The following is a 221,578-nucleotide window of genomic DNA, read 5'->3' on the forward strand; positions in this document are numbered from 1 at the left end:
TCTCTGTCTCTGTCAAATAAATAAAATCTTAAAAAAAAAAAAAAAGAAAAAAAAATTCAGAAGTGGGAGTAGACAAGAGGAGAGAAGATAAAAGGATGGGCAAGCAATATGGATGATGGGAAAACGTCCTGTGAAAAAGAGAATATCTCGGGGCGCCTGTCTGGCTCAGTAGAAAGAGCACGTGGCTCTTGATCTTGCGGTTGTGAGTTTAAGCCTCATATTGGGTGTAGAGATTACTTAAAATAAGATCTTTAAAAAAACCCTGGAATAGCTAATCTTCAAAACTACTGAGCTTCTGCTGTTGCAATATAGACCACCCCTAGTCTCTTCAAAGCTTCTAAAAAGTTCTTAAGATAAAAAGGCCCGATGTGGGTGAGGTTTTTGTGAAACTCAAGGGACTCAGCTCCACATTTGAGTCAAGATACTGCAAAAGGGCATGTGGGATGGTGAGATCGTTCACGAACTGAACTAATTCAGTGGAAGCAGAGGCAGAACGTCTAGCCAGAGGAAACTATGAGAAAGTGAGCCCTCCAGGGGTTCACAGAAACTTGGGAAGGTTTTAAAGACAGATCTTATCTAGATTCCTCAAGAGAAGGACACCTGCCCTCACATCTGTGTCAGACATGCCGGAAGGAATGCTGGAGACACGTGGACGCCCTCTTAATCTGTGGACACAGTCACGGAAGCAGTCTTTCACCCACGAAGTGTCGACTGAGAACCTACTAGGGGCTAGATGTGCTGGCCTGGGTACCGAGGATACAAGAATGAAAATCACAGGGAACTCGCGTGTAGGCTTTCTCGGTCAGTGAGAAACAAATACGTAGATTATTACGAGCTATGTGCCATCGAGAGCGATCTAACTGGAGGAGGAATTAGCAGCCACTGCACAAATCAACTTCAGGGCAACCTAGCTCTTGGAGCACACGTGGGAGCTTACTACCTGCCCTACGCATTTCCTCTTCTGCCCCCAAGGCTCACGGAACGTTTGCCAATGTGGTCCTAATCTGCAAGCCTGCATTTCTGGCACCACGCCCGGATATTTATTTGTGTCCTCTGCCCAATTAAAAGTGGGACATCTCTTCTTTGTCGGTTATTGTGAGCATTGTGAGAACTGCATCGGGAGCCCCCGGCCAAGTGGCAGAAGCTCCACGATGACCACTCTCTGACATCAGGAGAGTACAGGCCAAGTATTACGAACATTGTCGCCAAGACAGGAAATTGCCCCTCATCTCAAAAACCCTTGCGTCAGAGATGGTGTCCAGAGTTAGGACCAAGAACAACAGGCTCTCTTTGGAGAGGGGCCTCTGTCAAAGAGACGGAGATTCTCGGCACATTTAGTGTGAAGATGCAGGGATTTTCAGGGACATGTTTTCTCCAAGTGGGAGTTGAAAAGAACAGTTCTCCCCTACCATTTTCCATAATAACAGCAATCGAAATAAAACAAATGTAAGTTTCAAGAGTTGAGGAAGGAAATGAGCCCGTGTATTGTAGATTTCTACAACAGAGGAATTCATGGGATTCCGACACAAAAGGAATTTTGTAATGAAAATTCCTGCAAGAAGTCCAAGCTTCTACTTCCCTTTCTTTTTAATGGATGAACCAATCCAAGGCTGTTTGAGACAAAGCAGAGAGAGGCAGCTCTGCCCAGTGGAGGCCTTGCTTACCTGCTGGAATAACTGGGGAAGGCTGGGGAGGGAAGGACAGGGGAGGCTGGGCCTGAGCTCTGGCTCTGCCCGTGTTGCTGACTGGCTGTGTGACTTGAGTCTGCGTTTCCCCTCTCTGGACTCAAAGTTCTCTGCCTTCATGGTACAGATTAAAATTTGGCTATTTTATTTTGTATTTGTATTTTGTATTTGGCTGTTTAGTTCTTTTACAGGTCCGTGAGGTCTCATCATAGTCTCCTATCCCCTGCAGACATTGTTTATTGGTCTTCAAATATTGTATTTATTTTAAAATATGCCTCGTAACTTCAGTATCTGAAGCCTGTGTGGGTCTGTTTCTAGTTTATATTGCTTTGTTTTCGTGTGTGTATTTGCTTATATTTGACTGTGCCTGCTCTTTGACCCTGAAAATTATTTGGGGGGATTTCCCAAGATGTGGGATGAAGCTGCCCTTCTTCCAAAGATGATTTTGAGTTTGCTTCTGTCAGACACAAAGGGGCATTACCAGTTTTGCACGACACTTCAGCTCACAGCCTGATGCTTGGCAGACTACCTCAGTGATGCAAGTTCAGACCACAAATCCACACAAGGGCTAACCTGTGCTCCCAACCGCAGGGGGTCTTGTCCCTTATTCCTGCCTTACTGCACATCCAGGCACTTGTCCCTACATCCCCTGGGATTCAGACAAGGGAAGGCGGTTTCCCTTTGTTCCGCTTGTACCCTAAGGATGAAAGCCCCCCAGTGTAATCTGGGTCTGGCTCCTACTGGACATCCCAACCTTGAAGACCTCTGCCTCATGAAGCCACCCCAACAGTTTCTAGTTTCCCCGTCAGTTTACTTTGGATCGCCAAATGCAAACATGTCTCTAATGATTTATTTATCTCTTTCTTACTATCCCATCAGCTTTTCAGGGCTGCCTGATAAAGCGTTGTCCATTTCTCTTTATTGTTCTATCATTTTTCTCTTTATATATTTTATTTTATGCATACATGTTTAGGACTGATCTATCTCTTTGATGAAGAGTAATTTCAGCATTTTTGTGGTGACTTTCTATTCCTAAAGATGCTTTCAAAATTAAAGTCTGGTTTTCATTTTTGTCTGGGGGGGCTATCACTGCACTTTGGCAACTATGGGGGGAAGGCTCTGGGTGGTGGCTGCTCTGTTGGCCTGGAGCCTAGTGTGAAAACAACAGGAAACCGAGACCCCCAACTGATGGCAAAGGATGTATAGCAAGAATGAGGAATAATCTTGTTTTAAACTACAAAGATTTGGGTGTTGTTTGTTATGTGATGTAACTTAGCCTAGACTGACTGATACAAAAATATTGGGCTAATGCCTCAAAAATGTTATCCTCATTATACAATCATATGAGGCACTTCAAACCAGGTTCCCGGACACCTCTGCACCCCATAGTTCTCAACACTGTCCATCCCCATCACTCACATGTCTGGGACTGCCTTGCTGTCTCATGGCTCTGGCCATCTGCAAATATGGTCGGCTTCCCCCAGGACACTTTCCCCACCCTTTGGGTGGCCAAATCGTACCCTTTAGGCCTCAGTGTAGAGACCTGGGGCAGGTGCAGATGATGCTTGCCCAAATCTCCATCAGGGAATAGTGTACCCAGTCTCCAGCGTCTGTGAGCACTGGTTGCAATCCCACAGATCCTCCTCTTCCCTTGTTTTTGGCTCTGCTCCCTGAGTCCCCCAGAGAACAGCTAGTTCCCCTCCCCGATGATAGCCAGCAGCCAACAGCTGGCTGACATGGCTTTGGGTAACAAGTCTGGCCCCCCTGACTCAAGGTGAGACCAACTTGGTGGTACAGTGAATATGTGCGTTTCTCTGGAACTAGCAGCCTAAGCTGACTTACCGCCTGACCTCAGACATGGGAGTGAACCCAGCCAACATCAGCAGAGCCTGGTCCCTCAAGGGAACACAAAACTGTCTCCTTGCAGCCTAATCAATCAAGGCAACCTGTCTCTAGGGAAAGAGTGGGGGATTTGTGGGCAAGAGACTTGACTTTCAGTTTCAGCCCCCATAATTTGGGGTAAATCACAAGGTTTCCTACTTCTCAGTTTTCCCAAACTACAGATTGGGCTGCATATCACTTGGCTTATTTCTTCAAAATGTTCTTTCAAAGATTCAGTACTGTCTGCAAAATAAAACCTTAAAAGTACTTTACAGATATTTGTTATTGTTGTCATTGTTGTTTTATTACTATTATTAAAGCAACATCAGAGTTTAGGGCAGGAGCCTAGAAACCTCAGAGGAGAACAGATGTGTGGACACTAAGTTCAGGACCCTACCATCTAGGTGGAGAGAGCTTCAATCCCTGCATCACTCTCCACTCCAAACTCTAGTCAGACTGAGCTGCGTGGCCTCAGCTTCTGGAATTCTCCGTCATCTCTCCAGACCCTGGATCTCTTCAGGGGCTGCTTCCCTCCCCAAAGCACCTTTTGCTGTCTTCGTTTCTATGTCTTCTCCTCCTCTGACTCCCCACCTGGCTCAGCTCTGGGAAGCTAGCCCTGAGCAAACTGGCCTCCGCATTCCGTCTATGAATAGATCCAGATATCACAGTGCTCTGGTCTTGCCCCCCACCCCCCCACCCCCGACACCATATTCCCAGCACAATGTCGCACTGTCCGTTTACGCATGTCTGTGCTTCCCGAGAGGCAAGAATGTGTCCTACTCACTAGCGTGGGGTTCAGAATCAGTATTGAATAAACATTGAGTAAATGAAGAAAAAAAAAGCCCACTCTAATGGTTAAAGCTGAGGAGCCCACTCCCCCTGACAGTGATCAGACCCGAAACCCTAGCGCTTCTTCACCGGCACTTCTCAGGACGCTTCCTGGTTCAAAGGCCACGGAAAACAGCACAGGTGCACCACAGTGGCCTGAGCGCACTGGAAAAAAGATCCCACTGCTGCGCAAGAACTAAAGTTGAAGCAAATTGGGCAGTCTGCCCCTCTTGCTCAGAAATCTAAATCGAAAGATGTCACCAAAGAAAATAAAGGGGGAAACCCGACTCAGCTTTAAGGGCAGTGCCCACCCTCTCACACCAGCATGACTATGGCTGGTGGCTGGTTTACACAGTGGATTTCTAGTCTGGGTTCAGAGTCACAATTCCTTTTTAGTTAATACCTGTGGGATCACCAGGGGCCAGCTAACCTGCAAAAGAGAGGAATTCAATTCATTAAACACAGGCTAAATGCATGTATTGTGGGCCAAGCACACTGCTCTGCCTGTGGGGGCTTGGGCCAAGGGTAAATAGGACTCAGTTCACGCTCAGGCGGTTCTTAGACTTTCAGGGGAATGGACAGAAATACACAAAACTGGCTGTGCTACAACCCAGCACTGTATGTACTTTTGAGAGGGCTATTATTACTTTTTTAATGGCCACAAATTCTTTGTCCTTCCTCCTATCAAATGATGGGATCTCTGTGCCCTCTCCTGGAATCTGGGTGTGCAGCAGAGTCCATGGAATTGTGTGACTCCTGAGTCTCGGTCTTATGGGACCATGCAGGTTCTGCCTGGTTCTGCTGGAAAGCTTGCTCACCCTCTGAGAACCTGATCTGGGCACTGGAAGCTGGAGCCACATGGAAAGGCCCCATGGAGTTGCTTCAGGGACAGTGCCACTGGAGGGACTTCAAGTCATCCCAGCCCCGATGCCAGATGGGCGTGAAGGAAACTCCAGATGATTCCAGTATCCAGCAGAGGCTCCAGCTATCACAGAACAAAGACAGGCCATCTTACTGCCCCTGTCCTGATTCCTGATCCACAGAACCACGTACATCACAAAACAGTTGTTTTGTGCCACTGACACAAACGTAATAGAAGTGCTCATATGCAATAACAGACAACAACCAAAACAGCACACAATGATGAGAAATGCCCTGCGGCTAGGAATTCGATCCATTGGCGCTGGAAGGCTTCCCCCCCCCCAGCCCTGTCCTCCTCTTCTGTAAAGGTTTTATTATGCATAGTGCTAGGAGGGGCTGAGTCCTTCCTGGCAGGTTCTTGAGTGTCTTGTGGCCCTCGGTAAGACCCACGGCCATGGGTGGCACAGAGCCATGGCTGCTTCTCTTCAATGGCTGCTGTGGCAGAAGGGCCCTACTTAGATTTTGAGAACAGGAGTCTTTTCCATAGGCTGGGGCTGCCCTGCAATTGCTGCCCACCAATCCCCTCCCCCCTCAGTGTCATGTTAATGCTGGAGGGTCTTGACAGATGACACACCTTTGCTTTCTGTGGAACCTCCTCCTCCGCGGCCAGTCTGTGTCCATGTTTTACACTAGACTCTTTCCCCTTTGCTTCCTTCAGCCAAGCACAGTGCCTGGTCAGGAGAACCAGCTTGTTGAATGGAACACAAAGGGACCCAGGGAAAGGATGGTGTGTTGTAGGTGGCATTTCTTCTCCCCTTGTCCCTCAGGCTTCCAGATGATGGCTTAGCAGCTCCTGTGGAGCAATGTCATAGGAAAGGATCCAACTAGCATTCAGTAAGCACCTACTACATGGCAAGTGCTGTCTGGGGTGCTTTTATGATTGTTGCATTGGATTTAAAACCCCATGAGGTGGGGACCCACATGTAGCAGATGAGGAAATTGAAGCTGATAAGTGAGTCGCCTTTTTTAGACCGCGCCAGTGGTAAGTGGTGGAGTGGGAACAGGAACCTGTGTTTCTGTCTCAGAGCCTGTCCTGTTTCAGCTGGGGACGCAGTGCTTCTGCCTGGGGAGTTCAGGGGAATGAAGCTCGTGGGAGGCTTCCTCACATGTGGGAAAGCCCCTTAGGATGCAAGCAGAGCAACTGTGTGGTGGGGAATCTGTTCAGAATCTTCATGGGGCATTTACACAGCTGCTGGGTGTCCAGTCAACAAACATCACTGCCACAGGCTGGAGGGCCAGGGACGACCCAGAATCTAGCGCTCAGTCAGACCAAGAGCAGGGCCAGGGCTCAAACCCAGAGCCACCCCCTCCTGCAGTCTGGACACTGACTGGACTTTCCTCACAGCCCACGAGTGAGTGGCTCACATCAGCCATCTAGTCTATCACAGACCAGACAGAATCCTTCACGGTGACTAAAACAGCGATTTCAGAAAATGACTTTTTTTCTCCTAAGGCAAGAAACAAAGACCACACAAGATCATTTCCTATTTGTGTCATCTGACAGAAGATACATTGCTTGTTGGGGAAACAATGAAAAAACCCAAACTCAGATGAGCACCAAACAATCTCATTCTGAATAAACTGAGTTTGCTGAGAAACAAAGACTGACAGGTTGACAGACGCAAACAGACAGCCGCTCAGGGTGAAGAGAGAGGACAGAGAACGACTCCGGACAGACCGTACTGTGCCGAGTGCACTCTGCTGCTGCTTCGGTCCTCACTAGCCTGAAAGACGATATTCGGAGATTGGCAGTTTCTTAAAGAGTTAAACACACGTTTACCGTATGACTAAACAATTCTACTCAGGGGAAATGAAAACATATGACTACACCAAGAATTGTATATAGATCTTCACACCATCATTATTCAGAATGCTCCACACCCGAAACAATTTACATGCCGCCAACCGACAAATGGATAAACGAAATGTGTTGTGTCCACACAATGGAATACTCCTCAGCAATAAAAAGGAGCCGATTCCTGGACACACTACAGTATGGATGAGCCTCAAACGTCTGATGCTACGTGAGAGCAGTCAGACACGGAAGGCTGCACATCGTGATCCCGGTGATAGCAATTCCTGTAAAAGGCACAACCATAGAGGCAGCAAACAGATCAGCGGTTGCCTGGTGTGGGAGTGGGAATGCACAGAGAACTTTCTGGGGTGAAGTGTTCTAAAACTAGATTGTGCGGATGGCTGCACAGCTGCATAAATTTAGTAAAACTCATCAAACCGTACTTTCATATGGGTGAATTTTATGGTATATAAATTTCTTTTCAATGAAGCTATTTATTTATTTAAGATTTTATTTATTTGAATGAGAGAGAGAGAGAGAGAGAAAACGCACATGCAGGGAGGGGGGCGGGAGGGGAGGGGCAGAGGGAGCAGACTTCCTGTTGAGCGGGGAGTCAGATGCAGGGCTTGATTCCAGGACCCCCAGATCATGACCTGAGCTGAACTCAGATGCTTAACTGACTGAGCCACCCAGGCATCCCCAATAAAGCTATTTATTTTTTATTTATTTTTTAAGACTTCATTTATTTGAGAGAGAGAGTGTGCAAGCAGGAGCAAGGGAGGGAGGGGGAGAGGGAGAGGGAGAAGCAGACTCCCCACTGAACAGGGAGCATGTCCCAGGACTCTGAGATTATGACCTGAGTGGAAGGCAGGTGTCTAACAGACTGAGCCACCCAGGTGCATCCCTCCCCAAGCTATTTAAAGCTATTTAAAACAAGACGTTCTGTAGGGCATACAAATCTGGGGTACATCTAAACAAGGGTACAAAGGAAAAGGTCACAATGTTCATTACAAGGATGACTGAGAATGTGCTAAAAGTCCCAGAATATTAAAATCAGCTTAAAGATAAATTTAATATAAAAGGTTTACATTGCAGGCAATAAAGGTGCTACTCTTACTATCTTCAGAGGCAGAATCCATACACAGAGTTGAGAAATCAGGAGTGCCTGAAGCCACCTATTTTTTAAGATTTATTTATTTATTTATTGAGACAGAGAGAGAGCAGGGGGAGGGGCAGAGGGAGACAAGCAGACTCCCTGCTGAGTGGGGAGCCCGACGTGGGGCTCAATCCCAGGACCCTGAGATCATGACCTGAGCTGAAATCAAGAGTCGGACACCTAGCCGACAGGTGCCCCATATGTTTTTTAAAAGATGTATTTGGGTAAGAGAGAGTGCACGTGCAAGTGCAAGCAGGGGGAGGGGCAGAGGGAGAGGGAGAATCTCAAGCAGACTCCCTGCTGAGCCCAGAACCTAGCACGGGGCTTGATCCCAGGACTCTGAGATCATAACCTGAGCTGAAACCAAGACTCAGCTGCTTAACCGACTGAGCCACCCAGGCACCCCGAGGCACATCATATTTTAAGAATGGCATCATAGGTGAAACGTATGCCCCTCCGAGGCGGTATGGAGAGCTGGATGGGATGTGAGGAGTCCACGGTGGTACAATCCATGTATCAAGATCTGGTTTTCCGGAACACAACACTCTGGACAGGGGATGTCGGGATGCTGTAAGAGGGATTCCCTCGCACTGACCCAACACTGGCTTTGGATGGAGACAGACCAGATTGCAATCCAACCCCGCCTCTCACTGAAGCCTTCCATATTTTCATCTGTCAGAGGGGCTTGCTGCCTACCGGAGTGTGGCTCTGAAGACGGGGCGGATAGAATGCAGGCACACGCTCTCGCGAGGAGACCCGGCTCCATGGCCTGAGTCTTCTGGAGCCTCGACAGGGAGTGTCGGGAACAGTGGAGGTGCAATTACCAACACACATAATGCTTTGCAAGGAACTGTCTTCCATTTCTTTCCAAAGCTTGTAACAGGGCACAGTTCTGGAGTATCATTCTTTAAGTTGTTGGTGACCAGCAGTGAAAGTAACGAGAACATGGATCCACGCAGCACCTCCTTTGCCCTGCGGTATGCCTCAAACATCAAGTGCAGGACATCGAGACAAAGACGCTACGGAACACGATCCTAAATAAAGTTCTAGGCTCCGTTTGCCTCAACCCAGAGGTTCTCGCTTGGCCAGAGCTCTGGTCCTCCCTGGTGAGTCCCACATACTGAGGTCTGTGAGATGGAAAATGACTATCGTGACAATATGTTGTAGATTGCCATCAAAACTCTTTCCTTTCTTCCTCCTTTAAAAACTTTCACATCTTTTCTGTAAAGGATTTAACACACGGGTGAGCAAAAAAGAAAAAGTAAACCCTCTCTCGACTCTTTACCACCCAGATACGATCAAGTAACGTTTTGGTTTACATCATTCCCATCCTTTCCCGTGGGAACATAAGCATGTATTGATACATTATGTGTGCAGGGCACACCTGGACACTCGCACCGGAGTGCCTGGGCTTCCAATCCCATCTCTACCACCTACAGCCTGCGTGGCTGGTAAATCGGGGAAGACGATAGTACGTTCCTCAGTTCTCACGCGGGACGAGTGAATGAAATATATAATATGCTCGGAAGGGGGCATGGTGTAGGACAAGTGCCCAACAAATGAGAGCTACTGCCCCATGGCAGGACATGCATAGTCTGCAACGCCACGTCCCCGTGTACCCGTGTGCACACACACTCACGTGTATGCGTATCGACTGTCTGTGTTGCGTGAATATGTGCAGTTCTGATGTCTAAACACACCAACGGGACCAAATTTAAGGTGATCTGCTTTTTTCACACAGCAGATCACGAAAGTGTTTTCATTTACAGATTGACATCAGCTTTTTCGTGGCCACGTGGCATCCCACCATGCAGAGGTGCCACGTTGCGTACACCCTCCACGGCTGGGTTTTGAGTTGTACTTATGGGCCACCTAATAGACATCACAGAAACACAAAAGGAAGTCAAATGAGGATCAGAGAAGCAGCAGTCCACTAGATCAAACCAAGACGATTTTCCATTCCTTTGAACTGCAAGTTAGTGAAGTGGCTTATTCGACCCACTGAAGTCTAGTTATGATTTAAATCAGAACCTATAATTTAATACCTGCTCAACATGAAAAACAGTAACATCATTTGAATACAAATTTTATTTCACAAAAAGACATGATTCCTCCAAAATAAAAATCAGGAACACCTTTAAAGCTTTCATTCCAACCGCACAGGCGCATCGTGCCTTCCCGAGCCACCACGCTCATCACGCGTGCATGGCGGCCCCCGCTGGTGGAGGGCTGGCCGCCACAAGGCTGCCCGGAAACCTCCAGAGAAATGCACATGCTAAATCTATTTTCCAATCAAACTTTCCAGTGAATGCTGGCATTACACGGGGGATATGAGAGGTATGTGTAAGGCGGAAACTCCAAAGGGTCACAGCGGTTAGCCATCAGACATAGTCCATTCCTGACTGTTGATCAGGCAGGTGTGGAGGGGGATGACCAGAGGTCAGAGTGGCATTGATCACCGGCCTGTCCACAAACTCCACGGCACACAGCTCCGGGCCGTTGTCGCCACAGGGCGCGTGCTCCAGTTCCAGCACCATGATGGTGTTTGGGGCCGATGTCACCAGGATGTGCCGTGGTACAAACAAAGTCATTTGGGGGCCCCGTGCTGGCCAGTATCGCCCGAGGTTAAAGCCATTAATCCACACCTGACCCTGGAGAGAGAGAGAGAGAAAACCATCAAGCCCAGGACACGGACGGCCCTGGGGAGCCTGACGCCCGGGGCCAGCAGCGGCAGAGGCAGGAAATGCCTTCGCAAAGGTGCTGAGACCCAGGCCCACACCAGCCTTGGCTCCTGAACCCTGCTGAGATGACTGGCCAAGTTGGGCAGGGGGTGGAGGGCAGAAAACACAAAAAGTTGCCCCAAACATCTGTTCCTGCCTCAGGACAATACACGTTTGGTTCTTCTGACTGGTCAGTATTGGCCAGTACTGGACAACACTGTGGCAGTTTCACTGGGTTTCGCAATGTTGTCCTGGGTCCTGGGGGACTGCTGCCTCCCTGACGTCTCTGTCCACACAGGAGAACTGCTGAGCTGTCCCCAAGGAGACGAGCTCTAGTTCTTCACTCCCCCTTCCCGAGGCAGGTCTCAACCACGGGGTCTGCGTGCACGGGATGAGCACAAGGTCTGCAGCAGCTCGGGAACCCAGGTCCCAGGAGCCATCGTCAAACACGGTGGGGAGGCCACGCTTGCTCCCAGGAGCAGATATGAACTTACATGCTGCAAAGACCATTTCTGTGAGTAGAAGCTCCTTCCCCTATAAAACGCCTAATGAATAGGGACCACGTTTGGATGTGTCTACACAGCCCCCCTGCAGGGGCTAGGGTTTGCTCACAGGGGAGGACTTAACAGGTGGCTGAATAAGTGGAACATTCTATTACAAAGAAAGGCAGGGGGGTTGAGGGGAGATCATACACATGAAAGAGAGAGAATGAATACACGGGAGATGAAGGAAGGGAGGATAAAGGGAGAAGGGGACGAGGGAGAAGTAAAGAAAACTAGGGATGTACTGTATGGTGACTGACATAATACAATAAAAATAAATAAATAAATAGTAAAAAAAAAAAAAAAAAAAAAAAAGAAAAGAAATTGCTATCCACAGTGGCCCATATCCTGGGGCCGCCCCGGAGGAGGCTCAGCCATGGAGTCACCTGCTGAGCCCTGACCCCTGCCAGCTTCATGACTCAGCTGCTCACTTGGGGTATTTTTCAGCCTCCAGGTGTCCCCTTTATCCTCACTCCGTCTGAATTTCCTCCCTGGGTTCCAATCGTAGTCCTGCTACTTCCTGGCTACCGGACCTCAGCACACGCTGGTGACTGGGCACAGCGGGAGGAAGCGGCGCGGTCTGGCGGTCAGCGCGTGGCTGGCGCTGGGGGCAGAGCCCAGGGAACAGCAGCGCTCCCCACACTAACATGAGAAAGATCTTGGTGCTCACATGCCTACAAAGGAGGCCAGTGATTGAAAACCATCTGTCTGTTGAATTAAGTCATTTAGAGAAAGGATGACAGTTTCACAGTTCTCAGAACTATTTTACTCTTGTTTTTACCGCGGGATATGCTACCTCAATCCTTCCTACCAGGCATAGGCAATGACAGCTCTACTGGGCTCTTATCAGTTGAAGATCTGCCAGTGCCTTGTTTTTGCAGTTGTAGAGCAGAGCAGCACTTTACTTTGAGGCCGAGGGGGAGACAGGTTCAGAGGGAGAGCGGCGGGAGGGCTATGAGCAGCACACGGGCTTCACAGTATGTCCTGACAAAAGCCGAGCCCACTCCGACCCAATGACGAGGTAGACAGTGTGGAGGTCTGATCCCTTCTCTTGCCTGAAATTCCCTTTCATGAGGATACAAGGGACTGTCCCTCACTTCCCTTGTGCTGAACCGGTCATGTCCTTCTGGAAAGCTGGGAACCGTTTCCCTGAATCCCCTTCGCCAGAGGGTTCTGGGTTAAAGTTGGTTGAAAGAGGACCCTGTTAGAGACTGGGCAAGGGGAAGGGAAGCTGAGGTCATTGCTCTTGGGGGGGGGGGGGTTATCTCAGACACAGGGCTGACAGAACCAGGGGCACCTGCAGGTTCAGCCTGTCCTCGGTCCTCTGCTCCATGTTGGGCTCGTCTTCCTAAATGCTGCCCTGCAGACCAATTGTGCAGTAGCCTCACCAGGCACCAGTCCCAAAGACCTCCCTGTGAGTTCCCCAAAGTACTACTCTGGCAGCTAGACTTGCTTCTGAGAGCCCCAGGGGCCGGCTTGACCAGCTTGGCAGGGATCTTGGTGTGTCTGCTTTTGACTCCCTGGCCCCTCTCCAACTTTCACTTTTCTGGCTCATCCCACATTTGTGTGAGGTCTCACTCCTCATATCTCACTCACTCATATCTCCACAGACTGCACTGTGACAGACAGACATGACCTTAAACTGCCGATCCTAGTTGCTGATCAAAGTTGATAGGATTTTTCTCCTAACTGCTTCCTTAATTCTGGACACAGCATGATCTAGTCCAGGTATTCTTTTCTCCCCCAAACGATCACCGTGGCCCATTGTGGGCCTTCCACTCCCATACGAACTCTGCCTCCTGGCCCACCCAGATGACTGCAATACGTGGGGATCAGTGCCTTGCATATCCCCTCTAACTTTCCCTGAACCCAGGGGTATACCTTCCATGGCCTTGGTTAATTATAGAAAGCCATGAACTTCTTCAGGACAAAATGTCCCTCCACTCTCAGCTCCTAACAGAATGGGCATTAAATGAAGTTTAAGGTGGCCTAATTGCCCTTCCAGGACAGGAATAAAGCATTTGGAAAGAACAAACAAGGAATTTGGAAAGAATGGGTCATAGGCCCACGCTCTGAAGCCCCCCCGTTGAACAGAGCTCCCTGCAATGACAGCATGTGCCACACTGCCCCACACATTAGCCACATGCACTTGGCAATGGCTACTGAGGGCTCGAAATGTGGCTACTGCAAGGAGGAACTGAATTTTTGCTCTTCATTAATTCATATTTAAACCTAAACAGCCACACGGCTAGCACAGTGGCGGAATGGTGAGAAGCCTGGCATTTCATCGTCAGACCACAATGTCTCCGCTTCCCTCCGCCCGCACAGCCGTCTTCTAGAGAAAGTCACAATCGATGCTGTCTCAGGCTCCTGCAGCTTCCTCACAGGTCCCCCGCCTCCCTTCATGAACTGTGCCCAGCTCCAGAATGAAAATCAGATGATTTGTGTGCCCTTGCCTCCGACCTCCTCCCCAAGGGCCAACGACGACTCGGTGCCTGCGTCCTCCCAGCCTGGTCTGCGCCACTCCCCCCACCTGCCCACTCAGATCCCCCCTGGACTTTTCCCTGTCAGCTGGACACACCAAGCTTGCCTCCCTCCCGGCAGTAACTGTTCCCGCCAGTAACTGTTCCCGCCGCCTGAAGAGCTGGTCTCCCAGATCCCAAGCCTCCTGACACAGAGATCTCAGCCCCACCAGCACCTCAGGGACAGGACCTGTGGTCATCCTCAATCCTGGGCCTTCCCGTCCACGTCACACACTACCCCCTCCTGCTCTTTTTCTTCTAGTCATTGTCATTGTTTGGTATTTGTATAATTTGTTGGATTACTGTCTTATCAGCTATTTCCAGCACAGACTCTATGAAGGAAGAAACTTGGTCCATCTTGCTCACAGTGAGACTCTCAGCGCTCAGCAGAATGATACTCGGTATATATGTAGCCACACACGTTAGGGAAGACTGGCTGATAATTCTGCCTGAGAACACATTCTAAGAAGGGGTGACATGAAGTCCTACGGAAAGAACACTCCAGGCTCCTCTGCTCCCAGCTTAACAGTTTTAGAGAATCTTGTTCACTGGAAGAAAAATAAAATACTGCATTGCTCCTTGATTAGCGCTGTGATTTTTTAGTTGTAAAAAATTACTTTAAAAGACTCAAATTTTAGGGGCGCCTAGGTGGTTCAGTTGTTTAAGCATCTGCCTTCGGCTTAGGTCATGATCCCAGGGTCCTGGGATGCAGCCCAAATCAGGCTCCCTGCTCAGCGGGAAGCCTGCTTCTCCCTCTGCCCCTCCCTGCTGCTTGTGCTCTCTCTCTCTCTGTCAAATAAATAAATAACATCTTAAAAAAGAAAAAGTCAAATTAAAAAATTCTATTTAAAAATATACACACTAAAAATGTTCAAAATCATTAGCCATCAGGGAAATTCAAATCAAAACCACACTAAGATACCACCTTACGCCAGATAGAATGGCAAAAATTGACAAGGCAAGAAACAACAATTATTGGAGAGGATGTGGAGAAAGGGGATCCCTCCTACATTGTTGGTGGGAATGCAAGTTGGTGCAGCCAATCTGGAAAACATTGTGGAGGTCCCTTAAAAAGTTAAAAATATAGGGGCGCCTGGGTGGCTCAGTCGTTAAGTGTCTGCCTTCGGCTCAGGGTGTGATCCTGGAGTTCTGGGATCGAGCCCCACATCGGGCTCTTCCGCTGGGAGCCTGCTTCTTCCTCTCCCACTCCCCCTGCTTGTGTTCCCTCTCTCGCTGGCTGTCTCTCTGTCAAATAAATAAATAAAATCTTTAAAAAAAAAAGAGTTAAAAATATAGCTACCCTATGATCCAGCAATTGCACTACTGGGTATTTACCCCAAAGATACAGACATAGTGAAGACAAGGGCCATATGCACCCCAATGTTCATAGCAGCATTGTTCACAATAGCTAAACCGTGGAAGGAGCCAAGATGCCCTTCAACAGATGACTGGATTAAGAAGCTGTGGTCCAGGGGCGCCTGGGTGGCTCAGTCGTTAAGCATCTGCCTTCGGCTCAGGGCGTGATCCCAGCGTTCTGGGATCGAGTCCCACATCAGGCTCCTCCGCTGAGAGCCTGCTTCTTTCTCTCCCACTCCCCCTGCTTGTGTTCCCTCTCTCGCTGGCTGTCTCTATCTCTGTCAAATAAATAAATAAATCTTAAAAAAAAAAAAAAAAGAAGCTGTGGTCCATATAGACAATGGAATATTACTCAGCTATCAAAAAGAACGAGTTCTCAACATTTGCTGAAACATGGACGGCACTGGAGGAGATAATGCTAAGTGAAATAAGTCAAGCAGAGAAAGACAACTATCATATGATTTCTCTCATCTATGGAACATAAGAACTAGGAAGATGGGTAGGAGAAGAAAGGGATAAAGAAAGGGGGGGTAATCAGAAGGGGGAATGAAGCATGAGAGACTATGGACTCTGGGAAACAAACTGAGGGCTTCAGAGGGGAGGGGGGTGGGGGAATGGGATAGGCTGATGATGGGTAGTGGGGACGGCATGTATTGCATGGTGCACTGGGTGTTATACACAACCAATGAATCATCGAAATTACCTCAAAAAAATAAACAAAAATTTAAAAAAACATATACACACTCTGATTACTGTTTCTCTTTAAAAAGTTATGCTGAAGTTATTGGGGGCAAGAGGAAAGTATGCACATGTTAGTAGAAGTAGACTCACTCTTAACTCCCAGCTTTTCTGGAGTGAATACCAATGGCTTCTGGGGTTTCATGGGGCTGTCCCAGCTAAAACAGTTCCATGACAAAGTCTGACTTTCTCTGACCATGGCTTGACCTCTGGCAGACTCCCCACTCTGCTATTATCACCAAGGTGATAATAGTTTCAATAAACATTAGGTTCCGGGAAATGTGTGACCTGCTTCTTTGTTAATCAGACAAATGTGTGTCTGTCTGTTTTAAATTCTCTAGATAAGCACAATCCTCTCCTAAGAACTTAAAGCAAAAATTTCAATGCTGTTTTAAGTCACAATTTCAAAATTTTCAAATGTGCGGCAGTGTTCCTTCAAAAACAACAAAGTCAAATTGTGAAAGGAGCCGAGATGCCCTTCAACAGATAACTGGATTAAGAAGTTGTGGTCCGTATATACAATGGAATATTACTCAGCTATCAGAAAGAACGAGTTCTTAACATTTGCTGCAACATGGACGGCACTGGAGGAGATAATGCTAAGTGAAGTAAGTCAAGCAGAGAAAGACAATTATCATATGGTTTCACTCATTTATGGAACATAAGAACTAGGAAGATCGGTAGGGGAAGAAAGGGATAAAGAAAGGGGGGTAATCAGAAGGGGGAATGAACCATGAGAGACTGTGGACTCTGGGAAACAAACTGAGGGTTTCAGAGGGGAGGGGGGTGGGGGAATGGGATAGGCTGGTGATGGGTATTAAGGAGGGCACGTATTGCATGGTGCACTGGGTGTTATACGCAAGTAATGAATCATGGAACTTTACATCAGAAACTTGGGATGTACTGTATGGTGACTAACATAACATAATAAAAAATTATCATAAAAAAAAACCCCAACAAAGTCTGGTTGAACGCTGACTCTGTCAAACGCTGAGAGAAGTCATGGAGACAGTTGGAGGACTTCAAGTGGAACAGACCAAGGTTCAATTCTCAAGGTTAAAAGGTTCTCCCCACACACAATTAATGAGTATTTTGATGTTAATTTGGGAGAAAGAAAAGAAAAAGAATTTTTTTTTTTTTTTAAAAAGGTAAAATAGTGAGGGGCTTGCTTAGATGCGATGGTAAAGAGATCTCACTGCACAGCAGTGCCTGGGAGGCAATGAATTCTCTGCTTCCTTTAGACCCAAAAGGGTCTGCGGCTGGTGCGAACCACACTCCGTGCTTCCTCCTTGGTCTTGGGGCAATAAATAACTCTGTGACCTCCCTGTATTTTATGACAGACGCAACTAGAATTAAAGCCATGAAAACATAAAATATTAGCATAAAAGATGAATCACTTCTTTCTTTTTTTCAAACACCACACATAAATTCCTTTCTTTCTCAGCCCCCAAAGTTCCAGCACTGCTTGACCTGTTCAAGAGCACCCCACCTAACAACGGGCATCATGCCGCCTTGTGAATCTGCAGCAAAGCTACAAACTGCTCAGTGAAAACTGCTGTGTATTTGTTACAAGATACCATGCACTCATAATTGCAGGAGACCCCCCTCCCTTCAACTCAGAGCCTCTTTACTCCTGTTTACACATAATTCTCACAAAACTGTTACTAAATTTTTGAAGCATTTTTAAATTTTATTTATTTTTTCTAAAGTAAGCTCTATGCCCTAATGTGGGGCTTGAACTCATAACCCTGAGATCAAAAGTTGCATGCTCTATGGACTAAGCCAGCCAGGCGCCCCGTTTTGGTGCCAAATTAATATATATTGGTGGAAAGAAGTTTGATTCTCTAGTTTCCAAGCTCACAGGACTTGTGACTAGGAAACAATGAATTAGATGGAAATAGTAGACTTTGTAGGGGGTAAAAATAACTGTAAATCAGGCCCATAAAATATAAAAAGCATTTCAGATTCAGAATGAAAGTAGGGTCAACAAGGCTAAGACTTGTGGCAGGTTGCAGAAATGGCCCCAGTTCTCCGCAGCTCCCCCTATCAAGAGGCAGAATCTGGCTGGTTTAGCGCCTTGCTCTGACCAAAGAACATGGAGAAGTGACTTGTGATTTCTGACCTGGGCCTTAAGAAGCCTTGTACATCGGCATTCCTCCTCTGAACGCTGCCGGTCACCACATGAACGAGTCCGGGAGAGCTTACTGGATGATGAGAGAGACATGGCCCGATCTCCTCTGTCACCTCAGTGGACAGACAGCCAACACCCGGGAGCACAGCCCCCTCGCTGACCAGGGCATGCCCGGCTGAGAAGAGCAGAAGAAGGGCGCAGTTTGCCAATACTCAAAATGACGAGCTGAATTGTTACTTTAAACCGCTACGGTCTGATGGTTTGTTATACGGCAAAAGCTAACTGATACACATCGAGGTGCATTAGCATGCTACTTTTCAGTAAAGGAAATGATGTTTATAAACCCAATTTAAAAACAGTAGAGTCATTTTCTAGTATTCAGTTCCTCTTTTACTAATCAGTCACCAGATCCTGTCAGGGCTGCCTAGTGGTATTTGTGCCCCTCTCAGTGTTGTTATAAATGACTAAGTGGAAGGACACACGTGAGCTCTCAGCCCAGTGACATGCAGTAAGCACTCAATAAATGCAGCTGCTAGTGTAATTTCCCACGGTGGGACCCTCCCCCCGCACACCCCCACTACACTGAAGTCCCGGCTTCATTCTTTCTCCCTGGACCCCTTCTCCAGCAGAGGAGCAGATGTCAGGGCTAATGAGGAGGAAGAGGTCTGTTTTATATGTAGCAGGTTGGAGGTGCCTGTGAGAGCTCCAGTGGCAGGCTCAACACTGGTGGCTGGATGTGGTTCTCTGGGTCCTCACAAATGCTGAGTTGGAGCTGGGAATTGGGGTATTCTGGCACATCTGTGAGGATGACATCCCTTGGAAGTGTTAGAAGGGGGCTCAGGACCAAGTCCTGAGGACTGAAGCATAGGAGCTGAAAGAGAAGCCTGGGAAGGAAGAAAGAGGGGAAGGAGACCCTGGAGGAATTTCTCACGGAAGTCAGGGGAAGAGTTTCCAGGGAGGGGGTGGTTACTCATGTCAGACGTTACTTGCCAAGACGTCAAGTAAGACAAGGCCTGAGAAATATCTGGGGGACATGTCAACAGGTGGTGTTGGCAAGAACAGCTTCAGACGAGTGTGGGGGCAGAGGGTAGTTCCTCCCCATGGCACCCCGCTTGGAAGTTAGTTCTACTGACTGAGTCCTCTCCCAACAGCTCCAAACCTGGGATGGGTACCCCACCTTTGCATTCCCATTACAAGCACTGAATATATGAATGGATAGCTTTTTTTTTTTTTTAAAGATTGTATTTAATTAATTATTTATTTATTTAGAGAGAGCGTGGGCTGGGTGGGGGGCAGGGGGAGGGAGGCAGGAGAGGTAGAGGGAAAGAGAGAATCTCAAGTATACTCTGTGCCCAGTGCAGGGCTTGATCTCATGACCCTGGATGATGACCTGAGCCAAAATCAAGATTCTGATGCTTAACCGACTGAGCCACCCAGATGCCCCTGAATATATACCTTTAACTTGCATTGCAGCCCACCTCCTGATTTGTGCAGACTTTTATGTACAGACTCAAGACCCATAGGTCTTCTATAGGATAGCTATTAGGTCTGACAACATAGAGAACATTATTTCATTGCACTGAATGTGGCTTTACTTATGTATTTATTTTTGCTATGTTCCAGACTTCATGGCCACTTCCTCTTGGAGATTAGATGATTAATAAGTACTTGAGGTTGAACATGTCTAAAACAGAGCTTCTGATCCCCACCAGCACCTCACCTGACCTGCTCCAGCCTTCACACCTCAGAAGCTAACCACACCCACCCTTCCCATTACACAGGCCCCAAACTCTGGAATCCTCCTTGACTACTTTCTCTTGAACACCATACAGGATCCTTCAGCAGACCCTGCCTTTTCTTTTCAGTATGAATCTTGCACTTTTCTTCACCAGCACCCAAGCCCACAGTTTCTTGTAGGATTGCTCTACTAGCTTCCCATCATGAATTCCTGCATCAAGCCTCACCCTCCTATAATCCATTTCCACTGAGAAGTGAGCTTTTCAAGCCAGTCAGCTCTTTGACTTTCTGCTTAATGCCACCACGGGAGTGAGGGGAACCTAAAATCTCCACCTCCTGAGCCAACCCCTCATCTCCCACACTCTACCCCTTGCTCACAGGATCTTTCGCTCTAGGCCTTCGCACTTGCTGTTCCCTGGTTCCGGAATGTTCCTCCTCTGGCTCCTCACATGGATGACTTGGTCTCATCCTTCAGGTCTCAATGGCCACCTTCTCCTAGAGGCACCCTTGACTACTCCTTATGTGGTGGCTTCAAAATCCGTCCATATGTTCTTAACACTTCTCCTTTCAAAAGGCAGAATCTAATCCTATCCCAAGAACAGGGACTGGACTCAATGACTCTCTATTAACTAACCAGATGTGATGAAGGCTATGTGACTTCCAAGGCTGATTTCGGCCTGGCTCTCCCTTTCTTGGATCGCTCCCTCTGGGGAAAGCCAGTCACCATGTCATGAGGACACTCAAGCAACCTACGGAGAGGCCTATGTGGGGAAGAACTGAGGCCTCCTGCCAAGAGCCAGCCCCAACCTGACAGCCATGGAAGCAAGCCACCCTGGAAGTGGGTCCTCCTGAGCCAGTCAAGCCTTCAGATGTAGCCCTGGCTGACAGCTTGACTATAACTTCATGAAAGACCCTGATCCAAACCCACCAGGTCAAGCTGATCCCAAATTCCAGACCCACAAAAACAGTGAGCTTAATAAATGCTTATCATAGTTTGAAGCCACTAAATTTTTGGGTAAAATTTGTTACACGGCAATAGATAACTATTATGCCATATAAGATAGCAAAATCTTCACCCTTATACCTTACTTTAGATCGCATCGTCACATTTGATTTCTTCCTGTTACCACTATCTGAAATTATAGCATTTAATTATGATGTCTTCCCCAGTAGCAGTGCCCTTGCCTTCCTGCTCACATGCTGAATACCAGTCATCAAGTACTTCGTGGTTTCTGGTACTTTCTACACACTGTTGCCATATTTGATCATATCACTTTGATGCTTAAAATTGCCCCTAGTTCTACAAAGGTCTCAAGGTAATATCCAAATTCCTTGATACATGAGTCCATGAAACCACCTTTCCAACTGCACTTTCTATCACTCCCTTCCCGGCTCCTTCTAGGATGTTTTCTGTGACACCAACCAATTCTCCAATTCTCTGGACACCAGACGCGTGTCCAACAATTCAATTATGACATCACCTACCTAGAGCTGGGGTCAGATCTCACAAGTTAAAAGGGCTCTGACCCATACTTCTGAGCTACCACCTACAAATTGGGGGTTCCCATAACCTCCTCAGGTTCAATAATTTGCCTGAATGGTGCACAGAACGCAGGAAAAGATTTTACTTACGTTTGCCCTCTCCAGGTGTACTTTCCAGGACCTGGATGTGTTCACTCACCCAAGAAGCTCTAGAGTTTTTACAGAGCTCCATCTCCTGCCCCCAATCCCTAGCCCAAGAAGCCGGAGGTTGGGGGGTGGAGCTGAAAGGTCCAATCACTTGATCACTTGGTGTTTCTAGTGACCAGGCCCCACTGGCACCAGGAAGACCAAATGATAAGGGCATTAGAAATTTCAAAAGCAAGATGCAGAAATAATTTACACATACGAAGGGATTTTTGTCAGCCCCTTTTTAAAAAAAGATTTTATTTATTTAAGAGAGAGCGTGCATAAGCATGAGCCGGGCAGCGCGGGGAGGAGCAGAGGGAGAGGGAGATGCAGATTCCTCCCTGAGCAGGGAGCCTGAGGCCGGGCTCGATCCCAGATCAGGACCTGAGTTTAACCAACTGAGCCACCCAGGTGCCCTGTCAGCCCTTTGTTAGAAATCCTTTTATTTCATGATTTTCTACATCTTGAAAGAGGGAATACTTGCTTTAAAAAATAAAATTACTTTTAGTCAGTATTCTATTTTGATTCTTAGCTTTCAAAGCATAATTCTGGTTGAGGGAAGTGGGACATGCTCTGTGCCGCACCCACACCTACCACGCTCATATGCCTGCGGTGGGTGCTGACACGGGACTCGGGCACAGTGTACGAGGGGAGATAAAAAGCACAAATCCACTGCGCGGGCACAACAGGACACTTGAGGTAAGGTGCTCACGACACAGCCAGCACACCGCCGCCTGCCTTAGGAGCTCGTGGTCAGAGAAGAGTTCTGTGCAGACAAAATGCTGGCCTGTGTCTCCTGGAAAGAGTAAAACATACCTGACCACTTCCCACTGTAATCCCAGTCTGATGGTTGGGCATTTAACCAGAAAGCCGCATCCTGGGGCACCTGGGTGGCTCAGTTGTTAAGCGTCTGCCTTCGGCTCAGGGCGTGATCCCGGAGTTCTGGGATCGAGCCCCACATCAGGCTCCTCCACTGGGAAGCCTGCTTCTTCCTCTCCTACTCCCCCTGCTTGTGTTCCCTCTCTCGCTGGCTGTCTCTCTCTCTGTCAAATAAATAAATAAAAATCTTTAAAAAAAAAAAAAAAAGAAAGAAAGCCACATCCTAATCAGAAATGATTTTTTTAAATCTCGTGAATCACCCTTATCAGTGACTTTGTTCACTAAATCAAGGCAGTTTCTTTATATTAACTGAAGAGCACAAGCCCAGAGGCTGGGACAGGGCCTCCCTGACGGAGGAGGGTGGCAGAGGGTTGGTGTGTCCAGAGGCAGGGTCTTCGGAATGGCTCCGGCTTCAGGTGTCATTCGGTCCACCCCTACCCCCACCCCCACATCTGCCAAAGTGTTCATTCTCCCAAAAGTCAGAACTCGGTGCTCTGTGGAGGGATGGCTTCTGTTTGTTCTGCATCTGATGGTCACTCAGAACCTTGGGAGCTGGCCTGGGACTGTCCTCAGTAAGAGGGACCACTGTTCACCAGAAAATAACAGAGAACAGAGGGGTGCTTGGGTGGCTCAGTCGTTAAGCATCTGCCTTCGGCTCAGGTCATGATCCCAGGGTCCTGGGATCAAGCCCTGTGTCATTGGGTTCCCTGCTCAGCGAGGAATCTGCTTCTCCCTCTCCCTCTGCCCCTACTCCCTGCTCTTGTTCTCTCTCTCTCTCTCTAATAAATGAATAAAATCTTAAAAAAAGAAAGAAAGAAAATAACAGAAAACAGTTTGCACTGTCTTACGTGTATGTCCTCTGACCTTCGGACCCATGTGACCCAGGTCCACAAATCCAGTGGATGGGTCTTCTTGTCTGCTTTACTGAGCTGTACTTCACACCCCATACTCATCTCAAATGTACAACCCAGTGGCTGTGAGAACACTGCAGAGCGATGCGACCATCACCGCAATCCATTTTAGATTATTTTCATCACTCCAAACAGAAACCCCGCACCCTTTAGTATTCACTCCCCACTCCCCCTTCCAACACCCCCTTTCCCTGCTCTACACAACCACTGATTTTTCTGTCTGTAGATTTGCCTATTCTGGACATTTCATATAAATGGAACCTTCCACATGTATGGTTTGTGATTGGTTCCTTTCATTTAACATGCTTTCAAGCTTCATCCATGTTGTAACATATATGACTACCTCATTTCTTTTTACTGCCAAATAATTTTCCATTATTACATATATAATAAACATTTTGTTTATTCATTCATCAGTGGACGGACATTCGAGCTTTTCCACCTTCTGGTTAATTTTGGAGAATTTTGGGTAATGCTGCTGTGGCCATTGGTGTACTAGTGTTTGAGGGGACATATGCATTCCATGGGCTTTTGGGGTTCCAAACCTTCTGGCACATTTGTAAATATCACGTGTCTGTGGACCTTCCAAACGTGCAGGTGCGGCCCCTCCATCGGATGGGCAACATTAGTGAGGAGCCCTGTCTCCATCCTCAGCACGGCTCCTCACTGGCCTTCCAGGCCCTGTACGCTGCGGCCCGCCTTGCCGAGCGGCCTGCAAGTCGGACAGACTTGGGGCTCAGGGAGCTGGGCCACCACCTACTTCTGCTCCTCACGCGAGTCCCTCAGCTCTCTCGAGCTGCTCCCCTGCAAACGAGAGGTAACGACAGGGTATCGCACTACACGTGCTCTTCCGGTGATTACAGAGGCCGTGTCTCTGAAGTGTTGAGCACCACGCCTGGGCCAGGCACCCTCAGGTGCGACACCTTGATGACCTGGGCAAGGTGAAGCCCCTCTGACTTCCAAAGATGCCTCGTGCTTTTCCACGTCTACACCTTTGCATCTACCGTTCTCTCACTTCAAATTCCCTCCCTGAAAAAACTCCCTCTGCCTCTGGTGAAGGGCCGTCCGCCTGTCAGGTCTGCTTCCACCCGAGCCACGCCACTCTTCTCCTCCTTCCTGTCACGCATAGCTTCTCCTTCTGCTTCACACCCCCTAAAAGTTCTCTCTCTTAAAGCAAGAAACTGATACCACCTGGTGAGCAATGGTTTGTCTTCTCAGCAGCCTTGGCCCTGTAGCCACAGCACCATGCAAAGCCCCTCATCACCAACAGGGCTGCCCGAGGGCCTCCAATCCTCCCACCTGCTTTCTTCCCCACCCCCACCCCCCCCCCCCCGCCCCTGGGGCGGAGGTGGGTGCCCAGGGGGTGGGGGAGCTTAGCAACATAGCCACCTGGGCACTCTTCCACCTGAGAGCATTTACAGAGCAATCGGGTCCCAGGAGATGAGCAGGATGGTGGAGAAGCTTTTAAAAAATGCCCCTTCTGAAGCTTATGACCCAGCGGGTGAAACCGAGGTGCCAGCTGAAGTGTGAGGAGTCTGGGTGGGGCACAGAGGGGGCTCAAGGGAGGGCGGGGCCAGGCCCTTTCCTGGATGAAGGGTCTTCGAGGAGAAAGGCTGGTCTTGACAGATGACTGTGTGACGGCCGGGTGGGCAGTGTGAGGGAGTGAAAAAGCATGAACAAAGGAGATACTTGACACAGCAGGACACCAAGAGGGAAAAGGGGACAAGGAAGGAGGGGAGGAAAGGAGGACACAAGGGAAGAAGAACAAGCCCGCTGGCTAAAGTGGGAAGATCCAGAGAGGGTTTTACTTTGTTTTGGGGTCTTAGAGACCCCAGATGTCACTTCTTGGCTGCAACCTGGAAGTTGGCAGAGAAGACTGAAAGGCTGACAAAATTCAGGACAGGAGGCATGAAAGCAGGATCCTGGCCTGGAGGAAGAAGGTGGGGAGGGGATTCAGAGCTTAGACTTCCTCTTAGGGCCACTGGGCAGGAAGTAAGAGGCAGAGATAAGTCTGACAGGAAGCTGAGGGAACAAAGGAGTTACACTTGATAGCAGTCAAGGAGGGTGAGTGGGTGGGGGAGGAGTACGGTGTCTTAGGGGAGAGATGAAGGTTAGAAAGACCAGCTGGGGAAGGGGGAAGAGACCAAAGACTGCTGGGTAAGTTGGGGGACTCCAGAGCCCCAGGAGAGAGTGTGAGGATCCGGGTGCTGATGAGCATACTGGAGAGGCCCCCTGGCAGTGCTCAGTCACTGGTGAAGAAGCAAAGGCCAATGGTGGACCCACTCAAAATAGAGGATGAACAAGGAGACACAGTGGAAGGTCAAGGGGGCCACTGACAGCTTAAAAAAGAATAGTGGTGATGTCTAGGCCGGATAGGGAAGAACTGTGGCCTTAATGGTGGAGAGTTTCAGGTCATCAATAAGATCCAAGAGCAGGCTGGGGAGACATGAGAGTTTCGGGGATAGAAACACATAGCAAGAGAGAAGATATCACAGCTGAACATTCTGGAGGTATGTTCACCAAGATAATATCATATGGTCGGTCATGAAACAAGTTTCAATAAATTAAAAAGACTGTGGAACCATCACCACGATTTAATTTTGGAACATTTCCATCATCCCAAAAAGAAACCCCCTGTCTACTTACAATCACTCTCCATTCCCACCATCGGCCCCAGACAACAATCAACCTACTTTTTGTCTCTATAGATTCGCCTTCTCTGAACAGTCCATACAAATGGAATCCGACAACACGTGGTCTTTTATGTCTGGCTTCTTTTACTTAGCATGTTTTTCAGATTCATCCACATCGTAGCTTGTATCAGTAGTCTGCTCCTTTTTACTATGGAACACTATTCCTTTGCATGGGTATACCACATTTTATTTACCCACTCATCAGTTGATGGACATTTGAATTATATCCAGTTTGGAGTTATTATGAATTATGCTGCTCTGAATATTTGTGTATAAGTCTTTGGGTAGACGTAAGTTTTCATTTCTCTCAGGTATACGCCTAGGAGTGGAACTCCTCAGTCCTATGGTAATTCTGTGCTTAACCTTTGAAAAAACCTCCAAACCGTGTTCCAAAGTTCTGTACCATTTTACGTTCCCACAAGTGATGTAGGAAGGTTCTCATTTCTCCACATCCTTGCCAACGTTTGATATTGTCCACGTTTTATTAGTACAGCCATTCTAGTGGGTGTCAAGTAGTATTTCACTGTGGTTTGGATTTGTACTTTTCCAACGATTAATGATGTTGAGAGCATAATGCATGTACTTATCACCATTTGTTTATCTCCTTTGGTGTAACTTGCACAGTTTTTGATTGGGTTGTTTATCTTCCTATGATTGAGTTGTAAGAATTCTTGATGTATTCTAGAAACAAATCCTTTGCTAGACATATGATTTGAAAATATTGTCTCCCAGTCTGTGGCTTGGATTTTCATTTTCTTGATGATTTCATTTGAAGAGCAAACATTTTTAATTTTGATGAAATCCAATTTATCACTTTTTCCTTTAAGGACCATACTTTAGGTGTTCAAATCTAAAAAGTCTTTGCCTAATTAAAGGTCATAAAGACTTTCTTCCTTCTTCTAGAGGAGTTTTATAGAGGAATTAAATTAGAAATCAATAAAAATAAGATGCTGAAAAAAACCCCACAAATATATGAAAATTAAATAACACATTTCTAAATAATCTATGAGGTTATTTTTTTGAGAGACAGAGAGGACATGGGGGGGAGAGGGAGAGAGAGAGATTCTTAAGCAGACTCCACATTCAGTGCAGAGCCTGACATGGGGCTCAATCTCATGACCTTGAGATCATGACCTGAGCCAAAATCAAGAGTCGGATGCTTAACTGACTGAGACACCTACGCACTCCAAAAGGGCATTTCTTAAACAAATGTTATGTGCATCTTTTACCCTCTTCTCTTCCAGCTATTTACCTACTTTCCGCCTCTTCCCCTTCAGAGTCAAAATTCTCAAAAAGAATGTTCATATTCAAGTATCCAAGTTTATGTTCACAAGTTTCCTTGCCTCACCATCCTCAGTAGCATGCAGTGCAGCCTGCGGACACTCTGCTCCCCTGGCCTGCGCTTCCTGACGGTCCCAGCAAGCTCCTTATGCTAAATCCAGTGGAAGAGCTTCTATCTTCCTCTCACCCATCCCCTCTGCAGTGCAAATCACTCTCTGCCTGCCATGTTCGTGCCTCTTTCCTTCCTTCTGCCTCCTTTCTCCTTAGAGGATCTCCTCTATCCCATGTCTTCAATGACCATCCACACACAGATGATCTGAGACATATATTCCCAGCCCAGACCCCTCCTCTGACTTCTCCCTCCACAGATCCCACAGCCCTCCTCCAGTATCTTCTCTCAGCTGTACTCAAAGGGCTCTCAAATTCAATCTGTCCAAATCTAACTCATGATCTCCCCCTCCTAGCCCATGTTTTCTTCTGAAATTTCTTCTTTCAATAAATGGTACCATCTGCCCAGGTACCAGCCTGGGATCTAAGAGTCATCCAGGATATGTCCTTCTCTTTAAACCCCAATATCTAGGGGCGCCTGGGTGGCTCAGACGGTTAAGAATCTGCCTTTGGCTCAGGTCATGATCCCAGGGACCTGGGATCGAGCCCCAAATTGGGCTCCCTGCTTAGTGGGGAGCCTGCTTCTCCCTCTCCCTCTGCTGTTCCCCCTGCTTGTGCTCTCTCGCTCTGTCAAATAAATAAATAAAATCTTTAAAATACATAAATAAATAAACCCCAATATCCAATCCATGATTACATCTCATTGATTTAACTTCACACATCTCTCAGATAGTTGATATCATCTCCACCTTGGCTACCAGTATCCTAGTCTCTCACTGAGACTACAGTCCAGTCACCAAGATAGCTTTCCCAAATCCACAGGTGCCCTCACCCAGCCCTCTCTACACCCTGGGGTCAGAGAGGTTTGTCCCATCACAATCATGTCATGGTACCCTCCTGCTTCCAAGGCTCTCAACACAAAGACAAAACTTTAATTGGCTTATTCCAATCTCATCTCTACCCACTTTCTAGTCTTCTCTCTGAACCACACTCCACACCCAAACCCTGTATTTGGGTCCTTTACCAGTTCCTCATGCTCCTCATTTCCCCTCTGACCACATGGCCTTTGCACATGGTATCTCCTCTGCCTGGAACATGTTTCCCTCTCCCTTTTGCCACATTAATTCCTTCTTATCTTTCATATCTCTGTCAAGCACCACTCCCACAGGGAAGGCTTCACTGACATTCCTGACAAGTTCAAATGCCCCAATTATTATCAACGCCTATATTTCTTCTTAGCACTCATTGCAGCTGCAGTCTCGCCATTTAATTTGGATAATTATATGATTTGGGTCTGTCTCCGCAACTAGCATTAAGTTCCATGAGGGCAAGTTGTTGTATCCTTAGCGTTCATCGTTGTATCCTTAGCACCTGGCGCAAAGCTTGGGCACATAGTGGCCACTGAAAAATACTTGTTGAATGAATAACTGAGTCATGGTAAGGTGACCCAGGATGAAAATAGGACTGAAGTAAAGAAGACAATGGTGAAGGAAGATATGTGAACATCTTCAAAGAATAAAGGTGGGGGGGAGGGTGACCAGGCAGTAAAATGGCAAAGGAAGAGCTGAAGACCATGGAGACAGTGGTGGACAGCCCCAGGGTATAAGGCTGGTGGGGTGCTGTGGGGGTACAGAGGTAGGCATGGACAAAAGAAAACAAGTTCTCCCACTGATTCACCCCTTTGCCTGGACTAAATTTTCTTCAAGAGAAAGTGTCCCTCATAAGCAGTATCCAAAGGAGCTATAGTTTTTCTTACAGGAAGCAGGAAAGCCATCATTTGCTCAAGGAATTTGTCAGTCAGTGAAAATGGGGCAGATGGCACACATTCAAGCTGGCCACTGAGTCTCTGAAGATTGGCCTAGGTCCACTACTGAGGAACGGATCAACTAACATGGAGAGCTCTCCACTCCCCAACTGCCACACAGCATCTCATTAGCAGCTCTTTTTGATTCTTTATCAGAAGCTGAAAAGCAGATATTTGAGGCTTGAATTAAAACACTTTCCATGAAGATACATACCTTGGTCCACCCAGGAAACTGGATAAAGGTGTCCTGGGGCAAGTCTGGGATTCCACTGGGAATAGAGAAGTTCCCCATATAAAAGGCCGGCAGTTTGTAATTTGATGAGCTGTGGTCCAAGGGCTTATCATGGCGGCCATTGTTATGGCCAACCCAGCCTCCTAGGTGTTTGCGCACCGCATTCTCAGTGTCCAGTGGGAAGATCATCCAGTCCGTGAGGATACTGGAACCAAGGGTCAGGTTAGAAATAAGACCCTGCAAAGGAGAAACAGAGCAATGAGCTGGGGTGGGAAGCTAAAGGCTTCAAGTGTCTCTGTGTCCCCGCCCTGAATTCTTGGGGAGAGCAAACTAGGATATGAAACAGTAACAGTAAGTGAGACTCAAACTGTGTGTACATCAAAGTGACATCTAGCTTGAGGCCACAGCTTTTGACCCCATGCCCCCAATCTTCAGTGTTTGTTTCAGAGTCATTGCTGAATGGAAGGGATGATGGAATTGGAGGCATGGGAGAATGAATGGAGTCCGGAATGCAGAAGAACATTTAGCCACTGTGAAGGGGGTTGGGGGGACAGACTCTGCCCCTTCATATAACCAGGAGCAAGCCTTGGCATTGAGCCCCTCACCAGCACTCATGGGATGATCATGCCTGAGCCCGTTCACCCGCCGTGGGACTCAGTGAGTCAGCATAAATGAGGGTACTCGGATAGCTGTGAAAGGATAGAAAGGGAAGGATGATGATGGTGAACAGTTGCTCTATTTGTCCAGTGGGGTCAGCAGGCCGGGGTGTCCGCGGCACCGGCCCCTGCATCGAAGCCTATGCTCACGGCTCACCTAGCTTCCTCTTCCCCGCCTTTTACGTGGCGAACTTCTCCATTCCCCGTGAGATCCCAAATCCGTCCCAGGACAACTCTCAGTGCCAAGCCTCAACTGCTCACTTAGTAATTCAATGAACATGAACCAGGCAGCTGTGTACCGGGCTCTTTCCTGGGTACCAGGGACCCAGAGACTACACAAGAATCCCTGTCACTCCACGTGTCAACACGGCCTGTGACAGCCAAGCGGGAAGACCACTAACTACAGCCTGAGCACCAGGACTTCAACAGGGACCTTTCTACTGGAGGTAACGGTTACCCTATACGGCTGTTCTCTGAGAGTGTAACTGCCTTGCCTCTGAGCTGCACCCAGAGGGTCAGGAAATGGCCCCGTACCCTGGTTCTGTCCTCAAGCGGGGGTACCATCAGTCCTTCGATGCGGGCCTTCTCTCCTCCACCAGATGGTGAGCTCGCTGCGGGGAAGCCTGCATCTCAGCATCTCTGCATGCCCCAAAGCACCTTAGGGAGCATCCGGCAGAGTATGAGCTTAACACATGTTGGCCGGATAAAGCTCAAAAAATGTTTTCCAAGGAACATTTGGGCTAGGGCTCGACACCTGGACACGGAGTAACCAACGGGCTGAGAGGCCGTGCACTGAGGGAAAGGCTATGATTCAAGACTTTGTCATGGATTGTCCATACCTAGAAAACAGAGCAGACCAACTGCTAGGCTGGCTTTGTCAGTATACACACAGGCAATATACACATAATATCCTTGCCTTTTGAAAGCGAGGTGGGTTTGTTAAGCAAAGGAGCAGCATGGTGCAGTAGCTTCCTCCTTCTGTTTCTTTCTACCGGGTGACTGAACCTGAACACAAGGGAAGGGTTCTTTTTGCAAAACACAACTTTCTCATCACCTGCAGAGGAAAACAGGTCTTCAAAATAACCCTGAAGCTCTGAAGGTGCAAAACAAATCACAGTAGGTCCACTCGCCAGACTTGCAAAGTGTGCATGCTTTTAAACATTGCTACGTGAACCGGGCTGGAGGAAAAGAATGTGTATGTGAGAGCTTTTAAATGGCTTTACAGAACCTTCCTCGGATGGCACAGTCACAGTCCTGTGAACCTTTGAACCTCACTCCTGACAGTGGGGCCGGGCCTACCTTAAAATCATTGATATATCTGCCATAGTTCACACGTCCCATGTTCTCCACTAGAAGGTCCAGAGTGGCTCCAGCTTTCCCGGTGATGTTCAGAGTGATCACGTCACTTCGCTCCAGGACTCCCTGGGGCACCTGTGGGGTCAGAGTCCAGTGGGAATGAACTGGGGTGAGAAGGTCCGCAGAGCATGGCTCGCTCAGGTGTCACACGCATTTTCCTGTCTTGAAGGGTCACCGGACTTGGGAGGCAATGCTCTGATGGCCCCTTTGCCCAAGTCACCGGCTGGGTGGTCCAGTTCCCCCAAACACTGCTTCCTAACCAGGCAGCTCAGAGCAAGGGAAGGGAAGCTCTAGGCTGGCTTCCTTGGCTCTGGGGTGTTTTGCTGCACATCTATTTTTAATAGGAAAGGCATGGAGGCAAAAATTCCAGGAGGGGATCCCTGCCACAGGAACTGCTTTGTGTTCTCACAGTACAACAGGCAGTCATAAAAAGTGGCTTCTAAACAACGCAGAGGAATGAGACAAAATCAGATAAATGAGATAAAATCAGAGACTTAGGTGGAGTAGTCTCGCCTCAAAACACTGATCCGGCGCATTAACCACGTCCATTATGTAAGAGAGGGAGAAAAACAACATTTTAGCAGCAACACATTCCTAACTTTTTAAAAGGGGAGGTTTAAAAAAAAATTGAAGTTACACTGGCTTAATTCACTAAGACAACCCCTAAAATGGAATTCAAAAAACTGCTATCAGTATACACACGGGCAATATACACATAATATCCTAGAAACTTGCTCCCACTGAAATGAAAGCCTTCGATCACAATCGAATGGAAACATTTTAATTTAAGATTTTCTGAACAAATTTCCGCGGTTAGAAAAATCTCTTCATGTGTTCTTTCACATGATTATTTCAGGGGAAGGAATGGAAATCCTTCCAGTGTGTCTTTGCTGTGTTGTGAGACAAAGGTCTCTGTGTATTGTAGCTACTGTTCTCACGAACAGTCCTTTAGAAAAGGATTTCTCATGCAGGATGAAGGCTCAGGGTTACATGAATCGCTGCTCTGGCATGTACAACATGAACCCTGTTCTCAAGGAGCAAAGGAGACGCAGGCAACATTCTGCGACTGGGCCGAGAGGATGGCGTGGACTGGGGAGACCGGGAAGGCTTCTGAGAAGAGGGGTGCCTTGAGCACACCCCTCCCGGTTCAGATGGGTGAGGGGGTATATTCCAGACAGAGAGAGCATGGGTGAGGCCACATCGGCAAGCAAGGGGACACAGCCAAGGGACATCAAGAGGACGTCAAGAGGAGGGACAGAGCCCGAGTTTGGAAAGGTGGACAATGGCCTCGAATGCCACATCACCAAGCGCAGACCACACGTCGTCCTGTTGGGGCAGACAGGCACACAGCTCAGAGACAGTTCTTACCCCATCCACGGCGACATAGGCCCGGTCGTGGACTCCACTGAGGGGTGACGACAGGGGTGTGGGGTCACGGCAGTCTTGAGGAAGCGTTGTGCGGTACAGCACAAACCCAAAATACTGGTTAGAAAAAGGTGTAAGAAAAACACGTCACACTTTTTAAAGATAACCTGGTCACTCTGATCTGTGTGAAAGTGATGTTTCTAAAATCATAAGGAATAAGAGGTTTCCCCAGCCTCCCACAAAAATTCAGTCTGAACGAAGGGAACTGGCTTACATTTTTAGATCATACGCTAGCATAGCAGTAATAGCAAGGAACCCAGAAGAGCATTTTATCAGACAACCCTTTCTCACATGAGGAAACCGGACTCTGGAACATGTTCAGTGATTTGCCCAGAATCACTCAGGGGGATCCTATCATACACATCGAAAGGTTTTTTTATGTTACCTCAGAAACACAACACAACAACAAAAAAGACAAACAGGGGCACCTGGCTGGCTCAGCGGTACAGCGTGTGACTCTTGATCTTGGGGTCGTAAGGTCAAGCCCCACATGGGGTATAGAGATTACTTAAAAATAATACCTTAAAAAAAAAAAAGGCAAACAACAACAAAGCCAAGAATGTTCGGTGAAACATCTTCCAGGATCTTGGGCTACATGTGCTCTAACATACAAAACAAGAGTCAACCAGAAACTGTTCAAAGTGGAGGCCGGGGGTGTTGGGGACAGAGGTAGTGAGAGATGGGGGTGTAGCCTGTTGCTAAGTCAGAAAACAGTGGTAGAGATGCTGGTATCCCTGGTCGGAGAGGAAGGCGCCGGTCTATGAGCCCCCGCGGCAACGCTCTTGCGGTGGACTTTGGCCAGGGCGAGCCGGATCAGACCCCGTCACACGAGAGCATCCAACAGCCAGCCGGCATGGCGCAGAGAAAACGTTCCTCACGTCTAGGGCCCAGAAAGCAAGGAAGTGCATCTCAGCAGATGCAAAGGTGATTTGGAGGAGCTGAAAAACACCCCACACTAACCCATGTTCCTGTGTTGCAGGAAGGGCTGAACTCAAGAAATGTCACTGGGCCACCACCCAAGTGAGGCTTCAGGCACGACGCCTCCCCTCCCAGACCCCAAATCTCCATCTTTTGTTTCTTTGTTTTTGTTTTTTTCTTTTCAAAGTAACCAAAGTGGTAAGTCCTAACTCAGAGGCTGAGGAACTCTTTGCTGAAGGGCTTCGAGGAGGGGAGTGCAAGATGCAGTTCTCCCTGCGAAGGCGGCTGCGGGGGCCGCAGCGTGGGGTGTGGAGGGCCAGGCAGCTGCAGAGGCAGCAGGTCTGCACCCTACTCTCTGCAGCCGTGCCCTCCAAGGGTTTTGCTGGAAATAAACATTCAGCGGCCTTGCCCCAAACCTGAAAAAGCCAGGCCCACGGGGTCCCGCCAGTCCTACAGCACTGCCTTGGCCAGAGATCGCAAAGCAGAAGGGTCTGGCCAAGAACAATGAGTACAAGTGTCTATATATCAGCCTGGAACTTACTTCCCAGGTCCCAACTGCTCTAGTGACCATGTCTTGTCCGAGGTGCTCCCCCGCGAGGTGAAGGCGGGTTGCATTTTCTAGACAGATACGGACACACAGCCGCTGTTGGCTGGAGCTACAGCAAGAATTCTGCCCAGTGTTCTTGAGATGAGGGTTCACTACTCATTTTATTGATCACAGAGTTGTTGGAATAAAAATCACAAGTGTAAAAGGAGTCACCGGGGCAAAATACACTAAACTAAGATTAGATATGCCATTGTTTTATCACCTTATTGTTCAGACACCTTCCAGAAGGGGATCTCCACAGAGAGTCAGTTAAAGGGGTTCCAGATAAGTTTCCATTTCAAAAAATGAGGCTGAATTCCTAACTAAGTGTTCAAACTTAACATCACAACAAAGGGACAAACGGACCTCATGGGCATCCTGACACGGCGCTCTGAGACAGGCACATCACCTCTGTCATGTTCATGCCAAAAATGTGTTACTGAATCTAATCGGTGAGGGGCAGTCTAGAAAATAACTGGCCCAAACTCTTCAGAAATGTCCACGTCGTGAGAAAGAGAGGAAAAACAAGACTTGGGGACAGCTACAGATGAAAGAAGACTAGAGAGACATCATAACTAAGTGCAATGTGTGGTCATGGACTGGAGACTGGTTTGGAAAAAAGTGAGCTATAAAGGACATTCCTGGACACTTGATACAGAATGCATACTAAATAGGAGGTTTATATCAATGTTAAATTTCTTAAGTGTGACCACTTTATTATGATTATATACGACAATGTCCTTTTTCTTAAAAGATACATGCTGTAATATTTAGGGGTGAAGGGTCAGAATATTGACCACAAACTCAAACGGTTAAAAAAAAGGCAGTTGGGGCGCCTGGGTGGCACAGCGGTTGGGCGTCTGCCTTCGGCTCAGGGCGTGATCCTGGCGTTATGGGATCGAGCCCCACATCAGGCTCCTCTGCTATAAGCCTGCTTCTTCCTCTCCCACTCCCCCTGCTTGTGTTCCCTCTCTCGCTGGCTGTCTCTATCTCTGTCAAATAAATAAATAAAATCTTTAAAAAAAAAAAAGGCAGTTGACTGCATACATACACTCAGAGGCAACTGTTAACACTTAGTGAATCCAAGTGAAAGTGATATGGGTGTAATTATGCTTTCTTGCAAAATTTTTAGATTTGAAAATTTCTAAAATAAAAAGTTGGGAAGAACATTTTAAATAAATACGAGAGGCACCTGGCTGGCTCAGAGGGTAGAACATGAGACTCTTGATCTCAGGGTCATGAGTTTGAGCCTCATGTGGGGCATGGAGCCTACTTAAAAGAAAATAAATAAATAAAAGAAATATGAGGCAGTGCCTGGGTTAACCACATACACGCATGCGTGCACACACACACACACACACACACACACACACACACACATGTGCTCTGCTCTCTGTTCTCTTCAAAAGCTAGAAAGAGAATCTCCGAGAACTTATTCTATTAAGAACACAGTCCCTACACCTTTGAGTTAACAAGGGCAAATAATTAAACTGTCCTTTTTGCACATTAAAATGTGGTTTTCCTTTAGTAATAAGATTAATTAGCTCAGAAATGCACTCAGTTTATAGCTTGCACTACAGAATTATGTTGAATCAGGCTGAGTTACTACCTTATTTGAGTGGTAATAAGAAAAGGGGAGGTGGGAAGATAGGAAAGATCAGCCCACCATGCGGTACTCAGAGCTGAAGAGAGCCTGGAAATCTGCGGTGAATTTACCTGGGATCTGATTTATTTGCTTACCGTTCTGGTCCCTGCGCTCAGGACAGGCCCTGCAAGGCAGTGCAGAAAGCACATTTTTATAAGTAGGGAAAGGGTGAAGCATTACCTTTGGAGGCCTACCTGTTTCACCTGGATAAACGTCAAGGGATAAAGGCTTTTTATGGGCCCAGGCGGACACAGAATGTTCAGTGCATCCCCCACTGTCTTTAACTGAAAAGAAACAAAAGCAACATATACTCACTGCCACCCCTCCCTGGCGATCAGGGTGGAGGGTAACACCATTTGCGAATTATCACACATTAGTGGATTTGCCCAAATCCCTAAAGAGACCTAAGTGATTCAAATTCCGTTCAATGCTGCACCCCCCAGTCACCTTCAATCATGTCTATCCACGAGTTAGGGAACTCTTGATGAAGAATGACCGATGGTAATCATAAGGTTTCAAGCATACCTATTAGCAAATACAATCTCCTTTGTATAACAGGCGCTTAAAATGAATGAAAATCAAGGCTCAGAGGCTGCCTCCTCTGTAAAGCCTTCCCCAGCATCCTCGAGGGAAGTAACCATGACTGTGCCTTCCTCCGAACTTGTCTCGAGCATATCTTCCATGCCTGCATCACTGACTAGCTGCTCACCTTTGCCGTCCTTGCCAGACTGTCAGCTCCTTAAGGGCAGGGTCTGTACGGCGTGCTGTCACCCAATACCCAGCACACAGCAGACTCTCCATAAATACTTACTATATGCAGTCCAAATGACTGTGTATTCCTGCACCCCAGGGAGCTTATTCTGATGAGGTAACAAGGATGGTAACAGTTACCAATCACTGAGTGCCTACCAAACTCCAGGTGAGAGCACCTTGCACCACCCCTCACTGAATCCTCACACCACCCAGGGAGGCGGCCCTTGTTGCCCCCAAGTTAGGGATGAGGAAACAGGTTCTCAGACAGGCTCACTGGAGCAATGGCAGAGCCAAGATTTGCAGTTAGGTTTGACTCCAAACCCAGGACTACCTGTGACATGATACTGTTTGGGAATTTTATAAACACTTTCCAGGTTACCTTACCTTACTGATGTGTGGCATCAAGGAAAACAAAATCTTAAGTATAATTCCATCAATTCAGCTACTCACATGGATGCTTTTCTGTTTGGACAGCTAAAGAAATTCAACTCACAGTAAAAGGTTTTACCCTATAGGACCGTGTCATACAGGATAAATTTAGTTCAGTTATATGCTAACTTGCTACCTTAAAATGTACACATTTAGTTACTAATGAGAAGCTATTTCTGCTTACACAATTTTCTTTCATGGTAAACAGAATGTATTTTTGGTACTAAGGTCAGTTTTGTTTTGTTCTGTTTTGCAATGTTGGTGTATCAAATATTTGCAGTTATTTTCTGTTACATAAAAATAAATTACTCACAGCTCCAAAACAAATCAACTTTTGCCTTAAGTAGCAACAGCAATGAAAAAGTAGAAGGTGCTCCCTTTACAAGTGTGACTGAAGTCTGATTAAATTAAATAAAGATTCCTATCAGGCAGACAGACCACATTCTTTGTAGAATGTAACACACGTATCTGACACTAGGTGGAAAATGTTACATGAGTTCAACCAACCATAATATCAAAGGGCTTCAGGAACGGAAAAATTATACAATCATGTTTGGCATTTTGGTTAAAGATAAAAACTTATGCTATTTTAGAATATCAAGATTCTTAAGAAATATGTAACTGCTCGTGGGTTTTTTTTCTTTTTTCTTTTTTTTCTTGTGAGTTAACAGATGTAGGAGTTAGGGATTATAAAAGGGGAAATCCTGAAGACAAAGATGGTCAAAACAAATTGATTTTGGCTTACGTCACTCCTGACAAGGAAATGAAATCTCCCCTCTTTTTCTTTCCTAGAATAAAATGTCTCTCTTATTTATGATTGATTTCTAGCTTTTCCCCTTGATGTCCCATTTACCATATAAACCACAGAGCACAAAAATTAGGACATGATTTTGAGATGGAGGGGAGTATACTAAATTGTGCAAAGATCTATGAAAATGCCTGTGACTTTCGAGAACCTCAAAAAAAAGGTAAATTATGGAAAAGAACCTCACCAGCCATAACAAGGGGCCATGCTATTTCCACAGTTTCCCGAAGCTGCTTTGGATGACTGACCATGGAACCAAAAGGACCTGAGCGATCTAAGAGCGCCCACCTCCCCAGCTCATGCCCTGTGTGCTCACCCTGTCAACCTGCACACATAATCTCTCACCTCTCACGGCCCCGTTTTCCCAGAAACATCACCCACCCCATCAGTCTCACAGAAAACAAAGTCACAGAAAAATAGAACCAAGGCCCCAGCGTAACACTTTCACTCACAACTGCTGAGTTCCACTTCCCCACTCTCAACAGCTCTGTTTATTTGCTCTCTTACCTTCTTCAGAACAACTTTTCCATATGCAAACTTGGGTGTAGACGGAGGGATAAAACCTTCTGGTACTTTTTCAAACTATAAACCAGAGCGGAAAAAGGGAAGATAAAAAGCTGTTAAACCCTCAGAAACACAGTGATACAATTCATTTTTCAAAAGGAGGCTCAAACACTGAAACGATAGCACTGATAGTGCAGTGATTCTTGGAAAGGCAAAGGAACAGAAAGACTTTCTCTACGACAGGGTCTGGGTAAAGTTTTTACTTCACGTTAAGCTCCAGGAATCATTCAAATAATTCTAGAACAAAAGATTTTGAACCAGCAAGGACAAAGACAGAGAATGAGGTGTTGGCAGAAGACTGGAGTGGGGGGAGAAAAGGAAGAAGGCCCACAGCAAGACTGACTCTGAAGGGAAGCAGCCCCAGTAGGGAAAAGTGTTGCTTGCACGTTAAATCTTACTGATAGATTGAAGTTTTGTATCAGTGTTAAATCTCCTGTGGTTATATAAGAGCATATTGCTACCTATTACGAAACACACACTGAAGTATTTAGGGGTAAAGGGTCATGACGTATGCAATCCTCCAGTCGTTTAGAAAACCCAACGGGGTGGTGAGGGGCAAATGATGAAGCACAGAGGGCAACACTGACATGGGAGAATCTGGATGGGGGACACTCGAGTGCTCTTTGTACTACTTTTAGTCTTGAAACTCTTCTGTAACTGAAATTATTCTTATTATAATTGGTTTTTTTTTTTTAAAGATTTTATTTATTTGACAGAGCGAGACAGCCAGCGAGAGAGGGAACACAAGCAGGGGGAGTGGGAGAGGAAGAAGCAGTCTCCCAGCAGAGGAGCCTGATGTGGGGCTCGATCCCAGAACGCCAGGATCACGCCCTGAGCCGAAGGCAGATGCTCAACCACTGCGCCACCCAGGCGCCCCTGAAATTATTCTTAAATAAAACGTAAAAACTAAAATAAAAATGAAACCTTACTAAATATTAAACACACACACGCACACACACACACACGAGTCAGAAGGTATAAGCGCCAGGTCTTAAAAGTCTGCGTCCATCTCCAAGTCGGTCACGTTATGATCGCTCAGGCTCCTTACATTTCTTCCCTCCTCCCTCTCTCCCTTCCTTCCTGTTGGTTTCCGTTTTTAAAAGTAATTTAAGAAGAAAGATAACAGACTGCCATAATGAAAAGCAAAAGTCTCCTGACTCATTATTCTCTTAGTTCTATTCTTCAGAGGAAATCATTTCAAATTCATTTAATTGTTCCATTTTTGAATCTTTTGGTCTCTAAATAATACACGTACCTGTGATTTCTTATTTGATCTATTTAAAACATTAACATTAATTTCTTTAATACATGAAAATTTAGCTCTGTTGTACTATTCTGGGTATCTCTCTTTCTTGCCAATGTGGTTATATCAGCATTTTCGGTTTCTCTACTGGTTACCTTTGTAGCTTAAATAATATACCTTTATTTCTTAGTTCCATCAATTAAGATTATCCTTTGTATCCATACCTTTTAATATACGGCTATTTGCATCCTTCCCTGAGCTCTCTTCCCTACTCCCACCCCCAAAACATCAGCTATACTTCTGCACTGTCAAGGTTAAAACAATCTATCCTGTACCCATACATCTTCCCTTCACCTGTATATTGACTCTAAATTCAAAACCAATTAATAGTGCTCATACTCACATGATTATAAACATTACTCCCTGCAAAATTAAGTAGTATATACCATGATGGCATGTTCTGTCTCGTTCAGCTTTTTGTGTTTTTTCCCCCTCTTCTGATGTTTCTAATTGCCTTTCTTTTTTCCTGTCTGTCTTTAGGTTAACACCTCTACAGGTTGTTCCGAATTTCCAAAGATGGTATCAAGTTTCTCCAAACACCATTCCCCCCCCTCCTCCCAGGAAACTCCCTATTGGAACTCTCAAGTCTTCTTGCTCCAAGGGACTGATTCTCCTCTAGGCTTGATATTCTGGGACTTCATTATTCTCCTGGTTTTAGCTCCTATTTCTAGGATCTTACACCTACCTCCTTTCACTGGAGCAATCTCAAGTAACTTCCGTATGTGGAAGGAAAATTTTTTGAATCTTTGGATGTCTAGAAATGGCACATTTAGCTGATAATTTGGATGATTGTAGAATTCTATGTTGAAAATCATCTTCTCTCAGAAAGGAAGATGTGTCCTCCCTATTCATCTAGTATGACTCATACTAAGTTTATTGCTGTTCTTTCGAAGGTGATTGGCTTTTTCTCTCTAGAAGCTTGTGAGTGCTTTATTCTGTTTTAAATTTTTCCAAGGGTGTGTTTGGATACGTATGTTTCTTACATTTATTATTCTGGACAACTCAAATATCCTTCTCTGTTTCGGAAAAAAAAATTCTTTGATATTTTCTTTTTCTCCATCTTCTTCCCTTAAAGGTAAATTAGACATTCTAGATTGCCCCTCTGCATCTCTCATCTTTTCTCTATTTCCATCTCTGTCTTCTGGTTCTACTTTCTAGGAGATTATTTTTTATTTTCGGGAACTCTTTTTTGTTCTTTAGTGGCTCCTTTTTCAAAGCATCCCATTCTTACATTGTGGAAGCAACATCTTTTCAAACATCTCTGAAAGATATAAATTTGAGAGGGTCTGCTTTGCTTTGCTTAAGGTCTTTCATTCCTGCGCCTGAATTCTCTGTTGCCCTTAGGTTATTTTTCTGTTTATTTCATTTTGGTCTTTCTCTTTTCTTTTACAGGTTTTATGGATGTCCTCAGACAATTGGCCACCCTTGGCCGTCCATTCACATTTAATGATAATGCAAATGAATGCACCAGCATTTGCATAACTATCTTCTCTATGCCAGTCCAGCTCTGTGTACAGGAGCAAGGCTTGCCCAGGGGGGAACTTTGTTTTAGGAACTTTGATTTGGGAGGGAATCAGACATATGTAGGTTCTTTGCTCTCATGCTGCACACTTGTTTTTAAATTCTGGTTTTCTTTTTCTTTTTTTTTTTTTAATTAATTAATTAATTTATTTGACAGAGATAGAGATAGCCAGCGAGAGAGGGAACACAAGCAGGGGGAGTGGGAGAGGAAGAAGCAGGCTCATAGCAGAAGAGCCTGATGGTGGGGCTCGATCCCATAACGTTGGGATCATGCCCTGAGCCGGAAGGACGCTTAAGGACTGCGCCACCCAAGCGTCCCTAAATTCTGGTTCTCTGACTGTTAAAAAGATGCTTCCCTGATGGACAGTCTATTTGAAAGAGGGGTGGAAGAGTGCAGGACCTGATGGGAAGTATGCAGCGTTTCATTAGCCTTCTCATTTTTAGCTCTGTTTCATTCTGTCTTTTGTCACAGCTGCACTTCCAGCACCCTGGCTCTCCAGGGTTCTTTAAGGGCAATCTACTCCTGTTACCTGTTTCTACAACCCCCTCTCACACTCACTGGGGACCTAGAGATCCTCATGCTACTTCCTCAGTCACCTCCACCTATTTTTGTTTCCCAGAAAGCTTTTGAAATCTTTCATGCATGGACAGCTTCCCTCATGTTGGCTTCTTTACAAAAAAAAAAAAAAAAAAAAAAAAACCAACCTTTTTTTTTATCATTTAATAACATTTTGAAAGGCAGAAGAGCTAAGTATGTGGTCAGAGAGCCATCTTGAACTAGAAGTCTTTTATATTCCTAATATTCTATGAATCAGTATTTCTGTGAAAGTTTTAAAAGAGTACATTAAAATGATCTTCATGAGTCATATTAGCATGAATGTGAGGCCAGGGAGTTATTCCTGTTGCTCTCAGACAAAATGTGAGCTCTCTTCCAGCTTTCCCTACAGTCCTAGAACACATTCATTCTCCTTTGGCAATTTACCCACCTCTTCCTCCTCCTCACCTCCTGGTCAAGAAAAGCAGAAAATACAAATCCACAGAGGGGAACTGAGAGTAGTCTGATTTGTTTTCTGAGGTCCCCTATTCACCTGCACTTGGTAGTGACCACGTCATATCTAACTCCGAAAGTCAAAGTGGATTCTGGTGTAACTGGGACTGCAATCTCATCTACCACATTGGAAGAAAAAGTCCCTGCAGAGACATCTTTCTTTAACCTCCATTCACCTAACACTGATGGAGTGCTTCTCTGCCAGTTCTGTCGTCTCATTTGCTACTCACAAAGACCCTCAGAGCCAGTATTGTATTTCCTTTTTAGGGGTGAGATTAAGAAACTTGCTCGAGATTATCAAGAGGGCAGGGGCGCCTGGGTGGCACAGCGGTTAAGCGTTTGCCTTCGGCTCAGGGCGTGATCCCGGCGTTATGGGATCGAGCCCCACATCAGGCTCCTCTGCTGGGAGCCTGCTTCTTCCTCTCCCACTCCCCCCGCTTGTGTTCCCTCTCTTTCTGGCTGTCTCTATCTCTGTCAAATGAATAAATAAAATCTTAAAAAAAAAAAAAACATTATCAAGAGGGCAAAGGAGTAAGCTGGGTTCCTGACTCTAAGTCTAGTGTTGTTTCTACAGCTCCATCTGACCTCCTTTATTGTACAACAGTAGTACAATAGAAAGTGCCTGCTATTAATTAAACATAATTCCAAAGACAAAAACACCCCACAAAACCTTTTCTCTTCCAGTTTTCCTGCTGCAGCCCCCCCTTATGCACATATACTATGTAAGGTTAGAGATAGTTTTGTAATTTGCTACTGCTACTTACCAAAAGTACTTTCGGCAATACCAAATATCGATAATAATTTTATTGCATATTATATTCAAATGGATATGACCATCCTTTCAATATTGAGAATTAGATCATTATCAATTTTTGATATTACGAATAACATTGCTATGAACAACTTTATGTTTATAGCATTATCTTGGTTTAAAAAAATCCTTTTTTTGATTTTACTTATTTAATTGAGAGAGAGAACACAAACGGGGGAGCAGCAGAGGTAGAGGGAGAAGCAGGCTCTCCGCTGAGCAGGGAGCCAGACGTGGGGCTCAATCCCAGGACCCCAGGATCATGACCCAAGCCAAAGGCAGACATTCAACTGAGTCACCCACGTACCCCTAAAAGAAGTCTTTTAAATAAAGCCCGAAGTGAGGAGTTACTAGGTCAAGTGATATGAGCATTTTTTATGAATCTTAATATAGTGTATCAAGGGGCGCCTGGGTGGCTCAGTTAGTTAAGCATCTGCCTCTGGTTCAGGTCATGATCCCAGGGTCCTGAGATCGAGTCCTGCATCAGGCTCCCTGATCAGTGGGGAGTCTGCCTGTCCCTCTCCCTCTGCTCCTTCTCCCCCTGCTTGTGCGCTCTCTCAAATAAATAAATAAAATCTTCAAAGAATATGTAGTGTATACTAAAGTTTCTACCAAATGTCTCTATTTGTTTATGTCTTCCACCCAGTTGTCTATTTGGATTTTGATTTTTTTAATCAGTGGTATGAGACCATCTTAATATTAAGTCTCCACCTGTCTATCCCATATGCCCCAATCTTTGGTCTTTTCTTTTAAATTAGTTTAGTGATGTTTTCATTGATTATCTTACAGTAAAATCCTAATTTTCTATTCAACTAATTTAATGTTTCAAAAAGAAATAGATGCATATTCCAAAACACTGTATCTCAGAACCTTTATTTCTCCATAGTAATTTGTGCTTTAATCATAGTTTTCAAACCAGTCACAAAGTGGTCCTTCTCCAGCCACTTTAGCTGGATGAGTGTAACATAGGAAGCTACTCTTTCCCATCTAATCCAATAGATTCAACAGGGATCTTTTCCCAGGATCTCTACTGTTTTCATTCATTCTTTTAACAAATTCTTATTAAGAAACTACTTTGTGTCAGGTCCTACGGTTGGTACTGGGGATATAAACAACTCTTAGATCATGAGAAATGTGTGTGTAAATAAATCATATCAACACACTACAGGAAGTAGAGTGTTCACGATTTCCACACTGTAAGGTGGTGGGAGAAAACAAAGTGTGACTAACTCTGCAGAGAGACAGATCAAAGACAACTCCCCAGAAAAGGTAACTGAGGTGTGTTCTCATTTTCCAGATGGATTAGGGCAGAGGGAACATTACGTACTGCCCCATTCATGGAAGTTCATGTACCTTCATTTTAAGGCCAGAGAGTCACGTGCAGGAAGAGGAGAATTGAAAATGAGGGTTGAGGAAAACAGGAGGCCAAGTCATAGAAAGCATCTGGATCAGATCGGCATTTTAGAAAAATCACTCTGGAAGACAGACTAGAAAAGCCAGGTCTGTAGGAAAGGAACAGACTAGTGCCACAAGACTGCAGGCAATGCTTTAAAAGTCTAACATTTGTTATGTAATATTCACTTTGTCATCCTTAATTATCAGACATAAAACACTGTGTTTCCACCAGCACCATGGAGCAGCAAGAGACAGCTTGTGCCTACTCACTGAGCTAATGTCATTCCATCCATAAACCAAGAAGGACAATCAATCAAATCAGTCAGGGTAGATTGGTGCTCAGTCAAGTTTCAAACTTCGTTAAGCTTTTTTTGGGGGAAGATATTTATTTGTTTGTTTGTTTATAGCATGAGTGGTGGGGGAGGGGCAGAGGGAGAGGGAGAGAGAGAGACTCTCAACCAGACTCCACGCTGAGTGTGGAGCCTGATGTGGGCCTTGATCTCACGACCCTGAGATCACGACCTGAGCTGAGAGCAAGAGTTGGAAACTCAAACAAGTGAGTCACCCAGGCACCCCTTCATTTAGCTTTGAAGAACTAAAAGTGACTGGCCATTTTTGCATTCTGAGTCACCACCCATGCCCAATGCATACCTCAGGGAATCCTAAGATTTGTTCCAATTATCAAGGTCCTCAACATACGACTTGATTAATTTCTGTAAAATGACCTATCTCCAAAAGCCATCTGGACTTTTACCTTTGATAGAATCCCTATGAAGAACTGTAACAAAACTCCTAAAAAATGGGTCTTAAATTCATTCAAAAGCTTACAAAAATAAACGCACCACGGCCCCTCTTGGGGATTGGTAGGGAGGAGGAGGAGGGCGCTGCCCTACAGTCGTACGGTTCAACCTCGAGGTCAAAGTGTTAACCATGTCTGGTTGAGTTTTACCCACACCAAAGAGAATACCTTAGAAAATGCAAATGTCATGAGCTTTGTCATACCTTAAAGAGTCATATGCAAAGAGCCACCTGGAGCCTTTATCAATGCAGCCTGATGGGAAATTATCTCTGGGCGTCCATGTCAGTGAAAGATATTATCCACTGACACTCAACTTACTCTTGAAATAGATTAAAAAAAGAGACCCATTCCATTTTTTAAGTCTCTGTTGAAGGAAGAGACAGGAAGAGCTATATATGGGGGTATTTATGATCCCATTCTTTTCCTCAATACACAAAAATATTTCAAGTATCATTTAACAAACCACCCAGTTGAATGTCTACAAAGTCTCATAAGAAAGAGCCCACTTTTAAAGTAGTTCATTCTCTCTTCCAAACCTAAAAAAAGAGAAGAGGGAAAACTTTCTGAAGACTGTCTCCTTCATGGGTTCGTCTTACTGTGTCCACTGGTTCAACGCTTGGGACCCCTGGATTTGTCTTTGCTTGGCCCACTGCCCTTCTCACTGATCTCCCCATGGACGATCTCAATCTCTCCTGGACTTCAGCCTCTACTTCCACTGATGACCCTGCCCTAACGACTTCTTCTGGAGTTTCTCCCTCTTAAGTGAGGTGCTTGCTGGATAGACACCTCCCTCCGGATGTCCCCAGAAGCATCTGGAGCTGCACAAGCCCAGAATGGAAGTTGCTTCCCCCTCTCCCTTCCCAGCCTGTGCCTTGTGCCTTGTCTGCAATCCTCTATCGTGGCTGATGTCCCCAGGACCCATCCAGTTATCCAACCGAAGCTGTAACCTGGACAAATCAACATCAGGAGACTTTGGAGTTGCTACAGGCATTTTTGGAATTCAACCAAAGGAGAGCTGAGGTGGAGATTTATTTAATTTGGGTGTAGAATATATCTACATAGTTCATTGTCACTTCCATGGATAGGTCAATTATCACTAACAGATTATTATTATTATTTTTAAAGATTTTATTTATTTATTTGAAAGAGATAGAGACAGCCAGCGAGAGAGGGAACACAAGCAGGGGGAGTGGGAGAGGAAGAAGCAGGCTCATAGCGGAGAAGCCTGATGTGGGGCTCGATCCCATTACGCCGGGATCACTCCCTGAGCCAAAGGCAGACGCTTAACTGCTGTGCCACCCAGGCGCCCCTCTAACAGATTATTTCTAACACCCAATATGCTGACTCACTTGCAAATCACTTGATGGTGCCCTGGGGCAACCAGCCTCAGAAGTATGGGGGTTCTAGAGGAGACACAGGGTTTCAAATGTATGGGGCCAAAACCTGTATGTAGAAATTTCTTCCAAATACTGCAGCTCACGTAGGAAGGAACTGGAGAGAGATTGCCCCAATTCTGATAACAAGCCTAACCCTTTATATAACATCATCAGTAACAAAATGTGAAATTTTCTGTTTTCTAAACTTGCAGTACATACTAAAAGACAAAGTTCAATCAGCCATGCTGAAGAGAAAGATCACCATTCTCTCTAGAGAAAAAGATTACAAACATAACAGAGACAAAAAATAGCATGCAGCCAAAAGAATGTAAGGAAAAAAGGACAGCAGATATATATTAAACAGTTAATAATTAAGTCCAAAATATGCTTTTAAGTTTTGTGATATTTGTGATTATTTTCTTTAAAATTTTTCAATTTGTAATTTTTTTTTTTTTTTTTTTTACTCATTTAAATACACATTTGGGGTTCTTGGATGGCTGGGTTGGGGGAGTATGTGACTCTTGATCTTGGGGTTGTGAGTTTGAGCCCCATGTTGGGTGTAGAGATTACTAAAAACAATAAATACACATTCATTTTTGTTTCCTTATCCAATACCCTTTCTGAAATGCATATTTGAATACATCACTTCTTTAGGTTCCTCTACAGGGCGTATGCAACAGCATTAATGTTCTTGGTGATAATGTCACCTGTCTATTAAGGAGAGAATGTAGCAGTGATGGTTTACTGTGCAAGTTTACTGGTAACCTAAGAGATGAATAAAGCTAAGTCCCTACCTCACTGCCAACAGCAAAAACAGCAATTCCATGTACATCAATATTTCAATGTAAAATATGAAGTCACAAAAATTTTAAGCACTCCACAGGAATTTATTTACACTACTAGACTAGGGAAGCAGCCATGAAGGAGAGAAGTGGTAGATTTGACTATGTAAAAATTCAGGATTTTTTTTACAGAAAAAAACAATGATGAAACCCCCAAAACTGTTAAAAATGCCACAATAATAGAACTCTTGCAAATTACAGAGAAGACAAATAGGGCAAACAGAGAAACTGTGAAAGAACCAGCATAAGTAGTTCATAGAAAAAGAAATGTGAGTGGACAATTTATGCATGAAAGGGTGTACAACTCTAGTACTCATCACTAAAGAAATGCAATGTTTTCTTTTAAAATGATCCTTTATACCTGTGAAATGACAAGGTCAAAAAGTCTGATAATTCACAGTATTGGTAAAAGTGTAGGGACATACAAATTCATTGAAGGGTCATTTGGTAATATCTATCAGAATGTCAGAGGCAAGCAACAATGACCCACTAATTCCATTTCAAGAAAACCTTCTACAGCTATCCTTGAACTGGTCCAATCCCGTCTCACCTAAATGGTTGCAAAAGCCTTTGAATTGGCTTTCCTATTCTAACCTTGTCTTGCCTCCCACAGTCTAGTCTCCCTGAGTAATCCTTTAACTGATCTGTTCAACGCTACAATGGATCTCCATTTCACTTAGAGTCAAAGCCAAAGTCTTACAGTGGCTGATAAGGCCCTACGGGATCAGTTCCCCACTATCTCTCTGACCTCACCTCCTACCACTCTCCTCTTGGCTCACGAGGCTCCAGCCACACTGGCCTCCTTGCCAGTTCTTTAAAATGCCGTGCGCATGCCCACCCTCTTACTGGCGACATTCTGTTTGAAAGCTCTTGCCCTGGATGTCCCACATGGCTGTCCTACCACCTTAAAGTCTTCGTTCCAGCTTCACCTTCTCAAGGAGGTCTTATATATTCCGAGCGGCTAAAACCATAGCTGGCATACAGAGGGAACTTGCTAAATATTTGTGGAATTACTTGTGAAAAAATAAACAATGCGGGTCAGGTCAAACTGCGTCTGAAACAATGATAATAATGCCTTCTAGGGTTTTTTAAAAGAAAGAATTGAAATACATGGACTCTAAACCCAAGAGAACTAAACTACATGGCATTAATACATAGAAGTCAAGAGGGACGTAACTGGGGTTAATGTGAGATAAAGTTTTGGTTGGATGGTTGTACTGATTAATTTTTAAACTATTATAAGTTACAGCTGAATGTTAAAGTTTTTTGACAGTGGGACATAAAGGCGTGCATACTGTATGAACCCATTTATATAAAGTTAAAAAAAAACAGCAAAACTGGGGCGCCTGGGTGGCACAGCGGTTAAGCGTCTGCCTTCGGTTCAGGGCGTGATCCCGGCGTTCTGGGATCGAGCCCCACATCAGGCTCCTCCTCTGGGAGCCTGCTTCTTCCTCTCCCACTCCCCCTGCTTGTGTTCCCTCTCTCGCTGGCTGTCTCTATCTCTGTCGAATAAATAAATAAAATCTTAAAAAAAAAAAAAAACCAGCAAAACTAACCTAAGGTGACAGAGGACATGACAGTGGTTAGCTCTGGGGATGGAAGGTCATGACTAGGCAGGAGCACAAGCATGGCTTCTGGGGTGCTGTGTTGGTTACAGGGGTGTGTTCACTTTGTATAAATTCACTGAGTGGGTACTGAATGAGCTGTGCTTGGCGGGTGCATATTGTACCCTTCAGTAGGTAACCGCTGCAAGAACAGAAATACAGTGAATAACTTCCAAACTGGGAGGAGGATGTGGGGGGCGGGGAGGAGGGATAAAAATAAGAAAAAAAAAATGACTCAGAAAGTAATCAAAGGAAGACAGAATGGAAAACATGGAGAAATAGATTATTATAAAATAAGACAGTTGAAAATAATCAATGTGTATCAAGAATCATAATGAATGAAATGAATAAATGCACCAGTTAGAAAACAAAAATGCTCAAACTAGATTTTTCAAAAATCCAGTTATAACTTGTTAACAAGGGACACATTAAAAAAAAAAGATAAGATTGAAATTAAAGTATTATGAAAGATACATCAGGTAAATATTAACCAAAAGAATGCAGGTTAGCTTTATATCAGACAAAAAAGACTTAAAAGACAAAAATTATTATTAGAGATACAGGGTTACCACATAATGATACTAAATAAATGATACCAAAGGATTTAATTCTCAGTTTGCATACCTAATAACTTGGCCTCAAAACTGACACAACTAGGGGCACATGGGTGGCTCTGTCAGTTACAGGTTTGTCTTCGGCTCAGGTCATGATCTCAGGGTCCTGGGATTGAGCTCCCTGCTGGCTCCCTGTTCAGTGGGAAGTCCTTCTCCCCACTCTCTCTGTGCCCCCAACTGCTTGTGCTCTCTCGTTCTCTCTCTTTCTCAAATAAATAAAATCTTTTTAAAAAAACTGACAACTATAAAGAGAAATATGTAAACACAATTCTTTCAATAAATAATAGAATAAATAGATAAAAAGCCAGGAAGAATATTAACAATATCAACAGCACCATGAATAAGCTCGATCTAAGGAACAGGTATATAGATTACATCCAACAATTTTAAAACATACAGCCTTTCCAAGAACGCATGGAACATTCATTCATATTGATACATGCCAGGCTCTAGGACTGGGTTCGACACATTTCAAGGGATTGGTATCATACAGACCATGTTCTCTACCCAGAATGCAAATACATTAGAAACCAGCAAAATAGAAAAATACTTATGTTTAATAATTGCTATTTTTGAACTACTTCTGAACATTTCTAGGGCCAAAGAGAAATCCAAATAGGCGTTATTAGGAGCAAATTATAACAACCATATTACATATCAACACTTAGGAGATGGGGCTATAAAGGTACTTGAAAGAAATACATAACCTTAAATATTTATATTGGGGAAGAAGAGAGCCTGGGTTACAAAGTCTCAGATAAAGGAAGGAAACACCAATGATAGGAACAGAGAGCTTTGAAACAGAACAAACATACAAGAGAGAACTTGGAAGTCATCGTTATAAATTGCGCAGAGATGAAACCCATAGTAAAAATTAGCGCACACAACATTTCAAACACAAATCTGAAAATTCAGATGAAATGGACAAATTCTATGAGTAGTTATGTACGGACCATATTTTTCAATATGCTTAAAATATTTCATAATGTAATTTTTGACATGTAGTCTTAAATAGAGACTAAGTCATACTTAAAGGTCCATACCATTTATAGGCAGAAAACCTTTGTTTTTTAACTTCAAAACTCAGGTGACTGAGCAGAAAAATTGTGGGTTGTTTTTTTTTTAACCCACAGCAGAGACAGGAAACCCCACCTGGGTGCTTTAGATGCCTCAAAAGGTCACAACGTTACTGGGACTGAGCAGTTGAGCTTGCAGGCCAAGAGGAAACAGCAATGACTTGCCCCAAATTAAAAAAATGAAGTATTGCTGACAGCTCACCTTTGCACCGTGCTTCATCGAAGCCCACGGATTTGCTCTCCTCCATGCTTCAGCTCACACATTTTCTCACCTTCAGTATAAATAACTGTAATAGCTACCACTTGGTGCACAAAAGATGTACCGGGCCTATCCCGGATGCCCTACGGATGTTCCTTTTTAATCCTGATAACCCAACAAGGCACTATCGCTCCGGTTTTACGATGAACACACTAGTGGAAGAACTTGCTCACAGACTCGGTCTTAATCAGCTGGGGGCTGAGACTCTGGGCCAAATCCGTCTGAGCCCTCCCTTCATACATCCTTTTAAATACAAAAGGGAGTCACCGACAGAGCACAATGTGTCCAAAGCAAGCTCGGGCCCAGACCAGCCCACTGCAGCCCGCACCAAGCACCCACCTTCCGAATAACATCTCGCAGAGCAAAATACTTCTCAGTGAGGTCCCCTGCCTCGCTCAGTGGGGCGTCATAGTCGTAGCTGGTGGGCTGCGCTTGGTAGGGCATGTTGGCCCCTAGAAGACAAAAATACACCACTAGTTACTACCAAGGGCCTTCCCCCGGGACAAGCTCTCTGGGATTTACAGGCTCAGGGTTGTGGAGGAGAAAACAAAGGACACGTTAAGAACCAACTATCAAGCGATATATAGAGGTGGCCCTGAGGAAGTGAGTTTCTTCCTGCAGGTGGCCCTCACCAAGCATCTGAGAGTCTACAATTCTCTGTCCCAGCCATTCTCTCAGCGAGAGCTCTTAGCGGGGACCCCAGCAGATGTCCCCACCACTGAACCAGCAGGAAAGCTGAAGCTCCCCCCAAACCAGCCCACTGTCTCACAACCAGGAGTGGCAGGGCTGCCGGCATGACCCGCACCTCCGACTGGTAACCCTGAGGTCTGTGATCTCTTCCACGCCCTGGGACCAAGGACCAGCCAAACACAACCGAGCGGTTATCAGAACACACAAAGCGGGAGAGGACTGTGACATACATCAGTCCACAGATTCAAACGTAACCCTAAGGTCTTTGCAACATCTGCAGAGTCAGGGCTGCTGTGGTGTCCTCTCCTATCCTCTCTAGGAGCAAGTCATGCCCTCATTCCCCCAGCTGCCGGGAGGGTTAGCAGACGCGTCCCTCGGCTCACGGGCCCCTGCTGGGTGGCCCTGCCCTGGCTATGGTCCTCTGGGGATAGCCCATATCCAGCGACTGACCCAGGCGGGCTCAGACCCAGCCCCTGGCTGTCCCAGCTGCAGAGCTCCTCTAGAATCAGAGCTGCCTCTTTGCTCAACTTCTTCCCCTGCCCAGGGCCACCCACACTCTCTAAATGTGCTGCTCCTGGGAACGTGCCCCGATAAACTTCCTGCCAGGTCATCTCAGTCTGTTTCCCGGGGAATGACACCACAACAGAGACCGATAAATAATGCCAAACAAGACTAGAAAAGTAGATGGCTTTGCAATTGTTGTTCAAGTGGCACAGTCTAGAGCAGACAACGTCACAGACGATGTTCACAGGTAGGAGCCTGGGTGCAACCGTGGGCAGTGACCCTATGCTCCTACTTAGAAAACTCAGCCCCGCAACACGGAGAGCTTGTCCAGACTCCTCAGCCCCCACCCCACCTGAGACTCTGCATCCCTAACGGGCTCCCAGGTGGTGCTGATGCTGCCCTCTGTGGACCAGCCCAGAGAAAGTCCTTTCTCTTCTACTCCAGAGACCGTTTTACAACGCAAGGGCGTGAGAAAAAAGTTGCTTTCGGATCATCTTATAGCTAACCTAATTTTTAGTAAATGAGGCACAAAATCTGATAGTTCGCCCGTGATTTAGCAACCAGTTCCTTCGACTGATCCGCCAGCCCACAAACGACGGAGCCACTCTGGGTGAGCATACTGGTGGTGAAGCTGACAGAGGAGCTGGGCTGAGGATGGTTCACTCCACCTCCCACCCCCACCCCAGGCCCCAGTTCTCGGTTTGTTAGTTCTTTGTGCAAAATCTACATTTCCAAAGGACCTGGACCACTCAGGCAACTGAACCGACCCAGTCCTATTACCTTCACCGTCTTCTGCACTAATAAGAGGCCGCGGCTGCCAACAGGCCCACCTGCCTGTGGCCATACATACATTAAAGCACATCCTCTGCTGTGAGATGCAAAGAAAAATAAAACCACATCCCTTGTTGCAAGGAGCTTACCTCTTTTGTGGCCCCTCCTCTGGCTCTAATGTGGCAGGCACCTTGCCCCCCGCCCCGGGCCCCCCCTTCCTATTTCTGTGTGCGGCGCCACACGAGTGGCCTGCACCTCGGAGGCGGGCGCGGCCTCACTTACCAAGCTGAGCTCAATCAGTGGTCACCAAGTTGAAGTGAATGATGCACTCCCAGAAACAAAAGGAAAGGCTGAGGGAAGCGGACAGGGAAACTGGCCAGTGGGTTAAAGGATGGACCGAAAAACTTAGTCTTTGCTCTAGTTCCACCAGCAGAATCTTTCCCTGGGTGCCCTCCGTCCACCACAGGGCAGTATCATAGAGAAACAGTGCTAACTTAAGCGTCCTCTCTCTACAGTAGCAAGTGCGAGGTGGGAAGGCAAAGCAAATGGCCAAGCTTACCACTCTGCACCTCTGCACGTCCTGTGAACAGTCTCGGATGGCCTGGATCCCACAGGAGGCCTCCCAGATGGGGTGCACCCGGTCAGACCGCGGTGCACATGTCTGCACGAGCTGGTGCACCGACCATGGGCAGGATGGGTAGGGAGCTCCCGCCAGGGGCTTTTCCTCTTATTGCCCTCCTCTGGGAACTGGCTCGAAGAGCAGCTGCTAAGAACCAAAGACTGGCCCTCCCCTATGTCCCCAAAGAGACTAGGGCAGGTCAGAGAGGCCCACAAACACAGGGGGAGCTGGTGCAGGGCTTCAGGATGCAAGAGGTGACCCGAGGGTAGTGATCGGCTTTCCAAGGCCCACGTTCAAGGCCAGCCCTATCCCCTGCCAGCTGAAGGGGAAACGTGGACTTTTTTGTACCCTGCTTTTCTTATCTGTAAAATGGGTCCATAATCTCTGGCACAGATGAGACTGCTATGAGGACTAAATGGGAAAACAGAGGCAGAAAGGAGACTTTTATGGTTTATGGCAGGGTCAGGAGCAAGGGAACGGACTTTTTCTGGAAGGACAACTTCCATTTTCTGAGTGGTTGTTTTTATCTATTTAAATTTTAAAAAAGAAGAATACAAGATAAAAAAATTATATCACGAACTGTAAAGTTTCCCAAGATATCAGCCTTTATTCCTGGACTGGATGCTTGGCACAATTCCATGAATGGAAGGTAGGTGGAATCCTTATCTACTGAATGAAAAAGGCATCACAAAGTCTTAACTGTTTCTAATGAGAAGAGGGACACACAGACATGATCTAAGACTTCAGCGAGCAAGCTTGGCATACTGTGATCTTTTAAGAAGTGACATCTGAGTTTCGCAGTATCTCCATTTCTCGGCTCTAATAACAGTAATAATGTCAGTTACACTTGTAAGCAAAGTCTTCTCCTAGCCCGTCCCACACTGCACAAAAGAGAGCAGTTCACAGGAGCTGGTAGTACCCAATTACAGATCCTAGGAGACTCAGGCCCAAATGAAGTTTCCAAAACTCAGCACTGAGGGGCATCCTCAATGATTCAGAGAGAAAAATGCAGATGTGGAGAGGGGTGAGCGATGAACCTGAGGAAAAAAAACTAATATAGCATGATCTGTCTGCAAAAATCAAGGGCAATGAAGAGAATTTTGTCATAATTTTTCCCACTAAAAAAATAAGAAGACACCATGTAGGAATTGAGAGTGGTACAGTCATTTTGGAAAACACTGGGGCCGTTCCTCAAACTCTAAACACAGAGTTGGTTATAGCACATGGTCCAGCAAATGCACTCGGGGGTACGTCCCCACAGGAACTCAAACAGGGATTCAAATGACCCCTGCACGTCAGCGTTCATAGCAACATTATTTAGAATGGTCGGAAAGTGGAAACAACTCAGCTATCCAACAACTGACAAAGAGATACACAAAATGCTCCATGTCCATACAATAAACCATCCACATCAGTACAAAATAAAGAACTGACCCCCACTACAACATGGGTGGACCTGGAAAAGATTACACTACAGGAAAGAAGCCAGATACAAAAGACCACAGAGTGTATGACTCTATTGATAAGAACTGTCCAGAACAGGGAAATCCACAAAGACAGAGTATAGATGAGTGGTTGCTGAGGGCTGGGAGGAGGGAGAGTGGGGAGTTTCTCAGGTAAGGGGTTTCTTTTAGGGTAGTGAAAACATTCTGAAACTGGATGGCGGTAATGGTTGCACAACTTTGTGATAACTAAATACCACCACACTTAAAATTGTGATTTTTTACAGTATGTGAATTATATCTCAACAAAACGCTAAAAAAAAGGAAAGAAAGAAAGAAAGAAAGAAAGAAAGAAAGAAAGAAAGAAAGAAAGAAAGAGTTCATAGCAGAATACATGAGCACATAAGCTACCGCCAGAGACTATGGGAGCTGCCCAGCTACTTGGTTTGAAACAATAAGGTTTCTGGGGCACCTGGGTGGCGCAGTCATTAAGCATCTGCCTTCGGCGCAGGGCGTGATCCCAGAGTTCTGGGATCGAGTCCCGCATCAGGCTCCTTCTCTGGGAGCCTGCGTCTTCCTCTCCCACTCCCCCTGCTTGTGTTCCCTCTCTCGCTGGCTGTCTCTCTGTCAAATAAATAAATAAAATCTTTAAAAAAAAAAAAAAAGAAACAATAAGGTTTCTGGGGCGCCTGGCTGGCTCAATTGGAAGAGCATATGACTCTTGATCTTGGGGTTGTGACTTTGAGCCCCACACTAGGTGTAGAGATCACTAAAAAAAAAAATAAGTAAACTTTAAAAAATTTAAAAAAGAACAATAAGGTTTCTAAGTACAGAAGTTATGTTCCTTAAAATTTTTTAAATGATTTAAAAAATTATATAGGCAGTTTTTATAATATCAGGAATTTAGAAACAAAAATAGAAAATAAAAATTGTCTATAGGTACTCCCTACCCCCAAATCAAGCACCAGAAACATTCTAGCGTAAGTTTCCACAACCTGTAGGATTGTTCTTACCATTCCAATAGGCAAAATTGGTCCCACCTATAAACATGTACCTACAAGGAAACAAGAGAATAGACATACTTCACTGTGAGCCCACAGCTGTGGAGGGTGCCCTGCCCTCCAGAAACTAACACTCACAAGTTCACATTCGCCCCACGGGAAAGTATCTCATGGAGGGAGGAAGCCACGACTTCAGTCCTCACTGTTGAGTGAGGTTGGCCCCAATGGTCTAACCAGCCGGTATAGAATTCAGAATTCACCTAAAAAGAGAAAAGGACATGGGGCTTAGGATGGACTTATGACCTTCAAAGGTTGGCACCTCCCTGTAACCATCGCCCTCTCTCCTCCACCGAAGGAAGGATGGAGAGCCGTGTGTTACATGTACTGCTTAACCCAGAGCTGGGGGACCAGTGGGAGGTTCCAGTCACAGCACTGCCCGAATTCAGTTTTTAGTGCCAACAATACAGGTATTCCTGAAAAGTTATCCCTGCAACAAAATTTTGTTAGCCAACCCCAAGTTTAAATGAGGTAGGAAAGTCTGCTGGGCAAAAGAATTGGATGGCAAAATATTTCAATAAAATTATCTAAGTTCACCCTTTGTGTCAGTCCAGATTTTCAGGTTCCACGTTGACCTAAAGTGAGGTGGACTCATCCAAGTATTCTGCAAAGCAGGCCCCGAACACTTCGTGTTCCCTGCCACGCCCTTCATCTCTAGAAGGACAAAGAAGTCTGGACATGTTCTGGGGCCTTCTTGCCCCAGGGTCTAGGTCTAGGACATCACCCCCCCAACTCTGTGAATGCAGGTTCCTCAGGGCTCAACAAACAGCAAAGGCTCTGTGCACAGGCGGGGCAGCCTGACCTGCTGAGAGCAGGCACAGGACATCAGCCCTCAAACTGTGCCCAGAAACACCAGGAACAAGTACAGAGAAGAGAAGAGCTGAGAGTGAAGAGCTGAAGGACTGTTCGGACCTGCCCAGGCCTTGCCATCAGCTCCTCCTCCGGCTGCTTGTCTGGCTGCCACAGAGCCCCGCAACTCGACATGTGCTCGCCTGGCTACCTGTCAGAAGCGCAGAACCTCAGGCCCCACCCTGGGCCCAGTAGCTCAAAGCTGGCATTCTTACCAAGACTCCCACGTGATTCAGAAGCATAGGGAAGATGGAGAAGCTCTGTCACAAAGAGCTCTCAGGAAACACCGTGCTGATCACGGATCCTGGCACTGCCACTCACCAGCCGTGCGACCCTGGATAAGTGACGTGTTCTCTGAGCCTTAGCGAAAAGGGAGACCACGATGCTACCTATGAGAGTTGCCAGCAAGGCCAAATGGGTTGAAGCATGCAAGAGCACAGCCTGATTCATGGCAGGACTGTCACATTTGTCCCCATTCTGTTCCACTCCGGTGCAGGGTCACGGTTTCCAGTGAGAGCACAGCTGCCGTCACTCATGTGTCCAGAGGGCCATGTGCCCACAGTCCCATCAGCCGCTGATCCCACGGCCAGAGAAAGCAAGGTCCTACCCCCTTAGTGCACGAAAACCCACACCTCACCCCCAATTCTTACCAATGGTCCTCTGGGCTCACTCTTTCTCTGGATTTCGAAAGCAGCGGTGATGTTGGCACCTGAAAATTACAAGAGGGAGAAGAAAGGTCAGTCATGGGAATGATAAATAAAGTAAAAAGAGTCCTTCACAGACCTTCAGCCTGAAGCCCCACCCTTCGCCACATGCCGGTAGGCCCGGAACACTGCCCGGCCAGCTGCAGGCTGGCCTCGCACCATCCACCCGACAGACGAGTGGGGACCGCGGAATACTGTTTCCTTTCTCCGCAATCCCCTTGGTGTCTCCTGACTGCACTGCCTCAGGAGATCGTGTCACAGGGTTGTCTCCTCTGAGCTTCCCCAGGGCCTGGACACGGGTTCTGCGTTCTTCTCTCTTCACACAGACATGTGACCCGGATGCCCCCACACGTAACAGCGCCATAGGTATCTGCCCAGGAATTAGCAAGCCAAAGGGATGGAAGTGGTCTCATTGTCTCTCTGCCTGAATAATGGCGTATATGCTGATTTTGAATTTGTACATCATCGGCCATCCCAGGCTAAGATGCCTGTGTGTGAGCTTGCTCCTGGTGTCTTCTTTCTCCCTCCCTCTGTAAAGGGAACGACATTCTCCCCACAGAGGCAGAGGGCTGCCCTCCTTCAGTGACCAAGCAATCACGAAGAGTATCTCCCTAGCCAGAGCAGGGGACACCCTGCCCCAAACTTCACGATCCACTTCCCACAGCAGGTGCCCAGAGTGGAAATGACAGCAGCCAAGACCTCCAAATAACCCCTTGCTCTCCGGAAGCCCAGGTTTCAGGAGATAACATGCTCATCGAGAGTAGAATCTCATTTACTTTATGGCTGCAAATGTCTCACTATTAAGCGTCGGGTGGCATTCAGATCTCTCGATTCTGTTCTCAAGAGCTTCCTCCCGTGACCTGACCCTGGGCACCGCCGCCGCCACCCCACACACATGAATGAGGCTGCCACGAGCCCCACCTGCCCCGCGTCCACGGGCCTTCCAGGAGGCTGTCCTTCAACCCAGAGCCAGAGCCGCTGCACGTAATGCTTACGACAAACTCGGAATAACCTCCACGTTGTTTCTCCCAACAGAAAGGTACTGCACTTGTCATCACTGTGATGGGAAGTGCGCCAAAGCAGGAGGAAACCAGCGGGCCACTTCCTGTGCCACTCTCTGTAGCCCTGTTAGTTCATCACCAAATGCTCGAGTCTAGAAACACTCCATTCACTTAAAGCCAGTCCTTGTTTTTGCTAACATAGAGGAATGCGTTTAAAAGCGCAACTTCAGTCTTCCGTACATCCGTCTCGAGAGAAAGCCAGTACTGGACGCGTAATGCGGGCAACTGTCTTAGACCTCAGCCAGGAAGGCAGTGGGGTCTTTATGCCACTTGAAGAGCAGGGTTTTTTTTTTTGTTTGTTTGTTTGGGGGGGGAGTTAACACTTATTTTGAAATAATTTCAAACTTATAGAAGAGTTGCGAGACTAGAACAAAGAAATCATACTCCCAAAGAACCCAGATTCCCCAATTGTTAATATTTTGCCACGTTTGCTTTATTAGTTTCTCTCTCTCTCTCTCAATATGCTTATTTTTTCTGAACCATTTATGAGTAAGTTGCAGACATGAAGGCCCTTTATCCCTAAATATTTCAATGTACATTCCCTAAGAGCAAGGGCATCCTTTAAATAAACATAGTACAATTATTAAAAACCAGGAAATTAACATGGATACAATCCTATTATCTAATCTACAGAACTGATTCAAAAAATTCAATTGTCCCAATAATGTCCTTCACAGCATAGAAAGATAGAAAGCAAGCAAGTCCAATCGGGGACTCTTTCCAGGAGCACACACTGCCTGTCGGCGTCATGTCCTTCACGAAAGCTGCTCTCTTGATGCTTACGACAGCGAGGAGCCTCCCGGCCACGCTGCCCGCCCCCAGAACCTGCGTGGAGCCTCTGCCGCACGAACCAGTCAGGGAAGACCCTTTGTGCCCCATCTACCAAACCACCTGCGGGCCGTCACGGCTCATGGCGCTGAGTTCCGCAGAAAGAGAAGGGAAGTGCAGGGAAGTTCCCCGCACTCCAGGGCACACAGGCCCACAGCACCCTGACAGTGGCTGACCTGAAGTGGCAGCCCTGAAAGGCGACAGCTTTGGGGCAGAGCTCCTGGCAGCAGCCCTAAGAGAACAGAGCGCCAGGCTCCAGGCTCTGAGCTCCAGGTGGGCTCACCAGTGCTAAAAACGGAGCTCTTGCCCTAAAGGGACGATCAGCTTAAATAAAATCACCGTGCAATGGAGTGGGCACTTTATTCATTATTCCATGTCACCTGCTACTTAGTAAAGGAAAATCTGAGCGATCTCATTCAACATACCCACTTAACACACAGCTGCCCTGAGCAACTGACGGAGTGCACTGCCCAAGGCTGCGTGGCCTGAGCTGGGTTTCGCTGTGATTACAAACACTAACCTGGTCCGAAGTCCACTGTGGCATAGAGCCCCTGCAGTGCCCCACACTGCAGGAGCATCTCATGTGCCCCATCAGTGGTGAACAGCAGCACGTCATTGCCCAGATGGTAGTGGAAGAGCTTCTGCAGGAAACGCAGGTAGTCATAATCACAGCTGAAGTAACTGCCATATTCATTTTCAACCTACAAGTCACAAAAGAGGTGGGGGAAATCAGGAGAGCCCAACGTACTAATCCTAGTGCTTTTGTTTGCAGACAATATCTGAGCATCTGTGAGATGACAGGGCCTGACGATTGCCAAAAATACTTCCTATACTCGATCCTCAAAACTCAAAGAGCAACTCAGCATCAAAACTTACCTTCTACTACTTCCCACTCCACCAAAGTAAGAAAAACAAAACCACCACGTCAGTTTTGGATTATAGTGATGTTCCAGCCTGTACTAGGTGACAGATACTTTAAATGTTACATAAATAAGATCTTCCCATGGTAGAATATTAGAAAATGGGGGTAAATGCAAAGAAAATAGAAAAATCATGTGTTAATCCCTTAAGCCAAAGGTAAGTGCTATGAGCATTCTGGCTTAGCCTTCCAGATTCACACACGTACACACATCCTAAAAACACACAATACACAGTCATTGTTCTCTGTTCTCAAACCTGGTATCCTATCACTTGCACCAGTTGTAACATTAGTTTTGTACCTTCACATATTATGCAAAATGCCCACGGCAGTAACGAGGGCAAATGCTGGATAAGGACATACCATCATTTCCTTAATCTACTGTCAAACATTCAGTTGGTCCTCCTTTCTGTACTCCATCACCAGTGCTCAGTCTGTGTTCAATAGCATCTGTGGTTTTCAACCAGGAGTTACTCCCCCCCCCCCCCAGGGAATATATGACCGTGTCTGCAGATATTTTGGGTTGTCACACTGGCGGGTGTGTGTGTGTGTGTGTGCTGCTGGCACTCCAGTGGGTAGAGGCCAAGGGTTGCTCCTAAAACTCCTACTTGTCAGCCTCCACCACAAAGGATTACACGGTGCAAAATGGCAATTGCTGAGGGCGGGAGGCACGCATTTTCACTTTCTCGAATTCTCAGTGGGGGAGGACAGCATCCCCAAGGAGGTGAAAATTGATTCTTACAGGAGAAAATAACACCTTACTCATTCTGATCTGTAAAGCACAGATATACAGACGCTTATACAGAAGACAGAAGGTATTAACATTTCATGGGGAGGCGATCAGAAAAAAACGTCTGAAGAGACTTTTTAGGGGCAACAATGAACATAAGGTGAACAATGAATATAAGAGTCCCAGAGATGTAACTTCAAGTGAGGGAAGCAATACAGACGGGATGCCCCCACAGAAAATTCCCAATAGCCCCAACCAAACCATAAATCTGGATACCTACATAGGTGTTAAGAACAGAGAACGACCACCAAGAGACGAACGGCCTTGAAGGTCACGACAGTGGGAAGAAGTGGGGAGGTCATGAAGGACAACAGAGAAACTTCTCGGGGGCTGGCCACGTGCTATTTCCCATCTCGGGTGGTGGTTACGTGGGCGTTCTCCTCATAATGCTTCATTATACCACATATTGGTGTTAGGGTTCACGATTTTACAAAAATGAGAAAAATACCCCGCCATCCAATTTCAACTTGCACATAAGGCAAAATCAATTTTTGCCATTCTGGGGATCCACAGTCATTAAACATTAGCACAATAAACTGTGAACCCCAGAAAAAGAGGTGCCCGACCTGACCGTGGCTGGGAGAGACGGGTAAGGAAGCTTCCCTGGAGCGGCCACCCAAGGTAGCTCTAGAGGGAAAGGCTGTCCAGGCAAGAGGACAGGGAGAGAGTACTCCCTGTTTGCTAGATGGCCAGTAGCTTTGTGGGGCCTGTGGACAGTCAGGGAGTCGGCAGGGGACAGCGAAGGACGGGGATGAACTAAACACCACCATCATTCTCTGCACAGTGCTGCTTCCCACATAGTTTAATGAATGATTATTTCCCCAGACGGAGATCCCTGTGCTAATACCGTCATGTTACAGGTTCGGACTGTAGCGAGAATGCCCAGCACCAAGAGCTTCACTGGTCCTGAAGCCACCTTGAAAAAGGAGGTGTTTGCCCCTCACACAGAGCAGAACCCCCCCCCCCCCAGGGCAACTGCTCCTGACACTTTAATTACTCCCACAGGCATCCCCTTGGAAATGCTTGAGAGCAACTTGAAGAAAAGCTTTGCAAATACTGTCATTTTCTTTTTCCCCCTCTTTTAATAAGATCTACTTGAGTGTCTGTGTGTTCCTTGGTCCTTTGGCCATCCACAAGTTCAGGGCTAGTTCCAGGGTCAGCCCGAGCAACTATGTGGGCCTGGAAACTTTGCACCTCGTGTTCCTTTCTGTTTACCCTCACACCCCAACGCAAGGCTCATTTAGGGTCACTTATTTTCTCAAGATTTACCCAGGGTCATGATGATGATTATCATGATTGTACATTGAAATAAACGGGCTTGTCATAAATGCATGAACACAACTTCGTTAGGTTGGACACATTTGCAAGACAGCTCAGAGCTGTGGGCACGGGGCACCGGAGGCCCAGCTGTCCACGTGCAAGTGTCAGCTCTGCCATTTCTCGTCCTTGGGGCTCCGCCCGTGAAACAGTACCATCTCCGTGAGGCCAACGAGCCTCCCTCCCCCGGGCTGCGATGAGGATTAACTGAGTCAGCTCGTGAATACCTGGCACCCAGTCAGTGCTCACCAAGCTACTCACATTCTATGTTAGTCAACCAGAGAGAAACAGGGGTGGTCGTAGACAGGGAAGGTAAAAAGGAAAACACAGACCAGTCACAGTGAGATTCAGAGGAACGCTTGAGTTTTCTAGAGCAAGGGATCGGTCAACCTTTTCAATCAAGGGCCACAGGGTGGGTATTTTGGGCTCTGTGGCCACATGTGTCTGTGCACCGCTGAACTCTGCTACTGATGTGCAAAAGCAGCCACAGCTCACACACGGACGACTGGGCGCGGCTACGCCAACATACCTTTATTTACAAAAACAGGCCATCGCGGGTCCTTGTTCGAGAGTAACCGTCTCATCCTGTAAGCTCCTTAATGAAGCAACCAGGCACCGTGGACTTTTAAAGCTGTTGATCTCACACAGCCCCGGGTGGAGGTAGGGCTGTCACCTCAGGACCAATACCCCGTAAATTGGATAAAGCGAAGTTGTGGGTGAAAGGTCCCCACTCCTAATGATTTTCACCTTGGATATTATTAATAGGCGCTTGTGGCTTTACTTATTTCAGGTGTGGTCTTGGTACAGACTGAGATAAACACCCACACAGACAAACCAGCTTAGGTGGTGCTGGTTTAGCTAATCCCTCCAGAAGAGAACACTTGCATATACGGCCGAGTCGTAAGGACGAGTTAAGGACCAGGCTGGGCTCTCTGCACCTCTACGACAATAGCCTCAGTTTTGCCCTGCCTGCAAACACATAGGCAAGGCCTCTTCAATCTCCCCAGGCACCCAGACAGAGCACCAACACGGTGAACTAAATAAAGCATCATTTTGCCCCATGGCCTGAATGCAGACAGAGACAGAAATCAGCTTGTTAAAAAAAATAAGATTTTATTTATTTATTTGACAGACAGAGAGAGCACAAGCAGAGGGAGCAGCAGAGGCAGAAGGAGAAGCAGACTCCCCGCTGAGCAGAGAGCCCGCTGTAGGGCTCAATCCCAGGACTCTAAGATCATACCTGAGCCGAAGGCAGTTGCTTAGCTGACTCAGCCACCCAGGCATCCCCAGAAACCAGCTTTTACAGAAACCTTGGCATGCCGAAATACTGTCTACCAATGCCAACTTTCTAACCCATCAGCTTCTATTCCATTTCAGAGCCACTTGGTAGGCTTCTGAGGAATACCCACTGGCTGCCAGTCACATATGTGGAGAGCAGAAGAGAGTGGAGACACCTGTGGTCAGGGATGAACACTGACAAACCACCACAAGTACCTCACAAACGGAGGCTCTAACAGAGGTTCTGAGAGTCATGTGGATGCCAACTAAGCCAACTAGAAAGGCTTCCAAACGGTACCTATGGGCACTGCCCTCAAATGTCAAGAGGCCACCATGAATTTGGTATACAGTAGGAAGAATTTTTTTTTAGATTTTACTTATGAGAGAGACAGAGGGAGAGAGAGAGCAAGAGCAGGGGAAAAGGGAGCAGGAGAAACAGACTCTCTGCTGAACAGGGAGCCTGATGCGGGGCTGGATCCCAGGACCCCAGGATCATGACCTGAGCTGAAGTCAGATGCTTAACCAACTGAGCCACCCAGCTGCTCCAAAGAATTTTTAATGATATGAAAAAATGCTTATGACATCAGACTAAAGTAAGAAAAGTCAGGTAAGAAACTGGTCACACAGTTTAAACTGACTTTGTAAAAAGAAATTTTTTTAAAGGCACGAAAAATTTCAAGGAAATCTCCCCAAAATATGAAGAACTTACTTCTGGCTCCTGGCATCTAAGTGACAATTACGGTTTTTCTGTCTTCTTATATTCTTCTATACTTCCCACACTTACTTGTTAATTTAGTAGTCAAGGGGCAAACGGACTAGGTGGCATTCAAGCAGGTGGAGTTGTGAAAGGCGGAAGAGGAGGAGGCTGAGTCCCCGGGGAGGACCCACAGTCAAGTTCAGGCCATTGGAGGCTGCCAGGGATTCATGCAAGAAATGCCCCCAGTGCAGCCAACACTGGTCTCCTCTGCGGAGTTCATATTTGATTATGCTTTTTGTGGCATTTCAATAACCAAAAGGTACAGAAAAGTTGTGAGCAAAAATTAAAAGTTATTTGGAAAGAAGCAGAGACTAAAAAATGAGGAAGACTAAAAAAAAACTAAGATTAAGAGAAAGGAAGAAGACCCAGCCACGCAAAGACACACTCAAGTTGCAGCCTTGAAGTCTTCGTACAGAAAAATGGGCTCCTGTACGCTTAACCAGTATAGACTCAAGACAGGTGGAGGGGCATTCGGGAGTCCTTGGACATCCCTCTGGGAGCAGCAACCTGGCCTCTCTTCACCGTGTAGGGTCGGAATGGTCCCTCTGGCCAGGTCTGCCTTCTCATTGCCTCATTCGACCTCTACCTGCAGGCCAAGACAGTGGCCATGCTCCCTTCCCACAGTGAGCATCCCTACAACTGTTCATGGTATCACTCCTAAGAAGGAAATCTTGGCCACACTTCTGTAGGGAGTGCCACACTGCACCCCATTGTTTCAGGATGCAGCCAGTGTTACATTTACTCCTTGGCAAATGACTAATGAACATGCTTTAATGTTTTACCTAAGGAATTTTGCAAACATCACAAATTGTTGAAGGTCAAGGGTCCCAAATTTTCACATGGAAAATACTTGGCGCATGATCTCCCCGCTATCTGTCTTTGCAGTACAAAGAACAGATGGAAGAAGGAGAGTGGGGGGCAGGAAGTGGGAGGGGAACTATAATGCCCCCCAGTTCACCACATCCTCTTTCCAGGCCAGCATGAACAGACAGCCTAAGCAGGGCAGACACCACAGCATCTCAATCTGTACTGCACCCCGCAGCCAGAGACACTAGAGAGGCCACAGGCTCCGTGGACCTTCGGGCCTATGCTGCAGTCCGGATTCTGCTACCTGCCAGCTGGGTGAGCTTGGCCAAGTCACTCAACCTCTTTGAAGTTCTTCTTTTAAAAGAGACAGTGGCTGGGATAATTGAATAGGGCAGGGCTGTCAGCACAGAGCCTGGTGTACAGCAGGCATCCAAAATGATAATGCCTCCCCAAAATGCAGCTTCAGTAAAATCACTGGCTGTGGCATTGCCTCGCCAAGAAACAGACTTGTGAGGCTCAGAGCTGCCTCACTCCTGGATATACCGTGGAGGATGAAAGCCTTCCCCCGCCGCCTGCCCCTGCTCATCTCTGAGGTTACCTGCACGGTTATGATCGGCCCTCCATTCTGATAGAGCAGAGGCTTCATCTTGGGCAGGAGGACTCCCAACCACTTGTCCACGGCTGCAAGGTAATCTGGAAAACAAGACAGGTTAACTCCACTCCACACCTGTGCCTGCCAACAGACACAAGGCCGCCCCATTACCCTAGAGCTGGCAGCTGAGACCAGCATAGGCTGGATTCAATGACTATGTGAGTTGGGGTAGCTGCATGCACTGCAAGTCTCCTAGAAGTTGTCCTTCAAGGCGGCATCTACTCAACGAGCTCTCAGTGGACAAGCAGCCGTATGCACGGTATCCCTCCTCGCCACTACACACCAAGCCTGGAGCGCAGGATGCATCCAGCCCGTGTTTGTTGAATGAAGAAAAGAGTGCAGGAATGATGTGTCTTTCTCTCTGTCAGAGTAGGGTGGGTTGTTTTTCCTTTTTATTTTATTTTATTAATTTATTTTCAATTTTTTAAATTTAAATTCTATTTAGTTAACGTATAGCTATTAGTTTCGGAGGTAGAGTTTAGTGATTCATCAGTTGCATGGAACACCCAGTGCTCATTATATCAAGTGCCCTACTTGACGCCCACCACCCAGTTACCCCATCCCCCCACCCACCTCCCCTCTCCAGCAACCCTCAGTTTGTACTTTTTTTTTAAGAGTCTCTCATGGTTTGCCTCCCTGTTTTTGTCTTGCTTTGTTTTGCTTTGTTTTTCCTTCCCTTCCCCTATGTTCATTTGTTTTGTTTCTTAAATCCCACATATGAGTGAGATTGTATGGTATTTGTCTTTCTCTGACAAACTTATACTCTCTAGTTCTATCCATGTCATTGTAAATGGCAAGATTTCATTCTTTTTGATTGCTGAGTAATAGTCCATTTTGTGTGTGTGTGTGTGTGTGTGTGTGTGTGTGTGTACACACCACAACTTTATCCATTCATCTGTCGATGGACATCTGGGCTCTTTCCATATTTTGGCTATTGTGGACATTGCTGCTATAAACATTGGGGTGCAGGTGCCCCTTCACCATTTCTCCAAAGAAGACATATGAATGGCCAACAGACACATGAAAAAAATGCTCAACATCACTCGGCATCAGGGAAATACAAATCAAAACCACAATGAGATACCACCTCACAGCGGTCAGAATGGCTAAAATTAACAAGTCAGGAAACAACAGATGTGGGCGAGGCTCTGGAGAAAGGGGATCCCTCTTACACTGTTGGTGGGAATACAAGCCGGTGCAGCCACTGTGGAAAACAGTGTGGAGGTTCCTCAAAAAGTTGTAAATAGAGCTACTCTATGACCCAGCGACTGCATTACTGGGTGCTTTTCCTTTTTATTTTAATTTAATCAATGTTAGCTGCTTTTATCACCATCTCCAACCTGGCATCACCAGGAAAAACCGAAGTCTTCGGAAGATAGAAATGCAGCTAAATGAAACCTTCTGATCTGGGTTTACAGCTAAAATAATTTCTCGTTGTTTAAAAAGACAAGAAAAAGACTTCATTTATAGATCACTCTGTAAAGGGAGACAAATGAATGGCTATTTTGATTAGCGAGATGCTATCACTGGCCATGTAATTTATTGAGAAAGTAGGAAGAGAAAGCATTAAAGTGAGTTGGTAAACCACAAACAGGGCCCAACGCCAGTTCAAAGTTACCAGTTTATCAGCAAGATCTGGTCAAATGGTTCAAGCGAGCCTTACTTCCTACACATGCGTGCCTGCAGTGGACAGTGATTAACCCTCGCGCTTCCAGTAAGCTTTCAGAGGTGCCTGTACAGAAGTATCCCAGCCTTCAAAATACCTGACGCTTGTGATATAAAATGTCTAAAGACATCATAAATTCTCTCGAGACACCTGTGACAACTTACCTGGATCCGAAGAACGGAGAATAATAGATTCTTTTAATAATAGCCAAGCAGGTAATCCTCCCTAGGGTGGGGGGGGGGAGAAAAGAAGAAGAGAAAAGCCATTATAAGGTCTGGGGACGGCGGAGGAGATAGGAATGACTCTTGGCAGTGAGGGAAAAGAAGGAAAGTTTCACAGAGAAGGGATATGAACTGGGCTTTCTGGTTTATAACTTTCAAGGAAATTAGAAACTGTAACACAGTGAAAGTCAGATGACTTCACATGAATGCAGTGTTTGGAGAATCAAAGCCTTTGTAGAGATTATTCCACTTAACTTCACCACTACCTTATGAGGGAACCAGAGCCCATACCATTAACTGCTTTTCACGGTGGGGCAACAGAGCTACCTGAGCGAGCACCAAAGGAGGACACGTGCCTCTGACCCTTACTGGGTCCTCCCTGCCGAGGCACCTCCCGAGTAAAGGACACCCGTGCTGGCTACAGTCACAGGCTCAGCCGTATCTGGAGTTAGAGACTTACTTAAACTGCTTTACCTCACTTTCCCCCAGACCCCTGCCCGTCAGCCCACCCCTGTTGGGACGCACCAGCCAGGCAGAGCCCAGTCTAGACGTACTCACCATGTCCCACTCTGCACAGATGTAGGGTCCAGGCCTCAGGATGACCAGCAGTCCCAGCTCATGGGCCAGCTTAATAAAATATTCCACATCGTGTTCCCCAGAAAACTGGTACTGTCCTGGCTGGGGCTCGTGAAAGTTCCAGGGCACGTACCTGCCGAGACACACAGTCCCTTCTTGGAAAAAGCTCAAAAATCCAGCAATTTCTGAACTGGCGGTAGAAGTGTAAACCCTTAGACACTCACACAGCTCCGTTTAGCAGCCCCTTGGGAAACAGGCCTTGTTTCAAGTTTTCTCAGCAGTTACCCAAGTGAACCAAACTTGGTTTAAGTTTATGACCCACAAAGAATACCCATTCCTATTTAATGACTTAAAAAAAAAACACAGAATTACATGACCATGAATTACTACTATGTAAAAATCAGGTATGCCTGTGTAAGGCTGAGGGAAAATGAAAAAATCTATGCTAAGGTAATAAGAGGTATACTTATTTTTTTGAAAATGCTTTTTAAGAAAAGTAAAAAAAAACCTCTGACCCCTGTGTCCTCCTGTAAAAGATTTTGTCAGGAAGGGCACGCAGGAAGTAAAGTGACAAAAACTTCTACCAGTTCCCCCGGCTTCCTTCAGCATAGGCCACGAACTGCATTACAAAGCTACCTACTGCCATCACATAGGTCTCTGGATGACCCCTGGTTCGTGGCCTTTTCCCACAATCCCATGGCTTCAGGGCTCCCTGGGACAGATAGCCGTGGTCCCCCAGAGGTAAGTGTTAAACTGCAGGTAGGTCCCTAGGGCCCCAGGAATCTGCCTCTGCATTCTTCTCACCCCTTATCTTGAAAAGGCTATCAGCAATCCTCATCAGTTGTGCGAAAACCAGAGTGGCCAGCCACCCCAACTTTCCCCCAAGTTAGTCACCATGCAACAGCAGAAGAGATGAGAGATAGTTATTGGGGTAATTCTGTAACTCTAGGCTATAGAATTACCCCAGCAGAACCACAAAGAGAAACTGGGTTTCAGGAATCTACCTAACGTGGCATATGCCCCCAAGAGCCGAGGGAAGCTTGGCTGCCTACACCACCACTACCTTCAAACTCTAGGGAGACCTCTGGCCAAAAATAGGCGCTTGGGTAGATTTCAGTTTCACCAGCTGTAAATGGGAATGAAGCACTGGAATCCTTCATGGAAAGCGCCCTGCACAAGATAAATGCTCAATCACTGTAACTCGCCTTTGCCTTTTTGAGTGGAGGTTCATTTTTTATGATTTCCAGTGACAAAGTTCAAGAGCGGAAGAAGTAGTTAATCCAATCGAGCTCTTGCCAAGCCCCTCCCAGAACACAAGATTATGCTGTGTCCCATTCTGAAGAAGGAAAGAGCTAGCTGCACAGAGAAATGCAGCCGCGCCCTCTCTCCAGGTACAGGTGTCTAGGCCCAGGGGAGAGCCCAGTGCTTCCTACTTACGTCTGGATGGCGTTCAGCCCGGCCATCTTCATCTTCAGCAGCCGATCCTTCCAGTAGAAGCGGGGCACGCGGGCATAGTGAATGCTTCCCGAGATGTAGCGGAAGGGCTGGCCATCCTTCAGGAAGCGGTTGTGACTGTAGTCAATCTCGAACGTCCTTTGGGAAGCTTTCTACAGAGCAAGGATGGGACCACATGAGAACTTCCACCTTCTGCATTTCGGAAGCAGACACTCTGACCATGGCAAACGGCTACCTGCCTCTTTCATTGGCAGAATTTACTGATGGAGTTAATGCCTGGCTTCTGGGCTATAAAACAAAGCACTGTGAAGCCAGTGGCTAGTGCACCCAGGCAACCAAAATCATCAGGAAGGACCCATGTGCAGGACTCCAAAGGGTTTACCTTCCAGAGACCAGCATCAGTGTGACAATCGGTGGCTGAGACACAGAAGCTATATTCCTGTTGGAGGTGCCTCTCTTCTTGGTATAGCAAAGCCCAGTGTGCTGGGAGTAGAACACATACATAGATACCCTCCCTCCCTGTGGCTGTGACCAGTTGGAGCACTAGATGTACCTTGACAGTCATGTCACTGGGCTGAAAGCAACAGATGAGAAGCCTAAAGTCCCGGCTGGGGCTCTACGTCCTGCAGTGACTAGGCAAACGCCCTCTCTAACTGCATCTCTGCTTCCATAAACACCCAGGATGTCAGACTAAATGAACTCTAAGGCAGTATGTTTCAAATTACGGGCTGCAACCCAATTTGTGAATCATGAACCTAATTTGAGTGATGATTGGCACTTAAAAAAATTTTTTTTTGATTGGCACTTTTTTAAATGAAAGAGAATAGAAAATATCAGTGTACTGCACAAGTATTATTTTATGAAACTTTTGTAATATAAACATATACAGAGTTGCATTTGATGTGTGTCTCTACTGGGTTGCAATGAAACACATATTTCTAGCAAAATTAAAAAAAATCTAGGCAAATCAAATTTCGAGAAACACTGGGGATCAATTCAGAAGCTAAAATGCTAGCATTTGAAAGGGAAGCCGAAGGTTAGGTAGAATAGAACACTGCCCTCTGGTGGATGCAAAAAGGCAGCGAGGGGTCACAGGTGCCAGCGGAGAAACCGGTTAATTGCTTTCCTCCATTGTTGGTAAGATTCCTTGTGCAGCTTTAGGCTTTTTTAAATTTATTTTTTTTTTTTTAATTTTTTAAAAAGATTTTATTTTTTATTTCACAGAGATAGACAGCCAGCGAGAGAGGGAACACAAGCAGGGGGAGTGGGAGAGGAAGAAGCAGGCTTCCAGCGGAGGAGCCTGACGTGGGGCTCGATCCCATAACGCCGGGATCACGCCCTTAGCTGAAGGCAGACGCTTAATGACTGAGCCACCCAGGCACCCCAACTTTAGGCTTTTTTAAAAAAAAGCTTTTTTTCATAGCAGCACCACAGTCCATGACAGCTTTGGAGGCTTCCCTTGAAGCCATATCTGGAAGCAACTCTAAGAGCATAAGTCCTAGATCACACCTGGTCTGAAATCCAACTAGGGAGTTAAAGCATTGTGATGGAAACTTAAACAACACAGAGTAGATCGCTCAGGGGCAAATGGAAAGCTATACTGTATGTGAGTTCACTTCAATAAAGCTAACCATAAATAAATAAATAAATAAATAAATAATGTAAGAATCATTTCTAAAAAAAGGGCCAGAGCACCAATCTAATACCACTTTGTTCTTCTCGTAAACAAGGCTTTAACTCTCATTCAAAGGCGAGAAACTCCTGAAGAAACGAAAAATATAAAAGTTACTTCTTACACCAGTTGCCCCAATGATTTCAAAAACATTTTCACAGCACATATAAGATTAGGTGCCAAAAAAGGGTTTCCTCCACATTCTGTGAGTTCAGAGGTGGTGTATGAGATGGGGAAATTCCTTGGACAGGTAGAAAGGGGGTAAGCCACTGGGAAATGCAGAGGGCTGTCTGTAGCCCACTCGTCTAGGGGAAGGGGCTCAGAGGAGCAGAGGAGGTTGCTGAGACATGATCTTAGCAGACAATGGACTCTGGTTTTTGTCCCACTCAGCGGAGCACCACCCCTGCATTCAAACAATCCCAGAATCCAGTCCAAATATCTCCCTATCGTCCAATTACAAGTATTATCAATCACCTACTATGTGCTGAGTAATATCAGAGGGAGCCACACAGATGTGGCCACAGCCAAATATATACATATACATGTATATGTATACATACATACATGTAGAAATGATTCTACATGAAGCTTCCATGTCACATGGAACAGACCGGGTGCCAGCATCGTGAGACCCAGACAAAGTAAGGACAACACCATGATGCTGCACAGTAAGTTACACAGTATTAGTATCAATTATACCTCAGTAAAGCTGGGGTCAGGGTTAGAGCAGAATGCTGCAGTGGTGATAAAGGGCATGTAACCGGGAGTGGGGCATGAGGACAAATTTCCCAGATGGAGGAAGTCTGGCTCTCAACCTTGGCCACACATCAGAATCACCTGTGCAAACTTTTAAAGATAGCAAACTCAGGCCTCACCCCCAGACGTTCAGATTTTAATTGATCTTGAGTGGAGGCATCGGCATTTCTTAAAACTGCCCAGATGATGATGTCAGGTACAGCCAGGGTTGGGAACTTCTGGTCTGAGCTAAGCCCCAGGGTGAGGAGGAGCTGGGCGAGGCAAAGGGCACAGGAGGAGACAGTGTGTGGGGTGCAGAGAAGGAGCCCTAGAACGTCAGTACAGACAGCGCACGGCAGGGAGCTGAAGCAAAAATGGACCAGACCAAATGTGCCCTGACGTCCACATTCATGGGCCTGGGCTTTATGCCAAGAGCTGCGGGGAGCAACTTACACAGAAGACCATGTGAAAACATGCGGTTTCAAATGTCAGGCACTCTGACCTTTTCCTGAAGTGGCGAAAAGGAAACAGAGTCATGGCCCTTGGTGGCAGCAGTGAGGTAGGCAGTGGACAGGAGGTGGAACCCACAGGACGAGGGGGTGGTTGGATGTAGGACACAGGGGCTAACCTGAAGAGGCTCCCACGGTCTCAGGTGGAAAAATTGGGGGCGTTTAAAAAAAGAGAGACAGACTTAAAAGAGGCATCAAGTGGGGGAAATTAAAGACTGCATGGATATTAACACCTGTGAGTTACATGTACATGACTCCTCTGCTCAATGTCAGCCTCTTAAAACTGGAACAAGCAGACATTAGGTCCCTCATGTTGTGATTCAACAGGAAGCAGAGCCCCACCTAGAAGCCGTCCTCATTAATGAACTTGCACTCAACCAAACCTTAGTCTACGGATAGCTCAAGCAAGCAAAATATGCCAAATCCAAAAGGTAGGACATTCTCGAAGCCCAATGATAGAGTTGCTCCAACAGATTGATGGCATTAAAATCAAACAAAATAAAGAGAGTATTGTTAGAAAATAAAAGAGAATTTGAGAGGCATAATGACCCTAATGCAACATGGGAACCTGGTTTGGATCCTGATTCTCATGAACTGCAAAAAAACCCCCATGTTGAGACAGGGAACATCTGAACAGAGACCAGGCATTAGGTGGAATTAAAAGAATTACTGTTCATTCTGTTGGGTAAACAATGGCATGCTGATTGCACAACAGAAAAAAAAAGTTCTCATCAGTTAGAGATACAGACAGACGTTTTTATGAGTGGAATGACACAACTTCTGAGGTTACTACAGATGAAAAAGAAAAAGCAAACAAAAGAGCAGAGGCACACAGCAAAGCTGATCACTGTTGAAGCTGGATATAGACACATGGTATTCTCTCTTTGTTCATTCGTGTATTTGTTTTAATTGCAACACTGTTTAAACCAAGTTGTACCTCAAAATAAAGCCTTTTTCTTGGTTGTAAGAAAAACAAAACCATACGTTCATGAAAAGACTTGTAAGAAATGTTCACCGTAGCTTCATTCATAATTGTCTAAAACTGGAAGCAAATGTCCATCAACAGGAGAAACGATGTGCAAAGTTTGGTGTGGTCATACGATAGAATACTTCTCAGCAATAAAACAGAACCATTGGTGCTGCCAATGATATGGATAAGCATCAAAATTGTCATGCTGAGTGAAAGAAGCCCTATGCAAAAGGTTCATACTGTATGAGCCCCTTTATATGGGGGCTCTAGAACAGGCAATCTGATCTATGGTGCGAAAAAAATCAGAGTAGTTGTTGCCTTGGGGGGGGGGCAAGGCACATATTGCTTGGTAAGAAACATGAGGGAGCCTTCTTCTAATGGTAATGGTAATCTAGCTGAATACGGGTTTCAGATTATACAGGTGTGTGCATTTCTCAATACTCATCAAAGGGTGCCCTTGAGATTTGTATATTGCATTGTATGTAAAGTTTACCTTATGGGGAAACAGAGCTACAAAGAAATTTTCACCTCTAATTAATGATAGAGGACATGCTTGGAGGGGAAAGTACACCGATGCCTGCCACTTACTTTGGAACACATCCAAAAAATAAGATGGATTGATGGGTGGATGGAGGCATAGATCGATAGTAATATGTTAATGGTAGAATCTGGATGGTGAGTATAAAATTCTTTCAACTCTATGTGTGAACATGTTTCCTAATAAAATGTTGACACAAATAAAGAAGGGGGGATTGAAGAAAGGTATTCAAAAGGTACAAACTTCCAGCTAAAAGATAAATAAGCACTAGAGATGAAATGTACAACATGGTTAACCACAGTTAACACTGCTGTGTGATGCATAAGAAAGTTGTGAAGAGGATAAATCCTTGGGGCACCTGGGTGGCTCAGTCAGTTGAGTGTCCAACTCTTGGTTTCGCTCAGGTTGTGATCTCAGGGTTCTGGGATTGAGCCCTGTAAGGCTTGGCACTTGGCATGGGGTCTGCTTGTCCCTCTCCCTCTGCTCCTTGCCCTCTCTCATAAATAAATAAAATCTTTTTTTTAAGATTTTATTTATTTGAGAGAGCGAGAGAGCATGCACATGAGCAGGGGGAGAGGAAGAAGCAGACTCCTCGATGAGAAGGGAGCCTGGTGCAGAGCTCAATCCCAGGACCCTGAGATCATCACCTGAGCTGAAGGCAGCCGCTTAAGTGACTGAGCCACCTAGGAACCCCTCATAAATAAATAAAATCTTAAAAAAAAAAAAGGAGGGTAAATCCTACAAGTCCTTATCGCAAGGAAAAAACTTTTTTCCTTTTCTTCTTTTTTTCTTTGCTTTCCATTGTATCTATATGAGAAGACTGACACTAGCTGAACATACTGTGGTGATCATTTCACAATATATGTAAATCACAACATCATGCTGTACAGACTTAAACTGATGGGGGTGTCTGGGTGGCTTAGTTGTTCAGCATCTGCCTTCGGCTCAGGTCATGATCCCAGGGTCCCGCATCCAGCTCCCAGCTCGGCCGGAAGCCTGCCTCTCCCTCTCCCACTCCCCCTGTTGTGTTCCCTCTCTCGCTGCCTCTCTCTCTGTCAAATAAATAAAATAAAATCTTAAAAAAAAAAAAGTGGACTGATGAGGGGTGCCTGTTTGGCACAGTGGGTTGAGCGACGGACTCCTGATTTCGGCTCAGGCCATGATCTCAGGATCATGAGATCGAGCCCTGCACCAGGCTCCATGCTCAGCGGGGAGTCTGCTTAAGATTCTCTCCGTCTCCCCCCGCCCCTCCCCCTGCTTATGCATGCACAGGCACACAAGTGCACTGTCTATAAATAAATAAATATTTTTTAAAAAGTGGACTGATGAAATAAATTATGGTTTCTATGGTAAGGGCATTGTACATGAATGTATGCATATGCACATACACACCATAAAGTATTATGTAGCTCCTGAGACTAATGAGATGCTCTTGACCTTGCAGAAAGATCTTTGATACATAAAGAGTAAAAAGAGAAGGTTGAGAAGTGTTTTTTAAAGCGTACCTATGTCAGCTGCAGCCCTTATGGACAGTCGTGTGAGCTCAGTATGCTCTGTTCTGACAGTGTCTCAGCTCAGACCCACACCCTGGGAATTTGTGCCTACCTGCCCCACCAAAGGAACCTGCTCGCCCCAGGATCCAGGAGTGCTGGGGTGCCCATGCCCCTCGGGCAAACCCTCAACCAACGGGGGTGAACAGCTGCATCTTTTAGGCAGACAATGCTGGAGATGTTCTGTGTACCTTGCAGGAGATCCTGGCAGAATCCTGGCCCTACTGCCCACAGCGAGAACCATGATACATCCACATACAGACTTCTGCTTCTTGCCACCTGTGCCTTGTGCCTGCATTCTTGGATCACTTCTCAGATCACCCGCACTCAAGCCCTTGTTTCACGTTTTGCTTCTAAAAGAACCCAAATTAAGACAGTGGGTACCAGGATCGGCCTACACAGCAGACCCTCAGGCTGTGAAGCTATACCTGGATTTCTCATTTCCATCAAACAGCAACAAGAACCCTACCGTGGTGTTAAAGTGGGTGGTGATACCCCACATTATGCAATTCTAAGGTCCTCATCTGTGCTGGACTTGGGTCGAGGTGGGGAGTGGGCACTTCCACGATTTCCACTTGGCTCTTCCCTCCATAATGCCTCTGACTGACGGTGTGCGTTCTGGGGGCTGTTAAGTAAAACCATCCCAGTTTGTAGTCAGGACCAAGAGGAGGTACAGGTGGAAGTGGAGGAGTTGGCATCGACATTAGCTCTACCCCTGGAATGGGGTGGGTGGTGGTAGGTACTGGTAATTACAAGGATTGTGAAGTTGGCTGATTTTTATTAACAGATTTGGAAGCTTTGAAGAAAGATTGCCTGATGGGATCAACATCCACTCCAGGCATTCTGTGATGCCGGAAGTTTCTGTGGCCATATTTAAAGAGACTATGTCTCCAGCCAGAAGGGTAAGGCTCAGGAGTTAACCATGTGGGTACACTGGGAGAGGACCTTGAGGGGCAGAATGTAAGGCCGGCTAGAGGGAAGTTTACGGACACAGTGCACTTTCCCATGACCTGTGAGTTACCACCTTGATAAAGGTATCTTAACCCAGTTCCAATGCTGTTGGAACCCATTTCCCTGGAACCTGGGCATGATGCTGGCCTATGGGGAACGAGGTGGAGATGCCGGGATGAGCTTGGCATCCCGAGGGATGTGTGAGATGTCTCAAAGAGATGGGAATGTAAAAATGGTGACCAGACAACCCACCACCCGACTATATCCCCAGGACAGGCCAGAGAACACTCCCTTCAGGAAGGAATGCACTACTGAGGAGGGCCCCGGCAACCTCCAGAAGCCCAGTGAGGCTGTCCTCTGTAAGTGAGGGATGACAGAAAATGCTGCTGTGGCACTAAGAATGACGAGACTCTGGCATAACCAGAGAGGGACCACATAACCACCACAACGACCAGCTAGGCCAGAGTGCAACCAGGGTGTGTCGACCAGTGGCGATCTCAGGCAAAGCCTCATAAACCACAGCATTTCCAGTGGGTGGGATGATTGGGTAACCAGCAGGGGTGCTGCCTGACGTGTCTAACAAGGAAAAAAAAATCAAGAACTCATGAGCAACAGGCTGATGTCAGCCACTGCAATGGAAAATTCTGATTCCTTCCTCCAGTTCCCAGCTCTGGGGCAGCCTCTCCAACAAACAGCCAATTGACTGAAGAGAGGGTTAGACAGATCCCTTGAGGAAGAACCCTGTGATGCCACTCCAGTACACACAATGAATAGTCCCCTAATCCTTTCCCAATAGGACTCGGGCACCTGCATCCTCAGGAAAATGGCCCCCCAGACCCTCTGGGGTTGGTTGGATACACCTGAGCTGACATACCAGGGTATTCTGAAATGTGATGGCATTCACTGCTCTTTAGGAGACTGGGGAGAAAGGGAGCCACAGCCCAGGTCTTTCTACGTGGGTCCAACAAGTCAGAGGGCCTGTCCTATGGTGATTTCCCTGGTCCTGACTACAAACTGGGATGGTTTTACTTAGCCCCCAGAACCCACACCGTCAGTCAGAGGCATTATGGAGGGAAGAGCCAAGTGGAAATCGGGGAAGTGCCCACTCCCCACCTCGACCCAAGATAAATCTGAAGCAAGCCCACAATTCCTCCCAGAACGGCAGATCCTCATATCCGTTCCACAAAGACTCACAAAACATTCTCATCATATCCCTATTCCTATCACATGTGCGCCCCTGCAAAAAGCAGACAGATCATGGTGGATGATGGTGGGCTACTAACTGAGCCAAGGGGAAACCCAAGCGGCACCTGCCGTGTGGGTGCAGTATTATAACCGGAGCAGTCAATGCAGCCCCTGACGTTTGGTCTGTGGCTAATGTTCTACTCTTTTCAAAACCATCAGCAGAAAGGATCAAAAGCAGTTTGTCTGTAAGTGGGCAGGATAGCAGTACACATTCTCTCTCTTGTCCCAGGGCCCCCCTAACTGCCTCACTCTCTCCCATGAGAGACCCTGGTCATCAGCACATCCCATGGGCTGTCACACTGGTCTGATAAACAACATCATGTTTCTTGGACCTAGGGAGCAATGACAAGTCTCTGAAACTGAGGCTTGGAAAAGCAGCACAGAGTGGAGTGACAGGGACGGCCACGGAAGCAGCATGACCTAAGAGACAGCTTCCAAATGGTGACTGTCACAGCCAAGGTCAATAGGGAAAATCCGCCTCGGGTCTCCAATGTGACCCCTCCCCACACTGAAGGACCTGAGAGGATCCCGCCTAAAAGGGCCAGCCTCCTTAGTATCTCTGAGCTGTGGGACCTCTGTCAGAGGTAAGGTAATTGATGTACTGTATGGTGACCAACATAACATAATGAAGAATTATAATAATAATAATAATAAGAAGAAGAAGTAAGGTAATTGAGAAATGTCGGGGGAGAAGGGAAGAGGGAACCTGCTTTCAGAGCATATTCCCCCAAAATACAAACAACTTAAAATTTGACCGGTGGGCAGCTTCCACCCCTTCTAAATTAATTGGCACGGGAACGGAATACTGAAGAGCCACAGTTTTATTTCACATGTGCAGGAGTGTGGTAGCATCAGTGTTTACAATGCGTGAGGTCACAGAAACTTATAAAAGAAAAAGCAATTGCAAGCAAGGCAAAGCACACACCTTCCCAAGACCCCTGGGTACATAACGCAAATAATATTGGAGAAAAAAGACAGCAGTACAAACAAAATACCCTTGAACCAATTACACAGCAGAGACCTAATACTGTCCTATGTAACATTTTTAAAGTCCTTTCTTTCGTTTAAATTATTTCAGTGGTAAATAAGCGTTTCTTTAAGAAAACGAAACATAATACCAATATTTATGTCACCAGGTAAGGTGAACATTCCCCAGGTTTCCTAATACGCAGGACTAAAAATCATTATATTAACATTACTTTACGCACATCCTCTTCTAGAACAAAGAAATAAAAGGAGCTCAGGGGCATCACAAGTTAGGGGTTATGTTGACCATATGAAGACACTACATCTTCAAGCCCTTCAGTGTGTCTCTGGTAAAGCACCTACTCAAAGGATCCGCATCCCCGGCACCCTGTATGCCCTTTCGCTCACCCCGGAGGCGCAAGAGCCTGGAGAATTCCTGACCATGAGCTGCTCAGTTCCAGAGTGGCAGAGACCCAACCCTCCCAGGCTGCTCGTGCCCTAGGGCTGAGGGACAAGGGATTACCGGGAGTGGAGAAGATAGGGATGGAAAGGTGTTTATACACCTGAGTTTCCCAGATCCCTCAGCTCACAGAAGAGGAAGACAGAGGGGTATTTCAGATGACTATACAACACACTTTGATTGTGTCAGAGTTAGGAGCCTTTCAAACATCCAGTGTCACGGAAGCACCAGACATCAGACAAGCTGAAGAAGCAAAACAGCCACGGGGAATGGTGACAATCGATATGGCTCTGGGGGAAGTTGTGGATGACCTGCTATGGCTCATGCATTCTATTTTTATCAGTGTTGTTATTTATTTATGCCTGTCTTGTTCCAGAATGATTTTTGTCCAGCATTCCAAAAGACAGTGGCTGAAGAGTATAAATTACAACGGAGCACACATTACAATGAAGAGAAAGGAAAATGGCAGAATGGAGGAGAAATGAACACAGCTTGGGACCAGCTCCCAATCCTCCAGGATTCACAGGCAGTTACAGATTTAATTCTGCCTCCTCAGCTCAGAGAAAAGGAAAGTACATAGTCTAAAAAAAATAAAAATAAGTTTTAAAATTATAAAACAATTCTCAAAAGTTAAAATCAGACCTAACTTTCTTTCCACACAGGAAAGAATCATTTCAAGTGAATTTGAAATAGTATTTTGACGGTATCTAGCCTAAGGATAAAAATATATCTTAAACTGCATTCAGGTAAAACAAATGAACAAACAAAACTGCATCCAGTAGATTTCATCCTAGTAATAATATTTTATTGCTATTTTGAATCCATAATATATGTAAGTAGGATAAAGTAAATAAGTAATTGCATTAGTTGTTAGGAACCAAAAATTTCAGTGTAAAACAGAAACAAACATAAAATCAGAGAAAATTAAGTAAAAACCCTATAATCAGGGTTCTGTGAGAAATCTCTGTACCTTCCATTCAACTTTGCTACGAAACTAAAACTGCTCTAAAAAATAAAGTTTATTTTTTTAAAAAGCTCATAATCTGCTATTTCAACTGGAAATACTAATATAACTAACAATTTTTTTTCTTTCTAAAAAAATATGTATTTCCTAGCAATAGCCACTGAAACAGCTTAGAAATGACACTAGCTAGTAACACTTAGCTCCTCTAGCACTTAAATTATGGTCTCTAAACATTCCCCACGAAAAGGAACCAGAGCTCCTTCAAGAAATTACTTAGTCCAAGTCTAGGGCAGAATATGTACAAAATAAGCCTAAAACTATCAAAAACCATTGTGGTCACAACAAAATGATAAAGAAGCAATTTGGCTCCAACCGGCCAAAGGTGGGAGATTCTGAGCATCAAAAGATTTATCACTCAGGGGTGCCTAGGTGGCTCAGTCAGTTAACTGTCTGCCTTCAGCTCAGGTCATGATCTCAGGGTCCTGGGATCAAGCCCGGCTTTGGGCTCTGCTCAGCAGGGTGTCTGCTTCTCCCTCTAAATCTCCCTCTGTTCCCTCTCTCTCAAATAAATAAATAAATCTTAAAAAAAAAAAAAGATTTATCACTTCAGTGGACTGAAACACATCAGACACATGAAAAGAGCCAAATTCATGATATTCCCTCCTACCCCAAAGAAGAGCTTATTGGACATCCTTGGAGTTTGCTGGGGGCACAACTCTTTATTCTGACAGTTGTCTTGCCTTTGTTATAGTCCTTTTCAGAGTAACCAATTGATGAGGAGAGTTCTTCTTCTTTTTTTTTTTTTTAAAGATTTTATTTATTTATTTGACAAAGAGAGACAGCCAGCGAGAGAGGGAACACAGCAGGGGGAGTGGGAGAGGAAGAAGCAGGCTCCCAGCGGAAGAGCCTGATGTGGGGCTCGATCCCAGAACACTGGGATCACGCCCTGAGCCGAAGGCAGACGCTTAACGCCTGTGCCACCCAGGCGCCCCTGATGAGGAGAGTTCTTTGTAGAAGAACCACAGTTAGTAAACACAGAAGAAATGATAATATTTGACACTGGACCCGTAAGTCAGTCTTATCATCATTGAAATCAATGAAGTCTTCCTGCCCAAAAAAGAAAAACAGTTGAACCTGAATCTATCCAGCCTCTAGCTGTACCTTTTATAGATCTCTAGCTCTACCAGTTCACAGACAATATGAGGGACAGTACAACACGTTAACCACCACAATTCCAAAATGTAGGAAATACCAAGATATAATATTCAGATAACTTGAACAAATAAATGACATAAAGAGGGGAGGATGTTTTATAGACTTAGAGAGATTTAAGAAATATATCATATACAGTATATGGGTCTTGTTTTTAGATTCTGATTCAAACAAAAGGACTATAAAGAGACATAATTCCTCAAGAAACCAAAGAACAAACTAAACCCAAAGCTAGCAGAAAGAAGGAAATAATAAAAATCAGAGCAGAGATAAATGAAAGACAGAACAAAAAAACAACAGGAAAAAAAAAATCAATGAAACTGAGAATTGTTTTTAAAAAGATCAACAAAATTGACAAATCTTTAGCTAGATGAACTATGAAAGAAGACTCAAATAACTCAAATCAGAAATGAAAGAGGAGATAATACGACTGATGCCACAGAAATAGACAAGATTATAAGATACTACTATGAACAACTGTATGCCAACAAACTGGGTAATCTAGAACAAATGAAAATATTCCTAGAGGGGCGCCTGGGTGGCACAGCAGTTAATCGTCTGCCTTCGGCTCAGGGCGTGATCCCGGCATTACGGGATCGAGTCCCGCATCGGGCTCTTCCGCTATGAGCCTGCTTCTTCCTCTCCCACTCCCCCTGCTTGTGTTCCCTCTCTCGCTGGCTGTCTTTCTCTGTCGAATAAATAAAAAAAGCTTAAAAAAAAAAAAGAAAATATTCCTAGAAACATACAACCTACCAAGACTGAATCATGAAGAAACAAAATCTGAGGAGACCAATAACTAGAAAGAAAATTGAATCAGTAGCTGAAAATCACAAAGAAAACCCAGGGCCAGATGGCTTCATTAGAGAATTCTACCAAACATTTAAAGAAGAATTAACACCAATTTTCTTGAAACTTTTCCAAAAAATCAGAGAAAGGCTTCTAAACTCATTCTATGAGGCTAACATTACCTTAATACCTACTCAAGGCAAGACACAACAAGAAAACTATAGACCAATATTTCTGATGAATATTGATGCAAATATCATCAACAAGTACGAGCAAATTGAATTTAACAACATATTAAAGGGACTGTACACCATGACCAAGCGAGATTTATTCCTGTAAAGCAATGATGGTTCAACATATGAAAATCAATCAATGTAATACACCAGATTAACAGAATAAGGGACAAAAACCACATGATCATCTTAATTGAGGCAGAAACAGATTTGGCAAGATTCGACACCATTTCAACAACAAAATACTCAACAAACTAGGAATAGAAGGAAATCACTTCAACGTAATAAAGGCCATATATGAGAGTCCACAGTTAACATCATACTCAATGAAGAAAGACCACAAGCTTTTCCTCTATGATCAGAAACAAGGCAAGAATGCTTGCTCTTACCACTTCTATTCAACAGAGTATTGGAAGTCTTAGCCAGAGCAACAAGGCAAGAAAAAGAAAGAAAAGATTCCATGTACCCCCCCCCCCACAAAATTGTCATGACTAATAAACAAATTCAGTAAAATTGCAGAATACAAAATCAACATATAAAAATCAGCTGCATTTCTATACAGTGACAATAAACAATCTGAAAAGGAAATTAAGAAAACAGTTCCATTTACAATGGCATCAAAAAGAATAAAATACTTAATAAACCTAACCAAGGAGGTGAGACTCATACACTGAAAACTACAAAACACTGCTGAAAAAAATAAATAAATGGAAAGATATCCTGTGTTCACAGAAGACTGAGTATTAAGATGTCCATTCTAACCAATGGGATCTATAGATTCAATGCAATCTCTAGCAAAAGTCCACTGCATTTTTTTGCAGAAATAGAAAAATTCATATGGAATTTCAAGGAACCTCAAGTAGCCAAAACAATTTTGAAAAATAATAAAGTTGGAAGACTCACACTTCCTGATTCCAAAAAATATTACAAAGCTACAGTAATCAATATGGTGCAATACTGGCATAAAAACAGACAAACAGGGGCGCCTAGATGATTCAGTCAGTTAAGTGTCTGCGTTTGGCTCAGGTCATGATCTTGAGTCCTGGGATTGAGCCCCATGTTGGGCTCCTTGCTCAGCAAGGAGTCTGCTTCTCCCTCTCCCTCTGCCCCTCCCCCACCCCACGTATGCTCTTTCTCTCTCTCTCAAATAAATAAAATCTTTAAAAACAAAAACAGAGAAATAGATCAATGGAATAGAGTGGAGAGGCCAGAGATAAACCCTCACACATATGCTCAAATGGTTTTCAACAAGGACCCTCAGACAACTCAACAGGGAATGGACAGTCTCCTCAAGAAATGATGCTGGGGAAATGGGATATCCACATGCAAAGGAATGAAGGTGGACCCTTACCTTACACCATATACAAAAATTAACTCAAAATGGATCAAAGACCTACACATAAGACCCCAAACTATAAAGCTCCTAGAAGGAAACAAAGGGGAAAAGCTTTAACATTGGATTTGGTAATTATTTTTTGGATATGACACCAAAGCACAGGCAACAAAAATGAAAATAGACAAATAAGACATCAAACTTAAAAACTTTTGTGCATGAAGGGACACAATCAACAGAGTGAAAAGTCAATTTTGGAATGGGAGAAAATATTTGCAAATCATATACCTGCTAAGGGGTTAATATCCAGAATATATAAAGACCTCCTATAACTCGGTAACAACAAAAATCAAATAACCTGATTTTTAAATAGGCAAAAGACCTGAATGGACATTTCTCCAAAGATGATAGGCTAATAGCTAATAAGCATAGGAAAAGATGCTCAACATCACTAATCATCAGAGAAATGCAAATCAAAACCACATTATCACCTCACAACATTAGCAAAGAAAGAAAGAAAGAAAGAAAGAACGAACGAACGAACAAGTTTTGGTGGAAATGTAGAGAAACGGAGCTCTTGTGCACTGATGGGTGTGTAAAATGGTGCAACTGCTATGGAAAATAGTAGGGAGGTTCTGCAAAAAAGGAAAAATGGAACTAACATATGATCCAACAATCCCATTTCTGGGTATGTATCCAAAAGAACAGAATTCAGGACTTCGAAGAGATATATACACACCCATGTTCATAGAAGCACTATTCACAGTACACAAGAGGTGGAAACACCCCAAATGTCCACTGATGGATGAATGGAACAAAATGTAGGATATATATATATATATAATGGAATATTATTCAGCCTTAAAAAGGAAGTCTTGTCATACTGCAACATGGATGAACACTGAAGATGTGATGCTAAGTGAAATAAGCCAGTCACAAAAAGACAAGTAATGTTTGATTCCACTTATATGAGGTACCCAGAGATGGTGGTTGCCAGCAGGGAGGGGGAAAGAGGAGTTACTGTTTCATGGGTGGGGTTCATGACAATGTGAATATACTTAACACTATCGAACTGCACACCTAAAAATCATTAAGATGGTGTTTTACACTACCTGTTTGTTTGTTTTTTATCACAATAAAAAGAAAAAGACAATTGACATAATCAGGAAAAACGGAACATGAATTCTCTGCACAGTTACTTTCACTCAATCCTGTACTCAGATACAACTACTTAACCATGAGTCAGGGGAAAAACACACTTTTATTGAGAGGTAGGAGACCTAGCTTCAGCCCCAGACCTCCTAACTTGGTATTAAATAATGTTAAAGAATTACTATTACCTTTATTGGATACAATGACATTACGGATGTGCTTTTTAAAAAAAAGATTTTATTTATTTATTTATTTGAGAGACAGAGAGAGAGAGAGAACGTGTGCACATGGGGGGGAGGAGCAGAAGGAGAGGGGGAGAGAATCTCAAGCATGAGCGTAGAGCCTGACGTGGGGCTCGATCTCAGGACCCTGAGATCACGACCTGAGCTGAAATCGAGAATTGGATGCTCAACTGACTGAGCCACCCAGGTGCGTCTAAAGTTATGTTTTCTACAATTTGGTTTAACATATTCCAGCCAAAAAAGAAAAAAGAGTAGTGGGCAGTGGTACATGAGAACATACAGCAAGACAGTCATAATTATTGAAGCTGCATGATAAACCTGGGGATTCAGTATACTGTTCTCTCTACTTTGTGAATATTTTTACTTTTTCACAATAGAAAGTCTAAAACAAAATAAGGGGAGAAAAGGATGGCTGGATGTTTGGAAAGGATGACACAGCATTAGTTTATTGAGATTTTATAACAATAGTATATTTCACATGCTATTGTTAATTTTTAAAAAGCATTACATTTCATTTTAACTTGTGTTTAACAAATTTTAAAAAAAGAAACTAAAAGGAAATTGAAAGAATTTTCAAGCTTCAGAAATGTTCCTCATCACCTTCCCCAGCCATAAACAAGCAAAACAACGAAGGTAAGTGAGTGAGGAACAGGGAACAGGTGCAAAGGGTGACGTGGAGAGCGGCCTGCCAGGGCCACATCTGCACAGGAACGGAGGAATCTCTGCTGGGAACAAGTCAACCTCACCATGGGATATAAACCATGCATGAGCAGACGCTGCTCAGTATTCCTGAGACACATAGGATGGACCTGTCTCACTGCCGGGAGTAGAAAGAAATCAGTCAAGCAAGGACTTCAGAACAGGACGAAGGGTACACAAGACTGCAAAATGATGGCCTTCAGGAGAAAGAAGAGACAAAGATGCAAGATGAAAAAGTAAGGAAGCTAATTTCATGACACTCAGAACACTGATGGAAAAGGTCCAAAAAGATAGGCACGTCAACCACCACCAGCTGCACCTCAGGCTGGACGACAAATGGCACCAATGAGAACAGTCTGGTGAGATCGAAACAAATGGGAACTGGAAAGTCAACTGGAATGACCCAAAAAATGGGGTCCGGTCACAAGGAACGGAGAGGGTTTGGAAGAGCAGTCCTCGTGAGGCACGTGAGGGGTGGCCAGAGCCATGGAGGAAGGAGTCGGAGTGCGAGAGCTGGGCCGCCGCCCCGGGTGAAGCACTTCACCTCCCTGTAATCCCACCATCTGCAAAATGTATTAAAAGAAAAGCCAGGGTTCCTTTCTTCAGTTCTGAATAAGTTGTTCTGCAAACTTACTTCTGGCTGCAAGGACGATGAAGCACAAGGGGATACAAAATAAAGAAACCACTGAAATCTCAACTCAAAGACAGATTTTAAATTTGCCTGGAAAGCTTGCTGTCAATACCTCAACTGCCTGCAAACAAGAAAGGTGGTCTCCGGGATCACCTAGGATTCTGTTATACACCAGGAAGACAGGAGGAAAATGAAGAAAACTCCCTCTGGCCAGGGACACAAGGATACTGTAGTACAAGCCAAGGAAAGCAGACCCCCAGCAGCTGCTGCTTTAACAGGTCACTGGACCTGGCTGCAGGCAGCATCGCCCAGGTCTGCCACCATAAATTCTCTGGGCACCTGTGCCCAGCACCGCAACCTAGTGTGCCCCATGTGATGTTTAAATATTACCACCACCAAGCGCTTCCTCTGGGACTGGGCCACATGTACCTTACTCCACGTCTTAATACCAGCCCCATGAAACAATCTTGAGGTAGATAGAATTATCCTCATTTTCGGGTGAGGGAAACCGAGGCTCAGTGAGGTCAAGTCATCTGCCGGCGCTACCTGACCCATGAGCAGCACGGTGAGCTTCTCCAGGCAGAGTGGTGTTTTTGTTCCCCGTTGGAGAAAGACTCTCAATTACAAAAAAGTCAATGCTGAGCCCAGGTCCCCAGGCTTCTCAATGAGGCCTTTTCCAACAGGACAGCTTATTGATTGCTACCCTAGGCTGAAGGGTCTCTTGCCTCTGGCACAAGAGGCTTGCCCAATGGGGTAAGGTCACTCCAGAGGGTCCAGAGCCCAGCAGCATGGTGCTATGGTTCTATGGCCAGAGCCCTAGGACAACGCTGATGGGGTCAGGACAGGGTGAGGGGTGGAGTGGTGGGTGTTGGCGTGGAAGTCACCCAGCAGGGAAGACAGTCCCGGCATTCCACAGCCAGGGGCCAGGGGGAGGGAAGGTCTCGAGGCCCTGCTAGAGCACAAAGCCCCGCCACTTCCCCATGCAACCTCAACTTCCCGATAGAGAGCGAACCTCAGTTTCTCATAAAACACATGACCCAAACCTGGGGCGGGTGGGAGGGCTCCACTTTCTCTACTCTTCTTCCAACGTTACAGACATCATACGCTGAAAGGAGCCAACCTCCTTCCAGGCCCTGAGAGACCATCAGGTTCTGGAGCCCTGTTCATTCTCTTTGCACAGTTGCATGTGTTTGAGTCCTACACTCACTTGTCACGGGTAGTGCTCCTTAAGCATCGGACTGTGGACAGGGAGGCGGAAGACCCGGCTTCTGGCCAAGAGCCTCCTATATACCCTGTCATGTTGCCAGCGCCCTGCTTCTCCCTGCCTCAGTTTTCTCACCTTCAAGGAGGCCAAAGTAGCCTACCCTAATTACCTCACCCAAGTGTTGAATGAAAGGAGACCAGGGAAGCAAACCCCCTCCGAATTCCTAAGCAGCAGTACTATTACCAACGCCCCCCACTGTGCTCCTGTTTCTTTCCACCCCACCCCGCCCCCGATCCCCAAGAGCACAGGCAACAAAATAGCAGCACTCCAGGCCTGGAACAGCCTGAGCCCGGTGTCCCTGTGGGTTTGGCTGATGCCCTCAATAAAGGTGACTCTGACAGAACCAAGAGGGAAAAGGAAACATTCTTCTCCAGCAGCCAGAGGGGCCTCCCTCTTGCCTGTTCTCCCAGATTACCCAGCAATGCTGCCCCTTCCCCAGAAAGCTCTGGATCAATGATCCTGGAAACCGCCTAAGTCCTAAAGAGGGTTTAAAAATTCCAGTGTTCCTCTCTGTTCTGCTTTCTAGAGGTATCCCTTTCAAGCAACCCCACGTTTCAGTTCAGCCTTGTGAGCTCTGCAGAGAAGGAGAGCTTCCTCCACATCATCTGGGAAATAGTTGCTCGTTCTTATATATGTGACTTGAGTGGCCTCCCAGATACGTATAAAAAAGTAACTGGCCTTCTGCAGAGTCCACCAGCCTAGACTTGCCAGGCAGCCCCAGCACAAATCACTGTTCAAGCCAGGCTTGTGACCAAGCGTGTATTGGCAGGGCTGGGCAGGAGAGGCTGGAGGGGGAAAGCAGGAAACCCGCCGTAAGGAGGGATGGACGGTGAAGGGCAAGGGCACTGAAGAGGCATAGGAGGCAGGGCCGGGTTCAGGGAGCCCGCTGCAGGATGAGCTCCGTAATCTCCGCCCTGCTACCCAATCTCATGGGTATCCCATAGTAGGCTGTGCCTGGGCTGACATATACAAATGTAGTCTGGGCCACTTGGTAGAGGCCAGCGAAGAAGGGGTTCAAGAGATAGGCCGCCACGTTCAAGGGGAAGATTTGCCCAGCATGCGTGTGTCCAGAAAGAATCAGGTTGATATCTGGCCGAGCCTGCAGGGCTCTCTTGGCAGCCAGTGGCTGGTGAGCTAGCAAGACAGTGGTGTGGTCAGGGCTGCAGCCCCCCAGGGCCTTGACGAGATCCATGCCGTGGCCGGAGTAGTGCAGGATGTCTGCTTCGATGTCGTCTACCCCAGCCAAGCAGATCCAGTCCTCATCCTCACCACCCCCGTGCTGGGCCCCCGTGGCCGAAATCTTCACGTTCTCGTTGTGAAGGGGCTTGACGTTCAGGGATTCCAGAAGCGCAAACCAGTTGCTGACGTCTGACGTGTAGTACTCGTGATTCCCCGTGACGAAGTAGGTGCCGAGGCGTGAGTGCAGCCGGCCCAGAGGAGCTACAGCGGTGCGGAGGACAGAGGCTTCTGAATCGCAGAGGTCACCCACGATCACAGTGACATCTGGGTCCAGCCCATTCACCATCCTCACGAACATCTCCATCTTGGTCCTGCCCACCGTGGGGCCCAAGTGAATGTCTGAGAGGAGCACGACCTTGAGCCTGTCCATCGAGGGAGGCAGCTGATGAATGGGCACCGCCACGGTTTTCACGGCTGGGGGCTGGGCGGCGTTCAGGAGCCCAACCACGCTGAGCACAGCGGTCACTGCCACTGCCAGGGCCGGCCTGACCGCCAGCTTCCTTGTCTTGTCAAGGCTGCCCACGACCCTACCACTGTGCCAGGCCAAGAGCTGGTAGGCCTGCTCCATGCCACTGAGGGTACAGAGGAAGAAGACCATGATGATGTATGCCCCAAGGCAGGAGTAGGCTGCCAAGGAAAAGAGATAGGGCTCCTCGGCCACTAAAAAGAGCATGGTGAAGAAACTGGAATGGGCCAGGGCCAGAAATGCTACAACAGCCATCTTCCAAAGCTGAAAACAGGCAGACTCTGCGACTGGGGAGTGGCTGAGGTTGCTGACTGCACTACGCCAGATGTAGAGGGAGCCAATGAGCATGAGCGAGTTGGCAAACAGGGCAAGCTGCAGGCGGAACAGCCAACGCCAGGCCCTGAGCTCAAGGCTCCCCGCCAGATAGGAGCGGGACACAATCATGGACACGAAGACAGTGCCAGCAGCCAGGGCAGCCTTTGCACCCAAGGACAGCTGCCTGAAGATCGCCATTTTCTCTGCTCCTAAGAGGGTCCCCTGCCAGTTGTGTGTGGGCAGGCTCTGGAAGGTGAGTTCCTTAGAAAGGACAGTGGCCAAGGAGAGGTTTCCAGGTCAGCTCCGCCTGCAACCAGGAACCGGCGTCAGCTTTGTGGGATATTAGAGCTTCCTTGTCCCCATTCAAAACCTGACGGCCACTCACATCTACTCAACCCGCCTTGAATCCAAGCCACTCAAATACTAGTTGGTTGCTACACTTTATTATTGAAATACAAACATAGCGGATTGTAACATGATGGGCAGTTTTCATTTTCTTACTTATAGTTTTTTAAAAAGTTTTTCCACAAAGCATATGGACTTCTTTTTAAATAATAAAAAAAGTTACTCTAAATTAGCGGTTCTCAAAGTATGGTCCAGGGAGACCCTTTCAGGAGGTACATTTACTCAAAATTATGTTCATAATAATACTAAGCTATAACTGCCTTTTGCATTCTCATTCTCTCATGAGTGTACAGTGGAGTTTTCCAGAGGCTCCATGACATGTGATATGGCAAGACTGAATGGACCCAACTATCATCTATTATGACAGGCGCAAAAGAAGTTTGCAAAAATGTAAAACAGTGCCACTCTTCCCCCAAGGTTTGGGGAGAAATATTGTTATTTTTCAAAAGATATAGTTTGTTAACATATAATGAATTATTATTTCTTAAATAAATTAATAAATATTTTAAACTTTTCTATTTTAATATCTAGGACAGTTAAAGTCTGAGAACCGCTGTTCTATATATGTGTAAACAAGGAAATCATGGAAAGCTAGTTTGCTGGTATCTTTCTGAAGCTCCAGGCCCAGGAAGGACACCTAGACCCCTGACGTAAGAATTCCTGGGGTGAAGCTGGCCTTCCTGTGTAGGCTCTGGGTACCACCCTGCTGGATGGTGCTGCACCTCACCCGTTTTCCAGGGGGCTGTCCTTTCCACCAGCTCCTCATCCATAAGCCCTGATCTCACTCCTCCCACAACCCTCCCAGATATTGGTTAAGATCTGCCACCACCACCCCCCATCTTCTCTGCCATTGTTCCCTGCAACAGTTCCCCAACTCCACCCTGGCCAGTGGTTCTCACAGCTGGGTAGCTCTCACCCGAGGGCTCCTACACACACACACACACACACACACACACACACACACACACACAATGGGGCAGGGAAGCCAGAGACGAGGTAGACAGAAGTTAGCAAACACTCAATTTGAGGTGACTTTCCCTAGAACCCCAAATTAAACTATTTCAGCAGCTGTTTTTCAACTACTTAAAATTTTCAACCTTGATTTTAGATAAATGTATGACTTTTCTCTGACTAAGCACTTACTGAAAGCCTTTTATCAAGGGATGCAATTTACAAGTAAACGGGCCCAAATTTCCCTTCCTTCTGAAAACGCGCCCTAGCATCAGCCCACCCAAACTCGGGGGGAACCACAGTCAGTTCGCTAAACGTGCAAAAGGGCAGGTGCCCATTTCAATTACCTGTCCGCCCCTCCCCCGCCCCCATCTTTCCGCGACTGTGACGCTGACCTCCCCAGGCAGCGGTCTGGAGGCCCCTCGGGCCCATGCTTTAGCTCTGACTAGATAACTGAGGCTGTCCCGCTCCCGCCAATCTTGCACTCCCCCACCACCTCACCTATTTGCTCCGCCCGACCTCCCTCCAACAACGCCGGCTGCCACCTGCAGCCTATCTCTTGCCCACCCTTGGCCTGCACCCCCAAACCCTGAAGATCGGGAAAATCCAAGCCAAAAAAGTAAGCAGCAGGGAGTGGCGAGAAAGGGACGAGATGTTTGAAAAGAGAACACCTCGAAGAAAATCAATCCAACGTTCCCATCGCGGGGGCCTCTCCTGACCCCATTTTCTCCTTCCGGAGCGCTCCGCAGCGCCCGAACTGGGCAAGGGAGGGCGCCTCAAGCCACAGCCCAAGGCGCCCTCCAAAGCCGCGGGCTCCCTGGAATCCCCCTCCCGGAAAACTGCAAAGCTGGAAAGGTTTGGGCGCACCTTCTCTCACCCCGTCCTTGCACCAACGGGGAAGTGCGTCCAAGCGAAAGGGGCGACCGGGGCTGAGCACGCGAGCGACAGAGCTTACCGGGAAGGACGCGCGCCCCGCCCGGCCCGCCCCCGACGGGAGGGCCGGTCCACTGCCTGCGCTCCTCCAGCTGCCTGCCTGCCGGGGCGCACTCCGGGGTCCCAGGTCCACGCCCTCCAGGACTCCGGGTGGCCGCAGCCCCAGCCCGGTCCCCCGCCAGCCTGCGCCCTATTACTGCACCTCCGCGCGGGGTCCTGTGGACTTACGCTCAGGCCGCGCGCAGAAGCCAGCAGCAGCGGCACCAGCAGTAGTAAGAGAATGCGAACAACCCCCCGCAAGTCCATTCTCCAGCCTCTCCGCTCCGCAGTCGGCGCGCGGGCCAGCCGCTCCGCGTCACTTGACTGAGGACCCGGGGCCTGGCGCCGCCCCTCACCGGCCCAGCCAGCGGCCCCACGCCTGCTCCGCCCCTCGCTCCGCCCCGCCACCGCAGAGCCGCGGGCGGGAGAGGGGAGGGGCCTGGGCGAACCTGTGGGCCCCGGGCGGTCGCGTGACTCCGGGACAGTGTTATCTGGGTTTTGCAGGCAGCTGCCTCCGGGAGGGACCCTTTGGACAGGCAATCAGGAGGCCTGACTTTCAGCAGCTTGATAACGCGCCCCGGGGTTGGACTTTAACAAGGGTCTCCTTGCTCCCGTGCTGCTTTGAGAGGACAGAAGGGGAAGTTGAGACCAGATACACCTAAGTGAAGGAGATGGAATGCTAGCTCTGCGTCCCGGACTGTCCGCAAAACGAATCCAGCAGTCCGCGAAGTGTGGCCCCTGGACCAACTGTATACCTGGTACTTGTCAGAAATGAAAGTTCCAGGGCATCACCCAGAAACACTCAATCAGAAACTCTACGAATAAGGTTCAGAAATCTGCATTTTTCCAAATGTTCCAGGTTATTCCAGCGCGTGCTTAAATTTGAGAAATACTGTGCTAGTTTTAGAGGTATGGTTCAACTATGACAAAATCAATTTTGATTACCAACCTGCAAAACACCTGGGTTTGCAGAATTCCTACTTCACGGTTGGGTTTTGAGAGGTAAGAGAAGCAACACCTCCCACCTTTCAATTTTTGCACATGAGTCTCCCAGCATCCTTGCAATGCTGGGAATCTGTCAAATGGGTGTGAAATAGTATTATATCTTTTTACACTTGGGAAGAAAAAGTCTCTGCAGCCTCAGTTAACAGAATCTTTTCCTGGGTGGTTCCCCAGGAGCTCTGAAAATCCCACTTCCCTTCACTGACACTGCAAGAGTTTCAGCTTTAATGGAAACTGAGTTTCAGAGGGAAATCACTTCTATTTTTTTTTCAGTTTATTTATTTAAAATTTTTTATTTTAATTCCAGTTAGGTAACAGAGTGTTATATTAGTTTCAGGTGTACAGTATAGTGATTCAGCACTTCCATACCTTGCCGTGTGCTCATCACTACAAGTGAGTTCCTCATCCCCATCACCTAGGTAACCTATTCACCCACCACCTCCCCTCTGGTAACCATCAGATTGTTCTCTAGAATTAAGAGTCTGTTTCTCGCTTTGTCTCTCTTATTTTTTTCCCTTTACTTCTTTGTTTTGTTTCTTAAATTCCACATATGAGTGAGTTCATATGGTATTTGTCTTTCTCTGACTTATTTTGCTTAGCATAATACTCTCTAGCTCTATCCATGTTGTTGCAAATGGCAAGATGTTATTCTTTATTATGGCTGAATAATATTCCATTATATATATACACGACGTCTTCTTTATTTATCAATTGATGGACACTTGGGCTGTTTCCATATCTTGGCTATTGTAAATAATGCTGTTTTAAACATCAGAGTGAATGCATCCCTTTGAAACAGTGTTCTTGTACTCTAGAGTAAATACCCAGTAGTGCAGTTGCTGGATCATAAGGTAGTTCTATTTTGCTTTTCTATATATATGTATATATATAACTTTTAAATAGATACATGTATTTATTTTTTTCCAACTTTATTAGTTATAATTGACAGCACAAAATTCATTTCTTCTAGACGTCTTATTTTGTTAACTCCTTATTTTGAAAAATAAAATGTTAGGTTAAATTATGCCATTAACAGATTCCCTCCTGAACTTTAGTTAGGCTCCTCCTGTCCTTGCCTGGCCTGCATTGCCTGGTCTTAGCAAAGAATCCTGCTAAATCAGTTTAGGGAAAATTCCCTGAGTCTTGATACCTGATCAAGTTCCTCATCCCCTAACTTTGACTGCTAAGTCTTTGACCTGCCCTTAGCAGGAATTTTCTGATAGCCCCTGTTGTAATTTTCTACCCACAACCCCCTCACTCTGCTGGTCAGCTATAAACCTCCAGCTGTCTTTGTCTTTGCTCTACTTAGAATTGAAACAAACAAACAAAAAGCAAAAACAACAAGAACAAAAAATTGAAACCTATGTCTCTCCCCTATTACAACATCTTTTTTTTTTTAAGGTTTTAGTTATTTATGAGAGGGAGAGAGAGAGAGAGAGCGCGCGCGTGCGAGCATGTGTGTGGGGAAGGGTAGAGGGAGAAGCAGACACCCCCCAACCCCCCACCCCCGCTGAGCAGGGAACCTGACACAGGGCTCCATCCCAGATCCCAGGACCCCGAGATCATGACCTGAGCCAAAGGCAGATGCTTCAGCCACCGAGCCATCCAGCTGCCCCCACTACAACATCTTAAAGGAAGTCTTCCTTACCATTTTAACAAGTGTCAGAATAATTTTTTTCTTTAACTGTTTTGTACAACTTGTGGATCCTTAAAAAAAACCTCAATTTGGTTTTTAAATGCTGGGAGAAATGACTATAAAAGTCAAGAATCGTGGTTACCTATGGGGGTGAGGAGCTGAGATTGGGACCCAGCCCATGCAGGGGCTTTTGGGGGTTGGGAGGCAAGAGACTTTTGTTTCTTGAACTGGAGGGTGGTTGGAAGGGTTTTCTCCATAACAGAACTCATTAAGTCGTGTATTTGTTTTGTGTCACTTTCTGTATCTGTTTTCAAAATAAGTTAAAAAGTTAGATTTTACTTTTAAAAATGTTTCAAAAACCTTTTCTATTATGTAACAAAATAGCTAAAATTCCATTTGTGCACACCTTTCTCTTTTCCCACTGGGCATTTCCTTGAGAAACTGAGAAATAGTCACTGGCTCTCCCTTCTCAGGTTCTTTTCATGCCTGAAACACCGACTGCTTCTCCTTGTATGGTGAAGTCCCTTTCAAACTCTGCAACCCTGGTCCAGTACTGAAAAGCTGGGCTTTGGAAGCTGACACACTTGAATTAAAATTCCAGCTATGCCACTTAATATCTGTGTGACTGTGGGCAAGTTACTTAACTTTTCTGAGCCTTAGTTCCTTCATTGGTAAAATGGTATCATTTTTCATTGGTAAATTGGTAAATCATTTTATTTCATTGGTAAAATAATATCAGTCTCACTGGGTAGTTGGGGAAGTTAGCAGAAGTGATGAGTATAAGACATTTGCCACATACAGATGTTAGTAGGACAGTTGATGAAGTCAGAATTAGGTCTGTAAGTTAATATCTTGGGTTTGATAAGGATACAAAGTCTGAAGATTAAATAATAGTTTTGTATTAATTTATGGATTTGGATACTTGCACTGTGGTTATATAAGAGGATGTCTTTGTTTTTAGGAAACAAAAGGGCATCACCTTTGTAACTCTCAAACAGTTCAGGAAAAAATGAGTATATACATAAATACGGAACAATAAAGCAAATATGGTAAAATGTTGACATTCAGGGACTCAAACGAGGAATTCTTTGTACTGTTTTTTTTTCAACATTTTTTCTAAGTCTGAGTTATTACAAAATGAAGTTTAAAATATTTTTTGAATCCTTAACACATGGCAGATTCAGTTTTTCCCACTTTCCCAGCCTTTAGACCCAAGGCGATAATATACAGCAGGCATTTTTTTTTCTCAAGATTTTATTTGAGAGGGAGAGCTAGCAAGAGAGAGCATGAGCAGGGGTAGGGAGGGGGGAAACAGACTCCCCTGCTGAGCAGGGAGCCCGATGCAGGGCTCGATGCAGGGCTCGATCCCAGGACCCTGGGATCATGACCTGAGCTGAAGGCAGACACTTAACCAACTGAGCCACCCAGGTGCCCCCAGCAGGCATTCTTAACTGAATTGAGGCACAGGGGTTGACAAAATCCAGCAGCCCAGATCTGACCAGCTGCCTGTTTTGGCATGGCCTGTTTGTTAAGAATTATGTTTATATTTTTAAATGGTTGGCGGGAAAATCAGAAGAAGAAGAATATTTTGTGACATTCGAAAACAGTATGAGATTCCAATGTCAGGGTCCACTAATAAAATTGTATTCAGACACAGCCTACTTCCCATCCTCCACATTTTGTGTATAACTGCTTTTGTATACTGGCAGAGAGGAGTCATTGAAACAGACCGTAAGGCCCACAAAATCTAAAATATTTTTTATCTGGCACTTTACAGTAAAAGCTTGCCCAGGGAGTCTGGATTGTAGTTTGTTTCTGAGATTTGAGTACTAGTTTTTGTGTTGTAGTCGAGCTGAGTGCTGTATCAGCAGCGTGTCACTTCTGCCTCACAATCGTAGTTGCATGTTATTATCCACATTTCACTGAAAGAAAACTGAGGCACAGAGGCACAAATGACTCGCCACAGAGCTAGAAGGTAATGGAGGCTCTAAAGTCGTTTTGCCTGACTTTAGAGCCTGAGTTATTTTTACAAATATAAAATTTGTATTTTCTTCCTAGTCTTTGTTTTTTAGTTCCTGCCCAAATGTGCACATAGAGTTTGCTGGGATATAAAGCCTCCTGCTCCAGGTTGTGGAGGATATGGAATGACCATGAGAAGGCTGTTGCCCTGTAGGGATAGGGACTCATCTCCAGCGAGAAAGATGTTTACGTATACAATTGAATATCGTGCATGTTAAGGGCGCCTGGGTGGCTCAGTCAGTTGAGCATTTGCCTTTGGCTCAGGTCATAATCCGAGGGTCCTGGGATGGAGTCCTGAATTGGGCTCCCCACTCAGCGGGAAAACTGCTTCTCCCTCTGTCTGGCGCTCCTCCTGCTTTTGCACTCTCTCTTTCACACACACAAATAAATAAATAAAATCTTTTTTTTTTTTTTTAAGTATGGTGCATGATTTAATACAGACCAGTGCTACTCAGTGTGGTCTGAGTACCAGTGGTGTGAAATATGTTCCGAAATTCAGAGTAAGTCTTTAGAAACCTGTAGCAATTTGAGAAAGTTTGTCAGGAGAATCAAATAATGAAAAAAGAAGATGTGAATTTTGTAATCTGTTTTTATTTCTTTTCCTAGATCAGTCCTTGACCCATGGGGAAAAGCACTGATAACCACAGAAACAAAACTGATCCTTCACCAAAGGTAGTTTGAGAAGCACAGAGGCCTCATCTGTACCCTAAGAACAATGACGGGGGGAGAGAGATGTGTGGCCCAGTAAAACAGAAGAAAACCCTGTGTTTCTACGCTAACAGGGCTTTGTGCACCCAAGAATCCATCTCAGCCCCTTTGACCAGTCTCGTTCCCCTTATGGTCCTAACAAAGCTTTGCTATTCAGCAAATTTCAAGTCTCTATGTCAGTCCTGACCTGTATTTCAGCATAAAAATTCAACAAACTTTACTTTTCTAGTATTTAGAAAATTCTATTGCAATACTTGTAATTTGGAATAGCTTTTAGGAGTATTAAATGATCCGTGTTAAAGGCAAGGAAAAAACAAAGCCTCCACTAAGAAGACATGGTGCCTAAATACAATGCATGATCTCGGCCGGGGAGGGGGCGGGGGGGATAGCTAAGCAAGACATTATTGGGACAATTAATGAAAGTTGAATATAGACTATGGATTAAAAAATAGTATTGTATCAATATTAAAATTCCTAATTTTGATAATGATACTGTGGCTATGTTCTTAGGAAATACACTGAAACATTTAGGGGTAGAGGGGTATAACTTACTCTCAAATGGTAATAATAATATGTATCTATTTACATATATATAAATATGTATTATCCATAGTATACACATAGATTACATGTCTATGATGAGACAGCAAATTATGGAACAAATAAGGCAAAATGTTAACTATTAATGAATTAGGAATAGGGCATCCAGGAATTCTTATGTCAAAATACAAAGTTATTTAAAAAACAGAAAAATAAAGTCTCCAGCCTACTGATGTGGGTAGTTCTGCTATGTAGCAAATCCTTATCTTTCCCATGTCTTCAAGTTTTCTGACAGAGAGAGTCCTGAGACTTGTATCCCGGGGTTAGGTTGTGCAACCAACTGATGGGTATGGTTATGAAACAATAAAAAGATAAAATTGTGAAATAATTGGCCAACAGTCTGTCTACGCTTCCAATAAAAGTCAGCAACTGTTATCAGGAAGTGGATCACGCCATATGGCAGTCATAAGTGTTAGGATATCTTTGTCCCCTTATCCCCCTGCCCCCATGTCCCCATGTCCCTTGTTCCCCTTTCAGGAGTTTGAGATGTCTAGAAACAAAAGGTCCCAAGTGAGACCTGACTTCAGGGGAAAAATTGATGACTTTTAGACACTCTGTTCTCCTATCTTCTTTCTGTCGCCTTACTGTCAACAGCATCTGCTTCCCCGGAATGTCTCAGCTGGACTTTTTGGGGGTGTTTCTTTCCCTCTCATGTTTGGTCTTCTTCAGGGACCTGTAGAGTTAGCCCCTGTGGCTAACTGTGGTTTATTTCTCTGAAAGATCGGAGTCATTTGCTGGCTCAATTGAAGGTTGTAACCAGTTATAGCCAGAATGGCTATTTGTTCTGACAACGACCATGTTGGTCCATAAGTGTCTTACATTTTGTATAATTGCTAGAGTTGTCAACATTTAATCAGGGGAATTTATGTAATCTGTATTTCTAGTTCCTTTTCAAAGATCAGAAGGTCTCATGACACCAGATCCTCAGCCCCTTCAGGGTAACAGTAGTCAGAGATGTGCATGGGGACGTTTTTTAGGCAGGGCTGGCCCCTCTTGTAGACAATAATCTCCATCCGTCTGGTCCACTTCACTTTTGACATAACTGAACATCCCCATGAGATATTTCATTTTCTAACTCCTAGGTATCGGTGGTAATGTGATCACAATCTATAGATTGTTGTATCAAACTCCTCTAAGTGACACCACAGATTTACGAGTCACCTGTCTCCTGAGCCCTAGGCTGCCTGCTCCAGACCAGATTAGTGCTACAGACTGACTGTCTGTGTCCCCACCCCCAGAGTTAGGTGTTGGCAGCTTATCTGTCATGTAATGGTATTGGAAGGTGGAGTCTTTGGGGGCCGTTTGCATGATTAGATCATGAGAACAGAGTTCTCATGAATGTGATTAGTGCCCTTACAGAAGAGACTTCAGAGAGCTCCCTGGCCCTTTGCACCCCGTGAGGACACAGTGAGAAGATGGCTATCCATGAACCAGAAAGTGGGCTCTCACTAGAACCAAATCTGCTCGCAACTTAATCTTGGACTTCTCAGCCCTTAGAACCGTGAGAAATAAATCCTTGTGTTTATAAGCCACCTATTTTGTTGTAGCAGCCAGAACAGTCTAAGATGGTTACGCAGCCCTCTTTGGGGCCCACACAGTGCTCTGTCCACGTCTCCAATCCAGCTCTAATGGGAGGGTCATTGAAGGCTTACTTCTCTGTCTTCTCCAGACTTTGAGTTCTCTGAGGGAAAAGTTGATAATCGTTTCTCTAGTATGAACCTGGCATGCAATAGTTCACTATAGGTTTACCTAACAAATAAAAAACAATGGATGTCTTATCTCTACTCAACTTGAAGTTCCTCCTGGTCAAGTATGTATGTCTGATTCAACTTTGCATTCCAGCACCAAGGGCAGGACCTACTATAAGGGAGATGCTGAACAGTGCTTTGAAAGAATGAATAAATCATGATACAAAAGAGAATTTGTCATTAAAGTCACATGGGGGAAACACTGGCTCCTATAATGAGGAGACACTGTTAGACATAGCTCTATTGAGGCTGATTGGCCACATAAGCAGGGGTCAGCCATATGAGACAGTGTCTGGTTTCACTTCCTTCTACAAGTTGTGTTCTCCCTCTTCAAAGGCAATACACTGAACGTTTGCTGTTCCACACTCCCTTCCCCCTACTCTTCATACTCAAGCGCCGGTGGCCTTCTTTCAATCTTTCATGTCTCCTCCTCTACCCTTCATGTCTACTCCCCTAGAGTTACTTTCTGTAGGGCTGGCGAGTTGACTCGCAATATGTGGAGGTAACCTGGGATCCAAGCAGCTCCCAAAGATTTCCCAAACCCCGCTGTCAAAGCTGAGTGGCCTGGAATGGCACAGAGCTGCCGGACTTGGAGGGGCTTGGCCAAGGGTAATGAGAAATGACTCCTCAATGGTGACCAACCAGGACCAAATGATGTTTTAGCAGAGGTCACAGCATCTATTGGACTTAATGGGATTGGCAGGCCCCAGGGGACCAGGCAAACTCTACTCCCAGCTCAGCTCTCTCCACAGCCTCCTTCTCTCCATTCAGAATGGATGGTTCAAAAATTTTGTTCAAATAACAAATAACTATAAGATAATATCTTAAAACATATGTGGCATAAGAAAATGATGCTGTGGACATCCTCATAGTCATTCCCATCCCCTCATCCCCATGGGACTCTCCCAACTCCATGCCCTTCCTTTCACCTTACAGGAAACCACTTTCCAAAGTTTTAGTTTATGGTTCCTTTCTCATTATGGTTTTACCCTGTGTGTTTGTATGAACCAGACTATATTATTATTTGCATTCCTAAAGAATATTTTGTGTACTTCAGTGTATTTTTAAATCCCAGATAAATGGAATCACTCTACGTTTGTTTGAGATTTTTTAGATTGAACTGTTGTTATGCGTAGCTGGGTTCTTTCATTTTCTCCTGCTGTAAAACACTCTACTATGTGCACATACTTAAAAAAAAATCTACTCTTCTGCTTATTGGACAGGTTATTTCTGCTGTCTCCTAGCTGCTGTATCTTATCAAAAACACTTTCTACTTATAAAAAAGAATGAAGTGGAGAAAATGGATGCAACCCTAACAAAGTAACCAAAATTAACATCGCTGATAAAGGCAGACATTGTGTTCCTCCCATGTGACACCCGAGAAGGATGCAATATTACTTCTGTGGTGTTCGAGTCAAAAGCACTTAATATGTATCTAATCAGGAGGAAACATCAGAGAAGCACCAATGAAAGACCTTGTATAAAATAACTGGCCTGTATTCTTTTTAAAAATAAGACTTTATTTTTTAGAACAGTTTTAGATTTGCAGCAAGATTGAGTAGAAGGTACAGAGATTTTCCATATACTGCCCAGCCTCCCTTGGTTCACAACCCTCTGGGGAGCTTCCTGGGTGAAATCTGACACTGGCCCCTGAATTGGAGGAGGAGGGGCAGGGAGAGATGGAAGAAAGAGGCCATCCACTCCAGGCTGGTGGGTGGCAGTTTTTTAGTTGTTTTTTGTTTTTGTTTTTTTGGGTGGCAGGTTTAATAGCAAAGGGAATTTACACATAAGGCTTGTCTTGGGCAGCAGCAAGACGAGTGGATCCCCGCACCTGCCCGCCACATCTTAAATTTATAAAGAGGCCTTACATGGGCTTTGTCAGGTATATTGTGCAGGTGTTCTCAACACCACATCACTATCTCCAGGCTGTGTCCTTGGAGTAGCTTCTGGGAGCAGGAAAGGCATGGGGAACCCACATTTCAAAGACAACGGAGTGATCAACTCACAGGTTGATAGGTAGTCACGTCTTTTTGATGACCTCCTCCGACACCCCTGTCACCACATATGCACAGCCCTCCCCAGTACCAAGATTCTGCACCAGAGTGGCACCTTTGTCACAATCAGCAAAGCTACATTAACACATCATCGCCCAGAGCCCAGAGCTTACATTAGGGCTCACGCTTGGTGTTGTACATTGCATGAGATTTGACAAACGTATGATGACACTTATCCCCCATTACAGTTTTGCTGCCCTAAAAATTGTCTGTGCTGTGCCTATTGCTCCCTGTGTCCCCCCAGTGCCTGGCAACCACTGGTCCTTTCAGTGCCCACCTTCATAGTTTTGCCTTTTCTGGAAGGTCATACAGTTCCAATCATACAGTATGTAGCCTTTTCTTATTGGCTTCTTTCACTTAGTAAAATGCATTTACATTTCCTCCATGTCTATTTGTAGCAGGATAGCTCATTTCTTGTTAATGCTGAATAAAGTTCCATTGTCTGGATAAATTATACATTTTCTTTATCCATTCACTTACTGAAGGACACCTTATTTGCTTCCAAGTCTCGGTGTTTATGAATAAAGCTGCTGTCAACATTTGTGTGCAGGTCTTTGTGTGAAAGACATAAATCTTTCACTCATTTCAGTAAATACCAACAAGTGCGATTGACTGCTGGACGGTGTGGTAAGAGTATGTTCAGTTTGGTAAGAAACTGCCAAACTGTCTTCTCAAGTGGCTGTTCCGTTTTGCATTCTCACCAGCAATGAATGAGAGTTCCTCTTGCTCCACGCCCTCGTCAGCATTTGGTGTTGTCAGTATTTTGGGTTTTGGCCATTCTAATAGTCGTATAGTGGCTGCCTTGTTGTTTTGGACTGTATTCTTTTTTTTTTAATATATTTTTTTAAAGATTTTATTTATTCGACAGGGATAGAGACAGCCAGCGAGAGAGGGAACACAAGCAGGGGGAGTGGGAGAGGAAGAAGCAGGCTCATAGCAGAGGAGCCTGATGTGGGGCTCGATCCCAGAGCGCCGGGACCACGCCCTGAGCCGAAGGCAGACGCTTAACCGCTGTGCCACCCAGGCGCCCCAAGTTTTGGACTGTATTCTTGAAAAATGTCAATGGCATAATGAGAAAACCTGAAGAAAAGCAAAGCTAAAAGATTAGAGACCACTACGCTGAGGAGACAAATAGATACATGATCCTGGACTGCATCCTGTCCAGGGAAAAAAAATATACAGAAAAGACATTATTAGGACAGTTGGCAAAACTGGAATAGGGAATGTAGATTAAATTCTTCTATTAATATGAAATTTCCTGGGTTTGGTCATTGTCTAGTTTTGTTTTTAGGACCTACAAACTGAAAGATTAAGGGTCAAGTGGGCTTAATATATGCAACCTGCTTGCAAATGATTCCGAAAAAATATAGATAAATATAAAGAAAGGAACTGTGGCATAAAATTAGCAATTTGTGAACATGGATCATGATACATAGGAGTCGTCTGTACTATCCTTGCACCTTTTCTGCAAGTTATTTAAAAATAAAAGTTGAAAGAATTAGAAAAATAATCGTTCTGCCTTTAGCATTCCATCCATATCTTTTGATGCACACATCTCGATCATATTCCTACAAGTGAAATTGCAGGCTCAAGGTGTGTGCGCCTTCAACTTGATCAGCTAAACGGTTTACAAAGTGCCACTGAATCCTTATTAATTTTATTTATTCTTTCTCTCTCACTGAAATGTAAGGTCGTTGGCAGTGTTATCAAAGTGTAGGCCTTGGCATCAGCCTCACTCGGGTGCCGGTTAGAACTGCAAATCCTCAGACCCTCACTCCAGACTTGCTGAGTCAAAAACTCTGAGCACGGCCTAGAAATCTGCGTTTTCTAGTCTTCTAAGTGATGAGAAAGTTTAACTTGTGCTGTGATCCGTTAGGGCCGCGCCTGCCTTGCAGACCGTCAGCTCCAAACGTGAACGGAGCGGAGCCCGGGAGCCCGGGTTAGACCGTGCAGAAGCAGAGGGCAGCGCGCCACCCGAGGGCACCGTCCCTGCGCCGGCAGCTTCTCCCGGACCCCCCAGCTGGGTGGGGAAGGGCTGCAGGACGGGGCGGGCCGGAGGCTCGTGTCCCCGCCTCCCAAGCCTTGGGCTCGCAGCTTTGCGCAGTCCTCCGCCTTCCTTGCCTTCTCGTCCCCTTCCTTCCTTTTTTCCTTCCTTCCTTCCGCCGGGCGCGATGGAGCTGGGGCGCGGCGCGGCCACGGCGCTGCTGGCGCTGCTGTGCGCGGGCTGTGTGCCGCGCTGCGGGCGCGCCCAGTACGAGCGCTACAGCTTCCGCAGCTTCCCACGGGACGAGCTGATGCCGCTCGAGTCGGCCTACCGGCACGCTCTAGACCAGTACAGCGGCGAGCACTGGGCGGAGAGCGTGGGCTACCTGGAGATCAGCCTGCGGCTGCACCGCCTGCTACGCGACAGCGAGGCCTTCTGCCACCGCAACTGCAGCGCGGCGCCCCAGCCCGAGCCCGCCGCCGGCCTCGCCCACTACCCCGAGCTGCGCCTCTTCGGGGGCCTGCTGCGCCGCGCGCACTGCCTCAAGCGCTGCAAGCAGGGCCTGCCAGCCTTCCGCCAGTCGCAGCCCAGCCGCGAAGTGCTGGCCGACTTCCAGCGCCGTGAGCCCTACAAGTTCCTGCAGTTCGCCTACTTCAAGGCAAGTCGGCTCGCCCCGCCCCCAGGCCCGGGCCCCGCCCCCAGGCCCGGGCCCCGCCCCCAGGCCCGGGCCCCGCCCCCAGGCCCGGGCCCCGCCCCTCCCCTGGGCCAGCCTGGCACCGCCTTTCCGTGTCCAGCCTGCTCCCACCCAGCGTTGCCAGAGGACGCCTCCAAATCCTGTCCCCCTTCTTCATCTTAAATAGGGATGAAAATACTTTTCTAGAAGGGTTACTCTGGAGCAGAGAATACGTACACAGAGCGTCTAGCCACCCAACAGTGCCTGATAAATGTTACCTGTTATTTGAAGACAGACTCCTCTTTTCTGTGCATACCATTAAAACCCCTTTTTCTCAAGGAAGTGGCAACTTTCAATGATAGAGGGGAAGAGGACCTGAGGTGCCGGCTAGTTCCTTTTAAAGAGAAGGAAGTTGAGGCCACGCCAGAGCAGGGGCTCGTTGGGAGCACACACCCCAGCCTAGAGGAGCAGAACCGTGCACTGTGATTCATCAGGGTTGGCGCCCCCCGCCCTCTTTCATCTAGAATTTAACACGGTTGTCTTCCTCCTTCTTTGTGGCTGCTTAAATTCTGTGGTTGCTGGCTAAAAATAGCCACAAATTGCTGTTCTTGATCCTTGGAGTCCTTTCTCTGGGGACCCGCAAGTTTTAAGAACGGGCTGAATGCCCTGTTCCTGGATAAAGCGACTTTATCTTGGCGGGTCGTTACCAGATTTTGCCAAGAGAGCCCTCTCAAAGTCCAGTTTCTACTTTATCTAATTGAAAACGATTTTTAAAGGAATATATTGCATTTATTTTAATGACTACAAAAATAGATTCATGGCATATTCCAGACTCCTGTGCTAGAAGTTGTTTTGTTTTGAAACTTTGCTTTGAGTCTTTGGACTGCAAGATCTGTTTTTCATGTTTCTGAAACAGAGCCACCTTATGCTGCATTCATAAGAGCAATAAAATAGCACAAAACCCTTAGTAGGTGAAAAGCTGAGTTATTTCTGTGCTTACATTTTTATATAAAGTATCGGTTTTGTGAATGTTTGTCCTGGCAATAAAAAAATAGTTTAAAATAGAACCAGGGGATAAGATTAATAAAGTTCCAGGACATTGAAAAATGATGCCTGGCTCTTAAAGGACTATGTTTTATGGTAAAAATGACTCAATTTAACGCTCTCTTTTTCATGTAGCTTTTGCCAGATACAGTCTGAAAGAAATCTGAGTCCTATAATGAAGGGGGAAATGTTTTATTTTTAACACCGGAGAATAGTAGAAGCTGATTTATCTACAGATGAGTTTGAAACAAGTGATATAGGGAGGAGGAGAAGAGTATTTGACTTAATGTGACCAGAAGGCAAAGGTGTTCTCTCCTTCCTGATGATGTCCTCAAAGTTCAGGATGGTCACAGCTATTCTTCAAAACGTTTCACAGGTCTCGTAGCAATCACTCACTTAGAAGTCGATGAAATACCATCTGTCTTGGCATTTTGGGATCTCTTAAAGGACAGAAGAGGTTCGGCATTTTAGTAGTAAGCCAGGATCCTCACTTAGTTTCTTCAACTGGAAGTCACTGAAGGAGTGATTTTAGGTGGCGTTACTGGGTGGTTTCTTGTTTTCCTTCATGATGTGTCTCTTGTCAAACTCGGTGAATGGGTGGGGAGGACATGATTCGTGGCAGCATGTACACCGTGCCAGGCACCCAAAGGCTGGAGGCTGGTGCTGGAGACCACGCTGTTTGCTGTGGCGAGGCTGAGCACGTGCTCTTGTGCTGCTCTGATTTGCAGGCCTCTGTTTCCCTGATTAAGGACAAATGCCTGAGTTGAACACGCAGGTGAGGATGGTGGGGTTGGCCTGTCAGAGGGAGGTAAAGAGGCACTGTTGTGTGGTCATGCAGAGAAGGTGCTCCTGGTAGGTAGCCCTCAAGCCCACCATAGGTTTTATGTCATCAGCCTACCTTAGGTCTACACCTTCAGCTGTGGGTTCCCTCCATGGCTGCATCTCTGTGGAATGCCCGTCTTCCCCGTAGCCTGAGCAAAAAGTGGGCCCCACACTTGATCAAATCCTTAGTGACTGTTAAACTCTCAGTGGGTAGAGCTGGCCCCCTCCCAGGCACTCCTACCTCTCACGCTGCCTGGACAAGGCCTCTGTCTCCCCACCCCCAGCCACAGGGCCTGCCACCCCATTGAGGCTGATTTAGGAGTGGCTCCTTTGGTAGGTAGGTGGGATCCTCTCATTCAGGTGGCTGTCTCTCAGGAGCATCTGGGAAAGTAGTGCTCCCACCACTCTTCTCCAAAACCTGCCTGGGTTTCTGTCAGAGGTTTAGCTGCCAAGATGTGGCTCCATGTTCCAGCTGGCAGGGCCCAAGTTAAAGTGAATAAATCAGCCTTTCCTCTCCAGGAAAGGGTTCCATTTTGTTAAAACTCAGGTCCTAAGTTAGAGGCCTTAAAAATCCCTTTCTGTGCCCCTTTTTCTGAGTGCTCTTCTGAGAATTAGAGAATCTCATTTTATTGGCAAATGCTTTAAAGGGCTGCATTCATACATCCTCCCCTCCTTGTAGCTGGCAGACTAGCCTTTTTCCGGCCAGGAGTGTAAGGCGTTCTGTAGAACTCTTTGAAAGGCATTCCCACACAGGCCACTGACTGGCCCTTTCCAGAACATCAGCATTGACATCTGGGAGTCTGCCCTCATTACCACCCAGCCCTTCTCCAGCACACCCACCGCCTTGTCTACAAATGACTCGGGGCCAGTCCTGTTTCATACAGATATATGCTACCCTCTGATTCTCAGAAATCCAGAGTGTACCAAATATCCCTTTATTTTCTCTCTGCAAACCTAATTCCCTAATTCCCACCTTTGAGCGTCCCTCTGCATTGGCTGAAGGAGTCTCTGTGCACATGTAGGGTGCCTCCCCTTCCCCCAAACCAAGTTGGGCCATGATTCCAGGGGACAGCCAGAGACAACACATCGGCACGGGGACCCTCTGCTTGTTGGCTGAGTGTCCACACAGGGAGGTGTCCATATCTCTGGAGTCCATACCCCTCAAAACACGGTTCCCCCCAGACTTCTGCATTCCTGGGCACTGTCCACAAGGGGGCCAGACGTGAAGCTCCAGTGTGCCAGAGACCTTAATCTAGACAAGGAAATATACTGGAGTGTATCACACATGGAGGCAGGGTTTTTCCCCCCTGTTTTGCTCATTGTTATGGACCCACGTCCTAGGACAGCACCTGACATGTAGGAGGCCCTCGACAAATGTGTGCTGAGTGAACGGATGAGTGAATGGTGGTGGGGGTCATCGAGAATGGCAAAGCAGGAGGTTCTGCGAGAGACTTGCGAAAATAGTAATATATTTGGGAATATATTATATATACATATATATATATGTATATATATATATGAAAATATTAATGTGTTTTTCCAGCAGAAAAGGTGTGATGTAGTTCCACTGGATAACTGAATGTTGTCAGGTGGTTATTTACAAAGGCTAGTAATGGTGGGTGTGACTCCCCCTGGGCCAAAAAGGGCATGGAGAGGACAGTTCCAGGAAGCAGGAAGGAGAGAGACTGTCCAGAGAAGGCCACCTCTAGGGGAGGTGTGACCTTCAATTAAGGCCCAATAGTGGCCGAAGGTGACTGAAGGGAGGGAGCCAGGAGACTAAGTAATCCAACTTTACCCTCTTGCCTTCCTTCAGGCTCCCACTGGGGCTCCTCACTGGTGAACCCCTTTGGAAGCTGGAAAGCAAGAGAGTGCAAGTCTTGATGGGCCACGGAAGTCACTGACCCCTCAGCTGAAAGCACTGTGTTGAAACACAGAGTTACTTGAAGGACTGAACATTCTTGTTTTGCAAAAATCACTGCCCATCCTGCATTGAGTAGACCTCCTCTTTCTTTGTTGTACTCAGGCGAATAATCTTCCAAAAGCCATTGCGGCCGCTCACACCTTTCTACTGAAGCATCCCGATGACGAAATGATGAAGAGAAACATGGCGTATTACAAGAGCTTGCCTGATGCTGAGGACTACATTAAGGACTTGGAAACCAAGTCATATGAGGTATATTTGGGTTTTTACACAGCAAGTTAGTTGCAGTGTGACTGGCTAAAGAAGTGGATCTTGATGAACAGCTGTTGACATCTAAGGACCTCTAAAGATTTTTGATGGCATTGATGAATATTATGACAATGGAAATGATTGACTTTTTAGCACAAAGTTGACCCATTTGAGAATGAGATTTTACATTCCATGATGCACTTAAAGCCACCTTTCCTTTGAATGCTGTATTTTAGAAATAAGGTCATTTTGGGGAGCCTGGGTGGCTCAGTCAGTTAAGTGTCTGACTCTTGATCTCAATGTCATGAGATCAAGCCCCACATCAGGCTCCTCACTCAGTGGGGAGTCTGCTTGGGATTCTCTCTCTCCCTCTGCCCTTCCCAACTCTTGCTCTCTCTCCATCTCTAAAATAAATAAATAAAACTTAAAAAAAAAAAGTCATTTGATCATTTAGTTTTAAGATAGAGGAATAAACACATGTCTTGGAGATCCTCCAAAAATGACCAAGAACACAAGAAACAGGAGCATAAGTTTCCATTTCTGATGAAACTAAAAGACACATCTTTTTTACACACACACACACACACACACACACACACACTCCCCATATGTATTGAGGTGGAAAGGGAATCAAGGAGCTTGGAGGACTGACTTGACACATTAGAGGCTACTGAAGTCTATGCATCTGCGAAGGGAGTCTGATAGGAATGAATGAGGAAGAATCCAACTCCTTTGAGTACTTACTGTTGTCCAGACCTATCGAGCTTGGGCTCCAGGGGCATGGCTACCAAGGAAGGGTTAGGGCAGGGTTGAAAACAGAGGGATGTGTTGAAAGTATCCATGGGGAGCTGGTAGATCCCAACCAAGGGCTGACTTTAGGGTTACCTGTCGTGTGATCAGACTGCAAGCTCACTTTGTCGTTGGTGGTGACCCTCAAAATATAGGGTGCAGGGTCTCTATTCTGGTGGCCCTTCAGTTTTCCAGGGAAGAATTCTCTAGCCTTCTGCAGGACTAGTGAAGTGTCATGCTTGTCTGCCTGTGTCTGAGAACCAGTCTGGGGAGAAGGGTGGGGGCCTCACAGCTGAGTCAGAGACATTACCTGCTTCTTGGTTCTTAGCTTCATGCCTCAATCCCCACTCTGCTGTGCCTGATCCCTGACCCTCCAGCCGTTACAGATAGAGTCTCTAGAATAAATCACCAGTGTTTGGTGAGGAGTGGCTTTGGAAGGTTCGATCCCTTGGGTGGACAGATGGTTGTGCAGGGAAACCTGGGGCTCCGACAGCCCTGATCAGACTTTCAGCCCTGCCTTCTGTTCTGTGCCTAGCACCAGTCTCCATGGTCGCTAGTGCCTGCAAATGCAGACAGGCGTATGATGTAGTGTGGTGTGTAGTTGGGGGGTTCGCTTCCCCCCAGACCCTCCTCTGTGATAATTTAGCTTTCTGTCCTTGCAAAAGTTGTTGAAATGTCTTGTCTGTTGCTGGCTCCTTTTCCATTCTCCTGTGAAAAGGATTTCTGCCTTTGTACTTTTTCACTGTGGTCTTCACTGGGCGTGGGGAGTGGAGCTGAGTGCTCGTGGCCAGTGCACTGTGCCTAACTGTAGGTCGGCCAGACCATTCCTTTCCTCTTTGGAGTCCTGCTGGGTGTGGTGGGGCTGCCCTGCTGTGTGCCCAGGGGTTCCCTCTCCAGTGCATGGCTTTCTTCTTGCTGCCTCCACCCTGCCGCCCCTGAGGACCCAGCTGCCTGGAGTTGCTGCTCGTTCACCCGGCCTCTAGGCAAGTGGTTCAGTTCTCTGCCTGCCTTATTTCCAGGGGGTGCCGCCTCCTCGGGAGGTTTAGGGAGATCAGCCTCTCTACCTGACAGCTTAAGCTTGGTGAAAAGTTCAGGTCTGAGGGGTGGTCCTTAGACACCCCCATTCTGGAGCAGCTGAAAAAGAATTCCAAATGGAAATAAGCCATGCTTTTTTCCAGGCCTGTCCTGGACCCTCCACGTGAGCAGGGTCGTGCATGTTCGCAAGATCTCTACTTATTTCTTGGGAGACCAAGCAGCTTCCTCAGCCTTAGTTATTTCTCTTTTATCTGGTCCAGCCAACAATTAGCAGAAATTTCTTGCAGTTCCACCACCCAGCACATGGCCGCCCTCCCCAGTAACTAGTACTGATGCATGGTATCCCTACTTCATACTTAACCGTTGGGGGAAGGGTATCTGCCACCTGCTCTCAAGCTTGTATCTTTTCTCTGCTTCAATTTTAAAAATCAGCTTTATTGAAGTATAACTTATTTAACATTTATTTACCAATTTTAAGTGTATCATTCAGTGAGTTTTGGTAAAGGTATGCGATTGTGTAACTACCACCATAGTCACAACATAGAATATTTTCATCTCCCCTAAAATGTTCCCTCAGGCCCCTTTCTACCTTTGTCCTAACCTCTGACCTTTGGCAGCCACTGCTCTGATTTCTGTCACTATAGTTTTTCTTGATTTGAATTTGATTTTATTATCAAGCACTTCCTACTTTTTGAATTAAACTAAAAAGAAGTGTACCATTGTACATAGGATAGAAAAAGCTAGATATAAGTCAGTTCCTGGTTGGCTTCATATTTAATTAGGGGTGGGGGTGGTTTCCTTGGGACTGATGAGAGTGGAACTCCGTGATGGTCTGACTCCTTCCGGTCGGACAGCCAGCCTCCCCCCGGTCTGGGAGCTTCACCCACCTCTCCTCGCTTTCCAGAGCCTGTTTATCCGGGCGGTGCGGGCCTACAACGGCGAGAACTGGAGGACGTCCGTCACGGACATGGAGCTGGCCCTTCCCGACTTCTTCAAAGCCTTTTACGAGTGTCTCGCGGCCTGTGAGGGCTCCAGGGAGATCAAGGACTTCAAGGATTTCTATCTTTCCATCGCAGGTGGGTGGCGGGGGTTCTGATCCACCCATGAGTGGGGAGCTGCCCCGTGGCGTCTGCGTGCCTTCCTGATGGCTTGAGTGACTGCGAGGAACTTCTGAGCTTCTGTATGAATGGTGGCTGGGGAGGTAATACGTACGCCAAACGACCAGCCTTTGACTTACTAGGGGCTTCTGGAAAAACACCTGAGTACAGCGTTCAGTCAAGCACAGGCCTGGAAAGGGGGTCGAGCAGACCAGCCCTGCCTGGTTACAGATCCTCCACAGGCTTTTGGAAAAATAAAAATGGGCCCAAGAGCGGCTCACGATTCATGTTACATAACACGTTACTGGTTTAGCCACCTTGAAGGGTGCAGTCCAGTGGCATGCGGTCACGCCCACTGTCCATCTCCACCACCCATCGGTTCCTCTCCCCAAACGGACGTCTTACGCATTGAACACCAGCTCCCCGTCTTCTGCCCGCAGCCCCTGACAACCGCCACTCTGCTTTCTGTCTCTGTGTATTGGACTACTCCGGGTACCTCGGATAAGTAGAATCCTATAGCATTTGTCCCTTTGTGACTGGCATATTTCACTTAGCATAATGTCCTCCAGCCTTGAAAGTATTGTAGCAAATTGGTTGTCTTTTAAATCTCTCTCTTTTAAAAAAAAAAATTTTTTTTTAAAATTTATTTCTTTGACAGAGAGAGAGAGAGTGGGGCAGAGAGAGAGCACAAGCAGGGGAAACAACAGGCAGAGGGAGAGGGAGAAGTAGGCCCCCTGCTGAGCACAGATCACGACCTGAGCAAAAGGCAGACGCTTAACCATCTGAGACACCCAGGCGCCCCCTTTTAAATCTCTTTTAATTGGTAGCTTCTTCCTTTGTGTCCATTTTTCCCCTTGGCTATTGAAAAAACTGGATTGTTCGCCCTGTAGGGATTCCCATAGTCTGGATTTTGCTGATTGTATCCCCTTGGTGCTCTGTTCTTTGTATTTCTTATAACTTGGTAGCTGGATGTGGAGGCATGATCCAGCTCAGGTTTGATTTTTCTTTTTTTGTGGAGGTGGGGGCACAAGATGGCTTCCTAGTTGGTGCTCAGTTCCCGTGTCAGGAGGCACAGGATTGTCTCTTTCTTTGTAATGTTGGCAGCTGCTGGTGCTCAGGCTGGACCTCACGTAGTACCTGTTAACTGGTGTTCCTCTGCTGGTGGGAGGTCATTCCCTCCAGCATCCTTTCATGCCTCTAATGTCAGGAAGTACTCCTTACACTCAGACTAAAGGAGGGGGACAAAAAGGGTGCTTACTCGGAGCTGCAGTGTTTTGACTATAGATAAAAGACAGTTACTAGAAAAAGTAACATTTATTATGCTCTAACTAGATGCCAGGCCCTGTTTTGTGCTCTTTATGGGTATTACCTCAATTTTGCAACCCTATGAGGAAGGTACTAGCATTCTCCCCATTTTACAGCTGGGAAAGCTGAGGCCTAGAGAGATTAAGTACTGTGCTTATTGGCCTCCAGGGAAGGGCTGGGATTTGAACCCAGGCAGTCTTGATTAGAGTCTTACCTCGTAGTCCCAGTGAAATAGTCTCACCTCACCTATGTTATACTTAATCTTGAACTTTATTTTATTTTTGAATAGGTAACATACATGAACATAGTATAAATTGTGAAAGACACAAAAGGATATACTATAAAAAAATAAGTCTTCTTCTGTATATGGCAGACATGAGGATACCTCAAGATGGATTTATTTATAGAAATGTGGGTGAAGGTGAGCCCCAAGGGGACGAAATGGTACCCTGGGGCTACTAATAGCTGAGTTATTATCTCCTAGGCTGAAGGGGAGGAAGTCTTGCTTCTATCCACATCTCTTCTACCCATTCCATTCACCCCAAAGGTAACTATTTTTATTAGCTTCTGGCTTATACTTCTAAAAGGTTTTTTTTCCTACAAAAATAAGCAAAGATCACTTTATCTTTGATCTACCTAAGATATATCTCTATAACTATATCTTTATATGTAGATAGACAATTGAGAAATGTTTTTTGTTTTAAATTTTTGTTTTTATTTTAAAATAACTTTTTATTTTTATTTTTTATTTTAATTTTTTATTTTTAAGTAATTCCAAACCTATAAAGAAGTAGCAGGAGTAGTACAAAGAACTCTCATAAACTCCTTATCCAGATTCACGAATTTTTCACCTTGTGCCATATTGACTTCATCATTCTCTCTGGATGTGTGTGTATAATTATTTTTATTTCAGAACCACTTGAGAGTACGTTGCATGTATCATGACCCTTTATCCCATAAACTTCAGTATATTTCCTAAGAATAGCAATATTCTGCATAAATCCACAATACAGCTATTAAGTTCAGGCAACTTAATATTTAGACAATACTTTTATCCAATCTATAGTTTATATTCCAATTTTGCCCTTTATTCCAATAATGTCCTCTAGCAACTTTTTCTTTCTTGGTACGGTCCAGTCTAATATCATGTTTCCTATTTATTTGTCATTTTTCTTTAGTGTTCTCTAATCTGGAATAGTTCCTTGGCCTTTCTTTTTATGCTCTTGAATATTTTTATGCCATTGATATTTTTTTAAGAATATAGGCCAGTCACTTTATAGAATATTCCTCAGTTTGGGTTGCTATTACATTCTGGTTGTGCACTTTTGCCTGGAGTCTGCTTCTCGGGGTATCCCATCCAGATGTGCGTGGTGTCTGTTTGCCCCTTCCTGGTGATGTTGATTTTTTAAGCATTTGGTTAAGGTAATTTCCAATTTCCAGCTTCTCAGCAATACTGTTTTTCCTTTTGATATTAATAAATAATTTGGGAAAAGATACTTCAAGACTAGGATAATTTGCTGTTCATCAAACTGTCTTCACCCCCGCCCCTACCACCACACCTATACCAATTTAGTGTGTACTGAAGATTCTTGCCTGATTCTTTTCTCTCTCTAAAGGTCATATATAGGGGCACCTGGGTGGCGCAGTCGTTAAGCGTCTGCCTTCTGCTCAGGGCGTCATCCCGGCGTTCTGGGATCAAGGCCCGCATCAGGCTCCTCCACTGCAAGCCTGCTTCTTCCTCTCCCACTCCTCCTGCTTCTGTTCCCTCTCTCGCTGGCTGTCTCTCTCTCTGTCAAATAAATAAATAAAATCTTTTTTTTTTAAAAAAAAGGTCATATATAGGTAAATCTATTTTTCTGTATTTTCTCTTTGCTTTTTTCACACTGAATAGGTACATACTTTGTATACTGTTCCACTTAGCGGTATGCCCTAACTGGCGGTAGAGAGAGTCGTTCCTTCTTGTTGCTGACTACGCCACCGAGGGTGCGGTGCACCACTGTTTATTCAGCTCTCTGCCGGACGCTTGGTTTGTACCAGTCTTCTGCTGTTACATGTAATACTGCAGTGCGGAACTTTAGGCCTTTTTTTTTTTTTTTTTTTTTTGCTACATGTGGAGGTATGTTTTCAGAATCAACATAAGTGGGATTAATAGTTCAAAGAGTAAATGTCTCTGCAAATTATTTAGTATTTTAAGTTACCATTTTGTATTTCTTTTTTTTTAATATATATTTTTTAAGATTTTATTTATTTATTTGACAGAGACAGCCAGCGAGAGAGGGAACACAAGCAGGGGGAGTGGGAGAGGAAGAAGCAGGCTCATAGCGGAGGAGCCTGATGTGGGACTCGATCCCAGAACGCCGGGATCACGCCCTGAGCCGAAGGCAGACGCTTAACCGCTGTGCCACCCAGGCGCCCCCCATTTTGTATTTCTAGCAAAAATGTATGAGAGTGCCTGTCCTCCACAGTCTTGCCAACAGAATGTGGACCATCATCCTGGAGTCTTTTGCCGCTAGCCGCATGAAGGGAGAAAAGGGAGGGGGCCGAGGATCATGTGGGAGGATTTTAGGGACCAGTCCTGAAAGCGGTGGAAGGAGCATTCATTGGTTGTTGTGGTCCACATTTTATTGGCACCACTAGTCATATGGTGCCAACCCAACTGCAAGGGAGGGTGGGAAATGTAGTCTTTGACGTCCTTCTCTGTTATTGTATTTAGACCGACCTGTTCTCTTTCAAAGGCTGTATAGATTCTGTTGTTTGTATGTACCATAATTGATTAATCACTATCCCACTGACTGGCATTCAGGTTATTTCCAAGTCTGTTTGTTGTTGCAAACAGTGCTTGTGTGTGCCCATGTCTAAAGAAAATTTCCTAGAAGTAGACTGCTGGGACAGAGGGTATGCGCATTTTAACCTTTGATGCTTTTTGCCAAATGGGTCTCCAAAAATGTGTTCCTGTTTTGCTTCTACCAACAGAATATGAGAGTGTAAGTTTCACCATTTTCTCCCTAACAAATTTTTTTAAATTTTGCCAATTTAAATGACATGTGGGAGCTACACTCGTGGTGAGCACAGCATAACGTATAGGCTTGTTGAATCACTATGTTGTACACCTGAAACTAACGTAACGTGTGTGTCAACCCTACCTCAACAAAACAGGTTTTTGGTTTGTTTTGTTTTGCCACTTTAGCAGTTAAAAATATTTTAGGTGGGATTGTGTTTCTTTGTTACAAATGAGGTTTAACATCTTTTCACGATGCTTATGAGCCATTTTTATAATTTCTTGTCTGTGAATATTCTTTGGCCATTTTATATTGGGTATTTGTCTTTTCCTTGCGGATTTTAAGGGACTTTATATAGTAAGGATTTTAGCCCTTTTATCATACGTGTTGCAAGTATTTTACCTTTATCATCTTTACCTTTTACCTGGATCCTTGAGGGGGGCAAAAGTAGTATTGAGAGGCTGATGAATGCACTGCTCTGAGAATTTGGGTGTCTTCTTTCAGATCATTACGTAGAGGTCCTGGAATGCAAACTACAGTGTGAAAAGAACCTCACCCCTGTTATAGGAGGCTATCCAGTAGAGAAATTTGTGGCCACCATGTATCATTACTTGCAGTTTGCTTATTATAAACGTAAGTAATTATATTCTACGAGATCTTGGGCAAGGGCCTTAACACTCCTAAGACTCATCTTCCCCATCTGCAAAAAATAGGGGTAGTAACCCTTACCTCTGGTTTTGAGAGAATTCATAAAGGTCGCGTTGACAGCCCTGGTGCTGTGCTTTGCATGAAAAGGCAGCAAGACCTGGTGATTCAGGGCACGGACCCTAGAGCCGGACTGCCTGGGTTTACATTTCAGCTTCATCACTTCCTAACTTCTCTGTGCCTCAGTTTCCTCACCTGTAAATTAGAAATAATTGTACTAACCTCATGAGATGGTCGTGTGGGTGAAATGAGTTGATACGTGTGGAATGCTTAGGGTATTTTTACGCTAGCACGTGGCATTATCTCCTCCCTATCATCAGCCTTCCCTTTCAGACTGAGTTTTATTCCATATGGTCCTCCCTGGGCCTGAAATTCGAGTTAATTGATCAGAACATTCCAAGGAGTCGAAGGGAAACAAACGTGAGAGAGAAAGCCATTCAGAGTTCAGACTTCAGAGTCTGTCTTCTTGCCTTTTCCTCCTCTCCCTGTAACTGACATTGTCTGAGTGGCGGGTACCTTGGGGGTGACAAGCACAGCAGGATCCTTCCCACTCAGGGGGGTGGCCCTCAGGGATTCAGGGATGTGCTGTCAAGAGTGACAGGTGACCTTGGCTTCCACATCCCTCCTTCCCCGCTGTGGCTGTTTCGTTCTTCGTTGAGTTCCCTTTTCTTGCAATAGCAACGCGCCTTTTATCCTACCTCCTGTCCTCCTCAGGATACACTGAAAGATTTGCCTGCTGAAGGTTAAAAAAGGGACAAAAAAAGAAAAAATGTTATATATATATATATATATATATATATATATATATATATATATATTTAATTTTTAATTTTGCTAATCAGTCTTGTTCCTGAGAAGGCTCCGTAGCAATCATTTACACCAGCGCTTCGTGAGTAAGGGGACTTGCCTCTTTGCACAGTAAACCTGCTATTACGACAGCCTGGACCTCACCTAAGGATGTGATGAGGTAGCCTGAACTGTCCCTTGGTTGGGACTTTCTGAGATCGACAGGAGGGTGAGGCGTGTCTGGAGAACACCTCCTTGCCTTTTCATAGAGGGCAGGGCTGAAGTTTTATTTGCCACTGTAATCCTGGCACTAGCTGTTTGGTAAAGGACTATTTAGTATAGAGGACAACAATTTTATTCTTTTTTTTCTTTTTTTGAGAGAGAGAGAGAGAGTAAGCTGGGGATGGGGCACAGGGAGGGAGAGAATCCTAAGCAGGCTCCATGCTGACATGGGGCTCAATCCTACCACCCCAAGATCATGACCTGAGCCAAAATCAGGAGTCGGATGCCCAACCGACTGAGCCACCCAGGCGCCCCAGGTCTTAGTCTATATAGTCTAGGAACACACTTTCACACGAGACACACTAAGCTCACAGTGGGTCCCCAGCAAATATTTATTTGGCTGCATTCTAACGCCAAGGGGACAGTTTTCTACTAGGCAGTGTTTTTGAAGAGTCCTCTTTTTTAAGTATAAGTGTTGATTGGTGCTTTCTTATGAAAAGACTTGTAGTATAGGCTTGTTACAGCAAACCAAACATCTCAGAGATGTACAGAGAAAACACCCAAAGCAAACCACCCGTTCCCATCTCCCCTCTCCTTGTCCCTCAAATCCTACTGTTAACTGTTGACTTATATTCATCCACACTTGGAAGAGCCTTATTTTAATGAGAATTGTGGAAAGTCATGTACATTTTTTTAAAGATTTTATTTATTTGAGAGAGCGGGAGCACGAGCAGGATGAGTGGCAGAGGGAGAAGCAGACTCTCCGCTGAGCAGGGAGCTGGTTGTGGGCCTCGATCCTGGGACCCTGGGATCATGACCCGAGCCAAAGGCAGATGCTTAACCGATGAGCCACCCCAAGTTATGTACATTTTAAAAACTTATTCTGGAAAAAAAAAACCCTTATTCTGGAAATTTAAAAGTGTACATTAAGGGGCGCCTGGGTAGTGCAGTCGTTAAAGCGTCTGCCTTCGGCTCAGGGCGTGATCCCGGCGTTCTGGGATCGAGTCCCACATCGGGCTCCTCCGCTGGGAGCCTGCTTCTTCCTCTCTCACTCCCCCTGCTGTGTTCCCTCTCTCGCTGGCTGTCTCTCTGTCACATAAAAAAAAAAAAGAAAAAAAAATTAAAAAAAAATAAAAGTGTACATTAGACAGGATAGTATAATGAACCGTAGTATGCCCATCACCCCACTTGAACTTTGATCAACACTTTGCCAATCTTAGATTCACAGTTTAAAAGTTTTCTGTTGGGATGCCTGGGTGGCTCAGTCGGTTAAGCATCCGCCTTTGGCTCAGGTCGTGATCTCAGGGTCCTGGGATCGAGCCCCACGTCGGGCTCCCTGCTCAGTGGGGAGAATCTGCTTCTCCCTCTCCCTCTGTGCCTCACCCTGCTTATTCTCTCTCTCTCAAATAAATAAATAGAATCTTTTAAAAAAGGAAATAAAAGTTTTCGGTGGATGAAAACATAAGCTAGTGTTGTTGTTTAATAAGCTAGCGTTTTTATTTCATTTTCACGAAAACCTGTATTGGCACTTCCTGAGTTAGGCCCTGGGTGGGACTCTGAAACACGGGAAAGAACCCAGCAGGCGTTCTAGCCTGCTGAGCAGGGCTTGGCTCTGTGTGCACAAAGCCGAAACACTAGGAGTTTTGAAGTGTTCCAGATACATCTAGTCTCTGGCAGTGCACTGGTCCTTGGAGTCCTCACATGCTCTGAAAATCGCCCCGTGTATCAAAGACTGTGGCAGTGACTTCTAGACACCAGGAGACCAAAACCCCGAGTGCTGCTGGCTGCTTCTCGGGAAATCTTTGCTTTCTGGGTAAACAGTAGAGGTAAACAGTATGAGTAAGATGGGCTTCTTGAAAGTCAGCCCTGTTGCGAACTCTTTCAAAATTATTTCCCACACTGAGTTTTTTGAGGGCAAGTGTTATTTATACTGGAACCCCAGCCCCATAGGCCTTGAAATAAATACCTTTCCCACCTTGTGGACCTTGTGAATAGCCTGTGCCCTGCAGTGCTGTTTTCAGGGTTGTTGTTACAGGAGACAGCCACTGGGTGGCACAATTTATTCATACCCACGGTTTGGTTACTCGGCCGGCCAACCAGAGCTTTAGCAAAGGTAGTGGATTGTAAATTGGAGTGTAACGTGCCAGGATGAATACCCAGGGGCTTGTGGCTTATCACCTCTTTCCCCTTGCCCCCACCTCCAAAACAAATCCCAGCCCCGCAGGTCCCCCGTGCTGAAGGTGCTGTCATAGGTGGGGCAACTCTAAGGAGGGAGGCTAGAGGTGGGAGATGTCAACTTGAGGTGGCTTCAGGTGTCTTCCAGCCCAGAAGGCCCACCATCCTTTCGGTCGTCTAGGTTTAGGGTAGCTGTAGGAGGGCTTCCTGGGTCTGGGGATTGTGGTGCCATCCAGATAGGACCCAGGCACATCCTCCCTACCTCCCTCAGGCCCAGGACAGGCCAGGGCACCCAGCTTCCCAGCTCAGGTCAGTGGAGCCTGAAGTAGAATATAGTAGACGTTTCCGCAAAGGCATCTGCCTAATGAGGAACTTCCATGTTTCAAAACGGCTCCGCAGGCTGCCATGGAGACCCAGTCTGTGACCTGCCCCCCCGGGGATGATTCTGGTCGGTCACAGGCTTTCCCGAGGAGGGGCTGTGGAGAAGGGGCTTGCCCCTGGATATTTCCTTTAGGAAGCTGTGCTGCTGAGGGGCATTGCCGGGCACGGTTTGCTGATTTCCTGTGCCTCTTTTCTCCCGGCCTCAGTGAGCGACCTGAAGAACGCGGCCCCCTGCGCCGTCAGCTACTTGCTCTTCGACCACGACGACAAGGTCATGCGGCAGAACCTGGTGTATTACCAGTACCACAGGGACAAGTGGGGCCTCTCGGACGAGCATTTCCAGCCCAGACCAGTAGGTGGCGGGGCGCCGGGCCCACACTGGCGGGCCTCCTCTTCCTTCTCACGTTAGAGGACTGCTTTGCACCTGATGAGAAAGAGTTTTTACAGAAACGAAGGGAACTCCTTTTTTTCTGGGTGGTTTTGTTTTGTTTTTGTTTTTTTTGGGTCTTTTAACAGTTTACTGCTCTATTCTGATTCCTAAATCAGTAAAAACAACAAATTTCAAACATTACAAAAATGTTTTATTTAGAAAGTGAAAGTCCCTCAAAATCGCATCCCTTTTCTTCACCCCCTGCCTTATCGCTATGCATTGGCTTGTATATACTGCATATATTTATTTATTTTTACAGAAACAGGGTCACACTTTACCTGCTGTTGTGCAACTTGCTTTGTCTTTCCAGCAATTCATAAGGAACGTTTTCCATGTCACACTTATACACTGACTTGTTTTTTAACACCTGCAAGATAGATTTGTTTGTGGATGGACCATCATTTAATTCACTTGATGGACAAGCTAAGTTTTGCATGTGTTTGTTTTCAGGGGACTTCAGGGATTATATATTACTTTTAAGAGATCTTTTCTAGTTGGTCTTTGCCTTTAACTTGTATTTTCATTGGGATTTTTATATACTGTCCCGGTTTGCCATACCCATACACACCTCACTCCCCTGCCAACACACACACACACACACACACACAATCTCTCTCTGTCTCTCTCACTCTCTCACTCACTTGGGGTTGGCTACTCTTTCTTAATTGAGATATGTTTCATATACGGTACAATTTATGCTTTTAAAATGTACAGTTTAGTGGTAGATTCACAGAGTTGTACAACCACAACCACTGTCCAATTTTAAACATTTTCATCAGCCCCAAAAGAAATCCATACCCTGTCTCCCCCTCCTCCCAGTTCTGACATCAAAAGGTTGGTCATAGAAACTGTTCTGTGTTTGCATCTTAACAGGAGGCAGTTCAGTTCTTTAACGTGACTACACTCCAAAAAGAGCTGTATGACTTTGCAAAGGAAAATATAATGGATGATGATGAGGTAAGTTTTCATGTTTAGCGCACATCTGGCTAAGAGAAAATATTACTCACAGCTTTGCAGAAATCACTGGAAGGCCAAGTCATCCCAGAAACAGAAGGGGACCTTGAGAAATACAGTTTCTGTGGGCGTTTTCATGCAAGTCAGAGCGCTGGAGGGGGGAGCACGGCTTTCTAGGAAACCCAGGTCCTGGCACCACATTTCCTGCCAGTGAATATGGAGGAACCCATCATAGAAGTCATCCAGTGATCATTTTTTAACTTCATAAAAACGCCGTGGATTTTCAATGACTCAGCACTCTAAACACACTTGGAAAGCCTCATCCCAGTTTTTCTGGGATATGATTATTATCTTTTTTCTTCTTTTTCTTTTTGTAAATTCGGTCCTTGCTGTGAGTCATTTTATCGTTCTCTGAGATTGCTTGAAATCCCTGATTCTCACTCAGCCGTCTCTTTTTTTTTTCAAAGTTTTTATTCAAGTCATCTCTACCCCCAGCATGGGCTTGAACTCATGACCCCCATGATCAAGAGTCGCATGCTCCTCTGACTGAGCCAGCCAGGTGCCCCTCAGCTGACTCCTTTTATGACAGAGACTCCATGGCTGATGGAGGAGTCATTTTGGGGTGGGGCAGCCTCGTCCCAGAAAGTCCTCGTTGCGGGGGTATTTAGAGAGATGTGTTAGAAACAAAACCACAGAACGTGCTTCCTGTGGCAGCTAGCGATGGGCCAGCTTTTGCAGCTGCCTCTGGCCTGACCCCTCACTTCATAGATGAAGAGCCTGGGGGATAGGAGAGTCTATGAGCTGCTAGGCCAGGCCCAGGGGCCCCGAGCCTCCAGGTGCTCTGTTTCCACTGCCCTGGTTTTTGGTGAAGCACTTCTAAATAGATATGACCATGGAATTTGCTTTCCATGCACAAATTTGCATGAGGTGGACCCATCACTAGTAGGCACTGAATTCCCCAGGGCTTTGGGCTTCCATCTATAAAATGGAACTAATAACGTTGACCTCACAGGGTTGGGAAAATGAAATATCACACTGCATGTGGAAATGCTTTATAGACTAGGAAGTCATCACTGTGTGGTGAGTCTTAGGTTGGGTTAAGAAGCAGAGCCTGACATAAGGTCACAAGGTCCTGCAAAGGAAGGAGTGCTGGCTGGATACAAGCACGGCTGGCTGCTCTAGTTTGGAAAGTGGACAAAAGTATATTTAGAAAAAGGAAGAGTTGAGTTCCTAATGGTCCAGAGCAAGCCACCCTTGATATTTTGATATAGATACTTCCAGGGTTTTCTATACATTTTCCAATATATATTCATAGTAACCCCAACTGTAATAGATATCATGGCTTTTCCATTTAACAATGTAACATGAGAAGTTCCCCTTGCGATGTTTTCCCAGGACAGCTTACTGAAATATTGTTCACACACCATACATTCTCCTTTTTAAAGTACGCAGTCTAGTGGTTTTTAGTATGTGCACAAAGTTGCACATCCATCCCTAAGAATTTTAGGGCATTTTCATCCCCCCAAAAAGAAATCCCAAACCTGTTAGTAGTCATTCCCCATTCCTCTCCTCTGCCCCTCACCCCACTAATCTACTCCTGTCTCTATCGATTTGCCTGTTCTGGACATTTCATATAAATGGAATCTTACAGTAGGTGGTCTTTTGTGACTGGCTTCTTTCACTGAACATAACGTTTTCAAGGTTCAACCATGTTGTAATATATACTAGGTTACATGCAACATTCCTTTTTATTGCTGAATAATATTGCACTGCATGGATATACCATATTTTGTTTACCGATTCTGTGTTGATGGACATTTGTACTGGGTTGTTTCTACTTTTTGACTATTTTGAATAATGATGCTGTGAACATTTGTCTACATGTTTTTATTTGGACAAAAGTTTTTAATTTTCTTATATACCAAGAGTATATACATGGAAGTGGAATTGCTGGGTCAGATGGTAACTCTGTGGTTAACTTGTTGAGGAATTCCCAGACTGTTTTCCAAAGTGGCTGCACCGTTTTACATTCCCACCAGCAATGTATGAAATTTCCAACTTGCCACATCTTTGTCAGCACTTATTGGTGTTTGTCCTTTTTATTATAGCCATTCTAGTGGGTGTGAAATAATATCTCACTGAAGTTTTGATTTGAATTTCCCTAACGACCAATGATGTTGAGCATTTTTTCATATGCTTTCATATGCTTGGAATGCTCTCAGGTAGGAAAGAAGTGAGGGGCAAGGGAAGGAGCCACAGAAGTATATGGTCGCAGCTGGAGTCGAGCTTAGCCTGACCCCACGGGAGCTCTGGAGCATGAATTGTACCGCAGGGCTCTTCCTGCATTTTATAGGCAGCTTATCCTTCTCTCCTCGGTTGTTGGCAGCCCAGAGGGGTTGGTGTGTAAACTCCCTGGTGGGGCTGCTCCTTTTCGCCAGGATCAGTTGTCCAGAGAACGGGCAGCTACCAGCCATCAGTAGTCAACACTCCCAGCGGCTGGGGAATGGGTGCATTCCCAAGGTAGATCTGAGCCAGGCTGTTGGTGCCTCCACTGTACCAGGCCACAGAGAGGGTTGTGTTTCTTTCATCTGTATTGCCTTGAGTACTTATTAGTGAGCTAAGAGCAAGCAATCCCATCATCCCCCTGTCACAGCGGCCACACAGCAGGAAACAGTAACTCTGGGAACAACTGTCATGGCCATACATATAATCCCTCTACTGTGTTTTCCTTTTGGGGTCCAGAAAGCAACCAAAAATGCTGTTTTTTTCTTTTTTTTTATAAAGATTTTATTTATTTACTTGAGAGAGAGTAGAGTGAGAGAGAGAGAGTAGAGCGAGAGCGAGAGAGAGAGTGGGGGTGGAGGGGCAGAGGGAGAAGGAGAAGCAGGCTCTCCACTGAGCAGGGAGCCTGACATGGGGCTCGATCCCAGGACCTGGGATCATGACCTGAGCCAAAGGCAGACGCTTAACCGACTGAGCCACCCAGGCACCCCAGACCATCGTTTCTTCAATCAGTTGTCTTCCGGTTCCGTAACTTGAGTTTCTAACCTCAGGCATGACAACGTACAAGTATTTGATGAAAACAGTAAGACCCCCTTTTGCGTCTCATGTACTCGGGAGATTTCCCAACTATTCTCAGATGCTGAGATTTTATAACAGAAAGTGTGTTAAAATATCAAAAAGAGCAAGTAGGCTCTTGGCCTATGATGGTGACCCCTGTGAAGGAGGCCAAGCTTTAGCAGGGGTGGTTAGCATCAGTGGGACTGACCCTCATGGGAGCAGGACTTGGCCTCCTTGGTGATTCACTCATTCTTGGCAGTAAAGAGAATGGGTGTCATCGGCTGGGCCCTGGTGTGTTGTGGGAGAGAAATCAATGCCGAGAAGGAAATCAGAAAGTGTGCTGGGCTATTTCAGGTTGAGGCTTAAGGCTGATTGCAGAAGGCGGGAGCAGGTGGGCTCCTGGTCCTGACAGTGGGCAAGTGGGTCCCCCTGTCCCCAGGAGACTGTCTTGTAAAGGGAGTGACTGCTTGAGTCACACCATCACTGTGCACACATACGCTCAGTCATTCTTCCTTCAGTGGCATTCCACCTTCTGCATGCCATGTCCTGGGGAAGAAACGCAACTCAGGTCCTGGTCCTTGAAAACCTCATGGTCTGCTGATCAAGGCAGAAGAACAGGGAGTGTTCCTGTGGAATAACCGCTAAGGGGTTGGGCGGGAATCCCAGAAAAGGGGGCACTAAACAGGTCTTTCAGAGGGTGGCTGGAGTGCCCCCATCCCATGGGCCATCTGTGGGGGTTCACATGGAGTGGAAGCCAGGTCCCTCCTAGGGGGAGGTCAGGTCCTCTGGGCCCAAGGGCAGTGGGGAAGGGCTGCTCCAGCCCACACAGGCAGCTGGCGGTGGCGTCTAGAGACAGTCTCTGCTTACCAGCACGTTTAAAGTCAGGTAGCCCACCTAACACAAGTATCCTATCGTCTCTTACAGGGAGAGGTTCTGGAATATGTGGATGACCTCTTGGAGCTGGAGGAGACTGGCTAGTCCATAGCAGAGAGACGGCCTCAATTCAGGAGACACAGATTCTTCGTCTTCCTTTCCCCAGTAGCCCACGTTGTTGATACCTCAAAGCCTTCTCTTTGCTCTTGAAGTGAAAGGGAAGCCTCTGCTCTCACTACATACCATAAGGGGTGAGCCTGCCTTCCCAGTGACCACACCTGCCTCCCCATGGTCTGCCCACATTCACACCTGTCTCGCTCCCCATCTTCATACCTGCCTTCTCCATGTTCACACCTGCCTTTCTTACCATTTTGGTTGGAAGGACAGTCTTCCATTCCCCCCCGCCCCCCAGAAAATCACTACTATTCTTTAAATAAGAAAAATACTCCTAAAATTAAGGAATTGTGAAAACCTGCTTTGGGTTTTCGCTCTTCCAGATTTTAGACTCCTTTATCCCCATGCCCTGATCCAGGAAAGATAGTGGAAGACAAAGGCCAAACTCCTCTACTCCCCGTAACAGCCTACACATGGTCTGACCTGCGCATTTCCAGTACTCACTGAAAGACAAGTTGGGTAGATAGTGCGGACTACAGGAATAGGGCTTTTGCCCTACACTTCCGCATCTCCAAAGTCTTACAATGGTTAGTCGGTCCCCCTTGCGGACAATAGTTACAAGCATCAAAGTTGGGAATGGAAGAAAGCAGAGGGAGTCTAGTTTCATTCATTCTTTCAATAAATATTTATTGAGCACCTGCTACATGCTAGACATTGACCTGGGCACTGGAAATACTGCACAGAATGACAGAAAAAAACAACAACCCTGCCCTCTGGAGCCTATGTTCTGTAAAGAGAGACAGACAACAAATAAATCAGAATAAATATATACAAACTATCAATAGTGATAATTGCTATGGAGAAAAATAAAGCAGGGAAGTCGGTGTGGAAGCCCAGAGATGAGGCTGCAGTTTTAAATAGGCTGGTCAGGGAAGACTTCATTGAGAAGGTGACATCAGAGCAGAGACTTTGGGGAGCAGGTTTCAGGGAAAAGCATTCCAGGTAGAGGGAACAGTATATGCAATGCTTTGCAGTGAGAACATGCTTGCCTTGGTGGGGAAATAGCAAAGAGGCCAAGGAGAGGAGTGGGCAAGGGGAAGAATGGAAGGACGTAAGGTGAGGGAGGCAGGAGAGAGGACAGTCGGCTTAGGCCAGTGTTAAGGCCTTTGGCTCCTACTTTGAGTGAGATGGGAGCCACTGGAAGGTTTGGGCAGAGGTGTGCCTTGGCTGACTGGAGCCCTCCAGCTGTCATATTGTGAGCGAGGGTATATGCAGGGGTACCAGGCAAAGGGAGTGCTGACTTGAACCTGAGCCGTCACGGTGGAGATGGTGAGAAGTGGTCAGACTGGGGGCTTATTTTGAAAGCAGGGCCCGTAGGATTTGGTGACAGTTTGGATATGGAGCATAAGAGAAAGAGGGGTTCACGGTGACCTCAAAGGTTTTTGGCCAGACTACCAGGAAGGATGGAGTTGCCAGTTACTGAGCATGGAGAAGTTGGTTGTGCATGGTAAGTAAGGAATTTGGTGCAAAGTAGGCTGTCTGAGGCTGGGAGGGGAGGCTCAGGATGCAAATAAAATTTGAGAGCATTCTCAGATCCGGTCTTCAACAGAGCCTGAAACAGGGATGCAAATGCATGTGGTTTATTGTGGGGTACATTCAGAAGAAACCTGTGAAGGCCTCCATCGATCAGTTATTGACTGTCCCATGGGGGCAGGGCTGTACCTTTGAAGTGTCTTGGTCAGCTGAGGGCAGTTCTCTGGAAGAAGGACTGTGACCACTGGCAGTGGTGCACAGTGAGGGGCTGGGAACGGGGATGTGGGTCCTGGCTCTGTGAAGGGGGTCTGGGAGGAACGCCACCCCCCTGCTAAATCATCAGCACATACCTGGTATGTAGGGCCATGAGCCTGGATGGGGTCAGTTAGACTGTGTGTACATATTGAGAAGCGAGAGACAAGGGCCGAGGACGGAGCTCTGGGGCTTTCTGGGACATAAGAAACCTACCAAAGAGACAGAGAAGGAGCTACCTTTGAGGTTGGAGAAACCCAGGAACGTGGTGTTTTGGAATCTGCGTTTTCTTTTTTCAACCTTATTCCCTCTTCCAATAAGCTGCTTAGTTGAGCTGGGACTCTCTCGGGATGGAGGCTGGAGGAGGCTGGCACAGCATTTGGAAGACAGGCGTGGAGTGAAGGGAGATAGAATTTGGGGTCTTTAATGTAATGGTGAATAACGGGGTGGAAAACTCCTATATTCCAAGCCCTGGGAACGGGCCCCCCTCTGTTCCTCCTTCCGTACTGTTCTGCTTCCCTCACCCCTTTCTCCTGAGAGCACTTCCTCTTTTACCTGCACAAGAATCTTCCTGCCCGGTCCTCCTTCTGGGGCACTCAACTCAAGACAGTAAGCTGCTACTTACTCTCTGGCTGGACTTGCAGAGCCTACACTCCCAGGGGCTGTGTGGCCAAGGAGTCAGTGTGATTGGCATTGTGAGGGCCGCACTGGTGTCCCCAGCAGCCCCCAGTCAGGGCACCCTCCAGCCCAGCAGTGAGTCAGATCCTACTGGCTCCGCCCATGGAATGCTGGGTCCTTCTTCCCTCACCCAGCCCCCCCGCTCCACCAGAGAAGCCTCCTTTTGAAGTCAGTGGGGAGGAGAGTCGTAGGGCAGGACTCTAAAGTAGAGGGGACCCCAGTGAGTGGACGGCCTGCCCCAGGATGCCCGAGTCAGTGGAGACGGTGCACCTGGCAGCCGTTTACCTCCCGGGGAGCTTCTGGCTGCAGCTGTCCTTCCCAGCTGTGCGAGGACAGCCAAGGACACCAGCATGGGGACCAGGCTGGGACCCACTCTACCTCTGTGTGCCTGCAGAGCTTCCGTTTTGTCCTGGGGTGAGCTCTCTGTGGATGGTGTTGTTCCACACAGAGTGGGGTGGTGGTGGTGGTGGTGGGAGGGGTCCTTATTCACTCTCTGAACTTGGCCCCTCTTTATGGGGGGCGGTGAAAAGCACCTCCACCCCCATCCTAGCAATACCTCTGAGGAAGAAGCCCTGGGAACAGGATGGGCAACGTTATCCGCACTTTGCTTTGATTGACGGCTGTGGAACCTGGTTACTGATCTTTTTATTCCAAAGGAAACCAAACCAATAAAAAAAAAAAAAAAAAGGTGGGCCAATTCCTCCACACCTACCTGAAACCCAGTACGCAGGCTGCACTCAACGACCTCTGCCCACCATCTCCCTGAGCGTGTTTCTTGGAAGAGCCTAGAAGATTCCTGGATTGAGACTTCATGGGTTCAGCGTGAGTTGGGCCTGTCTTTTGAAAAAACACATTGGTAAGCTTTGTGGGAGTTTCCAGACCCAGCCTTGCTTGTCCTCTGACCCATCTGCATGGAGCCCAGCAGGGAGGCAGCCCGCCACAGGGACCGGGTGACCTGTCCAGCCACCTTGTCACTCGGGCAGCCCGGGGAGGAGGCACCCACTGTGGCCCCGTTAACGTTCAGTCTCCATGCTAGCAGTGGAGCGCCGAGGGGAGGCTGTGTGGATGCGGGTTTAAAAGGGACTAACTGAAATGTCTCACATACCGACACATTCAGTGTGCCAGGACCTCTGAATTCTGAGCCTTTCTAATGGCGGCCACTAAGCTGTTGTGTGCACCTCTGGGACCCAGGAGAGCCACGGGTCTGCGGGCCACGAAGGCCGCCTTGGGAAATGCAGCTTTTCGGAGTTCTTACTAAGGGAATTTTAAGAGCACAAACATTTTATTGAACCAAACTCAGCGGCAAACAGAAAATGATCTGTTAGATTGTCAATGGGGAAGGGTTTATTATGACTGCTGGTGGAATAAACAGTGGCCGGCTCCTGCCAACATTTATGGAAATAATGTTTTTAAGTTTTAAATGTGAGCTGTAAACCTAAGCAACTTCAGGTTTTTTTTTTTAATTCAATACTGAAACTGTGGAGGAAAGGTGGGTTGGTGCCAGAGAAAACATTCTCATTTAATAGTGTTTGCACATGGAACTGCAACCCAGTTTGTGGCGAGGCCCTGAGAAAAACCCACAACTAATCCTTCATCACAGCTGTCTGCACTGTTGATCATCTGCCATCCCCCGAACAGCGACTTCTTTTTTCTGGTGACTGCAGGCTTGAATGACCCAGTGTGGAGAGTTTAAACTATATACAAGGGGGGAAAAAAGGGAAAGGAACCTCCAGTAAGCCTCAGCCAAAGGTTTTGTGCATAGGACTTCCTGTGCCCGCAGCCCGGAGCCGGGCTGCTCCCCGCCCCGTCCCGTCCCCGTAGCGTGTCCCCGACAGGGAAGCCACCAGGACAGCCCAGCTTCGCCTTGACTGACCCACTCCCGTCCCCGAAACGAGTCAGGAGTGCTGTGGTTTGTGCCCCACAGGAGGGGGCTTCTCCCGCTGGGGCAGGCGTGGGAGCAGCCAGACCCCCAGCCCCTCCCAGTGCCCCCAGTTCCTCCCTCCAAATATCTGGCCTTGGTGGTTTGTTGAATGAACAGGTTGGCTCACTATTCTCTCGGAGCTGATAGGGTAAGATACTGGTGCCTCATTTTTTGAGAAAAGAATAAGGAAGTAAGCAATTTGGCCAACAGATACAAGATGGATCCATTCTAATGCCTACTTGAAGGTGGCAAACAGGAGGCCAGACTCTAAACATCGTTGCCAGTGTCTCTCTCCCTCCCATCCCTTGGCCAGGGCCGTGTGTGCAATCCCATTCTTACAGGAAATTAGAACTTGGAGAGTCATTGAAAACAAAGATTTAAAAAAAAAATCACATTAAATGTTTTATTTTGCTTATTTTCTACTGTTTATCTACTGGGTGGGACTGAGCCACACCCCGTCATTTGAGGATGTGTGTTGTAATGAGCTCTGTTTTCTCAGGTCCCTGAGATTTCTGACAATCGTCTAGCAAAGCAGAACCCTCACCCCAAGGAGTCTGGGATCTTACTCAGCAGAGGGGATCCGTGTTAGCCTCGCGGGCCGAGGGCCTTTTCAGGAGATGGGGGCTCATTCCTCTTTCCAGGAAGGTTCTCTTGTAGAGGAGATCTGGGATCCCACTTAGAAAAACATTTGGGATCCGAGGCGTGCTTTTGATCTAAAGAGCTGGTCCCTTGCTGCCAACATTGGAGAAGTGGTAAAATACGTACTGTTTCAAACAAGGACCCAACACCTCCAGGCATGACCGCTAACAGCTCCCACGCTCTGTGCACGTCAGCAAAGGGCAAGAAAGGAGACCAAAGGCCAAGAAAGCAGGTCAAAGAGTGAGGGACCAGCTGGGGCAGCAGTGGAGGCACGGCCTGGAGCCTCCCAACAGCGGCAGTGTGAAGAGAGGTGGGGGTATTGGGTGTTCGTTGGCGTCGGCCCAGGAATCCACAGGATACAGCGGAGAAGTAACGGATTGAGGAGGAGGGGAGATGGAGGGATTCAGAGCTTGGGAAGCCTTGTGTGGGATGGAGTGCTCTGAAGTGGGTTGTGAGGGAAACCAGCCTTAGCCTATCACATGGCTGCTCAGGAGCACGAATGATACCGAGTTGTCCCCGCTGCAGGCAGGGAGGCAGGTCTGAGGTATGCCCATGGCAGTCAGAGCTGCAGGCTGCCCTGGGGGTGACGGGGTAGGTCTGACTCCTGGGGGAGGAACTCCCATCAGGCTGAAGGCAATCCTCTGGATCAGAAGGTGTTTTTGAACATTTTAGCAGCCAACATTCAGGGCAGCTGGAGGATGGGTTCACCTGCAGAGCGAAGAGGGTCTGGTGGGGCGCAACAGTGTCCATGACATTGAGGAACCTGGGAAGCATGCATGGCCTCCTGGAGGTCGGAGAAGTAAAAGGGGGCATAAGGCAGGTGGGATTGGTGCTAATGTTCTCTGAGCTGCCTCTCTCCATTTGTCTCTCCTGATCTCTTTTTCAGCCTGCCCTGCGCCCCAGGGGCCTGACCCTTTTGGTCGACATTGCCTGGGCTCCCTCACCCTCTGACTTTGGGTTGCCACTGGGACGTGCTGGCAAGAGATTGCAGGGTGAACCCTGCTTCCTTCAGGCCACTGTTGGACGGTGGCTGTGCTTCCCTTGAGGCCAGAGGTTTGGTCCCGAAGAGTCGTTCCTGTCACCAAGCTCTCCTCCGGCCCCTTAACAGGTCTCCAGCACCCCTGCATGTTTCTGTTAACCCTGCCCGTGCTTTTATGACTGGTCTCTACGGCTAACTTTCTTGAATCATCCCTCTGCACGTCCAGTCAGGAGAAGGAGGGTAATCAGCTCTGGACTGTCAGCCCTGCACACCCATCACCTACGCACCCTGTGAAACGCGGAGTCCGGGTCAGCAGGTCTGGGGTGGGGCCCGGGATTCTGCCTTTCTAGCAAGCTTCCAAGTGGTGCCTGTGCTGGTGGCCCAGGAACCACACTGAGCATTGATCCTGGGCTTTCTGTCGTAGTGAAGGGGCTGGTCTCCGGGTGAGGTGAGGAAGAGGAAGGGAGGCAGGGGGAGGGCCAGGAGCTGTGCACACATCCCTGAAATCCTGCTGCAAGAGGTGGTAACAAGGCGGAGACTCCGAGAGGGTGGTCTTAGAGCAAACAGGAAGACATGATTTTCAAGATTACTAGAGACTCTTTCCTTTTAAACCATCATGATGTAACCTGGATATAAAATACATTTGGCAACTGTTTGGGGGGAATAATTATTTATTTTAAAGATCTCAGAAGCTCTGTGTTAATGGACCATCCGACCCTCAATTTTCATGAACATTAAAGGGTTACCAGCCTCAAGACATGCATGATGACATGTAATTTAGGTTTACAAATGTTTTCATCATTCCCTTTTTAGATCCTATAACATTAATTTACGTGACAACAAATCAATAAAAACTTAAAAAGTGATGTGTTGCGTTTGTTTTCATGTAGTTCATGTCTACAAAATAATACATTTACATGTATTAATGTATCTGTAATAAATTTATTAATACATTTGTATTACCATTACCTATTTTTGTGTTGGTATTAAGTCAGTGTTCTTGGGTTATTACATAATAATTGAATAACACAACCCCGATGTTGAGATGGAGGTTATTTTATATAGTTAAAAATAGAAAAGTTATCTTGTCATAGATTAGAAAAGAATCTAATTTATAAATATGCACAGTCTCTGGCTTTTTTTCTGTCGTGTTTTGCTTTGGCTACATGCAGAAAGTATTTCGGTCCTATTTTAGATTTCATCTGACGCAGAGGTATCCCATCATAGCTTCAGGACTTCATTTCACCCAGTAATGGGGACTGGGGTCTTTGATTTTGCTGCACTGCATTTCTCGCTACTTAGCCTATTATTTGTCCAAAGCTTGCACCGGAAAGAGGTGGCAGGGTGGAAAACATGTTATGCAAACTCCTTCTTCCTTAGGTCGAACACCACCACCAACTTTTCAGTTGTAAAGATCAGGGTTTCTCTCACGCCCCAAAAAACCACGTTGGACACTGAGTGTCTCAAAATCCATGTACGGGCTTCATCACTTTTTACCACTGAAAACGATTTCTAAGAAGGTGACTCACGTTGTAAAACGTAGTTTCCTTTCTGCGCACGGGAGCCCCCTGGCGATAGCGGCTCCGCAGCGTCGACTGCGGCCGCAGGTGCACGTAGCGGTGCCTGACTTCCGCGGGAGGCGGGGCCGTGTTGCTCACCTTCTGTGCTTCCAGAGCCTCCGCTGGCTCAAAGCCCGCAGTGTTTATGACAAAGCCATGGTTCTCAAACGTGAGTGTGCGGGAGACTCCCCTGCAGGGCTCCTCACGGCACAGATGGCTCAGCCCCACCGCCGGGGCTCCTGCTTCGGGCTGCGTTGATACTGCTGGTCTGGGGACCGTGTTTTGAGAGCCGCCGTCGGACACGTGCTGAGCCATCCTAAGATGATCCAGATCCCATGAAATGCGTTGCTCCACAGGCAGGAGGAGTCCATCCGGGGCTCATAACGATTCCGTGGAGCTCCCAGTTGCCACAACGGAGTACAGAAGAGGTCAGCACAGAGCATTTCGTACTTTTTAATTCCTCGGCTTTCCCATCGAATAGGAACCCATACTTGATATCCTAGTCCTCAAGCCTCTTAAAACATTGTTTTCCTTCTATGTCGTTCCCTCTTACTTGGGTTCAGAGAAATGGTTAATCCTGAGAGAGGAAACCAAAAACTGAGTTTTGTTAGTTCAACGAAAAAGTCTATGACATTCTTAGGCACAGGCTGGTCAAGGACAACTAGGCCACTGCTTCCAAGAAGAAATGGTGTTTACAGGTACAAAACTAACCGTGTTTTTATTTTTTTCTTTTCTGTTTCAAAATATTTATTTATTCATTTGAGAGAGGGAGAAAAAGAGCATGTACTTATTTATTCACATGAGAGGGAGAGAGAGAAACATCCTCAAGCAGACGCCCTGCGGTGCATGGAACCTGATGCGGGGCTCGATCCCAGGACCCAGAGATCATGACCAGGGGTGAAATCAAGAGTCAGACGCTTGACTGAGCCACTCAGGCGCCCCTAAAACTAACCTCGTATTTTTTAAAAAACAATGGTCTGTCCTACAAGATGGAAGGAACAAAGGTGGATGTGTCTTGCTACTCCTCACCACCCCCCAAAAAAGCATCAGTCCTAAATTCTCTTGGAGTTCTCTTTCTTTCTTTCTTTCTTTCTTTCTTTCTTTCTTTCTTTCTTTCTTTCTCTTCTCTCTCTCTCTCCCTATTTCAACAATTAGGAACCTCAAAGCTTCTAGACTGTGTCCTGATTCTCGGCTCAGTTGCCCTCACAGCATCACAACATTAAAGGGGAATAGCCCATTATTTTTCTATGTCCCGCCACCAAAAATTAAATATCTCTATCCTAAATAACACTGCTTTCAAGTGCTCAGTTTATCACACTTTTTCTAAAAATTTCAGGTCGGGAGTTATTCATTTTTTTTTTTTTTAAACAAGGGAAACAAGACAACAGCGTGATGAAGTGAGAGGTAAGTTTTGACCTCACACTGGAATTAGGGCCTGAGCACAGGTCTGGGATCAGCACAATACGTTCTAGGGCAGTTGGTTAAAGAGATATTGATGCATGTGATGATGCCACCAAAGCCTTCTTGTCCTGCCAGGTGCCTCCAGAGACACTTCTCGGCCTGTAGAACAAAGACCTGAGAAAAAGACAGACAAGCCCTACTCCACTTTTTTCATGCTCTAGTGAATTATCAGTGTTTAGCAATGAGATGTGGCAGTTTCTTTTCCTCCTAATGGCTTCGGGAGAGCCTGCTCTGCAAGTGGCTAGACCTTCTCCATCTCAATCTGCTGGTGGTAGTGCCGAGCCTGCCGTTGGCCAACGTTCAGCTTGTACACAGAGCTCTTGTGCTGGCACTTACGGTGGCCCCACACTGCCCCTACACCTGCCAGGAGCAGCAGCAGACACAGGACAGTGACAATGGTGGCAATGACAGGGCCTCTGCTGAGGCTGGGACACCCATCCCCTACACACGGTTCCACAGTTGGAAGCAGCTCCTCACTTGCACTTGGGCCAGGGCTTTCCTGTCCCAAGAAGTCCTCAGACAGCAGGTATGGGAAACTATCCTGGACCTCAGGAGCAATGGTTTCCACTGGAGTCTGGGTGGCCGCCATGATAGTTGAGGGAATGTGATTCGGCATCTGCTGGACAGCAGTTGTCACTGTCTCCAGGGTAGAGCTGGTGAGTTCATAGGGTAGGGTGGCCATGGGAGACTTCTCTGTGGCAAACCTCCAAGGAACAGTTGACTGGTACCTACTCAAGTGACCATCAGCCTTGCTGGGACTCTCAGTTTCAGACACGTTTATTGGTCTGAGAGCCAAAGCTTCTACCTCTAGTGTTGGAGATGGAAGACCTGAACTACGGGTCATGTCCTCACTTGGTGTGAGGGTGGTACTCCCGGGCTTCTTAACTTCTACAGGAATGGGTTGATTGGGAGTAACTGGACCCCTTTCTTCCAGTCCTACAGACACATCTCCCTTGTCCCCATCTTCTTCCTCTTCCTCCTCTTCTGCCTCTATCTTCCTCCAAGCCCCATCGGTCACAGGGTAGCCATCTAACCAGGACTCATCACTGCTGCTCACCATTGGGTCCCCTGTCCTGCTGTCAGTCCTGCCCACAAATGGCCCTGAGGGACCTTCAGTGTTGCTATAGATCACCCTGGCTTCAGGTTCACCTGGAGCTGGTGTTGGGCTACTATGGTTGTCTCTAGCCGGAAACGGCTTTTTGGTGCCATCATTCATCTCCTTCTCCAGCTCAGGCTTGTGGAAGTTCCCAGCAGGAAACCAGAACAAGTACTTCTGGTTTAGCTGGGATCCTGGCAGGTCCGTGGGGACACTGCTTCCCGCGGTGAACAAGCCTGTAGTTGGCACAAAGGCTGTATCCTGGGCTATGTTTTCTCTCCCCACAGAAATGGAGACCAGACGGTCCTGTTTTGGAGCCTCCTCAGAGGCCTTTCCTGGACCTCTGTCCTCCTCTGCCTCTGTCCGGGAGTCCTCCATGAGCTCCCTGAATGACACGGATCTGTCATCCGGGAAATTATCCTCGTAGTCAATATGTGCCTCAGCTGCATCTGGAAGGGGAGAAGGAAACACCTCATTAGGTCCAAGGTTACAGAGCCAGCAGGGTAGAACATAAGAAAAGGAAATAGAAAGCATAAGGACTGGAACAGATGAAATAAAGCTGTCATTCACAGATGACATGACTGTGTATCACAGACAAACCCAAAGAATCTACATATAAACTGTTACAGTTAATATGTGGATTTATCAAGGACACTGGGTCTATAGTCAATGTAAAATATCAACTGTATTTCTATAAACCAGCAATATACAGAAACAAAAATTTTAAAGGACACCATTTGCCATAGCATTAAAAAAAATCAAACACCTAGGAATAAAGCTAACAAAAGATGTGCAAGATTTGAACATGGAACGGTAGAGAATATTGCCAAGCAAAATTAAAGATCTTACTGAACGAAGGGATATATCATGATCGTGTAATGGAAAGCTCAAAATTGTTAAGTTGTCGACTCTGTCCAAATTGATCTATGCAGATTTAATACAACCCTAATAAAAATTTCAGGCATTGACAAGCTGATGTTAACATTTATGGAAATGCAAAGAACCAAGATTTCTTGAAATCTACAAAATTGCCAAATTTATTCTACAACTGGAGTACTTTTTAAGACTGTGGTATTGGCACAAGGATAGATAATTGGATTACGTTAACTTTAAGAACTTGTGTTTATCAAAAGCCACCATGAAAAGAGTTAAAATGCAAGCCACAGACTTGAAGATATTTGTGACACATACAATTCCCAAAGGATTCATATCCAGAATTCATAAAGAACTCCCACAAATCAATACTAAGTAGGCAGAAAAGCCATAGAAATTTGGCAAGATACGTGAATTGGCACATCACAAAAAAGATATCTAAGTAGTCATTAAACATGTGTACAGATACTCAACCTCATTAGTAATAGAGATATGCTAACTACAGCCATAAAAATATGCCATTCCATAGCACCACAATGGCTAAAAGTAAGCAGACTGACAATATCTAGTGTTAACTGGTGATAGCTAGTGTTTGGGCACCAAAGGACATGCACATGAATGTTCAGAATAACCAAAACCTGGAAATGATTCAGGTGTCCCTAAACTGCAGAACTGTTGTAAATCATAGCGTATTTGTACAAGGAAACTCTGTACATCAATGAAAATGAACCAACCATTACTTCTGACAAGGACATAGATGAATCTCACAGCCATAATGTTGAGGAAAAGAAGCCAGACACAAAAGAACACACTTTGTGTGATTCTATTTATATAAAGTGTAAAAATAGGCAAAGCTAAACTATGATGTTAAAAGTCAGGTTGGTGGATGGAGAGAAGGGGTAATGACTAAGTCTCAGGACAAGCAGGGCTTTGGGGATCCTGGCAACATTTTACTCGATCTGTGTGGTGGCTAATTTCTTTCTTTTTTTTTCTGATAGTTAATTGATCTGTTCCCTTATGATGTGTATGTATGTTAAGTAAAAACGTCTTTTAAAAACACTGATTTGCTCTTTGTAAGACTGCTTGAGACTATGCTGTGAAATATTCTAAATCCAGCCGAGTAAGAATGAACAAAAGGCCCCACAGTTAGGAGACCAGAATGTAAGGACAGCAGGTCAGGAAGGCTCAAGGAGCTGCGTCCTGGGAAGAGAGCAGCCTACTGGGCTTTCCCCATTCTCAATGGTCTTTGAAAGTCAAGTCGTACTGGAAGTCATACTTGGTTATTAAAACAGAAAGGCTCCCTATGACATTGCTATATATTAAGAAGTATGTTTAGTCTTTGCCCCTGGTTCCTGGCACAGAGCTCCTAAAACCCTTGGAATTCCCTAAGCAATGGGGGTGATAAGAACATCTTTTGTTATTCATAACAAGCTCCTTTCAGCCTTACCTGAATTTATGCTAATGAGATGACCCCTAGATAGCATTGGGATGGTGGCTGGTTACCAGAGCAACCAACCAAGTGATCAGAGGATTGGAACTTGCAGCCCTAGCCTCTGACCTCTGAGGAGGAGGAAGGGGGGCTGCAGGAGGAGTCCATCACCAATGGCCAGGATTGAATCAATCATGCCTAAATAATGAAACCTCCATAAAACCCCTGAACTACAGGGTGAAAAGAGCTCTAGGTTGGTGAATGCATCCATGTGCTGGGAGGGTAGCTCACCCCAATTTCAGCGGGACAGAAGCTCCTGTACTCAGGATCCTTCCAGACCTTGCCCTTTACATCTCTACATCTGGTTGTTCTTCTGTATTCTTTATAATAGCCTCTATAATAAATTGGTAAATGTAAGAAAAGTGCTTTCCTGAGTTCTGTGAGCTTTCTAGCAAATTACTGAGCCTGAGAGGATGGTCGTGAGAATCCCCAGTTTATAGCTAGTTGGTCAGAAATACAGGAGGCTCAGGATGGAGGATTGGCGTCTGAAATGCGGGCAGTCTTGTGGGACTGAGCCCTTAACCTATGAGGTCTGCACTAATTCTGAGTAGTTAATGTTAGCATTGAATTACATTGTAAACACTGCGTCCAGAGACTTGGAGAATTGGTTGTTGGTGTGAGAAGTGTTCTGTGGGAAGAAATACATCTTAGTAGTCTTTTCCCACTTCACTTTGCAACTTGGAAAGCACAAACTCAAAGAGCTCCAGAACCAAGGTCTGGATAGAGTGCTGAGGTGTCATGGGGTACGCTCCTGGGCTCTGAAACTGGATTAGTGGGCATTTGGCTTATTTCTTACAAGTCTCTATATTTTGTTTCCTTAATGTGAGTTATGAATTAATTTAAAAGTTCTTTCTGTTCCGTTCCTAAAATTTAAGCCTATGTGCTTTGTGTCTTCAGTCAAAAATGCAAAAATGGTGGATAACAAACAAACATCCCTGATAAATGTCAAATGCATGTCATGTTCTATGCTTAGAAAAAGATAGCTGAGGAGATCCTGCTGGCTCAGTCAATAGAGCACATGACTCTTGATCTCAGGGTTGTGAGTTCGAGCCCCACTTTGGGTGTAGAGATTGCTTAAAAATAAAATCTTTAAGAAAAAGAAAAAAAAGAAAAAGAAAGAAACGAAAGAAAGAAAAAGGGGAGGAAGGAAAGAAAGAAAAGAAAACAAAAGAAAAAAGAAAAGGAAGGAAGAAAGAAAAAAAGAAAAAGAAAGAAAGAAAGAAGAAAGAAAGAAAGAAAGAAAGAAAGAAAGAAAGAAAGAAAGAAAGAAAGAAAAAGATAGCCTAGAAATTATTTCAGGAGACCCTTCCACCCCATAATGTCCTGTTCACAATCTCTAGACAAAAGCCACATCGATGGCGGGACCATGCTTAGGAGCAATACAGAATTCCAACACAAGCCCCCAGGGTCTGGGCCTGGCTCCCTGCACACTCACTGCTCTGTCATAATGCCTCATTCTCTGCTGCACTGCCATTCCAAGTACTGTAGTCACCTACTCCAACAGTCAGCAAACTTCCCCGAGTGCCCACTAACTGTCTGACACTGTGGTGAACAGGACAAGCAGTCCCAGCCCTCAAGGAGCATAGGGGATGGAATTCCATGGGCCGGAGACCCACCAGGTTGAATTGCAAAGCTTTTGTATGCGCAAATTCTCACCCATCCTGCTGAATAAAGACTAGGTTTTGTATTCAAGTACCATCTTTTCTTAAAAACACAACAGAATGAAAAGCCACTACAACACAACTTTTCTCTAAAATTTACCCAAACAAGTCATACTGAATCCAGCTGGACATTTAAGAAGATCATGACTTAAATCTCTGACCTTAATGTGGTTATATTGCCTGGTTGAACGTGTGTGTGTTGACTGACTGTGAGAGGGTGAGCACAAAAATGGCCACAATTCTCCACTTTTTACTGCACTGAGTCCTTATGCAATGTGATTGTGTAACTAATCCCTTCAAGAAGTGGTGTCTCTTTTTCCAGCTCTCAAATTGGGACTGGCCTGTCGCTTGCTTTGACGGGATACAGTGAAAGCCTTGCATGCTCTCACTCTCTCTTTCTCTGCACCCTGCCAGCGGCTGTGTGAACGAGCCTAGAACAGCCTACTGAGGGGTGAGAGGCCATGTGCAGGAGAGGCAAACTGTTCCCACTGAAGCCCTCCTAAACCAGCCAGCTCCATCAACCTGGTTCCTGACCACATTCACCCGAGTGAGCCCAGCCAAGACCAGAAGAACGAGCCAGGTAAGCCCAGCCCGAACTGCTGACACAGAAAATTGCATCCAAATAAATGAGCGTTCTTCAAGCCGTTACATTTTGGGGAGTGGTTTATTATGCAGAAAAAACTGATAAACTAGCCATGAGCTCACTCGAGGACAGGGACCAAGTCACTGCGTCCCTAGAGCAGAACAGTGCCCATCCCGTTATAGGTTTATTATACGTATTCCTTTTTTTTTTTTTTAAGATTTTATTTATTTATTGGACAGAGATAGAGACAGCCAGCGAGAGAGGGAACACAAGCAGGGGGAGTGGGAGAGGAAGAAGCAGGCTCATAGCGGAGGAGCCTGATGTGGGGCTCGATCCCATAACACCGGGATCATGCCCTTAGCCGAAGGCAGACGCTTAACCGCTGTGCCACCCAGGCGCCCCCCATTAGAGGTATTCTTAAATGAGTGAAAGATTAACTGGCACTGGGAGAAGCAAGAGGGAACATCTACTCAGATCCCAAGATTCTCCCGATCCCTGCCTTATAACAGCTCAGAGCTAAGATCTAGTGCCAGGAACACAGTGCTCAAAACACAAGAGGACTTTGGGCTCATTTCCAATTTCTGAGGAATTAATGACATATAACCATAGTCTCTTATACCACCTCCAAAAGATGCCACCGTTGAAGTACTACTTGAATACAGATGCATACATGAGAGCACAACACACGCACACGTTCACCTTTCTCACGCAGGTGAGCAAATCAGTCCACAGCCTGGCCCATGAGAACACCAATTCTCCTCCCAGCCATTCCTTGGTGTCCCTGCAGCTACGATCGTGAAAGGATGCCCCAGGAGACTCTCTCCTCAAGGCCAGCAGATTCATCTTCATGAGGCTGGGGAGTGAGCCTTCCCCACCCAAGCTTAGTCCTAATGCAAAGAAACGTGGCATTTCACACATCTGACAGATCATTTCTGCCTCAAATCTGCTGTATCCAACTTGGGTTTTATTTTAAAAAAACAATGTATTTTATGGAATTGCGGAAAAAATTCATGTGTTTGCAAAACAATATACATATGCCAGTTGTCTCCCAGAGGTTCTGCTGTTGAGAATGAATACGCCTGTGTTCTCAGCTAGAACACAGCCCCCTTTCACGATGGGGAAAGGCAGGAAGCAGGTCTCTCCAAGACCATTTTTCTTCAAGAAGCTTGCCCCCACTTGAAATCGCAGGCTATTACCTCCTGCACGATCTGCAATGGAGGGCCTCTGACCACACGTTATTTTACTAGGGAGTATTTCTTGGTTGCCTCATTGCAACCCCAAGACACCAAACTGTCGAGAGCCCACAAACGGTTCTGTTTCATTCCATGGAACTTCTGTCCCTTCTGGTTCAATTCTGACGCTGCATTTAGTTTCTTTCAGGTGGTCATCCACCGGAGCTCACTGACCGTTGGGGATATGAGCTAAAGGAGCACACATTTGCAGAGTCGTGCCGGAGAGAAAGCTGGCAGGGGGCCCATGTGCAGGCGGGTGGTGGGTGGGTGTGTTCTCTCGTGGTCCTCACGGCCATCGCCTTACAACCCCAGCAGGCGCCAGCACCGATGTGGTCCATGGGCAAACAGGCAACAGCTAAGAAGTGTATGTAAGGTTACTCAGAATCTTCCAGTGCTTCAGGGTATTCGTTGCCTGAAACCTCCGCTCGGGCTTCTTCCCTTCTCTTCTGCCCAAATCCTGAGTCTGTGTCCTCAGCTGCGGTTCCATGTGCTTCCTGCGCTTCCGACGAACCCTCCCTCTGCTCTGCCTTTTCTTTCTTCTACCTCACTGTTCACACTCCAGACCAGGGGCAGAAGTAAAGACGACCTTATCATTAGGCTGGATGATAGGCCATGCTTGAAAATATCCAAATGGTACAGCTGAAACAGCATCACATATTTTCTCTACCCTATACCTTTCAAAATGAGGAAACTCCACATTTTTTAAAATACATGTGTGCGTGCACATGTGCACACACACACACACAGCTAGGCTTGTTGAATATGAATTTTTTAAAATGCAAAAACTATATTAAACATCAGGAAAAAGTTTTTACAAACAACCACCATGCATGGAAAAGGACATAATATTTTGCAACAAATTTCAAAAACCAGTTATCAGAGGAGAAACAGAAGATTCTGGAGCAGAGTAGAGAAGGCCAGCATGGCTCCACTCCTAACCCACGCTCACCCTTCAAGAACTGTACCAAGGAGTCAGCAAATCCTAGACAGAAGTCAAGTGGGTGGAGAGAACCAGACCAGTAGGCAGCAGGGCTGATTGTTCCTGATGGAATCCAAGACAGCAGGACTTCGCCTTCTGAAGGTGAAGTAAATCTCGCCATAGGACCCTTAACCTTTCTGAAGAGGGAGCAGAGCCCAGATATTTTAAAGCAAACAGATAAACAAAAGGAAAACTACATACCCCTTCCACTAGTCGTCCCCTTCTAGCTACCATTCTCTTTTCTGGATGAAAGGAAGATGCGTGTAAAAGGCAAAGAACCTAACTTAGAAGAAAGAATTTATGGAACAGAATGAATCCCTCACAATGGCTCCACATTACAGAACTTAAGAAGAAAGTGGGTGCAATAGAACAAAAGTTCAAAGTGTGTGTGGGGGGTGATAATAGAATATCGTGAAAAGTATGATTTTAAACATCAGGAATCAAATTGAGGACCGATGTAACATCAAGACAGAACTAAAAAATAAACAGAAACTGTGAGGAATGGAATAGACTGAGAATTTTACAAAACTGAGAAAAAGACATAAAGACTCAAATTCAAGAGTCAATACAAACTTCAGGCAGAATAAATTCATAGAAAATTATGTGCAGGCACATCAAATTAAAACTGCTGAAAACCAAAGAGAAAAAAAAAGTAACCAGTGAAAGCAGGCACATAACCTTCAAAAAAGCAATGAATAGACTGAGAGTGACTTAAAAAGTAAAAAGAAGAAGAAAGCCAGAAGACCCTGTGATACCTTTAACGTGTTAGAAGAGGAGCACTTGGGTGTTGCCGTTGGTTGAACAACTGACTCTTGGTTTTGGCTCAGTTCATGATCTCAGGGTTGTGAGATCGAGCCCCACATGGGGCTCTGCACTCAGCACAGAGTCTGCCTGGGATTCTCCCTCTCCCTCTTCCTCTGCCCCTCCTGCTCATGCCCGTGTGTGCTCCCTCTCTCTCAAATAAATAAATCTTGAAAACAAAAAAGTGTTAGAAGAAAAGAACTGCCGACCTAGGTAGAATTCTTACTCTGTGAAAATATCCTTGCTGAAAGCCCCAAGATGTAGGAAGGAAAGAATAATGAAGCAGGTAAATACGAGTTGGGGGCAGATCTAAGTGAATAATACTGCCTGCATAAAACAAGTACACTAATTAATTAATGAATTAATTAAAACAAGTACACACACACACACCCTTATTATTTGAAACACATGACAGCAGCATAGAAATTGGGAGGAGGTAATTGTAGTCAAAATAGCTGAAGGTATTTAAATTGTCCAGGAAATGGTATCAACTTTGATAAGTCAAGGATACCTGTTATAATTTCTAGGGTAACAACTAAAAGAAGAGTAAAAGAATGTGTTAGAGGGGCACTTCGCCGGCTCAGTCTGTAGAGCCTGCAGCTCTGATCTTGGGGTTGTGAATTCAAGCCCCATGCTGGGGGTAGAGTTTATCTTAAAAAAAGAGAATGTGTTAGAATATCATAGAGAGGGTAAATATAATCATTTTAAAAATGCTTAGTCACTCCAAAAGAATGCAAGAAAGTAGAGAATAAAGAACAAAGAAAGCTAGGACTGAGAGAAAACAAAAAGGCAGTAATGTTAAACCCAAACCTATTGATGATTAAATGTAAAAATGGATTAATGCTCCAATTGGTTCTATGATACTTTTAAGAGATATACTTTAAGTAGAACTGTACAGGGAAGTTGAAACTAAAAGGATGAAAAAAAATATATTCTATGGAAAGACTAACCAGCAAAAAAGACCATAAGCCAAAAAATAATACTAGAGATCAGGAAGGTCATTTCATAAAGATAAATGTTTCAATTTATCTGGAAGATATTAACTTTTAAATGTGTATGTAATTAACAGAGCTTCAAAATATATGTATCTAAAACATGTGAACTAAAAAAAGAAGCACATGAATCCATGAGCATAGAGAGATGTTTTAAATACCTTTATCATTAACAATTAGAGCAAGCAAAGAGCTAAGAATATATATCTGAAAAACATGCTTAATTAATACATTTGATCTACTCGACATATGTAGGTCACATCCAACAACTGCAGAAAAACCACTCTTTTCAAATACACACAGAATACTTTTACAAAGTTGACCATAAATGCAATGTCAACAAATTTAAAGAATTAAGTTCTCCAGCCATAGTGAAATTAGGCAAAAGATTACTAGGAAATTCCTGTATTGCATAGAAATTGAACAAAAAATATTTTTTTAAGATTTTATTTATTTATTTGATATATAGAGAGAGGCAGCGAGAGAGGGAACACAAGCAGGGGGACTGGGAGAGGGAGAAGCAGGCTTCCTGCTGAGTAGGGAGCCCAATGTGGGGCTCGATCCCAGAACTCTGGGATCATGACCCGAGCCGAAGGCAGATGCTTAACGACTGAGCCACCCAGGCATGCCTGAACAAAATATTTCTAAATAATTCATGGGTCAAAGGAGAAATTACAATGGAAATTAGAAAATATTTTAACTGAATGATAATGAAAAGTGACATATCAAAACTTGTGGGAAGCAGCAAACACTGTGCTAACAGGGGAAGTTATAGCTTTAATACCTATGTTAGAAAAGAAAAAAGTCTGAAAAATCACATTGATTTCAGGAAGCTGGGGAAGGAAGAGTAAGTTAAACACAAAGAAAGTAAAGGAAGGAGGGGCACCTAGATAGCTCATTCAGTTAAGCCCCAACTCTTGATCTCACTTCAGGTCTTGATCTCAGGGTTGTTAGTTCAAGCCATATGTTGGGCTCCACACTGGGGGTGGAGCCTACTTAAAAAAGTAAAGGATGGAGATAAAAAAGAGCAGAAATTAATAAAATAAAAACCAAACATACAATAAAGGATCAATGTAGCCAAAAGTTCATTCTTGGAAAAGAACTACTGATTGATAGCTCAAAACATTGATAAGTCCCTAGACAAGACTACTTCAGAAACATTTAGAAAGAACACAAATGAAAACATCAGGAATAGAAAGAGGCATCACCACAGATCTTTCAGATATTGTCAGAAAAGACAGTAACAAGATTATGATAAATTTATGCCCCCCCAAATTCTTTAAGTTTATTTTATTTGTTAAAGTTTATTTATTTATTTTTTTTAGTAATCTCTACACCCAACATGGGGTTCGAACTCATGACCCTGAGATCAAGAGTCGCATGGTCCTCTGACCGAGCCAGTCAGGCAACCCCTCAAAAAATACTCTGATGAAATAGACAAAATCCTAGAAGGTCATCAAAGGTGCCACAAGAAGAAAGAGAAAAATTTTATATGCCATTAACTATTACTGAAATTGAATCTCACTACACACAGAAAACTAGGCACAGGTGGCTTTGCCAATGAATTCTATCAAAAAATTTAGGAGTATAATTCCAATGTTACACAAACTCTTCCAGAGAACCGAAGGAGAGGAAATACTTCCCAACTTATTTCATACATCTGGTGTAACCTTGTACCAAAACCTGGCAAGGACATGACAAAAAAGTAGTTTTGCAGACCATTCTTAGTAAACATAGATGCAGTATCATAAATAAAATATTGACAAATAGAAACCAGTAATATATTAGTGTTGATAGGCTGAATAATTAAGCATTATATTAAAAGGATAATCTATCACACCAAGCTAGGTTTACCCCAGGAACTCATGATTGGTTTATTTGAAAAAAGGAGTTTCAGGGGCACCTGGGTGGCTCAGTTGATTAAGTGTCTGACTCTTGATTTTGGCTCAGGTCATGATCTTAGTGTTGTGAGATAGAGCCCCACGTTGGGCTCCTCGCTGGGTGTGGAGCCTGCTTAAAATTCTCTCTCCCTCTCCCTGTGCTTTCCCCCTTCCCTCCCTTACCCCCACTCACATTCATGTGTTTTTTCTCTCTCTACAAAAGAAAAAAGGAAAAAGGGAGTTTCAGAAAAGCATCTGACTAAAGTCAAGGTAAAAACCCTTAGGACTTAGGAATATAAGGAAATTTCCTTAACCTGATATTTAAAATAAATAAAAGCTGATGTGGAAAGGATTACTATCATAGCCTACAACCCGGATGAACCTTGAGGACATTGTGCTAAGTGAAATAAGCCCATCACAAAAAGGCAAATACTGTCTGATTCCATTTATACAAGGTACCTAGAGTAGTCAAATTCACAGAAATGGAAAGGAGAAGGGGGGCTGTTGGGGGCTCAGGGGGCAGGTGGGAAAGGGTGGTTGTTATTCAATGGGTACAGAGTTTCAGTTTTGCAAGAGGAAAATGTTCTGGAGATCTGTTTCACAACATGAACATATTTAACACTACTGAACTGTATACTCAAAAGTGGCTAAGATGGTAAATTTTGTGTTATATATTTTTCTTTTTTTTTTTTTAAAGATTTTATTTATTTATTTGACAGAGAAAGACAGCCAGTGAGAGAGGGAACACAAGCAGGGGGAGTGGGAGAGGAAGAAGCAGGCTCCCAGCAGAGAAGCCTGATGTGGGGCTCGATCCCAGAGCGCTGGAATCACGCCCTGAGCCAAAGGCAGACGCTTAATGACTGCGCCACCCAGGCACCCCAATGTTATATATTTTTCACCATAACCTTTTTTAAAGGAAAAGATTAATAAATTAGACTATGTATACATTCCTTTCATCAAAGATACTATGGAGAAAGTGAAAAGGCAACTTATCAGCAGAAGATATTTGCGGCATATATAACCTCAAAAGTTCTGGTATCTAGAATCATATAAAGAACTCTTACAAATCAATATGAAATAAATGGACAGCCCAGTAGAAAAATGAGTGAGAGAAATGAATAGACACTTCAGAAATGAGATATTCAAATAGCCAATAAACATTTTGATAAGGTGCTCAACATCATTAATAATGGGGGAATTAAAATTAAGTGGTATTATGACCTATACATTGGAATGCTTAAAGTCAAGAAGACTGATAATACCAACTATTGGTGAGGATATGGGGCTCCTGGAACCCTCGTACACTGCTGCTGGAAGCATAACTTGGTACAACCATTTTGACAACTGGCTAAACATTAACTACTAAAAGTTGAACATATCCATACCCTATGACCCAGCAGTTTAACTCCCATATGCTTAAGAGGAACACATGCCACACAGACACCAAAAGACCTGCACAAGAATGTCCTTATAATAGCCTCAAACTTGAAACAACAAAAATATTCATCAACGGTAGAATGGAATATTCCACAGCAAGAAAGAAGAACGAACTACAGCTTCATGGAACAATATGGATGTGTCTCACAGACATAATGTTGGACAAAGGAAGTCATACCCAAGACGTCCTTTATGCTTCCACTGAAATAAAGTTTAAACAGGGAAAACATAGTTCATGGTCTTGGAAGTCTGGAAAGTCTTAGCAAGGCAATGATAGGAAGATGACGCTAGGAGTGTTTTCCATGTAATTCAACAATATTACATTGTTAAGTTGTCATTCAATCATAAATACAGTAGGCATTCATTCTTCCTAGGATGGTTGTACTTTTTTTTTTTTTAGTTTTTACACATATTGTATTTAGTTGTGATATTTACAAAAAAATATTTCAAGAAAATATTGTTTGATGTTATGTGTCACTTACATTAAGCTGTAAAGCAGTGGCTGCTGACATTGCAATCAAGAATTCACAGTCCAGGGGTGGACACTCAACATTCTCATCGGGAAACTCACCCTCTGGATGTGCCTACTACAAGTACTTCTATTATCTGTACCTTCCTCAAAACCACTGCTATGCTAATTAGTGCCCTGAATATTTGAAATGGCTATTGGCAAAATTAGTGGCCTATGAACTATGATGATACGTATTAGGAATGGGCTTTCCTCTGGTAAAATGCAAGGGATTTCTGAATGTGGATGGGCTAAGGATAATTTGGAGACACTTCTCATCCTTATATGGACAGGGTAACTCCAGTGTAGACCTTGATGGTGCTTGAGACTTAAACCTTACATGTCTTCTTTGGGAATCACGTGTTACGCACAGGAATGATGGGAGCAGCATCCGTCTATGCACTGGGTCCAACACTCTGCTCACTGCAAAGCATGCCCGGCCCCTCCCAGCCCAGGAACGCCGGGAACGAGGCATTCTGCCTTGGCATACCCTGCACACAGGACGGTGCTTGGCACACAGTAGACACTCCAGACACGTTTGCTGAGTGAACAAACGAGTGAGTGAAGAGGTGAATTAGTGAGTGGTAGAAGCCCGTTTTGATAAAGCGTGATTCGGTCTGGAAGTCCATCAAGCCCCAGGGCATTATTTGATTCGTGACACTAGCAAAGAAGAGTAAAGGAGGTCTTAGTTCCAGTACCGGGCATAATCAATGTCTTCTCAGTCCCTTCTCCTGTATAACCTACCCCATGAGCTTAACTAAATATGTCATGAAGTCAAAAGGCACCTGGAATGCGGGCAGTACCTGAACCATGTTTTCTTCCCCCACCCCCTGTCTTGCAGGAAACACTGGCCTCATGCAGAGTTAGAGCTACAAGTTTGGGAAAGGTCAGTGCACTGTGGCTGTGGGGGGACCTCCCTTGACTGGACCCCTACAATCAGTGTGAGAGTGTGAGTTCTGTGTGTGGGTGCGTGAGGGTGTATGTGCACGTGTGTGTGTGTCTGTGAAGGCTCCACCTCCAGAACCCCCCGAGCCTAGAACATCTCTGGACAGCAGCCTGGGGCTGTTTCCTCTCTCCCCAGGTTCTCAGGCCAAGGTCCTGGCTCAGAAACAGGTTTTCACCGTGTCACAGTTTTCTCAAACCTCAAATGAAGACAAGGACACCAACTGTTTACCAATAGTCTATCCCTGACAAAGTATCCCAAGCCTGTTTTTCTCCTCATGAGTAAGAGTCAAGTTTGTTATTCACTGAATTGCAACCCCAAATTAAATTCTGCCCGCAAGCAGGAAAAGCCCAGCTCTGTGGCTGCTGAGATGCTTGTTCTCTCAGCTCCCCTCTGTTATGTCCACACTCCCCAAATCATCCAGCCATCCTTCTTGCCCTCTCCCCTCTCCCACACTCTCCCTGAAACCTGGGCTAACACAACACGGGGCCTTCTGATTAGATCAACAAGTCCAGAAGATGTAAACTCCATGGGAAAAATCAGGTCATCCCCTGGGTGTTTCTATTTCACTGTTACTTTGGGAAAACAGAAGACCATAGATCAAGAGAACTCGGGAGTAAAAGCAGAGGGCTTGCTGGTGTCCTGCCCACGTCTATCCAGGTGTGACCGGGCTGAAGGACACAAAGTCACAGCCCAGAACCCTGAGGCTCTCTCTCAGGGCGTCATGCTAGTGCATTTCCAGAAGCCCACACATACCTTCTTTTTTCTCTGGTCTTGGCTACATAGTCTTTAAAAATAGTAATTCTGAAAAAGACAACAAGACAAGCCAGAAATAACCACTGGTTCAATGAACCTCTGAACAAATATGGCAATATTGACAAGGAAATTCTAAATTCAGTTGTCGTCTCATGCTTTATTCTAGGAAGGAAGTTAAATCCAAAAAATGAAGACAAAGAGAAATTGAAGTTAATTTAAAAAAAACAAAAGGAAGGCTTTAGAAGTGAGATAAAAGAGCAAAGGAACATACGGAGGGAACCACTAGTTTGTGGGGCCTTGCACTGCCCTGTGGCTTTGTTCTCCTCGAGCGGCACAGGCCCCTGGAGGAAGCACAGAGATGAGATGGATGCTGGAGCGAGGCATGCCTGCTTTTGTATCCTGGCTCTGCTGCTTTCTAGCTGTGTGACGCGGGTAAGTCACTGAACTCTTCTGTACCTCAGTTTTCCCATCTGTAAATTGGAGCTAGCCATTTCTGCCCTCAGATTTGTGCAGATTAAATGAGAAAAAATATGGAAGACACTTCTCATTGAAATGTTCTCTATTTCGGTTGTGGTGATGGTTTTGTGGTTGTTTGAACCTGTGACAACTCAGAGACTCTTGTAGTTGTAACGGGCACAGTTTATTGTATGCAAATTAAACCTCAATCAAGTTATTGAGAAAAGGGAACAAAAACATGGGATGCCTGGGCGGCTCAGTCGGTTAAGCATCTACCTTCAGCTCAGGTCATGATCCCAGGATCCTGGGATCAAGTCCCTCATTGGGCTCCCAGCTCAGTGGGGAGCCTGCTTCTCCCTCTGCCTGCCTCTCCCTGCTTGTGCTTGTGTGCTGTCTGTCAAATAAATAAATAAAATCTTTTTTAAAAAGCAGGGGAAGCAAAACAAAAAATATCACTCTCAGGACAGAGACGGCATGGAGCAAGTGTCTGGTTTTATGACAGCTCTTTCTCTGTGCCTAACTTGTTTCCACAGCTGTGACAGGCCAGGGAAGGGAAAAGGAGAAGCTGTCTATTTGTTGTTGGACTCGGAAGTGGTGGGGCTGGTAGGGCGAGGTCAAACTGGGTGTCTCTCACGTTGCTGATATTATAGACCAGAAAATATAAACCAAACCCATGGAGCTTGGGGTGGAAAGTCTTAAAGGCTTTTCCAAGCCCGTCTTAACACTGGGCAGGTGCCCTTTGTCAGGGCAAGTTTTAAAGGAGAAACAAAGGGCAAATCACAGAGGAAGAGTGTACAAGTCTTTCACTTCCTGGGTCATCTGCCCTATGCTACTTTGCAGCAGCTGGTCTCTCCCAAGCTAACCACAAAGACGGGATAAACAGCCCTGCCTGGAACCAGGGCAGAGGCCACAGGACCACTGAGCGCTGAAGTCAGGGGAGAACAGAGGTGTTGAAGGCAGCATGAAGCCAAGACACTGAGCATGCCAGGGAACCAGAGGCTCCTTGGGAAAGCCACAAGTGAGACTGCATGGGCACCATCACCGGGGTCATGTGGCCAGGGGAGGCCTCTTAGAGGGCTGAGAGGTCGAGACTATTTTGAGGGAACAGGTGACCAGAGAGGAAACAGAGCCTTGAAGATGGACACGGGACCTGGCAAAGTAAGAAGCTCAAAGGAAAGCAAAGCTAGCATGGATGTCTACTGCATGCACACAGAGCAGGCAAAGCATGAGGATGTTTCTGCAATTAGGGCAACAACCAATTATAGTTAGATACTGAGAACATTAGAGAGGCATGGCAGACATTTCCTGATGCCCAGGGGAGGGCAGAAACCAAGAAAATGTGTGGATTTGGACAGGAGAATGGAAAGTTAAAGGGCCAGATGCAGACCTTGCCTCTAGGAACCAAAGCTCGAGAGATACCAACACACAGAGGGAAAAAATGGCAGGCAAGTAAGTCCTTACCCATTTAAGTTAATGGTCGCACGAAGTCACCATGCTTAGGTGAGAGACCTCACTACCACCACTTGAGGCTGGATCTTAACTGCAGTGAACACACAACCCAGGCAGCATGTGAGCAAGACATCCTCCTGCACCTCCCGGGCAGCACCCCCACTAACCCAGGTGTGCATGCCCCTGTGGGTTCATTCATGCTCATCATCACAAATTTTAAATTTCAGCAAGGTCGTTCAGCCAGTCCCCGTCTTACTAATGGATTAAAAAGCAAGCAAGCAAACAAACTGCTGCTTTCCAGGATTGAGGGTTTAATAAACAACTATGTTCCGCACTGTAGGAGTGGGTGCTGTTGACATCCCATTCATGGCCCCTTTCCCAGGCCAGTGCACCCATCCCCCAGCTGCTGGGAGTGTTGGCAGCTAATGGTTCACCGCTGTTACCCTTCTCTGGAGAGCTGCCTTTGGGGGAATGGGAGCCTCACTCGGGTGCCACATGCGCACCAGGCCACCTAGCCCTGGCAACCAATGACGGGTGGAGACAGAGGAACTCAGGGCTGGCCTCCTTGCTTCAGAGTGGGATGAACACGTGGCACAGTTCATGAGATCAGGCAAAGGGAGAATGCCACTGAGATCACATCGTCTCCTCTCCTCACCTCTCCTGCTTCCCTCCCTCAGTAAACCACATGCATCTGAACAGACTCTGCTTTTAGAGAATTTGGCCCAAGATGTCCAGTCAGTCTTCAAATGTCTATACAATGACAACTTTGAATGGAATAGTCTTCATAGTAGCTGGACCCCTGAAGCTTTCGGAATCTCCAATACCAAACTCATCAGAGCCCCCAAGTTCTTTTAAGTTTTGACGTCCAAGGTACTCATGCCTGAAGGCTCTCTGGGCCTGGAGAAGTCAAGAAGGGAAATAAGGGACCTCAGCAGAGCAGCTCCTGAGGCAGCATCTATGGGCAGCTTCTACCAGAGGGTTTGGAGTGGCCCCAGCAGCTCACAAGGAAATATTCTGGGGTAAGGGTAGGGGGAAGTCCCATGTCCTGAGGGCCTGAGGGAAGGAGGGTGAGTAGCCAGGCCCCAGTACAGAGGGGACAAGCACTCCCTGGAGGAGTGAGGCAGCTGTGGCCCCAGCTTCTGGTCTCCAGGACCTGAGACACCCGCTGGCAAAGGCTAACTTCTCATTCAAGGAACAGACAGTTCTAAGTCAGAGGATGCCTTTGGTTACTTGTGGTAATAGGGGCTGGAGTCAATAACACACAAGGAAGCGGGGAGGGAGCCAGAGTTATGCACAGAGCCCCTAGATCCCATAAGTGAGGGGGCCTGAATGCCGTCCCGGATCAGCATGAAGGTGAAAGGGAAAGAAGAACACTCCTGAGCCCAATCATCTCGAAGGTCCTGTTCTAAGTGAGGCACCTGCAGGAACCCCATGGGGGAATCTATGTGAAAACTAGTATCCATGTTTTCATATGAACAAATTAAGGCTCAAGGAAGTCAAGAAAACAGTTCAGTTTCCCCTTCTCTACCAAGCCTTTATATTGTCATTTACGTAAACTGAAGTTTCTCCCACCTTAAAATAACAGAAGCAAGCAAGCAAACAATACAAACCCCCACAATCTCTTTGGTCCTCCATCTTCTTGATCTCTGCCCTATGTCTCTGCCTAGTCCTCTTCATGAGCCCCAGAGATTCCAGAAGGAATTGTCTGCCCCCCACCCCCTTCCTCATCCTGATTCATTCCTGCACTCACTGCAGTGTGGCCCAGCTGCATCCCACTCCCCACATTCACACTGAAAATATGAGAGCACCAGAACCTTTGCATGCTGTGAAGCCAAGGCACGCATTTGTAGCTCTTCATTTACTCGCTGTCTGCAGCCTTTCACATCACTGAGCACGTCCACACGCTTCCTTTAAAATTTCACCTTGCTTTCCAGCTCTCCCTCCCACTGTGTCCTCTACAGCTTCTGTCTCCTTTGAGGCACCTGGTGTTTAGAGTTGCTTTTAGTGATGGGACAGCTTTGCCCCAGTTTGCACATGGCCCCTAGGCCCCGCCATGGGCAGGGATGTGGGTAAGTGGCCAGTCAGCCCCTACAAGGAAGAGCTGTTATCCAGACCCGCCTGGGTCCAGCTCCAAATCCTCGTGTGGCTCGCTCTCCCAAGATGACTCTTCCCCCATTTGAAGCCGTTCCCTCATCAAAAAAGTGGATATTTACCATAAAAATAAATGTGCAAGAGGGAGTGAAATCCCTGGTGAAGACAGTCTTGTAACACACACACACACACACACACACACACACACACACACACACACCCTTACAGTGACACAGCTAGTTCAAATGTTAAATCTACAGGGGAACGAAAACTGTAACAGTCTGTATACTAAGCCAAGTACAGGAACCAGGATTCCTGGCCGCCAGCTGAAAGCTCCAACAACTCTGCCTTGCCGTGAGAAAATAAACACCATTGCAGACACACAAAACCTGCATTTAGTTCTCAGGCGGCTGGGGCCTGCGCAGCCCTTTTGGCTGGTGGGCGTGGCTCCTGAGCCGGCCGCCTGAGCCGCACCAGAATAAAGCCAGCTCCTTACCGGTCTCAGGCTGGGTACAGGTCTGCGCTGAGGGGACACAGTCCACAGACGCGAGCTGGGCCTCAGGCCTGCTTTTCTCCTGCAGGCGAATGATCAGTATTGGCAAGGAGCTCCTGCCTACCACAGTGACAGCAATGTTATAATGAGGTGGAAAGTGCCGGAAGATTGCTTAAAACAGTGCTTCTAGTGCTTGTCCCCGTCTGTAACTTTTGCTGCTAGTCCGCAACGAGGCACGTAGATACACTGAGAGGATGTTTTTAGAAGCTTTCGTAACAATCTGGCAGGGGAATTTTATGTCTATTTAATTTAACAAAAAATAGTGTTTATATTTGGAATATCTTTATTTTAGCTTCATATATTTCTTTAAGATTTTATTTACTTGTCAGAGAGGAAGAGGGAGAGAGAGCAAGCATGAGCAGGGGGAGCGGCAGAGGCAGAGGGAGAAGCAGACTCCCTGCTGAGCAAGGACCCTGGGACCCTGGGACCCTGGGACCGAGACAAGCTGAAGGCAGACGCTGAACAGACTGAGCCACCCAGGCGTCCCTATTTTAGCTTTATATTAATTGATTCTTACTGCGTTTTGCTAAAGTATCAGTCTGCCAATACCAGAAAACAATTTTTAATGGTCCACAGAGTTTGAGAAGCAGTGAAATAAACAATTAAAAGACAAAAACCTATTCATTAAAAGATCCTCCAAGAGGAGAAAGACAAGCCACAGAATGCGAGAAAATGTTTGCAACATAGTACGAAAGTTTTATGTAAAAAAGAAACCCTACATTATGTAAATAATTGGAATCAATTAGAAAAATGGGCAAGAAACTTGGATCGCCATTTTACAGAGGAAATGCTGGTGCCTGTTTAACATATGGTAAGTGCTCAAGCAGACAAATGGACATCACAACTAGTCACCCAGGGTGGTCGCCAGGTTGGCAGAGGGGAAAGTCTCCCAACCCCAGGGCTGGTGAGGACGCGGAACAACGGGAACCCTCGGACAAGACAGTAAAGTGGTTGGAATGCTTGGCAGCACCCACTAACGCTGGAGACACAGCGACCCCATGGGCAGCAGTTCCACTCCCAGAACCAGCTGAAATAGGTCCACATGTGAACCAAATGGCCTGGACGAGCACAATCACGGCAGGGTGGCTTGTGATGACCACCAAACGAAAACAAGCCAGATGTCCACCAGCACCTGGAGAAATAAATGGTGCTGCATTCACACTTAGTAAGCAGCAGTGAAGACAACACACCCCCGCTTGGCAACAACGTGGATGAATCTCAAAGACGAGACGGCACCCTACTCTTATCATGGTCCCATGAGATCTGCAGGATGTTCTAGGGACACGCTGTCCAATACATTCAATTGTGGTGCTGGAGTCATTCACCCTCCGTGGAGCCAGCCTCTGCTTGGTAACCAGATATCATGGAGGTCAGGAGGTGGTCCCTGAAGGAGTCTTGGGGTAAGAGGAGCCCTGTGAGGTCAGGGAACAATTCAGAGTCTGGCATGAAGCCATACGTGCAGGTCAGGCTGTGGCTGGGGACAGTGATTTCTGCTGCCGGGAGAATCCCTTGGGGGCTGGGCGGAGGTGGGACGCAGAAACCTGTGACCCCCAGGTATAGGACAATAACGGAGTGAGGACATCTAAGGGGAGCCAGATCAGGTTTCTGTCGAGGCCCACTAGGAGTCTTTTCACTCTCAACTAAACATGTGAGTTCAGTGACTGCCGTAGGCTACAGGCCAGGAAACAGGAAGGCTGCAGGGCAGCGACAGGCAGCTCTCAGTGGGGCCAGGCCACACAGCTGTCTTACTCTCCCTGCCTCACCCTTTACCCCCGCAACCCGCCCCTCTCCCAAGACTGCTCTGGGGCAAGGGAGCAGGACTTCCATGTGTGGCTGTGGACCCGCCCTGGTTTCCAAGGGCCATGCCTCCCAAGAGCCAGAAGCTCCTGTCACAAGCCATAGCAAAGCCCGCAAGGTCCCCACAAGGGTTATGCCCAGTCACCAGATTCACCACTCAGGGAAGCCCAGCTTGCAGCCTACATTCATGACAGCCCTCCCGGCCCAGGTTACCAATCCCAGTCCCTTTCACCACAAGCATTGTTTCGCAGTACCGTCTCCTGATTGGATTTCCAGGTTAACTTTCTTTTTTTTTTTTTTAAATAATATTGTTTTATTATATTATGTTAGTCACCATAGAGTACATCCCTGGTTTCTGATGTAAAGTTCCATGATTCATTATTTGCGTATAACACCCAGTGCACCATGCAATACGTGCCCTCCTTACTACCCATCACCAGCCTATCCCATTCCCCCACCCCCCTCCCCTCTGAAGCCCTCAGTTTGTTTCTCAGAGTCCATAGTCTCTCATGCTTCATTCCCCCTCTGATTACCCCCCTTTCTTTATCCCTTTCTTCTCCTACCGATCTTCCTAGTTCTTATGTTCCATAGATGAGAGAAATCACATGATAATTGTCTTTCTCTGCTTGACTTATTTCACTTAGCATTATCTCCTCCAGTCCTGTCCATGTTGCTGTAAATGTTGTGTAAACGTTCTTTCTGATAGCTGAGTAATATTCCATCGTATATATGGACTACATCTTCTTAATCCAGTCATCTGTTGAAGGGCTTCTCGGCTCCTTCCACAATTTAGCTATTGTGGCTAAACTTTTTTTTTTTTAAGATTTTATTTATTCATTTGACAGAGAGAGAGACAGCCAGCGAGAGAGGGAGCACGAGCAGGGGGAGTGGGAGAGGAAGAAGCAGGCTCCCAGCGGAGGAGCCCAACGTGGGGCTCGATCCCAGAACGCCAGGATCACGCCCTGAGCCGAAGGCAGATGCTTAACGACTGAGCCACCCAGGCGCCCCTGTGGCTAAACTTTCTAAATAAGTTAGAATGGAGCTGTTCAGGAGAAAGGTCTGAAAGTGTCTTTCAAAGGGGCCGTTGTGGAGAAAAGCCCACCCAAACCAGCCAGCACATGGGGTGGCTGTGCTCCCCGTGCGTGGGGGCGGCTTACCTGTCCCGCAGGCCTGCGCCAAGCCGTACCACTCCCCACAGCTGTCACACAGCAGGGTGAAGGCGGTTTCGCGGTGGCCCGTGACGTGGCCCGGCGCGCACACGTACAGCAGCTCATCCCCCATCTCCAGGCCCGTGCGGCCCTGCAGGATGGTGTGTGGGAACGAGGGCGGGTCTCCGCACGGCTTCTCTGAGGACAAGGAGTCACAATCAGCTTTCCCAAACTAGGCAGCGCTTCTGCAGCCTGGGAGAAAACCAGGTTAAAAACAGCTCTCCCCCTCCCCGGGGGCTGCCCGCACCCTGCGCAGGCATCACAGGGGCTGCTTCTCCTCACCCTCGGCATCCCCAGAGCCTGGACAAATGCCTGGCCCAAAGGAGGCACTCAGAAAAGGACTTGTTGAATGAGTAAATGTGCTGTGAAGTGCTGCAACTTTGTAGTTTGAGATCGCCGGGCAACGTTACCCTCTCATGCCTCCTTGAAAGGAGGACTCAGAGACACAGGCCTAGCAGCTCCTTTTTGTCTTCCTTACTACGAGAACGGGTACTCTACGCCGAGAAGCTGAGAGGCTACAGACTGAAGTGCCGCAGAAGGTGCCTCTCCCTTCCCCCAGGCTCAGCTCTGAGGGCGACGCTGCTACCGGTTTGGTCTACACACACAAACAGACATAGGTATAGACACGCACCAACAGACATACAGACTTAGGTAAGCGCAGTTCTTTTTTTAAAAAAAATTTTTCAAGATTTTATTTATTTATTTGAGAGAGAGAGAGAGAGAGGGAAACCACAGAGGGAGAATGAGAGGGAACAAGCAGGCTCCCCGCTGAGCAGGGAGCCTGACTCGGGGCTCAATCCCACGACCCTGAGATCATGACCTGAGCTGAAGGCAGACACTTAACCAACTGAGCCACCCAGGCGTCCTTAGACGGGTATAGTTCCGTGTGTGTGTGTGTGTGTGTGTGTGTGTGTGTGTGTGTGTGGTTTTTAACATAAATAAGATTATATCATATGCATTACTGATACCTGCTTTTTTAAAAAAAAACCTATTTTTTCAGAGCAGTTTTAGGTTCACAACACAACTGAGTGGAAAGTACAGAGAATTCCTATATGTCCCCTGTCTCCATACACACACAGTCTGCCCTGTTAGGAACATCCCACGGCAGAGCTGCACGGCACTTCTCTCACAAGCTGTGAACCTACATTGACACCTCATTATCACCCAAGTCTGCAGTTTTCATTTGGGTTCACTCTGTGGGTGAGCCCCACGCTTGGATCTTAAGATGGAGAAGAGCCCCTGCCACTCCCTGGAACTTCCGCAAATGCTGTGCCCTCAAGCTGGCCCCGAGAGTCACTTTAGGGGGATGGGGCCCAGGTTTCCTTTTAACCCCCCTGTTCTAATTCTCTCGTGAGAATGTTTTTACTGGTACATATTTTCTTACTGGAAATGAGCCTTTTAGGAATGACCGTAGATTGGTTTGTGTTAAAACTTGCAAATTTCTTATGAAAAACCCAAGACTTCAGCCAGCAAGGAAGCCCCTAAGGTGAGGAGGGGAGAACAAAGCCTTCCTGCTCCCGCATCGGTGGGAGCCCTGGGGTCTAGCTCATGTGAGATCCTTGGATTCAGAGGTCTGTGGGGCAGACCCAAACACAGAGCTGTCATGTGGAGTAACGCTTTCACTGGTGTTAGCGGAGGGAAGAGGCTAGCAGTCACAGAGCTGGGGCCTAGGCCAAAGATCAGACTTCCAGCCCCAGCGAACGCCGGGGGTGCTCCGGCTGTGGTCGGAAGCGTGCCCCCTACTGCATCCTCTCAGGTGGTGACAGACAGAATAAATTTAAAGTATAATGAATCATGGAACTTTACATCAAAAACTAGGGATATACTGTATGGTGACTAACGTAACAAAAAAAAAAAAGTATAAATATCTTCATTGGAAAGCTTCAAATTTCCCACCATTAAGTTCAATGTTAGCTCTAGGTTTTTGGTAGATGTTCTTTATACAGTTGAAGCAGTTCTCCTCTGTTCCTACCTGGCTAAATTTTATTATGAATGGGTATTGGTGTTTTCAAATGTTTTTCTGTACCTATCAATAGATCACACGTTTTTTCTTCATTAGCCTGTTGATGTCATGGGTTATATTAATTGATTTTTGAATGTTGCCCCAGCCTTGCACACCTGGGATAAATCCCACTTGGTTCTGGTGTATAATTCTTTTTTATATATCACTAGGTTCAAATTGCTCATGTTTGGTTGAGGGTTTTTACATTTATGTTCATTAGTTATCAGTCTGTAGTTTTACTTTCTTGTAATGACTTTGTCTCATTTTGGTATGAGGGTAAATGCTGGCCTCGTAGAAGGTGTTAGGAAGTATTCCCTCTGCTTCTAACTTCTGGAAGAGAGGCCTTAACCACTGGTATATAATTTCTTCCTTAAATGTTTGGTAGAATCTCCAGTGAACTCATCTGGGTCTGGTGCTCTCTGTTTGGCAAGGTTATTAATTATTGATTTAATTTCTTTCCTTACATGCTAGGCTAGAAACTAGAAGTCTGTTTTTTTCCCTGATGTTCTAAAGCTGTTTTTACATAAGTACCATAAATTACCTCAATCTTTTGAAAGGCTATCCTACAGTACATTATTTAGTCATTGCACAGACATTTTGCTGATTCTAAGCTTTCACTATTATAAACAATGCTACAAAATGAACAGCTCATATGTACATTTTGGTACATACTTTATTAGGATAACCTTCTAGAAGTGGAATTTTTGCATCCAAGTGATGTGGTGATGTTTTTGTTTTTTCTTTTCAAAAAAAGGAAATAATTTTTAATTTGAATTTCCTCTTCTAGTTTTATGCTGGAAAGGAAAGCTTTTAGTCTATATGTAGTCAAATCATCTAAGAAGAACATTGTTTAAAAAACGAAAATATGCTAAGAAAAAGATGAAAATAGAACACAGAACTTGTGCCTTAAGCCACTCCGATTGGCCTGTCAGCTTGCAACTTTGGTAGCACTTTCTCAAGGACAGTCATTGCTATGCATGTTCTTTAACACAAGAGATTCTGGGTGAAAAAACGGGGTGTCTGCATTTCAGAGAAGTTAGCGCGGAGTGCTGCATTTTAACCCAAACCATCTGGACTGCGTAGCCCAAGAGATCAAGTGTTTGCCTCATGTACGGGGCAAGTAGGGACAGGCAGCCATCTGCAGTTGCCACAAATCCAGGGCTGCCCCCACTGAGCAAAGAGGTGTCGTCACTCAGTCCGAGCAGGGCATCCTGAGAAGAATGGACCAAAGCCTCAGTCAAGCAAGGCTGGCCTGACTTCCTGCTAGCACGTCAGGGCCAACAGGCTCCATCTCTCCCTCCACCATCCTCAGCTGGCTAGAGCTCATGCTGGACACCCTAATTTTCTCTCCTCTTACCAGGACCTAATTCTGGGAAACTGGAGGCTCTTCGTCAAACACTATCACCAGACTGGTAAATACCATCAGTCTCACCCAGCTCTATCTGTGGGACACAACACCAGCTCCTTGGAAGGAAACTCCGGGAGTAGAGTCACTGTTCTGAGAGTAGATGAAGGGGAACCTCAGGCCAGATTCACACCCTACCACATTCATGGCACTTTCTCCCTCACAGTGAATTTCCAGAACAGCACAGGCAGAACCTGGCTCGGGAAAACCACAATCACACTCCTGAGAGTCTGCGTACACATACCATGTATTTCTGAATTTCCCACAAATGTCCAAGACAGGAAACACATGGCTTCTTAGGTGGTGTGATTCCAAAAACTTCAGGACAACAGTTCCATGTGTTAACATAACCAAGGGTGTGCCAAAAACACCACTCATGTCCAGGCTCATCTTGAATTAGTTACTCTCATGAACCTTCCCATCTTAAATCTCACAAGGGAGTTCTGGAAAACAGCTGGCTATAGACCTAGATCCTATTCTCTTTAGGGAAACTTACATTTGGGCAGCCTTCACTGCTACTTCTCAATTATCCTGCTGGTAGAGACTGTAGTTTGTGAATTTCTCAGACCCTAAAGCTGGGTTTCAGCAATTTCAACGTAAAGAGCAATTTCTGTTATTTTTCTTTCCAAAAAAAGAGATTTTATGGAAGTTCTTGTCTAGAAAATAATATTAATAAATGACTCATTTGCCAATTACAGCTTCTGATAACCATTTTCCACAGAATTTAGAACTTACATGAAAGTTGATGCTTTTCTTCTGAGAAATTTTCAGCCTACAGACCCTCATAATTACTTCGCAAAACCAAGATGAAGGCATTCTGTCACAAACGCTTGACCTTTCCTCCTTCTTTTTGGTGTTATCTAAGCTGTGTGAAGAAGCTGTCTTTTGTGTCCACCTGCCCAGCTCCCTCCCACCCTACTCACCCCATACACAACCAGCACTGCTCCCCCTGTTCTGTCCAATCTTATTGTTAGTTCCCAGGCTCTGCATATCAGTGCTCCTCAAACTTGAACCTAATCAGAATCACCCAAAGGCTTGTAACACACACACACACACACACACACACACACACACACACACCCTCTCACAGAGACTGCTGTGTTTTTGAGTTTCTAACTCAGTAGTAAGTCATATTTAGGGCCCAAGAATTTGCATTTATAACAAGTTCCCAAGTGATGTTAATACTACTGGTCCGGGGACCATTCTTGGAGAAGTAGTACTCTAGATAAAAACTTAGACTCAAAAACAGGCAGAACTAATATATGGTGATGGGAATCAGAACAGAGATTGCCTTGGCTCTGTTGGAATGAAGAGGGGCAGAGGATCTTTGGAAAAGGGTTCTGGGGAACCTTCCGGGGTAATGTTCCTTATCTTGACTGGGTATTGATTACACAGGTGTATACATTTGCCAACACTCATCAAACTTAAGATCTGTGCACTTTGCTGGTATAAATTATACCTCCATGAAATAAGTTAATTTGTAAAATATCCCCCCTTCAGAAAACCTGCAATTTATTCAGCATGAGGTATAAATGGGTGAAAATTACTCACAACCTCTCCCAAGGGGAACTGCGTTTGACAAGGATCCATGACTGAAGACAGTGGTTTCCAACTTGCAGACTTTCTACCCTGGACGTACAATAAGCATGTGGGCAATTCATATGCAGTTAAATTCTGTGTCAGTCAATCAATTCAAATCAATGACTGTGACATGGAATCTACATGATGCTAGTTCCTGAGTTTCCCCTTCATAGAAAATAACTTTTAAACGTTCTAGAATAAAATTTACAGTGTCCAGCATTTGCTTTAAAAAATTTCAATAGGAGAAAAAAAAAATCTCAATGGGAGAAAAACACTGGGGAAAAAGATGAAATCAAATTGGCAAAATATTGACAATTGAAGCTGGGTGAGGGCACATGGGGATTTGTGATACTATTCTTGCTACTTCTGTGTTTGCTTGAAAATTTTCATGGTAAAAGTTTTAAAATTATCAATATAGGTATTTCTTACATAAGCCAGGAAACTTGAAAAACCCACAGGGAAAGCATACCACAGGAAAAATAAAAATTCTCCTTGAATTTCACCAATGATAACCACTGTCAACATGGGTTTTGTTTTCAGTTTTTCGCACACACACGCATAAACACGATATTTTGCCACACGATGATATAACTGCTTTGTTTTGTAGTTCGTTAATTTAACATTATATTGTGATATTTTCCCCCATCAACAAATCTGTGTATCATTTGTTGTTCTTGTTTTTTAAGGTTTTACTTATTTGTCAGAGAGAGAGAGGCAGTCAGAGGGAGAAGCAGGCTTCCTGTTGAGCAAGGAGCTTGATGAGGGACTCGATCCCAGAACCCTGGGATCATGACCTGAGCCGAAGGCAGACACTTAACTGGCTGAGCCATCCAGGCATCCCTGTTGTTTTTTAGAGTGGGAGAGAGGGGTGAGTGGGGATGGGCAGAGGGAGAGGAAGAGAATCTTGTTTTTAAAAATTTAATATAATTTTTATTATTATGTTTAGTTAGCCAACATATAGTACATCATTATTTTTTGATGTAATGTTCAACAATTCACTAGTTGTGTATAACACCCAGTGTTCAGCACCACATGTGCCCTCCTTAATACCCATCACCTGGCTACCCCGTCCCCCCACCCTCTCCCTTCTGTAGCCCTCAGTTTGTTTCCTGGAATCCAAAGTCTCTCATGGTTTGTCTCCCTCTCTGATTTCTTTCCATTCAGTTTTCCCTCCCTTCCCTGTGGTTGAGAGAGAGAGAAATTTAAGCAGGCTCCACGCCCAGCACAGAGCCCAACGCAGGGCTCAGTCTCACAACCCTGAGGTCATGACCTGAGCTGAAATCAAGAGTCGGACCTTTGACTGACTGAGCCACCCAGGTGCCCAAATATTTGTATTATTTGAATTTACTTGTAAATGACTATATATTATTCCATTTTAGGGATTTACCATAATGGACTCCCCAGTTGCTAAGACATTAACTTTGTTTCCAATTTTCCCTACTAAGTAATGAACATCTTTGTAACATACTTTTGGACTTATCCGTACTAATTCACTTAGAGCAAAATACTCAAAGTAGAATTGATGGGCGAAAGGCACTTGTATTTTTAAACCTTCTGATGGTTTGTGTGAAGTTGAATATGAATGTTTAAGAGTCTATACCCTTGGTGGTATATAAACTTGCCTATTTCTCCTCAGCACATTAGGGACTACCATCTTTGTATACTTTGACAACTTCATGAGCCAAAAAAGGTGATTTCTTATACTAACATGCATATCTTTGAATTGGTAAGAAGAGTTGAATATTTATTGACCAGTTGTATTTCTTAAAAGTATTTCTCTATTATGGTCTTCACCCTATCAATCTATAAGAGATCTCCACATATCAGTATAACAATGCATTGTCTTATCTTCCCAAATTCTTAACCAATCACTTAGTACTATCAATCCACCCATCCTTCTCCCACTGACTGGAAGTCTCACCACCCAGCTCACTATAAACTTATACTTAGGGGGGACTGGGTGGCTCAGTTGGTTGAGTGGCTACCTTCTGCTTGGTCATGGTCCCAAGACCCTGGGATGGAGCCCCCCATTGAGCTCCCTGCTTGGCGGGGAGCCTACCGCTCCCTCTGCCTGTCACACCCCCTACTTGTGCTTTTCTTCTCTCTCTCTCTGGCAAATAAATACAATCTTTAAAAAAAAAACCAACTTAGGCACATTAGGTGTGTTTTGGTACTTCCAGCTTTTTGCATTGAAGCGCTTATCTACTTGTGTTTTTCTACAGTGCCAAACGATTTTGTTTACTATAGCTTTAAAATGTGTTTTGATATCTGAACCTTTCTCATTATTTGAGGAATGGCAAGAAGTTAGTAAAACTGAAGCATAAAGTACAAGGGAGGTAGGCAGGCATGAGTTTATGGGAGACCTTTGTAAGCCAGGGAGGAAGTCTAGAATTTATCCAGTGACGAAGGGGGGACAATTAAAAACAGGAAATAACACAGTCCCCTTGGCACCTTAGAAGGAGAACTGTTGCAGGGTAGAGAACGGATTGAGAAAACACCCTGGAAACTGAAGGCCCAGTTAGGAGGCCATTTGAGATGCCCAGGAGAACAGGCCAGCAGCTGAAGTGAGGTGCAGAAGGCAAGAACCAGGTGGATCTGGGAGATACTGAGCAGGAAGTTTTTTGCAGCACTTATAATTGAAAAGTTGTGGGAGTAAAGGAGAGGATGGGGCAAGGGAGGGGTTAAGCAGGTTAAGGGATATGAGCACAGTGCAGGACTGGTAGAGTTTGAGGTTCTAAGAGAAGCATCCTTAAGTAGCAGTGTGTATGGAATCTGGGGCTTAGTGGGGAGACCTAGGCTTAAGATAATGACTTTTTTAAAAAAGATTTTATTTATTTATTTGAGAGAGAGAGAGAAAAAAAAGCACAAGCAAGGGGAGTGGCAGAGGGAGAGGGAGAACCAGGCTCCCTTGACGTGGGGCTTATCCCAGGACCCTGAGATCATGACCTGAGCCGAAGGCAGACCCCCAACTGACTGAGGCTCCCAGGTGCCCCAGATTAATGAGCATTTAGATGAAAACTGGAGCCACTGAAGTGTTGAGTTGGGGGAGATGAGGGCCCAGGTGAGAGCCCCAGGAGGTGAGTGGAGAATGAAGAGTTCACACGGGTCACCACTGCAGCCAGACAGAGAGGAAGAAAAGCCAACGGAAGTCAAAGGGAGAGCATGTTTCAAGGGCCAAGGTGTGGTGAAGTACTTAAGGCTGCAGAAACAGCAAGCACAATGCTGGCTGAGAAGCAGCCACTACAGTTACCCACAGGGAAGCTACCAGAAACCTCGGTGAGCACACTTTCACTTGTGTGATCAGACAGAAGCCAGAAAGCAGTGGACAGAGAGATGGAGCAATGGGAAGTGAGATTGTTGAGACCATGAATGTAGAGGAAGCTTAGGGCCATGAAGGGGAGGAGTGAGATGAGATGGTACCTAAAGGGATATGGACCAGCTGCTCAATGAGAATATGAATTATTTTCTGAACAGTTTCAAACAGTTTCATTTGTTCTGACACCTTAAAGGGATTCCCTCTCTTTTGAAATGTTGACACCTTTTGTTTTTCTTGTAATTCTTCCCTGCTTGTTTATTCCCCTAATTGACCATGGCATGCTGGTAAATACTAACAACAGGCTCTTGGGTGGAGGACGGTACTGTTGAAGGAAGGGGACGGGGACTCTCGCTGTGCAGGTAGTTGACCATGTCTGATGCAGCACACAGTAGATGAGGTCTTAGGGCATCCTCTGACACATAGCTCTCAGTACACTGTAATTATAAACAGAGGCTAAAATAGTTAAAGGTGGACAGAGAGATATATGTATGAGGATGTTCAATCACAGTATTGTTTATTATAACGAAAACCACAAAACTACCAAAATGTCTAATGACAGGAGAATGTCTAATTTACATTACATTCATATGCTGGATTGTCACAATAGCCATTAAAAAAACTATCCTTCGGAGCACATTCAGCATCATGGGAAGATACATATTACCGAGTGAAAAAACAGACTGCACACCTAGGTATTATCCATAAAATCCCAATTTGGTGACTAAAAATGCAGGGTAAGCAGGACTGATGCTGAAGTACTTATTTCAGGGCAGACTGATTATACATGATTTTAATTTTCTTTAGACTTTCCACTACAGTGACCACCCATTCATGTTTATAATCGGGGAATATATTAAAAATGTAACATGGAGCTAATGACACCTATCTTATAAGGTTTTTACCAGAATTAAATGTCCACTACATGCCTGGAACTTCGTGGGGACATAAATAAAAATGAGTCCCATTTCCCAAGCAAACAGAGACTGATGGTCTTTGGAATCATTCGTCAAGTCACGATGGTAATTGAATGCCCAGTTCCCTCTAACCAAATATAGCCAAGCACACGATGGCCGAACAGGAACTGAGTGCCATCTGTGGCCACGAGGAAGGGCAAAACAAATTGGTTCATAAGAAGATCAGAACAGATACGGGCCCTTGTTTCCCACTGTTGATATGGCAGCAGTGGTCAGTGACAGAGGCTAGGTTCAAGGTGAGAAAAAGCCAGCAGAGTTGGAACACAGAGGGATACAAACTCCAGGGGTCAGGCTTTGGCCGGTGAGAGTACCAAATAACCAGTTTAAGTTCGGATGGTTATAGCAGAGGATGTGTTGGAAGGATCCCCTCGCCCCGCTCTGGGCATGGCTGCATTTCTGGATCTGTCAGGTTATCTGGGCTCCAACAACGACCCTCTGTGATGAGCAGGGTAAAGCCCAGATCCACGCAGAGCTCTTCTGCCGTTCACACACACTCCCCTTTTGGTAAAGAGAGTTCCCAGGGAGAATTTTCTTCTAATTCAAGCCTATCCTGATAAAAGCTAGGGTGACCATATAATTTATTATCCATATTAAGGCACTTATAAAAATGAGAGGGAAGCCTGTTAATAATTACAGTGGGACAATAAGCGTAAACGCAAACTGTCCTGGGGAAACTGGCAGGCAGGGCCACCTCGTATAAGCACCGCACCTCCCAGCTGGAACAGCAGTCCCAGAGAAGATGAGCTGTTCCAGGGTAAAAAGAAGAATGCCTCAGAGAACAAAATCCTTTAGAGTCTGGGTTTGACTCCTTGCTCCCCTACCTGCTAGCTGTGTGACTGGCAAGTTACTTAACCTCACTGCAGTTTCCTCATCTGTAAAATAACAATAGTAACTTTCCGTGGGGTTGTTGGGAGTGTTAAACAAGTGAACACAGGTAACACAGTGGTGCTACAGCGGGTGGTAGCTCTTAATATTCTCTTCCTGAATCAAAACTCTGAAGCACATGCCAAGTCCAGATTAGAGCCGCAGCCTCAGCGCCAGCAGAAGTGGTGATGGAGGCATCAGGCTTGACTGGCCCTCAGGACCTGCTGCACAGAGCCTGGAAGAGCAGGAACAGGAATGTGTTTGGGTGAGAGCGCTCACATGCGCCTTCCAGGAGCTGTGTGACTGAAAACAATGCCTCAAACCTCTCTGTTCTTCAGCTGTGTCACCTGAATACAAAGAATGATAATACCCTCCCCACACTATAGCCCTGAGAATTAAAGGGGATAGTATAGGCAAGAAAGCTCTGGAAAGAAAACATTTTGGAATTCTAAAGCTGCTCAATATTTTTTCTTGTTCTTTTTTGTTTTATTAAACATTATTTATATAAATAAAACTTGCCAATGTTAAGTGTACAGCTTAATAGTTTTTGGTAAATATATACAATTGTGTAACCACCACCACAATTAAGGTGTAGAACAGCACTCCTAAACTACTTCCTCCTTGCTCCTGGCTTTGGACGCCCTCCCAAACCCCAACCCAAGCAACCACTGTTCTACTTTCTGTCACTGGTAGTTTTGCCTTTTCTGGAATTTCATTCAAATGGAATAATATAGTATATAACCTTTTATGTTTGGCTTTTTAAGGTTAGCATAATGTCATTCATCAATGTTTTACGTGTACTAATAGTTCTTTTCTTTTCTTTTGAAATAAAAATTTTATTTATTTGAGAGAGAGGGAGTGCAAGCAAGACAGAGTACAAGCAGCAGGAAGGGGCGGGGAGAGGCAGAAGCAGGCTCACAACTGAGCAGGGAGCCCAACGCAGCTCACAGCTCGATCCCAGGACTCGGAGATCATGACCTGAGCCGAAAGCAGACACCTAAGTGACTGAGCCACCCAGGTGCCCTAGTTCATTCTTTTCATTGCCAAATAATAACCCATGATATGGATGTACCATAATTTTTTGATCCATTCACCAGCAGATGGACGTTTCGGTTGCTTCCGGTTTTTGGCTTTTATGATAAAGTTGTTATGAACATTTGTACACCCACTTTTGTGTGGTCATATGTTTCTCTTGGGTCAATACCTTGGCATGGAGTTGCTTGGCTGTATGGTATATGCATATTAAATTTTGTTCAATGTTTTTGAAAGAAATTAGGGGTTGCTTTATTAGAAACAGTGTGACATCAAGGTGAAGAAACCATGCCACTGTCACCTTGTATTGTTAGAATTTGTGTGCAACTAGATACTAAGCCGTCACTGCTTGTATTTGCTAGGTCTGACCCTGTGCCAGGCACTGGGCTAAGTGATTTACTTGCATTGTCCTATTCTGTCCGCTCCACATCTCTACATCGTGAATACTAATGTGATTTCCAAGGCAGGTAAGTAATAGAGCCAAGATTTAAACCCAGGGATTCTGGGTACAGAGCCCACAGGTCTAACCACTGTGCCCTGCTGTGTTCGAGGTGTTGCTTCCCTTGAATACAACATGCTTTAGTTCCAATTAACCTTCTTGTCATAAACAGAGGGCTCAGAGCACTTTGCACAATGTTTGGAGGTTTCTGATTTCCTGTTGGACTGCACACTAGCAGCCAAAATGATCTTCAGAAGTTTTTAAAAAATGGTTTCCCATTTCCCCTTAAAACTCAGCCCCATGTTCTTACCCTGCATAGCTAGCTCTTTGCCCCACCTGTCCAGCCCTACCTTGGGCCACCCCTCTGTCACTTGAATAATCGAGGTACACTGTTCCTCAAACACACTAAGCACTTTCCTGTACAAAATACATTTTTAAACAACATCAATTAGGTCATGCTATACACATTCTGAGATCCGTATAATATGTCTTGGAAGATTTTCCATGTCATAGCTCTCACTTCATTTTATTTGCTATTTCTTCCTTCCCTTCTCCCTCCCTCATCAACTTTTTCCCTTCCTTCCTCCTCTCTCTCTTTTGTGATCACTCAGTACAGTAGTGTTAAAAGCAGAAGGTGAAAACATCTCTTCCCCTAGATCAGCCCTTTCCACTGCCCCAAGGTGACACCATTCACAGTTTGGGTGTAAAAGGTAGTTCGGGCAGTTTTGACTCTTCTCCAAGGCCTGCGTGGCCCCCAGCTCTGACCACCTCCCTTGCCACAGCTGCATCAACCCAGGCCCTCCTACGGGTGAAGTCATGCATGAGTGCTGCTCCTTCCATTGAACACTTTTTTTTCTGTAGGGGCGCCTGGCTGTCTCAGTCGGTGGAGTGTGCAACTCTTGATCTCGGGTCTGTAAGTTCAAGCCCCACGTTAGGTATAGAGGTGACTTAAATTTTTTTTAAAAATTTTTTAAAAAAATTAAAAAACCAAAACATTTTTATCTGTAAAGGACACCTGAAACTCTTGGCCCCTACAAACGGAGAGGAATGCTCATGTATGCTTTACCGCAGGGAAATGTCAAGAGTCCAAATGTTGCTGTAAGTTGATGAGTTGCCCAAAAGAGAGCTAGCTGTGTAGATCTGAGTCCCCACATCTGGGAAGACAGGCCTTTAAATGACCTTACTATTGAGTAAACTGAGGCAGGTCAGGCCTTGATGGATATAGAGAGGTGCCCAGGAGAAAGAAGGAAGCAGCTCTGCAACCGAACTGCACAGGAGTCAGAAATCCTGGTGGCTTTGACTGCAGCCTCCCAAGGAGGGAGCATGCTGGAGTAAATACTCGCCATCACAGGCGATGGGATTCTGGCCACACAGAGGGGTGACCCCGGCCCTCTTGCCTCTGGCGCTCGGGATCCTCTCCACAGCCCGAACTTTCTCTCACCTCATCTTTACCAATGGAAAATGAGACGTGAAGGGCAGGGAATCTACATTATCAATCCTTTTAAAGCATTAACAGAAGTGCACCTGGAACCTGGAGGCCCCAAGCAAACACTAGACAGGGATCTGGTTCTGAGAGGAGGACTGCCCACCCATTGCCACTCTGCAAGGCCGGGTGGGCTGCCTGGGCAGCAACTGCCCCTGTGGAGGGCCAAGGAAGCTGCTGGTTCCCATGGCATACTGCGTGACAGGGCAGAAAACCTGGGCGTTAGAGCGAGAAGGATCCATACTCTAATCGCTGCTAACCATGGATTGGGCAGCTGATAACTCTCTGGGCCTGTACGAGCCGGGGGATTTAGAGAGGTACTGCAAACCCCTCTGAGGATATCCTGTAAATGTTTGTGTGGCCTCTGCTCTACCTGCAGCACACCTGGCTCTAGGTCCTCTTTCTGCAGAGCTCTGAGTCCCATGAGAACACTCTCTAGGAAAGCGAGTGACAGATGGTCACGAAGTGACTCTCATGGAGCTGTTGTGGGACAGTACATAGTTAAGGACCATGAACAAAGAGAACAAAGCTGCCGCTGGAGTGCTCAGCTCTGGGAGCCCACGGGTGTGTCTGTGAGGCAGACTTCGGGCTCCTCCTCCCAGCGCATACAAGAAAGCCAAGCACAGGCTCCCTAAATGCGCCAACGGGTTCAGAGTGCAGCCGCAGGTCTTCTGAGTAGCAGGGAGGTGGAGAAGTCTGTCCAGATTGTTGGTGTGACCTGAGACATCACCGTTACCTGCCCCAGGGGCTAAGGACCCATTGGCACTTTTTCTCTGGCTGCCCAGACACCTAGCATCTCTGGGAACTGGCTGTTTGTGTGTCAGGACTGTTCTCGCCCACTTTTTGGAATAGAAGACCTTGGTCTTGGGAAAACAGACCCGATGCTGTCTAGGCCTGGGGGGTGTGGGTGACATAGGAGGAGGCATCACTGCTTCTTGCAGTGGGGATTATTTGGGCTGCCTTCTGCAGCCACTTCAGTTCTGCCCGCAGGGATGCTCTGAACCCAATTCACTCCCTGAAGCACTAGTACAAGGCTCTCCCAGAACTGGTCTCCCTGGAGCCGCTGGGATCTACGCTTCTAGCCACTGCTCCTCCCGTTCTCTCTGTGTGCAATGTCCTCTCTTCCCTTCCCTAACCATTATCCCTACAAAACCAACTCCTTCCAACTCCACCTCAACTGCCACCACCTCAGAATCTCCCTGATTACTCTCCTAAACACGTTCGTTTCTTACCTATCTTTATACACTGTCAGCTCCGCGAGGGTGGGGTGAGTCCCCCCCCCACAAGTCTGGGCACTAGACTTTGCATTACCCTGGACAAATAAATAAACAAATGGCCAATAAATAGCAGGTTAATGCTAATAAGCTCAGAGCCTTCCACGCTCCCTCGGAAGAACCTGAAGTAGATCGGTTCTACCAGCTGTTCAAAACATTCAGTTAATGGGTTCCAGTCTCCTCAAAGCAGTGGGAGAATTTCCCCAGAGTCAATCCTGAGGCACAGGGCCTCCTCTAGGCAGACTTGGGAACTGGCTGTGCTCACAAATTCCTGATTGCTCTCAGAAAGGTGAGCATCCAGCTCTCTACTTGATGACATGAAGGAAGGGAATAATTCCTTTTCTGTTTTTAGGGAAATACAGGCAACAGGAAAGCATGCAGGGAAAGTGGCTCGCAGTGCTAAGCAGGTGAGGTGGGCTGGTGCGAAAGCGCAGCCAGGGCCAGGCTGGAACAGAAGCACACCTGACATGGAGCCTTGGGGGTGCAACAGGGAGAAGGCAAGAGGACACGCGAAGCCTCCAGACCCCGTGCTGTTGACCCCACAGACAAGCCGCCAAGAGAGGCAAAGCCAGAGAACCCAAGCGGAGGCAGCTTATTTCATCAGCATCCAGCTGGTTAAAAATAACTTCACTTATTAGTCTGAGATCACCACAGGGCTGGAAATTCACTGTCAGTGAAACAAAAATACTGGAAGGAAAATGAGAAAAGTCTACATTCATGATGAGCTTTATTTCAAAAAAGAAACACAGGAAGGAAGCTGCCTGGATATTCCACAGGCTCTGTTTTCCTTCTGGGCTCTTTATGAGGCAAACTTCTGCCATTTTTGGAGTTAACACGCTTCATTCTTCCCGTCTTGCCTAAGAGAAGCAGCAGCACAGAACTAAGGGCCATGAAGCATCATCGGGAAAAAGGCCACCTCGGGAGATGACACTGCCCTGGTGCGGACGCTGAGCCAGACCTCACCTACACTGCCGCGGAACCCCAAGGAACCGCCTGTTCTCCTCGGCCTCTGCGGAGGCACCACACCTTCCTTCAGGACACACATTTCCCTTGTTGACTGCGCGGCCAACAAAGGCTCCACTGAGGAAAAGCACTGGCTCCACTGAGTAGGGCGAGGGCTGTGTGGGAGCGGTTTCCAGGCTCCACAGGGACAGCGTTCTCTCTGGGTGACTTTGGGCAAGCCACCCTGCTTTTCTGGAATGCTCACGAGAGAGCAACCCTCCAGCCCTAATCTCCTCTCAGCATGCATCCCTGAGTCCCCTTCATGGCCCACCTGAAGCCTCCTCATAAATGAAGCCTGCAGGACCAACACTCCCATCTTCCCCAGATGAGCTCATCCACACTGACCTGGAGGGGAAGGGAGGCCAGGCCAGGCTCAGGCAAACCGCTCTGGGGGGCCGGGCTCTGGAGCACTCTGACACTAAGGAGCCACATGCAGCGGCATCGCTCCTCACACAGGTTGACAGCTGTCAAGGACTGGCTTCCCTTGTTGGTTCCCATGATTCAGAGTGGTTTTGTTTTTGTTTTTCCTGTCGTTGTTTTTGGAGAAAAACAACATGTAGACTATTTGTACAATATGTATAAACGATATGTACAAACAATATGTGGACCATTTTTTGTCAGAAGTTTTTCATTTTTATATAATTTCAGAATTTCAGGAAATTTTTAAGAATAAGGATTTCCCATAAAACCATTTATCCAGATTCACCGATGTGTTTTCATTTTGCCCATTTGCTTTACCATTCGTCTCTCTCTCTCTCTCTCTCTAGATAGACGGATGATATAGATATCTGTTTATACAGAGACAAATATATATACGTATATATACATACATACGAATACATATGTGTATCTATACCTGTAATTCTTTCTGAAACATTCAAGAGTAAGTTGTAGTGATGTCTCCTCGTCCCTAGAACCTTGGTACACATTTCCAAGAACAAAGATATTCTCTTACAGGACTGCAGTACAGTTATTTAACTATTCTCTAATTTATAGTCCATATTCAGATTTTATCAATTATAGCTATTTTTTTTCTGGTCCAGGATATAATCCCCGATCACAGGTTACATTTTGCATTTTATTGTCAAGTCTTTTTAGTCTATTTTAATCTAGAAGAGTTGCTTCACCTTTCTCATCCTAGACATTTTTAAAAGTCATTTTGTAGAATATTTCTTAATTTGAGTTTGGCTCATGTTTCCTCCTGAGTAGAGATCCAAGGTATGCGTTTTCGGCAGGACTGCCACTGAGCTGCAGTTGTGTTTGTCTGATTCTGTATATCAGAAGGCACACTGTATCAGTTTGGCAAGAACCCAGTTCTGGAGTCGCGGTTATGGCTTTGAGCTTGGGCCCTACAGGATGTGAACGGATGCTTCCAACCCCTGGCTTCATACACTACAACTGTGGGCAAAAGGAGCACATCCTTGCATAGACACAACCTGTCTGAAGGCCAGTGAGGTGGAAAACCCAGACTATGCTGTTGGACGACGATGAACATATAGCTCAGCGGCCCCCAGCCCCCCAGCCAACAGCCACCAACTCCCAGAAGCAAGGCCACCTAGCCAGCGGCTGACTGTAGACGCAGGGGTGAGCCCAGCCAAGACCAGCAGAAAAACAGACACTGCTGATCCAAAAAATAGTGAACTAAATACATAGTTGTTTTAAGCCACTACATTTTGGGGTTATATGTTACATAGCGACAGCTAAGTGATACCCCTTGTTCAGCAGGGAAAGAGAAGACTCCGAAGCCCCACATATTCATTGAGATCACTGAAGAACGAAGACCCTGCTCCTTTTCTTCTGGCTCTGCCCTGTCTCTCTCAGGGATCTGAACTTCTGCCTGTGTTTGGGATTCAAAGGATCATTTTAATTTACTTACGTGGTTTTGAAAAACAAACCATGGATATTGTTCTCGCCACATCATTCAGTAGCTCAACTGGCCAGATATCAGGAGACTGTCCCAACACACTCGTCCACAGCAATGAACAAAGGAAGTCTTTCTGGAGGAAGTCCCCATCGCAGCAGAGATGCTTGTCACTGATAAGTATCTAACAAGCACCAGCCAGGGCCTTGGGGTTCACCTGGCTCTCTGATTTCCCAACTGCTCTGACCCCCTCCCTGGAGATCAGGATTTGATGCCTCTGGGATACAGCCTGAGGGTCTGCATTTCTTATGAGTTCATTTGGTATTTCTCATCGTCAGAGAGGTTTGGGAAACTCTGTATTAAAAAAAGTAGTTCTCAAACTGTGCTATGTGTTAAAATCACTGACGAGCCTTAAAAAAACCCTAATGCCCAGAACATTGATACCGAATCTCTAGGGCTAGCACCAAGGAATCAATATTTCTTTTCTTTCTTTCTTTTTTTTTTTTTTATATTTTATTTATTTATTTGACAGAGAGAGACAGCCAGCGAGAGAGGGAACACAAGCGGGGGGAGTGGGAGAGGGAGAAGCAGGCTCCCAGCGGAGAAGCCTGATGCGGGGCTCGATCCCAGGACCCCAGGATCACACCCTAAGCCAAAGGCAGACGCTTAACGACTGAGCCACTCAGGCGCCCCAGGAATCAGTATTTCTTAAAAATTTCCAGATGAGACCAGTGTGCAGCCATGCAGTACTTATACCGATTTCTAGGACTGAGAGTAAGCAGCTGGCTTTCTCTCCATTTGCATGTACGTTCCCTTTCAACAGCATGTGTTTCGGATGATGAAGGTATACTGATTTCAGTGCACACGAAATGCCGCCCTGGAGACTCCTTTATGCTTGTCTTCTTGCCACTCAGCTGATTTAACAGAGGGAAGCTGGATTTCCCTTCTTGGGAGCAGTTTCCTAAATCCTATGAATTTCCTTTTGGGGAAAAATGATTTTTTCCTTGTTCGTGTGTGGTCCACCTTGAAGACAGACTGGAGGGCAAGCTGCGTCAGCAACTGCAGCAGATGCTGTCAGGGGTCTGCCCGTATTGCCTACATACCTTTACCATTTTCACGCCCAGGGGTTCCCGGTGGGCGTCTTTGCGTCTTTGTTGGAGGGTGGCACTCAGGCTATTGGCACCCTTTGCCGGCACACAGCATAAACCAGAAGTGCCTGGGGATTTACATTTCCCCGAAGCAACCCTTAACCAATGACTAATAGGTGCAGTGGCATAAATACCCCTGCTCTCTCACCTCTGATCAGAAAAACTGGTGACCTACACTGTCTCTAGAGAGCTCCTGTAGGACTGAGCCAAGGTCACCCCCCACCTCCCCACCACTGTGGACTTTGCTCAGCATTGCCACACTGCTTGGTCTACCTTCTGTCTCTGCCCACTGCCCCACTGCCCTATTGGCTTTTCTTTGGAAGACTTCCTCATCTCAGGGGCTGCCTCTGGAGAAGGCAACGTAACATGGTATCACCGTGCGCACCCCCCAGAACCTTGACAAAGGCTCCGGCACTGACCTTCATCCTTAATACAAAGGGCATTGTACGTGCCACCAGGAACTGGGTTGCTTTCAATTCTCACATCAACGGCTCTCGTGATTTGCTGTTCATCACTCCCCTTGTTACACACGGTTGTCCTGAAACAGACAAAGAAGACGCTGTGTTAGGAGGACTGGCTAAGAATAGGAAAGAACAATTCTTTTCTGCCGTCTGTTCTGAATCAGCAGAGATTTTTCTGAGTTAGAATCTTCGGCTGAAAGCATCAGTAGGGAAGTACTCTCCCCAAAGGCCTCCAATCAGGAAGACACAGGTGAGGCTTCAGCTGAGGCCACACGTATCAGTTCAAGTTTCAGAGCCAGTACGTTGTTGATCTTTTCTAGTGTGTGTTTGTTTTATTTCACAAAATGCTGCTCTTCTTATTAGTGCCTTTCCTTTTGAGGGGGTTTGTTCCTGTTCTTTTTCAGATTTCTTAAAATGGATCATCACTTAGCTCATAGACCTTTATTTAGTCTTTTCTCTGCTCTAACACAAGCATCTAAATGTTTTAGATTTCCCTCCAGGCACAGCTTTCGTAGCATCGTAGGAGTTAGAGTATGTTATAGCTTTGGTAGCATTCAGTTCTACATACGTGCTACTTAACAAACCATTATTTATTCTTCTTCCATGATTTATTTAGGAATACCTTTGGCAAACAGCAAATAGAATTTTAAAAAATCTTTGTTTTCTAAATGGAGCATCTCGTCTATTTTAATCTAATTTAATCACAGATCTCTTTGAATTGAAATCTGCCATTTTCTATTAGTTCTGCACATTTTTTCTTTCTCTCTTTTCTTTCCCCTATTTTGATTGCTTGAATCTTTTTCTGGCATTCTCTTTTTCATATTGGTCTGGAAGTTATATATCCTTTTACTACCCTTTTAGTGATTATGACATTAATATTTAACATTACTTTTACCCTCTCCTCCAACAACTTAAAAATACTTAAAATACTATGTATTAGCGTACTGAAAATACTTCCTGACCTATGTGCCATTTTTTAATGTTTAGTATTATTGTTATTACTGCTTTATATAATTACATAATTTCAATTTACCCCCATATTTACTCTTGCCATTCATTGCTTTTTTAGGGTCTCCAGCCTTCCACCTGTAATTATTTTTCTCCTGCCTGAATATTGGCCTTTAGTGTTTCTTTTAGTGCAGGTCTGATATCATGGATTTTCTCACCTTTTGTCTGTCTAAAAATGTCTTTATTTTACTTTTATTACTGGAAGATATTTTCACTGGGTATAAAATTCTAAGTTGGCAATAATTTTCTTGTAGCACTTTGAAGGTATCATTCAGTTGCTTGGGGGCTTTCCTTGTCCATTTATTGTCGCTCCTTGGAAGGTACTTGTTATTACTCTTAATATTTTTCCTTTATATTTGAATCTTACCAGTTTCACCATGATGTGCCAAGTCTGAATTTATCTGTCCTACTCAGGTGTTGTAGGGCTTCTCAAATCTGTGCCTGGATGTTTTTCTTCAGTTGTAGGTAAGTCTCATATTGCTTTTGCTCCTTCTTTCAGAATTCCAATTACATGCATCTCTTCCTTTGACCTTTTCTTCTGTATTTTTCATCCTTTTTTTTCTTCTGTTCTTTATTCTGGATACTTCCTCTGAAATATCTTCTAGTTCATTAATTTTTTTTCCTTTGGCTCTTTTTAAATCAGCGGTTAGATATATCCATTATGCTCTTAACTTTACTTATTGCATGTTTTACTTCTAGAGTTTCCATTTGGTTATTTTCATAGTTTCAGTCTTTTGCCAAAATTCTCCTTCTCGTCTCCTGTATCTTTGAACATTTGAAAAAATTATTTAAAGTCTGCATCTACCAATGGAAATATTTAGAGTTTCTGTTCGCTGTCTTATTCTGGTTGCCTTATCTCCTATGTGACTGGTTATTTTATACGGTGGGACAAATCATATATTTTCTAAAATCGTGGAAATAAATTGCTTAAGATAATGTTGCCTCTTCTAGAGAGGATTTTTAAAGTCAGTTCTGCTAGGTATGAGGTACACTGGACCTCCAGTATTATCTCAACCCACATTCGTGGCTCCAGAGGATTTTAAGCTATGCTGCGGCTATTATGAGGGCCTGCATGCTTCTTCCAATTTACTCTTACTCCTGGGGTACAGCCCTGTAAAGTCCCAGCCCAAAGCAAAGGACTCTGCAGGCCCTGCCTACACAAAACCTGAATTCAAATCTCTGTCCTAGTCCCATGAGGCTATCTAAACTGCTGCTGGTTTTCAGCCATCCTTTAGGGAATCTGCAAAAGCTTCTAGGAGGCAAGTGGTTCCCAATTCTGTATTCACCACTCTAAGCCTCCATCCTCTTCTGGATTTATGTGTACACTTAATAGAAATTCATGGACATACAGACCAGATCTACTGTATGTATACTACGCTATCATTTGCAAGATGCACCACGCATTTAATAATTGGTTTTCAGTGTGGAGGAGGGGATGGCTGTATAGGAAAGACCCACAGTGAAATGTATATACTGATGATCAGATACTTCTTGATTCCAGAAATATTTTTTTAATGATTTTTAATTATATTATGTTAGTCACCATACAGTACATCCCCGGTTTCCAATGTAAGGCTCGATGATTCATTAGTTGTGTATAACACCCAGTGTACCATGCAATACGTGCCCTCCTTACTACCCATCACCAGCCTATCCCATTCCCCCACCCCCCTCCCCTCTGAGGCCCTCAGTTTGTTTCTCATAGTCCATAGTCTCTCATGTTTCATTCCCCCTTCTGATTACCCCCCCTTTCTTTATCCCTTTCTTCCCCTATTGATCATCCTAGTTCTTATGTTCCATAGATGAGAGAAATCATATGATAGTTGTCTTTCTCTGCTTGACTTATTTCACTTAGCATTATCTCCTCCAGTGCCGTCCATGTTGTAGCAAATGTTGAGAACTCGTTCTTTCTGATAGCTGAGTAATATTCCATTGTCTATATGGACCACAGCTTCTTAATCCAGTCATCTGTTGAAGGGCATCTTGGCTCTTTCCACAATGTAGCTATTGTGGACAATGCTGCTATGAACATTGGGGTGCATATGGCCCTTCTCTTCACTACATCTGTATCTTTGGGGTAAACACCCAGTAGTGCAATGGCTGGATCATAGGGTAGCTCAATTTTTAACTTTTTAAGGGACCTCCACACTGTTTTCCAGAGTGGCTGTACCAACTTGCATTCCCACCAACAATGTAGGAGGGATCCCCTTTCTCCACATCCTCTCCAACAATTGTTGTCTCTTGCCTTGTCTATTTTTGCCATTCTAACTGGCGTAGGGTGGTATCTCAGTGTGGTTTTGATTTGAATTTCCTTGATGGCTAATGATTTTGAACATTTTTTCATGTGTCTGTTAGCCATTTGTATGTCTTCATTGGACAGAAATATTAAAATAGTTTTATTTTTAGTATTAATATGTTGTGTAGTAAATATATCAAGTAAGTATGTTTGCTACAAAGAAATATCATCTCAGCAATGCAGAGATCTACTAATATGTCCTAACACTTTACAGCAAACCTAGGGAGGATGGACCTTTCCAAAGACCCAGTCCTGATTTGTAATGCCTGGGAGACGGAAGTCTGGCTCCAAGCTGGCTCTTCAGAATTCCCAAATACTCTGGTTATCTGATGCAACGATAATAACAGAGTCATGAAAAACATCCACGTTTGACTACACTGTGGAAACATGCATGCATAGGACCTCTTGTGTCTCCTCAGGAACCTGAACATAAGACATCAGGCAGAGAGGGCCATGGTTCCAGAGTCACTGAAAAGCTTTGGATGTAGCCTAGCTGTCCTCTTTATTCAACTGCTGCTTCACATGTGGCACAACAGCAGACATAAGTCAGCCTGGTTGTGTGTGTTTTCTATGGCCATCTGCCAGCCCATCTTCAAGGTTATTATCAGCCAACGTAGTTGTTGCAGCCCATTTTGCTCTTTCACATTCCTGTGGCATGAAGGAGACAGTGGAATGGCTCCTGCCTCTTCTGAGTATGACTAAAGAAGCAGTTAGCAGAACTAATGGGCAGTTTTCTCCTACTTGGCCACAAGAATTATTTCTCCGCAAGGATCCTTGGGTCAGGAACTCAGACAGGGCATGATCCGAGTGGCTTGTCTCTGCTCTCTAGTCTCTAGTCTAGGGCCGGAGCTGGGAAGACTCACAGACTGGCCAGAACTCAACAGCTGGGGGCGGGAATCACACTGAGGCACCTTCACTCACATTTCCGGCAGTTAACACGGGCTATGGGCTGGGAGACCAGTGGGGACTGTTGGTGAGGGCACCTATGTGGGGGATCTCCCTATGGCCTGGGCTTCCTCACAGCATGGCCCGCTCAGGATAGGCAGACGTCTTACATGACATCTCAAAAGTGACTGTCCCAGAACTCTGGGCATGGATTTTTCCGACCTAACCTCAGAAGTCACATGGTATCACTCCTGCTGTATTCTATCGGTCAAGGCGATACTATGCTGTCCCTGATTCAAAGGGGGAGGACACAGACCCCACTTCCCAATGGGAGTACTGTGAAAGAATTGTGCCCATACCGTCCTCCTATTCATATGTATGTAGATGAATACCCAAAGAGAAAAAGAGATAAAGGATATATACCAGTTAAGAGTCATTACCTCTGAGGCAGGGAAAAAGAGAGAAACTCACTTTGTACTTTACACATATCTGTATTTGAAATTCTTTACAAGCATGTATTATTTTTATAACTTAAAAAGGAAATTCAAAATAACAAAGGGGGGGAAAACTGTGACAGAACGCCACAAAAATGTTTTTATTTGAGAACTCAGAACGAGATTGTGCTGGAAGCTACTGCCCATTGCACGTTGCCCATCCTGGCACCTCAATAAAATATGAGCCTATGTGAGCTCCCACATAAGCCCTGGTGGGGTAGCGGGGGTGAATGGGAAGGATTGCTTTCCCCAGCACCCCTGACTTACCCCAGGGTGCCATCCGCCAACCAGCCCGTGGTGCACACCGAGAAGGCACAGTCATGGACCACCCTCCGCAGCTCTTCCGCAGACACCAGGTGAGCGCCCCTGCTCTTGCAGGAAAGCCGAGCGGCTTCCAGTTCTAGGCCCTGAGAGCCATTCTGAGACTCCAGCACAAAGAGCTTCCCTGTGTGGGGACAAGCACGAACACAGGCTTACTCCAGGATCCGAGGACTTTAACCTCAGCAAACTCACTCTCTGGCAGATACCTGTCAGAACTGGAGTTTCCCGCTAGCCTGAAGACCGAGTGCAGCGGCTACCCCATTGCACTCATCCTGGGGACTAGATGATGACAATTACTTTGGTGTTTTAATCTGTTTTTTTGCTCCTGTCTTCTTTAAAAACAAAAAAAATTAACCATCTGCTCTGGCATGTTTATCTGGATAAACCTTCAAATCTTCCTTTTTACAAGCTATGTTATAAACACCACGTGTTAAGGCTCAGTGTCCTCTGTTCCCCTGAGTTGGGTCAGTTGGTGTCTGGGGTACTGATTCAGGTCTCAGTTCTGCCTTCTTATGCCTGCCCCAGCTCTAGGGTGACCCCATACACAGCTCTCCCCACTCCCTTCTCTCTGTCTATTGTCTCAGGACACTATCAGGCCCTTCCCACAGTGAGTTCCTTGTGCTTACTGCCATTTTCCCCAGACTGGACGAGTAGCAGAGGCCATGTCTGGTGCACCCTGGCTCCCTGCAGCACAAGGGCATGTAGTGGGCCTCAAAAAATGTGTGGCAGATGAGCAGAATGGGAACATGAATTCAGGCAGTGGTGGAAGCTGAGGCTGAAAGCAAAAAAGAGCTTTAGGCAAGAAAACCATGGAGGAGGAGGGGAGAACTGCGGTCCCTAGGAGCCTCCCGTAGAGATGAAGCAATGCCTTAGATAACCCAACCAAGTTTAAGGTAAAGGCAGCGGAGCAAAGCACCCAGTTGGAATGAGATACTTCGCTTCTATTAACAAAATTATCATAATACACTGATTTTATTAGAATGAGACACTTTAACTGTTATCAACTGCAAAATAACTATAATAATATAACAATCCCTCAGCTTGGCAACCAAAGTTACAAGAAAAATGCAAAAATGTTTCACAATAAACGTATCTGTAGGTGACTGGTCCTCTCCTAGACTTGGTACCAGTGTGCAATACACAACCTGAACAACTATACTTGATGGCCCTGCCTGGAGAAGCATGTGCCCCAAGACACTTTTGTATTAATGGCATTCGCCTATCTGGAAAAAAAAATATTATGAAATTTAACTGAGGTGTTGATGGCCAAGCCCCTGAGCAAGGGGGATAAAAGTGAAAGCCCGGGGCTCACAAGGTAGGGAATGTGATAGACCTCTCCTCCCCCCTCCACCACCATCTCATGCACACATAAATACACAAAGCTTGGACCCTGAAGGGTTAAACTCTCAGGATAAGAATGAACAAGGATAAACAATATTCCCTCCTATCATTCTCAAGGGACTGTTGGAAGAGTTGTCTTGGTGCTAGGAACCCAAGTGCTAATCTTCATTGGGAATTGCAGTCCTAACAAAAACTGGCCTCTAAGATACTTTAAGCCATGAATTTAGCTTAAAGTGGCTTGAGATTGATATTTACCCAGACATTTGGTAGGAACAAACATAAATCTTGTCTGGAGAAAAAAAATTTTTTTCATCTTAGGCTTCAGGAAATCCCATGCAAATATTTTTTCAAAGGCAATGACAAGGACAGTAAAATACAACTAAGTGTATAGGAAACAAGGCACCACAAGTGAGAAGCAACATATACAACATTCAGCAGACACTGACCTAAATATAAATCCGATACTGGTATTAATAGACATAGATTATAAAACAGTGATGATTACTACATTTAAAGGAATAAGAGACAAGTCCGAAAATACCTGCAAAGAAGAGAAAACTATAAACTGGCTTAGCTGATTTGAAAAAGAACCAGACAGGACTTCTAGAAATTAAAGATACAATGATAAATTAAAAATGCAATGGATGTTTTTGGCTGCATATAAGACACAATTGAACAAAGAACTCATCCTTGAAACAGAAATCAGAAGAAATCATCCAAAATGTAGTAAAGAGACAAAAAGGATAGAAAATAATAAGATAATAAAGAGACATGGAGGAAAGAATAAGATTCCAGAAATAAACCTTCACATTTACAGCCAATTGATTTTCAACAAGGGTGTCAAAACCATCCAATGGGAAAAGAAGAGTCTTTTCAAGAAATGGTGCTGGGACAACTGTACGGGCACATGCAAAAGCGTGAAGCTGGACTCCTGCCTCAGCCCCTACACGATAATTAATTCAAAGTGAATCAAAGACCTAAATGGAAGAGCTTAAACTGTAATACCTAGAGGAAACATGGGAAATCTTTGTCATCTTGGATAATGCAGTGGTTTCTTAGATAGAACACCAAAAGCAGAAGCAAAGAGAAAATACATAAATTGAGCTTCATCAAAATTAAAAACTTTTTGCTTTAGAGGACAAAATCAGTAAAGTGAAAAGACGACCCACAGAATGAAAGAAAATTTCTGCAAATATACATCTATTAAGAAACTTGTACATATAATGGGTAAAGAACTCCAACAACTCAACAACAACTAAAGAAACCAAATAACCTGACTGAAAATGGGCAGAGGACTTGAAAAGATGTTTCTCCAAAGAAGTTTTACAAATGGCCAATGGAACGTGAAAAGATGCTTAGCAGCACTAACCATGAGGGAACTGCAAATCAGAACTACAATTAAATACCACTTCGTACCCATTAGGATGGTTATTAATAAAAAAAGAAACAACAGAAAATAACAAGTGTTGGCAGAAATGTAGAGAAAAACTGGAATCCTTATGCATTGCCGGTGGGATTATAAAATAGTGCAGCTGCTGGGGAAAACCGTATGGTGATTCCTCAAAAAACTAAACATGGAATTACCATGTGATCCGGCGATTCTATTTCTGGGTATATGCCCTTAGAAGTAAAAGCAGGGACGTGAATGATATTTGTACAAATTCATAGCAGTATTATTCACAACAACCATAGGTGGAAGCAACAGAAGTGTCCATCAACAGACGAATGGATAAACATAATGTGGTTTATACATACGATAGAATATTAATCAGCCTTAAAAAGAAGAAAAGTTTGACACATGCTACAACATGGTTAAATCTTAAAGACATAAATCTTAAAGACTGAAATAAGTCAGTCAAATTACAGAGACAGAAAATAGAAGGGGGGTTACCAGGGGCTGGGGTGGGGAGGAAAGAGAACTAATGCTTAATGGGGACAGAGTTTCAGCTGGCAAAGATGAAAAAGTTCTAGAGATGAACGGTGGTGATGGTTGCACGACAATGTGAATATACTTAACGCCACAGAATTGTATACATAAAAGGGGCTAAAATGGTATTTAAAAAATAGGTAAAGGATCTGAATAGACATCTTTTTTTTAAAGATTTTATTCATTAATTTGAGAGAGAGAGTGCACAAGCAGCAGGGGGCAGAGGGAGAGGGAGAAGCAGATTCCCTGCCAAGCAGGGAGCCCCACACGCAGCTCAATCCCAGGACCCAGGGATCATGACCTGAGCCAAAGGCAGATGCCCAACCAACTGAGCCACCCAGGCGCCCCTGAATAGATATCTTTAAAGAGATGCCAATCAGCACATGAAAAGATGCTCAACATTATTAGCCAACAGAAAAATGCAAATCAAAACCACAATGAGATATTACTTCATATCCACTAGGATGGCTATCATCAAAAAGACATATTTTGACATAAGTGATGGTGAGGCTATGGAAAAAATGGAACCTTCAAACACTGTTGGTGGAAATGTAAAAGAATGTAGCTGCTTTGGAAAATAGTCTAGCAGTTTCTCAGTTAATAGCTGTTTCTCATAGAGTGACCATATGACCCAGCAATTACGCTCTTAGGTGAATAGCCGAAGGAACTGAAAACACATGTTTATATAGAAACTTCTGTATGAATGTTCATAGCAACATTATGTGTAATAAATAACAAATTAAGTTCATAATTATAAAATTGGGTTTATAATAGCCAAAAAGTAGAATCCATCCAATGACCACCAACTGATGAATGGATCAACAAAGTACGATATGAATATCCATACAATGGAATGTTATTTGGCAGTGAAATGAAATGAAATGCTGATACATGCTGCAAATGGATAAAAACATCATGCCAACTGAAAGAAGCCAGGCACAAAAGCCCACATATTGTATGATTCCATTTACATGAAATGTCCAAAACAGGCAAATTCACAGAGACAGAAAGTAGTTGCCGAGGACTTGGGGGGTTGAGGAGAAACAAGGAGTAAATGCTAATGGGTATAGGGTTTATTTTGGGGCAAAAAAATGTTCTAAAATTGTGTGTAGTGATTCATAACTCTGTGAGTATACTAAAGACCAGTGAATCACACACTTCAAATGGGCAAATTGTACAGCATATGAATCATATTTCAATAAAGCTGTTATTTAAAAAGGCATCACTAGAGAGGAAAGGTTCTGTTATGATGATAGTTATTTCATGAGTAATAGAAAATAATTTTAAACAAATATATAACAACTCTAGATTGGAAGAAGGCAATATTAACAAAACTACAGAGAGAATTGGAAAAATCCACAGTGCTTTTAATAATTTTAAGCACTGTCCTCCTCAGTAATTGATAAAACAGGAAAAAATTGGAAAGAATATAGAAGGTTTAAGCAACAAAATTCACACACTTGATGTAAGGACCAATGCACAATACTGCAAACTACAAAATACACATTCATTTTAGACACACACAGGACATTTGTAAAACTGATCAAATACTGAACTATAAGACAAACTGAAAAACATTTCAACACTCAAACCATACAAAGCGTATTTTTAAACCACAATACAAACAACCTAAAATCTCTTTTGTTTATCAAACACTTATATAATATTTACTACGGGCCAGGTGTTATTCAAATTGCTTTACAAATATTCATTAAATTAATCCTTAAAACAACCTATAATGTAGGTGTTATTATTATCCCTATCTTTTTAAAAAAAATATTTTATTTATTTATTTATTTATCTGACAGAGAGACAGAGAGAAAGCGTGCAGGGGGAGTGGCACAGGGAGAGGGAGAAGGAGGCTCTCCACTGAGCAGGGAGCCCAACATCAAACTCGATTCCTGAATCTTGTGATCATGACCTGAGCTGAAGGCAGATGTTTAACTTACTGAGCCACCCAGGCACCCCATCATCCCTATCTTATAGTTAAGATTTAGTATTAATGATTTGTCCAAGATCACACAGCTGGGATACAAAACCAGGTAGTCTGACTCTATATCAGTGATCCTAACCACTCTGCTATACTGCTTCTCAATAGCAAAGTAATAACTAGGAAAATCCCCTTGTGCATGGACGTTACAAAATATACTTCTAAATGAACCATGCTTCAAAGAAGAAACCACAATTGAAATAAAACATTTTTATGTAAGTGACAAAAACTGGTAGAGAAACTAAAGTAGTATTTAAGGAACATTTATAGCCTCAAATGCTCATATTACAAAAGAAGAATGGTTGATAACCAATGATCTAATTTTCTATCTTAAAAACACAGAAGAACATAAAATTAAAGTTTCTAAAGAAGTAGAAAGAAGGAAATAACAAAGATAGAACAGAAATCAATGAAATGAAAAGAAAACATACGATAAAGAAAATAAAGCCAAAAGCTGCTTCTTTCTAAAGAATGATAAAGTTGATAAATCCCAAGCAAAATTGATCAAGACAAAAAGGGAGAAAATAACAAATTACCAATATCAAGAATGAAAGGGGACATCACTACAGATCCCATGGACACTGAAAAGATAACAAGATTATTATATAACATATGCCAGTACATTTGACAATTTACATGAAATGTATCAATTTCATTAAAAAACAAACTTAACAAAACTGACCCAAAATGAGTAAGAAAATCTGAATACCTCTTTATCTACTAAAGAAATTAAATTCAGGGGCGCCTGGGTGGCACAGCGGTTAAGCGTCTGCCTTCGGCTCAGGGCGTGATCCCGGCGTTACGGGATCGAGCCCCACATCGGGCTCTTCCGCTATGGGCCTGCTTCTTCCTCTCCCCCTCCCCCTGCTTGTGTTCCCTCTCTCGCTGGCTGTCTCTCTCTGTCTAATAAATAAATAAAAAATCTTTAAAAAAAAAAAAAGAAATTAAATTCATGGGGCGTCTGGGTGGCACAGCGGTTAAGCGTCTGCCTTCGGCTCAGGGTGTGATCCCGGCGTTCTGGGATCGAGCCCCACATCAGGCTCCTCCGCTATGAGCCTGCTTCTTCCTCTCCCACTCCCCCTGCTTGTGTTCCCTCTCTCGCTGGCTGTCTCTATCTCTGTCGAATAAATAAATAAAATCTTTAAAAAAAAAAGAAATTAAATTCATAATTTAGGGGCCCCTGGGTGGCTCAGTTGGTTGGGTGTCTGCCTTCAGCTCAGATCACGATCCCAGGACTCTGGGATCGAGTGCCAAGTCAGGTTCCCTGCTCAGTGAAGAGCCTGCTTTTCCTTCTCCCTCTGCCCCTCCACCCCTACTTGTGCTCTCCTTCCTACTCTCTCTCAAATAAATAAATAAATAAAATCTTAAAAAAGAATAAATTCATCATTTAAAATCTTCCCCTAACTTCAAACACATACGACCTCACTACCAAACACTAAACAAAACAAAACAAAAGAACACCTCACCTTGCAGCAATCTTTTCAGAGAACAGAAAGGAAACAACTTCCCAAGTTATTTTTAGAAATCATTATAATCCTAGGGGCACCTGGGTGGCTCTGTCGGTTAAGCATCTGACTCTTGGTTTTGGCTCAGGTCATGATCTCAGGGTTGTGAGATCAAGCCCCATGTTGGACTCTGCACTCAGCAAGAGTCTGCTTGAGACTCTCTCCCCACAACCCTCTCTCTATATAAAATAAATAAATAAATCTTTAAAAAAATCGTCACAATCCTGATGTCAATACCTGACAAGAATATTATAAGAAATGAAAATTATAGGCCAATATATCTCATGAACAGAGTCCATAACCCTAAATCTTCACTCCAGGCTCAGTTGTAGGTCATCTCTTCTCACTGTGAAACCTTTCCCTAGGATTCTATCCACACACATGGTTTCAACGACTATACTTACACAGATGATTCACGTTTTTCTCTACAGTCCAGACCCTATTCATTCACCCCTCCACCTCCATACCTCCACTCTCTCTCACCTGCACAACTAAAATGGCATCCTATACGGTCTCTCTATGTCTAGTCTTGCCCTGGTGCCATCCATTCTCCCTACATCACAATCAGGGTGATCTTTTCAAAATGCAAATCTTATCAGTCACTCTACTACTGGAAATCATCCAGTGGCTTCCTTCCCTTTTTTGGATTAAAACAAAACTTTTGTCTATGAGGACCCACCTCATTGCACCCACTCCAATTTCCCTAGCATCATTTCAAACCATTTCAACTTTGGACTCTTGGCTCCAGCCCTTCTGTCTCTTATCACATGGCCCATTTTCCCTGCTCACAGTTGTTTTTTTTTTTTTCTTTACCCAGAGACTCATTCTTCCCCCTCAGATCCTCCCACACCAAATCCAAACTTCCTAGTGTATGCTTTGCTCTCATACCACCTCTGTCCTTTAATTTCATCACCTATCAAAATTGCAACTTCACGTTCCATTCGTGTAATGATTTGTCTGTTGACTCTCTAACCCATTGGATTTTGAGCTACCTGATAGCAAGGACCAATTTCTCCTCACCATTCTATCCCCAACAGTGAGGCCTGTACCTAGCTTACAGAAGATGCTCAGTAAATCATCTGTTGAATTCATGCATCTTTTCCTGTGATGCAGTTAATTTGCGTTCAGTTAATGTGAAAAATTTTCAGTTTCAAAAGCATTTTAAAAATACAGTAGAAAAGAAGAAAAAATACAGATCTCTTTCATGTATGAGATGCATATCTTATTAGTCAAATGTAAACTAAATGGTCTTCATCTGAATTTATCTCATTGACTGATTTTTTAAAAAAATATTTTATTTATTTATTTGACATAGAGAGAGAGACAGCCAGCGAGAGAGGGAACACAAGCAGGGGGAGTGGGAAAGGAAGAAGCAGGCTCCTAGAGGAGAAGCCTGAGGCGGGGCTTGATCCCAGAATGCCGGGATCACTCCCTGAGCCGAAGGCAGACGCTTAACGACTGTGCCACCCAGGGGCCCCTCATTGACTGATTTTTAATAGGTCCATAGAGTTTTTCAGAACTCCAAGTCTCTCTTCAAATGTCTATAACACATCGCAGTTTAGCTGAACATTTCTTCTTCTTCCTTTCGTTACTGTAGAACACAAATAACCAAATGTGGAAAGTGGTAGTAGTTAAACATATATTTGGTAAAGAAAAGAATCCGTTTATAATATAGGTTCTAATTCTTCAATGGCTCTATTATAAAAGTTGGAATTCAGCAAATGGAATTTCTTGAAAGCAAGTGTACCCATAATTGGGGAATGGGGGAGAAGGAAAGAAAGGAGAAGGGAGAAACAGAGGCATTTCTGGCAAGGGGCAACAAGAAAACACGCTCTCATGCTGCTGTTACTCGCTCCTTCTCCAGTGATATTTCTGCCTCCACTTTTCCATGACCCATATCAAGCCAGGTAGGTGCAAAATACTGATTCATCTCCATCTGGCATTCCATTTAAGCAGTAACAATAGGGTGAAAATCTAAAGCCTCATGGATTGCAGAGATATTTCTTTAAAAGGAATTAAGTTGGTACAATAGTATACATTGTTCAAAAGTTAATACTAGCTCCAATTTATTCTACTTGCATACTTTAAAATCAGCTTAATTTTCATGACTCAATGTCAGACAAAAAATACTACAGTAAAAAATGAACAGCGGACTGACTGCTAATAGGTATGGGATTTCATTTCAGGGGATAGGCATTTTCAGGAGTTAGGTCATGATGATGGCTGAACAACATAATGAATATACTAAAAACTACTGAATCGTAAATTTTTAAATGGTAAATTTTATGTGAATTACATCTCAATTTAAACAAATGAACAGTTATCATGAGGAGCCCTCGAAGTTAAAACTGTTTTCTTCTCTAACACTCTGGGGATATGAAGAAATAAGACATTCATCCTTAATTAGGAGCAAAGAGTTTTTCAAGCTGGCACTTGGGACAAAAAGTACCAAAAATTCTAAGATAATATCTGGAAGTTTTTTCTTACTTTCCCGCTTTCCCTAACCACCATGCTTCTTTTTGTGAAGTCTTCTCATTTCGCCTGATATTGCTTACTAAAAATCAATGACATTTAAAAATAGACATAGCATCCCAAATCAGGCAAGGGTTTTTCTCCTTCATCAATTTAATTTGTCCCAAGCTTGGATTTTCTAGAAACTGCTCAGGGATGTGAGAACTGCTGGCTTCTTTTCTTTCAGATCCTCCTCTACCAAGTCAACGGAGTTTTGTTCCAAAATCAAAATACAGCTCAATTCGCTTTTTGAAACTTAGGCAATACATGGCTCTGATCCTGCCAATTTAAGAGAAGTACTCAAAGCCTAATTGAGGTTCAAGAAACAAACAAAAAAAAAAAAAACAAACAAAAAGCAGGTCGATTCTTATAACCTGCAATAATCTCTTCCTTACCTACTTCTCCAGCCCTCGTATCAAACGACTTCCTCACCTTGCACTCTCAGCTCCAGCCACTCTATCATTTATCCCGTTTTCCTTGCCACTCACAGGGCCTTTGCACATGCTATTTCCTTCCGCACAAGACACTCTCCTCTCCCGTTTACCTAGATGATTCCCACTCATCTTTCAATATTCTTGGACCAAGCCAAACTACCGAGGAACTCTTCTCCGCCTTGCCGCCAGGAGTACATTTAATACACGTGAAAAGTTCTCTCTCTTCAAAAGAGTAGGTTCTAGGGCACCCTAGACGTGACTTCACGGTACAGACCTCTCATAAAGATCTTCGGAAAGCTAGCGACCGTACCATCGCACAAGCTTTTTGCGGGGCTTGGAGGAAGGTTTCACAGGCTGAGGTTGGGGTGGGGGGCGCTGGGGCTAGCGGAGACTCGGTGAGTCAGGCGAGGGACGCAGGGTCGCCCCGGCGCCACTCGCATCATTCCCCGCCAGGCTTGCCGGAGGGAACACCCCAGCGAGCGTCGCTTTCCCCACCCGGACCCCACGCGCCAACCCCCGGCACCCCGCGCACACTCACCGTCCGCCCGCACGGAGAGGCGCGGCAGACCGAGCAGGAGCAGCGCCACCGCCCAGAGCTGGGCGCGGGGACCGCGTCCCTCCGCAGCCATGGTCCGGGAGTCCACGCGCGGCGGGCTGCAGGGCGGGCTGCGGCGGCGGGCGCGGCCGCGCGGCCACTGCCCCTCTTGCGCCACTAGGCTGTGCGCACTGCGCTCTGCTCCGCGGGCTTCGCGCCCCGCGCCCCGCGAGCCGGAGGGAGGAGCGCGCACGGCTCGGGGAGGCCGGGCGCCGGGAGGCGCCGCGCTGTGGCCCCCGAGCTCCCGGGGGTCTCGTCCAAGGCGCCGGGGAGGTGGCTGGACCCGGCTTCGCCTTCGCGCCGGGCACCTGGAGGCCTCCAAGCTCCCGAGCTCCCGGGGCACCGCCGGGGCGGAGGGTGAGGGCGCGGGGAGGCGGGGAGAGTGCAGAGCCGGCTGCAGGGAACCCCCGCCTGCCCGGGGGACCCTGGCGAAAGGGTGACGCAGTCTGAGAGGCCAGGCCCTCCGGGAGGACCGTTCAAAACCAAATGCCTAATTCTGCCCTCTGCCTCTTGCAGTTGGCGTCCTCCCACAGAGAAGGAACATGTTTATGAAAAATTAGAATCTAACTTGCCAACCTCACTCTAAGGAGTGAAATGCACGGAACAGCGAGACTCCTCCTCAAAGCGTAGCTTGGAAGTCCCTCACAAAGGAGCATCTTCGGGACGCTTCCTTCACGACTTTTCAAGGTACGCCCTGGCATTTCTCAGTACCGACGGCGCTGGCGTGGTTGTCACTATTTTCACACCTCCCAAATCAGGGCTTCCTTGACCTGGAGAGGGCCTGAAATTCGGATTCTGTTGGTCTGGGCTGGGAATCCACGTTCTAAAGTGTCCCCCCGCCCCGAATTCTGCTGCAGGAGCCCCTGCTCTGGATTAGTTCCTTTTTCCAGCTCACCCCCTGTCCTGTTCATAGCATTAGCATCGTTCAGTAAGGGAAGGAGGATTTGCATTCTTCGCGCATGGCGCAATAGAGATCAGTATTGTAACTGGAGCACCCGTGACACTGTACAGTTTACGAGTCCCTTCCACCTTCAAGTACTGGTCAGCAGATATGTAGTGAGTGCCCCTGTGGGAGGCTCTGATCTGTCCAAACAATGCTCAAACTTAAATAAGACAGATACTTAAGAAAGATGAACAAGTGATTGGTGCTAAAAGGAACAGATGCCTGTCCCCAAGACAATGAAAAGTAGACACAGACATTGAAAGACTACCTACTTTCTTTTTTAAGGTAAAAAATGGAATTTGAACCCACATCTGATTTACTCCAGGGGTCAGTTTTCAGCTCATATAATTTTTGAAGTGTTCCGAAAAGATATCTCCTCTCCTTGTTCCAAGTGTCAAGGACAAGGCTATTATTAGCGATTAATTCCTTTGTGAAATAAAACTTTGCTTTTAGGGGCACCTGGGTGACTCAATCCATTAAGTGTCTGACTTATGATTTCAGTTCAGGTCATGATCTCAGGGTTGTGGGATTGAGCCCTGCCTTGGGCTCTGTGCTGAGCATGGAGCCTGCTTAAGATTCTCTCCCTCTCTCTCTCTGCCCCTACCCCACCCTCTCCCTTTAAACACACACACACACATACACACACACACACACACACACACACACACACACAACTGTGCTTTTAAAATAAAAATGCTCTGGGGCATTAAATGCAGTGAGGCCAGACAGTCATTCACATGTAAGTGTAAATCAATTTACTTAGCTACTTCTCTTCTAACAGCTAGCTGGTAACCTAAGGAGTGAGACTTCACATGTCTGAGTTGGAGGGGACTTTTTAAAGCCCGATTGTTGCTGAGAATGGAGGGGAGGGGTCAGGAGGCACCTGCAGGAGCTACTGACTAACTCCTTCAGGAGCTGCGCCCAATGTGTTTAGAATAGTCAATTGACTATTACTGTGTAATCCTAATGATGTTTTAAAGTTGTCCTTTTTCAGATCTGTCTTGACCTGTCCTAAAATGGGGAGATGGCATGCTCTAAAGTTTTGGTACAGCTGATTTAGAAAACTGGCGCTTTCCTGTACAGTTAAATATACACCTCTCCTATGACAAAGAATTCCACCTCTAGATGTATATCCAAAAGAAATAAAACTCATATCCACAAAAAGATTTGTATACAAATTTCATAGCAGCTTTAGAGACAATAGTTAAAATTGGAAGCAACCCAAACATCATCAACAGATGAATTTTCTGTTCATGACAAACTGTGTCATATTCACACAATGGAATGCCATTCAGCGATCAAAAGGATGAAATACTGATACACTCAATAATGTGGTTGTGAGTGAAAGAAGGCTTAAACACAAGAGTTTATACTTCATGACTCCATTCATATGAAGCTCAAGAGCAAAACTAATCTGTGGTGACAGTAAATACTGTGGTTGCCTCTGACAGGGCGGGAACACAAAGGTCCTTCTGACCTAATGGGAATGGTCTATATCTTGATGAGGATGGTGGTCACATGAGTGTATACATTCGTTAAACCGCACTGAACTGCACACTTAAATTCTGTGCGTTCTCTGGAATGTTGTTTATACCTTAATAGCAAATATTTCAAAATTTGCCCCAAAGAATGAACAGGTTTAATAGAAAAAAGTTCAATAGAAGGACCACATACAGAGCTGTGGGCAGGGTTGAGAGAACCAATAAGATATGGTGGAAGTTTTGGGACTGTCAATAGTAGGAAGCCATCACAGCTCTGAGGTCTGAAGGTAGGAGGGGACGTTGAGGTGTTGCCAAAACTCAGCAAGAGCCATGGCCATGAAAGAGGTTGCCTGAAGGGAATGTTAGCCATACATAGAGTAACAAGATCGCTGCCACTTATCTGGTACGAAGGGAGTGGGGAAGAAATACCCCAACATGTCTCGCCTTCAACCCTTCAGATTTCGCGTTATGCCTCCTATGGGCGGACCCATCTGGTAGCTGCAGGGCGGAGGAGCACAGACACCAGGGTCCTCACAGGTCATCCTCTCATGGTGCAGAGTTGGGCAGAGAAGGGCAGAAGATGGAGCTGGAGAGACAGTTGAAAACAACCACACAGTCCATCTATTCTTTTCTTTCACTTGGATGAAGAGAATTCAAAACAAAACGGGAAACACAAAGTCCTATCGGTTTCTGTATGTCCATTGAATCGTATTCTCACTTGGAGCTAAACTGTAGTATTAATCACTGTCAGTGGTTATTTTCACGTAAGTGCTGTTCACATAAAAGGGAAAGGAGAGGGGCGCCTGGGTGGTGCAGTCGTTAAGCGTCTGCCTTCGGCTCAGGGCGTGATCCCAGCATTGCGGGGTCGAGCCCCACATCAGGCTTTTCCGCTGGGAGCCTGCTTCTTCCTCTCCCACTCCCCCTGCTTGTGTTCCCTCTCTCGCTGGCTGTCTCTCTATCAAATAAATAAATAAAATCTTAAAGAAAAATAAAAGGAAAAGGAGAGAAGTAAATAATTATAAAATACGGATGCTAGAGACCCATTTCCATAACTGGTCATGAGGCCTTATTTGATAACCATGGCAATGTTCCCTCCTTCCATTCTCTGAGCATCTTGGCCTGCATGACTTTTTTTTTTTTTTTTAACTGGTGGGAGGGACCCAAACTTTCTTTCATACTAAGGATTTATCTTTGTTAGTTTGCCATGGTTTCTCACTGACTGTCATCATTGGACATGGGAGTTCTCGGGGATCCGGACATATTCATGCTTTATTATGTAGCAACAACCCAATTCTCCCTTGGTAATCAGGACCAATCACCAACCAGTACAGTGACCGCCCCTGTCTGTTGGAGGGCAATCTTTGCTTCCAAGTTATTAGCACATGCCTGTGTGTTTACTGGTGAAAGTATGTCTCCTTTGCCCACTCAAACCTCTCGGTTCACCAGTCTAAAGGTTGACGGGATGGTATGCACAACTTTGGTAGGTGGGTTATTACGTGTAATGGAAAGGAGGTCATTCCCACTTTTACTCCTTTTCTGTCTATAAGAGAAATGACACTGTGTATTGGCTGATGGTTTAAGACACATCTGTATCCTGGGTAAATGCCCTAATCTCTCAAGGTGTTGTCACCACCTAGTGACCTCACCTGCTTCTGGGTAATGAGGCACATAGTAAAACTCATGGACATGACTACACTGCCCTACTGCCTTTGCTGCAAAATCAGTTTCTTGGTTCTAGATGATATAATGCATGATTCCATGGCAAAGGATGAGGCATTCTAGGAGTTCATGGTAGTCATGCTAGTAGAAGCAAAGCAGGCAAAGAAGGCAACATCATATCTAGATTAAGGATCTATTCTGATGAGAACAAATACCTGTGACTGCGGAAAAAGGATCCAATACAAACAACTTTTCCTCATGTAGCCAACAGGACGGGCCAGCTCGGGAATTAGGCTGTATAGCGACTCATGGCGGCTTCTGCTGTTGGCACGTCAGACACTCAGCAGTGGTGGTAATCAGATCAAATCTAAGAAGAGATGTTTGTACTATTCCACTCCTGCATGGCCCCTATCTCTGCTACCATCATCTCTACATATATGGTTCCATTATAGAAGCACAGATGTGGCTGTAGAAAGAGGCATCTGACAACTAGAGAATGAGTCCAATTCTCCAAGGTGTCCACCTGATTATTAAGGGCATCCTCTCCACTCAATGCCTCTGGGGAGCATAGGCTATATATGTATTCACAGTCTTCTAATTCCAAGAGGTCCATGCTGATATCCTTGTTATCAGACTTCCAGGCTTGAATTTTTCAGGTCTCCGACCAACTATTTTAGGCATTATCTATAGATCAGTACAGATTCATGAGTAAGGCCATTAGTCATGTTAACCACAGTTCTACCCATTGGGAGAATTTTCTTTTGCTACTTTTTTCCCCCATTGTGGTAAAAATATACTTAACACGAAATCTACCACTTTAGTCATTGTACAGGTAATCCGTGACATTAAGTACGTTCACGCTGTTGTGCAACCATCACCACCATCATCTCTAGAAGTTTTTCAGCATCCCTAACTGAAGCTTTGTACTTGTTAAACAATAAATCCCATTTCCTCAGCCTACCAGAACTGGTAACTACTGTTCTACTTTCAGTCTCTCCAAATTTGATTGTTCTAGGTACCCCATGTGAATGGAATCATATAATGTTTGTCCTTTTGTGTCACTACTATTTTTAAAAATATTTTATGTATTTATTGGAGAGAAAGAGAGCAAGAGTGCACAACAGCAGGGTGGGGGTGCACAGAGGGACAAGCAGACTCCCTGTTGAGTGGGGAGCTGATGTGGGGCTCGATCCCAGGACCCTGAGATCATGACCTGAGCTGAAGTCAGACGCTTAATCACTGAGCCACCAAGGCACCCACTACTGTTTTTTTTTTAGTGCTGTACCACAGTGGGGATGGCTAGTGCCATGTTGTGGACATGCAAGTGTAAAGAAGGTGCAAGGTTTTTCCTCCTCTGTTAAGTCCCTAGGTGTGGGTTCGGTAGAGGAAGCAAAGCAATACAACCAAGTGCTGTGGGAATCAGCCCCCTGCTCATTAATTTACATGTTCCTTTCAGACCTACTGATGTACATAATCATTTCCATTTAAGAGTGGAATTCTGCTATACAATTCAAAATAGCCCGTTCATAAGACGAGCTAAGGTCTCATACTCTCATGGTACCTGGGGTCAAGTAGTCAACCTCCACCAGGCCCAACAGCAGGATACGAACTGCCTGTCAAATGGAGAGAAGTTGATTCAACTCAAACTCGAGGGGTTTGCATTGCCATTCTACTATCTGGTCTGCCCAAGCTTCATACGGCATCCCTACCCACCACACACACTTAAAGTATTATGTCTTTTGTGACATGAGGCCAAAGTGGCAAGGCAGCTTGTACTGCATGAAGCCTGGTTGCTCCAGAGTTCCCTATTGCTATGAAATGCTTTCAATACTGTAAGCCTTATGAGTTTCCACCTATGATTGTATTTGCTGATGGAATTAAAAATAAACCATTTACTCAGTTAATCACTACCTACAGGCACCAAAGCCTGTATTGATTTGTTCTAGTAATGACAATATTCCCGGAAGAACAGGTATCAACACCTGATTATTTTGAAGACAAGCCACTAATATTTTCCAAACTCTTCTGGTTTTTGCTCTGGCAAACAGGAAATACTAAATGACCAAACATCCTGGTTCATACCTCCTGTTGTCCCAGTATCCCACCCAATTTCATATTTGACCCCGATTTTTCATTTTCTGAGGAAATATTAATAATAGAATTAACATAAGCCAGAATGGTAATCCTCAATCTCTTATTTCTAGTTTGTGAATGTTCTCATCTAATAGTGTAAGATGCATGTATAGTTCTCACTTGAAAAATGATTAAACATGGAAGCTAAACAGTGACCCATCTCATTTTCCCTGATCTTTTTCTTTTTTTTTTTTTTTTTTTTTTTTTAAAGATTTTATTTATTTATGTGACAGAGAGACAGCCAGCGAGAGAGGGAACACAGCAGGGGGAGTGGGAGAGGAAGAAGCAGGCTCCCAGCGGAGGAGCCCGATGTGGGACTCGATCCTGGATCGCCAGGATCACGCCCTGAGCCGAAGGCAGACGCTTTAACGACTGCGCTACCCAGGCGCCCCTCCCTGATCTTTTTCTGATGCCATTGTAACCAACTTCTCCCTTTCAAGGACAGTATGCAGACCAATCAATTATATAATCAAATGTGCTCAGTCCCAAGTAGCTAGGGAAAGCTCACTCCTTATGGTCTGTGGTCATTGTGGAAAAGTATTCAAAGCTCCTGCCAGCCACTTAGTTTATTAGGCAGTTTTTCAGTGGCCTGAAAGATGCATGAGGCCATCAGTAAGCAGGTCAGTAGGAAAAGCGGGATATTACAGGTTAGGTTTATGTGAAAAATGTCCCTATAAGCGCGGCATTATAGGCTAGGTTGGACCTGGAGCATTTAGTGTGTAGTTTGAATACTCTTACTGTTTAGAATGATCATTTATTGTAAATCTACAACTGTTTGGTTATTTATTTTCGATAACTACTTTGCAAGAAACTCTTTTGGTAGCAATGAATTAAGAAAGGAGAAGCACCTGGGTGGCTCAGTTGGTTGAGCGTCTGCCTTCAGCTCAGGTCATGATCCCAGGGTCCTGGGATCCAGCCCGTGTTGGGCTCTCTGCTCAGCAGGGAGCCTACTTTTCCCCCTCCCTCGGCCTACTGCTCTGCCTGCTTGTGCTGTCTCTCTCTGTCAAATAAATAAATAAAATCTTTAAAAAAAAGAAAAGAAATGCATATTTCATGAAAATCAAGTACTGTATTTCCATTTCTCAAGATAGTTAATAATAAACATGTAAGTTGCCCAAAATATTCATCAGCATTTACCACCCATCATGGACCTGAGGGATATCTCTGACAACATGAAAATCAGAACACATGAATCTGCTAAAAGAGCATTGGCAGTCGTTCCAAAAGCTCGAAAACAACATTTTAATATGTACAATGTCCATTTACAATTATTCCACGAAACATCGCTTTTCGATTCAAATGATTTTTCTTTTAAATTAATTTTTTCATTTTATTTCAGGTTTTCTTGTGCATATACATTGATTTCATCAATGGTGAAATGATGCCAGCTTCATACAATGTTATCAGATACTTTAAACAGAAAATCTGTCTACTCCAATAGTGGTCCAATTTTTTGCATCAACTGTATACATGAAATCAAGATAAATTTTTTAGATTCTCATTCTGTCAAAGGAGAAACACTTGACATTATTTAAAGGCTATAATAAAATGTTTTATTTTTTCCTGGTCATTATATAAATATAAATTTTGGTGATAAAAATAATATTTACACTAAATTAAGAAACCTCTGGATGTTTCTAGCATTCCTGAATACATTATGATGCCCATATAATCCATAATTTCAAACAAGCTGTGATATCCTATAGACCTGAGAAATTTGCTTGGATTATCTATTTATTTATTATTGAATATATTTGACCTATAACATTGTATAAATTTAAGGTGTACAAAATGTTACTTTGATACATTTATGTATTGTAATATGATTGCCTTTGTACTTGATCGTATTCCATAATTATGGCACAATATTGTCTGTATTTCCTATACAGTGCATTACATCACTGTGGCTTATTCACTCCTTGTTGCAAGCAGCAACAGGACACTGTTAAATGTCGATCTTATCTCCACCTCCAACTTGTATTATTTATTTGATGTTTCCTCCCCCTGTCAAATCTCTTCTTTTGGATTTTCTACTTTTAACATGCTGGGTCTCCTGAATTCATTGTCTGATTTTCTAATTTTTTTCCCTCTGGTTATGAGGAAGGCTGAACACATGACATCCAACACTAGACAGATGAGATTGACAGCAGTTTAACAGTCACCTGTACTCACAGCATAGGGGAGGACACTGCATGCCATGCAGGGCCACGTAGGGGTTGGCACTTAGGAACAGAGTGAACAAGTAGGGGCTAAGGGACATAGGGTTTGAAGGAACAAGAAGGCCAGGTGACCTCTGGTTCCTCTGGGAGGATGTGACTGTCCTGTCGAATAATTTCCTCAGGCTGGTGGAGAACTGGAGCCTGCTACTCAGAGAAAAGCAGAGACTGTGCCTGGTCCCCGTGATAAGGAGGATTGTTTGGCTAGGGGACTTTATCCTTGGGATCACAATGGGGAGGAGAACTTGAGGTTAGCCCTGTGAGGGCCTCCTGATTTTACCAGATGTCATGACCTTGGGGAAACAATATAAGGCTGGGTATCACATCCTTGTTTGTTAAATGGGGATAATAGTGCCAACACCTTATAGTTCTCACTGTGACTAAATGAGATATCCCAGCACACTGTAAATGCAGTGAAGTAATTGGCTAAGCAATAGGTCTGTAATTCATTCATTCATTCATTCATTCATTCATTCATTCATTTTCATTACTTGGGAGACACACCAGGAAAGAAAGAGGGCGAGCCAGTGAAATATTTTTATAAACATTTAATGACAGACCTCCTAGCAAACAAACTAATGGTATTGCTAGTGGGAGAGTCTTATCCTTGGAAAGCTTTTAGAAGAATATACCTGGTTATCTAGGATTGCTTATGGTAAACAAACCTATAATCTATGGATTCCTGGGGTATGTGTGCCTGGAGATACCATGTAGGTTATATAACTTACATAACCATCTAAACAGAAAATGGAGTTGTGTCATGACTTAGATGGCTCCTTACATGTAGGTGTTGTCACAGCACACATCCCTTGATGACCTCATCTGTTGAAAATGGACAATGCAGGATCACTAGGTATCTGAGGAAAACCTGTAAGATGATAGATAGAGACCTAACTAAGGAAATGAGAAATGGAAAACAGAACAGGAAAGACAGAGACAATGCAGGGAAAAGAAACCTTCAACATAATGACCTTACTGCTCTCACGGAGATACTGCATTAAAAAATGTAGAAGAGGGTGTTGTACTCTGTTAAGAAGAAAATCACAGGCCCAAAATGGCGCCACTTAAGTCAAATCACCCAACCTGCACTTAATACCTAATTGCAGTTTCTACCTCCCCCAAAATGTAGTCTTAATTGGTCAGTCAGGAATTTTCTGATCAGCATCTATGAGGAATCTGTCACTGGGGCTCTTTCCATCCCCCCAAAAGAAGATGAGGTAATCCACCTAATAAGACCTGCTGTCCTTTCCCGTAAGGACACAATCCTTTCTTTTCTTTTGCTAATAACTTCTCGCTCCACCCTCCTTCCTATAAAAACCTATGAAAACCTTCCATTTTGTACAACTCCTGAGAGTTCCTCAACTAGGTGGATTGCTACCCATCTAGTTCATGAATCATTCATGAATCATTTAATAAAGCCAATTAGATCTTTATGCATTTACTTGGCTAGATTTTCTTTTTAACAGCCCTTACGCCCCCGCCAAAGGACTATTTAGAGACAAAAAAAAAAAAAAAAAAAAAAAAAAAAAAAAAGATTTCTTAAGAAAACTTATGGGAAACTTCATAGATGGGTTTGAAGATAAAGTTGAGAAATCTCCCAGTTAAGTATAGTGAAAAGACAGAGATAGCAAATATGGGAGAAAAAGTAACACCCAGGACGCCCTTCGCCTGCACTGCTGTCATCTTTCCACCTGGACCCTTGAGGCACGCCAAGTACCTACTCCAGGACCTGCAAGTAATAAACTTCCGTTTGTCTTTACTTAACACATGTTAACTTAACAAAGTCACAAGTTTCTGTGAAAAGTCCGAAGTCCACCCAAAGGTTTCTAAACATTTCTGAGACATGGGTTTTTGAATTCCTGCCCCCATTTCTGGTTCTACAGAAAGTGGCTCACCTTTATTTTCACCCTAGTGTCCTTTCAAATGTGGAATTCATGTTGGAGTACCTTTTTCTTTATTTTTACTGAAACTATTCAATTAAGGCTCTACCTATGAAATAGTCTTTTATCAAAGGATTTAGAAAAGTGGAAGGATATTTTTGCATAAATGCAAACAACATAAAACAGTATTAGACTTCCTTATTCTTGGGGCACCTGGGTAGCTCAGTCGTTGGGCGTCTCCCTTCGGCTCAGGGCGTGATCCTGGCGTTCTGGGATCGAGCCCCACATCGGGCTCCTCTGCTGGGAGCCTGCTTCTTCCTCTCCCGCTCCCCCTGCTTGTGTTCCCTCTCTCACTGCCTGTTTCTCTCTGTCAAATAAATAAAATCTTAAAAAAAAAAAAGACTTCCCTATTCTTAATTGTCCCATTGGTCACTCTGCCATTTTCTGTGGCCGCCTTCTTTTGTTCTCTCCTCCATCCCTTGTCTCCTCAACCCTCCCCCACCCCCAAATCCATCCCCTTTTTAGATCCCCCGCCTCCCCTAATTTCCCATCATCACATTTAAACACACCACTCATAAACATTCCATGGTAATTAAATTTGTATATGAGAAATGGAGTGAGTTTAGACCCTCCCTGATAGTCTGATTGTTTATATTCAAAATATTTTGCTTTGGTTATGATATTTCGGAGTTCACGCATTCAGACGAGATCGAGCGCGTTCAGGGTGGTATGGCCGTAGACCAGAGTTCATGCATTCAAAGAGCTGTCTGGCTATGCTCAAATCCCTAGATAATCCATAGACTAGTCTATATTGTCCAACTTGTTATCTTGGTTGTAGGGCAAGTTGTTTTTCTGTTTAAAACGTAGATCATTAAGTAGGATCTCTTAGAATAACCATTAAAGATTTTAAAATTTAATTAGCTTACCTGGCCTCATTTGTATCTTGTTATGTCCAGATTTCTCCTGGGCACATAGAGTCAGAAGGCCAAATATTGATCATAGTTTTCTTAATAGTGAAGTAATGAATAATGATTGTCCTAAATAAACTTAACATATCACTTTGGTACTGGAAATTCACTTCTCAATGTTAAATGTGTGCTAAGAAGTAATTGCCTTTTATTGATCATCTATGATAACCAGGCACTTTAATACATATGTTATCTCTAAACTTTGCAACAACTCCATAGTCAGGTAGCAGATGAGATAATGGAGCTTTTTTCTATATAGGTTATGCAAATTGCCCAAGGTCACGCAGCTAGCTTGGCAAAAGTGGGATTTGAACACAACTGTATATGATTCCAAAATCTCCACCCTTACCTCTTATACATCCTGTAAGCATTTCTTCCTATTAAATTATGGTTAAATCCTAGAAAGGCAAACTCTAACGTTGACAGTCTGTGTCCAGAGGTGAGAAAGAAACCATAAGTAACCTCTCAAGCACCCTGTGATGGTACAGCTCAGGTCATGTATTGTGACTATATATTTATGGGTCTGTCCCTTTCTCTGGAGATGTTTCCAGGGTCTTACCATCGTCTGTATCACCAGTCCCTACTACAGCCCGTATTCCATGCCTGGCACATAGCAGTAATCACTAAATGTCTGGTGAAAGAATGAGTGAGGTACTTTCCATGGTACTGGAGACACTCCATTCCCACAGTCCACCTGGATGAACACCTGCTCATCTTTCTTGAGTCAATACCAGCATCATCTCCTCTGTGAAGTCCTCTTCATAACTTAGTCCAGCCTCTCCACTGATGACTCTGTCCTTTGTGCTTCCTCTGTAGCCTGAACAGTTGTCTCTTAGTCATTATGGCTCTTTAATGCGACTGTTGTTCTGCAGATCTGTCTCTCCCACTAGTCTGAATATCCTTGAGGACTGAGTCCGTGTCTTTTCTGTGTTGTTATCTCTGCTGCCTTGAGAAGTATCTGGTTCATAGTGGGTTCTCAACCTATGTTTGATGAGTTAATCATATACCCTGATCTGTTGTTAACTCATCAAAGGATCCCAAGAAGAGAGCATGTCAGTTGTCATGGTAATGCTCTCAATATAATAAGGAATTTGCCAGGGGATTGCATGGATCTCTTATTAGCATCTTCTTTTTAGGGCGATGGCTATGTCCTTTCATATCTCCCTATCTCTAGTAGCTAATACAGTACCTAGCACATAGTAGACATTTAATTAAGCTTTGATGAATAGAAGGATGAATGATTGATCCTCAAAAGTAATACATACCAGCCAATGTAGAATTTCAAATGTAATGGATCTGAAGCAGTCTCACAAATCATCTGCCACCAGCCTGAAGCCACATAACCAAAAAATCACTGAACAATGTAGCATTTACATGTAGGCTGCCTTTGGGGCTGTGGAGGTTGTGGGCTGGTCTTGAATAAACACAGGCTGCACTGAAGAGCCATTGTGGGCACTGGTAGTTCTTTCAAGTTTCTCTGGGGTCTGAAGTTGATTTGCAGCTGGGGCCAAGTCCCTGCCAGCCCCCCCCCCTTTTTTTGGCAATTGAATTATTAGCTAAAAGAAAACCATCCAGGGTGTAGCTGTTAGCAGTGGACTGCCAATGCTAGGGAATTTTTATTTTGTTTACTCAGAGTGTTTACACCTAATCTAATGAAAAGTAGGAATGAGCCCGCAGAAAACAATTCAGAAGCCCTGGCCCCAGAGGAAGACTGGCTTTGGACTTGGCAGGAAGGCCATTCTGTGCAGCCAAGGAGTGGGCTGCAGTGATACCTCTCAGAATAAGACTTCTTTCCAGGGGTGTGTTATCACAGGTTACTAGTGTGCTGGCTTTGCAGGGAACTGGGGAGGGTCCTTGTGCTCCAGTATCCCAAATATCTCCCGAAGTCCTTGGTTTGAATCCTGCAGCTTTCATGGAAGACGTTGATCCTTGTTGAGATGCAGATGCCGCTGAGAGGGATGACTCTGGAAAGGAGTCAGCAGAACTGAGTTTAAGTTTAACTTTTGGGACTTAATATCCCTCACGGAGACATCACTTTACATCTCTGGTCTTAGTTTCTTTCCCTATAAAATAGAGATCGCAATACTACCTAACATTCAGGGTTTTGGGGATTGGAATTACTTGGTAAATCAAAAAACTTCCTACATATAAAATGGTTATCCATAATAATTTCTACAGGCATGGTACCTTAGCACGTTGCCTTGCTCTGTAAACAACGTGAGGGCAGAGGCTGTGTCTTCCTCTACATCTGCAGCTTCTAGCTCAGTACAGGGCACAGAGTAGGTGCCCAATAAAGGGTAGGTCACTTGAGCAAGGAAAACTTGTGGCAGCAGGAAGGATTAGTACACTCCAATCTTCTATCTTGTCTGATGTCAAGAACCTCGCTTCCTTAAAGATCATAGAGGAACTGCTGAACTACATCCTTTTGCTCTGGGAAAGCGGGGCACCTCCTGGTCAATTTCCAGTGGAACCGTCAGCCATTAAACAAGATGACTGCTATTCTGGGGACCATTCATCCTAGATCTCCTTCAGATAGTCCATGCATTGTTAATAGAGAGTACTATTGTACCCGTTGGTATAAATATACTTGTCAGGTTATGCACCCAAATCTTTATTTCCAGAAGAATGGTCATCATATACATGAAGCATGGTGACAAGACTAGAAAAACCCAGCCTAATGATGTGACATGTTAAATACCTCTCATCTTAGCCCACATGTTGATTTTGCTTTTTACTGAAGTAGAGGGAAGATATAGATATTTTAACATTTACTTCAAGAAATGGTGTTGATAGAAGGGCCCAAGATGCCTGGCCATCAGAAAACTAGATTCGGGGGGCACCTGGGTGGCTCAGTCGCTTAAGCATCTGCCTTCAGCTCAGGTCTTAATCCCAGGGTCCTGGGATCAAGCCCCACGTCAGGCTCCCTGCTCAGAAGGGAGTCTGCTTCTCCCTCTTTCTCTGCTCCTCTGCACTCCCCCCCACTGCTCCTGCTCTCTCTCTCAATTGTTCTCTCTCTCTCTCTCTCAAATAAATAAATAAGATCTTAAAAAAAAAAAAGAAAAGAAAACTGGATTCGCCCTCTTAGACTGTCATCAAACCTACTGTTAGGTTAATTATTCTGTTGCCCTCCCTTTGCTGTTCAGTAAACCCCAGCAATGGAAAGATGACTGCTAAGCAGAATAATTAAAAGCCCACTGTTTTTCATTACATTATATATTAAGACAGCAAATTTTCTTGTCTACTGACTTTTAAGAGGGCCCTGCCAGATAGTCTGTGTATGAATAAATGAGCAAATAAAAGGATTGTTCTGTAGGTATTTGGATTTGGTTTTTAAGGAACTTCATCTTCATTCATATGAAAAAATAATAATATTGTCTAGAATGTATTTTAATTTTTTTACATGAATGATATAATGTGTAATCAGCAAATTTCTTTATTTTCCCAACAATTACTTGTTGGGCTTCAATATTAGAACAATACCACCTCAGAATGATGGATAGGTAGGTAGGGTAAGGTTTGCTCTTTTATATGGTTAGTAGTCAAAGGGTACTTTGGATTTTCCATAACATTTTGATTATTTTATAAGGTGAATGAATTTGTTTTCAGTTATATAATTAAACATTTGAAACATGAGTCGTTATACTGGTGAAATGGAGATTTTGGAGTAAGAACAGAAGACCTTTGGGTAAGACAGTGTCACTTTGCCAGACAACTTCTTTGGCATTTGGGGTTGTGTTTATTTTTTTTAAAGATTTAATTTTTTTAAAGTAATCTCTGCATCTAATGTGGGGCTTGAATTTACCATCCTGAGACCAAGAGCTGCACGCTCCCCTGATTGAGCCAGCCAGGCACCCCTAACATACTCTGTTTATAGTAACTTTTACTCTGTAGCATTTCAAAAGATCCTACTCCTTCATTTTTTCTCAGTAATTTGGTCAATATTACCAGCTAGTCAATCCATATAATCCATTCACTAATAACAGAATCTTCCTCTGAATACTGAGTCATTCTTTCCATTCATTTTCCCCTTTGGCTTCTGTAGGCACACATTGTGCATTTTTGTGGGACCTGGAAGCTGAAATTAAGAGATTTGTTTGTTTGTTTGTATGTTTGGTTTTTTTTTTTTTTTAAACGCTGATCGTCATAGTATCTATGCCCATTTATTTGGGGTGATGTTAACCCTGATCATTTGGTTAAGGTGGCGTTGGTAAGAAAGAGTTGTCCCTTCTCCCCAGTTTACTTATTCAGTTCAGTTATTCACTGTGTTATTAGCTGTTTGATGCCTTTCTGATACCAGAAGTTATTTATCTATAACATATCTACCTATCTATATTTATGGCTATGATATCTATTTCTGTCTCTATCTCTGGGACATAAACAGGAAAACTTTAAGGGAATTTTCACTTCTGGTAATGGTGAAATAAATTAGATAACTCTCTTTCTGAAAATGAGGACAATTTAAAAACTTGCATAAAATTTGGTAACGTGTACTTAAAAAGGCATCAAACAGCTAATAACACAGTGACTAATTGAATTGAATAAGTAAACTGAGGAGAACAGGCAACTCTTTCTTACCAACACCACCTTAACCAAATGATCAGTGTTAACGTCACCCCAAATAAGACTTATTGACATCATGTACTCTCTTGTGCCATGCTCGAAGGAGGAAACAAAGCATCTGTTGTATTCTTCCCCCAAATCCATGGCCTCAATCTAATCATGAGAAAGTATCAGACAAACACAAATCTAGGAATATTCTAAAAAACACCTGATCAGTACTCTTCGAAAAGTATTAAGGTCATAAGGGGCCGTTGGGTGACTGTCTCTTGGTTTTGGCTCAGGTCGTGATCTCCAGGTCAGGAGATGGAGCCCCACCTAAGGCTCCATACTCAGCAAGAAGTCTGCTTTCCCTCCCCTCTGCCCCCACCCCACAGATACTTGCACTCACGTGCTCGCTCTCTCTGAAATAAATAAATAAATAAATAAATAAATAAATAAATAAATCTTTTTTAAAAAAAAGTGTTAAGGTCGTTAAAGACTGGAGAGGACAGAGGAATTGACACTGACAAGACAGGACAAGTAAATGCAATGTGAGATCTTGGATTTTGCTGGAACAGAAAAAGGCCATCAGTGGAAAACTGGTGAAATCTGAATGAAGTTGCAGTTCGGTTAATAGTATGATAGCAGCAGTAATTTCCTAGTTTTGATAATTGCACCATGATTATATAAGATGTCAGCATTAAAGGGAACGATAACAGCTCTGTCCTATCTTTGCAACTCTTCAACAAGTCTAAAAATCATTTCAAAATAAAAAAAATTTAAATCATTAGGCAATATAGTCAGCTGTGAGAGAAAAAACTAAAAAAAGATTTTGAAAATACAACACATAGTTGTTGGAATTTGTAAAAGCCCAAATAGATGGGTTGAATAACCGATTGGACATGGCCAAAGAGTAATTAGAGAACTAAACATCAAGCTGAGAATATCTCTTGGCACACAGCACAATGAGATAAAAGGTGGAAAATACAGGGGGAGAAAGACAAATCTTTTATAGCTTCCTATTCAGAAGTCCCACCATGTGTCTAATAGGAATCTCAGAAAGAGACAATGGAGAGAGTTACATCAGCACCGTGTGTTGGAATAGGAGTTTTTATCATCTCCCCCCAAAGAACATAAACTTTGGCAATCAGCCACAGATAAGAGTGACTTTGTGGACGTCCAAAAGTCCAGCGCTGCTGGGGAAAAAAATATCCAAAATTAAATGTATTGAAGAGTGTAAGAGGAACAGCTTCACTTTACCTGTGTCACCCACACCTCCCCCAAAGGCTGCATGGCTCAGGGCTAGAGAAACCTACTTAGCAGGTGATTTCTCCCATGGGAGAGAGTGAGAACATGGGAGTGAGCACCTGGCTTTCCCAGCTGTATGGGAGGCTGCCAAAGACACCCATTTCTTTCTTGCTCCATCTGGAATACGGAGGTATGCTCCACAGCTTGGGTGGGGGGGACAAGGAGAGGCTGGCAAGAACAACAGCCAGGGCACTCCACAGCATCGAAGAGACACAGATCCTACTGGCTGCTTTGTGGACTCCACTGGGAAGTGTCCCCACAAATTGCTGGGGATGATTCGCTTGTGGATCCCCCAACTGGCCTACGGGTATCCTCCCTATCGCCTATCCCCAGCCCCACACACCTCCCTCCTCCACACCACCACCCTGTGGCTACCTTCCTATGTGCATGAGCCTCCGCAAATGTCTAGTGAGCACGTGCAGAAAGCCAGCCAAATCATTTTTGCATTCTGTGATGAAAGCTTGATTATCATTAGTGATTTATTACTTTGCTGGAATTGATGTGCTAATGTTAATATTGAGGATTTTCACATCTATGTGTATAATTGAGATTGCCTTCTGTTTTGTTGTTACTGTTTTGCTCTTTATATATGTCTACTTTTTGTGACAAGATTATTCCAAACTTACAAAATTAGTTTTACCTGTTTTCTTTCTTTTTCTTTCTTTCTTTCTTTCTTTCTTTCTTTCTTTCTTTCTTTCTTTCTTTCTTTCTTTCTTCCTTCCTTCCTTCCTTCCTTCCTTCCTTCCTTCCTTCCTTCCTTCCTTCCTTTCTTCTTAGATTTTATTTATTTATTTGACACAAAGAGAGACAGCCAGTGAGAGAGGGAACACAAGCAGGGGGAGTGGGAGTGGAAGAAGCAGGCTCCCAGTGGAGCAGGGAGCCTGATACGGGGCTTGATCCCAGGACCCTGGGATCACACCCTGAGCCGAAGGCAGACGCTTAACAACTGAGCCATCCAGGTGCCCCAGTTTTCTCTGTTTTCTGTACTCTGGAATATTTCATGTAAGAGCATTTTTCTGTTCCCTAAAGTTTTTGCAAAATTGTTTGTAACATCATTTGATACATTTGGGAAGTTTTCCAGATCTTTCCATTTCTTGTGTGACTAGTTGTCTTTTTATGTTTTCTACACTTCCTTTACTTAATTTTTTAAAAATATACAATTTATTTTTGAAATTTACGACTTTATAGAAAAATGACTATTTTCATCTGAGGTTTCAAATTTATTAGTGCAAAATTGTTCCTAGTATTATGTATTGTTTTTCCCATACAATATCCTTAATGTTTTTATATGTACCTTCTCCATTTTGATTTGATCAATATTATCAGGAGTTATCTGTTTTACTAACCTTCTAAAAAAACCACATTCTGGTTCTATTCAACTCTATTTTTCTCCCTGTGATGAATTTCTGCCTTTATTTATTTTTTTAAATTAATAGATGATATTTTTTAGAGCCGTTTTAGGTTTACAGAAAAATTGAGGGGCACCTGGGTGGCTCAGTTGGTTAAGCGTCTGGCTCAACTTCAGCTCTGGTCATTATCTCAGGGTTGTGGCATCAAATCCCATGTCTGTCTCTGTCCTGGACATGGAGCCTGCTTGGGATCCTCTCTCCCTTTCCCTCTATCTCCTCACTCCTCTCCCTCTCTAAAAAAAAAAAGAAAGAAAGAAAGAAGAAAGAAAGAAAGAAAGAAAGAAAGAAAGAAAGAAAGAAAGAAAGGAAGAAAGGAAGGAAGAAAAGGAAAAATCCAGCAGACAATACAGAGGTCACATATACTTTCTATCTCCTGCCTATCCCCATGCCACCCCACACCATCCCCTCACAGTTTCCCCCATTATTATCATCCTGCATTACTGTGGTACATTTTTTACACCTGATGAACCAATACATTATTATTGACTAAAGTCTGTAGTTTACAATAGGATTCAGTCTCTTTTCTTTCCTTTTTTAAAAGTAGGCTCCACGCCCAGTATGGAGCCCTGTGTAGGTCTTGAACTCACAACCCTGAAATCAAGACATGAGTTGAGGTCAAGAGTCCCATGCTTAAATGGTTCAGCTACCCAGGTGCCCTCTTTTTTTTTTTTTAATGGAAGTATAGTTGACATGCAATGTTACATTAGTTTCAGGCATGCAACATAGTGATTGGACAAGTCTATACTTTATGCTCTTCTTGCCACAAGTGTGGCTACCATCTCTCAGCATACACTGCTACTACAGTACTGTTGACTATATTCCCTGTGCTGTACCTCCATCCAGTCACTGCCATGACTTCCTCATTCTGTAATTGGAAGCCTGTACCGCCCACTCTCTTTCACTTATTTTGCCCATCCCCCTTCCCTCCCCTTGGGCAACTTGTTTGTTCTCTTTATTTATGTGTCTGTTTCTGCCTTTTTTGCTTTTTTTTTAAGAGTCCACATATAAGTGAGATAATACGGTATTTGTCTTTCTTTGTCTGACTTATTTCACTTAGCATCATGAAGACTTCACTTTTGTGTTGTATAGTTCTAAGGGATTGACAAATGTATTTCATGTTTCCACCATTACAGTACCATATGGAATAGTTTCACTGCACTAAAAATCCCCTGTGCTCCCCCAGACTCCCGGGGACCACTGATCTTTTAACTGTCTCTTTTGTTTATTTGTTTTTAAGATTTTATTTATTTATTTGGCAGAGAGAGAGAGAGATAGGGAGAGAGAGAGAGAGAAGCAGGCATCCCGCTGAGCAGGGAGCCCAATGTGAGGGTCAATCCCAGAACCCTGAGATCAGGCCCTGAGCAGGAGGCGGATGCTCAACTGACTGAGCCACTAGGGGGCCCCTGATCTTTTAACCGTCTTTATACTTTTGCCTTTTCCAGAAGGTCGTATGCTTGGAGTCTTACAGTATGTAAGCTATTCAGATTGGTTTTTTTCACTTAGCAATATGCATTAAAGATTCTTCCATGTCTCTTCATGGTGGTGATAGTTCATTTCTTTTTATGCTAATAATATTCCATTGAATGGATGTAGCACAGTTTATCTATACACCTATTGAAGTGTATCTCGGTTGCTTCTAAGTTTGGGCAACTATGAATAAAAGAGCTATAACCTTCATATGCAGGTTTTTGTATAGACATAAGTTTTTGACTCATTTTAGTAAATACCGAAGAGTAGAATTGCTGGGTCATACTGCAAGAGTATGTTTAGCCACTGTCTTCCAAGTGGCTTTATCATTTTCTGTTCCCGACAGTTCTGTTGCTCTACAGCTCTATTCACATTTAACCATTCTAATAGGTATATGGCGGTATTTCATTGTTTTAATTTGCAATTCCTGTATGACATGTGATGTTCAGCATCTTTTCGTATGCTGATTTGCCATCTGCATATTTTCTTTGGTGAAGTGTCTGTTCAGATCTTCTGCACATTTTTAAATTGGGCTGTTTTCTTATTGTTGAATTTTGAAAGTTCTTCATACTTATGGATACAAGTTCTTTATCAGATATGTGTTTTGTAACATATTCTCCCAGTGTGTGACTTATCTTTATCTTTTAATTGCCTTAAACTGCCTTCATTCTTACTAGTTTTTTCTTCAACATACTTAAGATTTGTGTACTTTTTCTAGTTTATTCTGCTTTGTTTCAGCAGTTTTGTTTTTTATTTAATGTTTTTTATTTAATTTAATTAATTAAATAAAATTTCCTCTGCTGCATCAGCTGATTCCCACAAGTATTTATAGGTATTACTTCATTTTGTTTAGTTCTAAATATTTTTATTTCAATTTTTATTTCATCTTTCAACCATGATTGATTCAAATCTTCCTTTTAGCTTTTAAATTTATGGTTCTGTTTTGTCATTTGTCTAGTTTTATTGTACCATGGTCAGTGAATATAGTCAGTAGGGTTTTTTTTTTTATTTTATTTATTTATTTTTTTTAATGATTTTTTATTATATTATGTTAGTCACCATACAGTACATCCCCGGTTTCCGATGTAAGGCTCAATGATTCATCAGTTCTGTATAACACCCAGTGCACCATGCAATACATGCCCTCTTTACTACGCATCACCGGTCTATCCCATTTCCCCACCTCCCTCCCCTCTGAAGTCCTCAGTTTGTTTCTCATAGTCCATAGTCTCTCATGTTTCATTCCCCCTTCTGATTACCCCCCCTTTCTTTATCCCTTTCTTCCCCTACTGATCATCCTAGTTCTTATGTTCCATAGATGAGAGAAATCATATGATAGTTGTCTTTCTCTGCTTGACTTATTTCACTTAGCATTATCTCCTCCAGTGCCGTCCATGTTGTAGCAAATGTTGAGAACTCGTTCTTTCTGATAGCTGAGTAATATTCCATCGTATATATGGACCACAACTTCTTAATCCAGTCATCTGTTGAAGGGCATCTCGGCTCCTTCCACGATTTAGCTATTGTGGACATTGCTGCTATGAACATTGGGGCACATATGGCCCTTCTCTTCACTACGTCTGTATCTTTGGGGTAAACACCCAGTAGTGCAATGGCTGGATCATAGGGTAGCTCAATTTTTAACTTTTTAAGGGACCTCCACACTGTTTTCCAGAGTGGCTGTACCAACTTGCATTCCCACCAACAATGTAGGAGGGATCCCCTTTCTCCACATCCTCTCCAACAATTGTTGTTTCTTGCCTTGTCTATTTTTGCCATTCTAACTGGCGTAAGGTGGTATCTCAGTGTGGTTTTGATTTGAATTTCCTTGATGGCTAATGATTTTGAACATTTTTTCATGTGTCTGTTAGCCATTTGTATGTCTTCATTGGAAAAGTGTCTGTTCATATCTTCTGCCCATTTTTTGATTTGTTTATTTGTTTCTCGTGTATTGAGTTTGAGAAGTTCTTTGTAGATCTTGGATACCAGTCCTTTATCTGTAGTGTCATTTGCAAATATATTCTCCTATTCCGTGGGCTGCCTCTTAGTTTTTCTGACTGTTTCCTTGGCTGTGCAGAAACTTTTAATCTTGATGAAGTCCCATAAATTCATTTTATCTTTTGTTTCTCTTGCCTTTGGGGATGTGTCATGAAAAAGGTTGCTTTGGCCGATGTCGTAGAGGTTGTTGCCTATGTTCTCCTCTAGAATTTTGATGGATTCCTGTCTCACATCGAGGTCTTTCATCCATTTGGAGTTTATTTTTGTGTATGGTGTGAGATAGTGGTCAAGTTTCATTCTCTTGCATGTAGCTGTCCAATTTTCCCAGCACCATTTATTGAAGAGACTGTCTTTTTCCCACCGGATGTTTTTTCCTGCTTTATCAAATATTAGTTGCCCAAAGAGCCGAGGGTCCATTTCTGGGCTCTCTATTCTGTTCCATTGGTCTATGTGTCTGTTTTTGTGCCAGTACCATGCTGTCTTTGTGATCACAGCTTTGTAGTACAGCTCGAAATCCGGCATTGTGATGCCCCCAGCTTTGTTTTTCCTTTTCAACAGTTCCTTGGAGATTCGGGGCCTTTTCTGTTTCCATACAAATTTAAGGACTGTTTGTTCCAGTTCTTTGAAAAATGTCTTTGGTATTTTGATCGGGATAGCATTGAAAGTGTAGATTGCTCTGGGTAGCATGGACATTTTAACTATGTTAATTCTTCCGATCCATGAGCATGGAATATCTTTCCATCTTTTTATGTCTTCCTCAATGTCTTTCAAGAGTGATTTATAGTTTCTAGAATATAGGTCCTTTACATCTCTGGTTAAGTTAATTCCAAGGTAACGTATGGTTTTTGGTGCTATTGTAAATGGGATGGATTCCCTAATTTCTCTTTCTTCGGTCTCGTTATTCGTGTATAGAAATGCAACTGATTTCTGAGCATTTATTTTGTATCCTGCCACGTTACTGAATTGCTCTATAACTTCTAATAGTTTGGGAGTGGCTTCTTTTGGGTTTTCCATATAGAGTATCATGTCATCTGCGAAGAGAGACATTTTGACTTCTTCTTTGCCAATTTGAATACCTTTGATCCCTTTTTGTCGTCTGATTGCTGTTGCAAGGACTTCTAGTACTATGTTGAATAATAGTGGCGAGAGTGGGCATCCTTGTCGTGTTCCTGATCTTAAGGGAAAGGCTTCCAGCTTTTCCCCATTGAGAATAATATTTGCAGTAGGCTTTTCATAGATGGCTTTTATGAGATTGAGAAATGTACCTTCTATTCCTACACTCTGAAGGGTTTTAATCAGGAAAGGCTGCTGTATTTTGTCAAATGCTTTTTCGGCATCGATTGAGAGGATCATATGGTTCCTGAGTCTTTTCTTGTTGATATGATGTATCACGCTGATTGATTTGCGAATATTGAACCACGCTTGCATCCCAGGTATGAATCCCACTTGATCGTGATGGATAATCCTTTTAATGTATTGTTGGATTCTATTAGCAAGTATCTTGTTGAGGATTTTGGCGTCCATATTCATTAGGGAAATCGGTCTGTAATTCTCCTTTTTGAGGGGGTCTTTGCCTGGTTTGGGGATCAAGGTAATATTGGCCTCATAGAATGAGTTTGGTAGCTTTCCTTCTGTTTCTATTTTTTGAAATAGCTTTAGGAGAATAGGTATTATTTCTTCTTTGAATGTTTGGTAGAATTCCCCAGGAAAACCGTCCGGGCCTGGAGTTTTGTTATTTGGAATGTTGTTTATCACTGACTCAATTTCTTCATAATTAATTGGCCTGTTTAAGGAATCAATTTCTTCCGGTTTCAATCTTGGTAGTTTATAGGTTTCCAGGAAGGATTCCATCTCTTCCAGATTGCTTAGTTTATTGGCATACAGCTGTTGATAAAAATTTCTAATAATCCTTCCAATTTCAATGGTGCTCGTCGTGACCTCTCCTTTTTCATTCATAATTTTAATAATCTGGGTCCTTTCTCTTTTCTTTTGGATAAGTCTTGCCAGTGGTCTGTCAATTTTATTGATTCTCTCAAAGAACCAGCTTCTAGTCCTGTTGATCTGCTCTACTGTACTTCTGGTTTCTGCTTGATTGATTTCAGCTCTAATTTTGGTCAACTGCTTCCTCGTGCGTGGGTTAGGCCTGTCCCTCTGTTGCTGTTCCAGCTTCTTGAGGTGAGAATATAAAAACTGCATTTTAGATTTTTCTATTCTTTTGAGTGAGGCTTGGATGGCTATGTATTTCCCCCTTAGGACTGCCTTTGCAGTATCCCATAGGTTTTGGACTGTTGTATTTTCATTCTCATTGGTCTCCATAAATTGTTTAATTTGATTTTTGATTTCCTGGTTTATCGAGTCATTCCTGAGCAGGATGGTTCTTAGTCTCCAAGTGTTTGAGTTTCTTCCAAATTTTTCCTTGTGGTTGAGTTCCAATTTCAGAGCGTTGTGGTCTGAGAATATGCAGGGGATAATTTCAATCTTTTGGTATCGGTTGAGACCTGTTTTGTGTCCCAGAACATGGTCTATTCTTGAGAATGTTCCATGGGCATTAGAATAGAATGAGTATTCTTTGGTTCTGGGGTGTAGTGTTCTATATATATCTATGAGGTCCAACTCGTCGAGTATGGCATTCAAAGCCTTTGATTCTTTGCTTAGTTTTTGCCAGGGTGTTCTGTCTATTTCTGATAGTGGAGTGTTGAGGTCCCCTACTATTAATGTATTTTTATCTATGTGTCTCTTTATTCTGGTTAAGAGTTGGCTTGTGTATCTTGCTGCTCCCCTGTTGGGGGCATATATATTTATAATTGTCATATCCACTTGTTGAATACTTCCCTTAAGAATAATATAGTGCCCTTCTGCATCTCTAACTATAGTCTGTAGTTTAAAATCCAATTTATCTGATATGAGAATTGCTACCCCAGCTTTCTTTTGAGGTCCATTTGCGTGAAAGATGGTACTCCATCCCCTTACTCTCAGTCTGAATGCATCTTTGGGTTTGAAATGAGTCTCTTGTAGACAGCAAATGGATGGGTCATTTCTTTTTATCCAATCTGCAACCCTGTGGCGTTTTATGGGATGGTTCAAACCATTTACATTAAGACTGATTACTGAGAGATATGATTTTAATGTTGCCATGTTGCCAGTAAAGTCTTTGTTTGTATTGGCTGTGACTTTCTGTTCTGTATCACTCTTGGGGCCTTTTTACTTTTATAGAACCCCCCGTAATATCTCCTGTAGGGCTGGTTTCGTGGTTACAAAATTGGTTAGTGACTGGCGATTCTGAAATGTCTTTATTTCTCCATCAATTCTGAATGACAGCCTTGCTGGATAAAGGATCCTTGGCTGCATGTTTTTCTCTGAAAGAGCTTTAAATATGCTCCCCCAACCCTTTCTCTCGTTCCAGGTCTGTGTAGACAGGTCTGACGTAATTCTGATGCTTTTGCCTTGGTACGTGAGAAATTTCTTTGCCCTGGCCGCTTTCAATACTGTATCCTTGCATCTAATATTTGCGAATTTCACTATGACGTGACGTGGCATAGGTTTGTCATGGTTGAGCTTGGGAGGGGTCCTCTCTGCCTCTTGGACACGAATGTTTGTTTCCCTTGCTAGATTAGGGAAGTTTTCAGCTACAATTTGTTCAAATATCTCTTCTAGACCTCTGTTTTTCTCCACCCCCTCGGGGATGCCGATGATTCTAACATTGGATCGTTTCATTGAGTCAGTAATTTCCCGTAACCTACATTCGTGGGCGTGGATTTTTTTAAGACCATCTTCTATTTTCATTTTTTCCTCTATTAACCCATCCTCCAATTCACTAACCCTTTCCTCTGCTTCTGCGACCCTGGCCGTCAGAGCCTCTAGTTTTGCCTGCATTTGGTTCATAGAATTTTTAATTTCTGTCAGGTTCGCTCTCATTTCTGTCCTTAAGGATTCTATATTCTCAGTAACCTTTTCGTTAATAGTTTTTTCAATTCTACTCATCATTTTGACCATCGTTACTCTGAATTCCATTTCTGATAATTTGGTTACATCCATATCCATTATTTCTGTGGCAGAGGCCACAGACTCACTGTCTTTTCTTTGCTGGGGGGGGCTTCTCCTTCTTGTCATTCTGATGAAGAGAGGTTGCGGGGTTTCCAGAGCCCAAATTCTTGACTGGGTCCCAGGCCGTGCCCCTTGTTTTATAGGGATCTTAGGGATGTGGGCTTCTTCTTTAAAGATATTATTTATTTATTTATGTGGCAGCCAACCAGCGAGAGAGGGAACAGAAGCAGGGGAGTGGGAGAGGAAGAAGCAGGCTCCCAGCAGAGGAGCCCAATGAGGGACTCCTTTCCGGAACGCCGGGATCACGCCCTAAGCCGAAGGCAGGCGCTCAATGACTGCGCCACCCAGGCGTCCGGGTTGTGGGCTTCTTGATTTTTCAGCCTGTGTTCTGGGGGAGGGGCCTGCCGCGCCGATACTCAGGCAGCCCTGTTTGGGTAGAGTCTCGGCGTCCCCTGCGAGGGGGGATGGGGAGGGGCACTCCCTGAGCCGGTATTTCCAGGCTTTTGTTCTCTGGCGGCTTTCCCTGGCGGTTTGCTGTGCCTCTTCTGAGAGTCAGAGCAGCAGCGGCCGAATTTCAGCCTCTGTCACAGAACAGAGGGATTGCGGCCCGTTCTCTACTAATGTTCTGGCCACTTTAACTCTGTTTCTGTTGGTGCTGCTCAACCCTGCAGCGTCCCGGGATGTGCGCCCCACACCCGGCGTCCCAGCCCTCACTTCCAGGGCCCGCGCGTCTCTGTCCTTTGTGTTTCTAATGCCGCCAGCCGCCAGCCGCCCCGCGCGCTCCCGGAGCTCCCGGTCTCAGTCTGGATCCCGTGAGCGCACCGGGATTCCGGGGTTCCGCGAGATGCCTGGTGGCGCGCACCCGGCTCACGGTCTCAGTCTGCTGTTTTGCGGGTGCCGACCTCGAGCCCGCCCGCTCCCCCGTGCAGGTGGCTGCCGCTTCCCGGCGCCAGAACGCGGCGGCTCCCTCCCCCTTCCGTTTATCTTCCGATATCTGTGCACGGTTTCATGGCTCCCCGCTTCGTACCTCAATACTCAGCGCTGGAGATGTTCATTTGTAGAGATCCAGATGCGTCTTCCTGCGTCTCAGGCTGGTTCCGTGGTTGTTTAGGCTGGTCTGGTACCTATCCAGCTCGACTCGGAGGACCGGCTGAAAACGGTGTCTCCTACTCCTCCGCCATCTTAACTCCTCCACACTCAGTAGGGTTTTTTAAAAGAATTTCAAGCAAGATCCTTGATATCCTGCTAAGATTAATTTTGGACCAGGATATCATGTTGCACGACTCTGGGGGTCCTAATTATATCCTAACTTATGTGACTAATGCCCCTCATGGTTCATAGTATGTAAACTTTGTAGTTCTCCCTGATTAAGGAAATATTTTGTGTGTTTGAAAAAATGTGCATCTCAGTCACATTTGTCAATTTTTATGTTATGTAATTTAAGGCTATGTTGTTAATGGAATAAAATTGAGAGTCCAGAAATAAACCTATACATCTGTGGTCTGTTGATTTTCAATGGGGTGCCAAGATCATTCAATAAGGAAAATAACAGTCTTTTCAAGAAATGGTGCTGGGATAACTGGGTAACAGCATGCAAAAGAATGAAGTTGAACCCTTACCTCACATCATGTACAAAAATTAACTCAACATAGGTCAAAGATCTAAATATAAAAGCTAAAAGCTCTTAGAAGAAAACGTATGGATAAATCTTCATGACCTTGGATTTGGCAAAAGAGTCTTAAAATATGACACCAAAAGCACACACAGTGAAAGAAAAAAGGAAAGCTATCCTGATTAGAAATGAGCAGAGGATATAAATAGACATTTCTCCAAGGAAGATAAAAAAAAAAACAAAACGGCCAGTAACCCTTTAGAAAGATACTCCACATCATTAGTCATCAGGAAAATGTAAATTAAAACCACAGAGAATTACCACTTCATACCCACTAGGATGGCTAGAATCAAAAAGTGACATAATAACAAGTGTTGATGTGGCTGTGGAAAAAGTACAATCCTCATACACCACTAGTAGGAATGTAAAGTGGGGGAGCCACTTTGGAAAATGTTCTGACAGTTCCCCAAATGCTTAAACATAGAGTTTGATTCATATGATCCAGCAATTTTACTCCTAGGCATATACCTAAGGCAAATGAAAACATTTGTCCCTACAAAAACGTGTACATGAATGTTCATAGCAGCATTACTCACAATAGCCAAAAGATGGAAACAACTGAAATGTCTGTTGGTGGAGAAATAGATGAGCACAAAGTGGTATATCCATTCAGTGAAATGTTATTTGGCCATAAAAAGGAATGAAGTACTGATACATGCTACAGCTTGGATGAATCTTGAAAATGTTGTGCCAAATTAAAGAAGCCAGTCACAAAAGCCCAATTATATATAAATACATTCATATAAACTTTTAGGATAGGGAAATCTATATATTTTGCACAATGGAACATTATTTGGTCTTTAAAAATAAGGAAATCCTTGGGCCGCCTAGATGGCTTAGTCAGCTGAGTCATCTGGCTCTCGATTTTGGCTCAGGTCCTGATCTCAGGGTCATGAAATTGGGCCCCATGTTGGGCTCAGCATGGAGTCTGTTTGGGATTCTCTCCCTTTGCCCCTACCCTCATTCATGTGTGTGCTCGTGTGCTCTCTCTCTCTAAATAAATAATCTTAAAAACTAAAAAATAAATTAAAAAAGGAAATCCTAACATTTATGACAACACGGATGAAGCTGAAGGGCATTATGCTAATCAAAAGAAACCAGATGCAGAAAAACAAATACTGATCTCACTTATATGTGGAATCTACAAATAGTCAAACACATAGAGGCAGAGAGTAGAATGGTGGTTTCCAGGGGTCAGGGGTAGAGGGAAATGGAGAGATGTTGGTCAAGGGTTACAAAGTTTCAGTTATGCAAGATGAATAAGTTCTGGAGATCTAATGTACAACAATGTGATTATAGTTAACAGTGACATAAAATTTGCTAAGAGGGAAGATCTTAAGTGTTCTCACCATACACACACACAGAGAAAAGAAAATGGTAACTATGTGAGATGATGGATATGTTCATTTACTTGATTACAATGGTTCCTTCACAGCGTATACATGTACCAAATCAGAAAGTTGCACATCTTAAATATATATTATGTTTAATTATCAATTATACATCAATAAAGCAGGGGGAAGAAGTAAAGGGATTCAAAGCGAAAAGTTCAGGACCAAGAAGGATATTTCATATTGATACAAAGATAAATGACCAAGAATATATTAGAGTTAAGAATGTGTATGAGCCAACAACAGAGCTTTAAAAAAAATCTTTATTGAGATATAATTCACATACCATGCATTTCATTAAACTGTACACGTCAATGGTTTTTAGTATAATCACAG

The 221,578-nt window shown here is 44.9% G+C and overlaps 4 protein-coding genes and 1 long non-coding RNA gene across 6 annotated transcripts; 2 read left to right on the top strand and 3 right to left on the bottom strand.

Moving 5' to 3' along the window:
• Positions 1 to 10,336: 10,336 nt before the first annotated feature.
• Positions 10,337 to 93,166, bottom strand: GLB1 (galactosidase beta 1). 2 transcript variants are annotated; one of them, XM_026496681.4, is made up of 16 exons: positions 92,984 to 93,166; positions 70,317 to 70,486; positions 68,862 to 69,012; positions 68,247 to 68,307; positions 66,363 to 66,457; positions 60,417 to 60,597; positions 57,954 to 58,012; positions 56,536 to 56,657; positions 56,410 to 56,450; positions 51,710 to 51,822; positions 38,669 to 38,743; positions 36,369 to 36,458; positions 32,969 to 33,082; positions 31,544 to 31,675; positions 29,571 to 29,825; positions 10,337 to 10,917 (listed from the first exon to the last, which is right to left on the bottom strand). In XM_026496681.4, the coding sequence occupies exons 1-16, from the start codon at positions 93,059 to 93,061 to the stop codon at positions 10,648 to 10,650; spliced, it is 2,007 nt and encodes a 668-aa protein (XP_026352466.2). In that variant the 5' UTR covers positions 93,062 to 93,166; the 3' UTR covers positions 10,337 to 10,647. The 2 variants fall into 2 exon arrangements, with proteins under 2 accessions (XP_026352466.2, XP_026352467.2); XM_026496682.4 differs by lacking the exon at positions 92,984 to 93,166 and adding an exon at positions 92,690 to 92,779.
• On the bottom strand, positions 79,308 to 92,779 carry TMPPE (transmembrane protein with metallophosphoesterase domain). The gene is made up of 2 exons (XM_026496683.4): positions 92,690 to 92,779; positions 79,308 to 90,773 (listed from the first exon to the last, which is right to left on the bottom strand). Exon 2 carries the CDS (start codon positions 90,662 to 90,664, stop codon positions 89,321 to 89,323), a length of 1,344 nt encoding a protein of 447 aa, XP_026352468.1. The 5' UTR covers positions 90,665 to 90,773; positions 92,690 to 92,779; the 3' UTR covers positions 79,308 to 89,320.
• Positions 93,167 to 93,195: 29 nt separating the features above from the next.
• On the top strand, positions 93,196 to 99,076 carry LOC130544387 (uncharacterized). Its single transcript, XR_008960627.1, has 2 exons — positions 93,196 to 93,796; positions 98,058 to 99,076. It is a non-coding gene; the product is annotated as an uncharacterized LOC130544387 (long non-coding RNA).
• Positions 99,077 to 102,234: 3,158 nt separating this feature from the next.
• CRTAP (cartilage associated protein) lies at positions 102,235 to 127,004 on the top strand. Its single transcript, XM_026496679.4, has 7 exons — positions 102,235 to 105,203; positions 109,108 to 109,257; positions 111,983 to 112,154; positions 116,984 to 117,112; positions 120,955 to 121,100; positions 122,052 to 122,135; positions 126,117 to 127,004. The coding sequence occupies exons 1-7, from the start codon at positions 104,733 to 104,735 to the stop codon at positions 126,168 to 126,170; spliced, it is 1,206 nt and encodes a 401-aa protein (XP_026352464.2). The 5' UTR covers positions 102,235 to 104,732; the 3' UTR covers positions 126,171 to 127,004.
• Positions 127,005 to 135,442: 8,438 nt separating this feature from the next.
• Positions 135,443 to 203,774, bottom strand: SUSD5 (sushi domain containing 5). The gene is made up of 6 exons (XM_026496606.3): positions 203,764 to 203,774; positions 192,078 to 192,559; positions 181,778 to 181,955; positions 176,786 to 176,904; positions 157,935 to 158,123; positions 135,443 to 136,746 (listed from the first exon to the last, which is right to left on the bottom strand). Exons 1-6 carry the CDS (start codon positions 203,772 to 203,774, stop codon positions 135,443 to 135,445), a joined length of 2,283 nt encoding a protein of 760 aa, XP_026352391.2.
• Positions 203,775 to 221,578: the final 17,804 nt, after the last annotated feature.

Source organism: Ursus arctos, unplaced genomic scaffold (assembly GCF_023065955.2).
Source record: "Ursus arctos isolate Adak ecotype North America unplaced genomic scaffold, UrsArc2.0 scaffold_20, whole genome shotgun sequence".
Taxonomy (NCBI): Eukaryota; Metazoa; Chordata; class Mammalia; order Carnivora; family Ursidae; genus Ursus; species Ursus arctos.

Coding starts and splice junctions, on each gene's coding strand:
- CRTAP (XM_026496679.4), top strand. CDS start 104,733: ATGGAGCTGGGGCGCGGCGCGGCCACGGCGCTGCTGGCGCTGCTGTGC. Junction 109,258..111,982: donor TGGAAACCAAGTCATATGAG/GTATATTTGGGT, acceptor CTCGCTTTCCAG/AGCCTGTTTATCCGGGCGGT. Junction 117,113..120,954: donor GCAGTTTGCTTATTATAAAC/GTAAGTAATTAT, acceptor TCCCGGCCTCAG/TGAGCGACCTGAAGAACGCG.
- SUSD5 (XM_026496606.3), bottom strand. Junction 181,956..192,077: donor CCTCTCCGTGCGGGCGGACG/GTGAGTGTGCGC, acceptor GTCCCCACACAG/GGAAGCTCTTTGTGCTGGAG. Junction 136,747..157,934: donor GGCGCAGGCCTGCGGGACAG/GTAAGCCGCCCC, acceptor CTCCCCTTCCAG/ATGCAGCTGAGGCACATATT.
- GLB1 (XM_026496681.4), bottom strand. CDS start 93,061: ATGGACTTGCGGGGGGTTGTTCGCATTCTCTTACTACTGCTGGTGCCG. Junction 69,013..70,316: donor GGGCTGAACGCCATCCAGAC/GTAAGTAGGAAG, acceptor GTGTCTCGGCAG/GTACGTGCCCTGGAACTTTC. Junction 56,451..56,535: donor CGTGGGGCGAATGTGAACTT/GTGAGTGTTAGT, acceptor GTTTCCTTGTAG/GTACATGTTTATAGGTGGGA.
- TMPPE (XM_026496683.4), bottom strand. CDS start 90,664: ATGGCGATCTTCAGGCAGCTGTCCTTGGGTGCAAAGGCTGCCCTGGCT.